The 278,082-nt window shown below is 33.7% G+C and overlaps 27 protein-coding genes and 1 pseudogene across 42 annotated transcripts; 7 read left to right on the top strand and 21 right to left on the bottom strand.

The window, feature by feature from the left end:
• Window positions 1-3,289: 3,289 nt before the first annotated feature.
• On the bottom strand, window positions 3,290-5,495 carry LOC25486306 (spore coat protein SP70). The gene is made up of 2 exons (XM_013607568.3): window positions 4,487-5,495; window positions 3,290-4,204 (listed from the first exon to the last, which is right to left on the bottom strand). The coding sequence occupies exons 1-2, from the start codon at window positions 5,490-5,492 to the stop codon at window positions 3,429-3,431; spliced, it is 1,782 nt and encodes a 593-aa protein (XP_013463022.2). The 5' UTR covers window positions 5,493-5,495; the 3' UTR covers window positions 3,290-3,428.
• Window positions 5,496-14,159: 8,664 nt separating this feature from the next.
• On the top strand, window positions 14,160-15,056 carry LOC112422093 (alpha/beta-gliadin-like). The gene has a single exon (XM_024784839.2). The coding sequence runs from the start codon at window positions 14,160-14,162 to the stop codon at window positions 15,054-15,056; it is 897 nt and encodes a 298-aa protein (XP_024640607.2).
• Window positions 15,057-47,995: 32,939 nt separating this feature from the next.
• LOC11412448 (agamous-like MADS-box protein AGL62) lies at window positions 47,996-48,709 on the bottom strand. Its single transcript, XM_003594526.1, has one exon. The coding sequence runs from the start codon at window positions 48,707-48,709 to the stop codon at window positions 47,996-47,998; it is 714 nt and encodes a 237-aa protein (XP_003594574.1).
• A 20,337-nt stretch (window positions 48,710-69,046) lies between these two features.
• LOC11417442 (homeobox-leucine zipper protein HDG8) lies at window positions 69,047-76,469 on the bottom strand. Its single transcript, XM_003594521.3, has 7 exons — window positions 76,366-76,469; window positions 74,841-74,958; window positions 74,566-74,727; window positions 71,060-71,237; window positions 70,668-70,942; window positions 70,480-70,569; window positions 69,047-69,409 (listed from the first exon to the last, which is right to left on the bottom strand). The coding sequence occupies exons 1-7, from the start codon at window positions 76,467-76,469 to the stop codon at window positions 69,047-69,049; spliced, it is 1,290 nt and encodes a 429-aa protein (XP_003594569.3).
• Window positions 76,470-81,628: 5,159 nt separating this feature from the next.
• LOC11415942 (homeobox-leucine zipper protein HDG8) lies at window positions 81,629-93,451 on the bottom strand. Its single transcript, XM_024776924.1, has 11 exons — window positions 93,360-93,451; window positions 88,751-89,059; window positions 84,842-84,959; window positions 84,562-84,732; window positions 84,065-84,433; window positions 83,802-83,903; window positions 83,501-83,704; window positions 83,232-83,409; window positions 82,840-83,114; window positions 82,652-82,741; window positions 81,629-81,991 (listed from the first exon to the last, which is right to left on the bottom strand). Exons 1-11 carry the CDS (start codon window positions 93,449-93,451, stop codon window positions 81,629-81,631), a joined length of 2,271 nt encoding a protein of 756 aa, XP_024632692.1.
• A 2,701-nt stretch (window positions 93,452-96,152) lies between these two features.
• Window positions 96,153-103,013, bottom strand: LOC11415941 (translocase of chloroplast 120, chloroplastic). Of its 4 annotated transcripts, XR_005644084.1 has the most exons (5): window positions 102,710-103,013; window positions 100,696-102,441; window positions 98,362-100,539; window positions 97,836-97,921; window positions 96,153-96,615 (listed from the first exon to the last, which is right to left on the bottom strand). XR_005644084.1 is itself a non-coding variant. In XM_024776493.2 (3 exons), exon 2 carries the CDS (start codon window positions 102,412-102,414, stop codon window positions 98,398-98,400), a length of 4,017 nt encoding a protein of 1,338 aa, XP_024632261.2. In that variant the 5' UTR covers window positions 102,415-102,441; window positions 102,710-103,013; the 3' UTR covers window positions 96,153-96,615; window positions 98,362-98,397. The 4 variants fall into 4 exon arrangements, 1 of the variants encoding a protein (XP_024632261.2); XR_003009413.2 differs by having other exon boundaries at window positions 98,362-102,441; XR_003009414.2 differs by having other exon boundaries at window positions 97,836-97,915; window positions 98,362-102,441.
• Window positions 103,014-109,298: 6,285 nt separating this feature from the next.
• Window positions 109,299-110,850, bottom strand: LOC11407638 (homeobox-leucine zipper protein HDG11-like). Its single transcript, XM_024776923.2, has 4 exons — window positions 110,694-110,850; window positions 110,307-110,581; window positions 109,808-109,897; window positions 109,299-109,658 (listed from the first exon to the last, which is right to left on the bottom strand). Exons 1-4 carry the CDS (start codon window positions 110,752-110,754, stop codon window positions 109,299-109,301), a joined length of 786 nt encoding a protein of 261 aa, XP_024632691.2. The 5' UTR covers window positions 110,755-110,850.
• A 745-nt stretch (window positions 110,851-111,595) lies between these two features.
• LOC112419334 (homeobox-leucine zipper protein HDG11-like) lies at window positions 111,596-114,804 on the bottom strand. The gene is made up of 5 exons (XM_024776921.1): window positions 114,683-114,804; window positions 113,522-113,639; window positions 112,271-112,462; window positions 111,747-112,184; window positions 111,596-111,601 (listed from the first exon to the last, which is right to left on the bottom strand). Exons 1-5 carry the CDS (start codon window positions 114,802-114,804, stop codon window positions 111,596-111,598), a joined length of 876 nt encoding a protein of 291 aa, XP_024632689.1.
• Window positions 114,805-116,548: 1,744 nt separating this feature from the next.
• Window positions 116,549-116,959, bottom strand: LOC112419333 (uncharacterized mitochondrial protein AtMg00310-like). Its single transcript, XM_024776920.1, has one exon. It carries the CDS (start codon window positions 116,957-116,959, stop codon window positions 116,549-116,551), a length of 411 nt encoding a protein of 136 aa, XP_024632688.1.
• Window positions 116,960-122,725: 5,766 nt separating this feature from the next.
• LOC11414419 (homeobox-leucine zipper protein HDG11) lies at window positions 122,726-128,004 on the bottom strand. The gene is made up of 10 exons (XM_024776919.1): window positions 127,883-128,004; window positions 126,863-126,980; window positions 126,240-126,320; window positions 125,568-126,005; window positions 125,240-125,341; window positions 124,936-125,142; window positions 124,112-124,292; window positions 123,720-123,994; window positions 123,267-123,356; window positions 122,726-123,100 (listed from the first exon to the last, which is right to left on the bottom strand). The coding sequence occupies exons 1-10, from the start codon at window positions 128,002-128,004 to the stop codon at window positions 122,726-122,728; spliced, it is 1,989 nt and encodes a 662-aa protein (XP_024632687.1).
• A 9,557-nt stretch (window positions 128,005-137,561) lies between these two features.
• Window positions 137,562-143,221, top strand: LOC11412446 (uncharacterized). Its single transcript, XM_003594509.4, has 11 exons — window positions 137,562-137,773; window positions 137,872-137,949; window positions 139,109-139,204; window positions 139,309-139,384; window positions 139,471-139,566; window positions 139,661-139,734; window positions 139,830-139,937; window positions 140,030-140,167; window positions 141,576-141,681; window positions 141,878-142,089; window positions 142,789-143,221. The coding sequence occupies exons 1-11, from the start codon at window positions 137,705-137,707 to the stop codon at window positions 142,855-142,857; spliced, it is 1,122 nt and encodes a 373-aa protein (XP_003594557.1). The 5' UTR covers window positions 137,562-137,704; the 3' UTR covers window positions 142,858-143,221.
• Window positions 143,222-143,274: 53 nt separating this feature from the next.
• LOC112419332 (uncharacterized) lies at window positions 143,275-144,513 on the top strand. The gene is made up of 2 exons (XM_024776918.1): window positions 143,275-143,297; window positions 144,060-144,513. The coding sequence occupies exons 1-2, from the start codon at window positions 143,275-143,277 to the stop codon at window positions 144,511-144,513; spliced, it is 477 nt and encodes a 158-aa protein (XP_024632686.1).
• Window positions 144,514-144,659: 146 nt separating this feature from the next.
• Window positions 144,660-149,198, top strand: LOC11412445 (pentatricopeptide repeat-containing protein At1g51965, mitochondrial). Its single transcript, XM_003594507.4, has 2 exons — window positions 144,660-145,455; window positions 147,475-149,198. Exons 1-2 carry the CDS (start codon window positions 144,742-144,744, stop codon window positions 148,678-148,680), a joined length of 1,920 nt encoding a protein of 639 aa, XP_003594555.1. The 5' UTR covers window positions 144,660-144,741; the 3' UTR covers window positions 148,681-149,198.
• Window positions 149,199-149,317: 119 nt separating this feature from the next.
• Window positions 149,318-151,753, bottom strand: LOC11408222 (accelerated cell death 11). Its single transcript, XM_003594506.4, has 4 exons — window positions 151,152-151,753; window positions 150,541-150,713; window positions 149,688-149,833; window positions 149,318-149,568 (listed from the first exon to the last, which is right to left on the bottom strand). Exons 1-4 carry the CDS (start codon window positions 151,500-151,502, stop codon window positions 149,462-149,464), a joined length of 777 nt encoding a protein of 258 aa, XP_003594554.1. The 5' UTR covers window positions 151,503-151,753; the 3' UTR covers window positions 149,318-149,461.
• A 929-nt stretch (window positions 151,754-152,682) lies between these two features.
• On the bottom strand, window positions 152,683-159,122 carry LOC11412251 (histidinol dehydrogenase, chloroplastic). The gene is made up of 13 exons (XM_003594505.4): window positions 158,846-159,122; window positions 158,708-158,760; window positions 158,534-158,606; window positions 157,956-158,057; window positions 156,897-156,998; window positions 156,727-156,798; window positions 156,238-156,300; window positions 156,049-156,090; window positions 155,561-155,620; window positions 155,325-155,435; window positions 154,812-154,982; window positions 153,680-153,770; window positions 152,683-153,166 (listed from the first exon to the last, which is right to left on the bottom strand). Exons 1-13 carry the CDS (start codon window positions 159,062-159,064, stop codon window positions 152,889-152,891), a joined length of 1,437 nt encoding a protein of 478 aa, XP_003594553.1. The 5' UTR covers window positions 159,065-159,122; the 3' UTR covers window positions 152,683-152,888.
• Window positions 159,123-159,816: 694 nt separating this feature from the next.
• LOC11417441 (uncharacterized) lies at window positions 159,817-163,249 on the bottom strand. The gene is made up of 5 exons (XM_003594504.4): window positions 162,845-163,249; window positions 162,126-162,338; window positions 161,502-161,719; window positions 160,585-161,405; window positions 159,817-160,495 (listed from the first exon to the last, which is right to left on the bottom strand). The coding sequence occupies exons 1-5, from the start codon at window positions 163,055-163,057 to the stop codon at window positions 160,107-160,109; spliced, it is 1,854 nt and encodes a 617-aa protein (XP_003594552.1). The 5' UTR covers window positions 163,058-163,249; the 3' UTR covers window positions 159,817-160,106.
• A 5,086-nt stretch (window positions 163,250-168,335) lies between these two features.
• On the bottom strand, window positions 168,336-170,361 carry LOC112418993 (protein POLLENLESS 3). The gene is made up of 3 exons (XM_024775624.2): window positions 169,506-170,361; window positions 168,882-169,099; window positions 168,336-168,797 (listed from the first exon to the last, which is right to left on the bottom strand). The coding sequence occupies exons 1-3, from the start codon at window positions 169,575-169,577 to the stop codon at window positions 168,494-168,496; spliced, it is 594 nt and encodes a 197-aa protein (XP_024631392.1). The 5' UTR covers window positions 169,578-170,361; the 3' UTR covers window positions 168,336-168,493.
• Window positions 170,362-172,062: 1,701 nt separating this feature from the next.
• On the top strand, window positions 172,063-181,775 carry LOC11416791 (endoribonuclease Dicer homolog 2). Of its 6 annotated transcripts, none has more exons than XM_039830399.1 (23): window positions 172,063-172,273; window positions 172,522-172,535; window positions 172,647-172,713; window positions 172,841-173,018; window positions 173,154-173,267; window positions 173,733-173,867; window positions 174,007-174,091; window positions 174,209-174,273; window positions 174,867-175,007; window positions 175,168-175,296; window positions 175,385-175,505; window positions 175,601-175,896; window positions 175,982-176,142; window positions 176,237-176,455; window positions 176,606-176,820; window positions 176,952-177,223; window positions 177,313-177,707; window positions 177,832-177,935; window positions 178,093-178,286; window positions 178,710-178,919; window positions 179,513-179,920; window positions 180,444-180,719; window positions 181,294-181,775. In XM_039830399.1, exons 3-23 carry the CDS (start codon window positions 172,652-172,654, stop codon window positions 181,630-181,632), a joined length of 4,119 nt encoding a protein of 1,372 aa, XP_039686333.1. In that variant the 5' UTR covers window positions 172,063-172,273; window positions 172,522-172,535; window positions 172,647-172,651; the 3' UTR covers window positions 181,633-181,775. The 6 variants fall into 6 exon arrangements, with proteins under 6 accessions (XP_039686333.1, XP_039686334.1, XP_003594551.2 ...); XM_039830400.1 differs by having other exon boundaries at window positions 172,063-172,279; XM_003594503.4 differs by lacking the exon at window positions 172,522-172,535 and having other exon boundaries at window positions 172,623-172,713.
• Window positions 181,776-181,810: 35 nt separating this feature from the next.
• Window positions 181,811-190,973, bottom strand: LOC11426609 (uncharacterized; annotated as a pseudogene).
• Window positions 187,547-189,658, bottom strand: LOC112419106 (uncharacterized). Its single transcript, XM_039830401.1, has 4 exons — window positions 189,506-189,658; window positions 189,154-189,191; window positions 188,741-188,899; window positions 187,547-187,949 (listed from the first exon to the last, which is right to left on the bottom strand). The coding sequence occupies exons 1-4, from the start codon at window positions 189,522-189,524 to the stop codon at window positions 187,713-187,715; spliced, it is 453 nt and encodes a 150-aa protein (XP_039686335.1). The 5' UTR covers window positions 189,525-189,658; the 3' UTR covers window positions 187,547-187,712.
• Window positions 190,974-193,027: 2,054 nt separating the features above from the next.
• Window positions 193,028-197,982, bottom strand: LOC11426608 (uncharacterized). 4 transcript variants are annotated; one of them, XR_005643973.1, is made up of 5 exons: window positions 197,426-197,603; window positions 195,547-196,395; window positions 194,919-195,077; window positions 194,348-194,415; window positions 193,224-193,360 (listed from the first exon to the last, which is right to left on the bottom strand). XR_005643973.1 is itself a non-coding variant. In XM_024776176.2 (4 exons), the coding sequence occupies exons 2-4, from the start codon at window positions 196,393-196,395 to the stop codon at window positions 193,124-193,126; spliced, it is 1,245 nt and encodes a 414-aa protein (XP_024631944.1). In that variant the 5' UTR covers window positions 197,834-197,982. The 4 variants fall into 4 exon arrangements, 3 of the variants coding, with proteins under 3 accessions (XP_024631942.2, XP_024631944.1, XP_024631943.1); XM_024776176.2 differs by lacking the exons at window positions 194,348-194,415; window positions 197,426-197,603 and adding an exon at window positions 197,834-197,982 and having other exon boundaries at window positions 193,124-193,360; XM_024776175.2 differs by lacking the exon at window positions 194,348-194,415 and having other exon boundaries at window positions 193,124-193,360; window positions 197,426-197,577.
• Window positions 197,983-204,754: 6,772 nt separating this feature from the next.
• On the bottom strand, window positions 204,755-207,161 carry LOC11422023 (uncharacterized). Its single transcript, XM_003594500.4, has 4 exons — window positions 207,073-207,161; window positions 205,728-206,576; window positions 205,424-205,582; window positions 204,755-205,254 (listed from the first exon to the last, which is right to left on the bottom strand). The coding sequence occupies exons 2-4, from the start codon at window positions 206,568-206,570 to the stop codon at window positions 205,018-205,020; spliced, it is 1,239 nt and encodes a 412-aa protein (XP_003594548.2). The 5' UTR covers window positions 206,571-206,576; window positions 207,073-207,161; the 3' UTR covers window positions 204,755-205,017.
• A 4,887-nt stretch (window positions 207,162-212,048) lies between these two features.
• On the top strand, window positions 212,049-214,489 carry LOC11415940 (SNW/SKI-interacting protein). Its single transcript, XM_003594499.4, has 2 exons — window positions 212,049-212,210; window positions 212,328-214,489. Exon 2 carries the CDS (start codon window positions 212,332-212,334, stop codon window positions 214,171-214,173), a length of 1,842 nt encoding a protein of 613 aa, XP_003594547.1. The 5' UTR covers window positions 212,049-212,210; window positions 212,328-212,331; the 3' UTR covers window positions 214,174-214,489.
• Window positions 214,490-217,767: 3,278 nt separating this feature from the next.
• LOC11407637 (AAA-ATPase ASD, mitochondrial) lies at window positions 217,768-219,464 on the bottom strand. Its single transcript, XM_003594496.4, has one exon. The coding sequence runs from the start codon at window positions 219,337-219,339 to the stop codon at window positions 217,939-217,941; it is 1,401 nt and encodes a 466-aa protein (XP_003594544.1). The 5' UTR covers window positions 219,340-219,464; the 3' UTR covers window positions 217,768-217,938.
• An 8,155-nt stretch (window positions 219,465-227,619) lies between these two features.
• LOC11408758 (probable 3-hydroxyisobutyrate dehydrogenase, mitochondrial) lies at window positions 227,620-235,273 on the top strand. Of its 2 annotated transcripts, XM_024777542.2 has the most exons (11): window positions 227,620-227,832; window positions 227,979-228,111; window positions 228,492-228,580; window positions 231,659-231,773; window positions 232,061-232,211; window positions 232,449-232,531; window positions 233,095-233,190; window positions 233,291-233,433; window positions 234,016-234,100; window positions 234,814-234,893; window positions 235,053-235,239. In XM_024777542.2, exons 2-11 carry the CDS (start codon window positions 227,992-227,994, stop codon window positions 235,147-235,149), a joined length of 1,059 nt encoding a protein of 352 aa, XP_024633310.1. In that variant the 5' UTR covers window positions 227,620-227,832; window positions 227,979-227,991; the 3' UTR covers window positions 235,150-235,239. The 2 variants fall into 2 exon arrangements, 1 of the variants encoding a protein (XP_024633310.1); XR_003009645.2 differs by lacking the exon at window positions 227,620-227,832 and having other exon boundaries at window positions 227,884-228,111; window positions 234,814-234,972; window positions 235,053-235,273.
• A 647-nt stretch (window positions 235,274-235,920) lies between these two features.
• Window positions 235,921-239,413, bottom strand: LOC11407636 (protein KRI1 homolog). Its single transcript, XM_003594493.4, has 3 exons — window positions 239,264-239,413; window positions 236,357-238,445; window positions 235,921-236,139 (listed from the first exon to the last, which is right to left on the bottom strand). Exon 2 carries the CDS (start codon window positions 238,373-238,375, stop codon window positions 236,399-236,401), a length of 1,977 nt encoding a protein of 658 aa, XP_003594541.1. The 5' UTR covers window positions 238,376-238,445; window positions 239,264-239,413; the 3' UTR covers window positions 235,921-236,139; window positions 236,357-236,398.
• A 4,447-nt stretch (window positions 239,414-243,860) lies between these two features.
• Window positions 243,861-249,333, bottom strand: LOC11412940 (LRR receptor-like serine/threonine-protein kinase GHR1). 4 transcript variants are annotated; one of them, XM_024776543.2, is made up of 4 exons: window positions 249,078-249,333; window positions 247,067-248,363; window positions 245,407-246,960; window positions 243,861-244,752 (listed from the first exon to the last, which is right to left on the bottom strand). In XM_024776543.2, exons 2-4 carry the CDS (start codon window positions 248,127-248,129, stop codon window positions 244,169-244,171), a joined length of 3,201 nt encoding a protein of 1,066 aa, XP_024632311.1. In that variant the 5' UTR covers window positions 248,130-248,363; window positions 249,078-249,333; the 3' UTR covers window positions 243,861-244,168. The 4 variants fall into 4 exon arrangements, with proteins under 4 accessions (XP_024632311.1, XP_013463016.1, XP_003594540.2 ...); XM_013607562.3 differs by lacking the exon at window positions 249,078-249,333 and adding an exon at window positions 248,887-249,034; XM_003594492.3 differs by lacking the exon at window positions 249,078-249,333 and adding an exon at window positions 248,755-248,891.
• A 2,144-nt stretch (window positions 249,334-251,477) lies between these two features.
• LOC11412443 (obg-like ATPase 1) lies at window positions 251,478-258,980 on the bottom strand. The gene is made up of 12 exons (XM_003594491.4): window positions 258,784-258,980; window positions 257,805-257,972; window positions 257,532-257,655; window positions 257,333-257,424; window positions 256,787-256,885; window positions 256,176-256,289; window positions 255,032-255,096; window positions 254,573-254,689; window positions 253,449-253,524; window positions 252,737-252,829; window positions 252,095-252,145; window positions 251,478-251,863 (listed from the first exon to the last, which is right to left on the bottom strand). Exons 1-12 carry the CDS (start codon window positions 258,868-258,870, stop codon window positions 251,765-251,767), a joined length of 1,185 nt encoding a protein of 394 aa, XP_003594539.1. The 5' UTR covers window positions 258,871-258,980; the 3' UTR covers window positions 251,478-251,764.
• Between the last annotated feature and the right edge of the window lie 19,102 nt (window positions 258,981-278,082).

Below are 278,082 nucleotides of genomic sequence, written 5' to 3'. Positions count from 1 at the left end.
TTAAAGGTTTTTAAAAGTCTCTATTTTTCGCAATGACATGCCATTTACTTAAAATGTCTTTAAACTATGTTTTGAGATTTAGGATGTTGCAAGATGACCGCTTTTCACCATATTTAGATTAAAGGAAATGTTAAAGAGTGCCCTTGGAGCATTCGTTAAGAGGATAAAAATAAAAATATTGTATTGAAAAATAGTGAAAAGTGAAGAATTTAACTTTTTAAAAATTAAAATATTGTTGAATTCAATGTAAATATACTGCTTTTGGTTTCCTTAACCATTGCCCTAAGAATACTGGTTAGCAAGACCCTTAGATTAATCATCATCTATTTATGATGAAGATGATCGAACAATTTCAACACTCTACCCTCATTAGTATTTGCAGCTTCAATATATGCCAAATCTTTAATTTATTCAACCTTTACAAGAATATTCTTAGCAGATTCAAAACTCTTGTCTATGCTTCATCTCGTTTTTCGAGTTCATAAAAGTATCTTTAATAAAATCGAAATCACCACCGAAGATATTATCAGGTTGAGTCATGACCAAGTCGCTTTCTTTAAGACATTTCACGGCACTACTCGAATTTGTGCAAGGTAGACTAACAACTGCACCGCCTCCATGATAAAACAGTCCAGTTCACCTGTTCGATTACGTATTGCACCGTAAGTAGTCGTCGAGAAATAACACCCTCAAATATGGCTTAATCGATCATTCGATTAAACCACTCTATATGGTACGTAGATCACTCGAAACCGACGGGACAAAAGGAGTAGAAGAAGAGAATGACTCGCCAGCACAAGTCAAAAAAGAGATAAGAGAAGAAAAACACAGGAAGCATCAATAGTGAATTTTAGGGTCAAGTATAAGTGAGGAGAGATCTCCATTTATAGGAGAGTTCGTAATAAAAAAAAAGGAGTGGCTTAAGGATTAAGTTAGCTTAATCTCTAAAACAAACTGCGTTTGTTTTCTCATGTGGTTATATCCGGAACCTTCCGGATACTCTGTTGGATCAGAGCAGATCGTAACAAATTTATTTGTTACAAACAAGCGTGTTCAGATTAATATTAAATTGACAAAAATTAATGATAAAATTAACAAAAATTAATTTAACATTTTCATGTGAAAAAATATATATTCTTTTTTTGAGCCAGGACGGACGACATCACCGTGCGTGTGAAATATATATAATTAGATTTTTGACCCGTGCTCCGCTCGGGTTTATTGTAAAGGCATTGACATACGAATAATAAAATGCAATATATAATTGGTAACGGTGAAAAAAATAAGTTGTAAGGTCACGTGTTTCCATTTGCAAAGCTCTAAATATGAAAATATATGATTTTTGTGTTGTGTGTGAAATTTTCACACGGTTTAGGTTTTTTTTTTTTTTGTTGAGAGAAACACGTTTAGGGCTTGGTATATATAACCAAGTTTACATGGAAATTAGGGTAGCCGAGTTTGCATGGAAATTAGAGTATTCTGTTTGTAAACGTATTAAATAAGTGTAGAAAATATTGTAAAAAAAAAAAAAAAGAGGCAATACGATAGGAATGAAATAAAGGCATGAAATTGGTTAAAAAAAAAAAGTGTACAAAATATTGTAAAAAAAAAGGTAAGAGATTAGTGCGATGAATTTTTCTAGTATTTTGTACAAAATATTGTAAAAAAAAAAAGCAAGAGGATAGCAAAAAAAAAAAAAGGTAAGAGGATAGAAATGAAATTGGTGCGATCCATTTTTTTAGTATTAAATAAGTGTACAAAATATTTCCTTACAAATGAAAGTGTACAAAAAATTGTAAAAAAAAAAATCCAAAAAAAAAGAGTAAAAAATAGAAGGCATCAAACATGATCATGATATGCTTATAGTTTCTAGAACAAATGTGCAGCATTAAATAAGTGTAGAAAATATTTCCTTAAAAAAAAAAAGGCAAGATGATAGGAATGAAATTGGTGCGATGCATTTTTTTAGATGAAATTTGTTAGTTAAATAATTGCAAACCTAAAGCAAATGAACGAGAAAAAATTAGGTTAAAATGCTGCAGCTCAATGTGCGACATTTTTAAGTGATACTAACACCAGCTCTTACCAAGGTGTTTGTTCTTTCCAATTTTTTCACTATATCTTGCTGGTGTTCCAACACTTCAATGGTGCAAAATTTTCTAATATGGACGGACTTTGACAGACTTATGTATTGAATAGAGAACTTATTTGAATCGAAAAATACAAGTCCTATTATGCAATAGATTCCATTTCAGTACAACTGGTAGCTACTAGTGATTAAAAGGAAAAGCAGAAGAGTTGTGAAAAGAAACATAAGGGAGGAAGATTCCACGAAGATTAGAGAAAATAATCTTCACAATTTTGCACACCTCCAATCTTTTTTTTTCAAGAAACCTTCTTTTATGCTATTCAACCTTCATACTTTATGTTATCTTTCTTTCTCTTTCAAGTTTCATACCCCTGCTTGGTTTGCCAATTCTTGGATAAAATTACACACTTGTTACTATTCAGATAAATTTTAAACACAAGGTTATGTTTGACTGTTTGTAAATTTAGGAACAGTTGTAAAAATGTTTCATTAAAAAATAAAAATTGAGTGCAATTTACAAAATTCTCCTTTATTTTAAATTGGTTTTAATGGGGGCAAGTGGATTTTTTTTGTACAAATAAAAATAGGGTAAATATGTTTTTGGTCCCTATAAATATACCAACTTTTCGTTTTAGTCCCTCTAAAATTTTCCTTCAACTTCTAATCCCTATAAAATTTTCAATCACTACTTTTGGTCCCTATTTTAAAGTTAATTTTAGTATTTTTGAATGAAATAAAAATATTTTCCAAAAAAAATTAGAATTTTTTAACTAAACATAAATTTAATATGAATTTTTAACTATCAAAAATATAAAAATTCATATTAAATTCATGTTCTTTTAAAAAATTCTAAATTTTTTGGGCAGAGATTCTTATAATATTATGAATTTTTCTGCAAAATTTTATTTAAAAATACGAATTCTACATATGATTTTATTTTAAAGGAGGGACCAAAAGTGAAGATTGAAAATTTTTAAGGGACTAAAAGTTGAAGGAAAATTTTAGAGGGACTAAAACGAAAAGATGATATATTTATAGGGACCAAAATCATATTTAACCCATAAAAATATGCACACTTAATAACTTCGACCTTACTATTTTTATTTTGGGCTAAGTTGACAATTACACACATGTTATTTTTGCTTATAAATATATTTTATTTCATGTAAGACAGACAATAGTACATTATTTTCGAATGTTAAGCACAGAATCATCCAAGTTATTTGATGATTTGATACATTATTGTATTTAAACAAATAAAAAAAATAGCAAATCCTCTTATTATTGAAGTATCACTTCACATGCGTGATAAACTTGAGACCTCTGATAGAGAACAAAATTATCTCCTGCATACAACTCCTTGCCCATCAATTCCACTTGTACAACTCATGCTAGGGAGACTCAAATTCTCCACCATCGCAATATCATTGTTGAATCCGTCATTACCAACAAAACGAGCTACCGAACAATCTGGGGAGAACAAGCTTGTTGTTTCATACTCTTTTCCACCTCCCATTATTGGCATTTTTGCTCCAATGTTCACACGACTCACATAGTTAGGTTTATATGTTTGGCCCAACACACCACTTACTTCATTGCTCAAAGACAAGAATTTGAACCCTAAATCAAGATGAGCAAAACAATCATCTTTGGTGATACCATAATTATGAACCCTCGAGTCTTCTTCGGTTATTGGGACAACCTTAGCAGTTATCCTAAAATTTCCTTCAACTTCAACAATAATGTTGTTTGTTGAAGTTTCCCTAACAAAGGACACGCCGGATGATTCCCATTTCGCACCTTCAGATTCGTGGAGGGTGATGGGTTCTCCGTCAAAAGAGATGGCAAGGCGATCCACAGAGTCATCCCATGTGGCTGTTTTCTGGGCACCAAGGAAGAGTTGGTGATTGTCAAAGAGAATAACAATGGATTGGACCCATGTGAAGTCTCTTTTCATGTTCTCGTTTCTTCTACCTATGAAATGAGCATTGATGTGTAGGTTTTTGTCAGAAACAAGGCAGAAGTTGTTGTCTTTCTTGCCATGGAAGTAAAAAGTGATTCCATCACCACCAATGAAACGAGGGTCTTGGCAAACAGCTCCTGGTTTGTCACACTCTGCAATTCATTGTGTTCAACATAAAATTAGATAAGTTGTTTATTTACTTTAATATGCTATTTGACATAAGAGATAAAAAAAATAAAAAATAATAAACATGAAATTTGTCTCTAGTTTTTGTCTAGAATTCAACTTTATCTAGTTATAAATATTAATAAATCATTATTGTCTAATAAGTCACTGTATTCATGCAAAAATTGATGTAATTGATTCCAAGTTTAACGCAAGGCAAGACCCTTCAATGCAAATTTTGAGATGTAAAAATATATATAAAGACTTACTACAAATTGGTTTGCAAGTGTTGCAGTCAACCTCACATCCACCTCGGCATGCATTAGGACAGGCATGTTCCATATTGTAACATTTTGGGTAGTTCTTGTTCCCACATCTAGCGGTTTTGTGCGAGGAAGAAGAAGACGAGGAGGAAGAAGAAGAAGAGGAAGAAGAGGAAGAGGAAGATGAAGGTGTAGATGATGAAGACGGCGGTGGGTTATGTGATGTAGAAGGGCTGTTAGTTGATGAAGAGGAAGATGAAGTAGCGGAAGAGGAAGAGGAAGAAGAAGCAGAAGAAGATGAAGAGGATGATGAATTAGAGGAAGAAGAAGATGGTGTAGAGGATGAAGGTGGTGAGCTGTGTGGTGTAGAAGGGCTTTGAGGTGATGATGATGATGATGAAGAAGAAGAAGAAGAAGAAGAGGAAGATGAAGATGAAGATGAAGATGAAGATGAAGAGGAAGACGAATTAGATGAAGAAGATGGAGTAGACGATGAGGGTGGTGGGTTTTTCGGTGTAGAAGGGCTTTTAGGTGATGAAGAGGAGGAAGAAGATGACGATGATGAAGAGGAAGAGGAAGAGGAAGATGATGAAGATGGTGTAGAAGATGAATTATGTTGGTTATGTGGTGGAGAAGAGCTATTAGGTGATGAGGAAGAAGAGGATGAAGAAGAAGATGATGATGAAGATGATGATGAAGGTGGGTTATGGGGAGTAGAAGGGGTAGGGTAATCATGTGAAGGAGTAGGTGTAGAAGGGGTAGGATAATCATGTGAAGGATTATTTGTGCCCCCAACACAAATAGGTTTGCAAGAGGCACACTCCACAGTACAATCATTAGGGCAAAACTTAGGGCATACATGAACCAAATTATAGCAATGTTTGTATTTCTTTATCTTGCAGCTTGCATGGCCATATTCATGATCTTTAGCAATTCCAGGAGGAGTAGCTGCTTCCACTGCCACTAGCACAAGCAAGATTGACACCAAAACTTGAACCATTATTTGAGCCATTGAAAGTATTATCTAGCTCTTTAGATTCAAATAGTTATTTGTTTTAATGAGTTTGAATAACTTGCCAAGAGCATTGCCTTTTATAGGCATGAAGAGAATCTATCATGACAACAATTGGCTAGAGTTCTCAAAATGTTCTCTTTTCTTCTTTGTGACAACATCTTTTCACACATGGTACGTTCCTTAAGGAGAGATTAAATTTTTCTGAAGTCACTTTAATTTGGCATTATTCATACAAATACAAGCATCATAAAGCTTTAGCTTTGCTTCTTTCACTTTAAAAGTGGTTATGTAATGTGTATATGTCACTTTAAAATGAAGTAAAGATATACATAGTTGCACCCACAAAAAAAGGGATGCATTTTTTTAATTTGAAATTTTGTAGCTTCAGGTTAATTCGCGGTTTTATTGAAGTGGTCTCCAAATTAGGACCTAGAGGCTGTGCCAATGACTGTATCTAAAAAAAGAGATTTTGAAGACCCGAAGTAGACATTTTTACATAAATTTTGAAGTAGACATTTTTACTTAAATTATCATATATCTACATGTAGTTTTTAGATTTTACTTTTTTTTTTAAAAAAAAAATTAGGGAGAGAGGATTATTGTCTATGATGAATAGACAATATCGTGGGAAAAATCTAAAATATATAGAAAATAAGCCTGTTTTTGGAGTAGTTAACTAAATTAATAGACCTCCAATAATATACATGTCAAATTTCACATTTACTTTCTAAGTTTTATGTTATCCTCCCTTATATCAGAAAAATTTAAGTTTTAACATCTAGAACTAACGAAAAGATGGGCACTCACGTGTCTGTCTTTCTGCTTTTTTTATTGCGTTAACGTTTGAAAATTATGAAAGGTGTTTTTTATGAACTTTTGATTTTGATCAGAAATAAAAATATAAATACCAGCCAAACTAACCATTATTATCTTTTTTTTGAACAAGCAAAAAAGAGATATATTACTAAAATCATAGGCGATTCACCCCGCACAAGGCGTGCCAAGAGTGAACCCCTCAAGAATTACAAAGTTACAATGAAACGAGTGCCTACAACAAATGGCACCGGCATAGCAAAGTAAAAGAAATTACATAGTAACACCCATACAATGAAGCGCGTAACACCACCATTCATGGTAGCTAAAAGCGAACAAAGCATTCTTTGATTTCAACCAAAGAAAAGAATTAAGCTTAACTTTATCAATGAGAGCAAAAGGATCGGAAGCCATATTTTTTAAAACACGGTCATTCCTTTCTTTCCAAATTACCCACACACAAGCAAGCCAAATTACCTTGAAGAAAGAATGTGAAGATTGTGGCATATCTGCCAAATGAGTAAACTGATTAAAATGTTCATCAATCACACCGGAGGCAACATGAGAAATGTCGAGCAACTGCCACAACAAATTCCAAATGGTACCGAAGTTGTCACATGCAGGAAAAAGGTGGTTCGCTGTCTCAGAACAACCACATCCGCCAACTCACATGATATCGTTAGGTTGAAGCACTCGCCGACGCCCCAAATTAGCCTTTGTAGGAAGACGGTCTAGAAGTAGTTGATGTAAGACTTTTGCACATCGTATTTATATTTACACGTAAGTATATTAGCATCGTCTCCACAGGGACTGACGTATACCATAAGCCATTCAACATCATTTATCATCTTAAGTTTGGTTTAAAAGTTTGTTTGTTTAAAACTATTCTAACTAATGTACATTAAAATAAATAGAGACGAGATAGGGAAATTTCTCTTGGGGTTAGAGTTCGTCAACCAAACGTTACAATTGCATTCTCATGACCACATACACGAATTCTAGCTTTTTAATCGATATTATCACAATCACTTAACAATATTATTCATGTCTAAATAATTGATGATTTTTCAACCTATTAAACGATCCAAAAGCATTAAATTCTTGATTTTAAAGTGATTATCAAAACTTAAACCCTATGTCTAGAATAAAAGCTTTGATAGATTAATATTCTAACCCTAGATTCAAAAGTACCATTCAATAACATTTCAAATCTTAAATAACCATTAAACACAAAAATGAAAACAATATCAAATTAAATAGCTAGAATCATATATTAGATGATCAAAAGATTACATAATAGCTTGTTTGATTCCACGACAAGATTCATGATTTCTCTACAAATCTTGGGAAGAATCTACTCATAACACCCTTGCTTTGTGTTTCTCTCTCTATAAATGTCATACTCTCTCTCTAAAAACCAGAAAATGTATAAAATAGTGGATGAATGCCTTAGAAGTGAGAGAAAAAGCTATTTATAGGTGGCTGCATCTGAGCAAGCTCGCTTAAGCTAGTTCAACTCGCTTAAGCAAGATCCCACGCTACCCATTGGATGACTGCCACGTAGCACCTTATCATGTTCCACTTGCTCAAGCTAGATGAACTCGCTCAATGCGAGTTTGATTTTGCAATCCTGGGACTTCCTGGAGTTTTCTCGCTTTTGGCTCACTTTCAACATGAATGCTCGCTTATGGTTCGCTTCTGGCATGAAAATCTGAGACCTTCTGCCGTTTTCTCGCTTTAAGTGAGATGAGCTCGCCTATGCGAGTTAACCTTTGCTGGGAACTCGCTCCTGGCTAGTCGAAAGCGTGTTGAGGTATTTTCATGTTAGAACTTATCTTTTGAGGTATTTTCTTAATGAGAACTATTTTATTTTCTCTTTCTTCACTCTTTTTTATAGAATGAAATGATCATATTAAAGGATCATTTCCAACTATACCAATTATAAATTGCTAGAACTTTTATATAATGAAATTTTATAGAATGATAAATCTTGGTCTTTTACATTTCTTATAGAATAGGATTATTTTTTATATAATGAAATTTCATAGAATGATAAATCTTGGTCTTTTACATTTCTTACAAAATAGGATTATTTTTTACCCACATTTTAAATTTTGTCTATATTGTTTTGTGAAAATAAAATTGTAATATTAGATGAAATTTAAAACATTGTCGAAAACATTGTTGAAAATATATTTTTTTATAGCTTTTTAACTCGATTTTAATGTTGGTAGCAAAAATATCTATTGTCTCGAAAATATCGCACCAACCGATCCAATCCAAACCACATTGGTTTAGTTTGGTTTTGTTCGAATTTTATTTTAAAATTCAACAAAGCCAAACCGCACCGCGAACACCCCTAGTTAAAATTTGTAGTTTGACTTCTAAAAGTGATGTTAGCCTTAAATGTGTTGTTAAATCCAATTTTACTAAAGTACATCCAAACATAAATCATTCTATATTCAATTAAATTTTAGTCATAATCAAATTTACATAATCAATTCACTCAAAATCAATTTTTGTCAACGCAAAACCAAACATGTAATAATGCGGGTTCAAAAGAAAGAATTTGATCTTTTTTAACCCTAGTCACGAAGTTCAAATTTCATACGAGACGATCAATTATAATGATCATTAATGTGACTTAAATTAATAATAGTCATTTATTTTTAGTTTTTTTTTTTTAAATTGGTTTTTGGTGTCAACACTCTGATACACAGAGGAAGATGGCTTGATAATTCAAAGTTTGATTAAATGGTAAATGAAATCTTATCAATAATCATTTCATCAGAAATCAAAATTAAGTGTTAACGAAGTAAATGAGCTTTAATAAAGCTCATTAACCAAGCACTTGTTTATTTATTATGTATTTGCTCACATTTATAAAATAAAAAATTAAGTTTCCTTTTACCTAAAACCCAAGTGTAGATAATAGTTAATCTGCCTGACCCAAAAAATTTGTAAATAGGTACATGTCTATTTTATTTATCCTATATAGCCATATATAGCCAACATTTTTCTACTAATTTATGTTGTTCTTCTTTCCATTTAATTTAACCTGATTAATGAGTACTACCATAACATTATATGATAGTAATTTGTTCAAATTTCATCTTTTGTAAAAGTTATTAAATAGTTTAATTTTATCTGACATATTGTTGTGTGATCCATTTAAATAGCTCATGATCTCATGTTTTTTGAAAAGGTTCTCCATGTAGAGAAATTGGTTCATAAGGTCTAGCTCACTACTGATATTAGCTTTTAGAGAGACATTCTGATTCACCATGTTTTCATTATGAGTGGATGGTGGAACCACTTCTCTTTTGGAGTTGGTAGCCTATATATGTAGAGGGCATGTTTGGTTGCCTTTGAGCGGGACTTTTTGGTTTGTTTATTGATTTCATGAATCGCATCTTTCTCATAAAGTGGATTTGGTTCATTCTTCCTTTAGTTTTTGGTCACCAAGAGGGAGGGATATTTTTTTCCTTTCGTTCTTACAGTATTGTTGTTGTTGGTGGTCTAGCAGGTGTTTTCTAGTTTTCTAGTGGGGTTTGATCCGTTATCTTTTGTTTTTGGACACTGGGAGGGATTAGGGCTTTCCATTTTGTGTTTTGAGATGTTGTTCTTTTAGCTTTTCTGATAGTGTTGCATATGTTTTTTCTTTTTGGTTGGGCTTTTGGTCACATTTGGTGTTTCTCAAACCATTTATATTCGTTCTCGTTGTCGTATATATAATATATTTATTTTGAGATTAAAAAACTAAGTTATTTCACATATTCTGTCATACCCCAAATTTGGACCATTTGAAATCTTTCTTGTCCGCATTTTATATTAGTCCAGATTCTCTTTTATGCGTTTTTTTTACCTTTTAAAACTCGTGTTTTTCGTCATTAATCATTTAAAGACTTTCATCTGGCATTTAAGTCCTCGCTTGCTTTTTTACAATATTTAAAATCACTTCATTTGAATTTTTATAAACGCATTTTATAATCCTTTTAGTCATAACAGGCAAGTCATTTTAAAATGGCTAATTGTATTTTAAAAGGCGTGTCTTTTTAATCATTTCAACCGAAATTTCGGCAGGGAGGATACTTTGAAGTACCTCATGTCAGATTTCGAAGGGACTTTTTATTTTCTTTTTTTAGGTTAGTTTGTTTATTATTATTTTATTTTTTATTTTTTAGAAAAAAAAAAAAAAAACAAAGAAATGAAAGTCACGTGAGTGACTTTCTTCCTTCCTCTTTTATTTTTTTTTTATTTTTTTTTTATTTTTATTTATTTATGTTATTCATTTTGTTTTTGTTTTATTTATTTATTTATTTATTTGTTAAAGTCTTTTTCTCCAAGTCTCAGCTGCAGGGTATTTTGGTCTTTGATCTGTACCAGAGCCAACCCTATTTTGTCACTATAAATACACTGTCCAATCATTGGGAAGAGGGTCAGAGAGAATCACTGTAGCAGCTGCAGCAATCATTCAGAAACCCTAATCTTTCATCTCTCTCAACTTTTTCAGATCAAAAATAAAAATACACAATAATCATCATGAATGTTCATAGTTGTTCATCATGAACATGAACCACAATCATTTCCAGAAACACACAATAACAACAAACACGGCAACAACACAAATCCGAACCCAACAACACAAATCCGGATCTGTATCACTACAAATCCGAATCGCATAACAACAACAAAACCTCAAATCAACCCATACAACCACACAAATCATCATCATCCAAACCAAAACAGAATCGGACCGGAAAAGGAAGGAAACAGGACCGGACCGGATTCAAAGGAGGAGGCCGAACCGGAAAAGGAAGGGAACGAAACGGACCGGATTCAAAGGAGAGAAGGAGACCGGAAAAAGAGGTAAAAATTTTCACACCTTCATTTGTAGATCTAGGATTTTTGGCGCATGTTTTCGAAATTATGAGTCCGGATTCGAGTAGAGGAAGGGAAGAGGAGTGATTTGATGTAAAAAATTTCGAAAAAAAGCAAGAAAAAAAACTCCGGCGCGGCGGCGCTCCGGCCGACCACCACGCCGGAGCAGCTCCGGCCGCCCCTCCCCCACCTTCTTCTCCGGCGAGCTTTGTAGAGAGAAGAGGGAGCTTCTCTCTCTAGGTTTTTTTTTAGAAAGAGGTTTTATGTGATTTGTGTTGTGTTTTTTTTGTTGAAACCCTTTTATAGTGCTTTCTTTTTTGGTTTGGTCTTGTGCACATATGCATACTGCAATTCAGTGCTCCATCGCGTTACAGCCCTTGGATCGGGATCATTCCTTGATCTGAGGGCTCCTGTGTATCTTGATCTCGGGTCAAGTGTGTGTTTTTTCTGCGTGAGTGTGGTGTGGTTTCTGGTTGGACCGTCAGATCGTTGATCTGACGGTCACTGTGTTTTCAGTTTAATCCCTTTGTTTCTATGTTGTTTTTGTGACCCTTGGATCGTTGGATCCAACGGCTGTGATGAACCCAGTGACTGAATCTGGACCATTGATTTAATCCAATGGTCCAGAATTAATCCTGCTGAGCCAATGTTTTATTATTTCTTATTTTTAATTGTCTTTATTTTTAAATGTTGTTTTTACATTTTTTTGACATTTTTGTGTTTAGAAAAATTCCAAAAAATATTTTTCTCACTATTTTAATTTTCTCTAATTTTAAAAATCCATTCTATTTGTTTTCTTTTATTTCATATTTTTTTTTTGTTTATTTCTTATATGATGACCTTAATTATTATTTGTCTTAATTCTTGCTTATTATTTCTTATGTCTCATTCATCATAATATTTCTTGTGATTACTAACTATTTAATTTTTTGTCTTGAATCATAGCATGCACATTTAATTTTTCCATCATTTTATTTTGTCATTGACTTAGTGTGTATAAATAGGGAATTGATGTAATTTTATTTCTTGCATTTTTATTTTGGCATAAAGGCCTTAGGATTGTATTTAGGAGTTGATGTAATAATGTAGGTAACACAAGCACCGACACATGCACCGACACTACCACATTTTATTTACCGCTTTCCGTTAGTTTTTACGACGTTACGTTAGTTTTCACCGTTAGTTTAGAAAAATCATTTTCTCAAAAAAAAATCGGATATGCGAAACTTCAAAAATCATTTTCTTAATAACATTTTCCCTTTATTTTCTTAATCAAATTCTCAATCAATTTTAATTCAACTTCAACCATTTTCAAAATTTAAAATCAATCAACCTCACTCATTTCTTTTATCTCATGCCTTGAGGCATCTTTCTCTTCTTAAAAACCATTTTCAAAAAAAATCTTAAAATCAACCTAACCCACCAAAGAAATTTTTGAGTGGAACTACGTCGGTTTTGATCCCTTTCCCAAAAAAGGGTACGTAGGCAGAGGACTTGTCCTCCCAAATCAAATAAAAACAACCAAAAACATACTTCTTCTCCCTCCATTCTTTTACTTAGATTTTTAGGTAATAATTTTTCAAGTAAGCAAATGAATTTAGCACAAGATAATCTAAGTAAGCGGTTCCTTCGGAGTACCGAAGTCGTTTAGGGTGCTTAACATCTTCCCTATTCGAAACCAACCCCCGAATCCAAAGTCTCGATAAGGGTTTTTACTCATTTTTTCCCTTCCCACGAATAAAAATTGAGAGTTCAAAGATTGACGATTCAAATCAATTAATGGTTTGATATCCGAAAATCAAGGAGCACAGAATGGCGACTTCACTGGGGATATTAGATCCTACGCGGGTTAAACCCACCTTACTTTCTTTATTTTGTGCTTTATTACTTGTTTATACTTTGTAAATATTTGCTTACATGTTTACCTTATTACGTGAGGGGTGAGAAAATAAGCTCTACACCCGAGCTCGAGGGAAATATAAGATAGGAGTGGTAAACTCATAGTGGCATACCGAGAGTATACTCGTGTCTTGACACATGTGAGATAACCACACTTAGCGGAGGAGCTTGATGTGATATATGTCGGCGTGTGTTTTCACGTTTAGACTTTATTACTCTTAAGTTTCCATTGAAGCTAAGGACCTTTAGTAACCCTTAACCCATCTTGGCCTTTTAGGATGTAGTGCGGTGGCTAACCGGGTGTTTTCTCAGAATTAGTCGATACGCGATACTACACTCAAATGAGACTTTCCTACGAACGTTGTTTGGACCGGGTGTTTTCTCGGTATCCGATAGTATTCGGAAGTGGTCAATGACTTTGGGAACCTTGGTAGAACTTTTGTTACAAGTGCAATTTAAACCATAGTCCTTACCAAATGGCGTTGTTACCCTCGACTCCAACATGTGGACTTAACATCACCATGTATTCTATGTACTTTAGCATAACCATGCATACATGCATTCATCCATAAACTACTTTTTCCATCAAAAATTGAAGGACTTACACAAGTTTTTTTGCAAATATCATGGGTATGGACCTTGTAAGAATGAACACCAAGAGATACAACTTCAAAAAAATCTTAACTAAGTTTTAACTTTTGTTAAGAACTTTTTCCTTGGTTTTGATCTTACCTTTTGCAATATCTTCACAATTTTCAAATGAAACCATGTTTACAAAATAACTTTGATTAGTCCTTCAAAAAAAAAAACATACATTTTTGCATACATATATCATGCATCATTTTGCATTCATAGTTTCTAGTCTGTATCTCACACTGTGTCTTCTCCATAAAGAGGTCAATCCAACAGTAAAGGGGCCAGATGTCGTCATCCAAGTTCGGCTCGCATATGCAGACACTCGTGCAAACAGGAAAAGTGGATCGGCTTGAGCAAGAGGTTCATGAGCTTCGTGGAGAGGTAACAACACTTAGGGCTGAGGTAGAGAAGTTAACTAGCCTTGTATCTTCATTGATGGCTACAAACGATCCACCGCTTGTCCAACAAAGGCCTCAATCACCATATCAGCCAATTTGCCCTCAAAAGCCTCGACAACAGGCTCCTCGGAAGTCTATCCCTCAGAATCAGGTTCCTCAGAAGTTCATTTCGCAAAATCAGGTCCAAAAAGCATCTCAGTGTGACCCGATTCCTGTGAAATATGCGGATTTGCTTCCCATTTTGCTTAAGAAGAACCTTGTTCAAACCCTACCACTTCCTCGGGTGCCGAATTCGCTGCCACCTTGGTATCGCCCTGACCTCAACTGTGTATTCCATCAAGGGACACCAGGTCATGACACTGAGCAGTGCTACCCTTTGAAAGAAGAAGTTCAGAAGTTGATTGAAAGTAACGTCTGGTCCTTCGATGACCAAGATATAAAATCGCTACTTCAACAACAACATCTGGCTCCTCACTTTGTTGCCGCTGTTAGGCCCATCACCAATGTTGTTCAAGATCCGGGTTATCAACCCCAGTTTCGACCAAGTCAACAACAGTATCTGGATTCTCACTCTGTTACCACTGTTTTGCCCATCATGAATGTTGTCTGCAATCCGGGTTATCAGCCCCAGTTTCAGCAATATCAACAACAGCCTCGACAACAGGTTCCAAGAATTAAATTTGATCCGATTCCAATGAAATATGGGGAGTTGTTTCCCTATTTGCTTGAGAGGAACCTTGTCCAGACTAGGCCACCTCCTCCAATACCGAAGAGATTGCCGGCTCGATGGAGACCTGATCTCTTTTGTGTTTTCCATCAAGGGGCACAAGGTCATGATGTTGAGCGCTGTTTTTCTTTAAAGATTGAAGTCCAGAAGCTGATCGAAGACGATCTCATACCTTTCGAAGAGTTTGGGTCTGAATGTGCAAGTTAACCTGCTATCGGATTTTTGGACCTTGTGTTGACATGTGGAGTGTTTAGCTACAATTGGGCCTTTGCTGATGATTATTTCTACTACTCTTTTGTTCAATTAATATGTTTGTTTATTGCTTTATGTTTTTTTAATCCTTTCGTCCCACCCGAGACGGAAGTGAACTTGTTTAGGGCTCTTTGCTTTTCGTATTTTCATCATTTAGGAAAAGGTCGCTTGATCCCGACTTTGTTTTATTTTGTGCTTTTTCTGGAAAAATGGTAATACAAAAAACAAAAACAAAAAAGAATCTTTTTTCCTTAATCATTTCCACATATCTGCATAATCATAATGTTTATATCAATAATCAAATCATGCATTAATAAACCCGTTGAACACTTTAATCATATACTCCCTCTCGACCTTGAGTTTCTTGTATCCGAGGCTGAATAAGAGGATGATGAAGAAGCTTCCACTGAGATTTCTCGCCTACTGGGGCATCTTGGCCGTCGAAGCTGCAAATATCAAAAGAGAGTGTCTAGAAGAGGACTTTCATGTACAAAGACTGGCACGAGATGCCACCATTTTCCTTGCAAGGATATTGTACTTCAAGTGAACACTTCAGCAGGGGCAACCCCCCCTCCATCCCTCAGTATACAACATAAAGGCAATGCCTCACATGAAGGTCAAAGTCCCGTCAATGGGAGTTCCAATGAAAGCTAAGCTTGATTGAAGTTAAAAGTGTTATTGCCGTATGGCGTGAACAATTGTATCAAAAGCATGATTTCAACAAGAGAAGGCTCATCCCCATGAATGTCAAGAGAGTGGCCTTGTGCTCAAAAGTTATGCTATCTGATTTAAATAAGCTCCAGGAGCAATGAATGCCTAATACAAAGCATGAGGTTAAACTTGTATGTCCTGTGAATACCGATGCAGTCAAGAAATACTTTGTTAAAATGAAAAAGCTCGATAAGTCGCAAACCGGAAAAGGCGGCTTAGGCAAAAAAAAGAGCGTCTCGATGGACTGAAAACCCAAAAGGGCGGCCCATGCAAAAGTTAGAGACATATAAAAAAAAATGATTATCCTGATAGGTTGAAACCCGCAAAGGCGATCTATGCAAAAGTTAAGGATCATGACAAAGTAACTGCATCTGGTCGGACATGACTCATATGGGGCATTTCAGCCGTCAAAAGACCTCCGACTCATGGCAAGGTAATTGCATCAAATCAGATATGATTCATCTGGGGCATCTTAGCTGTTAAAGGGCTTCCGATCTGAAGCGTCTGCAAATCAAAGACTCAAAACAGTGGAATTCAAAGTTGGTAGAGGAAACAGTGGTTATTGTGTTCAACGTACCTTTTCCATATAATTACCATTTTTCCAAACTTTTAAAATCTGTGGAACCACGCCTTTGGCAGGCCACCATTCCATTTACAATAACTTGAGCTTGTGCCCATTTATTTAAAATTCTCATTTATTCGGTTTGCAAATTTTTCTTCTATTTTTGATGTTAATACCTAAAGCAAAAAAATTCAAAAAAATCTTTTAAAAAAAAAAAAAAAAAAAAAAAAACTTTTATCATGTCTTCTGAAAAAGCATAAACAACAAGTACATCTTCTTTGAATTTATGAGTGGGTGAAACATACATCAACATCCGTCTCAAAGACAGTTAAACTCTGCAAGGTTGGCATGACCAAAAGCTGAGAGATGATCTCTGTCAAAAAAAAAAAAAAAAAAAAAAAAAAAAACTCATTAAGTCGAAAACCCGAAAGGGCGGCTTAAGCCAAGAATATGTTCCCGGTGGATTGAAAACCCGAAAGGGCGGTCCAGGCAAAAGTTAGGGATTCAAAAAATATAAAAAAAAAATGAAATGAAAAAAAAAAAATGAAATGAAAAAAAAAAACAAAGACAGAGACATCACAGTGCAAGAGGGTCAAATGGAAGAATGCACTCGGTATTGGTTTACAAATGGCAACTTCTGCCTATGGTTTGATGTATGGCGACTTCTGCCAAAACATGGGTTGGTACCTCTCTTGTGGGTTGATTGATGGCAACTTCTGCTTGTGGTTTGATTATGGGGCATTCTCCCTTCAAGTGGTTTGATTATGGGGCATTCTCCTTTCAGTGGCCTGATTAATGGTTTGTTTCCCCTACTCGTGGTTTGATATCGTGCTTTACCCCAACATTAAGTTGATTCATCTCCAGTGATATTATTTCCAATGAAGATTGCTGAGTGTTTGTACTGCGATGTCGTTCAACCTCCTATCTTACCTATCCAGTCTTGTTTGTCAGTTTCACCTGTTATATACAGTCATACGGTCCTACAAGTTTCATGCGTATATTCATACATTCATTCATATACATATACATGCATATAACATTCATGCACATCTAACGTGCATCCAAATATCATTTATAAATAAATTGCATTACCATCCAGTGTCTTATTTCAATGGTATCTCATTAAAAGTGTCATCACTAGTGTGGTTGATCCAGAGATGTCACCAATCCACAATATTTCAAATGGCACGTTCTTCATTGAACAGTTTGGAAATTCATTTTACCTCGCTTCCTCAGTATTTCAAACGACACGTTCTCCATCGAACAGTTTGAAAATACAGAAGTATGTGTCAACAGTTTGGTCCGAAACTAGCAGGTTCAACGAAGGAGCAGTAGTCATTGCAAAAAAAAAAAAAAAAAAAAAAAATACCTCCCTGGTGGATCCAAAATCCGAAAGGACGATCCAGGCAAAAGTTAGGGATTTCAAAAATATATACAAAAGGCAATGACTATTCAAGCATGACAATACGGTGTTGCATTGGTGAAATGGCGACTTCTTCCCCGGTTTGTGAGGACTTACCCCAGCAGTATGTTTAAGGGTTGTACCCCAACAATGGTTGATTCATCCCCCGTGACTTTATCCCCAATGAAGGTTTCGAGCGTTCGTACAGTGATGCCGGGCCATTCTCCTTGTAGACCTACCCAGTCCTGTCTCAACAATCTTACCATTACACCGTCATATGAGTCTCATACATATTCATTCATGCATGCATACATAGCACGCATATAAATATCATTCATACATAGTTGCATTTTTGCCCAATTTTTTGCTTCACTATCCTCAGATACCACACCCAGTGTGTCTAACTCCAAAATGTCATCAAGTCAAACATGTTCCAAAGTGGCAGGTCTCACCAGTAATCAGTCTATACATACATACAATTCCCCTTTAGCTTCATACAAATTCTTTTTCCCCTAAGCTTTACCCTTATCAAGTTACTCCTCATTGATACCAAGCTCTACATTGTCTTTATTTTCACCGGAGGCTTTGCTTTTAGCAAATGCTAATGGTCCGTCTTGCCTTTATCTTTTACCGTGTGTTTGCTATCCCACAATGTTAGCAAACCCTGTCGGTCCGTCTTGTCTTTACTTTCACCGGAGGCTTTGCTTTTAGCAAATGCTAATGGTCCGTCTTGCCTTTATCTTTTACCGTGTGTTTGCTATCCCACGATGTTAGCAAACCCTGTCGGTCCGTCTTGTCTCTACTTTCGCCACTCGTCGGCCAATCATGTCTTTACTTTCGCCACTCGTCGGCAAATCATGTCTTTACTTTCGCCACTCGTCGGCCAATCATGTCTTTACTTTCGCCACTCGTCGGCCAATCATGTCTTTACTTTCGCCACTCGTCGGCAAATCATGTCTTTACTTTCGCCACTCGTCGGCTAATCATGTCTTTACTTTCGCCACTCGTCGGCTAATCATGTCTTTACTTTCGCCACTCGTCGGCTAATCATGTCTTTACTTTCGCCACTCGTCGGCTAATCATGTCTTTATTTTCGCCACTCGTCGGCTAATCATGTCTTTACCTATCATTTATTTCCCCAGTGATACCTATCCATTTGTCTCCCAGTCAGTCTTTGCATCATCTTTACCTTCATGCTTATATCATATTCAGTCATATTATCACATTCATCAGCATCACATCTCTGGCGTTTCAAACGGTCCAAAATTGGCGTTTTTATATATTTAAGTCTCCTCGACCCTTTGGTTTAAAAGTTTCCCTTTTAAAACCTTCGAGACGAAGAAACTTAAATAGGGGCATCTGTCATACCCCAAATTTGGACCATTTGAAATCTTTCTTGTCCGCATTTTATATTAGTCCAGATTCTCTTTTATGCGTTTTTTTTACCTTTTAAAACTCGTGTTTTTCGTCATTAATCATTTAAAGACTTTCATCTGGCATTTAAGTCCTCGCTTGCTTTTTTACAATATTTAAAATCACTTCATTTGAATTTTTATAAACGCATTTTATAATCCTTTTAGTCATAACAGGCAAGTCATTTTAAAATGGCTAATTGTATTTTAAAAGGCGTGTCTTTTTAATCATTTCAACCGAAATTTCGGCAGGGAGGATACTTTGAAGTACCTCATGTCAGATTTCGAAGGGACTTTTTATTTTCTTTTTTTAGGTTAGTTTGTTTATTATTATTTTATTTTTTATTTTTTAGAAAAAAAAAAAAAAACAAAGAAATGAAAGTCACGTGAGTGACTTTCTTCCTTCCTCTTTTTTTTTTTTTTTTTTTTTTATTTATTTATTTATGTTATTCATTTTGTTTTTGTTTTATTTATTTATTTATTTATTTGTTAAAGTCTTTTTCTCCAAGTCTCAGCTGCAGGGTATTTTGTTCTGTACCAGAGCCAACCCTATTTTGTCACTATAAATACACTGTCCAATCATTGGGAAGAGGGTCAGAGAGAATCACTGTAGCAGCTTCAGCAATCATTCAGAAACCCTAATCTTTCATCTCTCTCAACTTTTTCAGATCAAAAATAAAAATACACAATAATCATTGTTATACCCTGTTTTTTGGACCTAAAAATACTGGGCCCAATTTCATTTCAAACTTTGTCAATTATCAAATTTCAACTGCACAGTTCAAATTGTCTCTGCCTCGCAGTATTTTCAACCACAATTTTACCTATGTTTTTCTTGCATAAAACCTTTTGAAATGTCTTTACTTGTCTTGTAAGTCATTCAAAAGTGTCTCTGAATCATTACATTGCTTTTTCTACAATTTATTTCAAAATTTGCAAAAAGTCATACAGAAGGGTATTTTGGTCATTTCCTGCAGTGGGACCCATTTTCATCCTTGTGACTGTCTCTGAGTCTTTTCAGATGTTTTTTTTACAATTCATCAATAAACCCTGTTTAAATTCATTTCAAACTTGCATCTGGGTGAGTGTCAGAGTCAATTTGAGTTGGTCCAGGTCATTTTTAGCCCCAGGGGCATTTTGATCATTTCACACGAAATTTTGGCATAGAGAGGTTACTTTGAAGTACCTCATTTAAGCCATTGGTTCGTTTTAGTCCGTTTCGTCAATTTTTTTTTTTTTTTTTTTTTGTTTCGCTTTACGTTTTATCAAATTTGTTTTTAGTCCAATTTTATTTTTTAAATTACATTTTAGTCCAAAAAACATTTTAAAATTGCATTTTTCGTTCTAAAAAATTTTTTGCTGTTCAGTCCTTTTATTACTTTGCAGAAACGCCCCAAAGGGCATTTTGGTCCAAATTTTCGTATTAGTCCAGTCCCTAGTCCAGGTGTCTTTTTTTTATTGGTTCAGGTACACATGGCAGCATATAAAAGGGAAACAGTGTCAGATTTTTTCAAAAAAAAAAGAGATTCCATTCACACAGTGCCACATCACAAACAGATCAAAACTTTCTCTCTCCATTCTGTTAGATCAAAGAAAACAGATTCACCAAGAACACAAGAACCAAAAAACCGAAAATTCATCAGAAATTCTCAGAGATTCGTGTACGAATCTTCATCATCGAATCGATTCCACCGCAATACAAAGCGCGAATTCCTCACCGGAAGTGAAGAACTCAAGCACCGATCACGGTGGGAGAAGAAGAAGGCAAACCGGATCTGCACAGAGGAAGGAGAAGAAGACAGAACCAAAGCAACACGCAAGCAAGCAACACGCAAGCAAACGCGCACGCAAGCAACGCGCACGCAAGCAACGCGCACGCAAGCAACGCGCACGCAACAAGAACGTGAAGAGCGTGAAGAACGCGAAGAACACGAAGCAGCAACGCCAAGCCAAGAGTCACCGCGACCGTGAGGTAACCGCCGTCGTTCTCCCTCTTTCCCCTTCCGTTTTCTCAAGTTTTTTCGTCAAGGTTCAAGTTTAGATCTACTCCGATTCAAAGCTCTTTTGAAAAATCTAAACTCGGATTCGAGTAATACGTAAAAAAGGATGTTTAAAAACGTAAAAAAAATTTGAATCGGAGCAGTTTCGAACTCCGGCGCGGAGGTGCCACCGCCGTCCTCCGCGCCGGAAAAGCCATGCCAACCGGAGAAGATGACCGGAAAGTTAGAGAGAAGGTGGAGCTTCTCTCTCTAAAAGAGAGAAGAAAGAGAAGGAGGAGTAACAAATGAGAAAAAAACCGGATTTCACATATATATATAGAGATTTAAACCGGTCCGGTTTATTTTCGGTTTTACTCCCTCGTTCTCAGCCTTCAGATCAATCTAACGCTTCCTGTGCTTCCAGGCCTTCTGATTTTGGTTTGGGCCTATTATTTTCAATTGTTGCTGTTTTTTTTGCTATCTACACCATGTTTCTTTGCTGTTTGAACCTCTGCATGCTTAAATTTGCTCTAAAAATCTCCAAAAATTATCACATATTTCTTGATGAATTTTCATGCCTTTTTGATACTTCTCAATGGTTTTAAAATGATAAAAGAGAGTATGTGATATTTCTTGGTTAATTAGAGTGCTTAGGCATAATTTTGTGCATTTTAGTAGTATATTTCTCATGAAAACGTTGGCATGCGATATGAGTTCTTAAAATGCAATTTTTGTGATGAATTATCACTGGTTATGGGTGCAAATTGCTGCTTGTGTATAGTGTTTTTTACTTCCCTCTTTGCTTTGCAATTAACATGCACTTTTACTAGTTAATGAAGTGCCAAAATATTGTGAAAGTGCGCTATAAATTCTAGCACAAAATGTGTCCTATTTTCCCTCATTTCGACACCAAACAAGACCTCTAAAATTTGTCATAATGAAGGAATTAGGGGTCATGCATGTACTAGAATTCTATAACCACTTTCATGCACACTTTGTCACTTTATTAGTCTCTTTTATGTCCTTTCTCTTAATATTTTTTGTGCACTCCTTTTACTCTATGCTTTATTTTACTAACTATTTCATCTCATGTGCCATACATTTCATAGCATTTCACTACCTCCTCCACTTTCTCTAGCTTAGCATTTATGTTTACAAGTTTTAATTCATTTAGAGGTGTAATTTGTTATCATTGGTTTGTAGCTTGGCAAAGGGGCCATAGAATGTATTTAGGCAATTTTTGTAATATGGACCATGGACACTATGACGCACCGGCACGCACACACTCACCCTAGATGTATGCTTAGGATTGTATGCATAGATGTATGGCTAGGATTGCATGATTAGATGAACGCTTAGTTTCGAACACTTAGATAAAATCCAATTTTTTCCAAAAAATATGCAAATAAATTCACTTCAAATATTTTTATAAAAAATGGAGTCAAAACTCCCATAACTTTTCCCTTTTATTTTCTTAAGTAAAATTTCTAACAAATCTTAACTATACTTGGACTTCATTTTGAAAAAGCTAACTCCACCTCACTTTTTTCCAAATCTCATGCCCTTGAGGCTTCTCATCTCTATTCTTCAAAATCTCTTTTCAAACTTAAAATCAACCAACAAAAACAAAAACCATTTTTGAGCAAGAACTACGCCGGTTTTGATCCCGTAAAACGGTACGTAGGCAATGAGTCAAAACTCATCCAAGCCGAAATAAAATCAAATTCTACTTCTTCTCACCCCCATTCTTCACTAATCATACCTTCCTTTTTACAAAAATAAGCAATAAAACTAAAGCGTAGAAATAAACTTAGGAGAGCGGTTCTTATGGAATACCATAATCGCTCCGGGTGCCTAACACCTTCCCGTAGCGAAAACGACCCCCGAATTCGGAAACTCAAGGGTTTTTCTCCTTTTACCCTTCCCAAGAAAAAAGAGAGATATCAACGGTCAAAAGGTTCAAGTCCAATTAATGGCTTGGCACCCAAAAACCATGATAACAGAAATGGCGACTTCACTGGGGACCTTTTTTTAGCGGGTCGCGCCTAGTTTTCCTTAGTTTATATTTACGCTTTGTTTTATTACTTACATGTGAATACTTGTTTATTTTCATTTAACGTGTGGGGTGAGAATATCAAAAGTCCTATACCCGGGCTGAGTGAACTTATGTTTAGGTAGAGATATAATCGACAATTCGATCTGGGGGTTGCCTCGTGTATTGGATTATGCGATCAATCTCACATAGCTGAGGCATTTTGAAGGTGATATTGTCGGCGTATGTTGTCATGCTTAGGCACTTCACTTTCAATTGTTCGACGAAGCTATGAACCGTAGTTACCAAACCCATCCTAGCCTTTTTAGGACGTAGTGCGGTGGCTAAATTGAGTGTTGTCTCAAACTTTAGTCGTCACGCGATACTACACTCAAACTAGACCTTCTCACAAATAATCATGGAACGGGTGTCGTCCTGTACTACCATGATATATGTGAGAGAGGTTGCAGTTTGGGAACTGTGTTAGAACCTTGGTTACTACTATCCAAAGCCTTAGTTCACCGGACGCCGTGTCCATCCGTTACTTTGAATCTCAACCCACCTTGTCCTTTGTAAACTAAACAACACAATCATGCATACATACATTCATGCATAAACATTTTTCATGCATTCATCGAAGGGTTTAAACAAATGGAAATTTTTGTAAATAATCACAGGTATGAAGAAGACTAAGTGCTACAAGTTCAAGGAAGTGGATTTGGTTAGTTTGAGAGAGTTGGCACTCAAAGTCAAGAGTCAAACAGGGTTCCGACTCCGGTATGGGGGATTGCTTACTTTGCTCCGAACCGATGTGGACGAGAAGCTAGTGCACACTCTAGTACAGTTTTATGATCCGAGCTTCCGCTGCTTCACTTTCCCGGACTTCCAGTTGGTTCCTACTCTCGAGGCTTACTCCAATCTAGTGGGTTTACCTATAGCCGAGAAGACGCCTTTCACCGGTCCCGGGACTTCTCTTACTCCTCTGGTTATTGCTAAGGATCTCTACCTCAAGACTTCCGACGTCTCCAACCATCTTATTACCAAGTCTCACATCCGGGGTTTCACTTCGAAGTATCTTCTTGATCAGGCTAATCTCGGTACTACTCGTCAGGATACACTCGAGGCTATTCTTGCTTTGCTTATCTACGGGCTCATTCTCTTTCCGAACCTCGACAACTTCGTGGACATGAATGCTATCGAGATTTTTCATTCCAAGAACCCGGTTCCTACTTTGCTAGCAGATACTTACCATGCCATTCATGACAGGACTCTCAAGGGCCGGGGATATATTCTTTGCTGCACGTCTCTTTTGTATAGGTGGTTTATTTCGCACCTTCCGAGTTCCTTCCATGACAACTCGGAGAACTGGTCCTACTCGCAGCGGATTATGGCCCTTACTCCTAATGAGGTCGTTTGGCTCACTCCGGCCGCTCAGGTGAAGGAAATCATTATGGGTTGTGGAGACTTTCTCAATGTACCTCTTCTTGGTACCCGTGGGGGAATCAACTACAACCCCGAACTTGCTATGAGACAGTTTGGTTTCCCTATGAAGTCGAAGCCCATCAATCTTGCTACATCTCCAGAGTTCTTCTTCTACACGAATGCTCCTACCGGACAAAGGAAAGCTTTCATGGATGCTTGGTCCAAGGTTCGAAGGAAGAGTGTGAAGCATCTAGGTGTGAGATCCGGTGTTGCTCATGAGGCCTATACTCAGTGGGTGATAGATCGAGCTTAGGAGATTGGTATGCCTTATCCAGCTATGAGATACGTGTCTTCATCTACTCCATCTATGCCTCTACCTTTGCTCCCCGCGACTCAGGATATGTATCAGGAGCATCTAGCTATGGAGAGTCGTGAGAAGCAAGTATGGAAAGCTCGGTACGATCAAGCTGAGAATCTAATCATGACTTTGGATGGTAGAGATGAGCAGAAGACTCATGAGAATCTGATGTTGAAGAAGGAACTAGCTAAAGCCCGGAGGGAATTGGAAGAGAAAGACGAGCTGCTTATGAGGGATTCCAAGAGAGCCAGAGGACGACGAGACTTCTTTGACAGATACTGTGATTCAGATTCCGAGTCCGATGGCGCTCCGACTACTTCCTATGCTTGAGGGCTTCATTTGTTTATCTTGTTGAAATTTCAAAAGTCTTCCTTTTGAAAATGCTATGTAGTTTTGTTTATTTGCAAGATTTCTAATTTGCTTAAAAATCCTTCGATGGAAAAAAAAAGAAGTCTTTCGCATTTGCATTTGCATATCATGCATCATATGCATCATGCATTGGTCACAAAGGCTTCCAAGTGCTCACTATCTCCTGGTTTCTCTGCCTCAGTGTGAAAAGTGGCTCGTGCTCAGAGAGTTTACGAACCTGATAGAATTGATCGAACCAGAGAATACAGAAGAAAGAAAAGGGCTATGGAAGAAGAGAACGCTCAGCTTCGCACCGAGTTAGCCTCTCTAAAGGAGGAATTGGCTAAAGCTAATGACGTCATGACTGCTCTACTAGCTGCTCAAGAGCAATCAGCTACAGCTATCCCTACAACCACAGCTGCACCAGTAACTACAAGCGTGCTCCCTACCACTTCTGCAGACAATCGCTTTACTATGCCAGTGGGGTTTCCGTATGGGCTTCCACCGTTCTTCACTCCCGTTGCTACAGCAGGCACCTCAGGCACTGCTAACAATGTTCTGATCCCTGCAACAAATGCTGCCTCTATCAATGCCACTTTGCCACAAACAACAGCTGCTGTCACTGAGTCACTGGTACATACTCTGCCTCAAGGTATTAACATCAACACACAGCACGGAAGCATCCCCGTAACCAAGACTATGGAAGAGATGATGGAGGAACTTGCTAAAGAACTCCGTCACGAGATCCAGGCCAATCGAGGGAATGCAGACTCTGTCAAAACTCGAGACCTTTGCTTAGTGTCAAAAGTGGATGTTCCTAAAAAGTTCAAGATTCCGGACTTCGACCGGTACAACGGGCTAACTTGTCCTCAAAATCACATCATCAAATACGTCCGGAAGATGGGCAATTACAAAGACAATGATTCCCTTATGATCCACTGTTTTCAGGATAGTCTGATGGAGGATGCTGCAGAGTGGTATACTAGTTTGAGCAAGAATGACATCCATACCTTTGATGAATTAGCCACCGCTTTCAAGAGCCATTATGGGTTTAACACTCGACTGAGGCCAAATAGGGAGTTTCTCAGGTCCCTATCTCAGAAGAAGGAGGAAAGTTTCCGTGAATATGCGCAAAGGTGGAGAGGGGCGGCTGCCCGTATCACTCCTGCTTTAGATGAAGAAGAAATGACCCAGACATTCTTAAAGACCTTGAAGAAAGATTATGTTGAGAGGATGATCATCGCTGCCCCGAACAACTTTTCGGAGATGGTCACCATGGGAACCCGTCTTGAGGAAGCCGTCAGGGATGGAATCATTGTGTTTGAGAAAGCTGAATCTTCTGCGAGTGCGTTGAAGAGGTATGGTAATGGACACCACAAGAAGAAAGAAGCGGAAGTGGGGATGGTGTCAGCAGGAGCCGGTCAATCCATGGCTACCGTTGCTCCTATCAATGCAGCTCAAATGCCTCCGTCATACCCATATATGCCGTATTCTCAGCATCCTTTCTTCCCGCCATTTTATCATCAGTACCCTCTGCCACCGGGTCAACCTCAAGTACCCGTCAATGCAATTGCCCAACAGATGAAACAACAGATGCCGGTTCAACAACAACAACAACAAAATCAGCAAGCTAGACCTACTTTCCCTCCGATACCGATGTTATATGCTGAGTTGCTTCCAACTTTACTCCAGAGAGGGCATTGTACAACTAGACAGGGCAAGCCCCCACCTGATCCGTTGCCTCCAAGGTTCAGGTCTGATCTCAAATGTGATTTTCATCAGGGTGCCTTAGGTCATGATGTTGAGGGGTGTTATGCTTTGAAGTACATCGTGAAGAAGCTTGTTGATCAAGGGAAGCTGACTTTTGAGAATAATGTTCCACATGTCCTCGATAATCCTCTTCCAAATCATGCCGCTGTGAATATGATCGAAGTGTGCGAGGAAGCTCCTAGACTTGATGTCCGCAACGTCGCAACTCCTCTGGTACCTCTACACATCAAGCTGTGCAAAGCTTCTCTGTTCAGCCATGATCATGCCAAGTGTCTGGGATGCCTCCGTGATCCTTTGGGTTGTTATACTGTTCAAGACGACATCCAAAGCTTGATGAATGATAATCTTCTGACTGTCGGTGATGTTTGCGTGATAGTGCCAGTTTTTCACGATCCGCCTGTCAAAAGTGTACCTTTGAAGAAGAATGCTGAGCCTTTGGTCATAAGGTTGCCAGGACCAATTCCTTATGTCTCGGACAAGGCTGTTCCATACAAATACAATGCTACCATGATAGAAAATGGAGTAGAGGTGCCTCTAGCCTCCTTTGCCACAGTAAGCAATATCGCCGAAGGGACTTCTGCAGCGCTAAGAAGCGGGAAGGCTCGTCCGCCGTTATTTCAGAAGAAGGTAGCTACACCGACCATTCCACCAGTTGAAGAAGCAACTCCAACCGTTGTTTCACCCATTGCTACAGATGTGAACCAGTCAGGCAAATCTATAGAGGATTCGAATTTAGATGAGATTCTGAGGATAATAAAGAGGAGCGACTACAAGATCGTTGATCAATTGCTGCAGACTCCTTCGAAGATATCTGTCTTGTCATTACTCTTAAGCTCTGAGGCTCACAGGAATACCTTGTTGAAAGTGCTGGAGCAGGCTTATGTTGACCACGAAGTTACGATAGATCGTTTCGGTGGCATAGTGGGAAATATTACTGCTTGTAACAACCTCTGGTTTAGTGAAGAAGAGTTGCCGGAAGTGGGAAAGAGTCACAATCTGGCTTTACACATCTCGGTGAATTGCAAATCAGACATGATATCAAATGTGTTGGTGGATACCGGTTCCTCCCTCAATGTAATGCCCAAGACAACTCTAGATCAGTTGAGCTACCGTGGGACCCCTTTGAGGAGAAGTACTTTCTTGGTCAAAGCTTTTGACGGATCTCGAAAGAATGTGCTGGGGGAGATAGACTTGCCGATAACCATTGGCCCTGAGAATTTCTTGGTTACCTTCCAAGTGATGGACATTAATGCATCCTACAGTTGTCTGCTGGGAAGACCGTGGATACACGATGCGGGTGCGGTAACCTCCACTTTACATCAGAAGTTGAAGTTCATAAGGAATGGAAAGCTTGTTACCGTTCATGGTGAAGAGGCATACCTAGTCAGCCAGCTGTCTTCCTTTTCTTGTATTGAAGCAGGGTCTGCTGAAGGGACTGCTTTCCAAGGTTTGACCATTGAAGGTGCGGAGCCTAAAAAAGCTGGGGCTGCTATGGCTTCATTGAAAGATGCTCAGAAGGTTATTCAGGACGGTCAGACTGCCGGTTGGGGCAAGGTGATACAGCTCTGTGAGAACAAGCGTAAAGAAGGTCTCGGGTTCTCCCCGTCATCAAAGGTTTCCTCAGGAGTCTTCCACAGTGCTGGGTTTGTTAATGCTATCTCTGAAGAAGCAAATGGATCTGGTCTCAGGCCTGCATTTGTTACACCAGGAGGCATTGCGAGAGATTGGGATGCCATTGACATTCCTTCAATCATGCATGTTTCCGAGTAATGTGTCTTGTTGCTTTAGCGCTTTGTTTTCAAAAATAACAATCCTCTCGCTCTGCCCAAAGCGAGAGTGATATTTTCTGTAAGGGCGTGTTTGTTTCGGCATTGCCGTTGATGAATAAAAATTGTCGTTTCTTTCACGACTGCTTTTTTTTAGTGCCTTTTTCTTGGAAAAATGGTAATGCCAGAAAAAAACCAAAACGTCTGTATTTTCTTATTAATTTCAAAAATCTGCATGAAAAAAAAAAAACTCTTTCTAAAAATCATCCAATCATTATATGCAGGTTGAACCATAATAAACCCGTTGAACACAGTAATCCTACGGTTCCTCCAAACTTTGAATTCCCGGTATATGAAGCCGAAGATGAGGAGGGTGATGACATACCATATGAGATCACTCGGTTACTTGAGCAAGAAAAGAAAGCCATTCAACCTCATCAGGAAGAGATTGAGCTTATCAACATAGGTACCGAGGAGAACAAGCGGGAAATCAAGATCGGTGCTGCTCTAGGGGAAGAGGTTAAAAGTAAGATCATCCAGCTCCTCCGGGAATATCCGGATATTTTCGCATGGTCGTATGAAGATATGCCAGGTCTAGACCCTATGATTGTGGAGCATCGGATCCCCACCAAGCCTGAATGTCCTCCCGTCAGGCAGAAGTTGAGAAGGACTCATCCAGATATGGCTCTCAAGATCAAGAGCGAAGTTCAAAAGCAGATTGACGCGGGTTTCCTCATGACAGTTGAGTACCCTGAATGGGTTGCTAATATTGTGCCTGTGCCAAAGAAGGATGGTAAAGTCCGGATGTGTGTTGACTTCAGAGACTTGAACAAAGCCAGTCCAAAAGACAACTTTCCGTTACCTCATATTGATGTGCTTGTTGATAACACTGCTCAGTCTAAGGTGTTCTCCTTCATGGACGGTTTCTCCGGTTACAATCAGATCAAGATGTCTCCTGAAGATAGAGAAAAGACGTCTTTTATCACTCCATGGGGTACCTTCTGCTACAAAGTGATGCCGTTCGGCCTAATCAATGCTGGTGCTACCTACCAAAGGGGAATGACTACTCTGTTTCATGACATGATTCACAAAGAAGTCGAAGTATATGTGGACGACATGATTGTGAAATCAACAGATGAGGAGCAGCATGTTGAATATTTGGCAAAGATGTTTGAAAGGTTGAGAAAATACAAGCTTCGATTGAATCCCAACAAATGTACATTCGGCGTCAGATCCGGGAAGTTATTAGGCTTCATTGTCAGCCAAAAGGGCATTGAAGTCGATCCTGATAAAGTCCGGGCCATCCGAGAAATGCCAGCTCCACAGACAGAGAAGCAAGTCAGAGGCTTCCTCGGACGTTTGAATTACATCTCCCGATTCATATCTCACATGACCGCAACCTGCGGGCCGATCTTCAAGCTACTCAGGAAGAATCAGCCTATTGTATGGAATGATGAATGCCAAGAAGCTTTTGATAGCATCAAGAATTACCTGCTGGAACCACCTATCCTTGTCCCACCCGTGGAAGGAAGGCCTTTGATTATGTATTTGGCAGTGTTTGATGAATCCATGGGATGTTTACTTGGTCAACAAGATGAAACTGGGAAGAAAGAGCATGCTATCTACTATCTGAGCAAGAAGTTCACCGATTGTGAAACTCGGTATACAATGCTTGAGAAGACTTGTTGTGCTTTAGCTTGGGCTGCCAAACGCCTGCGTCATTATTTGGTGAATCATACAACTTGGTTGATATCCAGAATGGATCCGATCAAGTATATCTTTGAGAAAGCTGCTGTTACTGGAAAGATTGCACGCTGGCAGATGCTTTTGTCTGAATATGATATTGTGTTCAAAACTCAAAAGGCAATCAAAGGTAGCATTCTTGCCGATCATCTTGCTTACCAACCTCTTGATGATTATCAACCAATTGAGTTCGACTTCCCCGATGAAGAGATCATGTATTTGAAATCCAAAGACTGCGACGAACCGTTGATTAATGAAGGTCCAGATCCCAATAGCAAGTGGGGTTTAGTCTTTGATGGTGCTGTCAATGCTTATGGTAAAGGAATTGGGGCAGTCATTGTATCCCCACAGGGGCATCACATTCCTTTTACCGCCCGAATTTTGTTCGAATGTACAAACAATATGGCCGAGTATGAAGCATGTATCTTTGGGATCGAGGAAGCAATTGACATGAGAATCAAACACCTCGATATCTATGGAGATTCTGCGCTCGTCATCAATCAGATAAAGGGTGAATGGGAGACCCACCATGCTAAGTTGATTCCTTATCGTGATTATGCGAGACGTCTGCTGACATATTTTACAAAGGTTGAGCTGCACCATATTCCTCGTGATGAGAACCAAATGGCTGATGCTCTTGCTACTCTGTCCTCCATGTTTCGAGTAAACCATTGGAATGATGTGCCAGTGATCAAAGTGCAACGCCTCGAAAGACCTGCGCATGTGTTTGCTATTGGGGATGTGATCGATCAGGCTGGTGAAAATGTGGTTGACTATAGACCCTGGTATTATGACATCAAACAGTTCTTGCTGAGCCGTGAGTATCCGCCAGGTGCTTCCAAACAAGATAAGAAGACCCTGAGAAGATTGGCCAGTAGATTCCTGTTAGATGGAGATATTCTGTACAAGAGAAACTATGACATGGTATTGTTAAGATGTGTTGATGAACATGAAGCAGAGCAGTTAATGCATGACGTACATGACGGTACCTTCGGGACCCATGCTACAGGGCATACTATGTCAAGGAAGTTGTTACGAGCAGGTTACTACTGGATGGCCATGGAGCATGATTGCTACCAGTACGCCAGAAAATGCCACAAATGTCAAATCTATGCTGATAAGATTCATGTGCCTCCACACGCTCTCAATATTATGTCATCCCCATGGCCGTTCTCAATGTGGGGCATCGACATGATTGGAAGAATTGAACCGAAGGCTTCAAATGGTCATCGTTTCATCTTAGTGGCAATTGACTACTTCACCAAATGGGTTGAAGCAGCATCTTATACCAATGTGACCAAGCAAGTGGTAGCCAAGTTCATCAAGAACAACATCATCTGTCGATATGGTGTTCCCAGCAAGATTATTACTGACAATGGTACCAACCTGAACAACAATGTGGTGCAAGCTCTTTGTGAAGAATTCAAAATTGAGCATCATAACTCTTCTCCCTATAGACCTCAGATGAATGGTGCAGTTGAGGCCGCCAACAAGAATATCAAGAGAATTGTCCAGAAGATGGTAACCACTTACAAGGACTGGCATGAGATGTTACCCTATGCTCTGCATGGCTACCGTACTACAGTGCGCAGTTCGACCGGGGCAACCCCTTTCTCTCTTGTATATGGTATGGAAGCAGTTCTTCCTTTGGAAGTGGAGATCCCATCCCTCCGTGTGATCATGGAAGCAAAGTTATCTGAGGCTGAATGGTGCCAAAGCCGGTACGATCAGTTGAATTTGATTGAGGAAAAACGTATGGATGCCATGGCTCGTGGACAGTCATATCAAGCAAAAATGAAGACTGCTTTTGACAAGAAAGTCCATCCTCGAGAATTCAAGGTAGGGGAACTTGTATTGAAAAGGAGGATAAGCCAGCAACCCGACCCAAGGGGCAAGTGGACGCCTAACTACGAAGGTCCTTATGTTGTCAAGAAGGCCTTCTCCGGTGGTGCTTTAATCCTTACACACATGGATGATGTAGAACTTCCAAATCCAGTGAATGCCGATATAGTCAAGAAATACTTTGCCTAGAAATGTGAAAAGAACAGCGTGGTAGGTCGAAAACCCGAAAGGGCGGCCTAGGCAAAAATGCGCTTCCCGGTGGATCGAAAACCCGAAAGGGCGGTCCAGGCAAAAATAAGGGACAAAAAAAATATATATGAAAAAGCTCGCTGAGATTGCATGCAACTCAGGCAAGAATGAGCGTCTCGATGAGCCGAAAACCCGGAAGGGCGGTTCATGCAAGAATGAGATTGAAACAAAAGGCAAGTAACTATATCTGGCCAACCACCGTCTCCCTTGGGGCATCTGCAGCTGTTAATGACCATCTTCATCTGAAGCTTCTGTACTTGTGAATTCAAAGTTTTTGGGAAATGTAATGATTACTGTGTTCAATGTACCACCAACCAATAAAATTACCATTTTCCAAGCTTTGTGAATCCGTGGAGTCACGCCTTCGGCTGACCACCACTCTTATACATCAATTTGAGCCTGTGCTTTTGTTTAAAACTCTATTTTCTTTTATTTTCAAAGCTATATACAAAAACATTTTCTTTCTATTTTGATAATGACAATGCTTGAAATAAACATTTTTGAAAATTGAAAACTCTTTGTCTATTTTGAAAAACAAACCTGAGCAACAGGGTACATTCAAATGAACATGCATGAGCGAGTGTGTGTTGGTGTCTATTTCAATATATGTTACAAGCAGGTTCTCCTCCAGGATAGTCTGTGGTCAATGGCAAGAATGAAAAAACAGAATGAAAATGCATGAAAATGAATGAGCTCGCTAAGGTGAAAACCCGAAAGGGCGGCTTAGGCAAAAATGAGCACCCCGCTGGATTGACAACCCGAAAGGGCAGTTCAGGCAAAAATGGGGCATTGAAAAGAATTTATTTCCCCGGTGGGTCGAAAACCCGAAAGGGCGATCCAAGCAAAAATGGGATGCAAAAAATGATGAATGAAAATTGAGAATATAACATGCAAAAAGCATTGACCACAGATGCAATGTCTACGACTTACCCAGCACTGAAATGCCTAGCACAACGGCGTTTTCCCCGGTGGAGTCTCTCAAGATTCTATCCCCAGCAAGTTGCATACCTACCTGCCCTCAGCCATGGTTCCGACACGTCTCCCAACGACGTCATCTCCAAAGAGGATTTCCAAGAATGTGTAATATAGCACGAGCCACTACGTGCCCAATACTCCAATGTCTTGTCTTCCCCGTGAAGTCGTGCCTACAAAATGCCAATAGTCATGCATTACAAGCATTCATACATGCATAATCATACATATTACGTACCCATGCATTTAGTGAATCTGTTATATCATCCATGCATATTGCATTTCCAATGTCAACATCAGTCTCAATTCAATATTCATGTCAGGTTCTCTGTCAAAACCTTGTGAGCCAATAATATCGATCAATTTCTGCCTTTCAATACAAATCGACGTCAAGTCAATCTCAGTTTATATTTTGTCAACAAACCAACCCCCAGTGAATATGTTTCTGTTTGGTCAAGTGGCTAGTTCAAGTCCAAGAACAGCTTGTACCTATCAATTTGCTTATGTTATCGGTCGAGTGCCCAGCTCAATCCAAGAGCAGCTTGTACCTGTCAATATGTTTCCGTTCGGTCAAGTGGCTAGCTCAATCCAAGAGCAGCTTGTACCTGTCTATCTGTTTCTGTCCGGTGGAGTAACCAGTTCGCATCCAAGAACAAGCTCGCACCTGTCTATTTGCCTTGCTTTCAGTCGAGTAACCAGTTCGAATCCTTAAGAACAACTCGTACTTGTCAATTTCCCCAGTCAGGTCACCAGTTCGAATCCATAAGAACAACTCGCACTTTCCAATATCCCCAAGTGAGTTACCAGTTCGAATCCATAAGAACAACTCATGTTTGTCCAGTAACCTCTATCCCCTGTGAAGTGACCAGTTCGAATCCATAAGAACAACTCGCAGTTGTCTGTTTGTTTCATCCCCGGTCAAGTGGCTAGTTCGAATCCAAGAACGGTTTGTACCTGTCCAACTTGTTTCTAGTTTCCCGTTACTCTGCTATTCACTATCTTTGTCAATGTCTACCAATCCCGCAGTGGATACGACATATTTTGTTAATTCCAATCCCCATGAGGTCTTGCATTCATAATCCAAATGATGCATGGCATGCATATTATTTGAAAACGGGTAGGCGTATTTTTACGTCCAAACACAGTGCAAATGCTAATATTTAAGTATCTTCGTCCTGTCAAGCCAAAGACTCCGTCTCTTGACTCTCCAGACAAAGAAACTTAAATAGGGGCAGCTGTTATACCCTGTTTTTTGGACCTAAAAATACTGGGCCCAATTTCATTTCAAACTTTGTCAATTATCAAATTTCAACTGCACAGTTCAAATTGTCTCTGCCTCGCAGTATTTTCAACCACAATTTTACCTATGTTTTTCTTGCATAAAACCTTTTGAAATGTCTTTACTTGTCTTGTAAGTCATTCAAAAGTGTCTCTGAATCATTACATTGCTTTTTCTACAGTTTATTTCAAAATTTGCAAAAAGTCATACAGAAGGGTATTTTGGTCATTTCCTGCAGTGGGACCCATTTTCATCCTTGTGACTGTCTCTGAGTCTTTTCAGATGTTTTTTTTACAATTCATCAATAAACCCTGTTTAAATTCATTTCAAACTTGCATCTGGGTCAGTGTCAGAGTCAATTTGAGTTGGTCCAGGTCATTTTTAGCCCCAGGGGCATTTTGGTCATTTCACACGAAATTTTGGCATAGAGAGGTTACTTTGAAGTACCTCATTTAAGCCATTGGTTCGTTTTAGTCCGTTTCGTCAATTTTTTTTTTTTTTTTTTTGTTTCGCTTTACGTTTTATCAAATTTGTTTTTAGTCCAATTTTATTTTTTAAATTACATTTTAGTCCAAAAAACATTTTAAAATTGCATTTTTCGTTCTAAAAAATTTTTTGCTGTTCAGTCCTTTTATTACTTTGCAGAAACGCCCCAAAGGGCATTTTGGTCCAAATTTTCGTATTAGTCCAGTCCCTAGTCCAGGTGTCTTTTTTTTATTGGTTCAGGTACACATGGCAGCATATAAAAGGGAAACAGTGTCAGATTTTTTCAAAAAAAAAAGAGATTCCATTCACACAGTGCCACATCACAAACAGATCAAAACTTTCTCTCTCCATTCTGTTAGATCAAAGAAAACAGATTCACCAAGAACACAAGAACCAAAAAACCGAAAATTCATCAGAAATTCTCAGAGATTCGTGTACGAATCTTCATCATCGAATCGATTCCACCGCAATACAAAGCGCGAATTCCTCACCGGAAGTGAAGAACTCAAGCACCGATCACGGTGGGAGAAGAAGAAGGCAAACCGGATCTGCACAGAGGAAGGAGAAGAAGACAGAACCAAAGCAACACGCAAGCAAGCAACACGCAAGCAAACGCGCACGCAAGCAACGCGCACGCAAGCAACGCGCACGCAACAAGAACGTGAAGAGCGTGAAGAACGCGAAGAACACGAAGCAGCAACGCCAAGCCAAGAGTCACCGCGACCGTGAGGTAACCGCCGTCGTTCTCCCTCTTTCCCCTTCCGTTTTCTCAAGTCTTTTCGTCAAGGTTCAAGTTTAGATCTACTCCGATTCAAAGCTCTTTTGAAAAATCTAAACTCGGATTCGAGTAATACGTAAAAAAGGATGTTTAAAAACGTAAAAAAATTTTGAATCGGAGCAGTTTCGAACTCCGGCGCGGAGGCGCCACCGCCGTCCGCCGCGCCGGAAAAGCCATGCCAACCGGAGAAGATGACCGGAAAGTTAGAGAGAAGGTGGAGCTTCTCTCTCTAAAAGAGAGAAGAAAGAGAAGGAGGAGTAACAAATGAGAAAAAAACCGGATTTCACATATATATATAGAGATTTAAACCGGTCCGGTTTATTTTCGGTTTTACTCCCTCGTTCTCAGCCTTCAGATCAATCTAACGCTTCCTGTGCTTCCAGGCCTTCTGATTTTGGTTTGGGCCTATTATTTTCAATTGTTGCTGTTTTTTTTGCTATCTACACCATGTTTCTTTGCTGTTTGAACCTCTGCATGCTTAAATTTGCTCTAAAAATCTCCAAAAATTATCACATATTTCTTGATGAATTTTCATGCCTTTTTGATACTTCTCAATGGTTTTAAAATGATAAAAGAGAGTATGTGATATTTCTTGGTTAATTAGAGTGCTTAGGCATAATTTTGTGCATTTTAGTAGTATATTTCTCATGAAAACGTTGGCATGCGATATGAGTTCTTAAAATGCAATTTTTGTGATGAATTATCACTGGTTATGGGTGCAAATTGCTGCTTGTGTATAGTGTTTTTTACTTCCCTCTTTGCTTTGCAATTAACATGCACTTTTACTAGTTAATGAAGTGCCAAAATATTGTGAAAGTGCACTATAAATTCTAGCACAAAATGTGTCCTATTTTCCCTCATTTCGACACCAAACAAGACCTCTAAAATTTGTCATAATGAAGGAATTAGGGGTCATGCATGTACTAGAATTCTATAACCACTTTCATGCACACTTTGTCACTTTATTAGTCTCTTTTATGTCCTTTCTCTTAATATTTTTTGTGCACTCCTTTTACTCTATGCTTTATTTTACTAACTATTTCATCTCATGTGCCATACATTTCATAGCATTTCACTACCTCCTCCACTTTCTCTAGCTTAGCATTTATGTTTACAAGTTTTAATTCATTTAGAGGTGTAATTTGTTATCATTGGTTTGTAGCTTGGCAAAGGGGCCATAGAATGTATTTAGGCAATTTTTGTAATATGGACCATGGACACTATGACGCACCGGCACGCACACACTCACCCTAGATGTATGCTTAGGATTGTATGCATAGATGTATGGCTAGGATTGCATGATTAGATGAACGCTTAGTTTCGAACACTTAGATAAAATCCAATTTTTTCCAAAAAATATGCAAATAAATTCACTTCAAATATTTTTATAAAAAATGGAGTCAAAACTCCCATAACTTTTCCCTTTTATTTTCTTAAGTAAAATTTCTAACAAATCTTAACTATACTTGGACTTCATTTTGAAAAAGCTAACTCCACCTCACTTTTTTCCAAATCTCATGCCCTTGAGGCTTCTCATCTCTATTCTTCAAAATCTCTTTTCAAACTTAAAATCAACCAACAAAAACAAAAACCATTTTTGAGCAAGAACTACGCCGGTTTTGATCCCGTAAAACGGTACGTAGGCAATGAGTCAAAACTCATCCAAGCCGAAATAAAATCAAATTCTACTTCTTCTCACCCCCATTCTTCACTAATCATACCTTCCTTTTTACAAAAATAAGCAATAAAACTAAAGCGTAGAAATAAACTTAGGAGAGCGGTTCTTATGGAATACCATAATCGCTCCGGGTGCCTAACACCTTCCCGTAGCGAAAACGACCCCCGAATTCGGAAACTCAAGGGTTTTTCTCCTTTTACCCTTCCCAAGAAAAAAGAGAGATATCAACGGTCAAAAGGTTCAAGTCCAATTAATGGCTTGGCACCCAAAAACCATGATAACAGAAATGGCGACTTCACTGGGGACCTTTTTTTAGCGGGTCGCGCCTAGTTTTCCTTAGTTTATATTTACACTTTGTTTTATTACTTACATGTGAATACTTGTTTATTTTCATTTAACGTGTGGGGTGAGAATATCAAAAGTCCTATACCCGGGCTGAGTGAACTTATGTTTAGGTAGAGATATAATCGACAATTCGATCTGGGGGTTGCCTCGTGTATTGGATTATGCGATCAATCTCACATAGCTGAGGCATTTTGAAGGTGATATTGTCGGCGTGTGTTGTCATGCTTAGGCACTTCACTTTCAATTGTTCGACGAAGCTATGAACCGTAGTTACCAAACCCATCCTAGCCTTTTTAGGACGTAGTGCGGTGGCTAAATTGAGTGTTGTCTCAAACTTTAGTCGTCACGCGATACTACACTCAAACTAGACCTTCTCACAAATAATCATGGAACGGGTGTCGTCCTGTACTACCATGATATATGTGAGAGAGGTTGCAGTTTGGGAACTGTGTTAGAACCTTGGTTACTACTATCCAAAGCCTTAGTTCACCGGACGCCGTGTCCATCCGTTACTTTGAATCTCAACCCACCTTGTCCTTTGTAAACTAAACAACACAATCATGCATACATACATTCATGCATAAACATTTTTCATGCATTCATCGAAGGGTTTAAACAAATGGAAATTTTTGTAAATAATCACAGGTATGAAGAAGACTAAGTGCTACAAGTTCAAGGAAGTGGATTTGGTTAGTTTGAGAGAGTTGGCACTCAAAGTCAAGAGTCAAACAGGGTTCCGACTCCGGTATGGGGGATTGCTTACTTTGCTCCGAACCGATGTGGACGAGAAGCTAGTGCACACTCTAGTACAGTTTTATGATCCGAGCTTCCGCTGCTTCACTTTCCCGGACTTCCAGTTGGTTCCTACTCTCGAGGCTTACTCCAATCTAGTGGGTTTACCTATAGCCGAGAAGACGCCTTTCACCGGTCCCGGGACTTCTCTTACTCCTCTGGTTATTGCTAAGGATCTCTACCTCAAGACTTCCGACGTCTCCAACCATCTTATTACCAAGTCTCACATCCGGGGTTTCACTTCGAAGTATCTTCTTGATCAGGCTAATCTCGGTACTACTCGTCAGGATACACTCGAGGCTATTCTTGCTTTGCTTATCTACGGGCTCATTCTCTTTCCGAACCTCGACAACTTCGTGGACATGAATGCTATCGAGATTTTTCATTCCAAGAACCCGGTTCCTACTTTGCTAGCAGATACTTACCATGCCATTCATGACAGGAATCTCAAGGGCCGGGGATATATTCTTTGCTGCACGTCTCTTTTGTATAGGTGGTTTATTTCGCACCTTCCGAGTTCCTTCCATGACAACTCGGAGAACTGGTCCTACTCGCAGCGGATTATGGCCCTTACTCCTAATGAGGTCGTTTGGCTCACTCCGGCCGCTCAGGTGAAGGAAATCATTATGGGTTGTGGAGACTTTCTCAATGTACCTCTTCTTGGTACCCGTGGGGGAATCAACTACAACCCCGAACTTGCTATGAGACAGTTTGGTTTCCCTATGAAGTCGAAGCCCATCAATCTTGCTACATCTCCAGAGTTCTTCTTCTACACGAATGCTCCTACCGGACAAAGGAAAGCTTTCATGGATGCTTGGTCCAAGGTTCGAAGGAAGAGTGTGAAGCATCTAGGTGTGAGATCCGGTGTTGCTCATGAGGCCTATACTCAGTGGGTGATAGATCGAGCTTAGGAGATTGGTATGCCTTATCCAGCTATGAGATACGTGTCTTCATCTACTCCATCTATGCCTCTACCTTTGCTCCCCGCGACTCAGGATATGTATCAGGAGCATCTAGCTATGGAGAGTCGTGAGAAGCAAGTATGGAAAGCTCGGTACGATCAAGCTGAGAATCTAATCATGACTTTGGATGGTAGAGATGAGCAGAAGACTCATGAGAATCTGATGTTGAAGAAGGAACTAGCTAAAGCCCGGAGGGAATTGGAAGAGAAAGACGAGCTGCTTATGAGGGATTCCAAGAGAGCCAGAGGACGACGAGACTTCTTTGACAGATACTGTGATTCAGATTCCGAGTCCGATGGCGCTCCGACTACTTCCTATGCTTGAGGGCTTCATTTGTTTATCTTGTTGAAATTTCAAAAGTCTTCCTTTTGAAAATGCTATGTAGTTTTGTTTATTTGCAAGATTTCTAATTTGTTTAAAAATCCTTCGATGGAAAAAAAAAAGAAGTCTTTCGCATTTGCATTTGCATATCATGCATCATATGCATCATGCATTGGTCACAAAGGCTTCCAAGTGCTCACTATCTCCTGGTTTCTCTGCCTCAGTGTGAAAAGTGGCTCGTGCTCAGAGAGTTTACGAACCTGATAGAATTGATCGAACCAGAGAATACAGAAGAAAGAAAAGGGCTATGGAAGAAGAGAACGCTCAGCTTCGCACCGAGTTAGCCTCTCTAAAGGAGGAATTGGCTAAAGCTAATGACGTCATGACTGCTCTACTAGCTGCTCAAGAGCAATCAGCTACAGCTATCCCTACAACCACAGCTGCACCAGTAACTACAAGTGTGCTCCCTACCACTTCTGCAGACAATCGCTTTACTATGCCAGTGGGGTTTCCGTATGGGCTTCCACCGTTCTTCACTCCCGTTGCTACAGCAGGCACCTCAGGCACTGCTAACAATGTTCTGATCCCTGCAACAAATGCTGCCTCTATCAATGCCACTTTGCCACAAACAACAGCTGCTGTCACTGAGTCACTGGTACATACTCTGCCTCAAGGTATTAACATCAACACACAGCACGGAAGCATCCCCGTAACCAAGACTATGGAAGAGATGATGGAGGAACTTGCTAAAGAACTCCGTCACGAGATCCAGGCCAATCGAGGGAATGCAGACTCTGTCAAAACTCGAGACCTTTGCTTAGTGTCAAAAGTGGATGTTCCTAAAAAGTTCAAGATTCCGGACTTCGACCGGTACAACGGGCTAACTTGTCCTCAAAATCACATCATCAAATACGTCCGGAAGATGGGCAATTACAAAGACAATGATTCCCTTATGATCCACTGTTTTCAGGATAGTCTGATGGAGGATGCTGCAGAGTGGTATACTAGTTTGAGCAAGAATGACATCCATACCTTTGATGAATTAGCCACCGCTTTCAAGAGCCATTATGGGTTTAACACTCGACTGAGGCCAAATAGGGAGTTTCTCAGGTCCCTATCTCAGAAGAAGGAGGAAAGTTTCCGTGAATATGCGCAAAGGTGGAGAGGGGCGGCTGCCCGTATCACTCCTGCTTTAGATGAAGAAGAAATGACCCAGACATTCTTAAAGACCTTGAAGAAAGATTATGTTGAGAGGATGATCATCGCTGCCCCGAACAACTTTTCGGAGATGGTCACCATGGGAACCCGTCTTGAGGAAGCCGTCAGGGATGGAATCATTGTGTTTGAGAAAGCTGAATCTTCTGCGAGTGCGTTGAAGAGGTATGGTAATGGACACCACAAGAAGAAAGAAGCGGAAGTGGGGATGGTGTCAGCAGGAGCCGGTCAATCCATGGCTACCGTTGCTCCTATCAATGCAGCTCAAATGCCTCCGTCATACCCATATATGCCGTATTCTCAGCATCCTTTCTTCCCGCCATTTTATCATCAGTACCCTCTGCCACCGGGTCAACCTCAAGTACCCGTCAATGCAATTGCCCAACAGATGAAACAACAGATGCCGGTTCAACAACAACAACAACAAAATCAGCAAGCTAGACCTACTTTCCCTCCGATACAGATGTTATATGCTGAGTTGCTTCCAACTTTACTCCAGAGAGGGCATTGTACAACTAGACAGGGCAAGCCCCCACCTGATCCGTTGCCTCCAAGGTTCAGGTCTGATCTCAAATGTGATTTTCATCAGGGTGCCTTAGGTCATGATGTTGAGGGGTGTTATGCTTTGAAGTACATCGTGAAGAAGCTTGTTGATCAAGGGAAGCTGACTTTTGAGAATAATGTTCCACATGTCCTCGATAATCCTCTTCCAAATCATGCCGCTGTGAATATGATCGAAGTGTGCGAGGAAGCTCCTAGACTTGATGTCCGCAACGTCGCAACTCCTCTGGTACCTCTACACATCAAGCTGTGCAAAGCTTCTCTGTTCAGCCATGATCATGCCAAGTGTCTGGGATGCCTCCGTGATCCTTTGGGTTGTTATACTGTTCAAGACGACATCCAAAGCTTGATGAATGATAATCTTCTGACTGTCAGTGATGTTTGCGTGATAGTGCCAGTTTTTCACGATCCGCCTGTCAAAAGTGTACCTTTGAAGAAGAATGCTGAGCCTTTGGTCATAAGGTTGCCAGGACCAATTCCTTATGTCTCGGACAAGGCTGTTCCATACAAATACAATGCTACCATGATAGAAAATGGAGTAGAGGTGCCTCTAGCCTCCTTTGCCACAGTAAGCAATATCGCCGAAGGGACTTCTGCAGCGCTAAGAAGCGGGAAGGCTCGTCCGCCGTTATTTCAGAAGAAGGTAGCTACACCGACCATTCCACCAGTTGAAGAAGCAACTCCAACCGTTGTTTCACCCATTGCTACAGATGTGAACCAGTCAGGCAAATCTATAGAGGATTCGAATTTAGATGAGATTCTGAGGATAATAAAGAGGAGCGACTACAAGATCGTTGATCAATTGCTGCAGACTCCTTCGAAGATATCTGTCTTGTCATTACTCTTAAGCTCTGAGGCTCACAGGAATACCTTGTTGAAAGTGCTGGAGCAGGCTTATGTTGACCACGAAGTTACGATAGATCGTTTCGGTGGCATAGTGGGAAATATTACTGCTTGTAACAACCTCTGGTTTAGTGAAGAAGAGTTGCCGGAAGTGGGAAAGAGTCACAATCTGGCTTTACACATCTCGGTGAATTGCAAATCAGACATGATATCAAATGTGTTGGTGGATACCGGTTCCTCCCTCAATGTAATGCCCAAGACAACTCTAGATCAGTTGAGCTACCGTGGGACCCCTTTGAGGAGAAGTACTTTCTTGGTCAAAGCTTTTGACGGATCTCGAAAGAATGTGCTAGGGGAGATAGACTTGCCGATAACCATTGGCCCTGAGAATTTCTTGGTTACCTTCCAAGTGATGGACATTAATGCATCCTACAGTTGTCTGCTGGGAAGACCGTGGATACACGATGCGGGTGCGGTAACCTCCACTTTACATCAGAAGTTGAAGTTCATAAGGAATGGAAAGCTTGTTACCGTTCATAGCATTTCACTACCTCCTCCACTTTCTCTAGCTTAGCATTTATGTTTACAAGTTTTAATTCATTTAGAGGTGTAATTTGTTATCATTGGTTTGTAGCTTGGCAAAGGGGCCATAGAATGTATTTAGGCAATTTTTGTAATATGGACCATGGACACTATGACGCACCGGCACGCACACACTCACCCTAGATGTATGCTTAGGATTGTATGCATAGATGTATGGCTAGGATTGCATGATTAGATGAACGCTTAGTTTCGAACACTTAGATAAAATCCAATTTTTTCCAAAAAATATGCAAATAAATTCACTTCAAATATTTTTATAAAAAATGGAGTCAAAACTCCCATAACTTTTCCCTTTTATTTTCTTAAGTAAAATTTCTAACAAATCTTAACTATACTTGGACTTCATTTTGAAAAAGCTAACTCCACCTCACTTTTTTCCAAATCTCATGCCCTTGAGGCTTCTCATCTCTATTCTTCAAAATCTCTTTTCAAACTTAAAATCAACCAACAAAAACAAAAACCATTTTTGAGCAAGAACTACGCCGGTTTTGATCCCGTAAAACGGTACGTAGGCAATGAGTCAAAACTCATCCAAGCCGAAATAAAATCAAATTCTACTTCTTCTCACCCCCATTCTTCACTAATCATACCTTCCTTTTTACAAAAATAAGCAATAAAACTAAAGCGTAGAAATAAACTTAGGAGAGCGGTTCTTATGGAATACCATAATCGCTCCGGGTGCCTAACACCTTCCCGTAGCGAAAACGACCCCCGAATTCGGAAACTCAAGGGTTTTTCTCCTTTTACCCTTCCCAAGAAAAAAGAGAGATATCAACGGTCAAAAGGTTCAAGTCCAATTAATGGCTTGGCACCCAAAAACCATGATAACAATCATCATGAATGTTCATAGTTGTTCATCATGAACATGAACCACAATCATTTCCAGAAACACACAATAACAACAAACACGGCAACAACACAAATCCGAACCCAACAACACAAATCCGGATCTGTATCACTACAAATCCGAATCGCATAACAACAACAAAACCTCAAATCAACCCATACAACCACACAAATCATCATCATCCAAACCAAAACAGAATCGGACCGGAAAAGGAAGGAAACAGGACCGGACCGGATTCAAAGGAGGAGGCCGAACCGGAAAAGGAAGGGAACGAAACGGACCGGATTCAAAGGAGAGAAGGAGGCCGGAAAAAGAGGTAAAAATTTTCACACCTTCATTTGTAGATCTAGGATTTTTGGCGCATGTTTTCGAAATTATGAGTCCGGATTCGAGTAGAGGAAGGGAAGAGGAGTGATTTGATGTAAAAAATTTCGAAAAAAAGCAAGAAAAAAAACTCCGGCGCGGCGGCGCTCCGGCCGACCACCACGCCGGAGCAGCTCCGGCCGCCCCTCCCCCACCTTCTTCTCCGGCGAGCTTTGTAGAGAGAAGAGGGAGCTTCTCTCTCTAGGTTTTTTTTTAGAAAGAGGTTTTATGTGATTTGTGTTGTGTTTTTTTTGTTGAAACCCTTTTATAGTGCTTTCTTTTTTGGTTTGGTCTTGTGCACATACGCATACTGCAATTCAGTGCTCCATCGCGTTACAGCCCTTGGATCGGGATCATTCCTTGATCTGAGGGCTCCTGTGTATCTTGATCTCGGGTCAAGTGTGTGTTTTTTCTGCGTGAGTGTGGTGTGGTTTCTGGTTGGACCGTCAGATCGTTGATCTGACGGTCACTGTGTTTTCAGTTTAATCCCTTTGTTTCTATGTTGTTTTTGTGACCCTTGGATCGTTGGATCCAACGGCTGTGATGAACCCAGTGACTGAATCTGGACCATTGATTTAATCCAATGGTCCAGAATTAATCCTGCTGAGCCAATGTTTTATTATTTCTTATTTTTAATTGTCTTTATTTTTAAATGCTGTTTTTACATTTTTTTGACATTTTTGTGTTTAGAAAAATTCCAAAAAATATTTTTCTCACTATTTTAATTTTCTCTAATTTTAAAAATCCATTCTATTTGTTTTCTTTTATTTCATTTTTTTTTTGTTTATTTCTTATATGATGACCTTAATTATTATTTGTCTTAATTCTTGCTTATTATTTCTTATGTCTCATTCATCATAATATTTCTTGTGATTACTAACTATTTAATTTTTTGTCTTGAATCATAGCATGCACATTTAATTTTTCCATCATTTTATTTTGTCATTGACTTAGTGTGTATAAATAGGGAATTGATGTAATTTTATTTCTTGCATTTTTATTTTGGCATAAAGGCCTTAGGATTGTATTTAGGAGTTGATGTAATAATGTAGGTAACACAAGCACCGACACATGCACCGACACTACCACATTTTATTTACCGCTTTCCGTTAGTTTTTACGACGTTACGTTAGTTTTCACCGTTAGTTTAGAAAAATCATTTTCTCAAAAAAAAATCGGATATGCGAAACTTCAAAAATCATTTTCTTAATAACATTTTCCCTTTATTTTCTTAATCAAATTCTCAATCAATTTTAATTCAACTTCAACCATTTTCAAAATTTAAAATCAATCAACCTCACTCATTTCTTTTATCTCATGCCTTGAGGCATCTTTCTCTTCTTAAAAACCATTTTCAAAAAAAATCTTAAAATCAACCTAACCCACCAAAGAAATTTTTGAGTGGAACTACGTCGGTTTTGATCCCTTTCCCAAAAAATGGTACGTAGGCAGAGGACTTGTCCTCCCAAATCAAATAAAAACAACCAAAAACATACTTCTTCTCCCTCCATTCTTTTACTTAGATTTTTAGGTAATAATTTTTCAAGTAAGCAAATGAATTTAGCACAAGATAATCTAAGTAAGCGGTTCCTTCGGAGTACCGAAGTCGTTTAGGGTGCTTAACATCTTCCCTATTCGAAACCAACCCCCGAATCCAAAGTCTCGATAAGGGTTTTTACTCATTTTTTCCCTTCCCACGAATAAAAATTGAGAGTTCAAAGATTGACGATTCAAATCAATTAATGGTTTGATATCCGAAAATCAAGGAGCACAATGGCCAATGGTAAAGAATAATCAAAGACCCTACTAAATTATTTCACATATATGGCCAATGGTACAGAATAATCAAATACCCTCTGTGGGGGTGGGGGGGAATTGTTGATAGTGTTTGCTCATTTCGACTATAGGTGGTCTTTGAATGACCAATTCAACCATATGTTGAGAAGTTTTTAATAAGATAACAAAAATATTGAATTTGGTGGAAACCACAATACACTCCTTACTCAAATTACATTATCAACAAAACGAGTCATTATCAAATATTTCGGCAAACACGTAAAGTACAAACTTGAAGCAAAGATAACAATTGAACACAAACAAAGATGCAAGACCATAAAAAAATTCATAAAAACTCACACAAAATTATTGGAACTTAAACCTGAAAATGATAATGATGGAGTGACCAAAACATAGATTATTATATATCAATCTTAAAAATTTGATATATAAAAAACACAACTCTTCTAGCAGTAAATCATCTTCAAATAAACACAACTTTTCTTATACATAAAAATTAATACATATACACACACAACTCTTGTACCTTCAATCATACAAAAAAAAATTGAAACTATTTTCTAAAAAATTTAGCTGTTCTTTTGAATAGACGTATCAGATGGAAACCAAAATAAATTTAAAATTACCATATTGTGCTCTTAAATTCAAGTCATTTAATAAAATTTTGACTAGTTTAAGCATAAATCTCAAGCATTTAATCTAATATAATTAACTAATATGTATATTAATATATTTTGCAGATAAAAGTTTAGATTAACAAAGATGCACTTCATAGAAAATCAGAGAAAGAACCACCAACCTCAATGAGAATTTACAATAAAGCTTACATATAGTGAAGCCTTTAACAATGAATTAATTTTGTGAATTACATGCATCATCATAACGCTTAAATTACCAACAAGAGGTTTGGTCTAACGAAAGACATTAAATTAGCACATCGTGGCAGCTGAAAGATGTATCCACATTTGTGTCTAACATATCTCAAAGAGGATTATCTCCAATGGAATAAATTGTGGAAAACCAAAAAATTATGTAAATTATCCAATAAATTTTAATTGATTTTAGCACAAATATAAATTGGTATTCTCTTATCCACTTTTTTTTTACACTTGATCATGATTTCAAAACTCACAACTGATGATTAAAAAACTACGAGGGAATGAAACAAATTCAAATTGGACTTAAAGAGATTAAATACAATTTTGAAGCGATACATAAATAAGACGCCCTTTATTCAAATAATAAATAATACAATACTAATTCAATTTCAACTTCCAAGTAGATAAGAAAGATAAAGAAAGACCCGATAACACTAAGATTATGCCTAACCAAGTCACATACATGAAACTAGGTTAAGCATGTGGACTCCAATCGAAATAAATTTAAAACAACATGAAACAAAAAAACATAAAAATAAATTGACACGAGCATCTTAAGGCGGATCTAAGGGCTCCGATCAAAAGAATCTGGAGGGTCCATATCCACCTCCTCCCCCCATGTTGTTGAAGCCAAATAAATGAGGTTGCAACATTGGGTTCTGATAAAACTGTGCTGGAAACATATGAGCTTGTGGAGGATTTGGTTGATGATGGAGAGGCATGTTGGAGGACGAACTGTTTCCAGCAAAATACGGAAGGGTTTGAGTAGGAGCACCCTGGATTACAAGCCTATCAACATGATGAGCAACAAGTTTCTTAAGCTCATCCAGAGCCTTCTTGAATAATTCAAGTTGGGCCCTATTCATCCCATCAACGGGACCAGCCCACCAAAATTGAGTCTCAGTCGCCTTGTGCAAGTTGCTCAGCTCTTCAGCACGTTTCTTCTCGATGTCCAGTAGCTGGTTGATCTGAGTCACCTGAATATTGAGCTCGCACACGCTGGCACTACGGTGAGCCTCAATGAATTGCATGGTACCATTGTTTTGGGGTGGGACCCGAGAGAGATAACGATCTATGACCGTATCAACATTGGGGTGGCCAAATGAAAATACCTTCTCTCTAGGTGAGAAAACAACAAGAGCAACATCTGCACCACAGAGGGTGCAAAGCTCACTGGCTTTTTTGAAGAGCCCACTACGGCGCTTCGAGAAAGTCACTTGCAAGTTGCTCTCGTTGGTAATTTTTTTCATTTCAATCTTTTGGCGACCTTGGCTTTTCCTTCCACTTGACATGGTTGAAGCACAAAAAGAGAGAAAAGAAAAGGGTGGGTGAGTATGTTTGTAAATTTAGACTAAGAAATGGTACATTGGAATTGGGTGTGAAGGAGTTCTTTTATAGACAAATTTTGTGAGTATATTTCCGCTCAAATTTTTTGAGTGTATTTTCAAGACGCGGTTCTTTTTCAAACGTAGTGCCTTTTCATTACATTAAAATATTTGCTGGATTCAGAGATTATCATAAAATCTCTTTTTACATGGCTTATATGGAAGATAATTCAATTTTAAAAAAAAAAAAAAAGTCTTTTTCCAATTATATATACCTTAGCTTATTCAACAATCGTTAGATTAATTGAATCTGGACAATTCGAAGAATTTGAAATAATTATGCTCATATTATTTTATATATTATAAAATTAAAAAGAAAGTCTTGTACAATGATAAGAATGGTGATATTTTACATAGTTGAAGTATCCAATGTAGTCTGCCTTTTTTTACTTGACGTAAAAATAAAAAGGCAATACAACATTTAAAATTATTATTTACGTTTATAAAATAAAAATGTTTCATGAGATGGAAAATATTATATAGCTATTATGAATTTTTTAATTTTTCTATCAAATCAGCGGCCAATTGTAACATACGAATTGCAATTATTATTTTTTTGTTCTATTTTTTAAAATTGAAAAAATTATTATTAATATCGCATGAGATTCGAACCACAAAAGGACTGAAAATAACCCATAAAAGACATAATGTGTGGTAGAAGAGTAAATATTAATTTGAAAACTCCATGATTTTTAAAAGGTATATTTTATTTATTGTATGTGTCATTTCTTACCTCGTTTCCAAATCTTTACATAACTCTTTTGTTTATAGTAGGGACTGGATGGTGTATAAGTTTGAATTATAAGTTAAAAGTGATGTTTAATTGCTCTCATAGACCGGTGTAAAATGACAATTAGTATTGGGTTAATTAATAATAATTTCCATCTTCTTCAATTCTTTTAAGATCAATTTGAATCTACTTATCAGTTTTAAAAAATATTATTTAAATTACTATGAAATAAATCAAAACTATAACACACCTTATTTTAATCAATTATAATATATTATAATTTAAAAGGAAAAGTATAATTTTGAAATAAATTAATTACTTAAAGTATGGTAATTTTTTTTAAGGAATTGCGTGTATGGTAATTGATATACTCTGCAAATAATTAAATACGGCTCGTTATTGTTTTTCTATCACTTAGTAGTTAGTACTAAATGCCAGCTAACCCCAGGCTTTGATTTGTTAAGATTCATGTATATAATTTCGAAACATAATTTTTTAACATAAATAAATAATTATGCTTAATTCTCTATTGAACCTAACTAGTGAATTCGTTTGTCAAATAAAAACTTCTGGTTACCTTCCATAAGATGATCTAACATGGATTTGTCAAATCAATGATATGTAATTTCATGATTCCCATTTTGTTTTGATTTAATAAAGCAGAAAATGAGGTATCTTGTTCTCATAAAATCATATTCTAATTATCAAAGTAACTTTCTAGAACTCAGAGAATACTTAGGAAGATATTTTCATTTAACTTCATACTGGTAATTTTTTTTCGAATTTACTTGTTTGAAAAGGCAATAGCAAAAGATAGAAAAAAAGAAGAATATATGGAGGGTAATCATAATAAAAAATTTATTGACGATTAAAGTGTTTAGTCTCTATTCCCGTGAGCTTAGTTCAATTGACATGGATATTTCATAATTTATGTAGGGGTCGACGAATTCCGGACATTCCACTTCTCCATATTTAATTGTGTGAGATCCGACCACTAGATTAAAAAAAAATATGTTTAGTCTCTTTCTCTGTTTTTACGTTTTCTTGTATTGGACATTAGCATGGCGTCCATAAGTAAATACTTGATTTCTTTATTTATTTTTTTGTTGTTGTTAAATCTCAGATTTTTAGGGGAAGAAAACACTAGTTGTGTCGAATTGTTGATGTAAGGAGTGCTCATTGTGTTTGAAAATGTGACCGTTTTCTTTTGTTTCATATCACCCATATGCAAGAAAATCATAAAAGACACATCACTGACCGATGATGCTTTGATAATCCACTTAAATGACAGAATTGAAGTGGTCGGAAATGAGAGCGAGAATCATTGTCACATAACCTAGCCAATGCGAAGCCAATATATAAATAGATCCAAAACAAGTTACAAGGCAAGAACAAATGATCAATATCCTCATTAGATCCGCAACCACCCAAACATAGTCGCTGGTGATTCTGAAGTAAACCCCACGCAAAAGATTATCAGTAGTAGGAATGCGGCTCTAAAGATGATAAGTAAAATTTATTTTTGTGGGTCAAATACCAATTGTATTTCATGCCACAAATATCTTACAATCTTAACATTTGTATTTTATATATAAGGATATGGTAACTTGTGCCCTTAAGGCACAAGTTAAGGAATTAAACATAGAAACATTTGATTGAAAAATGTGCATTTTATGTTTTAAATATTTAAAATCTTATATTTCTAAGATAAAATTTATGTTTTAATTTCATTTTTACTTTCTTAATTTATGTACTAAGGACACAAATTAACAACATCTTTATATATATACTCCCTCCGTCCCAAATTATAAGCAAAAAAAAATAAAAAATCACACTTATTAAGAAAATTAAAACATAAGAATTTGGAGTATAGTTTTTGGTATTTTCTTTGAAAAAAGTTTTATAGGAAGATGTAAAAACAATTTTCATTGGCTATTGGTTATAGTAAAAATAAAAGAGAGAGAAAATTGAATGAAATTTGCATTTTATTTTATGAAAATAAGCAAAAGTTTTTCTTGGAAAAGAGATTTTTAAAAAAAAACAAGATTAAATAGGATAAAAGTTTATCTTTTTTACTTATATTTTAGGACAAAGAAATTTTTTTTTTTTTTTTTTGCTTATATTATGGACGGATGGAGTATATATTAGCTAAAATATATAGCCAAAGCAAATTATGTGAATAGTGGAGTGTATATTGTTAAATTCCGAACAAATATTTTAAAATAGAGGTAGTTTTTTTTTTTTTGACAAGAAGAAACTTATTGCATTTCATTCAAAATAATAGTAGAGATACAAGATAGAATCCTAATATGAATATGGAAACTAGCATGACGTAAAGTCACTCTAGCAAAGCTATGAGCAAAATAGAGGTAGTTATTATGATGAATGAATAGGATGCCTCATTATTCTCTCTTTTAATGAATGAATTGGATATAGATCATGGACAGGTGTATTCATTTACCACCTCTTTTAAATTCCAAGTAAGAAGAAAAAGAAGATTGCGCAAGTCACTAATATAGTAATGCAACTAATAAAGATTACTAATACGCATAGAATTTAAAGATAGGCATAATGATAGATAGAGTTTAAAGATACAGGATGCACTAAATGTACCAAAATTAAAATTGCATAGGATTTAAGCAATCAACAACAATAATGAGTTCTGCTCCAAAAAATAAAAAACAACGTAATAAGTTGAAATTTAAAGGACTTGCATACTTCAAAGGACAAATGATACTTTAACATAAAAAAATTGAGAACAAATATGATGTTTTTAACACGCACACAAAACTAAAATCACGTCCATTCAGAAACATTAGAGCATAGTTTATGATTTTCACTACCGTTGTCATGAATGTGTTTGAAGCATCAGATTCAAAATTTACAATATTGTAGGGGAGTCCGGGGGAAGTCGATCCAGAGAAATAACGGGCCATTGTTTACTCCAAGATCATAGGAGAAGGAGGGATCATATCTCCATTTAAAACCTTAAGGTATTAGTATATATATATATATATATATATATGTGTGTGTGTGTGTGTGTGTGTGTGTGTATGTGTGTGTGTTATCTCTCTTATATATCCAATATTTTATTCATTCATATGTTGTGGAGTCTGGGGAATTCGGGAGCAAATAACATGCCCTTGCTTGCTCCAGGATCACAAGAGAAGGATGTCGCACATTAAACCTAAAACCTAAATGTATTGGGTATATGTGTCATCTCTTTTATATATCCAACATTTTATCTGTTCATAAGTGATGTGAGACTTAACCACTCACATTTGAAACCCAAATCTCACCTACCTCCTATACCAGGATCCAACGTAAAATTCACTTCCGCTCCCCCGCAGAGCCGAACAAGGGCTCTGATCGCACTTGCTAGGGAGTTCATGGGCGGGTGTAACAAAGAACCAATGCTTCACGATTATAAGAGTGACACCACAACTCCACCTAAAGCCTTTAGGAATATCAGGTATATGAGTCATTTTTCATATATCCAATAAATGAATTGGAGTAAAATTTAGTTTTATATTTTTTTCTTTATCTTTCTAATAAAATTATATAAATAACATTAATAATAATTATGAGATGGAATGTAAATTTTAAAGAGAGAACTTTTCATTGAGATGTTTATATTTACCAGCACAAATAGTTCTTTGATATATAAGAAAAAAGTGCGTAGGTTACTCCAATCCAAACGGTTAACTTTAAGAACAAAATGTGTGACCATATTGTTTTGCTAATTGGTGTAGTAGCATGTATGCTTAGTGTTTAAGTTTTGTTTGCATATGGGTTAGAATACCGTTGTTTGTTATAATGTATTTGGCTTATCAAAACAACCCCCCCCCAGCAATCTGGACGCGTTCCAAAACCTACCCCCAATAAATACATTTAGAAAAATTATTTACATATAATTATTTGTATACAATATTTTGGCGCACATACTAAAATACATATTATTTAATTAACTATTTTAAAATACGCTAATTTTTTTCTTTTTGTACTTTTATTTAGCATGTGAGTGTGTTCAAATGATTGTAATCACCCAAAACTTTCTTTTACATTTAAATGATAGAGGATATGTAAGATAATTCGTGAAACATATAGGGGCCTTTTTTCAAGAATCCTTTCCATGACAAGTAAACTCCAGAAATAAGTCCATTTGTTAGAGAGAGGGACCACCCCCTAAAAACATTAAATTAGATTAGCGTAAAAAGCAAACAAATGTTGTTTGGTCTCAAAGCATATGGGAAACAAATCAAACACCCCAGCAACTCTCCTTTATTCTCCCTCCCCCTTCGAAATCCAAATATATATATATATATATATATATATATATATATTAACCGTACAAACTACGCAAATCTCTAGTTATTATAACACCTAAAGTAAACATGTACACCAAAGAAATGAAAAGCAGCATAACCTTAGGGCTACAACCGACCCCAAGAACCATGGGACATAAAGAAAACAAACTAAAGACAACACATCAAAAAAGAGACGAAGCCAAAAGCTTCCCACCAATCAGCGAAAGCCTGGGAACCACCCAAAGATACAAATCATAACCATCTCTATCAAATAACATCAAACACTAATTAATAGGTCCAACGAAGAAAAGGTTCTACGTTCGACTCATAAAGAAAGCATTGATGTCTTAGGTATTTACCAAAGAACCACTTCCAGGAGTGAAAAATACAACAAATTGGAATTCTATTGAAATAACCATGATTAGTAATAACCATGCGCCTAAAAGGATTTTTCCTGGTAGGAATTCTATTGAAAAAAAGCTCCCAAGAAAGAAAAGAAAAAACCTAGACCTTGGAGGGGTCCAACAAATTGGAATTCACCCACAAATAATAACTATGACCCTTAGACACTCTCTCTAACTTAATTTCCTTAATAGTCATGAAATCAAGATGGTTTGATGCAAAAAAAGTTTCGCACCGTCCTCTTTTTAGTCATAACCCCTAAACCTCTAATATTCCAAGATCCCGCTACAATCTCCAACCGCCTCTTCTCGGCTGAAGCTAATTAACACCTCTATACCCTCAAACCTAGTAACCTCCAACTCGTCGTCTCGTCCAAAACAAAATCCTAGTCCCTTACCCAAAATAGTTGTGGAAAAAAAACGTTTGTGTGACCCACTCGGATCTCTCTCTCGGAACAACATAATCAATAGCGGAAAAAAAGAAGAAGAGATTTTCAGTAAATTTAAGCAAAATGAAAAGAAAAAAATAAACCAAAGTTTAAGACACTTTAAGCAAAATATAAAAACAACAACCTTCCTTGGCAGATTAACTAGAATATAGTTCATAACAAAAGGAACAAAAAACAAAACGCAAACGCAAAAGCCTCCAACATAGTAGAACAAAAGGAAGGCACACTTAGTCCACCCCACATAAAACACTTCAGTACTACAGTTTAAGAAAAACCAAAAACTACCACATAGCATAATCTATACCAGCAAGAAATTAAACAGCCCCCACCAACACATTTGGATCCAAAACTAAAGATAGGTTCCATCTGTTGATCTTTGGGGAAGACCTAACTTCAACTCCAGTGATAGTTCCTCATTTCCCATGTAGCTTGGATCCAATTTTGACAGCTTCTCATACAAAAAATAAATTCACACATACAAATATTAAATTAGTTGATATTATAGCTCTTAATATAAAAACATTATTATCTTAGAATTAAATAGTGAAACATTACTAACTCACCTTTTCTTTCAGAAGTTCATTTTCAAGCCGAAGTTGTTTCAAACGTGAATCACGGCATGCTTGGCAAAATACATTCTTTTGTCTTTCCATCATTTCCAAAAGAATTTCTTTTTCAGCTCGAAGAGCAGCGTTAACTTCCTTTTGAGTAGCATTCTTGATCATAACATATACAAGAAGTGATTAGTATGTTAAAAGAATTAAATGGAGATTTTGTTCAAAACAAAAAAATATATGTTACCTTAACTTGAGCTCTTTTGTATGTAAACCACCAGTTCACTTGTTTTGGCTCAAGATCAAGCTCTTTGGCTATTTCATTTTTTTGCTCATGAGTTGGATATTTAACCGTCAGAAATATTCTTTATTTAACAAAGAAAAAATATAATTAGGAGAGAGATTGTATTGCAAGACCGATTTGAATGGCAAATGTAAAGACAAAAATGACGCAAACAACATGAAGCACAAATCTAGACAATAGATTTATCTTTCCTAATTAATCCGGTACTTATATTATCATTAACTCTAAAAAAATTAACATTTATTGTCGGTGCTAGGTAGCTCAACTTATTTACACTAAAGGGTGATAAATTTGAGATCTTGAGTTCAAACTCGAACAAAAAAGAAAGAAAAAAAAACATATCATTAATAAACCATCTAACTTTTATGAATTTTAATTTATAGATTAATTTTATTAAAGGCTGTGATATCAATGTGTTTCACCAATAAGATGAGATTGAGATCGAATCAATTAATTTGATAAGAATATCAATAGTCTTTTGGGACATATTTATAAAAATAAAAAAACCATTTATACACAACAAAAAAATGGATTGTAAAGTCAATAGGGTTAACTTTTTTTTATAGAAAGTCAAAGGTTAACTTTTTTTTTTTGTGAAAGTCAAGGGTTAACTAAATACTGCAAGAATGATTAATTCGGTCTACCTCTAAAAAAATGATTAATTATTCGGTCTAGTATAAGGAGCTTTTTTTTTACATCAAAATTTAAATAATTTTTTTTAGCAATATAGATTTTTTTGATAAAACTTTAGTTTAAATAAATAGCCACACGCATTTATAATATATGACAAACTCTAAAAATATAAAACTGTCTCCAAAAAGAGATCTAGGTTTTCAAAAAAAAAATTGTTGCATTCCAAAAAAAAAAAATTGAGACTGTGATAACCTCGATCTCTAAAGAGAACCTATTGCAAATTGTTAATCGAGAAAAAAAAATTAATTGCAAATCTCATTATCTAATCTTTTATTGACTAAGACAAAAAAAATATATCTATAACATTCATTAATCCAGAATATATGCAGTCATTGGCATAATACATTCATACAGTGGATCTTGAATGGACGGTTTAAAAACTTTAAATAATAAATAGATTTTTTATGTGTAAAAGCGATATTCTATGTGCACAACTATAGAGTAATTCCTCAATCATGTGCAATCCAATTGGCGACAAACAATCCACAAGAATTTTACCATTGTAGAATAAAGAGATTTTGATTTTCTTTAAGACTTAAAAGTACCAAACTTTATAGATTTATCATTCGGTCAAAATCAAACGGTCATAGAACCACTAACTATGTGGGTGCATCCGTGGGGCATCCAGTTAATAATTTTAGGAAATTCGAACTATATCCTTCACTAAAAAAGGAGGATTAAATCCTCCAAAATCTATCAAACGAAAAAACAAAGAAAGACAATAATCTAAAAAAAAGCATAAGCAACGATTAATAATCTTACTCTTCGAGCCTCAATCTTTGAGCAGGAGAGTGACGAGGGAAGGCTCCTTGTTCTCCGTTTGAGCTCTTATTCTCTGGTGGAGCTAATCTCAAAGTTAAGTCCATTTTTCAATTAACCTACAAATTGATGAAATTTGTTAGTACATAAATTAAATCTTTGTAATACAAATTACACAAAAGGGGAAAATAAACGAGAAAATGAAATAATATGCATGACATACCTCCTCTGCTAAAAATCACTTAAGATCACTCTTGTGTGATGATATATAAGAGGTTGAGTGCTCTATATGCTAACTAAAGATTAATTTTTTAATTAAAAAAAATGGGAAATAAATGTAATTTTTAATTAAAAATACAATAAAGTAAAATTGATCTTTGAACCGGGTCACCATTAGACGTCCTGATAAATGATTTCTTTGACAAAATAAATTCAGTAAAGTACTAAATTTTATATTTACAATTTTGACCAAATAAATAAATAATATATACAATAAGTGGTAACCGAAAAGAAAAAAATTATAAATATATATATATTCTTTTAATATATATATTTTTTTAAAGAATTCTTTCAAATATATAGTCAATATTTTCATATTGACTATATTAATTACATTAATTAAATAATTTAAGTAATAAACTATTTTTTGAATGAATTTAATTAATAAACTTTATCAATCTATAATTATTTTATGCACACATTAAATGATGTGTTGTCACGCCAATTAATGAATACGAAAGTGTTTTTATATTCATTAATTAACGTGACAACACATCGTTAAATTTATGTTTAAAACAATTGAACACTAAAAAATATTAAATAAAATCTTAATCAAGGAAAAATTTAATTCATATTTTCCTGCACGGTACATATGGTTTGAGCTTGAATTTATTTTTTTTTTTTTTGTGGTGGTTGGGGTTTGAACCCGAACTTTGCATATATTACACATTGTTCATAGCAATTGAGTTAAGATTAATTTAACCCAACAAATTAAAGAAGGAGAATGTTAACCAGTGCCCCCGGGGCATTGGTTAAGCACCAAATGAAGTAAGTTTTCATTAAAAAGTAATGCAATTATTATTATTTTTTTAACAAATAATGCAATTATTATTTAATAAAAGTGACTCCTTATATTTCCGAGATAAAAAAGACTATTTATAGATTCCTTAATCAGTGCTCCGGGAACACCGGTTAACAAGACCCAAGAAAGAAAATATTTTTTTTAATAGGGAATGGAAGAATAATATTACATTTTTTAATACAAAAAAAAAAATTGAAAATAATCGTGATGCGCGTATGTTTCTCGACTGTCATTCTATTCGATTGTGGGTTTCGTTCTCCATTTTTCAGATCAACCATGGATTTCATCAAGCTTTACCTCCTTGTTTCAATTTCTCATTCCTTTTTGGTTTTATAATTTAAAATTTTCATTTTACTAAATCAAATTTCAGATTTGGGATACTTTTGGATGTTTTTCTATGTCAATGAGCTATTCATCGTGTATGACATATTCCCCATAATAATTATTTAGTAAAAAATTATAATTCCTAAAAAAAAAAAAAAAAAAAAAAAGGAAAGAGATAATTACTATTTTCTAATGGAAAATGATAATTACTATTTGAAGCATCAGCTGCAGATTCAAAATTTGCAATAAGAGGACAAGGCATGTGCATTAATGGAAAGCCACTGTCAGCAATGAACCTCTTGATTTACTATCTTTTGAAAGAGATTTACTATCTTCAGAGATGAGAAAGCCTGATGGAATTATAAGTGACACATTTGATAAATCATGGCCATTTATTGCCATATTCAACTCTTGTGTGTTTAGAGGAGAATAAACAACATAGGATCCCAAAGGGTCTATGAAACATTCTTGAATAATCTTCACACCATCTTTGGGAGGTGAAACTAGAGGCTGCTCCACATAGAAAGAAAAAAAAATGAATACCAAAAGACCTAAACAATTTACACAGCAAAAGATGATAAAATATTATTAGTCATCTAATGTAAACCCGTAACTTGTGTTTTGTATGTCGAGACATTTTCAAATGGTGTAGACAATTTTTCTTTTTGAAAATTTGGGTCAGTTCGATAAATGAATCGGAATAAAATTTTCTTCCGCTATAAGGCTGACATACCTATTATGCCAAAACCTAATCTTATTGTCTACAACGTTTAACATAGGTTTCAAAGTGAAACAATTCCTTAGGTTTGCACTAATCGAAAGCCCGAGATACAAGAAAGGCATCGACCTTGAGTTCCAAATCAAGAAGCTAAACTACAAAAGTAGAAAAGAAGAAAAGGGGAGCTACATTTGCCCTAACTTAAATTTTTGAGAAGTTGGCATCAAATTTGAAAATAATTGAAACCACTTTAGATTCATTTTGATTACACATAAGTTCTCCACACAAATGAGGTGCATCATATCTTCATTTGAAATGAGTTCCAGTAGAGATGTGTGCAATTTCATGCCATGGATTTCCGTCACAAAACTTATCCCACTGCATGAAAATAATTAACAAATGAAATGTATTAATGATAAACAATGAAATTTTAAAACTTACAAAAAATTCAAATAAACTAAAATTCTTTGAACCTCAAAACGTCTTGCAGGATCGATCTTAAGAAGTCGAAAACAATATGAGATGGGAGAGGTATCGAAACGGAGCTAGCAACAATAACAATGAATGGATCATTTGACAGAAATAAGTTTTTGTTTTTTGGAATCGAAAACCTAACCCCGCTATCATCAGTATCAGCAATGTATTGTGGTAAATCTGAAACATACACAAGCCATGAAGCACAAATCTTAGGACACTAGATTCATCTTTCCTAATTAATTAAATACTCACCATTATTTATCAAAAAATTACTCCATACTTATCATTAAAAAAGTACAAGTTGCACTACACCCAACGGACTAATCACAAGAGGTATTAAACTCATTGAAAGAAAAATATGTACACTAAAAAACCTCGTCACTTATGAGACAACAATCCAACAGATTTACAAACCATTGTCAAGCGATGATCCGTTGAATCGAATCCACCACATCTTCAACTTTGGGGATGGATATCGAAAAATAGCTTCATTATTCCCTCCAAAAACTATAATATTTTTTAAATTTTAAAATTGATTTTGGGGGAATATAACCATATTTTTTCAGTATTACATACAGTGACAGAAAGATATCTGTATTCGATATCCTTCGCCAATAAGCAAAATTGAATCCTAAAAAACCTATCAAATGAAAATAAATTAAATTTTATCAGCAGAATGTCGAGTCGTCGACAGACTCTTTTCGATTCATTTGAGTTTTCACTATCTTGTTCATCACCTGATAGGTCCATTTTTTTTTAATTCACCTATAAATATTATTACTTTTTTTTCTTGTATATCCTCTCCTTTCCTTTGTCTCTGGATGAGATATTGTTGGTACATATATTAAATCTTTGCAATAGAAATTACAGAAGAGGGAGAAGTATGTGAAAAGTATGTAGCAATCATGCATGATATTACCTCTTAATCAGCAAATTCCCCAATTAGATCACTCTTGTAAAATGATATTGAATGTCATATTTTATCATAACAAGAAATATATATATGCTACAACCAAAACTAGTCTTTGAAGGAGTATATGTCAATGATTTTAGTTATATGTAAGAGATTGAAAGTTCATACACTCCTAATATTTCTCTTATCCCCTAGCAAATAAACTTATAATACTCTCTTATACAAAAATACCAACCAAAAGTATTTGTTTACTGGAAAATTATGAAAAATAGAACATTAAATGCATTCCCTTGAAAAAAGTCATATGTAACGGAAGTTTTTTAATTTTATTATTTTATATATGATATAAAATTAAGATATATTTGACCAACATCGAATAGATTCAAGGGTAAAAAATTTGATCCTCTTATAAATACGTGGTCATGAGTTTGTTCTTTTTCTTTTGCGCACGAATTTGAACCACTTAGATTTACTGGTTCAATGCTGCAACGGAAGCTTCGTACCCATAACATGGTAAACCAAACATAATAAAATTAATATATGTTTTTTTTGACTATATTCAATTATACTAGTCCAAAAGGAAGTAAAACAATTATTCTTACGCATAACTATGATAACCCAACAAAAAAAAAGTTATGATATATTTTTTTAAGGGAATTCAAAAAGGAAGCTTTTTAAGTGTCATTTGAAATTCTCTAAATTTAACTTGAACAAAATACTTTATAAATTTTATAAACAATGGAATTCACCTCAAAGTATTTGAATTCCCTCAAAACATTACCCCATCCAAACACACTATTACGGGTTGAAATTTTAAAGAATTTAGAATTCTAAGTAATTTAAATGATTCAATTAAATTACTTTCATTTCTCAATACTTTTGTTTGGTTGCAGTATTAAAAAATTCATTGTCATCATTTTTGTAATACTTTTATAATTTTTTTGGGTCAAATTTGAATATCGAAATTAGGGGTCAATTCGTAAACTTCAAAATTTTGAGGTGTCAAATTATAATTTTCGAAAAAATTGAGGGGTCAATTTACAATTATTTAGAAATTTATTGGGGTCAAATTGAAATTTTTGGAAAATTTGAGGACCCAAATACAAAATTTGAAAAATTGTAACAATGAAGAATTTTTAAATTCTTAACTTTTAGGTGTCATTTGAAATTCTATAAATTTAACTTGAGCAAAATACTTAATAAATTTCTATCATTTTTGAAAAAAATAGAACTTATTATCCAAACAATTAAATTCACCTCAAAGTATTTGTATTCCTTGAAAATATTACATTCCTTCAAAACATTCCCTCATCCTAACAAATTCTTAGACACTCTCTCTTAATTTCTTGAATAGTGATGAAATCATGATGGTTTGAAGCAAAAAAGTCTCTCACCCTCTTCTTTTTAATCCTAAACCCTAATCCTCTAATAATAAAAGATCTCACTAGAGTCTCCAACCGCCTCTTCTCGGCTAAAGCTAACACCTCTAAACCCTCAAACCTAGTAACCTCAGACCGTCCAAGTCCAACTCATCGTCTCTACCAAAACAAAATCATATCCCCTTCCCTTACCCAAGACAATTGAGGAAACAAAACTATTGTGTAATCATCCACTTAGATCTCTCTCGCAGTAACATAATCAATATCGAAAGAAATGAGATTTTTCGTAAATTTAAGCAAAATGAAAAGAAGAAAAAAAACAATTAAAGTTTAAGACGCTTAAAGCAAATTTAAGCAAAGTATAAAAGCAACAACCTTCCTTAGCAGTAATTAACAAAAGACGAAACGCAAAAGCAAAAGTCTCCAACATAATAAAACAAAAGAAAGGCACATCTTAGTCCACCCCACAATTACAACAGGTAAAAAGCAACATAGGCAGCAACAAGAACAAACCATAACTCCTCATAAATCTAAAGATAGGTTCCATCTGATGATCTTTGGGGAAGACCTAACTTCAACTCCAGTGATAGTTCCCCTTTTCCCACGCAGCTTGGATTCAACTTTGACAGCTTCTCATACAAAAAATAAATAAATTCATACATACAGTTATTAAATTAGTCGATATATTGTAGCCCTTAATAAAAAAAACATTATTATCTTAGAATTAAACAGTAAAACATTGTTTGTAGTTATACTAACTCACCTTTTCTTTCAGAAGTTCATTTTCAAGCCGAAGTTGTTTCAAACGTGAATCACGGCATGCTTGGCAAGATACTCTATTTTGTCTCTCCATTTCCCTTTTCTCTTCCAAAAGCATTTGAATTTCAGCTCGAAAAGCAGCGTTAACTTCCTTTTGAGTAGCATTCTTGAGATCATAACATATACAAGAAGTGATTAGTATGTTAATTATATCAATTAGTGGTATGTTAAAAGAATTGAATGGAGATTTTGTTCAAACCAAGAAAATATATATGTTACCTTAACCAGACCTCTTTTGTATGTAAACCACCAGTTCACTTGTTTTGGCTGAAGACCAAGCTCTTCGGCTATTTCACTTTTTTGCTTATTAGTTGGATATTTGATCGTTTGAAATATTCTTTATTTAACAAACAAAAAATACAATTAGGAGAGAGATTCTATTGCAAGACCAATTTGAATGGCAAATGTAAAAACAAAAATGACACAAACAAGCCATGAAGCACAAATCTATACAATAGATTTATCTTTCCTAATTAATCCGGTACTTATATTATCATTAACTCTAAAAAAATTAACATTTATCGTTTATGTCGGTGCTAGGTAGCTCAAGTTATTTACACTAAAGGGTGATAAGTTTGAGATCTTGAGCTCAAACTCGAACTAAGAAGAGAAAGAAAAAAAACATATCATTAATAAACCATCTAACTTTTATGAACTTTAATTTATAGATTAATTTTATTAAAGGCTGTGATATCAATGTGTTTCACCAATAAGATGAGATTGTGATCGAATCAATTGATTTGATAAGAATATCAATAGTCTTTTGGGACATATTTATAAAAAAAAAAACATTTATACACAACAAAAAAATGGATTGTAAAGTCAAAGGGTTAACTTTTTTTATGGAAAGTCAAAGGTTAACTTTTTTTTTTTGTGAAAGTCAAGGGTTAACTAAATACTGCAAGAATGATTAATTCGGTCTACCTCTAAAAAAAATATTAATTATTCGGTCTAGTATAAGGAGCTTTTTTTTTTTACATCAAAATTTAAATAATTTTTTTTTAGCAAAATAGATTTTTTTGATAAAACTATAGTTTAAATAAATAGGCACACGCATTTATAATATATGACAATCTCTAAAAATATAAAACATTCTCCACAAAGAGATCTAGGTTTTCAAAAAAAAAAATAGTTGTATTCCAAAAAAAAAAAATGAGACAGTGAAAACCTCGATCTCTAAGGAGAACCAATTGCAAATCGTTATTCGAAAAAAAAATTAATCGCAAATCTCGTTATCTAATCTTTTATTGACTAAGACAAAAAAAATAGATCTATAACATTCATTAATCCATAATATGTGCAGTCATTGGCAGAATACATTCATACAGTCAGTGGATCCATGTCAGTCGATCTTGAATGGAAGGTTTAACTTTAAATAATAAATAGATTTTTTTTTGTGTAAAATTGATGTTCTATGTGCACAACTATAGAGTAATTCCTCAATCATGTGCAATCCAATTGGCGACAAACAATCCACAAGAATTTTACCATTATAGAATAAGGAGATTTTGATTTTCTTTAAGACTTAAAAATACTAAACTTTATAGATTTATCGTTCGGTCGAAATCAAACGGTCAGAACCACTAACTATGTGGGTGTATCCAGTTAATGACTTTAGGAAATTCGAACTATATCCTTCACTAAAAAAGGAGGATTAAATCCTCCAAAATCTATCAAACGAAAAAACAAAGAAAGACAATAATCTAAAAAAGAGCATAAGCAAGGATTAATGATCTTACTCTTCGAGTCTCAATCTTTGAGCAGGAGAGTGACGAGGGAAGGCTCCTTGTTCTTCGTTTGAGCTCTTATTCTCTGTTGGCGCTAATCCCAAAGATAAGTCCATTTTTCAATTAACCTACAAATTGTTGAAATTTGTTAGTACATAAATTAAATCTTTGTGATACAAATTACACAAAAGAGAAAAATAAACGAGAAAATGAAATAATATGCATGACATACCTTCTCTACAAAAAATCACTTAAGATCACTCTTGTGGGATGATATATAAGAGGTTGAATGCTCTATATGCTAACAAAAGATTAATTTTTAATTAAAAAAATGGGGAATAAATGTAATTTTTAATTAAAATTTTGACTAAAGGTTGACTGCTTTGTTATATAATTTTATTTTGACTTTTTCAAAAAAAAAATAATTAAAATTCACAATAAAGTAAACTTGATCTTTGAACCTGGTCACCATTAGTCGTCCTGATAAATGATTTCTTTGACAAAATAAATTCAATATAGTGCTAAATTTTATATTTACAATTTTGACCAAAAAACTAAATAATATAAACAATAAGTGGTAACCGAAAATATATATATATATTCTTTCAAATATACATATTTTTTTTAAGGAATTCTTTCAAATATATAGAAACGCAATAAGTATTCATATTGACTATAATAATTACATTAATTAAATAAGTTAATTAATAAACTATTTTTTGAAGGAATTTAATTAATAAACTTTATCAATCTATAATTATTTTAATCATGCATCTAATGATGTGTTGTCACACCAATTAGTGAATATGAAAGTGTTTTCATATTCATTAATTGACGTGACAACACATCGTTAGATTTATGTGTAAAACAATTGAACACTAAAAAATATTAAATAAAATCTTAATCAAGCAAATATTTAATTCATATTATCCTGCACTGTACATATGGTTTGAGCTTGAAATAATAATCCGAACCTTGCATATATTACACACTGTCCATACCAACTGAGTTAAGCTTAATTTAACCCAACTAATTGAAGAATAATATTTTTTTTTAATAGGGAATGGAAGAATAATACTATATTTTTTAATACAAATATAAAAAATTTAATAACCCACCCGTCTCAATTAAGTGACCCAATTAAAAAGAAAATGAAAGCCTCCTTCAACTTTTAATAAAAGAGTTTAATTGTGGTGGGTCGACAGTCCAAAATTGTGTTGCACACACAACCAATTAAAACGCTAATAATTGCCACTTCAACCATTTTTAAAACAGTTAAACTAAATTAAATTTAATAAAAAGAAATAGAAAATAATCGTGATGCGCGTATGTTTCTCGACTGTCATTCCATTCGATCGTGGGTTTCGTTCTCCATTTTTCAGATCAACCATCGATTTCATCAAGTTTTACCTCCTTGTTTCAATTTCTCATTCCTTTTTGGTTTTATAATTTAAACTTTTCATTTTACTAAATCATATTTCAGATTTGGGATACGTTTGGATGTTTTTCTATGTCAATGAGCATTCATCGTGTATGACATATTCCCCATATTAATTATTTAGTAAAAAATGATAATTCTTCAAAAAAAAAAAAAAAAAAAAGGAAAAAGATAATTTCTCTTTTCTAATGGAAAATGATATGTATCAATCAATAATATATATATATATATATATATATATATATATATATATAATGTAATGTTTTTATTTCACGAGCCGTTTTCATATTTATTCGTAATATTTTGTTCTATTTTTCAATATCAATTTTTACTTGGTATAAAATGATAACAAACCTTACATTTTTATTTTTTTCAAATTTTTTTGCTAAACCAGAAGCTTGGATAAACATCAAAAGGAAGCAACAACATCACAACTATGTTGGCACTTCAATGAACCCCCATCATATGCCGTTAAACTCAAAAACTTTATTAAAAAAGAGAACAGTATCTACAAGTGTGTGGGGGGGGGGACAAGTGCTCCATAAATATTGTGAAACGTTTTGTATAGCATTAAAGGAAAATAGCTTAGGACATATTATATTGAGTCAGTTTAAGGGAGAATCTTTAGAATCCATCCATAGTTCAGCAAATAAAACAAATTCGGGTTTTTTTAGTAAGAATTAATCTTTTATGATCCAATCTTGACAATAAATTGGCCAAACCCTTTATGTTTCAATAAATAATCATCATCTAAAAAGTTTAGGATGACAAGTTTTTCCTATAGTTCTATAATAAGATGTGAAGTTTTCTTCCCTTTATTCTCACCTTCTGAAATGTTCACAATTTGAAAATCATCAGCATTAGCAGGAATTTCTATGATAATTAGATTATCAATTTCCATTTTCCAAGGCCTCAAATAATTTTTGCTCAACTTCATCCTCAAGAATATGGCCCATGATTGCTCCAAAAAATCTCTATTCTTGATCTCTAGCTACTTTCTTCGAACCTTGTGATGAACCAGAATATGGCAAATAATATTTTAAGACGCCAATATTCTTGAGAGAGGCCAAAGATCTTAACCCAAACTTGATTTGAAGAACTGTTTGGAATACTATTGTTAAAATCTCGTACAAGAAAAAAGCTTCATGATACTAGGATTGAGATTCCACGAAGGAATGGATTTGACCATTTTTACATCTCCTAAGCATCAAAAAGAAAACTCATAGCAGAAGTTACTCCCCATTTACGAAAATCTTTCCACATACAGGTTAGTTTGGAACGCAAGGCAAAAAAACATAAGTGGGGTAGAACCCTTGGGCTAAATGATCCTTGCATGGAGATTGTGTTTGCATGCTTCAATCCTTGCAAGATACTCATCCTCGTGAATAATAATTGAGATTGGGTTTGCATGTTTCAATCCCTGCAAGATACTCATCCTCGGGAATAGATTTTTTTTGGTTAAAATTATCAAGAAATCCAAAAACAAATGTATAACCATACTAAACAGTCCATATCAACATATTGTGCTAGTCAATTTGAAATTGGACATTCCTTATTCAATTAATCTCATCAAAGCAAAGATAAACATGAAATTATACATTATTCTCATCCACTCATGCTTTGTTAAAGTAATTAAATGAACCAACCATGCAAACATTTCACAAACTTAAATTTACATATGCAATACTACTAGAAATACTCAATTTTCCTGCGGATTCTTCTACGGAATATAGTCGCAGGAAATCCTAGGGATTTTGCCACGAATCATTTTGCTCAGACCAAGGTTTCGGCGCGGATCCTGCCACCGCATGAGAATAATCACCAGGTAATGTCTACGTTTGCTGCAGATTTTCCCACGGATTTGTGTATGTCATATCCTGCGAATTTTCCTGCGGTTTTGTTTTTTAATTTAATTTAATTGAAATTTTAAAAATTGTCAGAATTCGAATTCCTTAATTTTTATATCTATACGAATTGAATATGGACCCTCTAATTTTAAATTTAATTCCAAATCATATATAAATGAAATGACGAACTATTTTCGTCGATCACAATTTAATTTTTTAAACATATTCAATATTAAAATATTTTGAGAAATACTAATTGAACACAAGTATTTAAAAAAATACTTCATGAAGTCATTGTTTTTCTCATTTAATTTCAAACTCATAATCCCAAAAATTATTTATATAAGTTTTTCAATGAGGGAAAAGAGAAAACCCACCTCTAATTGATAATGACAAGCTCTAGGTTTTCCTTTCCTTTAATTATTTTCCCTTGGCTTCTCTCAAATCTTGCTTCTCCTATAATTCTTCTTCAAACTCATTATGATTTTGTTCCTTTGATATTCCATCTTCTTCCTCTATACTTATTCAGCCTAGAAACAAATTGCTATTCAAATCTTATTTGCATGTAAGTTGGATTGATTAAAGTGAAAAAATGGTAAATCACCAGGATTACCATTTTTAAGATTTTCTTCCTCTACTTCCTCTATCCTCTATACCAGGATTACCATTTTTTTTCACTTTAATCTTATTTGCATTAGTAGGAATAATGTTCCAGAAAATGTTATTCCCAGGATTGCAAATTTAATCCTTGAAACAAACACACACATAGTTAATTTTCTTTGATGTTAGTTTCTCATGTGAGAAGAGCCAATAACATTGTTGTTCTCTAGCTAAGTTTACTTTATCAATTGATTTTGTTTGGATCGAGAAATTTTGTCCATGTATTACTACTGTTGTCGCAACCGATTTAGTTCCCGTTTAAATGAAACCATTTATGTCAAAAACAAAAAGAATTGGTAAGTTTAAGTTCCTTAAGTTCCATATCCGATTTTGAATCCCGGTCATCAATCGGATGACCTCATTGTAAGTAATACGTAAATACCTTTGTAAGCACTTATATGAATGTAGTTCTACCATAGATACCTAAAATTCTAATCCAATTCAATTTTAATGGGATGAGTTTTACCATACAAATTCAAATAGCAAATGTATCTGCAAAAGAAACCATTGGTATTGTTTTGGCAAACCATGTGGACCGGCTATGATAAATACAATAATGCTCATACTCATAAACTATAAAATAAACTAAAAACAATCTGAAATAAAGTACTTAACATTCATTGGTGTTACTTATTCTACATAATAGCAACGCACTAAATTAAAATCACTTCAATTCAGAACCACTTAGTAGAGCATGTTTTATGCTTTGAACTACTGTTGTCATGAGTGCATTTGAAGCATCAGCTGCAGATTCAAAATTTGTAATAAGAGGAGCAGGCATGTGCATTTGAAAAGCCACTGTCAGCAATGAACCTCTTGATTTACTATCTTTTGAAAGAGATTTACTATCTTCAGAGATGAGAAAGCCTGATGGAATTATAAGTGACACATTTGATAAATCATGGCCATTTATTGCCATATTCAACTCTTGTGTGTTTAGAGGAGAATAAACAACATAGGATCCCAAAGGGTCTATGAAACATTCTTGAATAATCTTCACACCATCTTTGGGAGGTGAAACTAGAGGCTGCTCCACATAGAAAGAAAAAAAAATGAATACCAAAAGACCTAAACAATTTACACATCAAAAGATGATAAAATATTATTAGTCATCTTATATAAACCTATTGTATAAATATGAAACTTTATATATATAAATATGTGACCAAGAAATCCGTAACTTGTGTTTTTGTATGTCGTGACTTCAGATGATGTAGACAATTTTTCTTTTTAAAAATTTCTGTGAATTCGATAAATGAATCGAAATAAAATTTTCTTTCGCTATAAGGCTGACATACCTATTACGCCAAAACCTAAGCCTATTGTGTAGAACGTTTAACATAGGTTTCAAAGTGAAACAATTACTTAGGTTTGCACTAATCGAAAGACCGAGATACGAGAAAGGCATCAACCCTCAGATGTAAATCAACAAGCTAACTACAGAAGTACAAGAACAAAAGGGGGGCTACGTTTGCCCTAATAAGCCTAAATATTGAGAAGTTGGCACCAAATTTGAAAATAATTGAAACAATCTTCACACAAATGAGGTGCATCATATGTTCATTTGAAATGACATGGACGGAAGTGTAGGAAAATGGCAATAAATATAAATTAAGATATAGTTTATAACATTATTAAAAAAGGAAACTTCTACGGTACACCTGCAAATTAAGGTGTACCGATACTCCTACTTCAAAAATCTTTAAATTAACTATTATTTTTATGGAATAAAGAGCTATTTTTTTATATTTATATTTTAGAAAATGTCATTTCATAAGAAAAAAACGTCATTTCATTGTTTATAAAAATCATACTAATTTTTTTTACATTTTATTGTAAAAAATAATCAAAATTCTCTATTATGAGTACTAAAAACTCAGAAAAATTAAATTTTATTTCGTAGACGTTTTTGGTTAATAAGATTTAATTATTATAATTATAGGTGATGGAAAACAATTTTTCTCTTCAAAAAATAACACATTTAACTATTAATTTGTTGATTGGGTGTACCAATACACTCAAATTTTTTGAGTGTACCATAGAATTTGCCTAAAAAAAAATCAAAATATTCTTTTATAAATAAAATATGGTAAATACCTGAATAATTGATACATAGTGGTTGGGATGAGTTCCAGTAGAGATGTGTGCAATTTCATGCCATGGATTTCCGTCACAAAACTTATCCCACTGCGTGAAAATAATTAACAAATGAAAATGTATTAATCAAAAACAATGAAAAGCTAAAACTTACAAAAAAAATTCAAATAAACGAAGATTCTTTGAACCTCAAAACGTCTTGCAGGATCTCTTAAGAAGTCGAAAACAGTATGAGATGGGAGAGGTAAGGAAACGGAGCTAGCAACAATAACAATGAATGGATCATTTGACAGAAATAAGTTTCTATTTTTTGGAATCGAAAACCTAACCCCGCTATCATCGGTATCAGCAATGTATTGTGGTAAATCTGATTTGCTTGACATTGTTAAATTTTTACTGAACTCCTTAAGCACCTGATGTGCAAGTTTCATTACACATCTCCTTCCTTCTGGTAAAGTAATCACTGAAAAGTATATAAATGAATAAATCACACATATTTCAACTAAGAAGAGAATACTAAAGAAAATTATAAGGAGTTTACTTAGTTAAATAGGTTAAATAATGGAAAATCAAGAGTTACCTCCATTGTCATAAAAATGCATGTATTCAAGTGCTGCACTACCACATCTTTCACCAATTCTTCGAAGTTCCATAAGCCATCTTTCGGCTCCAAATGCAATAGCATTGTTGACAATATCTCTATACATACTATGTGTTTGAATCTTCAAATCCACCTCCACATGCTCAATCCAAGAAACCTACAAATTAAACATACGTTTCTATTATAATCACTCTATTATATGACTTTACTTCACAAAGAGTGATTAACTATATTATATACGTACTAACCTTGGAAGTCTCAGTAGATATTTGTTGAATCAAACATCCAGAAGGAAACCTCCAAAAAAATTATTAGTATGTTATATCAACTAGTGGCATGTAAAAAAAAATTGAAACTAAGATTTTGATAAAACTAAAGAAAACATGTTACTTTAATCTGTGCTCTTTTGTTTTGAAACCACCATTTCACTTATTGTGGCTCAAGCTCAAGCTCTTGGGCTATTTTGTAAGCGTTTTGAATATTCTTCATTTAAGAAACAAAAAACACAATTAGGGATTATATTGAATTGTAAAGCCAATTGAATGACAACTTTAAAAGCAGAAATGACACATACAAAAGCCATTAAGCACAAATCTTAGGACATTAGATTCACCTTTCCTAATTAATTAAATACTCACCATTATTTATCAAAAAATTACTCCATACTTATCATTAAAAAAGTACAAGTTGCACTACACCCATAATAACGGACTAATAAGCACAAGAGGTATTAAACTCATTGAAAGAAAAATATGTACAATAAAAAACCTCGTCACTTATGAGACAACAATCCAACAGATTTACAAACCATTGTCAAGCGATGATCCGTTGAATCGAATCCACCACATCTTCAACTTTCGGGATGGATATCGAAAAATAGCTTCATTATGCCCTCCAAAAACTATAATATTTTTTAAATTTTAAAATTGATTTTGGGGGAATATAACCATATTTTTTCAGTATTACATACAGTGACAGCAAGATATCTGTATTCGATATCCTTCGCCAATAAGCAAAATTGAATCCTAAAAAACCTATCAAATGAAAATAAATAAAATTTTCATAAGAGATTGATCATCTTACTCTTCTAGCTTAAGGATTTGATCAGCAAAATGTCGAGTCGTCGACAGACTCTTTTCGATTCATTTGAGTTTTCACTATCTTGTTCATCACCTGATAGGTCCTTTTTTTTTTTAATTCACCTATAAATATTATTACTTTTTTTTCTTGTCTCCTCTCCTTTGTCTCTGGATGAGATATTGTTGGTACATATATTAAATCTTTGCAATAGAAATTACAGAAGAGGGAGAAGTATGTGAAAAGTATGTAGCAATCATGCATGATATTACCTCTTAATCAGCAAATTCCCCAATTAGATCACTCTTGTAAAATGATATTGAATGTCATATTTTATCATAACAAGAAATATATATGCTACAACCAAAACTAGTCTTTGAAGGAGTATGTCAATTATTTTAGTTATATGTAAGAGATTGAAAGTTCATACACTCCTAATATTTCTCTTATCCCCTAGCAAATAAACTTATAATACTCTCTTATACAAAAATACCAACCAAAAGTATTTGTTTACTGGAAAATTATGAAAAATAGAACATTAAATGCATTCCCTTGAAAAAAGTCATATGTAACGGAAGTTTTTTAATTTTATTATTTTATATATGATATAAAATTAAGATATATTTGACCAACATCGAATAGATTCAAGGGTAAGAATCCTCATAAATACGTGGTCATGAGTTTGTTCTTTATCTTTTGCGCATGAATTTGAACCACTTAAATTTACTGGTTCAATGCTGCAACGGAAGCTTCGTACCCATAACATGGTAAACCAAACATAATAAAATTAAGATAAGTTTTTTTGACTATATTCAATTATACTAGTCCAAAAGGAAGTAAAACAATTATTCTTACGCATAACTATGATAACCCAACAAAAAAAAAGTTAAGATATATTTTTTTAAGGGAATTCAAAAAGGAAGCTTTTAAGTGTCATTTGAAATTCTCTAAATTTAACTTGAACAAAATACTTTATAAATTTTATAAACAATGGAATTCACCTCAAAATATTTGAATTCCCTCAAAACATTACCCCATCCAAACACACTATTAGGGGTTGAAATTTTAAAGAATTTAGAATTCTAAGTAATTTAAATGATTCAATTAAATTACTTTCATTTCTCAATACTTTTGTTTGGTTGGAGTATTAAAAAAATTCATTGTCATCATTTTGGAATACTTTTATAATTTTTTTTGGTCAAATTTGAGTATCGAAATTAGGGGTCAATTCGTAAACTTCTAAATTTTGAGGGGTCAAATTATAATTTTCGAAAAAATTGAGGGGTCCATTTACAATTATTTAGAAATTTATTGGGGTCAACAAATTGAAATTTTTGGAAAATTTGATGACCAAAATACAAAATTTGAAAAATTGTAACAATGAAGAATTTTTAAATTCTTAACTTTTAGGTGTCATTTGAAATTCTATAAATTTAACTTGAGCAAAATACTTAATATATTTCTATCATTTTTGAAAAAAATAGAACTTATTATCCAAACAATTAAATTCACCTCAAAGTATTTGTATTCCTTCAAAATATTACATTCCCTTATCCAAACACATTCTTAGACATTCTCTCTTAATTTCTTGAATAGTGATGAAATCAAGATGGATTGAAGCAAAAAAATCTCTCACCCTCTTTTTAATCCTAAACCCTAATCCTCTAATATTATAAGATCTCACTAGAGTCTCCAACCGCCTCTTCTCGGCTGAAGCTAACACCTCTAAACCCTCAAACCTAGTAACCTCGAACCGTTCAAGTCCAACTCATCGTCTCTACCAAAACAAAATCATAGTCCCCTTCCCTTACCCAAAACAGTTGAGGAAACAAAACTACTGTGTAATCATCCACTCAGATCTCTCTCGCAATAACATAATCAATATTGAAAGAAATGAGATTTTTCGTAAATTTAAACAAAATGAAAAGAAGAAAAAAAAACAATTAAAGTTTAAGACGCTTAAAGCAAATTTAAGCAAAGTATAAAAACAACAACCTTCCTTAGCAGTAATTAACTAGAATATAGTTCATAACAAGGAACAAAAAACGAAACACAGACGCAAAAGTCTCCAACATAGTAAAACAAAAGAAAGGCACATCTTAGTCCACCCCACAATTACAACTGGTAAAGAGCAACAGAGGCAGCAACAAGAACAAACCATAACTCCTCATAAATCTAAAGATAGGTTCCATCTGATGATCTTTGGGGAAGACCTAACTTCAACTCCAGTGATAGTTCCCCTTTTCCCACGCAGCTTGGATTCAACTTTGACGGCTTCTCATACAAAAAATAAATAAATTCATACATACAGTTATTAAATTAGTCGATATATTGTAGCCCTTAATAAAAAAAACATTATTATCTTAGAATTAAACAGTAAAACATTGTTTGTAGTTATACTAACTCACCTTTTCTTTCAGAAGTTCATTTTCAAGCCGAAGTTGTTTCAAACGTGAATCACGGCATGCTTGGCAAGATACTCTATTTTGTCTCTCCATTTCCCTTTTCTCTTCCAAAAGCATTTGAATTTCAGCTCGAAAAGCAGCGTTAACTTCCTTTTGAGTAGCATTCTTGAGATCATAACATATACAAGAAGTGATTAGTATGTTAATTATATCAATTAGTGGTATGTTAAAAGAATTGAATGGAGATTTTGTTCAAACCAAGAAAATATATATGTTACCTTAACCAGACCTCTTTTGTATGTAAACCACCAGTTCACTTGTTTTGGCTGAAGACCAAGCTCTTCGGCTATTTCACTTTTTTGCTTATTAGTTGGATATTTGATCGTTTGAAATATTCTTTATTTAACAAACAAAAAATACAATTAGGAGAGAGATTCTATTGCAAGACCAATTTGAATGGCAAATGTAAAAACAAAAATGACACAAACAAGCCATGAAGCACAAATCTATACAATAGATTTATCTTTCCTAATTAATCCGGTACTTATATTATCATTAACTCTAAAAAAATTAACATTTATCGTTTATGTCGGTGCTAGGTAGCTCAAGTTATTTACACTAAAGGGTGATAAGTTTGAGATCTTGAGCTCAAACTCGAACTAAGAAGAGAAAGAAAAAAAACATATCATTAATAAACCATCTAACTTTTATGAACTTTAATTTATAGATTAATTTTATTAAAGGCTGTGATATCAATGTGTTTCACCAATAAGATGAGATTGTGATCGAATCAATTGATTTGATAAGAATATCAATAGTCTTTTGGGACATATTTATAAAAAAAAAAAAAAACATTTATACACAACAAAAAAATTGATTGTAAAGTCAAAGGGTTAACTTTTTTTATGGAAAGTCAAAGGTTAACTTTTTTTTTTTTTGTGAAAGTCAAGGGTTAACTAAATACTGCAAGAATGATTAATTCGGTCTACCTCTAAAAAAAATATTAATTATTCGGTCTAGTATAAGGAGCTTTTTTTTTTTACATCAAAATTTAAATAAATTTTTTTTAGCAAAATAGATTTTTTTGATAAAACTATAGTTTAAATAAATAGGCACACGCATTTATAATATATGACAATCTCTAAAAATATAAAACTTTCTCCAAAAAGAGATCTAGGTTTTCAAAAAAAAAATAGTTGTATTCCAAAAAAAAAAAATGAGACAGTGAAAACCTCGATCTCTAAGGAGAACCAATTGCAAATCGTTATTCGAAAAAAAAATTAATCGCAAATCTCGTTATCTAATATTTTATTGACTAAGACAAAAAAAATAGATCTATAACATTCATTAATCCATAATATGTGCAGTCATTGGCAGAATACATTCATACAGTCAGTGGATCCATGTCAGTCGATCTTGAATGAACGGTTTAACTTTAAATAATAAATAGATTTTTTTTTGTGTAAAATTGATGTTCTATGTGCACAACTATAGAGTAATTCCTCAATCATGTGCAATCCAATTGGCGACAAACAATCCACAAGAATTTTACCATTATAGAATAAGGAGATTTTGATTTTCTTTAAGACTTAAAAATACTAAACTTTATAGATTTATCGTTCGGTCGAAATCAAACGGTCAGAACCACTAACTATGTGGGTGTATCCAGTTAATGACTTTAGGAAATTCGAACTATATCCTTCACTAAAAAAGGAGGATTAAATCCTCCAAAATCTATCAAACGAAAAAACAAAGAAAGACAATAATCTAAAAAAGAGCATAAGCAAGGATTAATGATCTTACTCTTCGAGTCTCAATCTTTGAGCAGGAGAGTGACGAGGGAAGGCTCCTTGTTCTTCGTTTGAGCTCTTATTCTTTGTTGGCGCTAATCCCAAAGATAAGTCCATTTTTCAATTAACCTACAAATTGTTGAAATTTGTTAGTACATAAATTAAATCTTTGTGATACAAATTACACAAAAGAGAAAAATAAACGAGAAAATGAAATAATATGCATGACATACATTCTCTACAAAAAATCACTTAAGATCACTCTTGTGGGATGATATATAAGAGGTTGAGTGCTCTATATGCTAACTAAAGATTAATTTTTTAATTAAAAAAATGGGGAATAAATGTAATTTTTAATTAAAATTTTGACTAAAGGTTGACTGCTTTGTTATATAATTTTATTTTGGCTTTTTCAAAAAAAAAAATAATTAAAATTCACAATAAAGTAAACTTGATCTTTGAACCGGGTCACCATTAGTCGTCCTGATAAATGATTTCTTTGACAAAATAAATTCAATATAGTGCTAAATTTTATATTTACAATTTTGACCAAAAAACTAAATAATATAAACAATAAGTGGTAACCGAAAATATATATATATTCTTTCAAATATACATATTTTTTTTAAGGAATTCTTTCAAATATATAGACACGCAATAAGTATTCATATTGACTATAATAATTACATTAATTAAATAATTTAATTAATAAACTTTTTTTGAAGGAATTTAATTAATAAACTTTATCAATCTATAATTCTTTTAATCATGCATCTAATGATGTGTTGTCACGCCAATTAGTGAATATGAAAGTGTTTTCATATTCATTAATTGACGTGACAACACATCGTTAGATTTATGTGTAAAACAATTGAACACTAAAAAATATTAAATAAAATCTTAATCAAGCAAATATTTAATTCATATTATCCTGCACTGTACATATGGTTTGAGCTTGAAATAATAATCCGAACCTTGCATATATTACACACTGTCCATACCAACTGAGTTAAGCTTAATTTAACCCAACTAATTGAAGAATAATATTTTTTTTTTTAATAGGGAATGGAAGAATAATACTACATTTTTTAATACAAATATAAAAAATTTAATAACCCACCCGTCTCAATTAAGTGACCCAATTAAAAAGAAAATGAAAGCCTCCTTCAACTTTTAATAAAAGAGTTTAATTGTGGTGGATCGACAGTCCAAAATTGTGTTGCACACACAACCAATTAAAACGCTAATAATTGCCACTTCAACCATTTTTAAAACAGTTAAACTAAATTAAATTTAATAAAAAGAAATAGAAAATAACCGTGATGCGCGTATGTTTCTCGACTGTCATGAGAAATGCTATGGTCACACTCTCTAACACACTCTTTTGACACACTCCAATCATAATTTGCCATCTCATACACTCTTTTTATTTCATTAACCAGCAACCGGTTGTACAAGTTAAAAAAAAATACACTAATTTTTGCTTCCACCGTCTTTCTTCCCTGATTTTTTTTTATTTCTGATTTTTTTTCAAAGAAATAGAGAGATCTTGAAAACCCTTGCCAATGGTGGACGACGTTGAAATCATCAGTGGCGTGGTAACCTCGAAGACGAAACATTTCTTTGTTAGATTAGAAAAATCTCATCATCCCCAATTTGGTCCAGTACCTGCTTCGAAGCACATCACCAGATTTACCATCACCCGTCTTTCTTTTGTGTTGGAATTTCACATATTGAAAAAGGGGGTGGTTGTTAGAAATTGAGATTGAAAATGAAAGTGAAATAGAATAGTTGGATGGTATTGAAATTGAGAATGGAAAAGAAATGAAAGACAATGAATGGTGTGGTGATGATGACAGACTATCACGACGGTATGGTTTCTACGAATTGAGAAGAAAAAAATATTGCCAATTTTTTTTTTAATGTTTAGCAACCAAAACAACCTGTTAGCCGGTTAAAGGAATAATAAGAGTGGGTGATGTGGCATAATATTACTGGAGTGTGTCAAAGAGTGTGTTAGAGGGTTTGACCCTAGCATTTCTCCGACTGTCATTCCATTCGATCGTGGGTTTCGTTCTCCATTTTTCAGATCAACCATCGATTTCATCAAGTTTTACCTCCTTGTTTCAATTTCTCATTCCTATTTGGTTTTATAATTTAAAATTTTCATTTTACTAAATCATATTTCAGATTTGGGATACGTTTGGATGTTTTTCTATGTCAATGAGCATTCATCGTGTATGACATATTCCCCATATTAATTATTTTGTAAAAATGATAATTCTTCAAAAAAAAAAAAAAGGAAAAAGATAATTTCTCTTTTCTAATGGAAAATGATATGTATCAATCAATAACATATATATAAAGTAATGTTTTTATTTCACGAGCCGTTTTCATATTTATTCGTAATATTTTGTTCTATTTTTCAATATCGATTTTTACTTGGTATAAAATGACAACAAAACCTTACATTTTTATTTTTTTCAATTTTTTTTGCTAAACCAGAAGCTTGGATAAACATCAAAGGGAAGCAACGACATCACAACTGTGTTGGCACTCCAATGAACCCCCATCATATGCCGTTAAACTCAAAAACTTTATTAAAAAAGAGAAAAGTATCTACAAGTGGGGGGGACAAGTGCTCCATAAATATTGTGAAACGTTTTGTATAGCATTAAAGGAAAATAGCTTAGGACATATTATATTGAGTCAGTTTAAGGGAGAATCTTTAGAATCCATCCATAGTTCAGCAAATAAAACAAATTCGGGTTTTTTTAGTAAGAATTAATCTTTTATGATCCAATCTTGACAATAAATTGGCCAAACCCTTTATGTTTCAATAAATAATCATCATCTAAAAAGTTTAGGATGACAAGTTTTTCCTATAGTTCTATAATAAGATGTGAAGTTTTCTTCCCTTTATTCTCACCTTCTGAAATGTTCACAATTTGAAAATCATCAGCATTAGCAGGAATTTCTATGATAATTAGATTATCAATTTCCATTTTCCAAGGCCTCAAATAATTTTTGCTCAACTTCATCCTCAAGAATATGGCCCATGATTGCTCCAAAAAATCTCTATTCTTGATCTCTAGCTACTTTCTTCGAACCTTGTGATGAACCAGAATATGGCAAATAATATTTTAAGACGCCAATATTCTTGAGAGAGGCCAAAGATCTTAACCCAAACTTGATTTGAAGAACTGTTTGGAATACTATTGTTAAAATCTCGTACAAGAAAAAAGCTTCATGATACTAGGATTGAGATTCCACGAAGGAATGGATTTGACCATTTTTACATCTCCTAAGCATCAAAAAGAAAACTCATAGCAGAAGTTACTCCCCATTTACGAAAATCTTTCCACATACAGGTTAGTTTGGAACGCAAGGCAAAAAAACATAAGTGGGGTAGAACCCTTGGGCTAAATGATCCTTGCATGGAGATTGTGTTTGCATGCTTCAATCCTTGCAAGATACTCATCCTCGTGAATAATAATTGAGATTGGGTTTGCATGTTTCAATCCCTGCAAGATACTCATCCTCGGGAATAGATTTTTTTTGGTTAAAATTATCAAGAAATCCAAAAACAAATGTATAACCATACTAAACAGTCCATATCAACATATTGTGCTAGTCAATTTGAAATTGGACATTCCTTATTCAATTAATCTCATCAAAGCAAAGATAAACATGAAATTATACATTATTCTCATCCACTCATGCTTTGTTAAAGTAATTAAATGAACCAACCATGCAAACATTTCACAAACTTAAATTTACATATGCAATACTACTAGAAATACTCAATTTTCCTGCGGATTCTTCTACGGAATATAGTCGCAGGAAATCCTAGGGATTTTGCCACGAATCATTTTGCTCAGACCAAGGTTTCGGCGCGGATCCTGCCACCGCATGAGAATAATCACCAGGTAATGTCTACGTTTGCTGCAGATTTTCCCACGGATTTGTGTATGTCATATCCTGCGAATTTTCCTGCGGTTTTGTTTTTTAATTTAATTTAATTGAAATTTTAAAAATTGTCAGAATTCGAATTCCTTAATTTTTATATCTATACGAATTGAATATGGACCCTCTAATTTTAAATTTAATTCCAAATCATATATAAATGAAATGACGAACTATTTTCGTCGATCACAATTTAATTTTTTAAACATATTCAATATTAAAATATTTTGAGAAATACTAATTGAACACAAGTATTTAAAAAAATACTTCATGAAGTCATTGTTTTTCTCATTTAATTTCAGACTCATACTCCCAAAAATTATTTATATAAGTTTTTCAATGAGGGAAAAGAGAAAACCCACCTCTAATTGATAATGACAAGCTCTAGGTTTTCCTTTCCTTTAATTATTTTCCCTTGGCTTCTCTCAAATCTTGCTTCTCCTATAATTCTTCTTCAAACTCATTATGATTTTGTTCCTTTGATATTCCATCTTCTTCCTCTATACTTATTCAGCCTAGAAACAAATTGCTATTCAAATCTTATTTGCATGTAAGTTGGATTGATTAAAGTGAAAAAATGGTAAATCACCAGGATTACCATTTTTAAGATTTTCTTCCTCTATACTTCCTCTATCCTCTATACCAGGATTACCATTTTTTTTCACTTTAATCTTATTTGCATTAGTAGGAATAATGTTCCAGAAAATGTTATTCTCAGGATTGCAAATTTAATCCTTGAAACAAACACACGTTGTTAATTTTCTTTGATGTTAGTTTCTCATGTGAGAAGAGCCAATAACATTGTTGTTCTCTAGCTAAGTTTACTTTATCAATTGATTTTGTTTGGATCGAGAAATTTTGTCCATGTATTACTACTGTTGTTGCAACCGATTTAGTTCCCGTTTAAATGAAACCATTTATGTCAAAAACAAAAGGAATTGGTAAGTTTAAGTTCCTTAAGTTCCATATCCGATTTTGAATCCCGGTCATCAATCGGATGACCTCATTGTAAGGTAATACGTAAGTACCTTTGTAAGCACTTATATGAATGTAGTTCTACCATAGATACCTAAAATTCTAATCCAATTCAATTTTAATGGGATGAGTTTTACCATACAAATTCAAATAGCAAATGTATCTGCAAAAGAAACCATTGGTATTGTTTTGGCAAACCATGTGGACCGGCTATGATAAATACAATAATGCTCATACTCATAAACTATAAAATAAACTAAAAACAATCTGAAATAAAGTACTTAACATTCATTGATGTTACTTATTCTACATAATAGCAACGCACTAAATTAAAATCACTTCAATTCAGAACCACTTAGTAGAGCATGTTTTATGCTTTGAACTACTGTTGTCATGAGTGCATTTGAAGCATCAGCTGCAGATTCAAAATTTGTAATAAGAGGAGCAGGCATGTGCATTTGAAAAGCCACTGTCAGCAATGAACCTCTTGATTTACTATCTTTTGAAAGAGATTTACTATCTTCAGAGATGAGAAAGCCTGATGGAATTATAAGTGACACATTTGATAAATCATGGCCATTTATTGCCATATTCAACTCTTGTGTGTTTAGAGGAGAATAAACAACATAGGATCCCAAAGGGTCTATGAAACATTCTTGAATAATCTTCACACCATCTTTGGGAGGTGAAACTAGAGGCTGCTCCACATAGAAAGAAAAAAAAATGAATACCAAAAGACCTAAACAATTTACACATCAAAAGATGATAAAATATTATTAGTCATCTTATATAAACCTATTGTATAAATATGAAACTTTATATATATAAATATGTGACCAAGAAATCCGTAACTTGTGTTTTTTTATGTCGTGACATTTTCAGATGATGTAGACAATTTTTCTTTTTAAAAATTTCTGTGAATTCGATAAATGAATCGAAATAAATTTTTCTTTCGCTATAAGGCTGACATGCCTATTACGCCAAAACCTAAGCCTATTGTGTAGAACGTTTAACATAGGTTTCAAAGTGAAAGAATTCCTTAGGTTTGCACTAATCGAAAAACCGAGATACGAGAAAGGCATCAACCCTGAGATGTAAATCAACAAGCTAACTACAGAAGTACAAGAACAAAAGGGAGGCTACATTTGCCCTAATAAGCCTAAATATTGAGAAGTTGGCACCAAATTTGAAAATAATTGAAACAATCTTCACACAAATGAGGTGCATCATATGTTCATTATTTGAAATGACATGGACGGAAGTGTAGGAAAATGGCTATAAATATAAATTAAGATATAGTTTATAACATTAAAAAAAAAAATCAAAATATTCTTTTATAAATAAAATATGGTAAATACCTGAATAATTGATACATAGTGGTTGGGATGAGTTCCAGTAGAGATGTGTGCAATTTCATGCCATGGATTTCCGTCACAAAACTTATCCCACTGCGTGAAAATAATTAACAAATGAAAATGTATTAATCAAAAACAATGAAAAGTTAAAACTTACAAAAAAAATTCAAATAAACGAAGATTCTTTGAACCTCAAAACGTCTTGCAGGATCTCTTAAGAAGTCGAAAACAGTATGAGATGGGAGAGGTAACGAAACGGAGCTAGCAACAATAACAATGAATGGATCATTTGACAGAAATAAGTTTCTATTTTTTCGAATCGAAAACCTAACCCCGCTATCATCAGTATCAGCAATGTATTGTGGTAAATCTGATTTGCTTGACATTGTTAAATTTTTACTGAACTCCTTAAGCACCTGATGTGCAAGTTTCATTACACATCTCTTTCCTTCTGGTAAAGTAATCACTGAAAAGTATATAAATGAATAAATCACACATATTTCAACTAAGAAGAGAATACTAAAGAAAATTATAAGGAGTTTTCTTAGTTAAATAGGTTAAATAATGGCAAATCGAGAGTTACCTCCATTGTCATAAAAATGCATGTATTCAAGTGCTGCACTACCACATCTTTCACCAATTCTTCGAAGTTCCATAAGCCATCTTTCGGCTCCAAATGCAATAGCATTGTTGACAATATCTCTATACATACTATGTGTTTGAATCTTCAAATCCACTTCTACATGCTCAATCCAAGAAACCTAAAAATTAAACATACGTTTCTATTATAATCAGTCTATTATATAACTTTATTTCACAAAGAGTGATTAACTATATTATATACGTACTAACCTTGGAAGTCTCATTAGATATTTGTTGAATCATACATCCAGAAGGAAACCTCCAAAAGGAAGAATGAGGTCCATCCTCTTTCAAGTAATCATAAGAGACATCAGCAATCACCCAGATACCAGCTTCAACTTGTACACAATAGCGAAGGAAGTAAAATTGTCTTGGTTTCACTAAAGGTGAAAGAACATGCATCTCTCCATGCATCTGTACGTAGCATAAACCCTAACATGTTAATAAAAATCAAAATATCATAAACAAAGAAACTTATTACCTACAGAAAAATATTTGAAGGAAAATATACCAACAACAAAGCTCCACTTTGATTTTGTGAGGAGTCTCTTTCAAGCACTTTGATGGTCTCTGCTTTGTTGACAATAGTTGGGAAAAGATTTGCCCATTTTTCCTAGACAGTTATCCACCTTTAATTTAAAGTACTAACAAATATTTAAGATAATATTTAAATAGTTAATGTGTTTTTAATTGACATGTTGTTAATAGTTGTTAAATATGAAAAAAAATGCTTAAAAATCATTGTGGAGAAATATTTATGTTAAAAATGCATACCGAATCCAGAAACATCTCGACCAAATGTGTTGCTCCAATTTTCAACATTTGTGAATCTTTTGATGATTCAACATGTGTTTTGGCGCCATTAAAGTGGTCAACTCTAGGGAAGACGTCTTCATAGTTTTTTTCAAGAACAAGTCTTCGATTAAGCTGAGACTTAACCCATAAGGACTCATCGCGGAAAAGCTTAAGCAACTCTTCCGTGGCGGCAAGTCCAGCCACCAACATCATTGGATTTTGTATTTCTAAAGAACTTTTTGAACTTGAACCTCTATCTAGATTCAAGGAGGTGCTTCCACGTGTCGAGCTTTTAGGAAGACCTAACTTTAGTTCTAATGATACTTCCTTTTTTTGCATCATCTCATACTAAAAGGAGATTCATGCATGCACATAATATAGTAAATTAGTTAATAGTATCAAAATAAATTATTTACATAAAAAAAAAAAAAAAAAAATTAGATATTGAAACATTGTATCTAGTTATCCTAACTCACCCTTTCTTTGAGACGAGCATTTTCAACCTGAAGTTGTTTCAAACTATTAGAACCATTGCATGATGATTGGCACAATAAATTCTTCAGTCTCTCCTTCATTTCCATGTTCTCTTTCAAAATCCTTTCATTTTCAGCACGGAGAGCATCGTTCGCTGGTTTTAAATTTTTGTTCTTGAAATGACATCATGTAAAAAAAGATTATTAGTATGTTGTATCAACTAGTGGCATGTAAAAAAAAATTGAAACTAAGATTTTGATAAAACTAAAGAAAATATGTTACCTTAATATGTGCTCTTTTGTTTTGAAACCACCATTTCACCTGTTGTGGCTCAAGCTCAAGCTGTTGGGCTATTTCATACTTTTGGTTATCATCTGGATGTGTAAGCGTTTTGAATATTCTTCATTTAAGAAACAAAAACACAATTAGGGATTAGATTGTATTGCAAAGCCAATTGAATGACAAGTTTAAAAGCAAAAATGAAACATACACAAGCCATGAAGCACAAATCTTAGGACACTAGATTCATCTTTCCTAATTAATTAAATACTTATCATTATTTATCAAAAAATTACTCCATCCTTATCATTATTTATAGAAATTTAATATATAGTGTTTTTTTAATGGAAAATCTTTATTAGATATAGAAGAATAAAGTACAAGTAGCACTACACCCATAATATGTGGGACTAATAAGCACGGTATTAAACTTAAAGAGAAATATGTACACTAAAAAACTTCGCCACTTGGGAGACAACAATCCAACGGATTTACAAACCATTCATAGAAAAGACAACGACCTCCCGACTTTTTAGCTGAAAACCATTGTCAAGAGATCCGTTGAATCGAATCCACCACATATTCAACTATAAGGATGGATATCGAAAAATAGTTTCACTATGCGCCCTCCAAAAACTATATATAGATCGATTTTAATTAGGTTTTTTGGGGGTTGCATTTGAAGAATAGTTATCAACAATCTAACGAAAATTAGCACATGAGTAAACTTACAAGTAGAGTAACAATGAGATTGTGGGTACCACTTACAACTTTATTAATGTGACTAACTACTTTTTATTAGATATTGGATAAATTATTCACAATTCTTCAGTATTATATAAATTGCATAGTCAATTAGAGTGTGAAATGAGTTATTTAGAGAATTAGCTGTCAATCTTGGTATATGATCTTTTGTGTACTCAGATCAAGGATTTTAGATCTACTTCCTTCGGACCTATTTATAAGAGCATTTTGATCAATGAAAATTGATGTATTTGGTCCAAATTTTGAACTAGATTCATCAACTTTTGTTGACTCAAAACCCTTTTATAAATATAGGACCGGAAGGAATATAATATAATTGAACTCAGATTCCTTGTCGCCGATTGAATTCATTTAGTCATAAGATCCATGGCTATTGATCTTAGTGATTGAACACATTCATGCAGTCAGGGATCCGTAACAGTTTGATCAAGAACATATTTTTCAAAAAGTAGGCAGATCTTGATTTTTTTTTTAAATTAAACTTATCGACCTTGAGATTTTGATCATCCGATCTCAATCGAACAATCATGGATCCTCTGAGTGAATTTGTGCAGATAGTGACCGCACAATATTTGTATTCGATATTCTTCGCCAATGAGCAAAATTGAATCCTAAAAAACCTATCAAATGAAAATAAATAAAATTTTCATAAGAAGAGATTGATCATCTTACTCTTCTAGCTTAAGTATTTGATCAGCAGAATGTCGACAAACTCTTTTTGATTCATTTGAGTTGTCACTATCTTCTTCATCACCTGATAGGTCCATTTTTTCTTCACCTATAAATATTAGTATTACTTTCTTTCTTGTCTCCTTTCCTTTATCTGTGGATGAGATATTGTTGGTACATAAATTAAATCTTTGCAATAGAAATTACTGAAGAGGGAGAAGCATGTGAAAAGTATGTAGTAATCATGCATGAAATTACCTCTTAATCAGCAAATTCCCCAATTAGATCACTCTTGTAAAATGATATTGAATGTGATATTTTATCATAACAAGAAATATATGTAAGAGATTGAAAGTTCATACACTCCTACTAATATTTCTCTCATCCCCTTGCAAATAAACTTATAATACTCTTATACAAAAATACCAACCAAAAGTATTTGTTTATTGGAAAATTATGAAAAATGGAACATTAAATGCATTCAACTTGAAAAAAGTCATATGTAACGGAAATTTTTTAATTTTATTATTTTATATATGATATAAAATTAAGATATATTTGACCAACAACGACTAGATTCAACGGTAAGAAATTTGAACCCTTTAAATAAGTGGTCATAAGTTTATTCTTTGTCCTTTGTGCATGAATTTGAACCCCTTAGATTCATCGGTTCACTGCTGCAACGGAAGCTTCGTACCCATAACATGGTAAACCAAACATAATAAAATTAAGTTATATTTTTTTGACTATATTCAATTATACCAGTCAGAAAAGATGTAAAACAATTATTCGTACACATAACATGATAACCCAAAAAAAAGTTATGATATTTTTTTTTTGACTATATTCAATTTTGGTATTAAAAAAACATTATATTAGTCAAAAAAGAAATTAAAACAAATATGTTAGTAACATCAACATACAAATACTCTTATTCTCACTTTTCCCTTTCCTAAACCCTAGCTGCCACATTTTTTTATTCTTTTTGATCTACTAAAGAAGGGTGATTTGGAGTTAATTTTGACCCAAAATAACCTCTTCGAATTGTTTTTCTTTCTCTTTTTGTTAAATAAGTGATTTTCATATATTTTTAGTTTTCTTTGGTTTGTTTTTGTGATTTCGTCGTCTAGCACGGCTTTGTTTATTTTGATTTCCCGTATTGTGCGGTGTCTTTTTTATTTCTCGTATTAGTGCGGTATTTATTTGATTCAGGTTGAAAGATTAGGTTTCATCAAGTGCAAATTCAATCAATGATTTTTGTGTCGTCAACGTTGCAGATCCGGAAACATGAGTATTTAAGTGGCTTGAATATGGTCATATTTGTAGACATATGTACTTTGTCGTTTTGTACTATTAACATGGATGTTGTGAGTTTGTCCGTAAATTCATCGTTTTTGTTTTTAGCGACTGTAAATTTGTATTGTATCGATGTACTCAATCAATTTAAATAAATATCGTTTACTTTTTTCAAAAATAACATACAAATGAAACTAAATGCAAAAAGAAAATATTGAAAAAAAAGATGACATAATAAATTCAATTAATTAAATAATGGTGAACTTTTTTTTTTTTGACAAGTAATAATGGTGAACTTAATAATAACTATTTATATTATTTTATAGAAATAAATATTCATATTGAATCAAATAAATACCCTATTTTTTTCCTAAATAAAGGACTTGCCAAAATAAATCACAATTAAAAAAAATAGGTTTTGTTAACAAGTACGCTAAAGGTATTCTTTACGGATTCTCAATTAAAAAATTATTCATTAAATAAGTCTAATACTTCAATTTTTGATGGATTGAATACACATGTTTCCATAAAAACTTACTATCTAAAGTCTTTAAAGAGTGCTCTTAAGAAACTCATAAACATTTCCCTTAAAAATTGATAATAGTATTAAATAGAGTGTTCTTAGGACACTCGTAAGCATTTCCATTAAAAAATTGATAATAGTATTAAATTAGTAGATTAATGTTTATATGCATTGATAATGTAAATCGTGTTTTTACATCCCTGCATTCAACCACATCATAATGATTAGATATTTTTTTTTAAGACATCAAAATGGATTATATTAACACCGACAGTGAAACCTCTTCAGCACAAGATGTACCAAAGGATCACCCCACAAAGAGAACAGTCAAACAATATTTACAAAAGTTCAGTCAGTCGATACCCAAACATAACATAGGGTTCGACCACCACATCTGAGTGTCATGCACAAACGAGGCGTTATTAGCCTTTAGCCACCACAAAGAATGAAATTTAACCTTTTCTAGAAGTTGTTCTATGGTGGTTTGGATGTTATTAAATATTCTATCATTACGTTCATTCTAAACCACCCAGACACAAAGTAAACAAACAAGCTGAAGGAAAGATCTGCGCGCCCTTGAGTGCCATGTACAATGAATGAATTGATAGAAGTGTTCACAAATATCATTAGGTTCGACACCTAAAACACCAATCCAGAACCTTATGTGCCACCATAAAGGGGTGAATCCGGCACAGTGAAGGAACAAATGCGTCGATGATTCGTCATTACCGCAACCAGCAACACACCCAGCACTCTCAGCATTAATGATACCTCTTCTGACAAGATTAGACTTGGTCGGTAACCTATCCCGCAACAACCGCCAAGCAAGAATGGACACCTTCATTGGAACATGCTTATGCCAAACAAGATCATTCAAACCACCCATTGGTGGGTCGTTCGGAGTAGTCATAATGTGATAGACACCGCTCATAGTGTAAGCCCCTTGGATGTCTGGGTTCCACTGCCACCTGTCAAAAATGTCAGACTGCAAAACAATATTATTAATAAGATGCCTACACTCCTCCACCAACTACTCCTCCCACGCGCACCACCTCCTCCTCCAACTCCACGCCGCTCCCCCATCCTCCCAACCTAGATTAAACATGCCAGCCACCGTACATAATTTATTATTCGATAAATCAAAAAGGCAACTAAACTGCGTACATAACGACACATCTCCTATCCACCTGTCATACCCAAAAAAAAATTAATAGTTCCGTCCCCCACCCTTTTCGACACCTTCTCTGTAAACCAACCTCCATTAGTGTCGCCTATCCCATACAAATATCGAATAAATATTTGTATAGATATTTTTAAAATTAATTTTAAAAAGGGACATCTTTGAGTGATTTCATTAGAAAAAATATTCTATGATGTGACATTATATGCAAAAATATGACATCTTGCTAATGGAAAAAAATATATATATATTCAAAATGGAAAGTGCATCTTGTGTGTTTCGCCGTTTATCTTATGAAGATTAGTCATTACACTGAAAAATCTGTATCTATAATGTAATAACTAAAACGGAAAAAAAAAAAGTTAAAATATATTTTTTGACTTTATTCAATTATATAAATGAAAATACAATATGATTTTTTATTAACCAATTAAAAATTATGTTTTTGTTGATATCCTAATATATGAGTGAAAACCATTAGAAATATATTCTAATCTTTTCTTATTAGGCTATCAATCTCTGAGGAATTATTATTCTTTCATTATTGGGAGAAATTTCTATGTACCACAATGGATTTTCATAATAGATGCTCTTTCTTGATTTTTGCTAAATGATTTTTCTTTATCTCTTCATTTTAGTCTGTTGTAAAAGTGACTCAAAATTAAAGTCTAGAAGTTGTCAAAATTGTAGCACGATTTGGAAAATCGTAATACGATTTTTGGATCAGATTTGGCACTTCCTTCTGGAAAAATCGTAGTACGATTTTACGCTATGCATAAAAATAAAACGTATTTTTAGGGGCCTGATTTGTTCCAATTTTTGAGGGATTGCTTTTACTATAAATATAGACCTTATATCAGGGTAAATCTTGAGATAGAGTGGGCTGAAACAAGGGTTTAGAAGTCAACAAAAAAACTAGGGTTTGTATAGAATTTTTCTCTTGGCAACAAACTAGGGTTGGGGTTGATTCACCTCGGGAAACACTATTAGGATTGAGTCTCTTGGTCACGGGAAGAGATTGGGACTTTGGGTAGAATTAGGCGGGAGACTTATTCTTGTAACTCATTGATATCTCTTTTGTAAGGTTACTCATCATTATAGTCGAACGGAGGGCTGCTCTTTCCCCCAGACTAGATCAGTTTTAGACCGAACTAGGTAAACAAATTTCGTGTGTTTTCTCTTTTCTTTCTCTCGTTGTTTTCTACTTTTGGCTTGTGTTTAAACTTCCATATACTTTATTTTGGTTGCTTGATTATTACTTGTTCCACACATCAAGTTTTTATTAATGTGATTTTTTCATCGAATTCACAACATAATCTATATATATTCATTAACTTTAACTATTAGGTCGAAATTCCTATTATTAAGTTTGAGCAATAGAGCAGTTGAGAGATGTTGAAAGAGTCCTTGTTGGGTCTAGATGGTGTTAATTATAATATTTCAGGTTTTTGAAAGACTTCAGAAATAATGTTACACTACGCAAATTTTGAGTTTTAATATCGTCCATTTTATATCACTTCTTAGACCAAGTGGAATTAAAGGCATTTTAAAAATTCACATGAATGCTTATAGATACTTTTTTATGTCGGCGCTATTATAGGGTATTAAGTGAAACGGAAATGCTTAATATCGGGACTATTTTGATAGCGAATATCTCACGACTAGTTTCTATTGGCTACTCAAACCATGACCACCTATGTTTTCCATGAAATATGGAACTGTACATGCTTCTCTGTTTTAGAAATCAAACACATAAGAGGTCGGGAAATTTCAAGAAAGGAGTCTCACGATATATAGCAGGGCTCTAAGTGAAAACAACTATAATAACGTTTTTTCTTTTTCTCAAAAAAAAATAAAAATTTCTTTAAACTCTATTATAGGGTATTTAAACTATAGTTTTTTTTAATATTGTTTACATCTAAAATAATTATATTGTTAACCGAACTCGACAAACAAGAGATTGAGCCATATCTGGCGAGGAGACCCTCAACCGAATGAAGAATAGTCGATGCTAGGACAGCCAAGCCACGTAGATAATTCTTTATCATGGTCACAGATTTAGAATGTGTGTCGTCAAAGGCTCAAAACTAAATCACAAGCACGATGGAACAAGATAATGAGGCATTACCCACAATCATTGATGTCAACGCCAATAATTATTCCAAGGAATGAGGAAAGAGACACGATATGTAGTGGATCTGCACACAAAGGGACCTTGTCAGCGGATCATGTTGAGGATAGGTAGTCAAATCCAAATGTGGGGTGCCACGATTCCACTACCGAGGGAGTTATCACGCAACACCCGCGAAAATTAGACGAATAAGGGTTGCACACGTTAGGCCACGTTGTTTGGCTAATAGGAAATAGTCAACTATAAATACATGTTCATACTTTGTAATAAACACATCCAATGAGCTTATTTTCATAAATTTATCCCTTTATCTTTTGTTTATGCATTTTTTTAATGTAGCTTAAACCCAAAAATAACCGTACCTAATGCTCTACTTGAGTAGTTAGAGAACCCACATTTGAGGGACAAATTTTCTCCCTCAGTATTAATCGCTTGTAGCAAAGGAAATTGTTGTTGAGAAAACACAATCGACCTCAGCTATTTTTCAGATTCCATCAACAACCTTTGCATGCGGAGCCGGATCTTGGGGGGTGCAAGCAGCTCTACAGAACCGAGCCTCCAAAATTTGGGAGCCCAAATATTTTTTATTTTTATAATGCAGGTTGGAGTAAGTATATAGTATTAATGCTTAAAGATTTCGATGTATGCAGATATACTCTAGTGGTAGCAATTTGTGTTGATCCTCCCATGGTTTCTGGGTTCAAACTCTCATCTAAGATTAATGTTTTTTTTTTGTTCTTTTCATTTATTCATGTCATTTTTTTGCCAAACTTATAATATAAAATAACAAAGATTTAACAATAAAATTATAATTATTTTCGTAAAAAATAAAACAAAACAAACGTTATAAACATTTTTTTCTCTTTAAAAAAATTGAGTTTTTTTTCTTAAGGACCTCTCTTTATTTTGAGAACCGGATCACAAATTTCATAGGAACGGCCTTGTTTGCATGCATTGTGGGATCATCCATTTTCTTAATTTCAACTTTCAAGAAAATGAGGATGACAAGTTTAGAGCTTAATGATGAAACTTTTCGTCAAGCTCCTAACATGAGCAACCGATGATTGATATTATATACACACAATAAATTAGCATGATTGAAATATCAATCATTAATTTTCTTCTTTTATTAACTATTCATTTTAGAAGAGCAAAATCCAAAAAATGTGTATCATAAAAATTGGTTGAAATTAACATTCAATGCTTTTAAGTTGTGTGCATGGTGAGCAATCTCATATGCATCGAACGATGTTTTGGTTTTTAGAAATCATATGATGTTTTTAAAAAGATACAGATTTGGATTTGTGTTGTAATAAAGCACACAGTTTGCACGTTGTACTAAATCTCAATCATTAATTAAATATCAAACGGCTTAAATCAATGTAGTCATAAAATCATTCATAACAATATTAACCACATCTTTTAGATTGGATGGTCCTGATCTGTTACAGCGTCCTGTTGTATGAAATCCAAATCCAAAAGATACGAATTGTATTGTGTATAAAGAAAAATATGTTTCTTGTACACGCAAATGTTATTTGACATCTTAAGAGAGATATAAAGGCTTAATACATCATTTGGTCCATTAACTTATTTTTGGTTTTAATTTTGGTCCCCTAACTATAAAATGTTTCAATTTTGGTCCTTTCCGTTTGTTTTTAACCTTAAATGTCTAAGGTGAATCAACTTTATAGGTGATCCACCATAAACCTTATTAAATCTTTCATTTCTAACCGTTTGATCTTTTTTTAAATGGAGACAGTTGGATCATGAAGGGATCTATTGTAGCTTATAATAAACCACAAATACCTAAAAAAAATTCCTCCATCTTCTTCCCTATGTTCTCCTGCATCTAAACAACACTTAAACTACAAACCTTGAACTTCAATCTTCGCTGAATCAACATTAACAGCCACTAAACTTGATGTTTGCCTGCCATGACCACACAGTCTAGAACCTACCACCAACACTCCCATGAGAAAACCTTCCCACAGTCGTCAAAGCCAACACCTTTTTAATATCTTTATAACCATGTACACTACCATCCATGGTCACACATCCATGGATATCCAAAATGTTGCATGATTCAGATCAATTTATGAATTGACCTTTTGTAATGCAATAGTCAAAATTGCTAATTTGAACACAATATACATATATGTAAATATTGTGGAGAATTGATTGATTCCCCATGGGCCACCGACAACTTTTTCTGGACAATCAAAAATAACATGCGCCTTGCTAGATGAGTGTCACACTTTCTTTGTTTTTTTCCTTCAAATCCGTGAGAATATTCCTATGTTTTGCCAAGCTCTTTGTCATGTCGATAACTCTTTGCTTCTCCTCCCCTCTTAGTCGACCCGCAAGAAGGTGGCCGGATAAATTTGGCGCCAAGTCATGGTTGTGAACTCCACAAAGCATTGTAATCCACCATTCTTGTGTTTTTTTTTTCAAAGAAATATTTCAACCTAAATGGACAATTACACTTCCTTGAGCCCGTGCCTTCAAGCTTCGGTTTCTTCCTCATCTTAGGTGGCTTGTATTCACCACTCCTCTCACATTGCATCGTCATGTATGGCACTATAGTACTAGATTTATCTATAGAAATAGTGAATCCCGCCCTACCCGCTTGTCGACGAACCCAACCAAGTAATTCTTCTCGATCTTTCCATCTTTCATTTGTTGTAAAAAATGACCCGGTGTTTACTTGAATAACACGAACACTAGTAGGTACCGGTTTTGCTTGGTTGTGAACTATGTGAGCTTCAACTTGAAAAGGAATTTTCACTTTAAACTTCACATCATTGGTTGGTTTGCGTTCGCCGGAAGCTTTGTTTTTGCCGGTTTCGGCTCAACGCAATCCTCCGCCACATTTTCAACCATGCCTCTCAATGTCTACTCAATAAAAAAAAAAAAACAAAGAAAAAATAAATAAGTGAATTGTGCAGCAAGTAAAGCAAATAAAAAAAGTGGCGCAAAATTTCAAAGTCTGGGCTACTGTCGGTAGCGTGAGTTAACTCACGCTAGTGCTATCTACCTACGCAACTTAAGTCACGTTGTCCTTACAACTAGCGTGAGTTAACTCACGCTGACCCTACGTCTTCTAAAATGAAAAACGAAACTACCAGCAAAAATGAAAAAGTTTTGACGGTACATTACCTGTTCTTTGATGCTTGATGAGCATAGAAACTTGTTTCCTGACGATTTGCAATGATTTGGAATGAAGATTTTTACCCAAAATTTCGCACATCGCACTTTTGGGGTTTTTGGAGGTGGAGGGAAAGAAAAAATGGAGCTTTGTGGTTGTCTGCTGGGTTTTGAACGAAAATAATACTTAACACAAGTTAACATGCGCTACGTGACTTAACTCACGCTGCGTGACTTAAGTTACGTTCTCCTTATAACTAGCACATGTTAACTCACGCTACGCAAGTTAACATACGTAGGGGCATTTTTGACTTTTACTTTGGGAATGAGCGATATTGTTTGGGTAATGAGCAGAATTCAACAAATAACATGTTAGTTGATATGAAAAAAATAGTCGGTGGCCCGACTTTGTATCCCCTTTTTTCTTTAAAAAATTTTACAATCTCTTTAGACACTCTTATCCAAATCAATGAAAAGTAATTACACATTCTTTTATCCATCTAATATCGCTCCATTACACGATAGACTACTAACCATATAAAATCAAATCCAACGAAGCAGAAGCAGAAGCAGATATAGTTTATGGTGGATGCTACACCGCTACCATAACATGTAGTAGAGGAATAATATAATTCAAGACGGTCCTAACAATCTTGTTTCCGACAAATTCACTTCAAAATATGAACCCTTCACGGCAGACAAATTTAATATTTTCAATGTGGTAGCACAATGCCCATATTCATTCTGAAAATTAGTCTTCCTAACCTTACATATTTGTTTTAGTTCAAAACTGTAAATATTAACGGTGATCTTATTTGTATTCATTATTCATTTTACATCTCAGTCTTACCAACCAATACGAACAAGTTATGGATCTCATCAAGCCAACAAAGATTCAAACAACAGAACATCAAACACTAACATCACAATATACAACTAGTAGAATTCAAACTAGTAATGATAGCAACAATCAAAAACCACTCTGTAGTGCAGACACACGGAACAAGCATACAACCCAACACAGAAGCATCCAACATTGAAATTTAAAACTATGAAAAATGACACTATAAAACAAGCAGCAGGTGACATTCAAACACAAATATGGTGTATATGCCAGAAAATAGAGCTTCTTATCTGCATGTATAAATTTTTATTTAATGCATCAACGCTACGCTAGGTTTATCCTTATCATCCCACAATTTGTACAGGATCCAAGACATGCGTAAGGCATGTACCAGTATACGCTATTGTTGAAAGTGAGGCAAAAGTACCTTCTTAAAGCTTCTTTGTCAGATAAATGATCAAATTTGATGATACCTCATAACATGCCATCTTTCAAATATTGCATACATTGCATGACATGTCATGAATTTATTCAACCAATAATTAAATATGATAACCAAAAAGAAGTCTACTAAGATTGTGAAATTGCAATTGATCCACCCAACACACATCTTATCAAATAAATTATACAATTCCAACCAATGATTTTCAACAAACGGTATTTGTGTGTAAGATTCCCTTGAGCAATTTTAATAACTAAGACTGCTAACTTAATAGCAGAAGGGAGGGAAAAATCAATACTGTGGCTGTGCAATCCAGATTCTATAGAAAAATGAAATACATCCATTACTGTGAAAGACAAAATATTAGGGGTCCCATAATCATTCACATAGGCAATGGAATTAAAACTAATCTTATCCTTGCTTCAGCGAGTGACATAACAGTAATCAAATCCATAGGAAGATGTAACAACTACCCTGTGAGCAAATCAAATGAGTTATCTACAATAATTTGGCGATTGAATAGCTACTGCATCTAAATCTTCAGCAAATTAAAGAACATAAAGCAAACAGCATGCTTCACAAATTATTTTTGAACTCCCAAATTATCAGTATGTTTAAAACCAAAAAGCACCAACAAACATCGTGACGACTTCTCATGAGTATGATACAGATTTCAACAACCAGCCTAGAGCCCTTATTCATTTCCAAAACAGTTGTTATACCATCTGTACTTTATGCAATGCCATCGTCACTGTCAGCTCCAGCAAGTGCCATGCTTATCTGGAAAGTTCATAACATAGATATCAAATTCAAACTGTGAAATCAAACCCTGACAATTAGCTGAAAATATCTTATCACAATAATTTTTTCTTGGAACTTATATAAAATTGGCTTTTAGTTCTGTGGTACCAAAGATTCAATCAGCACAATACTGAAATCCAAACTCCCCAAAAAAAAACAGAAAAACAAGTTTCTCAAAACCATGGTTCCTCAGCTGAAGAAACTTTACCTAATGATGCAGATTATAATGTTAGACTCGGTGATGAACTAGAGACAATGAATTAAAATAAATTACCAAGTTCGCAACACCGTAAATTACACAAATTACTTAAAACAGGGCAAACAAACCATAAAAATTACAAATCCAAAGCTCAAGCGCAGCAAATTATTAACAGAAAACAAAAAAGCATTCATTGTAATAAAAAAGAAATCAAATAATTCATTGTGAACAATTTTTCTCTTCTATCTCTCACGTTTCCTCATTCACTATCTTGATTTTTCCTTACTTTTCTGTTTTAGAATCTTTAAACTGTGATTCTGTCGAACTGTCAATCGAAATATGCACTTAGTTGGGAGCTCCAGGTAACATATGTTAACTTTGTAGCTGTAAGATGAAAATATAATCATTGGCCTAAATTGGTAGAAGACTAACTCTATGATTGATCCAAACTCTTATATGTACATCACTCAAACTTAACGATTGAAGGAGCCACAAAAGAAAATGTAGGTATGTTGGGGAGAAGTAAAGTTGCATGTATCTGAGCCAGAGGGCTGATAAATCCGGAAGATGGAAATAAACATTTGAACTTTGTAAAATGTAAACAGTAGGAAAGAAAGAATCATATTCGATGTCAAAATCAAAAGGCCGCAAGTTTCTATAAGTTTGAAAGGGTTGTAAGAAAATAAAATATGGAGAGAAAAATGATTATGATGCATTTGTTGACAAATCCTATATCTGCCATTCCTAAGAAAAATATTAAGTATGAGAATGTATGATTAAATCTATTCTGAAAATTTAATATCATATCATAGCACCGTGCTACAACAAAATATAGTTCTGAAAAATGACAAAAAATGGCAATTGAATTATAGTTCAAAAGCAACTTTAACTTGATGAACTGCATAGAAACAATTCATATCATGAATCATTGCATTACTCTTGTTCATATATAAAGACTGAAAAGCTTGATAGAGGTACGTTGCCTGAATAAAGATGATACCTAAATAGGATGTCCTGCTAAAAAATTAAAATCCAAAGTTTACTTGTTCTGGGCATGTGGAATCAACTGCTCAGTGAAAACTGTTCCTAAAATTTACAAGGAAAGAAAATAATGAATCAATTTCATCTAAAAATAGAACAAAATTGAAGAAAGAATACGTTGAAGGGAGAAAATCAGAAGAGAAATCTGGAAAAACAAACAAATCATGAACCGTATAGTGTGGAGAACCAAAAACTAGACCCTAAAGGTACAAAAACATTATGATCACAAGATGACAAATTAACATGGAAGAGAGTGCTTCTGATAATATGCAGAGCAAGAGACGACACTGACAATGTAAAAGTCTGTATGCGTATATATGAGGAAAATATAAGTCAAAAAGATGCATTACTTGGAGTCTTGCAGCATAATGTAAACAGATACCAAAAAATAGTATCTAACAAGAGAGACTACAATACCTATAATGAAATAATAGGAAATTTTTGGGATAGAAAACATGAAAAAGGTGACATCTTAAATTAATTACCTGCTACTGTTATGCATCTCACATAATCTAACTTCATCAATAATCTTGTCCAAACTGCAATTTTTGAGAATAACCAATAACCTTCTTAAGTAGAGGGATTAGGCCAATCAAAGCAATTTGAAGCTGTTCTGAACTATTCAATCGAATGCTAATTTGTCCAGCCCCACGATTGTTCAAATTGGCTCGTGCAACAAGGTTCGTATACCGTCCAATGGGAATTTGTGATTGTAAATTGCACCCAACAGCAAGATCTCCATGCCAATCCATAACAGAAAGCCCAAGCGTTGATAATGAGCGTCCTAGAGGGTAATTTTTATCCCTCAACTGGGCCTCCAAACTGCCACCATAAGCAACATCATCACGCCCTGTCATTGCACCACCAGCAATAACCAACTTGAATCGCTTATTAGCAATCAACTTATCTTCAACTTTAACTCCAGCTGACAAGGCATCACCCAAGAGAGTAAATGAGAGACCAGCAGTTGCCTTATTTCTCAGAAAGTTACAAAATTTTGTCTCGCTACGTAATGTGTAAGCCAAGTCTTTCCCAACAGTCTGCATGTCAAAACCTAACGATGTTGCTTTCCCTTCACCATATTTAACCGAACTTGTCATTTCCATCTGAACATTAGCATCCTTTTTATCCTTGGTAACTTGACCACTAAAAGACACTGGTATCTTGTCTTTAAGAACAAACAATCTTTCGACATTTAAGCCTTCATAACCCACATCATGATCCCAGCCGTGAGTTTCTAGGACAGGTCGTACAAGCCACTGGTTGGATGAATCAAGATGACGATACCGGTGCGTGGGAGTATCAGAATCGAAGGAAGCAGGCAAGGACATATCAGGCATGGGAACAGGAACAGAGGCTGCACCACCACTTTCTTCCTCCACATTTTCTACATAGTCACTGGGCAGATCTTTCACCGATTCTGCCATTTCCTTCATCATCTTCCGCTGCTTTTTTTCATACTTTAGTTGTTTCTTCATGAAGAGTTTTTCTCGGTACTCAACCTCGTCTAGATATGCTTTCTTCTGAGCTCTAGAAAGGTTTCTGATCTGGGCCTTTGTCAAAGGTTTAAATGGGGGTAAATCATCAGGGTCTGTTTCATCACCAGAATCTGATGGTTCATCAAGATCGTCATTGAGACTATCCTCGTCACTGAATTGATCCTCTGGCAATTTTAATTGCGGCCTTGACTGCAGAAGGGATGACAAGAGAAACGGTAATGGTGGCGCTCTTGCGCGCGCTGTGTAAGGTTTTTCACGTGGATTATCTTGTAACTTAAGAAGAGCATTTGCTTCAGCCAGAATTTTTGACGCAAAAGATAAGAGTAGCAGCTGAGGTTTCCAAACCTGCCCATTAGGCAACACTCTTTGTCCAGCCGTATTAGTTCTACATGCAGAGTGGTTCTCCACCAACGATACAGGATTCATGAGACGCATATCACCAGCTGCTTGACGAATGGCTTGCTGCACAACATGAGAGCGCTGTGTAACAAACATGTCATAACTGGAAGGAGTACCATTAGGGCCATCAGGTGGAGCCGATGCTGCATGAGTCAAAACCACAATAGCATTGAACCATATGGGTGGTCCAAAAATGTCAGTTATTGTGCGTAAGAGAGGCATATCACTAAAATCCCGGCTCTGCATATCTAATCTATCTAGATAAAGCACAATATCTGGAGGGGTTTTCTTAATAAAACGTTTGACAGAGTGCAGGATCTTCTCATTGTGTGGCTGGTCTGACCAAGAAGGTAGAAGTCCTGGTGTATCAATGACCCGGACTTTAATGCCTTGTACCATGCCCACAACATCCTGAACCTTTTTTGTTCCCATATGAAAAGCATCCGTATTAAATTTAACCTCGTCAAAGATAGAATTGATAGTTGAACTTTTTCCAACTCCTGACTTTCCAAGAACCATTATTGTACAAGAGAAATCAAGTGGTTCTTGACCTGCTGATTCGAGTTGCTCGGCCATCGCACTTGCACGATCAAAGCTAAAAGCGCCAACACGGCCCCCATTCCTCCCTCTAAGTTGCTCAGCCAGTCCTAATCTATAAAGAACTTGTGCTACAACAACATTGTGGGGTGTCTGCCCAAACCTATTAGCCAGCCGCAAAAACTTCACCCTAATCATTTGAAGTTTCTCTCGAGTCTCGTCATTCTCCTCAGGCTCCCCGCTTGAGTTGTCTTCCATTCTCTGGGACTGTGTATTAGATACAGTATAATTGACCCGTGGCTGCTGCGCAACCCTAGGTGCAGGTTCCAGTAATGGAGCAGCAGGTCCAAGGCCAACAGGACGAACAACCGGGGTGCTAGTAGCCTCAGGCTCCCCGCTTGAGGAGTCTTCCATTCTCTGGGACTGTGTATTAGATACAGTATAATTGACCCGTGGCTGCTGCGCAACCCTAGGTGCAGGTTCCAGTAATGGAGCAGCAGGTCCAAGGCCAACAGGACGAACAAGCGGGGTGCTAGTAGCAACAGATTTTCCAGATGAGGAATCAAGCTCACTATTCTGTTCTTTAGTGATCTGAGTGGTTTGCTTCTCTTTCACGTTATTCTCTGGTATCTTTTCAGGCTCCACAACAACAGACGATTTTTCATTATCTCCTTGATTTTCTTCATTAGAAATCTGAGACAGGTAAACCTTTGTACTCCCTTCTTCTGAATCAGCTGCAGTAGCCTGAACAGATGGCATCTCATTAGCAAAAGAATTTTCTGATGGGAATGAGCTTCCGACAGTTTCGGTCACTTTCCTTTCATCCAAAGCCGGAGAAGATTTTCCTGTTTCAATCACTTCGCTTCTTTCGACAACAGATAAGTTTTCATGATTTTCGTCATTAGAAATCTGAGATTGGTAAACCTTTGTACTCTCTTCTCCTGAATCAGCTGCAGTAGCCTGAACAGTCGGCGTCTCACTAGCAAAAGAATTTTCTGATAGGGACGAGATACCAGAAGTTTCAATCACTTTTCTTTCATCCACGGCCAGAGAAGATCCTACTATTTCACCAATTGTTTCCAGATGCTCTGAATTTGATCCGGCATCATCATCCTCAGTTTCATCATTACTATAAACTTTGCATTCAGTACTCTGACTATCAGATATTCCCGTTTCTTTGTCATTTGTATCCTTGTGGATTATATCAGTGTCAATGGTCTCGTCCTCCACTTCTGTAAATATTTTATGACGAGGTTCTAGATCCTCATGAGCTGAATGTCTGTGTGCTTTTTCACCTGTATCATCTAGAATTTCACTAGAAAGATCACCTGAAGCATTGAACTGTTCCTCTATCTTGTCATCTCCAACATCGGGATCCAAGCCACTCTCTTTCAAATACCCAGCCTCAGCACCCTGGTTTCTCATTTCCTCATCGGATCCAAATTCTGTATGCAATTCATCAACAGCATACCCCACCTTGTCCGTGCTTCCATTTTCCAAAACCATACCACCATTTTGTCTAGGCGTCACAAATTCAACATCCTCATTTTCAATCTCCTCACTTGATAAACCTGAGTTTCCATTCACCAATTCTCTGCCCTCCTGAAACACTGTGCTTCCATCAGTGTTTAAATCAGCTAACTCCTTTCCCCCACTACAATCATCCTTGGTACCATTCGATTCCTCACAAGATACTCCATCCTCAGTCTCTTCAGTACCATCTAGAAAAGCGCTATAAAGCTTCACCTGCTGATCCACAGACTCCTCCTGATTATCAATCACTTCAACTCCCTCCTCGTTCAAATGTTCAACAAACTCATCAACAACCCCCACCGACTCATGAAAATTATCCAATTCTTCTACGTTATCACCAATTTCATCAACCGAATCCGAAGGCAATGAACTAACGGTAGCAGCAACATCAACCAAATCCGAAGGCAATGAACCAACAGCACCAGCACCCTGATTATCAAAATGCTTTAATGGGTCTATCGCCTCCTCAAAAACCTCCTCTCCTTCCAAATTCTTCACCTCATTAGATCCCACAACACTCTCTTCAACCACACCAACATCCCCCCTCTCCTTTTCTCCTTCATTATCCATCACAAATCACCACCTCGTTATGAAACCCTAGATTTGCCAAAAATAATAATAATAATAAATTATTAAAAAATCCAAAAAAAAAAAAAAAAAAAACAATTTTTTACTCAAAAAAAGAAACCCTTTTAAAAATAATAAGTAGAAATGGAGTATGAAACATGATACACATCATAAATTAGTTTGAATTCAATTACAGTTATCAATTAGGGTTTATCATATATATCTAATCAACTAAAATTAACTGAAATTAACAACAAAAAAAACATAGAATTAACAAAAGCATGAAATGAATTGAAACCTGTTGAAGAAGAACGATTGAAAGATGAAATGGAAAAAGATGAATTGTGGTTCTTGAGTTCTACAGCGAGTGAATTTGATTGAAGATAAGGGGCGAGTGAAATGAACGGATAGATATTAGATCGAGGGTGGGAAATGGTGCATAGACATGAACGACGGAAATGGCGCAGATTGTGGTGAGTAATGGGGAACAGAGGATTAACTGCGTTGTGGTAGTTCGGGTTCGTCGAAGAAGTTGTGTTTCACGTGAATGGATAGATAATAGGTATTGATAACTGATTGAGTAAAGAAGAAACAAGTGTTTAATTCCAACAATTTGTAGTGCACTTGCATTTCATTCGAGATATTTTTATATTTTTTGTGTACAAATGTATTTAGTATTAATTTTTCGTATTAATTAATTACTTCCTCTATCACTATATCTAAACACTCTTTTATTAGAAAAAAATTGTGTTTACATTTCGAGACGGAAAGAGTAATATAGAGTAAATTATACTTTCTTCCCTAAGAAATTTTAATTACATTCTATTCTCCTCTTACGTTAAAATATACACTCTCATTTTTTTTAAAGTAAAGTTGATACTCGTCTCCCTCATTTTATTTTATTTTGAAACATATTCATCTCCCTCATGAGATGCTTGAATTTCAACCATCTCCCTTGATAATTAAATATACACTATGTTTTACTATCTCTGGTCACATTTATAAGCAAAAAACAGTTTTTTTATGTACATTCAATATTTAATGTATCCAGTCACATTTATAGATCAGGTACATTAATTATTCAATGTATCTAAAATGTTGTTTTTTGCTTATAAATGTGACCGGAGGGAGTAATCTATTTTAGCATAAATAAATATTTTTATTATATATAATAATTTTGAATCATGATTTAAAAAACATAAATTATTTTTTTTCTAATTTAAATGTCAATTATAATAAAATTTAAATATTTTGCTATTAATTTTGTAATTTAGAGTATAAAATTCACATTTAAATAAGCATTACTTAATTGAATTTAGTTATTTTTCACATATTTTAATTTTATTTTGGGTTGTTTCATATTTTATAAAAGGATTTAAAACTACATGTTAATGAAATTGAGAATAAAAAATAGCGAAAAATATGTATTCAAATTTTGATTATATTAAAATGAACCTACAATACTATTTTTCTTCAAAGTGTGTTAGGCCTTTTTTTTGCTAGATTATTAGAAATAAAAATAATTATTGAGGGAATAAAGCATAGATTTTAGAGTAAAATAACACTTTGATGTTAAAATATACACTTATCTCCTCTTATGTTAAAATATACACTTGAATTACACACTCTTCCCCTCTTATGTTAAAATATACACTCTCCTCCCTTGAAAAGTAAAACTTATACTCTCATCCCCTATAAGATGCTTGAATTACATCCTCCTCCCTTAATAATTAAATATGGACTACACTTTAATCTATTTTAACATAAATATATATTTTTATAATATATATTAATTTTGAATCACCATTTAAAAAATATAAATTCGTTTCTTTATAATCTAAATGTCAATGACAATTAAATTTAAATCTTTTGTTATTAATTTTATTATTTGGAGTATAAAATTCACTTTTAAATAACCATACTTAATCGAATTTAGTAATTTTTCACATATTTTAATTTTATTTTGGGTTGTTTCATATTTTATAATAGGATTTAAAACTATATGTTAATGAAATTGTGAATAAAAAATAGAGAATGATATGTATTCAAAATTTGATTATATTAAAATGAACCCGCAATGTTATTTTTCTTTGAAGTGTGTTAGATTATTTTTTGACCAGATTATTAAAAATAAAATAAAAAGCTATTGAGGGACTATATAGCGTAGATTTAAACTTAAGAGGGGAAGGAAATGTAATTCAAGCTTCTCTCAAGGGAGGGGAGTGAAATATTTTCCAATATGTTTTGAATAAGAGGGGAAGGAAGTGTATATTTTAACATAAGAGGGGATGAGAGTGTAATTCAAGCATCTTTGAGGGGAGGAGAGTGTAATTTACTCTAGATTTTAACATATATAAGAGGGGAGGGGAGTGTAATTCAAGCTTCTCGCAAGGGAGATGAGAGAAATATTTTCTAATATGTTTTGATTAAGAGGGGAGGGAAGTGTATATTTTAACATAAGAGGGTAGGGGAGTGTAATTCATTCATCTTTGAGGGAAGGGAAATGTAATTTACTCATTAATATATTATGGGTCATGCTAAACTTGTGCCTGACACAAGTTAAGAAGCTTAAAATGGAAATTTAAAATAAATTTTATATTGAAAATATAACCTTTGAAACTTTTAAGACATTGAATGCACAATTTTCAAGAAATTTTTTCTACATTTAGCTTCTTAACTTATGTCCCAAGGGCACAAGTTAGCATTTCTCATATATTATTATTAATGTATTTAAAATTTCGATACATTGAGGGGCTATTGTAGTTATTTGTTACACATTTAAGGATCAAAGTGACTATTACCTCTTAAATTTACGAACAAGTTAGCATTTCCTCATTAATAATTAATAATAAAAGAAAATGTTTGATGGTGTCATATATGTGTTTAATCTCTTTTTCTAAATGATAAATGTTAGTATATTAATTAATATAGTATTATTTTCTCTTTTTTCAATGATGAGAAAGAAAGAGACGGATAAAGTACTCTGATGTAGAATGATAAATAAAAAAAAATGAGTTATTGAACCAATGTCCGAGAATATGAAATGTACAAATATAACTTTTTTTAAAGGAATGACGTGTACATACGAAGCCTGGATACTCCAAAACGAATGTATCTATATCGGATACATATCAGATACCGATACTTCACGGATACTCGCGGATACGTATCCACGAAGTACCGGATTAATAATTTTAATTTTTTAAAAATATTTTATCTGATACTTATGGATACCCCGTAAATACACAAAAATACTTATAAGATACTTCACAAATACGTATTCGAGAAAAGATGAAGGGTAAAAAAGTGAGACAATGTTGTAGAAATTCAGTAGAGATATATATGATTCAATTTTGGATATGAATCAACAATTGTTTCTCGATAAACCACTTAAAATTATACTTCTTGTAGATGAAAATAACGAGAGAGGTGATTCAATTAATCAACATTGGATAATCCAACCAAATGAAAATAGAATATGGTTTATATGAAAACTTTACATGCATTCAGGGGCGGATACACACATAGGCTATGTGTGGCCAAAGCCCCACATGCCTTTTCCTTTTTCTTTTTTTTTTTAATAATAGATGTAACACAAAAGAACAAGTCGGTACTGTCTCTTTTACAATGTGTTTTATATGTTTGAATCCCGCTAAGTTATTTGCTTGCTGCTTTTGATGTGAACAAATTATGGAGGATGACTGAATTTTATCTAAATGATTTAATAGATGTGTCGGAAGTGGCGTTACGCCATCAACTTAAGAATTATGTTACAAATGTTTGATTTGACCCAAAATTTGCTAAGTTGAAACGACTTTCATATATTTGTGCAAAACTTGTGGAAACAAATAAATGCAACATATTTGCTATAGTTTATTAACTATTGAAGTTGGCTTTACTCTTGCCGGTAGCAATTGCAAGTTTGAATGTGTTTTTTCGTTGTAATGTACTGTATCAAACAATGTTATTTCTTATTTTTAATATATGCATTATTGTTTCTTTGAAAATCTAGCCTCACATGTATCAAAAGTCTGGATCCGCCCCTACATACATATAATAATGAAGGGTAATCAATGCTTATTTTCTTCAAGTATTTTATATACATATAAGTGTTAGTATACAAATTTTGTTAATATATCTTAACCGTATCGCAATTGTACCCGTACCCGTATCTATATTCGGACTTCATAGACTTGTACAAATATCATTATTGATTTAAAAATAGGAAAATGTTACGAAGTGTTTTGGTGCATTAGTTAAGATAACAAATATAGTAAAAACATCTTAAATTTGTGTAGTCAAATTCTTATGTATAAAAAATCATAGCCGTCACAATTTTTCTTTTCTAGATCTATTAGAGAGGTGATTATGGGTTGACCACAACACAAATCACCCTTCTACATTGTTTTTCTTTCTCTTTTAGTTTAACGAGTGATTTTGTCGTCTAGCACGACTTTCTTTATTTTGATTTACCGTATTTGTGCGGTGTGGTTTTGATTTTATGTCTTAGTGCGGTGATTATTTGATTCAGGTTGAAGATTAACTTTGATCAAGTGCAGATTCAAGCATGATTTTTACGTCGTCAACGTTGCAAATATGAAAACATGAGTATTTCGATGACTTTCAGTCATATCATATTTGTAGGCATACATATTTTGTCGTTTTCTGCTATTAACATGGATGTTGTAAGTTTGTTCGCAGATTCATCCTTTTTATTTTTAGCAACTTTGAATTTGTATCGAATCGATATACTTTATCAATTTGAATCGTTTATTTTTGTAAAAAAAATTCATAAGTGTAAAAAAATGCTTTTATCAATGCAATATATTTTTTTCCCTTGTCATTGTGCATCGGTGAGCACGACACTTAGAAATATCTCATGGTTCATGTTTACCATTTGCCAAAAGTAATAATCATCACTGTAACATGATGAAAATATTTGCCCCACTGAGATGACAAGCTTCCAAGTTCTTGGAACTTAATAGGTGGAGCTTTGCCCATGACAATTTCTAATAATTGCAACGGTACCCCTAATAATTCTGTGTAAATCCAAGTGCATAGAAACATTAGTAATGGGATAATTGCCAATTGTGTTTGGTACCTATCACAGTAGGAGTGCTTGTGTTTTTCTTTTAAAAGAAAATTGTGAAAAGAAAATTATAATCAATTAAAGTTAGAAATTTTTTCAACTTCATCTATTGTTTTTGCTAAAATTTAATTCCTTCGGTTGATATTATAAAGTCAAACTCTTCTAATTTTGTTTCTATTTTACAATTCTCTCCTTAAAGAGGGTTTTGTTGATTAAGTTTCTATAAGTTGTGAATTAAAAGATCATTCATTCAAATAAAGGGCAATAGTAGTCCCAAAACTAGTTAATTTGACGAGTCCCACGATTGTTTAAATTGGCTTGTGCCTCAAGGTTTGTATATTGACCAATGGAAATTTGTGATTGTAAATTGCACCCAATATGCCAAATCCATAGGAGAAAGCCCAAGCTTCGACAATGAGCTTCTGAACCCCATCGGAAGATATCGTTTAATATCCATTTGTTTTTTTTATGTGATGGACGGGGTTTGAACCCTGAACCTTGCATATATTATGCATTGTCCCTACCAATTGAGCTAAGCTCATGAGGACTACTACCCATTTGTTTGATAACATTTGTAATGCTTTAAAGATCTATAATTACCAAAAAAAAAAAAAAGTTTGTAATAGTTGGTATTAATTATAAAAAAATAATAAAGAAATATTGGTCCATAAGCCCGTGAGTTTGATCTGCAACTCGTAGCGGGATGAATAGGGCTAGTATTTATTTATTACTCCCTCCGTTTCTTCTTAAGTGTCAGTTTTGGAGAAAATTTTTGTTTCTATTTAACTGTCACTTTCAAAGTTCAATGCAACATTAAATGTTGTTTTACCAATATTGTCCTTAGTTATTTATTGTGAAGAGAGAAATATATGCAATGAGATATTAAATGAATAAGATAATTATAGTAAAAGTACAGCTTATTACATCAAAAGTAATATCAATTGTTGATTGTCTTGGTTTATGTAAAATGTCAAAATGTGATAATTAAAAAGTAACAGAGATAGTAATTTTTAAGAAAAAGAGTGCAAATCAATTACAATATCCTAAGTAAAAAGAAATAAAAGTAAGTAGCACATGAAATCTGACCACCCAGTGGAAAAAAATAATCCAAATGGGTAAATAAAACAATAGAGAGCTTAAATCCAAGTTCATAACAAACAATCACACACCAAATGCATAATCAAGCATACCTGATTACGGATCTGAAACCATATTACAAAAAAATATGAAGTGTGTGCTGAAATGCAACGAATAGAGATTGTGATAACGGTGAGTAAACGAGACCACCAACACGGAAACCGGTCCACCCACCATCCACCGAGTTGACCCAACAAAAACAAGTCTCAGCAACCATTTCTGGTCAATCAATCTGAGTCTAATTAGGAGCAACACGAAAGTTGTGTTAAGACAACCCTTAACCCAAAAACTATGCTTACAGATCTCCGGTATCAAAACAACAAAACCAGCAACCAGAAATAGTATTAGGACGCGTAGGGAATTAATTGTTTGAATTAATTTTAGTCCAATCAAACTCAGCAAAATGTATCTTGAACCAAATTAACTGCTCTAACTTTTTGACAATAAATCAATAGCTCTAACTGAAAACATAGAAATAGATCAATTCATCATTCATAGAGAAAAGACCAAAGTCATGTATTATTATAAGATTTAAAATGTCAAGCAAACTTATAACATCATCCAAAGGAAAAGAAAAATACATAATAACTAACTTGTCCATAAGAAATATTGATTTATTTTGTTTGCTTAAGCAACAAAATGAACAACTACGTCCAAATTGTTAAATAGAACTCATAAGAGCATCCTTCACATTTAGAATAGTAGATGCCAATTGACTGTTGATATCATTAAGAGAATCCACATTAAGCACTTGGCCAATTGCATATGTTTGGGCTGCCAAAGTAATCAATGAGCCATCTTCAATGCTCTTAGATGCTCCAAATGGTGCATTAAGATTTGCTTGGTTCTTTGAACAGACAATAAGACCATATGGAAGGATTGGTAACTCTTTGGAGTCTTCACCTCTTAAAGCCACATCCATAGTTTTTCTGTCAATTGGAGCATATATAACATATGACCCCACGGATGATGTGAAACTTTCTTGTAGAATCACCATTTGCCTCTGAGTAGGGATGAATGACTGGTCCATATGAAAAAAAATTGGAATCAATATAATTAATTATAAGTGATTGGATGTTATATACTATACCGAATAAACTCTAGGGTTTAAGAGTTGTCATCATTTTATATACACAATTGAAGCATAAATTTTAAAGAAATGGTAAATACCTTAATAACTGAAATGCAGTTGCCATGATAGGGTCCATTTGAAATGTGTGCAATTTCATGCATTGGATTTCCACAAGAAAGACCATTCCACTATAACAAAATTATTAACAAGTAACCCGTTAATAATTATGTGAACTCAAAATTAAACTATCAATTAAATTAGAGTCATTCAAATAAATTATATAGTAAATAATTATTGGGTCCAAAAATATGTCGGTGAGTGTCGATATAATCCCTAAATGTATCAAAATTATAGAAGCATCTTTTAGCGTATCTTTTGCTAGTAATTTGTTCGACATTACTAACAAATGAAACACACATTCAGAGAACAAACGAGCTAACCAAAAACATATTTGAGGACCAAAGTCACTACCAGAGACACATCGAGAAAATTTTGTTCATAATTTTGGTTAATTCAGAGACTATATATAGATAACGTTTGACATATCCAAGGACCAAAACCACAATTTACTCTCAATTATAAAACAAAGCATGTTACCTGTGATCGTTTTGTAGGATCTTTGAGGAATTCAAAAACTTTCTGAGCAGGCAGAGGGAGCCAAAGGGTGGTAGCAGCAGTAACAACAGTGCCATTTGGCTGGCTTGCATCATCGTCGGTGGTTGCGCGAATAGAGACTCTAACCCCACCAATGCTATCAAGAGTTAAATGGTTCAATTCCACTTGACCAGGCATTGTTAAGCATTCACAAAACATCTTCACCATTCTATCAGCAAGCTTTATCACACTATTCCTCCCTTCAAGTGTTTGGATCACTGAACAATAATTAGCAATATAATATTAATTAAATTCGCTAAATATAAAATTTACAAGGAAAATAGATGAATAGAGATATTTGGAAGGGTAAATTTAGAAGACAAGATTAACCTCCTATAGTTTCTTCAACAGGTATTGCTTCAACATTAGAGCCTAAAGATCTCTCGCACATTCTTTGAAGCTCCTTAATCCAGCTTTCAGCTCCATATAAATTATATTCACCAACAAGATCTCTATACACGTAATGTGTATGGATCTTATCTTCCACTTCCACATGTTCAACCCAAGTGACCTAACATAAAACATGTAATAATATCTTTTGTTGAGTATTACGTACTTGGAAACCCTAAAAATAGAAGTTAAACTACACCTATTAAGACAATTTATAAGATTAACACACTACTCATAGAAAAGACAATTTCGATCATTCATTTTTAATATACTTTTAGCTTAAAATAATTCCGTTAAGCATCTATTATGTGCATATATCTATACTAAGAATAACATTATTGTTTGTTAATTAAGTACTAACCAGACAACCGCCATGAGGCATTTCTCGAATGATGCATCCAGAGGGATGTTTCCAACCTCGAGAAAGAGGTGCAGTGTTTGGTCGAGAGGAGTCAAATGAGACATCAGTTATCACCCATACTCCAGGATCAACTTTTTTGCAGTAGCGAATGATGTTAAATTCGCGAGGCCTCACTAGAGGTGATAAAATATGCATTTCTTCATTCATCTGCAACCAAAAAAATATTTAAAATTTGGCAAAAGAATTAATTAATAATCAAGAAGCTTAACATAAATCTAAGTTTGCAAAAAATATTATTATACCAGTAATAAAGCTCCATCTCGACTTCCTCGAGAACCGATTTCAAACACTTTGATAGTTTCAGCTTTGGTGACAATTGTAGGGAACAGGTTTGTCCATTTGACCTATAAAGATGAGTTATATATCATTATCTTATTAGTAGATGCATTTCTTCACAAAATATTAATGAAAGAGTTAGTGCTTAGTACTAAAATAGATTTAATCATAGCCGAAAAATTATAGATAAAAACATTGAATCACTCTCTAATTGTGTCAATTAATAAAGCGATAAGAAAATCAATTTTCGTCATCAATTTAAAATTTTCTAGTAGTAAAGTATAATTGATGCTTACCAAGTCGAGAAACATGCCAACCAACTCTATGCCACTAATCTTCACCAATCCTGAATATTTGGAAGATTCTTCGCACACATATGCACCTTTAAAATGATTGTTCTTGGGAAAAACTTGCTCATAATTTTCACGATGAAGAGTGTACCCATCTTGAGTATTTGAAGGTTTGACCCAAAAAGGCTCATCAACTCTCACAAGCCTAACCAATTCATCCATTGCAGCATCTACAACTTGAGACATAGTTATCTTTTGTGCATCATAGTTTTGTGTTGAGGTTTGCCCTAGCACACCTCCCCACATAACTAGATTACCTTGCATATGACTTGAGCATTCATAGTCTCTTGGAAATGATTTTATAGACTTAAGAGCTTGCTCAAATTCCGGTCGTGATATCTTTTTCTCCATGTAACTTGCAAGAAGGCTAGACACTTTCTCACACTGAAAGTTATAACCAAATAAATTAGGTAATTATGCACACAAAAAATTAATTAAAAGAGATTAATCAAATAAATGAATTCACTAGCCTCTTGTTTCAGCTGAGCATTTTCTTGCTTCATCTCCTGCACGAAATTTTGATGGTCTTTCATAGGAAATGGTGAACCCCCACAATCTAAGCAAATTTTGGCTTTCAGTTCCTCTTTTATTTTGAGGTTCTCGTTACGAATCTTGTCATTCTCCCGACGAAGAGTACCATTTGTTTCTCGCTCATGTTGATGCTTTAGGTAACAAATACATAAAAGTATTAGCACCAAGGAAATTCGATTATTTAGGTAACAAATACACAAAACTATTAGCACTAAGCCTATGTTTGGTATCACATAGTTTTCGAAAAATTACGGTATGTATGTTTGGTAGCACTAAGCGTATGTTTGGTAGCACTAAGTAGGGCGGACCTGGACTCACAATATTAGTGTGGCAAAAATAATTCCCGTAAAAACTAAGTGGATGTTGTTACTCACCTCTAAGTAGCAGATTAATTAAGAATATAATTTGAAATATAAGATTCTGGCAACTAATTATGTGAATCATGGAATACTTACTAGGTAGAATCCTAGTCCATGAAATTGAAAATCTATAGTGATGACATCAATTTGATATCTTCATGTCAAAGACAATCATTCAGACTTTAAAGGAAGTGTGCAAGTTCTTGTGAGGATGGGAAAGAAGAAGGAAACGTGGCTATTGGTGGGTGCATTGATATAAAACAAAAAAAATTGGGTCTGAGCTGGTGTGGCTATTGCCACACCCTGCCCTGCTCATGTCCACCCCCGGCACTAAGCCTATGTTTGGTAACAAATACACAAAACTATTAGCACTAAACCTATGTATGTTTGGTGATCCACCATGATTTTACATAAGCTACATAGTGTAGTTTTTAAGAAACAAGCATACGTGATGCCAAACATACACAAAGTATTTGAAAGCATGTATATGTAATAACTTTTTTATTTTTTTTATAAACAAGCATATATTTGAGTCAATATCATTTTAGTGTCCGAATATCCTGAAAAAAAAATCAAACACAATCTTAAATGTCTTTTCTGTTAATAATTTTATGGATCAAATTGACAAATAAAAAGAAATATTAAAAGTTCGGCCTAACTAATATGAAACATATTTAATGATCAAACTAAACTAACAAACACAAATTCAATAATATTTTTTTTATTTAATTGAGAATATTTATGGACTATAGTTTCACCTTCTAACTCATTCAAATATCCAAATGGATGTTTACTCAAATTTTGACTATAAAGTGAAAAGGAATTAATCACCTTCAACATAGCTCTCTTATTCTGAAACCAAGACTTGATTTGTTTGGGCTCAAGCCCAATTTTCACAGCCAATTGACATCGTTGTGCCTCGTCTGGATGGTGGCATTCCTTCATGAAACTTCATCAGAAAAAACATAAATTTATAATTAGTTAATAGATGAGTTGAATGACTTGTTTATGTAAATGAATAATTAAATTAGACAACAAATAAATTAGATATAGCCTTTTTTAATAAGTGGTTCAGTCAATGAGTTAACATTTCCACTTTAAATGCATGTCCATCTAAAAGTTCAAAGTTTAAAATTAAATAAACGATAAATTAAACTAAAATGGAGAATCGAGCCATTCATGATCTTAAATTCAACCATACAAAATTAATTCTTCGAAAAATATATTAAATATACTTAGTAAATTAAAAAGTAGCGTCATCAAAGGAATTAAGCCAAACAAAGGAAAATTAAAACAAGGGTTAATTAAGTTTTTAGTCCCTATAAATATTCAAAATTTTGTTTTTAGTTTCTGTAAAATAAAATCAAACTTTTTAGTCACTATAAAATTTTCCATCTGAATTTTCAGTCCCTATAAATTTTTTCATCAGCACTTTTAATCCCTGAAAAAAAAAATTCATCAACAGTTTTGGTCCCTAAAATGCTTAAGGAAAATGTCACAGGGACTAAAAAGTGTGATTTTATTTTGTAGGGACTAAAAACAAAACTGTGAATATTTATAGGGACTAAAAACTTAATTAACCCTTAAAACAAATTATTCATAACAATGAAAAATTCTTTAAAAAAATCAATTAAAAAAGATGCATCAAACTTATTTAAAAACTATATAAAAACGTTTTGTGAAATAATATATTGAAAAAAGAGGCTTTATGAAATTGCTAGTTGTTACTATTAGCAAAAATTAAAAATTAAAAATTGCTAGTTGCTACCATAATTATCAAAAGCGTGTATATGTCGAGTTAAGTATCACTCTGTTGGTAAAAAAAAAGTATCACTTCGAGTGATGAACTTGATTGTACCAACCAAAAAATAATTAATAATTTCAAGTATTCAACTCAAAAGTGATCATTTCTCCTTCAAAATTAAAAATTGAATAAAACTCATGAAAATAATTATCAAAAGAAATTACTGTTAACAAAATGAGTTATCTTACTTTTTAAGTATGGATGTTTGAGCGGAGGTAAGACGTTTGTGAGAAGGTTTTTTTCCATCATCTCGAAAGTTACCATTGACTTCTTCACCGGACTCACTGCCACCTCCTATTGAGTAATCCATTTCTCAACCTTGATAAACACAAACACACAAAATATTATAGATATTTTTCACTTACCACTCTTTACGAATACAATTTGTTTATTTCCAGACGTACATTTATATACACCAATTAATCGTCTGTCGTATATATCTTTGTAACGGTTTCCATAAAAAATAAAAATAAGAAAAAAATTGGTACAATAAAAAAGGAAATGCAATAATTTGATTGATTGCTTACCCCATACATAAAATTTCCTTTAGATTATTTTTTTTAAGGAAATATGCTTATAGTATTTCATTAATAATAAGAGTTTCAATATATTCGGGTATATGAAAATAAATGGTGGGACTAGCTAGTAATGTGGCTTCTCCTGCGAGAACATGATCAACCTCATTAGCTTGTCGCCGAGTAAACTCCACCCTAGAGTTGGTAAAAAAAAGAGCTAACTAGACTGCGACATGAAGAAATAATACAGCCAAACTTAGAATAGTCGTCTCGAGTAGCATGAAAGGCATCACAAGTAAGCTTGGAATCTATTTCGAAATCAACGTTGTCAAATTGCATATCGATAAGCTATTTCAAAGCAGTATATAATCCCAAAGCCTCTCCAACATCCACTGAATAACAACAAGGGTAACTAACAACCTTAGCCATAAAAAAGGTGCCTTCGGAATCTCGAACACAAATGTCAATACCAGTGCGATTGAAATGAGATGATAATGCAACATCAATTTTACACTTGTACCTTCCCGGCAAAGGTCGTTGCCAGACGGAAACCACATATGCAGAAGTGCCAACCACGGACGAACTCCCCCCTCCAACAGGCTGTTGCGCTTGCTGAAGTGGGGTGGAATCAGCTACACCAGGGAAGTTAGCATTCTGCCAATCAAGCTCGCTCAACAACCACAACACTTACTTCCGTGACATCCTCCCAAGCTCTCAGATTCCTATGCTTCCAAAGGCTCCAAAACAATGAAGTCAACCGTTGATTAAGCTCAGCAGAAAAGGTTTCCAGTAACATGAAAATAACATTAATTGCCGAAGTAGTAGAAGATAGAGCATGTTGAATCGTTCCCCAAAGACTTGTCATTTACCAAACATGGATAGCAAAAGGACATTCAAAAAAAATATGAGACATGTCTTCATGATTAGAAGGACAACTGACACAATTAGTAGGGCATTGAATGCCTTTGTCAAGAAGGCGAACCCGAGTCGGCTGGAAGCCCCGACACATACACCACACAAGATTCTTAAATTTTGGGGGAACTTTGAGCTTCCAGATTCCAGACCAAAACCCTACGTAAGGTGAGAAGAGTTAACGAGTTCCGTGACACATAACCAGTAAGCACTACGAACATAATACTAAATGAGACGGTCCTCTGGTACTTGACCAAGAAGCGGCGTTTGAAGAATTTTCTCAGCAATGTCAACACTGAACACCTGTCGAATTACCTCTTCGTTCCAACTTTTATAAGAAAGATTCATCAAATTATTAATAGTGATGTTTTGAACAAAATGGGAGCCTGTTATGTCGCCACTAATGCACTCACCATTAGGCAACCATGGTTCGTTCATTATAGAAATAGACACACCAGACCCAATACTCCAACGAGCACCACCTCGAACAATAAATCTAGCGCGCAAAATACTACGCCACACATAACTAGGATTGTGACCAAGCATGGCATTAAGATAGTTACAAGATGGAAAATATCGTGCTTTAAAAATACGGCAAACAAGGGAGTCGGGCTCTGAAAGAAACTTTCACCCTTGCTTACCAAGCATAGCCAAATTGAAAGCGGAGAGATTCTTGAAACCCATACCAGCGTGGACCTTAGGAACAGATAACCTCTCCCACCTCATCCAGTTAATACCTCGCTGAGTAGTTCTACCATGATCCCACCAAAAAGAATTCATCATCTTTTCAATAGTGTCAATAAGAGTGGACGACAGTTGAAAAATACTCATGACATACAACAGAATAGCCTGTCGAACGGATTTGATCATAACTTCGCGCCCTGCCTTAGATAAACATTTACTACTCCAAGAATTTATTTTCTTCCAGACACGGTCTTTGATATAGGAGAAAGTTGCATTACGATCCCTGCCCACCACATACGGTAAACCCAAATTTTTACCAGTTCCCAAAACTGCCTGGACCCCAAAAATGTCCATTCGAGTCTGCTTCAGAAGATCATGAACATTACGACTACAATAAATTTAAAACTTAGGCAAGCTAATAGCCGGACCAAGGCTGCCTCATACAATGAAAGAATATTTTTCATAACAGTCGCTTGTCTTTCATCTGCTTTGAAAAAGAGAAAGCAATCATCTGCAAACAAAAGATGATAAAATTATTGAAAAGCGATAAATAGAAAATTTGTTAATATTTTTATAATTGTTATCGGAAAGAGGAAAAAGGAAAATGTTAACGCGTGCTCCCAAGTCACTCTTTAAGACCTTTGTAATTATAAACAAATTATAAATACTAATTCCATTATCAACTTTTCTTTTGGTAGTGGCCGGAGTTTGAACCCCGAATCTTGCATATTTTATGCATTGTCGAAATCAACTAAGCTAAGCTCACAAGGACATTATCAACTTTTCCTAATATGCGTAAAAAGTGTCGAGGAGTGTTATAAATATGGAAAGAGGTAGTATCATTTTTTGTATCGCTATCGCCCTTGTTATTTTATTAGATTTCTTCTCCTACCTTCAAAAAGTTTAGTTAGGTTTGCTTACCTTCCGACCGAACTTTGAATAATTAGAGTCTCTTCCCCTTCATAACTAAAGAATTAAAAAAAAAAAAAATATTGGCTAAGTGTTTTTAGCTAACAAATTGTTTTGAGATGAACCAAGATCTTTATATAACTATTGTTAAATTGCACCAAAGAAACGTGTGCATTGTTTAGTACATTTTTTTTAGATAAATATCATGGTTAGACATACTTTTTTTTTTATTATTTTCATATTGTCATAAGGCATAAAGAGTTAAATGAAATTATTTTTTAACTAATAAAAAGATAATTTTAATTAACATAATTTTAGTATCTTGTGAGCCGTCACCCTAGTTTTTTTCCTCCATTCATCCGGGGGGATTTAGGGTCCAAAACCACCCCTCTAACTCATTTTTCTTTTTACATTTTATTGAAATAAGTGATTTTCACGTTGTTTTGTTTGTCGTCTTTGTGCGGCGTTTTTTGTCTTTCTTGTTTCGTTCAAGTATTTGTTCGGTTCAGATTGTCAGAACAACTTAGATCCAGTGTAGATCCAAATCAATGACTTTGGCGTCGTCAACGTTGCAGATCCGAAGACATGGGTATTACAGAGACTTTAATACAGTCATCCTTTTTGTTTTTAGCGAATTTGCATTGTATTGATGTACTCTATCAATTTGAATGAATGAATATCATTTATTTTTGTCAGAAAAAAAATATATACATACTTTCGTAATGTTTATATCTTTCAAATATCTTTAAAATAATTTAACTAATATCAAATTATTTTTACAATAATTTAGAACATTATATCACGTGTTTGTCTTTCCGTTCTTTTTATTGGGCTAGTGTGTGTAGATTATCAAAGATATTTTTTTAGAAATTTTGCGTGTAAATTACAAACAATATTTTGTATAATTTAAAATTAAAATTAGAAGTATAAATATTTGTGAGTTTCAAATGTAACAAACTCAACCAACCATATTTATCTTTTTCAATGACAACAAATATAGTAAATATAACAAAGATTCTTATCTCTTTTAATAACAACAACAATATGACATTATTATAAAAAAAAATTGTTTAAAGGTACAATTGAAATAACAAAAAATTCAGCCTAAAATCTCCCAAAATCCCTTATTTTGTACAAATATAGTATAGATTAAATATGCAACAAACAAATAAAGTTCAATACTTTAAATATGTAAATAATCGAAGAAAAGTTAAAACTTTTATATACGTCGTTGGGATGTCAGGCTCCTTTGAGCTGGTTTGGGTTAACACCAGAAAGGGTTTGGCTTGCGGCGCTCAGCTCCACCGTTATTCCATCCCTTCATCTAGGTTCTCGATTGGTGTTCTGTTTCATTTTTGTTTTCAATACATCATCGCCATCGTGTTGGGATCTGCATTTTGTCCGGATCTGGTTTAGGTTTCTCAATTCTGATTGATTGCGGTTTGGGTTTGTTTGGCTCGAAAGAGTTGTTAATGCTTGAGAAATTTTATCCTATACCCCCAACACATGTACTTTCATCCCTACAACTCTTCAAAAATTCCAACTTTACCCCTTTAGCTATCAAACCTTTTAAACATTTATTTTTCACCCTCACTTTCAATATTTTTCACTTCTTTATGAGTTCACCCCCACTTAATATTCTTCCAAGTATTTTCGTTTTTTTTTTTCACTAAAAAACATTTTAAAATTTTTTTTTTGGAAAACACATATTTACGCTTCCAAAAATTATTTTGAATACTCATGTTTATCTTTCCATAATGACAAATCATTTCTGGTTGTTCATCCCTTGCGGTGGTGCTTCTTTGAACAAAGTCAACAAACCCATGTCACATCATTCATACCTATAATCACTACAACCGGTAGAAAATCCATGTAAAAAGACCATCTTCTTTTCATCTTTCTCTGACTTATATAATACACAAAAATCATAAATTTGGTTGAACCAATAAATGACGTTTACACTAACAATGTCATTGAAAAATATAGATTTCTTTTATTAAAAAGTTTGAGTAAATAAAAGTAAGAACTTAAAAATAAAAAATAAAAAGTGACAGAACCATAACTCATCATAAAACGACTCCATAAAGAATATGAAACGATTCTACGAAGAATCAACCGGAACACTTTGTTTGCGTTTTCTGAAAATTCAACCGAAATGTTCTGCATTTGTTTTCAGGGAATCAAAGATCGGGCATTGATTCTGGTAACACAAAACATGATTTCATGAACGATTTCGGCAAACCCAGTAAACATCAAACATCAATCAGTGATTCTGATAAACGATTACGAGAAAAAACACAAAAAATATTAAAAGAACACATGAAAGTATGGCTTATTGTTTGTTGGGTTCCAGACGAACGTATTTTCCAAAAAAGGTTGGGTGAACTGTGAACATTTTTTTTTTCCGGAGAAGGTGGGGTTAACAAGCAAGAAAATGTGTGGTTTGACTGAGTCAATTAAGAAACAGTTTGACTGAAATCTGTCAAATAAGTAGCATCACAATTTTTTAGCTTTGCATTCAACATTGGGAGTTATAAAAATAAAATTGAATAACAAATGTTAGTGCCTTAATAGTTATCATGTTAGTACTTTTTTCGACTTTTTTTTTGACACAAGTACTTTTTTGACTTAAATCTTGAACTTTTAATTTTTCAATTACTTTTAACTCTTCGCCTTGGTAATTATGCAATTGCTTTAGTGTTTGATGAATTTGACAAATTCAAATTCAAGTTCAAAATATAGTTTGTAGTTGACTTCGGATTATGAAATCTTAGGATTTTACGTGGGGGATAAAGTAGTTTCGTTTGGTAATTGGTATGCAATGAATTTGACAAATTAGATTCAAGATAAAGTTTCTTAGTATCATGGGTGTATGAAATTTTTGAGTTTTACACTACGGAATTACATTGGTTTAAGTTGAGTAATGATATTTGTACAATTATTTTATGACAACTTTATTTTTTTTTTATTGTATGAGAGAGAATTATCCAAAAATGATCGTATAAATATTGTATCTCTAATTATTGTACAAATATTTTTGTGTGGTTTGCGTTAAATATGAGTGTACTGATTTTCCTCCGTTTTGCCAATAGTTGTTGGTACACTGTAAGTTACAATAGACACACGTAATCTCATGGTCATCTTTTTGGAAAACAGATCAAACGGTTTAAATTATAAATTTAATACGATCTATGGTGGACCACTCCTAAGGTTGGTCCATGATAGACATCATTTGGGGTTAAACTTAACAGTCAGGATTTATTTGACAAACGAAGGAAAAAATGAGGGGTTAAAACATGTGTTTTATTAATTATGAGACCAAAATGAAAACTTGAAATTATTTAAAGGACCAATAAATCAAATAAGCCATTTATTAATTGTTGAAATTAATAATATTACTTTGAAGTAGAGATTAGTATATGGCATTCGCATGTATATCCTAATATATGTTATGTCACCTTAAAAAATTCACATTATAAATTCTTTATTTTTTTCAAGAAGCAAAAATGGTATATAATACAGACGGAGTCGCCTCTTTAGCACAAGACGTAGTAAAAAAGACCACTCTAAAAAACAATCTGTCAATCAAATAATTACATGAACAACGATTAGCCGATACCCAAACAAGACAACGGATCCGACCACCATTGCTGACTTATATACAAAAGTGGCTTTATTAGCCTTCAACCACCAATATGAATGAAATTTAACTTTATCCATAAGCTCTGGAATGGATGTGTGACTATTATTAAATAACATGTTGTTTCGTTCATTCTACACTAACCAGACACAAAGAAGCCAAAGTAGCTTGAGGAAAAATCGACGAGCACTCAAGCCACCTAAGTAATGAGTGAAGTGAAGAAAATGAGCACGAAGACTTTGATGATCAACACTCGGAACACCAATCCAAGACCGGACCTGCTGCCAAAGGGATCCATAAGTGTCGCAATGTAGAAACAGATGATGGGCGCTTTCGGCCTGCCCACACCCCGCCGTACATGAGGTAGCATCGGCAGAGATTATGTCGTTATTCAGTAAATTAACTTTAGTCCGCAACCTATCTCGGAGCAATCGCCAAACTAAAATAGAAACCTTCACGGGCCCCCGAACGATAGAAAACAACTTTTCCACCCCCGACAGTCTAAATTTTATAGTATGCAATACTGGGTCCCAAAACGCTAGTCTCCTGGATATCACCTCCAATAGGGAGACCAAATGCACAAAAAAAAAAAAAAAAAAAAACACCTTTCCCATGTTACTATTTAGAATAGATGTCGCCTCAACCAACCAGGAATCATAAATATTAACCAAAATTAGGGGAATAAACTCTTTATTCTTATTATGGAGGAGTGCCAAATTATTTACTTTTTTTTTTTTGAGCAACCAAATTTTTTTTTTTTTGAGCAAATTGAGCAACCAAATTATTTACTATATATTCACTATAATGAATAAATTTATATCCGAAGACAAAAAAATTAAAAAGGTTTGCTTCCTTCACATTTAGCTTAACGATTCACAAGGAAATAGAACAACACAAAGATAGTTCATAGAATTCATACTTACGCATCACTAATTCCAAACTCTCATTTTTCAAATATAAAACGAGTCATGCTATATGGCAGGGAAATACCTCACACACGAACATGCATGATGGGTCGAATAACAAACAATTTGCTTTAAAGGTCAAGACTCAATTCAACACTTTAACCACAACAAATTGGTATTCACTAACCATTTCTGTATTACGCTCACTTTTTCTGAGTTTTAATCTTTCCTCTACCTAGAAAGTTTTAAAATTAAATGAGTCGAAGGACAATTGTTATTACACCAATTCACGTTATAAGCAATCTGGTATGCTAGCTAGACACCAGATCAGATTCAACAATACTTGTATTCATTTGAAATCTTCCATTTCCACGATTACATCGAATGTAGCCTTTATCTGGAAATGGAACTCTCAAATGCTCCCACAATCAAGGAAATTCTCTTGAACCAAATTAACAGCTCTAACTTTTTGAGCAATAAATTAACAGCTTTAACTGATAACAATAACATAGAATAGATAAATTCATCATTCATAGAAAAAAGACCAAAGTCATGTATTATTATACGATTTAAAATGTCAAGCAAACTTATAACATAATACAAAGAAAAGCATTGATTTATTTTGTTTGCTTAAGCAACAAAATGAACAACTACACGTCCAAATTGTTAAATAGAGCTCATAAGAGCATCCTTCACATTTAGAATAGTAGTTGCCAAATGTGTGTTGATATCAGTAATATCTTCCACATTAAGCACTTGGTCAATTTCATGTGGACTAGTGCTCAGAATTTGGGCTGCCAAGGTTAACAACGAGCCATCTTCAATATTGTTAGACGCTCCAAATGGTGCGTTAAGATTTGGTTGGCTCTTTGAACAGACAACAAAACCATATGGAAGGATTGGTAGCTCTTTAGAGTCTTCACCTCTTAAAGCCACATCCATAGTTTGTCTGTCAGATGGAGCATATATAATGTATGATCCTACACGAGATGTGAAACTTTCTTGTAGAATCATCATTTGCCTTTGAGTAGGGATGAATGGCTGGTCCACATGAAAAAAATAATTATATAAGTAATTGGATGTTGTATACTATACCGAATAAATTTAGGGCTATTTACCAAAAATAAAATAAAATTCTAGGGCATAGGAGTTGTCATAATTTTATATACACAATTGAAGCATAAATTTTAAAAGAAATGGTAAATACCTTGATAATTGAAATGCAATTGCCATGATAAGGTCCATTTGAAATGTGTGCAATTTCATGCATTGGATTTCCACAAGAAAGACCATCCCACTAAAAGAAAATTATTAACAAGTAACCATTAACAATTATGTGAACTCAAAATCAAACTATCAATTAAATTAGAGTCATTCAAATAAAATTATAGAGTAAACAATCATTTGGTCTCTAAATGTATCAAAACTATAGAAGCATGCATCTTTTATCTGAAAATTTTGTAAAATGAAACACACATTCAAAGAAGAAACTACCTAACCAAAAACATATTTGAGGACCAAACCAAAAGTCACCACCAGAGACACATTCGAGTATATTTTTTCGTAATCTTGATTAATTCAGAGACTATATAGATAACGTTTGACATATTCAAGGACCAAAGCTACAGTTTACTCTCAATTATAAAGCAAAAGATGTTACCTGTGATCGCTTTGTAGGATCTTTGAGGAATTCAAAAACTTTCAGAGCAGGCAGAGGGAGCCAAAGGGTGGTAGCCGCAGTAACAATAGTGCCATTTGGCTGGCTTGTATCATCGTCCGTGGTGCTGCGAAAAGAGACTCTAATACCACCAATGCTAGCAAGAGTTAAATGGTTCAATTCCAATTGACCAGGCATTGTTAAACTTTCACAAAACATTTTGACCATTCTCTGAGCAAGCTTTATCACACTATTCCTCCCTTCAAGTGTTTGGATCACTGAACAATAATTAGCAATACAATATTAATTATTTTAGATAAATATAAAATTTACAAGGAAAATAGATGAATAGAGATTTTTGGAAGGGTAAATTTAGAAAACAAAGTGTGATTAACCTCCTATAGTTTCTTCAACAGGTATTGCTTCAACATAAGAGCCTAAAGATCTCTCACACATTCTTTGAAGCTCCTTAATCCAGCTTTCAGCTCCATATAAATTATAGTTCCCAACAAGATCTCTATACACGTAATGTGTATGGATCTTATCTTCCACTTCCACATGTTCAACCCAAGTGACCTAACATAAAACATGTAATAATATCTTGTGTTGAGTATTATGTACTTATAAAAAATACTACTATGAAGTTATATTTTTTTCAAACAGCATAAAAAGAATCTAATATAATTTAGAGTGTAAGGGTAATCAATCCCATATATACAACCAAGAAAAAGAGAAATAGAGAAAGTGCGCATATAAATAGACAAAACCCTAAAAACAGAAGTTAAACTACCCCTATTAAGACAATTCCCATCTTTTATTTTTAATATACTTTTAGTTTAAAATAATTTGTTAAGCATCTATTCATTACTATTAGAAATATTATCCTGAGCATTCAGAAGTCCTAGCTCAACTGGCAAAAATGCCGAAATTGTTAGGTCGGATGCCATGATCGGGGTTTGAACCCCGGTACCTCCACTTGTGTGTGTGAGTTTATAATGGCTTTGCCATTTCGTCTATCTACCAAAAAAAATAAAAAAATTATCCTGAGCTGATCACGAAATGGTGTTGCCCAATTAAATTTCTTCTTAGCCGAAAATCAAGGGAGGATATGGATATAATTTAGGAAAGGTATTTAACAAATAGACTGTCGTTAAATTTTCGCATTGCAATCTTTCGCTGTAACTATCAATTCTCTTAGAAATATATAATAACTACTAACCAAACAACCGCCATGAGGCATTTCACGAATGATGCATCCAGAGGGATGTTTCCAACCACGAGAAAGAGGTGCAGTGTTTGGTCGAGATGAGTCAAATGAGACATCAGCTATCACCCAAACTCCAGCATCAAATTTTTTGCAGTAGCGAATGATGTTAAATTCACGAGGCCTCACTAGAGGTGATAAAATATGCATTTCTTCATTCATCTGCAACCAAAAAAAAGCATTTAAAATTTGGGGGGAAAAATTATAATCAAGAAGCTTGAAATAAATCTATGTTTGCAAAAAAAAAAAATTATTATACCAGTAATAAAGCTCCATCTCGACTTCCTGGTGAACCGATTTCAAACACTTTGATAGTTTCAGCTTTGGTAACAATTGTAGGGAACAAGTTTGTCCATTTGACCTATAAAAATGAGTTATATATCATTATCTTATGAGTAGATGTATTTCTTCACAAAATATTAATGAAAGGTAGTGCTTAGTACTAAAAGAGATTTAATTAGAGCCGAAAAATTATAGATAAAAACATTGAATCGCTCTCTAATTATGTCACTTAATTAAGCAACAAGAAAATCAATTTTTGTTATCAAATTAAAATTTTCTAGTAGTAAATTTTAATTGATGCTTACTGAGTCAAGAAACATGCCAACCAAATCTATGCCACTAATCTTCACTAATCCAGAATATTTGGAAGATTCTTCACACACATTCGCACCTTTAAAGTGATTGTTCTTGGGAAAAACTTGTTCATAACTTTCGCGATGAAAAGTGTACCCATCTTGAGTATTTGGAGATTTGACCCAAAAAGGCTCATTAACTCTCACAAGCCTAACCAATTCATCCATTGCAGCATCTACAACTTGTGACATAGTTATCTTTTGTGCATCATAGTTTTGTGTTGAGGTTTGCCCTAGCACACCTCCCCACGTAGCTAGATTACCATGCACATGACTTGAGCATTCATAGTCTCTTGAAAATGATTTTATAGACTTAAGAGCTTGCTCAAACTCCGGTCGTGATATCTTTTTCTCCATGTAACTTGCAAGAAGGCTAGACATTTTCTCACACTGAAAGTCATAACCAAATTCACAAATATAATTAGGTATTTATGCATGGATAAAAACGTAATTAAGAACTATGTTATTGATATAGATTTAAAAGAGATTAATCAAATAAATGAATTCACTAGCCTCTTGTTTCAGCTGAGCATTTTCTTGCTTCAAATCCTGCACGAAATTTTGATGGTCTTTCATAGGAAATGGTGGACCCCCACAATCTAAGCAAATTTTGGCTTTCAGTACCTCTTTTATTTTGAGGTTTTCGTTACGAATCTTGTCATTCTCCCGACGAAGAGTACCGTTTGTTTCTCGCTCATGTTGATGCTTTAAAGTAAAAAATACATAAAATTATTAGCAACAAGTAAATTCGATTCTTTAGGTAACAAATACACAAAACTATTAGCACAAGTCTATGTTTGATATCTTGTGGATGTGTCAGAATCACGGTGATCTACAATGATTTTACATAAGTTACCGAGTGTAGTTTTCAAAAAATCACGGTCTGTCAGCGTGATTCTAGCATACATGATACCAAACATATACAAAGTATACGAAAACATGTGTAATAACTTTTTTTTGATAAACAAGCATATATTTGAGTCAATATCATTAGTGTCCGAATATCTCGGAAAAAAATCAATCACAATCTTAAATGTGTTTTTTGTTAATAATTTTGTGGATTAAAATGACAAATAAAAAAATATATTAAAAGTTCAAACTAACTAATATGAAACACGTTTAATGATCAAACTAAACTAACAAACACAAATTCAAGAATGTTTTTTTATTTAATTGAATATATTTATGGACTATGGTTTCACCTTCTAACTTAAATTTTAACTATAAAGTGAAAAGGAATTAATCACCTTCAACAGAGTTCTCTTATTCTGAAACCAAAACTTGATTTGTTTTGGCTCAAGCCCAACTTCCACAGCCAATTGATGTCGTTCTGCCTCGTCTGGATGGTGGCATTCCTTCATGAAACTTCATCAAGAGAAAACATAAATTTCTAATTAGTTGATAGATGAGTTTAATGACTTGTTTATGTAATTGAATAAATAAATTAGACAACAAATAAATTAATTAGATTTAGCCTTTTTAATAAGTGGTTCAGTCAATGAGTTAAAGTAAAAATGTTTACCTTAGTCACACGAATAACATGTGGGTTAAAATTTCACAGAAAATAGAATTATAATGAAAGATAGTTCAAGGAATATAGATTGACCCCATATTTCATTCTATATCCCCCTTTTTCCTATTTTTTTAAACAGTATGTTTAAGCAAAGAGTTCAAAGTTTAAAATTATTAAAAACGATAAAATTAAACTAAAATGGGGAATCGAGCTATTCATGATCTTAAATTCAACCATACAAATTAATTCTTCGAAAAATATATTAAATATACTTAGTAAATTAAAAAGTAGCGTCATCAAAGGAATTAAGCGCCAAACAAAGGAAAATTAAAACAAATTATTCATAACAACGAAAAAAATCTTTTAAATCAATTAAAAAAGAAGCATGAAACTTAATTAAAAACTAAATAAAAAGGTTTTGTTAAATAATATATTAAAAAAAGAGGCTTTATGAAATTGCTAGTTGTTACTATTAGCAAAACTTAAAAATTGCTAGTTGCTAGCATAATTATCAAAAGCGTGTATATGTCGAGTTAAGTATCACTGTTGGTAAAAAAAAAGTATCACTTAGAGTGGTCAACTTGATTGTACCACCAACCAAAACAAAAGTGATGGCCTTGGTTGATAAATAATAATAGTTTCAAAGTATTCAATTCAAAAGTGAACTCATTTCTCCTTCAAAATTAAAATTGGAATAAAACTCATAAAAATAGTTATTAAAAGAAATTACCGTTAACAAAATGGGTTATCTTACTTTTTAAGTATGGATGTTTGAGCGGAGGTAAGACGTTTGTGGGAAGATTTTTCTCCATCATCTCGAAAGTTGCCATTGACTTCTTCACCGGACTCACTGCCACCTCCTATTGAGTAATCCATTTCTCAACCTTGATAAACGCAAACACACAAAATATTATAGATATTTTTTGTTTTCCACTATTTATGAATACAATTTATTAATTTCTGAACGTTTATATACATCAATTAATCGTCGGTCATATATATCTTCGTAACGGTTTCCATAAAAAATAAAAATAAGAAAAAAATTGGTGCACTAAAAAAGGAAAAGCAATAAATTGATTGATTGCTTTCCCCGTACATAAAATTTCCTTTAGATTATCGAAAAACGATAAATAGAAAAATTGTTAATATTTTTATAAATGTTACTGGAAAGATGAACTTACCAGCGATTCTGCATAGAGTTACTCTGCTTAATATTAAAAATAGGCTTAATTATACTTTTGGTCATCGCATTTTGACCAACTCACGAAAATGGTCCTACCTCTTTTAAATCGAACAAAATCGTCCATAAACTATATGTTTTTTGCAGTTTTAGTCATATATCCCTATTTCCAACTCCAGAAACGCACAGAAATGACAGTTTTAGTCCAACCACCTATGCTCAACAATGAAATAAACAAGGAATAAATCATGTGGGTACAAGGAATCTACTTTGTTCAGCACACAAACCAAGAAAAACCCTAATTTCTAAGTCATGTTTCAGGTATGTAACATGTCTCGGAAATTAGGTTAGTGTACTGAATAAAGTAGATTCCTTGTACCCACATGTTTTATTCATTGTTTATTTCATGGTTGAGCATAGGTGGTTGGACTAAAACTGTCATTTATGTGCGTTTCTGGAGTTGGAAATAGGGAGATAGGACTAAAACTGCAAAAAAACATATAGTTTAAGGACGATTTTGTTCGATTTAAAAAAAATAGGACCATTTTCGTGAGTTGGTCAAAATGGTAGGACCAAAAGTGTAATTAAGCCTTTAAAATAACCTTTAAAATTTTATGAGTAGTACTAGGAACATTCTCTTTTACACACTCTCTCTAATACTCACTCTCTTATTGGTTTAAATCAATTCTGGATCTACACTTTGAAAATAGAACTCACACAAAGTGATGGAACATACATATTGATTTCATCCAATAAAAGAGTGAGTGCTAGAAAGAGTGTTCAAAAATGAGTGTTGTTAGCATTCCTCAAATTTTATACAAATGTGTAAGTTTGAATTAGTCGATAAAAACTTTTAATTTAACTGTTGGAATAAGAAAATCTATTTTTTATAGGGTCGTGCTAACTTGTGCCCTAAAGACACATTAAGGTTTCCAAAAACAAAAATATTTATTGTGAGAAATTAAATTTCAATCTTTAGAGGTAGTATCAATTTTTGTATCCCTGGTGCCCTCGTTATTTTATTAGATTTCTTCCCCAACTTTTAAAAAGTTTAGTTAGGTTTACTTACCTTTCGGTTGAACTCCGAATAACTAGGACTCTCTTCCCAGAGAATTAGAGAGTTAAAAAAATTAAAAAAAAAGTTGGGTAAGTGTTAATTGTTAACACCTTTCATATATTAAGATTTACTGTTTTGAGATTGAATCTAGATCTTTATATAACTATTAAATTGCACCAAAGAAATGTGTGCATTGTTTAGTACATTTTTTTTAGATAAATATCATTGTTAGACATACATTTTTATTATTTTCATATTGTCATAAAGCATAAAGAGTTAAATGAAAATATTTTTTAACTAATAAAAAATAATTTTAACTAGCATATATATATATATATATATATATATATATATATATATATATATATATATATATATACACACTTTAGTAATTTTATATCTTTAAAATAGTTTAACTAATATCACATTATTTTTATAATAATTTATGAACATTATATCACCTTCCCGTCTTTCTGTTCTTTTTATTGCACTAACGTGTGTATATTATCAAAGATATTATATAAAAAATTTGCGTGTAAATTATAAACGATATTTTATATAATTTTTTTATATTATATAAAAAAATTGCGTGTAAATTATAAACGATATTTTATATAATTTTTTTATATAATTTAAAATTAAAAGTATAAGTGTAAATATTTGTGAGTTTCAAATGTAACAAACTCAACAAACCATATTTATTTTTTTCAATGACAACAATCATATAGCAAATATAACAAAAATTCTTATCTTTTTTAATAACACCAACAATATGACATTATTATAAAAATTTATTTAAAGATATAATTGAAATAACAAAAAAAAATCAGCCTAAAATCTCCCAAAATCCCTTATTTTGTATAAATATAGTATAGATTAAATATGTAACAAACAAATAAAGTTCAATGCTTTAATCATATATGAGAAAAATGTTGTTTAGAAAAATTTGATAACTATTATGGAATGTCTTTATTATTAGGAAATCCGTTACAACTTTTAAAAAATAGTAAATATTTATGTAAATGATGGAAGAAAAGTTAAAACTTCTATATACATCGTTGGGTTGTGAGGCTCTTATGAGTTGGTTTGGGTTGACAGCCGAAAGGGTTTGGCTTGCGGCGCTCAGCTCCACCGTTATTCCATCCCTACATCTAGGTTCTCGATTGGTGTTGTGTTTCATTTTTGTTTCAATACCTCATCGTCATCGTGTTGGGTTCTGCATTTTGTCCGGTTAGGTTTCTCAGTTCTGATTGATTGTGGTTTGGGTTTGTTTGGCTCAAAAGAGTTGTTAATGGTTGGAAAATTTTATCCTATACCCCCAACATATGTACTTACACCTGTACAAATCTTCAAAAATTCCAACTTTATCCCTTTTACTATTTAACCTTTCACACATTTATTTTTTACCCCCACTTTCAATATTCTCCAATTCTTTATGAGTTCACCCCCACTCATTATTCTTCCAAGAACTTTCGCTTTTTTTTCACTATAAAACATTTCAAAAAAATTTTGGAACGCACATATATACGTTTCTAAAAATTATTTTGAATACTCATGTTTATCTTTCCATAATGTAACAAATCATTTCTGGTTGTTCATCCCTTGCAGTGGTGCTGCTTTGAACAAAGTGAGCAAACCCATGTCACATCACTCATAGCCTATAATCACTACAACTGGTAGAAAATCTATGTAAAAAGATCATCTTCTTTTCATCTTCTCGTGACTTCTATATTACACAAAAATCACAAATTTGGTTGAACTAGTAAATGTCGTTTACAGTAACAATGTCATCGAAAAAGATAGATTTCTTTTATTAAAATGTTTGAGTAAAAAAAAAGTAAGAACTTAAAAAACAAATACAAAGTGAAAGAACCAGAACTCTTCACAAAATGATTCCAGAAAGAATATGAAACTATTATAGGATGAATCAACCGAAACGTTTTGGTTGCGTTTTTTGAAAAAATATTAAAGATCACATGAAAGTATGGCTTACTGTTTGTTGGGTTATAGACGAACGTATTTTTTAGAAAAGGTGGGTGAAAACAGTGAACGATTTTTTTTCCGTAAAAGGTGGGGTGAACAAGCAAAAAAGGGTGTTGTTTGACTTAGTCATGCAAGAAATGGTGAACGTTTTTTTTTATTGTTTCTCTATTTGATTGTTTCTTCTCTCAATGAGAGCAAAGGTGGTTACCTCACCTAGGAGGAAGAGCAAAGGCATTTCGCTAAGCACAAAAGTTGTGCTTAGTGAGCAAGGTCGATTTAAGGAAAAATATTTGAAGAACGGCTGGTTTTTTCCTCCTTTAAAGAAACCTCAATTTTCTAAGCACGCTTTCCACACATAGCGAATCTGTAACTTTAGAAACTCTATAAATAGAAGTGAAAGTCATTTGTAAACTTAATCAATTGTACACCTAAAATAGAATAAAGAGAGAACGAGGGAAAAGAGTGGTTGGAGGCATTGGAGGACGAACGATGCTTAGAACTCCAAGATTCAACAACTCTTCAATGTTAGTCATGCGACACATGGGTAACTAAACTCTCTCTTGTGTTAGGATTGGAAGTAAAATAGCTAGGAATCTATGTAATACTCTTAGTGGATGGTTGTATATGATATATGTTCTCAATAGAATTTTAGTCTAAATATTTTCTTAATGCTTTGCCGCCGATGTAGTGATGTAGTGTGCCACAATTGATCTTTTGACTTAATCAGACCCTAGTAATGTTGGCTATCTAAGGGACGTGATTTAGATTATATATAGTTTCTATCTCCCAAGAGATCGCGGGTAGATCTATGTATATTTTTTTTAGCATGGACCATTGAAACAATCGATTTTTTTGCCATCGAGCATCGAAAGTCCGTTGTCTCTCTGTTATTTCGTGTCGTTAACCTTAGTTTGGAGACGTGCACTGAGGAAAAGGTGGAGTAGTATATGAGGCATGAAAAGTATACAATTGATTAAGAGGAATTACATGAGGAGTAGTTATTGAAATTTAATCCCAACATAACTCTATTTATATTTATTCAGTTTACTTTTATTCAAACCACCAAAATAGTTTATAAATGCTTTGTTAAAATATGTTGATATCAACTCAAGTTAACTAAGCGCGGTCTTTGTGGATAGGATTTTTTTTTTTTTTTTTATAAAACAGACATACTTACCATTGTGCTAATCATAACACATGATCAATCTACCGGTTGAAAAGGAATCTATTAGGTACCCAAGCGTTGAGAATGATTCAACAGTTGAGACACCTCCTCTAAAACCAGCACTAAAAAACCACTTGGGGTCTAAGTAATCAAGTTCATTAATAATCTTTACACGTGTCAGTCAGTAACCAAAGGCTATGTCCCCTAAATCTCATTTTTGAGATGCTAATATTTAATGTTGAAATTGACATATGACTAAGGGGGTGTATTGAATTGAGATTTTAAAAGACTATTTTGACAAAAAAAGTCTTGAAGATTTTAAAAGATTGTGGAGGAATGTATTAACTTTCAAAGGATTTTAAAAGACTTTTAAGATTTTGAGGGATTTTAGCTCATAGACTTTTAAAGATTTGAAAGTATTTTATGAGAATTCATAAGATTTGAAATGACTATCAAATTTTAGCAATAATTCAAAATTACAAGAGTTGACTAAATAAAAAATCAAAGGTTTGCTAGACCAAAAAAAATAAAAATCAAAGGTTTGCATGATAAAAAATAAAATCGATACAATTTTTATGGGATTGACTACTAATAATAATAATAATTACTTAATAAAATCAAACTTACTCCTTGAAAAAAAAACTTATTGATATTAATAAAATAAACATGTAAGAGCACGAAAGAGAAAACATGAAGTAAATAATATGATCAACAACAACCAATTCGTGAAGAAAATAAAAATGACGAGAATAAAAAAAATTAAAACCTGGAAAAAGAAAACAAACATGAAATAATGATACTGAGAGAAACAAAAAATGAAGTGGGAGAAGGAGTAAAAAGTCTCAAGAAATCTCAAAGCTATGTGTGGGAGACAAAAAAGTCTCAAGGTTATGTGTGAGATTGTTAGTAGGTACATTTTACACTAAAAAGTCTCACAAAATCCATTACTCACAACAATCCATTAAAATCCTTACAATTTTGAATACCAATAGACAATTTTTAAGTTGTGCAAAATCTCAATTGAATTCCACTGGATTTTATTGGACTCATTAAAAAATCCTGAAAATCCTAATTAAATACCACAAGAATGTTTTAGATTCCTTAAAAGTCTTGATTGAATACCTAAAGACTTTTTTAAAACAAAAAAGTCTTTTAAAATCCTTTGAAATCTCAATTGAATACACCCCCCCTAGTCATCAACGAGGGCATCATGCATTGGCTCCACCATGCGAACATGTTATATGAACAAACAGAAGGGACAACTCTCCAAGAGCACCGTTCTTGAGTCAAATATTAGATAGTGCTAGAAAAGTTTGTTTTCCTTCGAATTTACAAGTCCTTCAACAATTTATATCTCTTTGCGAGCTCAAACATGTTTGTTCCTCACATAAGTTCTTCACAAACCATAAAGCTCTCTAGTGAGAATCAAAATAGGAGCTCCTCGCGAGCACCAACATCCTATGAGTTCATCACAAACTATAAGCTCTCCATGAGCATCTAAAACTTTACGAGTTTGATACGAACTGTAAATTCTTTAGAGTTCCTTTAGGACTAAAACTCATCATAACCAAATCTTAAAGTTTCACACAAACTACAAGTACCCGACGAGCAATACGCTCTTTAGGACTTTTTGACACCCAAATCTCCAAATGAGCTGTGAAATCGTCACTAGTTCTTTATGAACTTAAACTCTTCATGAATTACATCCAACCAAAGGTTTTCCATGAACATAAAATATTTTCCCTCACATGGAACATCAAACTGTTAAAAGTCGTCATCTTGACCCTAAGAATGACGACTTGGGGGCTACTGTTCTGAAATGCTCAAAAGCCTATACACGCAATCCAAATCCCAACATACTGGGCTGATTCAACATGGATCAATAAAACTCTACACCCCCTCCAAGAGAGGGTGTGATCGAAGCAATGCAAGAGTGACAAATTCAAACCAACATATTGTAACCTCTTCCCCATCATCACTTTGTAACACTCAACAGTAATGAATCATGTTGTCTATAATCATCGGACAATTGGCAACTTGAACCTTTACTATATAAGGAGACTTTAAACAGAGTTCCAATGTACAATTCTTTAACATCCTTTCTTGCTCAAATACTAACTTGAGCGTTAGAGTGCAGGCAAATACACCATACAAGACGTTTCAAGTACCCAACTAGCAAACAACTTACCACACCGGACATCGTTCTTCTGAAAATGTCATATCATATAGGCTTATTCAATCATCAGGTCTCTTAACTTAAGTGATTGTCTCAATTTGGTCCCCCAACTATAATTTGTACCAATTTGGTCCCCCTATGTTTTGCTTTATTACTAGTTTTAGTCATTTCTATTAGTGTCTCTAAAAAAAACGCTAACAAAAGCCTATGCACACAATCCAAATCCCAACATATTGGGCTGATTCAACATGGATCAATAACACTCTACACCCCCTCCAAGAGAGTGTGTGATCGAAGCAATGCAAGAGTGACAAATTCAAACCAACGGATTGTAACCCCCTCCAAGTAAAATATAATATATAATGTTTTAGAGCAATGTATATTGTATAATTGGAAATATCATAATTAATATTATATTGAAAACTAAATATTATATTTTTTTGGCTAAAGTGAAACTCGTTGTGAAGTTGAAGGACTAAAAATAATAATTCCTCTGCTCGTTTATAATTTTTACTCTCATAGAACAAATTGTATTTAATTTATTTATCATTTACAAAGTTCAATGCAATCTTAATTATTGTTATGTCAATAATTGCCCTAATTTTTTTATTGCAAAGAGTTAAAATGAAATTATAAATAATTAAGGATATTCTGGAAAAGGGGAAAATAATTTCATCAAAAGTAATTAAATTTATTGGTTATCTTGTAATAAACGTTAAATTCACAATTGATAAGAAACACTGGGAGGTAGAAATATTATCTTAGAAGTTGTGTATTCAATTTTCTGAAAGTTAAAATACTGCTCATTTCGATCATATTTATAAGCAATTTTTATTTTTTTAGATTCATAAAATAATTGATGTATCTGAAATATAATATAATACAGATACATCACTTATAGTGAATTTGAAAAAACAAAAGTTTCTTATAAATATGGAGAGTATTGTTTTTAAGACATGTTCTCTTAACACCGTAGATCAAATATAGGTTACATTTGAGTGACTTTGAGTTTTACGACTTTGTCTCTATTATCTTATTACAACCAATCATTTTCTCTCATTAAAAGTAATCTATTTTAATCGTTTATTTATCAATTAAATACATTAAAGTCATCAATGTCACAAAAGCTCAATGTTATCCAAATATTTTTCATAACATATCCATTCTCAAAAGTACATTTATATGGGAACTTGTTATATGAGCAAACAAAAATCACTGAAAAATATTGATTTATTCTACCAAAAAAACTGAAAAATAATTGATTAATTTTCTTAATAAACAGTACCACTATTTTGAAAACAACACGTTAACAACTTATAGGGATGATTTTGAAATGAAGAAAAAAAAATAGGGACGAAACTCAAAAACACGCGAACTTACATTTGAAACCTTATTTTAATTGTCATTCTAAAAATATATACTTCTTTTACATATCTACGTTCGCTAAGAAAATAAAAAAATATATATACTGTACTTCTTTTGTTGGAATGTTTGTCTTTTTGCTATAATACATTAATAAAAGTGTGTTTGGATGGGGGAATATTTGGAGGGAATGTAATGTTTTGAGGGAATTCAAATACTTTGAGGTGAATTCCATTGTTTGGATGGGGGAATGTAATGTAAAATGTTGAGGAAATGTAATGTTATGAGGGAATTCAAATACTTTGAGGTAAATTGCCTAGAATTTTAAATTCTTTAAAACTTCCAAATTATCTCATCCAAACACATTCTAAACTTTTTTTTTGTTATAATAATACATTAAACTGTTTATCATTTCGTTTCAAATACTTTTCTTATTCTAATAAATAATTAGAAATAATTTTGATAAAAGAATAGGTAATATACCTTAAACTTTGAAAACAATGAATAGAATTTAACAAAAAAAATCTAACTCCCGTGTGGCAAAGTTGATTATGGAATGCATTATCAGTACTTCAACTTTAGTTCTTGTAAATGGAATAAAATATCGCTCCAAAAAGTTTTACACTAGCATGAAATAAAAATTGAGTAAATAGTCAATCCCCCACACTCCTTATTTTAGGTGGTATATGGGGTTCAAACGTTGAACTTGCATATATTATACATTGTAAAGTCTTTATCAACTGAGTTAAGTTCACGGGGACCAACCCTCACTTCTTAGAAATTGAGTAAATTGTTTTCTTTTAACTGTTTTGATTTAATAAAGATGGATCGTGCCGTGGTCACCAAACATGATCATGATCTGCCAATGGCTCTAAAAGCAATACAACAATTTAAAGTAGGAGCTGATGTTAGCATGCACTATGATCCAATGATTTCTAAGCTTGCGATGCAGGGATAAAATGTGTTGCAGCATTGGTCAAACTGAAGGATGGTTTGTCAAACTTTCATGTATACTTAAATTTGTGTTTCTCTTGTTATAGGCAACGTGATGTAATCGTAATTATGACTTTAGAAAATCGTCTGTTTTTCGTATTGAGATGTCATACAACTTCCCCTTTGTTAGTCCCTCTATTTGTTATCTTTGGGGCCAAGAGTTGACAACATGGGATGGAATAGAACTATACATGTAAGAAAGAAAGTTGGACATTTTTTACCGTTCCCATAGAAGAATGAATTTAAGTAATTTTCAATCGACTATACTTCAATGACCATTTCATATCGATTAACAGAAGAAATTGACGGATGACTGAACTGACATATATTTAAAAATCTCGGAGGGATTTTGTCTCAAATCTCGGAGGATTTTGTCTCTTCTTTAATTTGAAGGGGGTATTTGCAATAATTTATAATTTCTGTTTTTTTTTTTCTTTCCTTTCTACTTATCAAATAGAAATTCGTTATTTTGCCATATCCCAACTTTTTTTATACGGGGGGTGCGGGTAGTAACACACTAATATGCCCTCAACAAATAACGAATCCCGAAGGAGTTACATGATATTTGCAGAGAAAACAAACAAACAACGAAGCACGTAGCTGAAGTGGAACCACCAGATCTCTCTCTCTCTCTCTCTCTCTCTCTCTCTCTCTGAGAAGATGAAGTTTCCCGTTTCCGTCATCTGTACCTTCCTCCTATTCCTCTCTCTCTCCTCTCCTCAAGCTAGGGTTCGCTCTCTCTCTCTCTCTCTCTCTCCAATCCATTTCGCTTTTGATTGCGATTGTGAATTCGATCTAACGATTTTCGTTTTGTTTGATTTTCACAGGGCGATGCTTCTGGTTCCGTTTTCTTCATCGATAGTTCATCTCATCAATTTCTTCGCGCTAGATCATCCAACGATGAGGTTTAACTTCTAATTCTCATTCTTCTCCTCTTTTGGATTGTCACTGCATCTTTTGCTGATCGATTCGAATTTGATGTACTTTAATTGAATTATATTCTGTTAATTTTTGACGAGATATGGTGGTAAGAAAATTTTATGAAATGAAAATCAAATCAAAAACGTTTTGCCTGCTGTTATTGTTTGAAATGTTGAAACTTGAAAGTAGTGATAGTTGATGAATGGAGGATTTTGTTTTCTAGCTGTGATACGATAACTGAATTGCAACATCAAGTACCCCGAAGTTTATTCTTTAGGTTGTTTTGAATTCTATGATAATCAAGAAGTAAATTTGTAATAAGATAACTAACTAGTAATAACACTTGAGAATGAAAACAAGGAAGTAGAAGATTTTTCTTCTTCTATTGTTGTTTCTATTGATATGATTCATAGGATTGCGGAAAATAGGGATTTGTTCGAATTTCGCTATGTTGTGGTGATATAGTGCCACTATAGCCGCTATTTCACAATATTATGTACTAAATAGTGTATCGCAGAACAATAGTGATTTGTTCAAATTTCGCTATGCAACAACACTATAGCCCGACTATAGCCGCTATTTAACAACTATTTTGATAATAAGACAAACTAATTTGTAAAATGGGGTATTCGATCATAACTAAATTTATAAATGATATTTGAGAAGGGTAGTTTTTTAATTTAACATGCTGAAAATATTTTATTTTTCTTCTTACTTTGTTCATTTTGGAAGAGATTAATTGCTAGGAACTCTAAAATAAATAGAGGAATTCCTTGAAAGGATCAAGGGAGCAGAACTGTTGTGTTCAATTTGCACAGAAAATAGATAATGGAATTCTTCTCCTACAACTCCCCCAATTCATTTGTATCACTAACCCCTCTAAAGAACTAACTAAATAAACTAACTAGCTACTTTGACTTCCCTAGCCATTTTCCCATCCTCTTATTAACTTTCATTTTATTTCCGTCAAAATAAAATAAAATAAACTTCCATTTTATTGGTTTGATTTTGATGGTTAACTGTATTGATCACCCTCATCCTTTCGATCATCCCTCTGTTTCTGCTAACGAGGTTGCTTCACTCTGTTGTCATGGTTAAAATCAATATGATGATCTCACTAGATGGTGCCATTTCACTTTGCAGCATCCTTCAATTTCGCTTAAAGAAGTTGGCGCTGCTGTGCCAGTCTTGCTCGGTTTTGCTCCTCCTTCTACCCTTTCAGCCTCCAGCTCATCCAAGGTTCTTGAAATAATTAGCGATGCTCAATTTTTACTACCCTATTTATGTTACATCACACTTTTGTTATAGAGATCTGATTGGTCGTTATGTTTTGCTTTCTGCAGTTGAATGAAGTTTTGATTCCTAATCCATTTAATAGGCCTCGTGCTGTGTTTTTGCTGGAAGTGAATGGAATCAATGGTTTCTGGCCTTCGCTTTGAGTATAATAATCAGTTTCTTTAATACGTTCTCTTTATTTAAATAATAATTTTTTAATATGAATGCAGGTCTTGAAAAAATTGTCCAGGATAATCCAATGTTCAGCAAGTCATTGTGGGATACAAATTATATTGGTTCAGATAGAGTTGACATTCAACTTCCAGGTGAATAAAACCAAAATGGTTTTTGGCACTACTGATATGGTTTGTCCATAATTTTTGCATCAAAGACTTCACTTTTGCTTTTTAAATTTTGCAGATGAAAATGACGTTTCTGTGTCTTCTTTGGATGAGCAATTGGAAGACTGTACCGATAAAGAAATTAGTGATTTTGTGAGTTTTGATTCATATTATATATGTCTATGAGTTATCTCTTTGTTATTTGACTATCAAGTATATGTGAAAATGACCCTGTCTTTCTTTTTTAGTCATCTTCGATCGGTGGATCATATGCCCCTGACGCCCTAGAGCCATTAAATGGAGTGCTTTCCGTTCCTTTGCCAAATGGTGCCTTAGTGAATCTTCATATGTCAAAGGTAATCAGGATTTTTTTAAGGAATCTTTTTCTTAAAAGTTATATATGTATTTTTTGGGACTGATTGGGAGGTTTATGTGCTTGTGTTTGTAGGAAGCAGAAAGAAAGTTTGTGATAGGTCTTTTGTCTCTCACTCAAAATGTCAAAAGGGCAATTCAAATGCATCATGATTTATCACAGACTACACTAAGTCCAGCTGAGTTGTTAACAGGTCGCTTCAATGGCATTAAGGTGTGCACCTTTCTTCCTCCCTCATTTTCTTGTTTATTTTTACCTCTTATTAAAAAATGCGACATAGTGTTTTACCGAATCTAGTGTTATTATTTGACCTAAATGTAGCTTAAGTATCTTCGTAATCTTGCGAGCATATATAATATGACATGTATTTAGTCGAATGATCTATTTATGTATGTTTTAAAGGAGTCTCAACTTATGGTTTTAAGATAGTTTTTTGACAACATTTTGCTGCATTCTTCATTGTCTGTAATATTCTATTGTTTCTTTTTCCTTTCAATATTTGTAAGGAGAAAATCATGCTTTTTTGGTTGTTGATTAAAGAGTCTTACTAAAACAAAGTAAGTGCAACTGAGACGAAGATAAGCTTTCCTCAGGAACAAGTAAAATAACTCATAACTAAAATCAGACACAAAAAAGCAAATTACAAAGTAAGCAAGACCGCGCAATCCCTTCACTTCTCAAAGATGGTTACTTTCTTGATGAAACAAAAACAATTACACAATCATTGACAGAATCAGAGTGGGGACTAGGTTCCCTTTTGATGCATGTGTTTCATTTCAGTCAATATTTTATCCCCCTATATATTTGTTATTTTCGTTCTAATTATATTTCTTTTTTATAGAAAAGAAATTAGGCAGGATGCCAATGTTCCTAGAAGACATTCCTATTTTTCTTTTTTCTTTTTTTCTTTCTATTGTTGGACATTTTGAAATCCTATAAAATTGAAATGTCTGATAAACATAGAAGGAAAATATGTAAAAAAAGAAATTTTATTGTGAGGGTGAAACTATACCGACCTGAAAATGAGACCATCCAAAGTGATAAGTTGAGTCTGTTTTCTTCTGTTCTTTCTCAATTTGAATTTGCACCTCATAGATTTTGCATCGCAAGACATTGCAAGCATTTTTTGTAATACTTGATTGATGCTTTATTTTATACATGTATAATGTAGGAACGAAATATGTGGATGCGTGTCTGCAAATTTGAAAGAGAAACAGTTCTTTCAAGTTTCAATATACAGTGCCCTGGTTATAATATTGGCGGCGATAACAATTTTCTTTGCCATGATTTTTTTAAATTTATGTCTATTAATGATATGTCTTGTGAGACTATATTTTTCCACTTCTATCCAAATGTGGATGAAATTCTAATAGACAGAGGTAGAAGAATAGCTATTGACTTAAACTATTAAGAAGGATTTGGGTTTGCTATTTTAAAAGATTTATCATCAATCTTGATATATGTATGATATGTCATAATGGTGTTGCTTAATCTCTAACTAACCTCATTTAGCAATGAAAAATTAGTAGAATATATATTTCTGTTCACGCTTACCTGTAATATGTAGTGATGTTTTATACATGGATTTAGTTGTCTAATCCTATCAGCCAATATGATACAGGTTTTGCAAGAGCAAGATGAAGCTGAAATTATTGCTCAACACGGAGTTGAATTGTTACTTGTAACTTTGACGAAGATATTTGGCTCATTGCAAGAAGCATACAAAGGTTAATTTTTGTTAGGCTTACGTGCTGTTTTAAATTAGAGCATTGCAAAATTGGAAGTTATTTGCTTTAGTATAAAAATCCTAGTCAAATAACTGTAGCAACCTAACAGCTGATTATTTGTTCTTTAGATGTCAATTATTGGTCTGAAAAGTTCATTTGCTTTTATTGAATCTGTTAATGATTAATGACTGAGCAGGTCAAATTGTTGGAATTATCTATTGTCAAACGGCCACTCCTCAAGAGTCCGCCAAGAAGTTTAATGTTATCCTTACTCCTCCTCACTACCATAGGGCACGATGGTTGGAAGAAGTAAATGCACTGAATACAACTTTTGCAGAAGTGGCATTGGTTAGAATAACCCTTGCCTGGATAACAGGAATAATTTTGCTTGTTTCAACTCTTATGGGGGTAAGTGTTTTGTGAAATACATACTATTAATATTAACATGTTAAACAAAAATTGGAAAGAAACTGTTCTCTGTGTAGTTAGACATATTTGTCATTATAATCTAGCTAAATTTTTGGAAATTGGAACTTGAAAGACAGTCTCGGGAAGATATTTTTAATCTATTTCATTTACTCAGTTTCCACCCCCCTCCTTCTCCAAACAAAGTTTGGAGTAGGGCAGTACCCTTTCTTGGCAACAATTTGAAAATTTATTCAGGATAAAAATTCTAATGTTAATTTGGTTAATGTATATGAATGATTCTATGTTTGGATAATAGATGCTGGTATCAGAATTAGTAGTTAGATTTAAGTATTATCCCCTTTTCACTCTTTTTGGTTAAATATGGTGGATGAGTTGAGATATGTCTCTCAGTCAGGGTGCCAGTGCCTGTGACTGGGAATGCCACCCATAGAAATCGTAGATTAGCTCCCCGATGATTCAGTTTTCTTTTCAAAGGGCCTCAAAGAGGGTACCTGATTCTCCCCATGTTCATGGATTTATTTCAAGGAAACGACGAAGTGGGAATATCAATTAGCTAATGTATTACATATGTTGGTCATGTATTATGTCATTTCTGATTCATGGGTGATAGTTAGTGTCGAGAATTTATGTATGATCATAAGTATTTACTAATTCAGTTTTTTTTCTTTCTTCTGACAGACATGTTACCTCTTGTATATGCCAATCACAAGGGACACACTTCTCTATTCTAATGTCAAGCTTGATTAGGCTTGGAAACAAACATACCGATACAGATCTTTTTGCCAAACCAGGGACGACTGGGCTCTGCCGTTCAACCTTTTGATTAGGGGGATTTTTTCTAGATGCCTCTAATCTGTGTGCATTATTATATTTATTGTTGTTAATGGATCGGTGTAGCCAATTTCTTATATTCATAATATCATGTATCAGGTTCGATTAGGATTTAGGTCATCAAAATGAGGGGCTATTATAGATGTGAAGCATGGATGTTGTACCCCCTTATTCAGGAATTGGAGTTGTATTTGTTCAAACCATTTCCAATAATATGTACCTCATGATTATATTTCCGCCATATCCAATAATATTGTACAATACCAAAATTTCAGAAACGTTTATTCATGTGTCTTCCTATTTCTAAATGGTTTGCAGCGTTTACTTTAAGAAATGCAAGAGCTCGCAGTTTATAGGTATGTTGCTCTTCTCCAAGGATGATGATGATGATGATGATATAGGCAATATTCCACAATAGATTTAACTTCAATCTCGACTCTAAAGTGTAAATGGCTTTTTACAACAGCTAATTGGAAAAATAAATTTTAAAAAAAGATTGGTTTTTTTTATTAAAGTAGTTTAGGGTTTTTATATAATTGGATATTACAAGGGAAAATCTAACAAGTGTTATTTTAAAAGTTCATAAAGAAAAATTTATTTTGGAAATATTGCATTCAACACTTTGAAATTTTTTAAATTGTTTTTGTTACATAAAACTTTCTTTTTTACTTTTTTTTTTTTTTTTGCCATTAAGATATTTGTTAGTATAGCTGCATTTATAAATTTTGGATTGGAGTATGTTAAGGACACTTATTTCAATGTTTAGATTTTTCAAGTTCTAGTCTTGTTAATTCATTTAGAATGAGTAAATAAATGTAAATTCATTTGTTAGTACTCTTTAAATTTAAAGGTATTCTCTATTTTAGACAGAAGTATCATCCTTTCATTCTAAATTTTTCTTGTAAAATAAAATGTTTAGATATTTTCCATTTTAAGAAAAAATATGTCTTCATATTTTATGATGCGGTGGATGGATTAGTGGTCTAATGGACCAAAGCTTTCATTCTAAAGGAATAATAAATAAATAAATGTATGTTTGTAAAAATGAATAATAAATTATATTAATATTATAAAATGTATTTACACAATTACTCATTCTAATGGCAAAAACCACGCAGGAGAAGGCTTAAGTGTAATCTCGACGCTGCATTCTCGAGTTCCTTGAATGTTATTGGATTTGGTATGTGTATAAGGGACGAAGTTGGACAGTTTGTGGCAGCAAAGACGCTACGGTCTAGTCCTATATGTGATTCAAGTATAGGTGAAGCTTTGGGTCTGTCATATGCTATTCAGTGGGTACATGAGCTGCAACTCACTAATGTCGATTTTGAGATGGATGCCAAACGGGCTGTAGATTATTACATTAAAGGAAGCAATGATATATCTGAATTTGGCGCAATCATTGATGATTGTAGACGTCGATGTTGTTCTTGGTTTGAAAACTCTAAGATTGAGTTTAATAGGAGACAAGCGAATATAGTCGCTCATACTATTGCTAGAGAGGCCATACTCCTAACTAGTTCCCAAACTTTTAATGTTGTACCTTCTTGTATTGGATCTTTAATTTTATAATGAAAAACTATAAGCTATTTCCTCTAAAAAAAAATCTTAAATTCAATTAAAGAGATATGACATGACTGAATTCTATTGGATGACAGTGTAAAGTGCACTTTACACTGTCAGAGCACTACAATTAAACTCTTAAGTAATATCGCAGTCTACTCTTTCATTACCAGAGCACTGTAATTTGTCACTGAATGAAACATCTTTGAATGAACAACTAAAACCCAACTTCCACCAATGAAACCACACCACCACCATCTCCGCCGCCACTTCGCCACAAAATACACCGCAAAGATCACCTCAACCTCCCCCACCGGCCGTTCCCTCGCCGCCGAAGTAACCCCACCACCACCTCTCCCCTCCGACCCTCTCGGCTACAATCTCCCCCGCCCTGACCTCATCTGCAAAGCCACTCAAATCCTCCTCTCCACAACCCCCACCACCACTCTCCCCGACCCCTTCTCCGACCTCTCCCACTATCTCCAATCCCTCTCCATCCCCCTCACCCCTCTCGAAGCTTCCCTCATTCTCAAATCCCTCAAAAACCCTACCCTCGCTTTCAAATTCTTCCACTTTTGCCCCTCCCTCAAAAACGACCCTTTCATCTATAACCGTCTTTTCCTTACCCTCTCACGCTCCTCTTCCCAGCTTAGATTCGAACAGACGGAGTCTTTGCTTGATGATATGGAGAAACGCGGCGTGAAGGGATCGATTTCGACTGTTAATATTTTGATTGGTTTTTTTGGTGATTTGGATAGGTGTGTTGGGTTGGTTAAAAAATGGGGACTTAGGTTTAATGCTTATAGTTATAAGTGTTTGCTTCAAGGCTATTTGAGATTGAGGGATTGTGATAAGGCTTTTGGGGTTTATTTGGATATGTTGAGATGTGGTTATTCTTTGGATATTTTTGCTTTCAATATGCTTTTGGATGCTTTGGCTAAGGATCAAAAGGTTTGTTTCTTTCTTTGGATATTTTTGCTTTTAATATGCTTTTAGTTTTGATGATTTTTATGTTTCTTTTGAATTGGTTAGATTTTATTACAATGCATGTTTTTAGGAGAGATGAATATAGATTCTTATACCATCTTGGATAAAGTTTGGGTATTTAGAGGAGCGGTTAGAAAAGCTGTGTTGGGACTTCAGATTATGTTGACATAGGCATTTGTGATGATAGTTAGGATAAATTGTTTATGCTGTGTCCTTATGTGGAGTTTCCTTGAAATTCCTCTTTCATTGTGGAAATATATTATACATAAGTATTTATACGATAAATCGATAATTGTTTTTTAACTAGCTGCAGAACTAAGTTTGTTTTTTATCCAAATTCTCCCTAAAGTCTTAGAAATAAGCTATAGCTTATTCACAAGCACTTGTATAATAAGCAGTTATTGAATTAGCATTTCATTAATTTATTTTCCCTAATGTTTCCTTAGCGTCAGTTGGGTGCTAGCAGTTAACTAGGTTGGATTGGAGTTTGGGTAGAGAGTTAGGGAATGATGTAGTTTTTGACTAAGCATTTCATTAATTTGTCCAAATACTCTGTGAAGTCTTTGACAGAACTTATGAAAATAGTTTATATGATATGCTCATAGAAACAACTTATGCGGATTTTCTCCCCATTCCTTCATTAATTTATTTTCCCAAATGTTTCTTTAGCTTTGTTTGCGAGTTTGGAGGGGAATGGAGGGGAGGGTTTTGAAAAAAAGGAAGGAGTAAATGGAAGAAATAGAGGACATTGGGAGGGGCTTATTTTTCTTCAAAAATATAAAACCCTCCTCATTTGGGGAACTAAAAAGTTGTATTGGAGGAGGGTTTTGGGGGTTTGGGAGGGTTTATATGAATTCTTCAAATTTAATATATGTTGTTATAATATTCTTAAAATTAAAAATATATTAATCTTAAACATTAATTTATCACTCTAAAAAAATACTCTTTCAAAAAATGTGAAAGATTTCTCAATTTTTCCCTATATTTCTATCCCCCTAAAGCCTTTCCTTCCCCTCCAAACTCCCAACATAGCCTTAGTGTTAGTTGGGTGCTAGCGGTTAACTAGGCAGTGTTGTCAAATAGCAGCTATAGCAGCACTATAGCGTATCGGAATTTGAAGTTGAACAAACTGATATTGTTCCACAATACGCTTTTTGGTACAAAAGTCAAATAGATCTGTGCTACAACACTGTATCATAGCGGAATTTGAACAAACAGCTATTTTCTATGATCCGCGATTCATTGTAATTAGGTTATGTTGTAATAGAAAACTGCGATATAATGAATCTAGAGAGCTTTTAGCTTTTCTGTTGTAACTGTTTTCTGAATTCTGTTAGAATGATTTCTCAATCAGTTACATGAGGTTGATGAGTGTATTTATGGACATATGCTAGCTGACTTACATGTGTCAGTCAGCATCCCTAGGTGACTGGCAGTTGCTAGTTAATACAGTTGGACAGTTACACAGGGAGAGTAATATAGTGTGACATTCCTACTGTGATCGTTCTGATCACAAGCTATCTATACTAAACCATTCCTTCAATATATTGGAATTTGGGGAGAGTTAGGGACTGATGTAGCTTTTGGCTCACAAAGACTGTATTTTTGTTCCACCCTTTTTCACTGAAGCAAAATATATCACTTTTTTACTTTTCTTATTTTATTTTTTACAATTACCTGTCTTACTTTTAATTTGCATCAAATACAGTTTATTTGTATGTTCTGTTTTGTTAACTCAACATGATTTAGGGCAGTACAAGTTATGATAATGGTAACGGAACATCAATTTACTTCTTATTTATATTTTATTTTTATGAAATTGTTTACTTTGGGCTTGTCTGAATTTTGTGTGGGTATGTTTCACTGTCAATGCCGGATCAGATTTGTGTGAATTAATTAAATTCTGTACATTGTTTTTGAGAAACACATGTTACTTCTGTTGATTCTGTTCACCAATTATAGTGTATTTCAATATTTTGGCAGGTAGATAAAGCATATAAAGTTTTTGAGGACATGAAGCGGAGGCATTGTGAGCCTGATACGTTCACATACACCATTATGATCAGAATGACTGGAAAAGCCGGCAAAACTGACGAGTCGCTAGCACTCTTTCAGGCAATGTTAGAAAAGGGCTTCACTCTAAATTTGATTGCTTATAATACTATGATTGAGGCACTTGCCAAGGGGCGGATGGCGGACAAGGCCGTCCTGCTCTTCTCAAAAATGGTTGAGAATGGTTGTCAGCCTAATGAATTTACGTACAGTGTGCTTTTGAATGTTTTGGTTGCTGAAGGACAGCTTAATAAGCTTGACAATATTGTGGAGATGTCGAAAAAATATATGAATAAGCAGATATATGCATATTTTGTAAGGACTTTAAGCAAATTGGGCCATTCCTCTGAAGCACATAGGCTATTTTGCAACATGTGGAACGTTCATGACAAGGGTGATAAAGATGCCTACATGTCCATGTTGGAGAGTTTATGCAGTAGTGGTAAAATAGCTGAAGCAATAGATCTTCTGAATAGATTTCATGAAAAGTGTATAACTACTGATACTATCATGTATAATACAGTATTCACAGCTCTTGGTAGGTTAAAACAAGTATCGCATATCCATGATCTTTACGAAAAGATGAAACAAGATGGCCCTCCACCAGACATATTCACATACAATATTCTGATCTCCAGCTATGGACGGGCTGGAAGAGTTGACAGTGCTGTTAAAATTTTCGAAGAGCTAGAGAATAGTAATTGTCAGCCCGATGTTATTTCCTATAACAGTTTGATCAACTGCCTCGGAAAGAATGGAGATGTTGACGAAGCTCACATGAGATTTAAAGAGATGCAAGAGAAAGGATTAAATCCTGATGTTGTAACTTATAGTACACTTATTGAGTGTTTTGGCAAGACGGATAAAGTTGAGATGGCGTGTAGCTTATTCGATGAAATGATTGCCGAGGGATGCTCTCCTAACTTGGTAACATATAATATTTTACTCGACTGTCTTGAAAGATCTGGAAGAACTGCCGAGGCAGTGGACCTTTATGCAAAACTTAAGCAACAAGGACTGACACCAGATTCAATAACATATGCAGTGCTTGAGCGATTGCAAAGTGGTAGGCACGGGAAGTTGAGAGTTCGCAGACAGAACCCAATTACAGGATGGGTTGTTAGCCCTTTACAATGATATAGTGATAGAAAACAAAATCATTGATATACATTCATTGCGCAGATGCTGTTTGTAATTCTCAGGTTTTTTTCGTCTAAGCCATTATAGCTCTGCGGCTGAGGTGAAGAACATATATGGTTATGGCCATGTGATGAATTCACACTCGTGTTGATTGGGCAACATACTCAAGTTTTTCTGCAATGGGATTCTGTGTCTTGAAACATGTGAGTTCAATGAAAAGAGTACGGTTTCTTTCTCTTACGAATCTCATATAGATTCTGATAATTTAATTCGTTATAGGATCTGTTAGCAAGCTCATACTAGATAAAGTCATCATAGTAAAGTTGTATATAGAATTCTTCATTCTTACATGAATAATAACAGGAAAAATCTAGTTTTAGAGGAAAGGGGAGGGCTATTTTTTCTTGGTTTTTTATTTGAGATTTCCAAGATTGTACCCCCAAGTATACAATCCCATGTTGGTTCCTTGATTAGCATGAAGTATTGAATAACATTGGAAGAATTTGGCCATGTAATACTTTTTCTTTTTCTTTTTTTTTTGCATACTACGTGCCTATTTAGTTTAAGGCCAAACCTAAATTTCATATTTTCTTCTTTCTCCCTCGTTGTACTTAGGAAATTAATTTACCCGTCGCACAAAAAATGATGCTCATTCAATTACAGCAAAAATGGTTGTTACAAACCAAAGAAATTAATTACTCTATCAAAAAGATTCCAAACAAAAACACTTCTTTATTACATACTCAACTCAATGAAAAAACACATCCACTTAGAAGGTTCACCAATCTATACCCAATTCTCTTTCAAGAAAGATCTTCTCGATGTATCGGAGTAGAGGCGGGGATTCTGATATATAAGTTTCCATTAGGACCTTTGCTGAAGATTCTGCAGCATAATACAATGAAAGAAAAAAAGGTAAATATCATAATAACTAGAATAATGAAGAACATAAAATGCCCTAAACACATTTAAAATGATGGTAACAAATGTTATATTATACTTACCATCTTCCCTGAGTTTCCTATATAGCTGCTGCTTTGTAGGGAGGTAATGTAACCTTACAGCAACAGCCTTTCTGAGAGCCCAACCATGATATGAATTAAATATCTGTGTGTAAGCCTTAGAAACTGCATCCTTCATAGAATTTCCCCTGCCAAAACACATCGGAACATATAATTCACTATCACTGTCATGTACTACCAAACCTAATCAAAACTTGTCTTAAACAAAAAAGACTACATTATTGAGGTTAACACAAAAGTCAATATTAGTCCAACGACACTTTTCCCACGCAGCCTAAATTGCAAAGGTTAAAGAATTGTAAGTGGGATCTTTTTCTGTCATCCAATTTTCCACTTTCAATTTATTTTATTTTTAGTCCTTGGGCTTTGGAACTCACCAAGGTTAGAACCTCAATAGCATCTTTTATCGAAGGTGTGTCTCGGTCTCCGACACTTGTCAATGTTTGACACCGACACGATAATGATACGTGTGATTACATTGAATTACTTCATTGTCTTAAAATTTTATCGATGTAAATGTGCTGTTTCCAATGTCTGTGACTATGTCCGCGTAGGTTAGAAGTTAGAACAAGTCTCATACTCATAGAGATATGCTTAAAGATTCTCAAAATTACAGCGTATCTAAACTCACATACTTATCAGTTATCAGATGAGTTTCGTTGGTTTAATCATTGTTGTCTAGCACTAATGTTAAAAACATTAATTAGGGATGTTAAAAGTAAGGGTGATAGTGACATGCTTTGGATTTCTTTAACCAAAATATGAAAAGCTTATATCAAATTAAACACTGACACACATCAAATGGTAAAGTAGCAAATGAATAAGATGTACATACTCTGTGAGTAGAACTTGTTCAAATAGCACCTTGAGAAATTCTAGTCCACGTTTTATTTTCAAAAGATTTCTGGAATGGCTCCCTTGTTTTCTTACAGAATTAGTTTGTACATCTTGATCAACCATAGATTGTAATGTTTTGAAAGACTTTGATGCCTCTGCTATGTCATTAACCTGTTATTACCATCAAAATCATATGATAATCAAATCAAATATGGCATATATGATGAGCTCACAATGAACTATTCTAAATTCCAAGTCTTTGTGTGTGTCAACAAATAAAATCAAACATATGTTATTTTAATAATAACTAGTTTATTAGAACAAACATTGAATAAGATAAGTCATCCACTCCTTACATAAAATCCAAGTATGTATGCGTTACCAACACTTCAGATTAAAGACGTATTTGGTATGTGTGTTTGTGTTTAACATTGACACAACACTGACACATATACATATGGTTATAATTAATCTATTTCATCTTTTTAAATTATTACTGTCGGCGTACATGTATGAGTAAGTGTATATATCAACAAATAAGATCCCATATTCACATACATGTTACTAATAATACTGATAATAATAATAACTAGTTTACTGGTAGCTTACCTTGGTAACGTAATCCATCTCAATGAACTGGAAATGAAAGCCAACACTACCAAAAAGGGGAGCTACAAAAGAACATGCACGGGAAAAAGCAGCAACCTCGATCATATTTTCGTTGACGATGGCATTTGCTAGCTCTTTGAATGCATCTGCGATTTTAGCGAGATGCTTTTCATCGACTGCTGTCGTGGAAGCCACTCTTCTTCCTCTTATGATATCCTCAGTGTTGTTGTCGACATGATCATGTACGGATTGCTGCTGTTCATTTCTGGCATTGGCAGAAAAGCACGTCAGAAAACCACCACATGCTTTAAGCCCTTTTCTCTGATGTACATGTTGATCATTACTTGCCATGGAATAGAAGAAATATTATATGATTATACTTCTCTTGTCCTTAGTGTTTGCATCTTATCTTCATATATATACATTATACATCTGTATGAATGTGTTGACTTGAGTGGATGCAATGAATTCAAGTTCTGAAGGTTCGCAGAAAGAGGACCTTGAATATAGTACAATATATACGTCAGAATAAAGCGTCATCCTATCTCATATTTAGTTCCTAAAACTAAAGCTTTATGAAAAATTTAAGATCAACTTTTTTTACCAAAAATAGTAAATAACACTTAAACTGTATGCAATATGTCTCTTTAATTCTCAGTATCAATTGTAATACCATAGTATAATTTGATGGATTTCATGTAGTTTTTGAGACCAACTTGATGGATTTTATACCGTTTACGAATGAATTATTATTACTTTCATATACTTGGACTAAGTCAAGTATAAGAGATAGTGATTCTTAGAAGACTAAATTGATTGTTGTTTACTTATATAGTTATGGCTTCATGTGAACAAGCCAAGTCATCTTACGAATGTTTTTTTTTCTACTCCAACTTTCTTATTAATACTTTTTTAAACCCAAGTTTTACTCTCTTTTTAAAACAAAAATGTGAACCTTACCAAAGTAGTCTTAATGATTGAATTCTTGAAAGTTGAATTTACATTGACACAAGAAATTGTTCTAAATTGGTGGGCTATGGTTACTTTCCCTTCCCGTCATGGAAACAACAGTCATAGTGGGGCCAGTTAGTTAACGATGCTATTCACATAAAAAGTGACAATTCTTAAAAAAAAAAAAAAAAAATCGAAATTGACAGGAATAGTTTTAATATGTCAATTTAATTTGTTAAGAGATATCAAACCTAACTCAGACTTGACTAGTTGTTGATTCAATTCATATCAAAAACGGAGAAAAGTAAGCGAAACTAATCAGTTTACACCAATTTAATTTGTTTAGATCAGGTTGTCGAGCTCTTCAAGTTCATCAGAACCACATTATAACTACTTTCTCTATTTAATTTTAAAGTGATACATTAGAATCGTGATTGCTCATCCAATCCCCTTAAAATGCGGCATTTTATTGGAAGCGAACTTCTAATAGTGTATTTTATCTGAAGATTTGAGCATATAAGGGGGTGATACTGATGAGCAATCACCCACTGCACAACTTTGATCGCAACTGAGACGAGACTGATGGTGTTATTAAGGGTTCCCTCTTCTTTATTAAGAATTATACAACTACTATAGTACATAAATGCAGCTATTGTTACAAAGATGTAGAGTGGCAACTGTGGCTACAAATGCTACACAAATCTAGCCATCCAAGTAATATCATCAAGCAAATGGCTCAAAAGTTTGCATAAATTTAGAGCTAACAGCTTGCAAAGGATTGATGGATCATCTTGAAACCTGTCTGGCTTCTATGTCCTGAAGTCTCAAGGTAACGGCTCGCTTGTGCGCTTCAAGTCCTTCAACTTCAGCCATGGTTTCTACATATGGTCCAAGTTTTCTTAGACCTTCCTCTGTGAGAGACTGTACAGTTATGTACTTGAGGAAAGAGTCCAATGACACGCCACTATACATTCTTGCATATCCATAAGTAGGAAGGACATGGTTTGTCCCACTTGCATAATCACCGACACTCTCCGGTGTCCACGACCCTAAAAACACAGAACCTGCACAGGCAATTGGATTGTCATCAATTCAAGGACACGTTCAGAATTGAATCCTCTAAGGCTTTGTTTGCGAGTTTGGAGGGGAAGGAAAGGAAAGGTTTTGAGGAGTGCAAAATATGAAGAAAAATAGAGAAATCTTACAAATTTTTTAAAAGAGTAGTTTTTTAGAGAATGGTAAATTAATGCATATGATTACTTTATTTTTAATTTTAAAAATATTATAACAACATAAATTAAATTTGAAGAATTCTTATTAACCCTCCAAAACCCCCCAAAACCCTCCTCCAATACAATTTTTTAGTTCCTCCAAATGAGGAGGGTTTTGTATTATGAAGAAAAGTTAACCCCCCAAAGCTCTCCTCTCCCATTTTCTTCTATTTCTTCCACTTGCTCATTCCTTTTTTCCTAAGCCTTCCCCTCCCTTCCCCTCCAAACTCGCAAACAAAGCCTAAGGGGTTGCGGAATGCAGACATAAAAAAAATACACCAACAAGAAAAATCCAGACTATTTTACCTGCATTCTCAATAAAACTCTCCCACTTCTCTGCATCTTTTACGTTGATGATTAAATGCTCAGGTGCATACATGTTTGAGAAAGTGATAGCCTGGAAGATGCAAAACTAATCTTTACTTCTGAAACTCCAATATAGATGTTGGTGGATTGAGACTTACAAGCTAAAGGAGTAGTAATTAAGTATATACTGTTTAACTAATTAAAAACAAACACAAAAATAGAACGATAATTTAAGGTCAAATTTTAAAGTCTTCCATAGGTAGTAAGGAATTTTGACATATAAAAGGGCAATCCGGTGCACTAAAGCTCCCGCATACGCAGGGTCTGGGAAGGGTCCCACCATTTGGTGTATTGTACGCAGCCTTACTTTGTTTTTTACACAAGAGGCTGTTTCCAGGAGTTGAACCCGTGACCTTCCAGTCACATGACAACAACTTTACCAGTTGCGCCAAGGTTACCCCAACAATTTTGACATATACATAGATAATTTCACATTAATGCTGCATAAATGTTTCAAGAAAACTTATTGTAAAATGTGCTTTTTATTTGTATTACTGGGCTGAGCCTATATTTCTCAAATTGATATACTTTGCAGTATAAAATATAGAGATTGCATATTAACTTATAACTTTATTAGCTAATACAAGGCGACAATGAATATTGATTTAAGTAATTCATTATTGCACTCTTTGGTTGATTTTCCCTAATAACAAGTTTATAAACACCCGGGACACAAGTACAACATGCTATGTGTAACACCATTTGTTGTACAATGCATAGATGCAGATACTTCTTGTTAAGGGATTGTTTGGATTGGTTTATTTGAGATTATCTACTAGCATAAGCACTTGTGAGACTGTTTTAGAGAGCTTATGAAAACAGCATGGCATGCCTATAAGCTATTTTCAGCTTATTTCCAAAAGTTCTCCATGATAGCTTATGAAAACAACTTATAGCTTATATGAAAACAATTTGACTTTATTTTATCTTTTGTTGTAATAACTTATACATAAACCCTTATATGATAAGTGCTTATGTTATAAGGGCTTAATTGACCTGCTTATCCAAACAAGGCCTTACTCATCAATCTGCTTTAAGGGGTCAAAGACAAAAATTTGGACAAAGGACTGACCTCAAGCATATCACGTGCATGCACGATAAAACTGTGGCTCAGTGCTTTTGCGGCAAATTCACCTCTTGGAAGACTCTGACACTGCTTGCTGACCTCCTCCTGAATTGCATTCTGATCCACACCGTCTCCAGCAATCACAAGAACAACTTGACTATCAGGGCCATGCTCAGCCTGAAATTGTAAATTAGTTTTGAAGCTATTAGCAATATACAAGAAATCTGAAAAGGTAAGGAGTCAATTTAGTGTTTACAAATTTGGTTGATTTCTAGATATTAGTGATTAATTATCAATTAATTCTTATGACGTATATGCGACAAATATTATGAATCATATATTGAACTTTGGGATCATAACGTAGAAAATAGACATATATAAGCTTTTAGAATAATGTATAAATTACACTAGAATACGATTATAATTTTTAAGGATGAAAAAGATAACAGTTTTCATTGTGAAAATGAATTAGTGAATAATGTTTGTATACCAAATAGGAGAGTTTAAAACTCATTAAACCTGGGAAAGCAAATCAGCAGCTACGTGAGATGGAATTGCATGCTTGTCCGCAATGACTAAAACTTCAGATGGACCAGCCGGCATGTCAATTGAAACCATGGCTTCACTATTCTGTACATGATTTTGAAAAAGAAAAGAGAAAGAAGCTTTTAGATTCAAATTATGAAATGCAGTAGAGGATACAGGGATATGGATACAAATCAAGGGATACAAATGTAAAATATAAACTCGCTTACTTGAAGTATCATTTTTGCAGCTGTGACATATTGATTTCCAGGGCCGAAAATCTTCTCAACCTGCAAAAGTTCATCCCAAATTTACAATTAGAAATGATAGAAAAATATATGCACTGTGAATACTGTTAGAATGAAAAATATTTGCACTGTGAATACTGTTAGATTGAAGTTAGCCTAAAAAGCACAGAATCTGACAGAGACACCGGATACAAGACAAACACAGACACGACACAGACTTGATGTATCTTAGTCACCATCTATTCATTAGACAGCGAGATTTATGTTATCATTAACGATAAATTAAGAACACATCAAGACATTTAACTTATCAATAGGGGGTGAGAAGTTTAAGTACAGAGTTACCTATCACGGGATGAATCTCATTATATATAATCATGAACTTGCAATTCTATTGGAATATGATATAAAGCTGAATACAATAACTACGAAAATAAAGTCAACAAGATGAATTAAACGAGAAGCCGAACCTTGGGACAAGTTTCTGTTCCCCAAGCCATAGCAGATATGGCCTACAATTGAGAAAAATGTCATGTTAATAGTTGTTTAATCAATAATACAATGATGATACAGATATATAAAAATCAATATGAAAAAAGGATGATATATTCAAATCACAAAACCAGATAAGGTTTTTAGTATGTTATCATGCATCAAACCTGTGCTCCTCCAGCTTTGAGTAGGTGAGTCACCCCAGCCTTCTTCGCACAATACAGTACCTCCTGCAGAAAAACATTAGTCAGACTCAGAAGAACAGATAGACCACATTGGTAGGGTCTTTACCATTTAAGACCCGGTACCTAATAGGTACCCCCAATGTGGAAAAAAATTTTGGGGGTCTCTTAAGACCCAGGGTCTAACTTAAGACCCCCAATCTTAAGTGGACCCCACACCACTTTTCAATAAAATAATCATTGTTTAAATTGTTTTTGTTGTTTTTCATTAATAAATAGTTATTTGTGGGACCCATTTAGACCTTTTGATAGAGGATCTCTATTGGAGTGGTTGAGTACCTATTAGGTACTATTATTAAAAAATAATTAAAAAGTGATGTGTCCATGTGGGACCCGTTTAAGACCTCAAATATGAGTGTCTCCATTGTGGATGCTCTAACCTAATTATAACTTTTACACAATATAGATAAATACCTTGCATGTTGTGCCATCCCGAGTGGGAGGATTTGCAAGAACAATAGTTTTACATCCGGCAATTTGTGCAGGCTAGTATAGAAAACGATTAACATTCAATTAAATTTGGAAAAGTAAAAGTTAGGAACGTTGAACAACAAAAGAGCTAATGAAATATCCATTCAACTTACAACTGCAAGCATCAAAGCCGTTGAAGGCAATACAGCAGTTCCCCCTGGAACATAAAGACCCACGGAATTAATACTTCTTGCAACTCTCTTGCATTGGACTCCCTGAATTTACGGAAAACTCAAGACTCACATAAATAATATATTATTGGGGAAGACTAAGAACCAAGAATGAACAAGCATGGAAGCATAATAATGAAATGACATGAAATTATTGACAAATACATACAAAAAGATGAGAATTCAAAAGATGTGGACTAATCAAAGACAGGGAAGCATATGATCATAACTTGACAAGGTAACCTACTGATTTGATCTTTTTAGCATGTGTTTGGTGTAGAGTTTACAACACCAAAAGCACGGCTGGCATGATTATCAAAGCAAAACTGCCGTGATTTTATTAAGCTAGCATTTGGAGCTTTTGCGCCAACGTGATAAATTGCCGTGGTTTTCCATAAAATGTGGTTTGACAAACGCAAAAGCAAACAGGCTATTAGTGTCTGTTTGGTTCTTGTGTCATAAATGTATTTTGTAAAATTGATTATGGCAAAAAGGGAGTTAAATGTTATTAGTGGTGTGATTTATGTTTAGCTACATTCATATAAAAGTGGGTTGAACAATAAATTTGAGGTTAAAATAAATTGTAGAGGCAAAAACTCCAAATTCTAGCTTCAAGATAGAATCAAATATGGAGGCAAAATCAATTCTACTCGAAAACATCCAAACATATCAAAACCAATTCTACTCTATGCCTTTGAAATCAATTTTATCTCATCAAAAAGTGGAACCAAACATATCCTTAGTATTATCTAATTATTCCTAGGTAGTGCTGCAGGCAAATACTTCTCAACATGTAGATTCAGAAAAGCACATCATAACACACGTCTAATAGAATAGCAATATAATGATATCTAGCCAACAAATATTTCAAACTTATACTTAATAATGCATAACAGTATGCTTAAATTAAATAATTAATTCTCAAATCAGTCTTAAACCATTAAGCTCCTGATTTATCAACCAAACCACAGACTAAAAAAGCAAGAACTAGCATTAACATACTTTCATGTTCTCAACACTTTTCTCAGGTGACTTCTGAGCAGCATGAAATGCATAAATATTGCTGTAAGCGACATCAAAAGCTTCCTTAATCGCTGGATCAAGCTGCAAAAGGCCAGAAACATAAGAAAACAGTAGCATCCACAGCATTATTATCCAATAACTAACATATATACATAGCAGAAATGTTATTTAAATAGGTGACGCAGTTCAGACATGGTTAATAGATATATCAGGTGTCACAAGCTATTAACCATCTACTGAACTATATATTAACCACAAATTTAAATGTCATTAGCCTTGATTTTCAAGTGTTCAAACCTAAAATTAGTGTTAATAAAATAACGCTGCTAGCAACTACGTCAATGTCCTAATTTGCGTTTAATTAAGTTGAACTGATGGTTAATGAGTTAAACAAACTTGATAATATTCACATTAAACACTTGTTGAACGGCGTTAACTGTTAAAAATTGTGAAATTTTGTTGCTCCAAATTGATGTTCAAATAACATTTCGCAGTAAATAAAAAATGATCATAATAAGGCTACAACAAAAGTAGGAGAATTTTTGAACAAAACATACCACAGGGTCAGGTAAGTCAGAAACGAGCTCAACAATATTCTCAAGATCAACTTTATCAAATTTTGAAGTATATCTACAAAAAAAAAAAACACAAACTTTAAATTTTAATCCACAATTTAAATATAAGAGAAAGATAAAATCAATAGTGTGAAAAATGAAAAGAAGTAGCTAAACTGTTTAACAGCAGCATCTCCATGAGCATGAACATCATCAACAATGGGGTTGACCTGAAAAAGCAAAAAGGTATGATTTTGAGAGTGAAAAATAAAAACCCATTAGAGGAAGAGTATGAAAAGGGGAGAGAAAGGTTACAATGTCGAAAACAGAAGAGAAATCGATGCGTGGACGAGATTTGAGGGAGAGAAGTTCGGTTTGAGTGAGGTTGGATAAATGGTAGGTTTTGATTGGATTTGCCATGGAAATGGAACAGCGTGTTCGGTAATTGATGGTATTGGTAACAGAGAAAGAGGTTCTGTGGTGGTTTTGGTAACACTTCCAGTTAATGTTACAAGTCGTAAGCGCAGACTTCATCCTCTTCCTTCTCTTTCTCTTTCTCTATGTCTCTTCTTCCTCTCTTCTTCACCACTATTCAATTTTTTATTTTTAATTACTATTTTACCCTTGTCTGAATAATTTTTCAATTTTTGGTGAGTTATTAAAAAAGAAGTTTAATATATAATATTAGCAGTTTTTTATTTACCCCTCTAAAAAGATTTGTTTAGATTTCAACTTTGTAATTTAAATTTTTTTTGTTTTAGACTTTTATGATATCAAATTTTAAAATTTAAGATATTTTTGCCCGCTGTAATGGACTTTTATAGCAAGAAAAAACTTGTTTGATACTTTTAAAGTAAAATGTTATTTAACGGCGAATAAGGTCATGCTATTATGTTATATTAATTTTATTTTCTTTATGAATGTCACAATCACAATATACATTATAGTGAAATAATGTAATTAACTACTACATATTTTTTAAATATTCTTTTTGGAAAGAGATTTTTTTTAAATATTTACCTAATGTGAAATGTCACTTTATCAAATAGGTTGACAAAATTTCATACTTTCCTCCACATTCTATTTGAAAGGTCTTTTCAAAAGTTAGGAAAAATATATTTCCTAGTACACACACATGTTACTTGCTGGTTTAAAGGAGCAATGGATCATCATAATGGTAATATTACTAATGTAACTATTCACATTGAAGTTCCACTCACAAAAAACACTATTAGTATATAGCACAAGGAATCAAAAATGTGGATTTACAAAGGTTTACAAACATATACATACAAGTAATGAAGCTATTCAAATCTGTGTGTAGCAAAAATCTCCACTCTCAGTTTCAATATGAAACTATTTTACAGTACAGAGGGAATCATGAATACAATGAGTATGAATTAAAGAATAAGCTAAACTACTAATCAAACAAAATGCCTTCATTGAAACTTGAAAGCTAACCATGATGTTCCTGTAATCTAAAAAAGCAAATAAAACCTTAATAACCTAGTAGAGTTAAGGACATTTGGTCACATCCAGAGGCAAATAAATCTTATGCAAAGGTTGGTTTAAGGTTTCAGGATGAGGAGGTAATATCCTGAAAAACCTGCAACCTGGCTCTCCTTGTTCGCTTCTCCTCTCCAGAGAATACATCCCTTTCATTTGTCATTTCCGCATTGGTAAACAACGAACGCCTTACAGTTGGATTCCTCAACCAAGTATCATTCACAGGTGCAGCATTATAGCCATCTTTCAAGTTCATAAATTCAAGATTCTGGTTTAAACTTTCAGTTTCGTAATGTGACCGACGAGAAGGAGGTTGATAGACTATGTTTGAGTTTTCATTTTCATTTTGAAACACTTGAGCATCAAAATTTGTATAACCTTTATAGAATAACTCATACTCTTCAGATTGTTGTTCTTCTTCTACCATATCCGCCCAACTCTTCTTCGCCAGTTTTTTGTCTGCAAATTCATGAAGATTGTTAATCAAGTTACTGTCAAAAGAAATTGTAACACTAACAGTAGTATTTAATATGGAGATTTTACACTACCTTGATTTTGGTCTTTTGTATCAACAGAAGCTGCAAATTCATTGGTTACTGTGAATTTGTTGTTGTTGTCATTCTTTGTGAATTTCATAGCTGCTTCTGTGTTCAAAGGATATATCGAACCAGAACTGAAAACTGTTGTTTTGTTTCCTTGCTTTACTGTTGTTGTAGGTCCATATTTTACTATTGCAGCATCACCTTCCGGTGTCCTTGTTCTCCAATTTGTGGCGGTGCGAGGAGAAAACCCATTCTGTGTTGAGTTTGGCTTAATAATGTAAGGAGCCTTCTCATTAGGATAACTCACAAACGAAGGTTTAGAATCTGAATGACTGTTGAAACCCCATGAAGGTCTTTTTGGTTTTGTGTAAGGAGGAACCTTCGGATCGGATTTTGCAGGATCAAGAGACTCATATAATCTTCTCCTAGCATGAGAATGATGAGAGTCTTTGGCATCAGATGTCAAAGACCGATTATTTTCTGTCCTACTTTTAACCGTACCAGTGGTCTTTCCATTTGAGCTCTCCAAATTCGGTGTGGAGTATGGCGATGACATATTCCTCCCTGAAAATCTCTCAGTTTCATTAAATTTATTATCACCTTTATCTTTGACCGAATCCACTGATGGTGCTGTTGACTCCATCTCTTGCAGCATTTGTGTAGCGCGTTCATAAGACTTGACGAAAGAATCGTCCATCTTTCTGTTTTTTGTCGCCGCTGTTACTGCCTGAAGTAGAAATCTTGCTTCTGTAACCTTGTTCATCTGCATCAAACATATTGCCAAATTGCACTGTTTGTTCCTATCAACCTCAAAGGACAGTGCTTTTCTGCATAAACAAAACAAATAAGAAATTATTACTTTTCTCTTTATAGGAACAAAAACAATATCAGAAATGCATCTTGATTCCATTTAAAGAGCCCACCTATAATGTTCTTCAGCAGTTTTATAGTCGCCTTTTTGCAAGTAAGCCCAGGCCAAGTTCCCGAGTATCCTTGATATCTCTTGTTCAGCACTGATTTGAATTTTCTTCCCTTGAGATCTTGCATGTTTTGTTGTCCTTCCAACATATGTCATACCATCTTCAATTTGCTTCAACTTTTGATGAAGCATGCCTATCTCTTCATCAACCCTTCCTGACCTCTATAACAATAAGAATATACATGTATAAGCCATTAATGTTAAACACCTGGTTTTGTAACCTTCAACAATCAAATACTAAAAACATTGTTATATGAAAAGTCCTACAATACAAGATTGAGAGTTACAAACATCATAGCCTTATATGTTCATCTTGATTTCTAACATACTTGTCTGAATTCTAGGTGTTGCAAAGTGTTTTCCAAACTCATCCTAAATGTTACAAATTAACAAGGTCTTGATTCTCCAAATTTTCTCCTTTTTTTAAGTCTATTCAAATGCTAATCAAAATACAAACAGCCAAGATTCTTGCATGAGATGTTAATTTGACCAGCTTATCATTCAAATGCATGTAGAGAAAATTAGCAAACTATGACAAGAAAAAGCAAGAAACAATCAACCCTTATACCTTATAGAGTTCAACCAAGATGTTGTCAAGAGATTCCTGAGAATCAGAAGGGCAGAGATGACGGAAAGACTTGATCGCTTCGATTGCCTCATCAGACCGGTTCAGTTGCTTCATAACTAAAGCCATATCCTTCAAGGCACTCTCAACGCGATCGCCAGCATTAATAGCAGCCCAGAAAAGGGAAATTGCTTTACCTGGATCTTTATCCACTAACTGTAAAGAATTCAGATTCACAATCATTGAACAGAAAACCAAGAAAGAAAATTAACTGATAAAAATCACTTCAAAAAAACTTAGCAATTCAAATTCTCATGATTTCAATTCCACACAAATTATCACACACATTCAAACTACAAAAAGACTACAAGAATTTCATATTTCAAAGTTCAACCAACTGATATTGAAGTATTCAGATAAACATTCATAGCAGATAGCACCCAAAAAAAAAAAAAAAACTATGAAAGAAAATAATCTGATAAAAATCACTTCAAAACTGAGAATTCTATTCTAAAGGCATAGAAATAAGCACATATTCTACCCCTCAAACTCCATCAAAACGATAACAAAAACCCATCAAAGAAAGAAAAAAAATTACAAAGAAAAATAAGAACTTTCTTGCATCAAAAGAAACATCAATACAAGACCAAGAATTCAAGGAAACCAACCAAAAACATCACAACCCAGAATACAAAAACAATAAAAATAGAAACTTTATTTACCTGAACCTGTTTGGCTTTAACATAAGGAGAATCCCCAGAAGGAACCTTATGAATAACATGAAAAAGATCATCTTTACTCACAGAAGCTGCTGGTGATTTCTTTCTCTCAGAAAATGGCACAGTAGGAGAACGTACAGGTCTTGATTTCCACGAGGACGACGATGATGGCGGAGTCATGTAGCACCTTGCCGGAGAGTTTCTTTCAAACGTCATTCTGATCAGAAAGTTTCAACAAAGACGTTGAGACTATAAAAAGATTGAATTCTTCAAAGGGTACCCTCACTTTTTGTTGTTCTTGGTTTGAGAAATGGTTGAAGGGTTTGAAAGGAAAGGAGAGAAAGAGATGAAATTTATGAAGAGAGGAAAAGATAGTAACAGTAGCAATGAGTGGAAAAAACGTTTGAGAAAAATTGTAAAAGAAACTTAGCCGTTTTATAATTTTACTAGCCGTTGGGGTTTTGCATCGTTTCTGTTTGGGTTTCAACTATAGGCCCGTTGGGGTTTCACGATGATGCCTCACTTTCACACCCTCCACTGTGGATTGCATGTATGTATTAATTGTTAATTTCAAAAATGAGACTTTCGGATTATATAATTTCGAAAGGTTTTTTTCCTTCCCATTTTTGGTTCTAAAAATGAGATTTTACTAATTTATATTATAAAATATGGAAAAAAATACTTAAATTCAAAATTAGGAAGATAATGTTCTACGGAGTGCTTGTCATTCTGCACGATTCCACGAGCAAGCGGCCCACTAAATCGTGCTTATAATTTAAGAACAAATCGTGCTTAGGAGTGCTTGACACCCCTAACCATATCACTTCTAGACTTGAAGCACATGCTAAACTTAACATACTTGCTCTGATATCAAATATAATAATTAGACAATATTAAACTGAAATCGTACTCAATAAAAGTATTTAACAACAAACATAAGTTGAAATACAAAGTTTTGAAAATTGAATTAGGGTTTTAAATACAATTATGACACATTTTACAAAGAATGAAAATCTTAAACTATAACTAAGAACTTTAGACCCTAGTTACTTATGATCATGCATTTGATTGACTCCAAAACAGGTTTTACCTGAAAAATAAACAACAGAGTGAGATGAAATACTATGATCTCAATGAGTTTCCATATTGAGGAAAAGCGTATTATGTCACCACGAAATCATTTTTCAAGATATAATATACAATACAGTGTTTTTACTTTATTATGAAACTTTCCATGATAATTCACAAGAAACTTACTCCATATCAAACATACAATCTTTTACCTAACTAACTAATGTGAGCATAATATCTTTGCGTCTGTCTAAACACTTTGGTGTGGAGATTCTCTTTGTGCATGTTGAAGCACTTGAGTGTGGGTCACCAAACGTGATCCGTTCTGCAAATGTACGCTATAAAAGCTTTGCAAGTGGCGCTCCACTATCTACCTACAATGTAACTGACACCTAAGACTTTCCTCTATGCTCAGATGATAGATCCTAACATGTTTGATAGTTGTTGAGTATAACTGATTCTACCTCCAAAATTGATTCTACCGAAAGTTAGGATTTGTAGTTTTTGATTATAGAATTGTTTTCACACACAAAGTTATAGTTCAACTCACTTTTACATGAATGTATTAAAACACAAATCACTTTTAATCGAAATTGGTTTTAACAAAATCAGTTCTACAATCAATCATATCAAAATAAATTTTCACCACCACAAAATCAAAAACACTAGTAAACGTCAAACAATGAATAAGTACTTTTTTTTAAGAGAGAAAATAAATAATTTTATTAGAATAATCCGAAATAAAAAAAAAAAAACTTGGATCGGTTGATCTTTCAAACAAAAAAAACATAGAATTAATTTACAAAAGGTGTTTTCTCAAAATATTTCTTTTTAGACCCATCAATATCTTTTAGACCTCCTAAAATCATGTTTTTATCCCTAATACATACCTCCAATCCATACATCCCAAAGATGGTTTTGCTCGAAAATTATCTCCAAGTTGGTGGTTAAAAGAAATCAGGAAGTCATCAAATCAGAAAGAGCACATTATCTTCAATAAGAAATCAGTATCATTTGTTTGAATAAACCCTACGTGATGTATCTATCGAAGATATATGTTAAGGTAAAAACAAAATTTTGGACGATCTAAAAGATATTGAAGGGACCTGATAAAAAAATCCTCTAAATAGTAGTAAAATAGGCGTTGGGAGAATCGAGAGGTTTTGGACCTAGGAGTAAGGAATCCTGGTGGTGGAATGACAGTGTTCAAATTAAAGTTTGAATCAAAGGGACATGTGTTAAAGATTGGTTTAGGTGTAAAAATAGTGAAACATGGGATAAATATAAGATAGCTAAGAAAGAGACCAAAAAGGCAGTGAGCGAAGCAAGAACTCAAGTTTTTGACGGATTATACCAATCCTTATGTAACAAAGAAGGAGAAAAATCTATACATAAGCTTGCTAATGGATGAGAAAGAAAGACAAGAGAACTGGATCAAGTGAAGTGTATTAAAGATGAAAAGGGCAGAGTTTTGGTTCAAGAAAGAAATACAAAGGATATATGGAAGAAATATTTCCACAATTTATTTAATGAAGGATATGAGATTTTACCAGAATGTAACATGCTAGACATTAGAGAAGAGGGTCGAAACTATAACTACTATTGTCAGATTCTAGAACACGGGGTAAAAGAAACATTGAAAGGATGAGTAATGACAATGCAATTGGGCTAGACAAGATATCTATTGAAGTGTGGAAAAGTCTTGGAGATAAAGGAATAGTGTGGCTCACCAATCTTTCTAACTAGATTATGAGGACAAATAAAATGTTCGATGAGTGGAGAAGAAACACTTTAATTTCGATCTATAAGAACAAAGGTGTATACAAAATTGCACGAATTATAGGAGAATTAAACTAACTAGACTCTAACCCGTACTATGTACGGGTTTCGTAGAGTTTCATATATAAGTATCAAAGTGGCTACATTATTAATTTTAGAGTTACATTCAAAGTCATAGAAACAATCAAACTATGTGATGATTGAGAGGGTGCAAAATCTCAAAAAAGCAAATTAGAAACATTAGTTTGCATCAACAAAAATGAATATGGAATCAAAGTCATAAATTAAATTATGTGAAAGTAATCAAACATGGAAATAAACAATAAAAATGAGTGTTAGTGGCTTAGAAAAAAAAGGCATTTAGGATTTCATATCTATTTTAGAAGCAACAATATTCCAATAAAAATGATGGTGGTCTAGTGGTAAATGCTCAAAGATGTTGTTAAAGACGTGGCTTCTCTTGCAAGAGTATGAGCAACCACGTTGGCTTGTCGCCTAACAAACTCCACCCTAGAGTTAGAAAATAAATTGCGAAACAAAGAACGACAGGTTGTAATAATAGAACCAAATTCAGAAAGGTCGTCCCGTGTAGCAAGGAAGGCATCAACTGTGACTTTTGAGTCTGTTTCGAAGTCCACATTATCAAATTGCATATCGCTCATCCATTGCAAAGCAGAATGTAGCCCTAAAGCTTCTCCAACATCCACCGAAACAACACAAGGATGAGTAACAGACTTAGCCAGAACAAAACTACCTTCCGAATCACGAACACAAATGCCAATACCTGTGCGATTATGCGGAGAAGAGAAAGCCGCATCGATATTACACTTGTATCTACCTGAAGTAGGGGGCTGCCACCCAAGACTGTTATGCTGCAATGAGGAGGAGGCCCCCATGTTCGCACCAAAGCCTGCGGAGAGGACGAAAGAGATGCAAGGGCAGCCGGAACATTCGCCAACTGCCAATCTGTAACCATATTCCTAGCACGCTCTACAACCACAACACTCGTTTCATGCACATCGTCCCAGACGCGAAGATTGCGGTGTTTCCATAAACTCCACATAACAGTTGACAGACGTTGGCCTAACTCAGCAGACAAATTCTCCAGAAGAGAGAAAATAGCTTCGGTAACCGAAACAGTATGGCTAAGCGCATGTTGCACCGAGCTCCAAAGGCCGGTCCTGTTCCACACCTGAATAGCAAAAGGACAGTCGAAAAAAACATGCAAAAGATCCTCATGAGAAGAGTCGCAACTAGCACAGTTAGTGGGACAAACTACACCTTTAGCTAACAGACGGACACGGGTCGGAAGACAGCCTCGACACATACGCCAAATTAAATTCTTAACCTTCGGAGGAACTTTAAGTTTCCAAATACCAGACCAATACCCCGGACGCCATAAAAAGGAAGAATCAATTAAATCTGTTACGCACAACCTGTAAGCACTACGGACAGAGTAGCGTCCGTGCCTTTCTGCTTTCCAAGTAATTCTATCTGCCTCAACCTGAGATATAAGTGGCGTACGAATTATTTTATCTGCAACATCCACACTAAATACCTGTCTAATCACCTGCTCATTCCAGCTTTTGTCATGTAAATTCATCAAGCTATTAATAGTAAAATTATGAACAAAGTGAGCACCTGGAATATCACTACTAATAAACTCCCCATTTAACAACCAAGGTTCATTGAGAAGAGGGATGGTAGCGCCTGAGCCTATGCTCCAACGTGCTCCCCCATGCACTATAAACCTAGCGCGCATGATGCTGCGCCAACCATAGCTCGGATTATGTCCTAAGGTAGCCGTAAGATATGAACCAGATGGGAAATATCGAGCCTTAAATATTCGAGCAACAAGAGAATCCGGTTCGGTAATGAATTTCCATCCCTGTTTCCCTAGCATAGCTAAATTAAAAGCGGAGAGATCTTTGAAACCCATACCTCCATGAATTTTTGGTGCCGACAGTTTCTCCCAGTTCATCCAATGTATCCCTCGTTGCGTCGTTTTACCATGTCCCCACCAAAAGGAATTCATCATCTTTTCTATGGAATCAATCAAAGAACTAGGTAATTGAAAAAGACTCATCACGTAAGTGGGAATAGACTGCAAAACAGATTTAATCATGACCTCACGTCCTGCTTTCGAAAGACACTTACCACTCCAAGAATTAATTTTCTACCACACACGCCGATGACGATTCTATATTAGAATAAGTTATTATAATATCATCTTTCCAAAAAAAAAATGTTAAAGTATGAATATTTTTTGTAATTTTGAATGTAAAATTTGACATATGAGACATGAAGTCAGAAAAAAAAAGTTTTTTTTTTGTCTGAGTCAGAAAAAGAAAAGATGTTATTTCATTATTATAACAAAGTTATTGATCGAGCATAGTAATTATCTTTTAGAAAAGTTAATTATGAATGTTTTTATCTAAATTAAAAATAACCTAGGACACAGGTTATTTGCTGGTTTAAATAACAATACCAGTATAGCAGCATTTTTTTTCCTTTGATTGTAAAAGGAGTAATGAATAATAATGTAAATATTATATTACAAATGAAACTATTCTATGAGTTAGTATAGTAATGAAGTAATCATAAATGTATATTTACAAAGGTTGTTTACAACCTAACTCTCCTTGTTAACTTCTCCTCTCCAAAGAAAAAATCCCTTTCATTTGTCAATTCCACGTTGGTATGGAGGAACCTTCTTCGGATCGGATTGGATCAAGAGACTCATATAATATTCTCCTTGCATATGTCAAAGACCAATTATTTTCTGTCCTACTTTTAACTGCATCAGTGTTCTTTCCAGCAGAGTTCTCCAAATTCTGTGTGGAGTATTGTGATGATATATTCCTCCCTGAAAATCTCTTGAGTTTCATTAAATTCATTATCGCCTTTTCCTGTTGACTCCATCTCTTGCAGCATTTGTGTAGCGCGTTCATAAGACTTGACGAAAGAATCGTCCATCTTTCTGTTTTTTGTCACCGTGGTTACTGCCTGAAGTAGAATTCTTGCTTCTGTAATCTTTTTCATTTGCATCAAACATATTGCCAAATTGCACTGTTTGTTCCTATCAACCTCAAAGGACAGTGCTTTTCTGCATAAATAAAAAAATAAGGAATTATATTACTTTTTTCTTTATAGGAACAAAAACAAAAATCAGAAATGCATTCGGAATTACCTATAATGTTCTTCAGCAGTTTTATAGTCGCCTTTTTGCAAGTAAGCCCAAGCCATGTTCCCGAGTATCCTTGATATCTCTTGTTCAGCACTGATTTGAATTTTCTTCCCTTGAGATCTTGCATGTTTTGTTGTCCTTCCAACATATGTCATACCATCTTCAATTTGCTTCAACGTTTGATGAAGCATGCCTATCTCTTCATCAACCCTTCCTGACCTCTACAACAATAAGAATATACATGTATAAGCCATTAATGTTAAACACCTGGTTTTGTAACCTTCAACAATCAAATACTAAAAACATTGTTATATGAAAAGTCCTACAGTACAAGATTGAGAGTTACAAACATCATAGCCTTATATGTTCATCTTGATTTCTAACATACTTGTCTGAATTCTAGGTGTTGCAAAGTGTTTTTCAAACTCATCCTAAATGTTACAAATTAACAAGGTCTTGATTCTCCAAATTTCCTCCTTTTTTTAAGTCTATTCAAATGCTAATCAAAATACAAACAGCTAAGGTTCTTGCATGAGATGTTAATTTGACCAGCTTATCATTCAAATGCATGTAGAGAAAATTAACAAACTATGACAAGAAAAAGCAAGAAACAAACAACCCTTATACCTTATAGAGTTCAACCAAGATGTTGTCAAGAGATTCCTGAGAATGAGAAGGGCAGAGGTGACGGAAAGACATGATCGCTTCGATTGCCTCGTCAGACCGGTTCAATTACTTCATAACTAAAGCCATATCCTTCAAGGCACTCTCGACACGATCTCCAGCATTAATGGATCTCCAGAAAAGGGAAATTGCTTTACCTAGATCTTTATCTATCAACTGTATAATTAAAGAATTCAGATTCACATTCATTGAACAAAAAACCAAGAAACAAAATTAACCCTCCTTCTCTTACCATCTCATGAATTCAGATTCACAATCATTGCATACAACAAAAAAACTGAAACTGAAAGAAAATAATCTGATAAATATCACTTTCTTGCCTTACAAGAATTCAAGGAAACCAACCAAGAACAAACATAACCCAAAAGAAAAAGAAAAACAATCAAAGTAGAAACCTTATGAAATGAAAAAACTCCATTTACCTGAACCTGTTTGGCCTTAACATAAGGAGAATCCCCAGAAGGAACCTTATGAATAACATGAAAAAGATCATCTTTATTCATTGAAGCTGCTGGTGATTTCTTTCTCTCTGAAAAAGGCACAGTAGGAGAACGTATAGGTCTTGATTTCCACGACCACGGCGGCATCATGTAGCACAATGCCGGAGAGTTTCTTTCAAACGTCATTCTGATCAGAAAGTTTCAACAAAAATGTTGAGACCATAAAAAGGTTGAATTCTTCAAAGGGTACTCTCACTTTGAGAAATGGTTGAAGGGTTTGAAAGGAAAAGAGAGAAAGAGAGGAAATTTATGAAGAGGAAAAGCAGAAGATTTAGTAACAGTAGCAATGAGTGTTGCAATTGCAATGATAGAAAAAACTTTAGAGAAAAAATGTAAAAGAAACTAGCCGTTTAATAAGACTATTATTTTTCCGAACCAATGTCTTTCTCACGCGTACTATTTGTTTTTTCTTCAAAACACCATTTGTTCGAATTCTATATCCGAAAGGTATTTCGGTTTCCAAAATCCGTATGCCGCCTATATATATATAACTCACAATCATAAATCTTACTTATTTTAACAGTTTCCTTAAAACTTACTCTCCCACAACCCCAAAATCTGAAACTCCCTCGTTGGATGATTCTTGAAGGTTTTTTTGCTCAAAACTATCACATATCAAGCCTCTTCAAACATAAAACACAAGGTAAAGTCTCATTCCCTCCATGTATCACTGTTGGGTTGATTTTTTTTTTTCATTTACTGAACCTGTTCGGATTTTACAGGTCAAATCAGGTTGTTCACTGTTCGGATTTTAAAATATGAAGTGTAGTTTGCGTTGTTTTTGTTAATTATATGTATCTATGATTTGCATGTGTAAGATATGAAGCACATTTGAAACGAAAGACCTATCATGCACTGATGGATCTTGAGTTTTTTTCTTGGGGTGCCAAAATTTATGAAATATATATTTAGCTGTTTCAAACTATAGTTGAAATTATTAATTGGTCTAATTGTCAGTTTTTGCTTGAATCCAGTGTAGGGATGCGTTTTTTTTTTTTTGGTTTACATAGGGGTGCGGGTTTGATTCCCCTCAAAAACCTTTTTTTTTTTTTTTAATAAAATTATAAATATAATAAAATAGAAATATAAAAAGGAGATAAATTAGGACTCAAACACGCAACTTCTAGAAGAAAATCATATTGCTTATCCAATGTGACAAGGGAAATTTGTTTAACTATTATGCTCGATATCGTATATATAGAAAAACGGGGGATGCCCTGGATCCCATGGGTCAAACATTTTCAACAATCAAACATAAGGTAAGGTCGCATTTCTTGGATCTTTTGTTGCTTAATTTGTTTATTTTTTTTCTTTTTTTGTGCTAAACTAGTTCGAATTATACCCCATTTGAATGTTTTTTTTACAATATCCATTTAAATTTGTTGTTAATTTAAAATCTGTCCATCTTAAATTTGTATTAACAACATGAAAAGTATTAACAATAGACTCTTTTATCATATAATTTAATTCTCTTTTAACAAATAATAACGAGTATCTATATTTTGATATCAGACATATCTTAAATATAATTAAAGAAACATTTCTAAATCATCATACAAAATTTTCATTATTGTTTAATAATGTCTAATCTCCATAAAAAATCTCTTAAATACATATATAAATTCTCCTAGTCCAACATAATTTTTTCCAAAACCCATTATATTCGTCCAATCTCTATTATTTTATTTTAAGGATTTCAAATCCTTAAAACCATTTGATTTGAACGTTGGTGAAAATTTATTATCCATCAATCAATCAATGTATGTAATTTGAACAGCTATAAGCTGACCAAATTATTAAAACCTTTTTCCAATTCAACATATGTGAAAAATAAAGTAGTGACATACACATTGTGATGAAGTAATACACAAAATTAGTAGTGTATGATCACATCACAGAGGAATCCAATTCGAAATTCAATTCACGATTCCTCAAAACACAACATAACACAACGTGTGTGGTCCCAATAACACTCAATAAATAGTAACAACATAGTGTGTGTGTAAAGTGTATGCATTTGTTTCTTTGTTCTTAAATGGTGTCTTTTGAAAACAACTTCAAACGGTTCTTTCTTTTGCCTTTCCTCTTCCTCTAAGGAACCCTCTTTCTCTTTTCCTATAAAGATACACTCTTTTGTTCATTAGGGTTTTTCTTATTCATCCGTATCTGGGTGTTGGTGGTGGTTACCACCCATTTCATTGCTTTCAAAAGGTAAAGGTAGCATCTTTTTCACTTTTTCTCATGACCCTTTTCTTTAATCTGTCATTTGATTTATGGGTTTCTCTCATTTCTTCCTTTAGAACAAGAGAGAGAGATTTGTAAATTTTTGCTTATATTTAAGATCAGAGTGACTATTGCACTGACATTTCAAATTGTGTGTCGGTGTTTGTGTTTGACTGGTGTTGGTGTCTGAGTTACATTTGCTCACTTCTATTTTCTTAAATTATTACCGGTGTTTACAAGTTAGTGTTGTGTTTGATGTACGTGTTACTGTCATTGATTCATCTTTAGAGTAGTGTATTTTGATTTTTGATGATTTTTTATTTGATATATGTAGCAGGTTCATCAAAGACTATGGAGGAAGCTCTGATGGAAATGGATGACTACGATGAGCAGCAGATCAGGCCTAATGCACTTCCATTTGCGAGAAGGTTAGTTTTTTTAAAAGCACAACCCTTTTCATGGTAATGTTGATTGCTTGAAGCATTTCAGTTGAAATGGATGACTATGGTGTTTTGCGTTGTTGAGTTTTTGCTTTTGTTTTTTGTGTGTGTATAGCTATCAGCTTGAAGCATTGGAAAAAGCGATCCGTGAAAATACCATAGTGTACTTGGAGACTGGTTCTGGAAAGACTTTGATAGCCATCATGCTTCTTCGAAGCTACGCTTATCACCTCCGAAAGCCTTCTCCTTACATTGCTGTGTTTTTGGTTCCCAAAGTTGTTTTGGTTTCTCAAGTATGCTGCTGCTACTTTGATCTCTTTTATAATAACTTGGCATATTTGAGATATATTGTCTGATGAATGAATTGTTTCTTTGTAATGATCAAGGATTCACTGTGCTTGTTTGGTTTGTTCACTTTTGTATTGTAGCAAGCTGAAGCTTTGAGAAATCACACTGATTTGAAAATTGGAATGTATTGGGGAGATATGGGTGTTGACTACTGGGATGGAGATGTATGGAAAGGAGAAATGGAGAAACATGAGGTGAGGGGTCTCTGCATTTCTATTGAGACTAATGGATGTCCTTCTTATTTTATACTATAATATTAATCTGGTTTGTAGAACCATAATCTATTTGTTTGTCGGAACTCATGTTTATCTCATATAAAATAAAATAAAATACGAAATATTCTTCTAAACTTTATTTGTTTGTACCATGCAAATTCCAATAGAGAAAGAAATAGACAATTTTCTTTATTAACCTTGTTTAAGTCCACATCGTCTTGTATTAAACAAACGCATACCTAATGAACCAACCAATATTGCTCCTTTTGGAATTCATTCCTTTAATGCTGTCTTGTATTCTGTTTTTCAAAGATTTGATTTGATTGACTTGAATATACATGTCATCATTGTTACTATAGTTTTAGTAAGATGCGTCTGAATTTTATCTTTCGATGCTCTTTAGATAAGTGTAATTACTGTTGGTAATGCTTTTGAATGTTACAGGTGCTTGTGATGACTCCTGCTATACTGCTTTCTTGCTTGAGGCACAGCTTTATCAAACTGTCAATGATAAAGGTTTTAATTATGGATGAATGCCACCATGCTGCGGGTAGACACCCATATGCTTGTATAATGACTGTAAGTCTTGTACTCTTTAGACACCTATAATAACATAGCAGAATTCAAACAAATTGATATTGTTTGTCGAAATACTATTTAGTACAAATTGTTGCCAAATTGTTTGAAGTGGTAGTTAGTTTTGTCTGATTATGTGCAGGAGTTTTATCATCATCAATTGAGATCTGGTATCACTGAGCTTCCTCGGATTTTTGGGATGACTGCATCCCCAATTAAGTCGAAAGGTATACAAGCCTAGAGAAAATTTCTATTAATTTCTTGTTTTTCCCTGCTTATTTATCATTGCCAGTTATTCTCTCATGTTCAATCTCCTTTTTCTTCACTTTTATTTTTTAACACAGCTGCGAATTCTGAATCGACCTTGTCCAAATCTATTCGGGAACTAATGACTCTAATGCATTCAAAGGTTGTTTTTATTTTCTTCCTGTCCATGAACGATTTTTTCTTACTCTTTATATGCATTTATTGTGTTCAGTGGCAATACTTTATCCTCTTATCTTTGTGAATATAACCATAAGAAAATACATTACAGAGCCTATGATAGGGCCTACTGTTATGCATGGATGCTCAAGTGAAAGGTTTTCTTATGTAAAGATGTAACCAAAAGATAATGAATGATATATTATCTTAGTTGTTATTTTGTTTGCCTTTTTTTAGTTATTTCTAGTAGTTACTTCCTTAGTTTATCCTGTAAAAATATGTAAAACTCTGCAAATATGTGTCTATAATGAGACCACACACCTTGTATTTATAATGGTTTTGCAATAAAGTGCATTGAATGCTTTAATGAGTAAGCACTAGCCTAGGAAGTTGTCTAATGTATATTCTAGGAGTAATAACAACAAATCTAGGAAGTTGTACAATTAAAGTAATTTCTTAAGATTCTTAATTTTAACAATTCCTTTGTGAGTATTACTCTTTTGTTTTGAAGCACAACTCGATATTAGTGTTGGTCTTGCCATGTTTTATTTCTCTAATATTTTTGTTTTTGAATTGAAGGTTTATACCTGTGTATGTGATGCTGTCATCTCACAGTTCATACCAACATCTACCCCAAAATTCCGGTTTTACAGGGACAATGGGATTTCATATACGCTATTCGAAGAATTAGCCAAAAGGCTTAACGAGTTAAAACAACAGGTGTGTACATTTAAGCAAATCGTTAATGTTCAGATATATAGTTCAAATTAAACAAAAATTTCTCTTCATGTTATGTCACTGACTCCAAATTCTAGTTGTGCATATTTTTGTCCAATCTTAATTGATTGTTTCCTTGAAATGGGTGTATTCTGTTTTTCAGCACGAGCGTTGCATCACAAGTTCAGATTTAACTAAATCAGCTGTCCAATCTGCTCACAAAAAAATAGCAAGGATTTTTGATGCCTCAATTTTTTGCTTAGAAGAGCTTGGTATTTGGTTGGCTTTGAAGGTTCTTGCTCTTCTGCTACAGTGACTTTATGTGTGACTCTATTTATGTTCATGTCTGCTTAATTGATATCAACTGTTTTTTGTGATAGGCTGCGGAGTCCTTATCTTCCATTGAAATTGAAACATTCTTATGGGGTATCTCTGGGGATCAGATTGTTAAAAAATTTAGTTCAGCTACTATGATGACACTGCAAAGTTGCATACCATCTGGTAATAATTCTACAAGCATTTAGAAAATACATGAAATTTTACTTAAATCTTTTGTTTGCATTCTTTTATAAATTTTTAAAAATGTTCTTACTCAGATCCTCGGTGGACTATTGCTGACAATATGAATTCCAATTTGGAAATGGGGCTATTGACCTCCAAAGTATGCTGTCTTATTGAATGTCTACTTGAGTACAGGGGTTTAACTGAAATGAGATGCATAGTTTTTGTGGAAAGGGTCATTGCAGCTATTGTCCTTGAGGTTCTATTGAACGCTTTGCTTCCAAAATACAATAGCTGGAGGGCTAAATTCATTGCAGGAACCGGTAGTAAACTGCAAAACCAAACTAGAAAAATTCAAAATGAGATTGTGGAAGAATTTCGTAAGGGATTGGTATGCTGCTTTCTTAGATAATCCCTCTGTATTGTAATAAAGCAAAGACAATTATTACTTATTACGGAAATTTTTTAATCTGTAGGTCAACATCATTGTTGCAACATCAATTCTTGAAGAGGGTTTAGATGTCCAAAGTTGCAATCTGGTTATTAGATTTGACCCATCTCCCACGGTGTGCAGTTTCGTGCAGTCCCGAGGCCGTGCCAGAATGCGAAATTCAGATTACATCTTGATGGTAAAAAGGTAATTATTGTGTTATTCTCCTTAGTATTGTGATTTCTAAATGTTTTGAAGTAAATTCTCCAGAAGACATCTTAATTTTGTTCCAAAATTACAGTGGCGATGCAGTTACACGTTCTCGATTAGAGAAATACCTTGATGGTGGGCAAATGATGAGGAAGGAGTCCTTGCGTTATTCTTCCCTTCCATGTGAGAGTCTTGAAAGTGATCGATTTAACGAGCAAGCTTACCGAGTTGCAAGCACTGAAGCTGTTGTTAATCTTAGTTCCGGCATTACTTTGATATACTTATACTGCTCACGTCTCCCATCGGATGGGTTAGTTCCTCTATTGCTGCCCTTATTCCATATTCTTTTTTCTTTGTTTAATAATGAACCTTAAAATATGCTTCTTTTGCATTAATCCAGTCCTGTTAAAAAAATTTATCTCGTTTTTCATCATTCACCTCAATTGGTTTAAACTCTTAGGTACTTTAAACCGACTCCGATGTGGGACAAACATAAAGGAATATTGTATCTTCCTAAGAGTTGTCCCATACATGCTATTCATGTACAAGGTGACAATAAATTCTTAAAGAATATTGCATGCCTTGAAGCATGCAAACAACTACATAAGATTGGAGCGTTGACAGATAATCTCGTTCCTTCTATTGTTGTTGAAGAAGCAGAGGTGGAGGAATTCGGTAACTTTTTGTGCCTTCTATTCATTTTGATTTTATTATTGCCTTTCATTTTTCACACTACTTGAATGTAGAATTCTATTTAACCATATAAAATTCTCTGAATGGCATTGACATCAAACAAAATCTTACAGGGAATGAACCATATTCCGAAGAACAACCAAGTTATGTACCATTTGAATTGGTGAATCACATGTCGAACAATAGTAGCACAATCTACTATTGTTATTTAATAGAGCTAAAACAAAATTTTAGCTATGACATCACTGTGCAAGACATTTTTCTCGCAACTAGAGTCGAGCTTGATCCAGAAATTGGATGCATGCAATTTGACATGTGTTTCGACAGAGGTAGTTTGGCTGTAAACTTGAGATACAGAGGAAACATTAATCTCTCACCGGATCAGGTATCTCTCAAGTATTCCTTTAATTGTATCAGACATATTTGCAAGTGTTGGGAAAAGTCAATACAATTATGATTTGTTTTCTTTTCCAGGTTCTTTTGTGTAAAAGATTCCAAGTTAGTATCCTTGGAATTCTTATGAATTCTAAAATGGATAAAGAAAGTTTTTCTGAAAAATACTCTCTGGAAGATGATCTTGAGATAGATTATCTTCTGCTGCCATCTATTGCTATAGAGGAAACACCATCTGTTGATTGGTTAACAATCAGTTCGATACATCCATCTAAAATTCAGTGTCGTTATCATGCTGCCAATATATTGACTGAGAAGGGTTTCGCTTGTGGTTGCATATTGAGAAATGCTTTGATTTGTACTCCTCACAATGGTCGAACTTACATCACCGCTGGTATGATGGAATTGGACGGAAACTCACCTCTGGAAGTAGGGGATGGTGAAGTTACTACGTACAAGAAGTACTTTGGACAGAAGTAAGTTAATTTTTGTGGTAGATGTTTACTCAAGTTAATTTATCAACTCTGGTGCCTTATATATTATCCGGTCAATTTATCTATTTTGGTGCATTATTTTAATTTATCCTTTTCTGAGTTTCAGGCATGGCATTCAATTGCGTTTTGAACATCAACGCCTACTTAAGGCAAGACACGTTTTTCCAGTAAAAAATTATTGTCATGGATATAGTCAAGCGAAAGACAGAGGTTTGAGCTTTGAATTTTTCAAATGTTTTTTCCGGTACTTTAATCTTTCCTTAGTGGTGTCCATAAAAGCACGGAAGGTTTAGTTCTGTTGTCGCTGTTCAAATACTAATACTATTAATGTGTAATCTGATCTTAATCCCGTGTTTTTCTTTTTCAGATGTGAGCAAGACCTTTGTTGAATTACCTCCTGAACTCTGCTCTATAATCATGTCACCAGTACCACTTAGCACACTTTATACATTTTCATTTATTCCATCGATCATGCATAGACTTGAGTCTTTGCTTGGTGCTTATAACTTTAAAAGGATGCATTTGGATTATTGCCCACAAAACAAGATTCAAACATTCAAGGTGGGCTAGTTTTTTATTTCTAGTTTATTTTTTATTTTTTTTCCAAATAAAGAATTCTGTATCTATCTATTGATTGTCCTTAATATAGCTAAAAATTTGTAGAGAAAACAGATTTTTTTTCCAGCATTTTTCTGTTACAATAATTTGTTAATAATGGAAGTGGTTCTGAAACAAAAGTTGTAGTAGAAAACACTAAACTCTGGACGTTGAAGGTAAAGAGTTCATTCTGCTCTACTTTTATACTCCACTGCCTTGGCTAATACACATTGCATATATTGAGAAGACACTTGGTTTGGAACTTCCTCCGCTTGCATTTTTTGGTTAATTTGTCTTGGTGGTATCTGAATGTGTGGTTTTCTTGTAAGTTGTCAAACATTTTAAAGATATTTGCACTGATGACGGTATCTGCGTTTTGCATTTTAGGTCTTGGAAGCAATGACCACAAAGTCATGCAAGGAGACCTTTCATTATGAGTCACTAGAGACACTTGGAGATTCTTTTTTAAAATATGCTGTTAGCCAACAGCTTTTTAATATGTATCAAAATCACCACGAGGGTCTTCTTAGTGTGAAGAGGGAGAAGATCATTTGTAATGCTGCGCTCTCTAAGTTAGGTTGCGATTTTAGACTTCCGGTATTCTTTCTTTCCCTCTCTTTCATATGTTATTCTTCAATCTTTTATGCTTTACATCTTTTATGATGCTATCTTTTCAGCATTTTTCATATTTTATTTGATGTTATTTCATAGAACGTCCATCTGTATATAAACACTTCACTTGTAAGACTGATTTCCCATTTAGTTGTGTTAAGATATGATGTAATAATTAGAATATTTGATTGGGATATTATCTCCCTTATTTTCTTCTATGTACATATATTCTTAATTTCCATGTATATATATCTCTGATGTGATTAGTTAGGTATAAGGCCACATTTAATCTCTATAATCATGGGATTCTCTCTGTACAATTTTTTGTAAATGCCAAATGTTGAGAGCTATTATTTCAAGCTATTTAGCACCAAAAACATCATTCTCAACTAGTTGGTGGCAGTTTGTAAAAGATTATAATTAGAATTTGGAACCTGTACAATACTTACCATAATAAGTAACGTGTTCTCGAACTGTAATGCTTATAAAATGAGGATTATGTTGTATCATCTGGCTATTCATTCTGCCTTATTATCTTGAAACTGAACTTTCGGATTTTCTATTCTTCTGAGTTGCAGGGCTTCATACGGAATGACCCTTTTGATCCAAAGACCTGGATCATTCCTGGAGTTAAATCAGAAAGTTTTAAATTAGAAGAGACAGTTTTCAATGGGAGAAAAATATATACCCGCGGAGATAGAAAATTGAAACGGAAAGTTGTTGCTGATGTTGTCGAAGCACTAATTGGTGCATTCCTTAGCGCTGGTGGTGAGATGGCTGCGTTGTTGTTTATGGATTGGATTGGGATCAAAGTCAATTTTAATATTATACCCTATGAGAGGCAATTCATTGCTTGTCCCGACAATCTAGTTAATGTCAGATTTCTAGAATCCCTATTGAAGTATTCGTTCAGGGATCGTTCTCTATTAGTAGAAGCTTTGACACATGGCTCTTACATGCTTCCTGACGTGCCTAGATGCTACCAGGTACGTACTATTGTTATTATTCTTAGTATGGAAACAAGACATTAGCAGATATGTATCAATGTAAGACAAAGATGTCTTCAACTTAATACTGATTAGCTTACATTTTTTCAAGTCTTGATGGTCCTTTTTAAATATTAATCATTCACAATTTTCGTCATGATTAATTATGTTTTCCTCTTAGGGTCAGTTTGGATTGGTTTATATGACATATCTAGTGGCAAAAACACTTTTAAGATTGTTTATGAGAGCTTATGAAAACAACTTATGATGGTCATAAGTTGTTTTCAGCTTATTTGCATAATCTCTCCAGGATAGCTTATGAAAGCAGCTTATATAGCATATACATAAATAGTTTCACTTTATTATATTTTTGTTATAGAAATAGTTTTTACACAAGTACTTGTATGATAAAAGTTTATGATGTAAGCGCTTAATTAAGTTGTTTATCTAAATGTGGCCTTTTCGTGTTACTTATGTTTTTCTTTTGTCTCACTTTTTGTATGATATATTCCTTTTCCTGCAGCGACTTGAATACTTGGGAGACTCGGTGCTGGACTATCTCATTACCATGCATTTGTATCGAGTATATCCTGGCATGTCACCTGGGCAGTTAACAGACATGAGGTCTGCATCGGTGAATAATGACTGTTATGCAATGTCTGCCATTAAGGTTCAATTGCATAAGCATGTCCTTCATGCCTCTCAAGAGCTACATAAACATATTGTAGCTACGCTTGATAAATTTGACGATCAGTCTTCATCAAGTTTTGGATGGGAATCCGAGGCTACATTCCCCAAGGTTAGTTTGTCAAAATCTTTGAATAATGTTATTACTGTCAAATTAGTGTTTTAACACTACTTCAAAGTAGGTTTTCTATAAAATGTACAAATTCATGTTTATCCTTAAATTTTATGCATCCTTAGAGAAGATACCACCGCTAAGACATGAACGAATGGAACACAAACTGCATTTATGCTTTTGTTTTTAGTTTGAACTGTGCTATTTGGTATGGAAGATTTTCTATTGAAGCTGTTATGAGTACCTAAACTTTACTGGTCCGGTGATTGTGATCGAAATATGATATGTTTACACGTGTAATCTATGTAGCACCGACATGTGATTATATTCAATTACTTCATTTTCTCAATTTATCATCGATGTGTTTGTGTACTGTCTGGTGTTCATATATCTGTGTTAGTGTTTCATGGCTTGTAATAGTTTTGCCTACTTTTTTAGGGTGATTAGTTCTTTTTGATACATAATGTAGAGAGGTAAATGTTATTGGTGCGTTTTTCTATTTTGTGACTGTGATGACCAACTAGAATGTGGAAACTGTTACAACACCAATTAAGAACGTTCCTATTGTTTGCAGGTACTTGGAGACATCATAGAGTCTCTAGCTGGTGCTATATTTGTTGATTCAGGATACGATAAGGAGGCTGTGTGGAAAAGCATAAGGCCTCTTTTGGAGCCCCTTGTGACACCTGATACATTAACGATCCATCCGATTAGAGAATTAAATGAACTGTGCCAAAAAATGAATTATACTAAGGAGAAGACCTTGTCCAGGAACGACGGCGTTACTAGCTGTAAAATCGAGGTAATTGCGGATGGAGTAATTCATCAGTTCGAGTACAAAGGTTCTACCGACAAGAAAACTGCCACAAGACTAGCCTGCAAGGGAGTTTTGCATTCCTTGCAATGGAAGTAAACACAAGAAAAGTGATATACATAACTTGTGTATATCTAAGGAATTGTACAAGCACAAGGATGTAATTTTTTAATTTTGGTATTAGGATTTCATGAAAAATGATATCAAAGATTGCAATTTATTTATCACATGTTTTGGACTCATTAATGATGTCAAAAATGCGTTCACAATTGGTAGCTTAGCCGAAAATTTAAATTAAGTTTGATACTATCAAAGTAATCCATTGTATAAATCACCGAACAAAGAATGAGAGGAATGTTAAACATGGTAATATGGTAGCTTTTCTGCCACCAAGAAATAGAAAAGTCCCATTACTCCAGAGTGTCTTATGTTGCTACTGTAGTTAGTCTCTAATGTTAAATTTTCACCATCAAATATCTTGATAGAACCTGGTTTAGGGTAACATGTTGACATGCCTACAACATATCCTTTCTCATTTCCTGCTCTCTTTCCTTTTCCATATTTTGGGATTGAAGTACATATAACTCTTCCATCCTGACAAGGGTACAAAGAGTATAAGTAATCAAATGAGGTAACAGTAGCATATATAGTCTAATTATGAAGTTGATCAAATTAATACAAAAGATCACCATGCCCAATATATAATTGGATGGGTCAAAATTGCAAACTTAAAACTCATTTTCATTTCAGAAAATTATTTTTGAACAACAATTTTCACATTAACTTTTGAAGGGATTAACAAAGTTAAAATAGATTGTTAAATACATTCGATAGATGATTAAGAGACATATTAGATGTTAAAACTCGTCAAGAGTCGATTCAACTTCATCATCCATGTTTGGATGTGGTTTAACCATAATTTACATGTGTTTAAGTACATGTAAATGTGAAAACCTAAAGCATCGTCACGTTTAAAGTTGTGGTAAAGGTTGAACAAATTTAATTTTTCAAATAACACAACTTTTTTTATTTTAAGGTATGTATGCACCATGTCATTAGAGAGTAGGAGTAGCATTCAAATATTAACAATGATTGCAATTATTTAATGTTCACCTTTCCATATAGAGTTGATCCAATTGCACCTGAATGCTGATGACCAACTCCATAGATGACATAACCACCATTTTGCATTGGGAAGCTTGCTCTTTTGACATCAACACAACCACTACGATTTAAATAACTTGTGCTGCAAGGTTCTACTTCATATTCAAACTGTACACATAGCAAATAATCTCAGTTACTCACACATGAAATATAATTTTATATAAAATTATAATTTGATTTAGCTTACCTTGCAATCATGGTTTAGTCTCTTTCCTTTGGACTTATCTAAAATCTTCAAAGTATCAGTCACATCAAATATATAAATCTTGAGAGGCACCATAAACTTTTCCCAATTAACCCACTTAACGGTGTATTTCAAATAAAGACTTTGTTTTGGTCCTAAAAACCCTTTACTCAGCTTACACTTACTATTATCAGGACAACATTGCAATCCTCCTTTATAATTTGGACTCAAAGCTTCTCCATTTTCATCCTTTGTAACACCATACAAATCACACTTACACTCAGTACACCCCATTCTATCTTCTACACCTAGTATCAATAGCATGAACATTAATAAACCATTTTTCCACATACCCTTTTGGAATTTCTTCAGGATTACCAACTTCTATGCCATAAGGGTCAGGAATATATGTATTTGTGCCTCTTGTTTCAGATCCAAGACCATAGTATTGTCCAAAAACATTCTCTTGACAAAATCCATTGTTTCTTTTAAAAATAATACCTTCTTCACTATTGTTTGCCACATTTTTAGGTTGGTGATATCTTACAACAATCCAATGATGTAGATAAGTTTGATGGAGAGGTACTGAATTCCCTGATTCATTAACTACTTCAGCAAAGAAACTCTTGAGTGAAATATGACCTCTTGGAAAATCAACATCCATAAATACTTTATTTGAAACAGATCCTGGATTTAGTTCAATCTTGGGAGAGAAGAAAACTTTTGTTTGAATATTTTTTTTGGTCTTCCTAGAAGCAGCTAATGAGAATAGTGTGCTTGATAACAACACTAGTGCTAGGATTGCCCATGAAAGGTTCCTAGTCTGTGATACAAACCTCATGTTGATCTGTTTATAAGAAGGCATTAAGTTAACCATGCCAAATATGATATTCACTTACTAAGTAATATGAAAACATATATAGATTTGACTCCTTTATAGTAAATATTTGAAGTGATCAATTTACTTTATAAATGAAGATTTTTTTTTATCTGCAAATAAAAAAAAGTAAAATATGTAATATGTAGTTATTATTATTTTTATTATAAAAAATTCGAATGTCATTTTTCACGAAAAATCAAACTTCATTTTGAAGGATGATGGACTTGGATTGTATAGGGCAACAAACTATACACCCTTAGATTTAGAGAGAAAAATTATCTCCTAATTAATCTATCATAGAAGCTCTCACATTTCTATGCATATCAAGAAAATGATGGTAAAAGAAACTACACTCAAAGTTAAGAAAATGATTGAAAACCACATCAAATTGCATTTCTTTTGTATGAAAAGAGCTAGCTAGAATATTATTAGCTACTGCTACTATACAACTAATAATAAGACAAAATTGATGAAGAAATATAAGCAAATCATGTTATCTTTGATAAGCAAAACTCAGAAAAGATGGATATTTATGTTTATGCCAACAATGATGATGATGATTAAGTGTGAAGGAACGTACCTCAAAAACCTGGGAATAAATTATTCTTGAAAATAATAGTGTAGCATTTAGCAATTATTAAAAGATGGTTCAAAAACTGTTAAGCTTGAAACAAATATTTATTCACCAAAAGATGGAACAATGTGCCTTTTCAGATGTTCCAAAGCCAAGCTATGCGTTTACCAAATATGGACAGTAAGATTCAATGCTTCTAATAGGGTCGAATGAATGTACTCGGAGACTAACTATAAAATACAGCATTCTTTTTTGACTAACAATATTTATGTTCCTCTTATTGTAGGACCCACAACATGTGGTTATCCAGCAAAGATACAATTGATTACGATGCATTAAATGCATGTTGCATGTGTTCCAGATCGTAGGGCACAAAGTTTGAAAGCATGTTACAGGTGTTCACACTTTAGGTGTATGACTTTGGTAAGAGGAGTGCATTAGTTTCAACTCTCCATGTTAAATACTTCATCTCAAGTAAAGGATGTCATATTCAATGAAGAAATTACTAGAAGAAAAGACTTGGGAGCAACTTGTTCAGAGGCCCTTGTCACAAAGCACAGAGGGGGAAATGTTTATTTGAAAAGCATCAAAGAATATCTTTTAGTATAACTTCAAAACTAAAGGCTGATATATTGGATATGGTGTTATTTACACTTAAAAATAATTATCATTTTAGCCGAACTCGATAAATAGGTGATGACGCAATCATGCAAGAATGCTCCTCTCTATAGTATAGGGTATGCGATGCTAGAAAAACTGAGTGAGGAAGATGATTCTTTCAAGGCCATCAAATCAATATGTTGGTCGTTAAATGCTCAAAAATTGAGTCACAAGCATAGCGGGAGTGGACAATGACACATTACCCACGATCCCTATCCCTGCTTTCAACGCCAATAGTTATTCCAAGGAATGAGGAAAGAGACACAATTTTTAGTGGATCCACACATAAAGAGACCTTGTCAACAGGTCATGCTGAGAAGAGGAAAGTGAGGCCAAACATGGGGTGCCACGATCCCACTACCAAGAGAGCTATCACGCAACATCCGTGAAAATTATCCGAATAGGGGTTATGCACGGTACGCCATGTTGATTGGCTAATATGCAATAGTCAAACTATAATTACATTCGGGGGCGGAGTGCATGGGATGGGGTGCGTCACGGCCCACCCAGAAAAATAAAAAAATTAACGACCGTATGTCTATTTTGCGAGATTTTAAACAATTTTGATGCGGTTTTAGAGTCCGACAGATCTAAATCCCCATTAATTGGTGTAGTGGCCCACCTAGAAAATTAAAAAATTAAAAATTATAGGTTTATTTTACGAGTTTTTAAACAATTTTTCAATGGTTTAGGTTTTCGACGGTTCTAAAAGTAACATGTGATTTTTGTCATGCTTATACTTGTTTTGGTAGCGGAGGTTTACATACCTTCTAATTTTTCGGGTTTTCAAATCTCCTTTATATTGTCTTGTCAATTGAAAATTCCTTCAATTAACAGTTGTATTAAACAAAAAAGATTCGTAATTTATACCAGTAGTAAACTATGTAATTCATTTTTTTAAAGTACTCAAACTTTTTAGTCAAACTTTTAATGGCCCACCCAAACTATTTTTTCTAACTCCGCCACTAATTACATTGTAATTCACATCCAATCAACCTAACAAACTTATTTTTGAAAATTTATCCTTTTGCTTCAAGCAGGTAAGATACATTTGACACGGAGGTCACCTAAAGTAGTAAAACAAATTGGCATCCCGCAATTTCTGCCTTATGGCATAATTGTGCACTAGTAAAACAAACATGTCTCGCGATTGAGGACACGACTATGAACTAGTAGGAGAAATCTCACATCAAGTTTAGGACTACCAGACGGAATATCCACAAACAAGTTTTCCACCTGCATCGGCTAATCCTGAACATACCTTCTACGACTCGATGCTTCTGTACCAACCCTGGTGGGTTTGAAGAGACCTCGACTAGCAGTAAATTATGTTGATGAACAACCATGAATCATGAATCCACTTTGCCAATATAACCTTATATTAGCTCAAGCGACTCATTAGAGAAACAATGGTGTAGCCGAGGTAAGGCCTCTAGCTTATAGCCGATACAATTCAAGGGGTACTTTGGGATACAATTGAAACCAATGGATATGCATGAGTATAGGAAGCCATATCTATAATGGGTAGACAATTTGGTGCCTCTGTCCATAGGAGATAAGAATCTTGACTTTGCTACCTTATCGTTGGCATGAACAACTTTCTCGTGGTACTCTTACCTCCCACCAAACTTAATCCAAAATGGAAAGGTGTTTCCATGACATGTTTTATTGGTCTCAACCAGAAGTAATGTCAACTAATTTGATGAATTTTACACAACAAGTAGATAAATCAGTTGTTGACTTCATTGAGAGGTCCATGGAGACTGCTGAGAAATGTTTGGTATAATTTCTCGACATTGAATATGCATCAATGGCTATCAATAGCATGCATCCACATCTAAAAGAGAAATTGGTTAGGTTAGACAGTCATGACCTGAACAAATTGGTTTCCCGAGGAGCACACAGAGCAGTTCATTCAAGAAAGAAAAAAAAAAGAGTGTTAGCTAAGGGAGAGGTCCATACCTAAATCTATCATAAAAATGGCAAGTTTGATGATGATGATGATGATGTGTTGGCCGATATAACAACAAATATACTAAAGGCTGAAATCCCGAAAGGGAAAACCTATATGTGTCCTGCCTTGAGGTCAATCAAAGGGAAGAACACCAATATCCATCCTAAGACCGCAATGTTTATGCCTTTGACATAACGAAAGTTGACCATATATTTGATCATTTGCTAAAAAAGAAAAGCAGATTCAGCGACTAGATGGTCACATGACCCCTCGACCGAGGAGATCAAAGGCCAAATGTATTATAAATGGTACAATTCCTATAACCACTCAACCGATAACTGCATGATCTTCCGAAGGACCATTCAAAACACAATCAAGGAAGGAGGATTCAAGTTAGCGGATATGGAGTTTCGGAAATGTTCATTAACACCAATTCTTTTCTAGCCATGGAGATGACCGTGGTATCCGTCTCTAAGCCAAGTGGGTTCATGATTGCTGGGAAAGGAAAGAAGTTGATCATGCAGGTGAAGAGAATATATCAAAAGTGAACTGAAATGATAGGGTACAACATTATATAAAGAAGTTATTCACGCACGATTAACTAACCAACTTCGTAATTCTTAGTTTAACTTAAAACTAACCAAACACAACATAATAGAAGAAACAACTAAACGATAACATAAATCAAACTGAAATTTAAATTAAGTTTTACATTATCAAAGCAATCTATCGTATATTATTACTACACAGAACGATAGAAATGTTAAACACGGTAAGGTGGTAGTTTTTCTGCCACCAAGAAATAGAAAAGCCCCATCACTCCAGAGTATCTTATGTTGCTGCTGTGGTTAGCCTCTAAAGTTAAAATTTCACCATCAAATATCTTGATAGAACCTGGTATAGGGTAACAAGTTGACATTCCTACAACATACCCTTTCTCATCTCCTGCCCTCCTTCCTTTTCCATATTTTGGGATTGAAGTACATATAACCCTCCCATCCTGGCATTGATGTCGCAATCAAATTTTCAAAACTTGGATACAATATTTAACTAAAACACTAAAATGGCAATATACCCAATATATAACTTTGATTTGAGAAAAATGCAAATTTAGAACTCCTTTTTATTTTGAGAAATTATTTTTGTACAATCGGTTTTAAACTTTTGATGGTTAATTAGGTTCTATAGATGATTAAGAGCTATACTAGGTGTCAAAACTCGTCAAACATCAGTGGCAGATCTTGCCTAAAATATTAAGGGGATCTAAAAATACTAAAGTAAAAGTCATAGTCATTTCCCCCAAATGTGAGATGTATTTTTGTATCTTCCTAAGTTATTTTATGTAAAAAAAATTGGTGGGGGTGCTCCCTTGGGCTTCTTAAGAGCTCCGCCGCTGCATCAACATAACTTCATCAACAACGATAGTTGATGTGGTTAACCATAATTTACGAGTTTTGATGGAGATCATTTGAACATCTAAAAAATTATGGTTAATCACGTCGAAATATGTCTTTTAAAAAAACACGTTTATATTTGTTGTTGATGAAGAAACAATGATGGTTAATAAAGATAAATTTATTATTCTTTTACTTAGCATAATAAGCCACATATTTAAACCATGAGAACCATTTAAAAAGTTGTGGTTAAAATAGACAAAATTTAATTGTTGAAATAACACAACTTATTTAGTTTTAAGCTACTCAATGCTGCAATATTTTCATGTATGTAGGCACCATGTAACTTCAAAGTAGTATTCAAAAGTTAACACTTATTGTGATAATTTAATGTCACCTGTCCATATAGAGTTGATCCAATTGCACCTGAATGCTGATGGCCAACTCCATATATGACATAACCGCCGTTTTGCATTGGGAAGCTTGCTCTCTTGACATCAACACAACTACTGCGATTCACAAAACTTGTGTTGCAAGGTTCAACTTCATACTCAAGCTGTATATGTAACAAAGAATATATGTTAATCACACGAACTAGTATTATATATATTTTTCTAATAAAATTGAGATTCAAATATGAATTTAATTACTATGCATAATTAACAGTGTAAAAACATTTTATGTACACATCTAATCTAATCATAACATGTATCAACCTGACTCTGACAGTACCAATCGACGAGATTTCAACAAATTTGTACGTTTAATCAATGATAAATACAATATATAACATATGATCATTTGGCTTACCTTGCAATCATGGTTTGGTCTCATTCCTTTGGACTTATCTGAAATCTTCAAAGTATCAGTCACATCAAATATATAAATCTTAACAGGAATCATATACTTTTCCCAATTAACCCAAGTAATAGTGTATTTCAAATAAACACTTTGTTTTGGTCCTAAAAACCCTTTACTCAGCTTACACTTACTATTATCAGGACAACATTGCAATCCCCCCTTATAATTTGGACTCAATATTTTTCCATTTTCATCCTTTGTAACATTATACAAATCACACTTACACTCAATACACCCCATTCTATCTTCTACACCCCTAGTATCAATAGCATGAACATTAATCAACCATTTTTCCACATACCCTTTTGGAATTTCTTCATGATTACCAACTTCTATTCCATAAGGTTGAGGAATATATGTATTTGTGCCTCTTGTTTCAGATCCAAGACCATAGTATTGTCCAAAAACATTCTCTTGACAAAATCCATGATTTCTTTTAAAAATAAAACCTTGTTGGCTATTGTTTGTCACATTTTTAGGTTGGTGGTATCTCACAACAACCCAATGGTGTAGATAAGTTTGATGGAGAGGTATTGAATGCCCTGATTCATCAACTACTTCAGCAAAGAAATTTTTGACTGAAATATGACCACTTGGAAAATCAACATCATAATATATTTTATTTGAAACAGATCCTGGACTTAGTTCAATCTTGGGAGAGAAAAAAACTTGTGTTTGAATAATTTTTTTGGTCTTCCTAAAAGCATATGATGAGAATGGTGTGCTTGACAACAACACTAGTGCTAGGATTGCCCATAAAAGGTTCCTTGTTTGTGATACAAACCTCATCTTGATCTGTTTATACAAAACAAATAATTAAAAGCAATTGCATATATAGAAGTCATTAAACCATGCCAAGTAAAATGAAAACATATATAGATTTGGTTCGTGTATAGTAAAATATTTGAAGTCAATCAATTCACTTTATAAATGAGGATTTTTTTTATGTGCAAATAAAAAAAAGTAAAAGAAGTAAAATGTGTAATTATTACTTTTTTTACTGTAAAAATTGGTTATAATACATGTTTACCCTTTTAATATTAGCGATTTTCGGTTTACCTCCTGTAAAAAAAAATTAGATTTCAACTCTGTAATTTGAAGATTCGGTTTTGGACCTTCACGACTTTTGACTGTACAAAATTGATGATATGGCAGGAGGGTAAACCGAAATTATCCCAAATTACAAGAGGCGAAAGTACCTTAAATTTTGTAATTTGATGCTATGAAGGTCCAAAACCAAAGAATTTTCAAATTACAGGGTTGAAATCTAAACAAAAATATTTTTACAGAGGGTGAAACGAAAATTGCTAATATTACAGAGGATAATCATATATTAACCCAAATTTGTATGTTATTTTTCACTCAAAATCAAACTTCATTTTGAAGGATGATGGACTTGGATTGTATAGTGCAACAAATTATACACCCTTAGATTTAGAGAGAAAAATTATCTCCTAATTAATCTATCATAGAAGCTCTCACATTTCTATGCATATCAAGAAAATGATGGTAAAAGAAACTGCACTCAAAGCATCAAATTGCATTTCTTTTGTTTGAAAAGAGCTAGCTAGAATACTACTACTAGCTACTGCTACTATACTCCTAATAATAAGACAAAATTGATGAACAAACATAAGCAAAGATGGATATTCATGTTTATGTCAATGATGATGATGATTAAGTGTGAAGGAACGTACCTCAGAAACTTGGGAAGGAATTATTCTTGAAAATGATAGTGTAGCATTTAGCAACTATATATTAAAAGATGGTTCAAAATCGTTAAGCTTGAAACAAATATATATTCACCAAAAGATGTTGCAATGTGCCTTTTCAAATGTTCCAAATATGGTTGTAACAAAACAAAGATTATCCAAATATGGACAGTAAGATTCAATGCTTCTAAATGAATAGGGTCGAATGAATCACTTGGAGACTAACTATAAAATATTCTTTTTTTGACTAACAATGTTATGTTCCTCTTATAGGACCCCCAACATGTATAAAACAGCTTATTTGATTAAAGCCTAACATATGTTTTTTTTTTTTTTTTTTTTATATAAAAAGTTAGATAGGTTTTCCAAGTGATAATTAGAAGCACATGGAAGATTGTTATTGTCTCCATTGAAATGGTTTATCTAAATCAAACGGATCATATAACCAGACTAGAATAAATTTGGGAAATACTAACAAGTGTCTTGAGGGTATTTGTTAACAAGTTCAAAAACAAAACTTTATCTTAAAAATGATACATTCAATACATTGAAACTTTAAAAAATATTTTTTTTTATATAGAATTTTTCAATAATTTCTATTCTTGAATCTTATTAGCAACATTTAATAAATGTTGGTCCCCAAAACACTTAAAAGAAACTTTAGTTTTAAAATAGTAAATAATTAGAGAAAGAGAAAACACACTCGTGCAAAGCCAAAGAAAGAAAACATTATGTAAATTAAAGGTTTTGGTTTTTTTTTTTTTTTCTTTTCTGGCTTTTGAGTACATGATTTAGTGGAAGTTTTGCAACCTTTTATAGAAGGTGCGTAGAGTTTTTTCACTATGCAATTACGTTAGGATTGCACTTGTACTCCGATAAAAAATAAAAAAAAAAGTTGTTTATAAAAATAAAAACTGCAAAATGAGAATTCCAAGTTTAAAACCAACTCAAAAATTGAACATTGATTGGAAAATAAAATAATGAATTTAGATGGAGAAGAAAATGTGCTTACGAGTAACAACGTCCAATTGATGAACACTAGTAATTTGAGGACCATAACGAAATTGTATAAGCACAAGGATGTAATTTTTTTTAATTGTGGTATTAGGATTTCATTAAAAATGATATCAAAGATTACAGTTTCTTTTTTATCACAAATGTTTTTGACACATAGGCCCCGTTTTTTTTTGGATATTTTTCAAAAGAAATTTAATTGTTTCCTAAAAAAATCACTTTTTATTTTTATTTTTAAGTGTTTGTTTAGGATTTTTAGAAAAATCATTTTATCAAACAAATATATTTTGACTCTAAAATGAAAAGCTATTAGGATTAGCTTTTCTCAAAATCTTTTTTTTTTTTTAAACAAAGAGGTAACACATGCACATGTTAAAACTCATTTTCTTTAAAAAAAAAAAAAAAAAAAAGGATTTTTATGGATAATAGGCAAACAAAAATAACTTCAATTTTTTTTTTTAAATCATTAAAAATTAATCTCTAGATTATTTTAACACAAAATTTATTTTTTTAAAGCTAAAACAAACGCACCCATAAACTAATCTAAACATATTAGGGACATGGCGTGCAAAGTTTTTTTTAATTATAAAAATTAACATAATTAAAAAATATGTACAGAAAAGTGTGTTACTTACTTGGCTTGCATATTCTAAGAAATGGAAGATTTCATCAAGAGAAAGAGAAAGACATAAATGAGATATTGATGGAACCAATTTCTAAAAAGACTTCTAACTTTATCAACAAATTAACCAAAATTTTGTACACAAGGATAATGACACAAGAATATTACGCGATAATGGAAGATTTCCCTTGGGTCATTACATGTGTACAAAATTTTCCATTATCGCGCAATCTTATGGAAAAAGACACATTTACGTGTTGGGTGTATTTCCATTCGATACAGCTAGTGTAAGTAAAGACAAAAGACGTTAAAAATCTACATGTGATGAAGAGTTATCAATGATCCAAGTAAAGAGAATAAATCAAAAGGGTACTGAAATGATAGGGTACAACATTACATAGATAAGTTGTTCACACAAGATTAACTAACCAACTTCACAATTGGTAGCTTAACACAACATAATAACAAAAGCAACTAAATGATAACATAAATCTAACTGAAATTTAAATTAAGTTTGATACTATCAAAGTAATCCATTGTATAATTCACCATACAAAGAATGATAGGAATGTTAAACATGGTAATGTGGTAGCTTTTCTGCCACCAAGAAATAGAAAAGTCCCATTACTCCAGAGTGACTTATGTTGCTACTGTAGTTACTCTCTAATGTTAAAGTCTCACCATCAAATATCTTGATAGAACCTGGTTTAGGGTAACATGTTGACATTCCTACAATATACCCTTTCTCATTTCCTGCTTTCCTTCCTTTTCCGTACTTTGGGATTGAAGTACATATAACTCTCCCATCCTAACATTAATATCACAGCCAAAATTTCAAAACTTTGATCCAATATTTAATTAAAATATTAAAGTAATAAGGGTACAAAGAGTATAACTAATAAACGAAGTAAAAGTAGCATATATAGTCTAATTATAAAGGTTGATCACATTAAAGCAAAATATCAAGATGCCCAATATATATAATTGGATGAGGGAAACCGCAAATTTAAAACTCATTTTTTATTTTGATAAATTATTTTTACACGAACAATTTTAGATAACTTGCGCAACAATTTTTTAAGGGATTAACAAAGTTTAACTAGATTGTTAATTACGTTTGGTAGATGATTAAGAGATATATTACATGTCGAAACTCATGAAGTGGCAATGCAACTTCATCGTTCACGACTTTGATTGTGGTTTAACCATAATTTGCATGTGTTTAACTACATGTAGATTTGCATATATCTTAAAAAGGGTTATAAGGGGGTAAATAAAAAAAAATTACACGAGGAAAAATCGGAAATGACTTATATTACAGGGAGATAAAGCACTATTAACCCTCTTAAAAATTATGTTAATCAAGTTTAAACACATTGATGATTCATGAGTTTTTATACCAGATATTTCCCTTAATCATTTTCTTAACGTAGTTAAATACTTATTTGTACTCCGTTAACCATTTAAAAGTTGTGGTAAAAGTTGAACAATTTTAATTTTTCAAATAACACAACTTATTTATTTTTAAGGTATGTATGCACAGGGACCGGACCCATAAATATTGTATAATGAGGGCCATGTCAAATGACGGACCCAAAATTTTTAAATGATGTAGGTAACACATGTAACATTTCATTTTTAAAAGCATAAATATACATAATAATTATCTCTACGGTTTTTCATATCTTAAAATATTGAATGATTTTCTCATTTACAGTGTCAATAAGAACACACTCGATATAAAAAATCAAACAATTTTTTCATTTTATCATTCATTTCTCTAGAGATTTCGCACCTGATTTTTGATAGCAGAAAGATCTTTTTCAATTGTTACAGTTGTCGCAGTTAATATCAAAAACTACTCTGAAAGCAAATATATCAACAGAAAAGTAAACACTATCAAAACTAATAGTATAAATTCACTCGAATAATCAGAACTCATACTCAAATAAGCACTACCTACCAAAATAATTATATATATTATGTGTTATTAAATTATTAAAATAAATAATATATCTTCCCCTTAATTCTCTCTATGTTGTTCCTTTTGTATATATATTATAATATAATAATAATCTATATTGTATAGACTATACACTTCTATTATCTATGAAGTCATTACTTTAAGGTAAAAAAAACTTAATAATCTGGAACTAGAACTACACATAGCCAAAAGGTAATACCAAGAAAATACTATCTTACCACCAACACAATAGAAGGGTATTAATTTTTTATTTTCATTTTCAAATCAAGTGAAGGCCCAGGCCCACATCATGCTCTACATGGGTCCGTCCGTGTGTATGCACCATGTCACTAGTGAGCAGTGGTATTCAAATATTAACAATGATTGCAATTATAATGTTCACCTTTCCATATAGAGTTGATCCAATTGCACCTGAATGTTGATGACCAACTCCATAGATGAGATAACCACCATTTTGCATTGGGAAGCTTGTTCTCTTGACATCGACACAACTACTTGGATTCTCAAAACTTGTGTTGCAAGTTTCAACTTCATATTCAATCTGTATATGTAACAAAGAATTTATGTTACTCACACATGAACTAGTATTATATATTTTTTTTTCTTGTTAAATTGAGATTCAAATAGGATTTTAATAATTATGCATCAACTATGTAAAAATATTTATATACACATCAAATTATATTAACTATATAGATATATGAACAAGTATATTCGAAAGTAAAATTACATAACTCGAAGAACTAAGTATATACTTATGTTTCTCTCAAAAAAAGTATATACTTATGTTAGAATCCTTTCTTTAGACTTATATCAAAAGAAAGCAACATATAAGTGTACATATGAATTGCACAAAAGTCATAACATGTATTAGGCCGAGACACTAATACCAATTGATGTGATTTCAACAAATTTGTAGGAAATACAATATATAACAAATGATCATGTTATGTCCTATCATGTTGAAGGAAATTAAATTTTTATATAAATTATATTTTGATTTGGCTTACCTTGCAATCATGGTTTAGTCTCTTTTCTTTAGACTTATCTGAAATCTTCAAACTATCAGTCACATCAAATATATAAATCTTGACAGGCACCATATACTTTTTCCATTTGATCCACATAATAGTGTATTTTAAATAAAGATTTTGTTTTGGTCCTAAAAATCCTTTACTCAACTTACACTTACTATTATCAGGACAACATTGCAATCCCCCCTTATAATTTGGACTCAATATTTTTCCATTTTCATCCTTTGTAACATTATACAAATCACACTTACACTCAATACACCCCATTCTATCTTCCACACCCCTGGTATCAATAGCATGAACATTAATTAACCATTTTTCCACGTACCCTTTTGGAATTTCTTCAGGATTACCAACTTCTATGCCATAAGGGTCAGGAATATATGTATTTGTGCCTCTTGTTTCAGACCCAAGACCATAGTTTTGTTCAATAACATTCTCTTCACAAAATCCATGATTTCTTTTTAAAATAATACCTTCTTTACTATTGTTTGTCACATTTTTAGGTTGGTGGTATCTTGTAACAGTCCAATGGTGTAGATAAGTTTGATGGAGAGGTACTGAATTCCCTGATTCATTAACTACTTCAGCAAAGAAACTCTTAAGTGAAATATGACCTCTTGGAAAATCAGCATCATAATAAAATTTATTTGAAACAGATCCTGGACTTAGTTCAATCTTAGGAGAGAAAAAAACTTGTGTTTGGATATATTTTTTTGTCTTCCTAAAAGTAGCTGATGAGAATGGTGTGCTTGACAATAACACTAGTGCTAGGATTGCCCATGAAAGGTTCCAATTTTGTGACACAAACCTCGTGTTGATCATCTGTTTAAAGCAACAATTATTAAAAGCAATTGCATATAAAGAAAGCATTAAGTTAACAATGCCCCCCTCAAAAATAAAATGAAATAACAGTGCCAAATATGAAATTCACTAACAAAGTAAAACAAAAACATGTATAGATTTGACTTTTCATAGTAAATATTTGAAGTGACAATTCACTTTTAAAATTATGATTTCTTAACCGCAAATAAAAGAAAGGTCAAATATCTCCTAGGGTCCTTTAAGTTTTACATTTGTATTGGATCGATCCTTTAAATTTTTTAAATTTTAAATTGATCCTTTAAGTTACACAATATTTACGACAATGTTTGCGACGTTACATTTTCCTATAAAACTCTGTTAAAAACTGCTTATGTGGTTGTTTAGTAGTGATGTGTCATGTACAAATCATCATCTTCATCCTTAATCCAAGATCTTCATCTTCTTCATCTCATCAATTTTTTATTTAAAAAAAAAATCCAGAATTAAATATGAAAAAGAAAAACTACCATACGCATTGCAGAAGTTTCTAATCGGACATTCTAAATTTTAAAAGCTCTAAAACCATTCCATATCCATTTTTCTTCAAAATCAAATTCATTTCTCAAGTTCAGTATTTCACAAAATCCAATTCAGAAAAATGCTTTCATGTAAAATGGATTCGGTTAGAACATTGATATAGTACAAATGTAAAATTTAAAAGACCCCGGGATGTATTTGGCCTAAAAAAAAATTAAAGAAGTAAAATATGTAACATGTAACTAATTTTTTATATTTTTTTATCAACAATTGGAATGTTATTTTTCACCAAAATCAAACTTCGTTTTGAAGGATGATAATGGTGTTATAGTGCACCGAACTATATACCATTTGACTTAAAGAGAAAAATTATCTCTTATAATAATAAGACGAAATTGATGAACAAACTAAAACAAATCATGTTAGTTTTGATGGACAAAACTGAGAAGAGATAAATATTCATGTTTGTGCTAACTATGATGATGATGATGTTAATTAAGTGTGTAGGAGGTACCGCAAAAAACTTGGGAGGAAATTCTTGAAACTAGTAGTACTTAGAAATTAATAAAAGATGGTTCAAAATTGTTAAGCTTCAAACAAATATTTATTCACCAATAGATACAGTAAGGTGTCTTTTGAGATATTCTAAGCTATGACATACAATAGAGCACATCAATTGTAACGAAATGCGTTTTCCCCTAATTTTTTGGTCACTAACAATTGATCAAACTTTGATTTCAGTCTCTAAAATTTTATTTTATTTTTTTTGTTTCAGCCCATATTTCGACTAATCTAAGTCTCATTATAGTTCATCTAATATACAAGTAAGGTCAAACCATTAACAGAAAATAACTAACAAAAGTTCGATCGATAACGAGTTAAGTCACACAATAGTTAATCTGATTTAGAAGAAAGCTCAAACCTTTGTCTGAAAATAAACTAACCACGGTTCCAGTAATCACAAGTGAAAGCTCGCTATATTTCATCTGATTCATAAAAAGGTTGAACCTATGTTATAAAATAATCTGACCATATTTTAATGAGTAAAAATTACACTCTCCCCTCCTCCTTTGAAAGATGCTTGAATTACACTCATCTTCCCTCTTATGTTAAAATATACACTCATTTTTACCTCTTATGCAAAACATATTAGAAAACATTTCACTCTCCTCCCCTAAAAGAAACTTGAATTACTTTCCACTCCCCTCTTATGTTAAAACCTACAATTTCCTCCCTTAATAAGTTTTTTATTTTATTTCTAGTGGTAAACGACTAAACGTCATAGCTTAGAACATCTCAAAAGACACCTTTCTCCATCTTTTGGTAAATAAATATTTGTTTCAAGCTTAACAATGTTGAACCAATTTTTTTTCTTAATCAAATAAGAATATTTTAAAGGTAGACTTCAAGTGATTCATTCGACCATATTCAATTAGAAACATTAAGACTTTAATTAAAATGCATGATTTACATCTACTGTCCATGTATTTGGTAAACCTCATAACTTAGAAAATCTCAAAGGCTCCTTACTCCATCTATTGGTGAATAAATATTTTTTTCGAGCTTAACAATGTTGTACCAATTTTTTTTTTTCTTAATCAAAGAAGAATATTTTAAAGTTAGTGTTCAAGTGATTCATTCGACCGCATTCAATTAGAAGCATTAAGACTTAAATTAAAATACATGATTTACATCTACTGTCCATGTATTTGCTAAACATCATAACTTAGAACATCTCAAAGGCACCTTACTCCATCTTTTGGTGAATAAATATTTGTTTCAAGCTTAACAATGTTGAACCAACTTTTTTCTTAATGAAATAAGAATATTTTAAAGGTAGTCTTCAAGTGATTCATTCGACCGTATTCAGTTAGAAGCATTAAAACTTAAATTAAAATACATGATTTACGTCTACTGTCCATATATTTTTGGTAAATGTCATAGCTTAGAACATCTTAAAGGCACCTTACTCCACATTTTGGTGAATAAATATTTGTTTCAAACTTAACAATGTTGAACCAACTTTTTTTCTTAATCAAAGAAGAATATTTTAAAGTTAGTGTTCAAGTGATTCATTCGACCGCATTCAATTAGAAGCATTAAGACTTAAATTAAAATACATGATTTACATCTACTGTCCATGTATTTGCTAAACATCATAACTTAGAACATCTCAAAGGCACCTTACTCCATCTTTTGGTGAATAAATATTTGTTTCAAGCTTAACAATGTTGAACCAACTTTTTTCTTAATGAAATAAGAATATTTTAAAGATAGTCTTCAAGTGATTCATTCGACCGTATTCAATTAGAAGCATTAGAACTTAAATTAAAATACATGATTTACGTCTACTGTCCATATATTTTTGGTAAATGTCATAGCTTAGAACATCTTAAAGGCACCTTACTCCACATTTTGGTGAATAAATATTTGTTTCAAACTTAACAATGTTGAACCAACTTTTTTTCTTAATCAAAGAAGAATATTTTAAAGTTAGTGTTCAAGTGATTCATTCGACCGCATTCAATTAGAAGCATTAAGACTTAAATTAAAATACATGATTTACATCTACTGTCCATGTATTTGCTAAACATCATAACTTAGAACATCTCAAAGGCACCTTACTCCATCTTTTGGTGAATAAATATTTGTTTCAAGCTTAACAATGTTGAACCAACTTTTTTCTTAATGAAATAAGAATATTTTAAAGATAGTCTTCAAGTGATTCATTCGACCGTATTCAGTTAGAAGCATTAGAACTTAAATTAAAATACATGATTTACGTCTACTGTCCATATATTTTTGGTAAATGTCATAGCTTAGAACATCTTAAAGGCATCTTACTCCACATTTTGGTGAATAAATATTTGTTTCAAACTTAACAATGTTGAACCAACTTTTTTTCTTAATCAAAGAAGAATATTTTAAAGTTAGTGTTCAAGTGATTCATTCGACCGCATTCAATTAGAAGCATTAACACTTAAATTAAAATACATGATTTACATCTACTGTCCATGTATTTGCTAAACATCATAACTTAGAACATCTCAAAGGCACCTTACTCCATCTTTTGGTGAATAAATATTTGTTTCAAGCTTAACAATGTTGAACCAACTTTTTTCTTAATGAAATAAGAATATTTTAAAGATAGTCTTCAAGTGATTCATTCGACCGTATTCAGTTAGAAGCATTAAAACTTAAATTAAAATACATGATTTACGTCTACTGTCCATATATTTTTGGTAAATGTCATAGCTTAGAACATCTTAAAGGCACCTTACTCCACATTTTGGTGAATAAATATTTGTTTCAAACTTAACAATGTTGAACCAACTTTTTTTCTTAATCAAAGAAGAATATTTTAAAGTTAGTCTTCAATTGATTCATTCGACCGTATTTAGTTAGAAGCATTAAAATTTAAATTAAAATACATGATTTACATTAACTGTCCGTATATTTGTTAAACGTCCTAGAACATCTCAAAAGAGAAAAGACACCTTTACTCTAACTTTTGGTGAATAAATATTTGTTTCAAGCTTAACAATGTTGAACCAACTTTTTTTTCTTAATCAAAGAAGAATATTTTTAAACTAGTGTCTAAGTGATTCATTCGACAGTATTCAATTAGAAGCATTAAAACTTAAATTGAAAATACATAATTTACACCTACTGTTCATATATTTGGTAAACGTCATAGCTTAGAACATCTCAAAAGCACCTTACTCCATGTTTTGGTGAATAAATATTTATTTCAAGCTTAACAATGTTAAACCAAAATTTTTTTCTTAATTAAAGTATTAATCCAATTTATTTTTTGATTAACAAGTTTTTTCTTAATTAAAGTATTTATCAATTTTAATAAAAAGGAGCTCAATAGGACTGCTCATAACATTTGTTTTAAGGGTGGTTGAAAGACATCTTTTACTAATTGAGTAGTTTCTCTTTCTTGTTTTTTTTCTTCAACTTCTTGGCCTTTTTTCTGAGGGTTTTGGTTTTACCCCCTTTTTGTACCTAATTTTTTCGTTTTTATTAAAAAAATTGTAATGGACATCAGAGGATAGATGTTTGATAAAAAAATTAAGTTTCACCTTGATGTTTCACTACTCTCTTAATTCATCAAAAGAAGTATTAATAAAAAAAAAAGATATTTATCAACCCTATCAATGTCTACCTTACCTAAAGACCGAGGACAATGGTCTTACTAGGTTTATTCCCCTTGATGCTTATTTCCATAATTAATAAATTAGTTATGTAACGCCCTAGTCGATATATTTAATTATTTTGATTTATGTGGAGTTTATATATATATATATATATATATATATGATTTTTGGTGATTTATGTGGTGTGTTTATTTTATTATATGGTTTATTTTAATAATAATTGGATTAAGTGAAAAATAATAATTATTTTGGAGTTTGGGGAGTTATTTAATATTTAATAGAATTAAAGGGAGTTAAATGAAAATAAAGGGAGTTAAGTAAGAGGGAAGTTAGGAAAATAGATGTCAGAAGCTTTTTACGTGAAACTGTCAAGTTGGGAAAAAAGGGAGAGAAGAGCAAGTAGAACCCAGGAACCAAATTGATGTGCATTTCTTTCTGCAATTCTAAGGTAAGGGTGAGATTTACTTCAGTAGTATAGATTTTGATTTCTGAATTTGAATTTAACAGAGTTTTGGTGAGAATTGGGATTTTGGGATTTTATGATGAAATGTTGATTTTGGAGTTGTAATGATGATTTTGATGTTAGAAATAGGTTCTGAGTGTATACAGCAAGATAAATTACATCTGTAAACTGATTTGGGGAGTGAAAGGAAGAGAAATTAAATTTTGGGGAAAAACCAGTTTTCTGCCCGTACAGAAGTTCATCGCTCGCCTCGCGAGCAGACCAACTCGCCATGGCGAGCAAGCCAGATCAAAACTTGATTTTTGAAATGTTGTTATAAGATGTTTTGGGGATGGTTTAAGGTACCTGGATGATTTTAATGATGACTGGAGCAAGTTTTAGGTTAAAAAGATGAATAGGGAGCTTAGAATTGAGGTTTGAGTGAGAATAATGTCTAATTCCCAAGAGCACCTATTTTTCACTCGCCTCGAGTTCGCCTTGAACTCGCCATGGCGAGCAAGCAGTTTTGTGAACTCGCCATAGCGAGCAGATGTGCTCGCGAGGCGAGCTGCACAGTTTTTGAGTGCTGAATTGCGTACATGAATGGTAGTGCTTGGTGTTGTTGTTTTCGAGCATATTTATAAATGATTATGCATTATTCTGGATTGCTGGATTATTGGTTGTTGATTGCTGTTGATGACTGAAATGTATGCTTTATCTATTAACCATACATGTTGTTTAAGTGGAGTCATATGGAGTATGTATGCATGGTCAAGTTGTATGTAGATATACACAAGTAGGTCCATTGCATATGCATAAACAGCGGAGAGGACTCATGTCCTAGAGCACTAGTTGCTCAACAGCGATGAGGGCTTCGGTCCTGATGAATGCTTTAACCATTCAAAAGCGGTGAGGGCTTCGATCCTGTTTGGTACCACATGCATATTGCATTTGTTGAGGAGTCTAAGGTGTTGTCTTAGCTGTGTTGTCATGTCATTTGCATGAGTCGGTGTTGTTGGTTGTAAATGCCATATTGATGATGATGTGTTTTATGAAGTATATATTTATATATATATATGGTGATGATCTGATTATATTTAGGGTGTTAGATTCAATTGATGAATTTTAATATCTATATTTTATTGTTGTGAATCTCACCCCTTCTGCTTGAAAATGTTGCCCTTCCTATGGGTAACTTGCAGGTGATCCTGAGTAGTCGGTGGTGGCTCAATGTCGTGTCTAGGGCTCTGATACGTGGGATGGGAAATATTCTTATTATTGTTTTCTTTCCTATGTATCTTATTTTGGAACTTGTTGTTATGGCCCTATGTTGGATGAAATTGTTGTTAGGCTTTATGCCAAGATATTATTTGGAAGTTTAAACAATTGTTGGTGTTGATGATAGTATTTCGCTGCATAATTTTTGAAGTTATGAATGATGTTGAATTAAATAGTTTTATTTTCTATTTAAGAAATTTTGAAATGTAGTGTAGCATGCCCGTTTGGTGAATTACTCTGATGAATGTTTTATATTTAAATACTTTGGGTAGCGGGGTGTTACAGGTTACATCATAGGTTCAACAAATTTTATTCAAGATTAGTAATGTCACCTCCTAAGTACTTACTACTAGGGTCAACTCGCTTTCAGTATCTTTCGTCTAGTTTACCAATCACTGACTTCCTAGACATGTAGTTATTAGTATAAGGATATAAATATCAAGATATAAACATCAAGATAGTAATAACAATATTAAACCCTATCATAACCTAAATACCTAATTTAGGCTTGCACTTTGCCGGAATAAATTAATCATAATAAAACTTAATAGCAAACAGAAAATAAATTAAAATAAAACGATATTAAATTAAATAATTATCCAACAAAAATAAACAGATGTTCATCTTAGAACCCTAACCTATAAATATCTAGTTACACATGATAACTAAGACAAAATACTAAAACATAAAAACATACCTTAGAAAAGATAGGAGAAGATATAACTCCTCCTTGGCTTCCTAGAATCTTCTTCCTCTTAAACTGCTCCAGTTATGAACGAGAAATTATGAATGAGGAAGGCAGTATTCATAGGGAACGTTTCCACCTAACTTGGGCTAAAATCATGGGGTTCTACGGGAGAAAAAGTCACAAAAAGTGACTTTTTTCGCAAGAAACAGAGCGCCTAATGCCTGCTGCCATGCTCCTGGCCAATGTGCCTGGCACTTTGAGGTGCCTAGCGCCTCCAGATATGCACCATGCACTTTAGTGTGTTGTTCTAGGGCGCCTAGCGCCTCCTGTTGTGCGTCGGGCGCTTCAGTGCAATACTTTCCTGCTTTCTTGTATTCTTTGTCTGTTTAGGTGTTGTCTTATAGTTAAGTTGTCTTGGAACTTGGGAATAGAATTCCTCCCTTTGTTAAGTCTTTTGAGGCCTCTTGAATCTTCATTCTTCATCTTCCCAAGGCACAATAATCTCAGAGGTCTTGTTTTACCTGATTTCCTTGATTTCTTCGTGATTTACTTCAATAACCCCCTAAAATTGCTATGTTTCGGGAAGAATAGAACTACATACTCAAATATAGAAAACATTACAAATGTCCCTAAATCATAGGCATTGATCTAATACTCCTCTGCTTTACTGACAAAACCTACTAAAATAGACTTGAAAACATGCTAAGAATAACATAAGATGGCATGTAATGTGCGTGTATATATGTATATATATATTATAAATAATATTTTTAGGGAGAGTGACAGTGTCCCAATCCGGGGTAATAAAGATTTTAAAGTTTAAAGAATATCCACAAATGAATTTAGATTTATCTATTGATATATCCTTCATGGACTTGACTCTTCTTCATAATAGTAGATATAAATATGTAATAACTAATAACATCTGATACGGGTAGTTCTAAAATTATTTATGAATTCCAAAAAAAAAAAATGTAGAGTTGAAACTTTATTAGTGATCACAAATTATCTTTTTAATTAAATGAAATCATCATTTTCATATATAATATCAAAATAATAACGACAATCAACATGATGTACCTATTGTTCATAATTTCTATTCTTTTCTTTTTTAACGGCATTCATAATTTCTATTCTATATATTGCATTGAGAAATAAGACATGTATATGAAGTATGTGTTGGAAACTTCAACTCCTGCTGCACATTGAGAATTGCTATCTTCATATGTTTGGCGCCGTATAAAGGACAATAAATAGAATCGACACCTTTTATCTTTGAAATAACGCATCAATATGCTTAGTATAAATCTTTTACAAAGTATCACCATTCACCAACATATGACTGAAAATATAAATGTATTACACTGATTGTTACATTAACAATGAGGTCAAACAAAAGATTTATCCTAAAGTTGCAATTACTAGTACAAGATATAATACTAATTGCCATTACAACATCTCATTCTGACCACTTATTCAGACAAACAAAATAGTCCTTAATCCACTTTTAACATGATCTTAAGCAGGATTAAATGTCACATATGATGGTGTGGTAGTTTTTCTGCCACCAAGAAATACATATGTCCCATTACTCCGGTGTGCATTATGCTATTATTGTAGACAATTGCTAGTGTTAAAATTTCACCATCAAATAACTTGATAGAACCTGGTTTAGGGTAACAAGTTGACATTCCTACAACATACCCTTTCTCATTTCCTGCTTCCATTCCAGTTCCATATTTTGGGACTGAGTTGCATATAACCCTCCCATCCTGATATTAACACACAACCATTTTAAAAATCGGATAAGAGATCGAACTGGTAAAACTTACGGGTCATGGTTTAATTGGTTCAATCATCGTTAAACTGATAAGTCAATATTAAAAAGTAAAAACTTAAAAGGAATTAAAAAGGTAAGAAAAATATTTAGTTATGTCATACCTGTCCATATAGAGTTGATCTAATCGCACCTACATGTTGATGACCAGCACTGTAGATTATATAACCACCAGTTTTTATTGGGACACTTGTTCTCTTGATATTAACACAACCACTACCATTCACATGGCTTTTGGTGCAAGGTTTAACTTGATATTCAACCTATATATGTAACACAATGAGTGTCATATATACGTTTTGGGGCTAAATTGAAAACAAACAAAAAATAATTTTAAAATAATGCACTAACATTAGAAATAACTTTCCAGAATTTTTTTTAGAGGAATAATTTTGAAATTTCACTTACCTTGCAATTATGTTTGATGCTCATTCCATTAGGGTTATATGATATTTTTAAATCATCAGTCACATCAAGTAAGTAAATCTTAACTGGCACCACAAAATCATCCCAATCAACCCACATAATTGTATACTTTAGGTAAAGGACATGTTTAGTGCCCAAAAAGCCTTTCCTCAATCTACATTGACCATTATCAGGACAACATCCTAAACCTCCTTTGTAATTTGGACTTAAAGGTTTTCCAGTTAATGCATTTATTGTAACATTATATAGGTCACATTTACACTCAATACACCCCATTATATCTTCCACACCCCTTGTATCAATTGCATGGACATTGATCATCCATTTTTCATCATACCCTTTAGGAATTTGTGAAGGATTACCAATTTCTACTCCATAAGGGTCAGGAATATATGTATCTGTGCCTCTAGTTTCAGCCCCTAGGCCATAGTATTGTCCAAGAATATCATCTTGGCATAATCCATTATTTCTCACCATAATAATATCTGTTTGGTTATTGTTTGTCACATTTTTAGGTTGTTGGTATTTTAGAACAATCCAATGGTGAAGATAAGTTTCTTGGAGAGGTACAGAATTCCCTGATTCATCTACTAGTTCAGCATTAAAACTTTTGAGTGCAATATGACCCCTTGGAAATTCAACATCATAATAGAATTTGTTTGAAATTGATCCTGGACTTAATTCAATCTTAGGTGACATAAAAACAGCTGATTTAACATTGTTTTTGGTATTTCTATTAGTAGCTGATAAGCATGGTGTGCATGACACCAACACTAGTACTAAGATTGCCCATGAAAGCATCCAATCTTGAGATAAAAACCTCATGTTGATCTGTAATCAGTAGCAATAATAATCAATTAAAAGCAATTAAGTTCTTGATCTAGAACACAAAAGTTAAAATCTAAGTCGTCTAACAATAATCGAAACGATTGAGATATGTGTGACCGCCTGTAGTCATAGGATCGCAACTACATATAATACTGATCATAAAATCGAATCTTCTTCGCAATAAATATTTGAAGTGATCGGTTCACTTTATTAGGGGAAAAAGTGATATTATAGTAATATGAAACATTAATTTAAATTTAACGATTGTAATTAGATAAAAATAAAATTGTCAAGTAGTCTAGTGACTAAATTTTTTTTTAAATGAATGAGTGGGATATCTGGGATTTGAATCCCAACCCCTGCATATAACAATGCATTATCTCCACCAATTGAGCTAAGCTTACGGGGGACTGTAATTAGATAGTTCTATTAATCACAATAACAAAGTTTTTTTTCACTAGGGTCGCTAGATGTATATATTAGACCAAAAGAAACGTACCTCAAATACTTGAAGAGAAATGTGCAAGTGTAATTAGTAGGAAGAGTATCAACTATTAAACTATAGAAGTGTCAGGCTTTTTTTCTGAAGGATGTAGAAGTGTTGAGCTTGAAACACATATTTATATACCAAAATATACAAGTGTCTTTGCATATGCTCTAAGACATACGTTTACCAAAATATATACTAATACTTATTTTAGTATGTGTTTGAAATTTCAATGCTTTTAATAAAATGCAAAGGCATGAATCACTCATTCATTTTTGGTTAATTGCAGATATTCTTAACAACAACATTCTCTTTTAACTTCCCTAAAAAAAAAAACATTCTCTTTTAACTATTTCAAAAAATAAAATAAAATAAAATAAACTAAAAACATTCTCTATGAACTACCACTCGTGCATGGATCATGGCCTTCTTCAATTTCTTAACGACCATCTTGAAATCCAAATCCAACCTATCAATAATTTAAAATATTATTCAATTTCATGGCGTTCTTCAATTTCTTGAGTCTTCCTTCACAATATGATTTATGGAAACTATTTGGTACACATCTAATCTAATAGACTAATACACCTTTATTCTCATAAGCTTATCTCAATTGGTAGGAATAATGCATAATATATGCAAGGTTTAGGATTCAAATTCAGACACTACACTATCAAAAAAAGACTGATACACCTCTTACACATTTCTAGCAGGATATAGAGGATCAAGATGTTATGATAGATATGATATGATATAACTGTAATGTGATAAGCAAACAAAAATAAAGAGAAAAAGGATGTTGAAAATAGATGTACAAATATTTATTCACTTTCCGTAAAAAAATAAGTATATGATTAATTCTTTTTTTCATTTGTGAATACATGATTTATTCACTTGTTATATTGTTTACATTTTTCCAAAGGTTTAAACACATTTTTGACCCTCTAACTTTGCACTAATTGTAATTTTGGCCCCCTATTAAAAAAAAACACATTATAGCCCCCTAAGTTTCTCCCCTATTGCAACTTTCAATTTTGGTCATTTAAGATCAACTATTCAAGACAGTAGAAGATCAAGAAACCGGTCCCAAGCCACATTATTTGCCCTATAAATCTGAAATTTGCTCAACAAAACACCCACTTGTTTTTACAGTATTGAATGGTTGATTTTAAATGACAAAAATTGAAGGTTGCAACAGGAAAGAAACTTACGGGGCTGGAATGTGGTTTTTTTAATAGAGGATCAAAATCGCAACTAGTGCAAATTTATGGGGCCAAAAATACGTTTAAGCCTTTTCCAAAATGTTACTTGTAGTTGAAAAAAATAAAACATAAACTGTAAATTTGTTTTGCATGTATGAAATATGCCTTGACAACTTCAGATTCTAGGCCCCTAAAAAATACTTCAGTTTCTAACTAACTCTTTATTGATTTGATTTAGTTGATAAAAAATTGGTCCATATCCTATAATTGTGTTGGTTCCATTGTGATGTCAATGTGATAACCTTTTTAATGGACGTCTTATAAGTATTTATATAAAAAATTCTTTAAGCATTGAAGCGTGTTTTTTTTTTGTTACAATTGAAGCATGTTACAATCCAACTTACTTAAACTTTTTTTTTTTTTTTGGTCTTAGATGAAGTGGTAATCCATTGAAAATAAACACACACACAACTGTGAGGTCCCGGGTTCGAACCCGGGTCATGACGTCCGACCTTGCAATTTCGGCATTTGCCAGTTGAGCTAGGACTTCTAGACACTTAAACTTTTTTATAAAAAAAAAAACATATATATTCTATTTATATATAAATTAAGCTAACTTCATATCAAATTCAATTTGGGGGAAGAGAAATGGTCATCCTTGTCATCCATGCCTCGAAAGCCTTTTTTTTTTCTATGAGATTTTCTAATTTAATATTTTTTTTAACAACAAATATTAGTATTGTTAGTATTATATGTGTTGAAATTTTGGAAGTCTTACGACGTTGAATGAGTAATCATATTAGACTTTTGAGCAACCAAGGGAAACACTATTTTTACTTAAAATATTAGATGTGAGTGTTTTCCATTATACTCACTCCCTCCCTCTATTTAAGAATCCATTCGATTTTATTTTTATCCTTAAATATAAATCTCTTTTTAAATTATTAGATGTATTTATTTTTTTTTTTCCTAAACATACTCTTAATTAATACTACTAACTTGTCTTGAAATTTGAAAAATCAAATTTAATACATATACAAACAAAGGACAATTTAGTAATATTAACACACAAAACAGACACATTATTTACACCGACAACTTTTCATAAGAAATGTGAAAAAAGCAAAATGAGTTTATATTAAGGGACGGAGCGAGTATGTTGTTCAACTTCTCATATCTATCAATGTTAGCTTGTAATTCAGTTTTTTTTATTTTTTGTTACAGCTTGTAATTCAGGTTTGACAAAGCATAATTTTTTTTTAGAGGACCTAAAATCATAAACATACTTTATCATTTTCTTGCACTTAATTTCATGTGTAGAGTAAAAAAAAAGACTTTAATTTTAAACTAAATTTTCGGATTATTTGAAATCTTAGAAAAACTCAAGTTCCGAGTTAGAGACCAAGAGTTATTTAAGAATAATGAAAATATAAGTGAGATGAGTTTTATGCTCCGTAAAACTTTTCACACGTGCTTTTAATCAAATTATGTCAAATAGATGAATATAAAGAGTATTCTTGAACATAACTCAATTAATAACGGTATGGGTTGATGTTTGAATAAGAGATTTTTACTTATTCCTTTTAAAAAATGAATTCTAGTCTTTAAGCTATTTGAAAAAAAAAATAAAGATATTTAAAAACTAATCTTAAAAAGTGGCATCATGAAGTGATTTTGATTAAATCGATTTGTATATAACAAAATTAAATTGTTAATGTATGCAAATTAAATTAAAGATCATTCAACCAAGCTTAAATAGTCAATAAACTCCACCTAAAATGAATTGTTTGAAAAAATTAAAGTTCATTTTTAGATGAAATAGTTTTTTATCTGATTTTATTTACTTCTTAAGAAAACACTCTATATTAATAAAGTTTTTCCCTATATACCAAATGGTAAAAAAAAAAAAAAAGAAGAAGATAATTTTAAAATTTACATACCAACTTTGGCAGTTAAAAATGTGTTTTAATCTATGAAATTCGGATACGTGATACGAGTGTGGGTATGATACGATACGAATAAGTAAATACGCAAAAATTTAAAATTGAAGATACGATACGACTAAAATACATTAACAATTTTTTTATACAAAAACTTATATGAATGTAAAACATTCGAAGAAAAAAACATTCATTACTCTTAAAAGTCACAATTTTTAAAAATAATACATGTGATCAAAATAAAAAATAAAAAATAAAATTTTCATATAAATAATATTATATTTTCATTCATATATTATGATATCAACATAAGCATCATTAAAATAACGCAACACAAATTTTGTCTAATGTTGATTAATTAAATCTTCTCTCTCATTACCTTCATCCACAAAAATAAAATAAAAATTTAAGTGGTTCATCCAAAAATAATTATACTATTTTAGATCTAAAGTTGAATCATATACACTTCCATTGAATTTTCATAATATAGGTATTTGATTGAATTTTCATAATATACGTAGTTGTGAAGTATTTTATAAGCATCTTTATGTATTTGTGAAGTATCATCTAAGTATTTGCTAAAATATTTTTAAAAAATTAAAATAATTAATTCCAACACTCCATGGGCATATCTGTGGAGTATCCATATTTGAATCCGATATGGATGCGTCTCATGGAGTATTCGGGCTTCATATGATTTAATTTATGACTATTATTTTTCTCACCCTATCTACTTCTCACGCGCCATATAATTTTTATAAAATACCCATGAGATTTCAGATTATAAAATCTGAACACAGTTTGGATCTGTTCGGATCATACAATCCGAAATATGTTTATATATAATCAGCAATTAGAATCTCTTCCATTTTAGCAGTTTTGAATTTTGCTTTTAAAAAACATGTCAAATAAAATCATAAAAATACCACAAAAAAATTCTAAAAATCAAAATTAAATTAATGAAATTTTTTTTTTTCGAATTTTTATGAGATAAGAAAAATTGGTCTAAACGATGGAATTTTAAATTTTGAGGGACGGAGTCTCGTAAGAAGTCCCTTCTATGGGAATTTTGATCCTTGATTTTTTTTCTTTTAATTTTCTGGGGAAGTATCGCAGCAATCTGATCAAGTATTGCAAAAACCAGATTTTTGATAAGAACGACTAAAAATGATCTAAAATAAAAGGATGGGGAAGATTAATATGATCCTTAAACTTGTTATCCATTTTACAAAAATACTCATAGCCTATTTGGATGTGCGGTAAAAGTGTCTTTCTCTCGTCCCAGGGTAACTTGGCCGTGGTTTTAACAAGTTACAAATTGTAACTTCTTGGCAAATGTGGTACTCCACCGCTAAAACAAACACTGCATCAGAAGTTATGCTGGTAGAGTTAATATTATATAATCCGAACTATTTTTCTATTGAAAAAGGATGTTTAGGGGTGTCCTGATTCTATAATCCGAAAAAGCAAGGAACGCGCTCTTTTTGTTAAGTTTTCGGATTTAAAGAATCTAAATTGGTGAAAAAGTCATTTTTTTTTCACTCCATAACAGATAAAAAACTCAATTCAAATTATAAAATCCGAAATCACATAGACATTTTCCTACAAAAATAGGACGCACGAGAAATAGTTTGAGTGAGAAAGTAATAGTTTTAATTTTTTATATATAACATAAGATTAGTCATTAGTGTAAAGAGTTTATTTTTTTGAGAGAAGTGTAAAGAGTTTATATGTGGTTCATGAGCTGGTTTTATTATTGAACCGGTATAACTAAGAACCCGGGTTAATCGTTATCTTGTGTATAATTTTTTACTAGACCGACATTGGTTTATCTATATAAAAATCAGAAATTAAAAATTAACAAAAATCTCAGAACCCGAACGAAACACACTGAAGATTGAAAAGTCTCAAAGGAAAATCAAAATCGCAAATAAACCCTAAATCGCGTCACCGTCATCTTCAACCACGCGCCACTGATCCTCACTGCACCGTCCTCCGCCGTTCACAAGTAATATTTCTTCAACCAATTTGTTTCTATTAATTCTTATTTTAATCGACGTTAATTATCGATTCCATAAATTAGGGTTTCGTTTTTTTGATTTTTTGAAATTGATTTTTGTTGCAGAACCATGGCGGCTCTGAAGGAACTCCTTCCAGAACCAAAATCATCCACAACAACATACTATGATCATAGCAACGATCCATGGTTTAAGCAAAGATTCACTGCAACGGAAGAGGAGAAATCCGCTGCAATCGCACCCAAAATTGTACCACCGTATCTGAAACGATCTGGTTTTGTTCCACGAAAGGTTGAGGATTTTGGAGAAGGTGGAGCTTTCCCGGAGATCCATGTGGCACAGTATCCGCTTGATATGGGAAGGAATAAGAATTCGAAGCCGGGTTCGAAGATTCTTCCGGTTACGGTTGATGCTCATGGTAATGTTGCTTATGATGCTATTGTGAAGCAGAATGAGAATGCTAAGAAGATTGTTTATACCCAGCATAAGGATTTGATACCGAAGATTTTGAAGAATGATGGAGATGATGAAATGGAGGATGGTGAGGACGAGGATGCTCAGCGTGAGATTGATGAGACTATGGAGGAAACAAAGGCGGCGCTTGAGAAGATTGTGAACGTGAGGCTTAGTGCTGCGCAGCCGAAGAATGTTCCGAAGCATAATTCGGATTCTAAGTATATAAAGTATAAGCCTTCGCAGCAGAATGCGGCTTTTAATTCTGGTGCGAGGGAGAGGGTTATTAGGATGGTTGAGATGCCTGTGGATCCACTTGAGCCTCCAAAATTTAAGCATAAGAGGGTTCCTAAGGCTTCGGGTTCACCTCCTGTGCCTGTGATGCATTCACCTCCGAGGCCTGTTACTGTGAAAGATCAGCAGGATTGGAAGATACCACCTTGTATTTCGAATTGGAAGAATCCTAAGGGTTATACTATTCCTCTTGATAAGCGGTTGGCTGCTGATGGGAGAGGGCTTCAAGAGGTTCAGATTAATGATAATTTTGCTAAGCTTTCTGAGGCTTTGTATGTCGCAGAGCAGAAGGCTAGAGAAGCTGTAGCTATGAGGTCTAAGGTGCAGAAGGAGATGCTTTTGAAGGAGAAAGAAAGGAAGGAACAGGAGTTGAGGGCTTTGGCTCAGAAAGCACGCTCAGAGAGAATTGGTGTGGCTCCTCCGGCTGCTGCTGTTCCCGTTGTTTCGGAAAAGAGTGGTGTGGATGATGGTGATATGAGAGTTGATTATGACCACAGGGGGGATAGAGGGGATAGAGACAGGGAAAGGGAAAGGGAAAAGAACTATCCCAAGGAGAGTCGGGAAGAAAAAGAGGAGCGGCTGGGACGTGAGAAGATTCGTATGGAAAGGAGAAAGGAGAGGGAGAAGGAGAGAAGGATAGAAGCTAAGGATGCTGCCATGGGAAAGAAGAGCAAGATTACTAGAGATAGGGATCGTGATATAAGTGAGAAAGTTGCTCTTGGTATGGCTTCCACCAAGCAAGGGACAGAGGTCATGTATGATGAGAGGCTATTCAACCAGGATAAAGGAATGTCTTCTGGATTTGCCACTGATGATCAGTATAATGTGTATGATAAAGGCTTGTTCAATGCACAGCCAACACTTTCCACCCTGTACAGGCCGAAGAAGGATGTTGATAATGAAGCTTATGGAGGTGCAGACGAGCAGCTGGAGAAGATTATGAAGACTGATCGCTTTAAGCCTGACAAATCATTTACAGGGACTTCTGAAAGGGCACCTCCTAGGGATAGGCCGGTTGAGTTTGAGAGCGAAGAAGCTGATCCATTTGGTCTTGATCAGTTCTTGACAGAGGTCAAGAAGGGTAAGAAGGCCATGGAAAATGTAGGTGGGGGAGGAACTATGAGAGCTAGTGCCGGATCTTCAATGCGAGATAGTTCTGATGGAGGTTCTGGCAGGACTCGCATTGGATTTGAAAGAGGGCGTTAAGTGGATCAGTGTTGAAGGCTAATTGTTATCATGCTTAGGTTGGCATGTCTTTAAGTGGATTGTAAGGATAACGTGGTTGAGTTATTTATCTTACTTTTTCTTGCCCCAAGCCTATGGACCACCTTATAAGTGGTGAAATGTACTTGTATTTTGTTTTGAAACCTTTTTATGTTATTTATCTTTCCATGGAGTTATATTCAGTGAAATGCAATGTTCAAATTTTAAAGTAGATCTCCACTATTTGAATGAAATGTATTTGGCTGTTACAATGTACTCCATGATATATCTAGTTTTTTCATGCCTGATTACCGGATAATACATTTGCTTTCTGCCATTGCTGTTTGGTTTATGCCATTAATGGACTGTTATGGCTGGTAATGAGGATATTGACTACAGCTGTTGAGACTAGAGTGGAACTGTTGGCTTTCTGTTTTCATGTTATACTAATCGATGGTTCTCTACTAGAATGAAATGTAATCGATAGCTTTAAATTTATTTAACGAGTTATCAATTTTTTCAATACTTTATAATCCATTTGATTGCTTGTTATTGCTGTTTGAGTTATGCTATTGAAGGAGAAATTGTCAATTGAGGTGTAAAACAGTGTTTAATCATTACCTGACCCAAGGATTCAAGTGGATGTGTATTTTTTTTTTTTTTTGAACTAAGTGGTTGTGTTTTTTGATTTGATAGAACTGTGTATTAGTAACCCCTCCATAGGACAACATTTGATGCCCACAAAAAAGGATGGGGAACAATATTATTTTTAGTAGTTCTTGACAACTATGTTGAACTAACTTCTCTAGATTTGTGCACATGAAGGCTCAACCCCATCTGCTGTATATCGTGGTTTTACTACTTTATAGTCTTGGGAAAATTATATCAGACCATCATGATTGTAATGTGTGGAGTGTAGCCTGCACTAGAATTGAAAATTACATTAGATCATCTTTGCATACCATTTTCATCCAAGCTTCCTGTCAGATGGTACAGGCATATGATTTTTTGTGACATATTTCTATATTGTATAAAATTGGCTGATTAGGGTGTGCTAAATTGTAAAAAAATGCTTGGTGCTTAGGAAGTTGCTATTAATTCTAGTCATGTGTTTCAAAAGGTGGTGGATAATCCTGTCAATTACTTCTGTAGTGAGTTAATTTTTTCCAGTCCTGCTATTTTTTGAGGTAGTTTTCGTAAAGTCTAACAAATTTGTAAATTGTTCTAGCGCGAGGTTTAACTAATAGCCTGATGTAGAACTTATTGTGAACTGTGTTTTACTAAATTACAGAATGAGTCCTTGCATCTTCTCTGTGATTGCTCTTTCTCAAGCTTTTGATGTTTTCACTAGATTAATTAAGCTTCAGCTACCCAGTCTGTCAGTTGATTCTCATTCTCTGGTGTAAGCATTTGTTCTTTAACCGTCATCAGATTTGTATTGTTTTCTTCTAGTCACTCCATGAGTTTTCTGTGTTGAAATGGTTCTTTTGATTATCGATGCTGGAGTTGCCAGTTCCGAAAGTGTTATGCCGAATGATACGGTAAAGACTGATGAAACTGGGGACACAAATAAGGAATGAACCTCAAAGAAGAGCAAGAAGAACTAGCATGTGGAAAAGCCTCCTAGCAAGTCACAAGTTAAGAAAATGATTTCTGTTTTACTTCTGAAAACATCCATCATTGCTATTCTCTTGTTTTGCGGGGTGCCTTCTATGTGGTAATTTCCAAAACATCCCTATCATTCATTTCAAATTCATAATTAATACATTTTTGAACTTCAGGTTAATACTTAATACGTTCTCGAACCATTTGATTTTCAGATTATCTTATTATTTTTCTAATACATCATTTTTTTATTTAACTCAAATGTATTTCATAATTGTTAATTTGCAATTTACTTTTGCTTTTAGATAAAGTTTTGGTTGCTTGTTAAAACTAAGCTGGTCATACTCAATTAGGTATATAATGTCTTTTATTGATCTTTTGTTTTTGTCTTTCTGAACTGAACAACGTTCAACAAGGCATCTTCATGCTCCAATGTGTATGTCAATAAATAAAGTCTTTCTTGATGTTCACTGTGACCTAATTATCTTGATCTCACCTGTAAGTTTAGTATATGGGTAGCAGCAGAAGCTTAATCAGCTCCTTCTATTGTTTTAACATCACGTTCACATGATGGACTTCATGTTTTTAATTATTTTTGAGAGGCTTATCCTTATCCTTGGTTGAGCCATAACACAGAATGTCATAAATCTTCTTTTCATGGTATTTCCATGTTTTTCTACTAAAACATTTGAATTTGCTTCTATACACACTTTTTATCTGTGTTGTAACTCTTTGGAATGAACTATCAGTGTCTTTTTTTCTGACAAGTTCAACATACTGATTAATGATCTTCTATCTAAAAAAGGTTGTGTATAATAAGCTCTGATGGTTAGCTTGCATGATTTTCTGTACTAATTCTGAAATTCATGTTTTAATTTTTTCTTCTGCTATGTACAAAATGTGATGTGATGTGAGTTGCCACTGAGGCTGCCGATGATGAAATTTCACTATTCTGTCTTTTTCAATAGTTTGAGATCATGGATTGTGAAGTGCAATTGAGACTAGAGATGGTTTACTTGGGCATAATCCATATCTTGTAAACAAAATATGGTTCTATGAACATTTTGGTTCTTTCTCATTATATAATCTTCTTTTCCAAACTGAACTCATTATCCAGTTCAGTGCACTAGGTTCTATTGACCCGAATTGTCAGTGTATTCATAACCAATCTGAAGCTTGGTTCCATTTCTTCTTGGGCTGCGATGATTTCCCAGCACCGATTGATCTGAAGCAAACACCATTAGCTAATAATGATTCAATAGCAAATAATTTAGATGAGCATTGGAAGAGCTCATACTGTATCACTTTTTTTTATTAAGTATTCATTTGGGATTTTAGTATCTCTAAGAAACTTTGAGACTCATTTATTTTATGCTTTGATGGATTTGGGATTTTATGAACACACAGATCGAAAACAACAAAGTGGCACTGCTTAACCTATTTCAGAGCTTTTTAGCTTGTGTTATGGCTTTTGTTAAAGGGTTAAATATGTTTTTGGTCCCTACATTTTACGCGATTTTGAGAATAGTCCCTACATTTCAATAAATGTTTTTAAAATCCCTACATTTTTCCTCCGTTAGCGTAAATAGTCCCTGTTGTCAAATTTCTAACGTGATGTCAATGTTGGTGGTTCAATCTCGCCGGAAAACGGCGGGGAACTTCACCACGGTCTTTCTCCGCAACGTCGTAGATGCGGATCGCCGGTGTTCGTGACATTTCCAGTGAAATATGTTGGTTTAGATGGAAAGATTTGGAGGCCGAAAGCGATGATGTTATCGTTGAAAGTGTTTGCTGTTGCGGGTGTGGAAGGTGTTGTGGTGGAGATTTGGTGGGGTGGGTTTGAACTTGTTATGATGGCTTGTGTTTCATCAATATGACACTGAAGGCAGGGACCAATTGCACCAACGAAAGAAAAATGTAGGGATTTTTAAAACATTTATTGAAATGTAGGGATTATTCTCAAAATCGCGTAAAATGTAGGGACCAAAAACATATTTAACCCTTTGTTAAATAATCTAAAACACAGTCGGAATGTAAGATCAGACAGCTCAAAAATACAACTCCTTGATTGCATAACTACATATAATCCATTTTCATAGTACTACACTTAGCATCAAGAATCATTCAATTTCAATCCAATGAAAATCTTGCCTGGAAGATCCTTCATACTATCTTTGCATCCTCCTCTGATTTCACCTTAGCTTCTTCTTTAGCCAATTCAAGTGCTTGAATCAAACTTTTCAAATAAACTTGTGCATCCTTAGAAGAAGTCTTTGGCATCAAATGCTCAGCAACATCAGCTGGAGTGATTTTAATTTCCTTCAACAATTCACATATTGTGCCAAACAAATAATGTGACTCAATATTAAGATAGTTCTTAGCCAACAACTTGAATGCCTCAAATCCACAATATGACAACTCTATGTGCTTATCCATTCTACCTTTCCTAACCAATGCAGGATCCAATTTCTCCACATAATTTGTTGTGAAAACTATAAGTCTTTCACCACCACAAGCAGACCATAGTCCATCAATGAAATTCAATAGCCCAGAAAGTGTTACTTGACTATTTTTTCCATCTTTTTCTTCCACATTTTCACCTTGTGTTTGTCTTGGATCTTTCTCTTCCTCTTCCTTTTTCTTCCTCCTTTGACCAGTCAAATCAAGTGAACAATCTATATCTTCAATCACAATTATAGATTTACTTGATATCTCAATCAAAAGCTTCCTCAATGCAGTGTTATCCTTCACAGCAGTCAATTCAAGGTCATAAAGATCATAACTTAACAGATTAGCCATAGCACCAATCATTGTTGACTTTCCAGTCCCTGGAGGACCATAAAGTAAATAACCTCTTTTCCATGCCCTTCCAATTCTTGCATAGAATTCACCAGCTTTACTAAATGTAATGAGATCATCAATTATCATTTCCTTCTTCTCTAAATCCATAGCTAATGTTTCAAATGTTGATGGATGCTCAAATACAACATGGCTCCAATGAGATCCACTATTAGTATAAAGTTTCCTTTGTCTATTTTTCACTTGAATTGCTTTACCTTCTTTTAGTACATGGCTAAGATATTTCCCTAAAATCACATCTCTATTGTGTTTATGGAAAGTGAGTTTATAGTACCTTTTTTCATCTATGTTTTGATGAAGTGAAATTGAATTTGAGTTGGATGCTTTTTTGCCACTGGCCCACCAAAGTTTCATTCCATTGAATTCATCACATATTTCTTCTTTATCATCCATGCTAAGAATAAGGGATTGATTATTCTTGGCTATGTCACCTTTGAGTCTCTTTGCTTGTGTAGATGCTTTGGAGCTAAGGTAATTCTCTATGGAAGAATAAGCTTCACTTCTCATGAGTCTCTCACCAGTGAACTCATGAAATGTGATTTGAATATAAGGGTAGATAAAAGTGACCAATCTTTGAGAGTATTTATCAATTAAGTTCCTAAGTTGATAAGGAAAATATTGTTGAAAAATAGCCCAAATAAACATCAAGGAAGCAATTATGGATCCTATTTGAGCAAACATTTCAGTATTCTTTTTAGCATACATGGTGTGGATATAGAAATGGTTTTCTAGCTTTGTCTTATACAAAGATGAAAGATATGTGATGATGTCTAAGAAAACTTTTCTATTTATCCTATGTGAATAATCTTGTGTGGCTATTATGCAATAACGTTGATTGGTATTTTTGTCTATATATCTTTACAAGTTGGCAAAGAAAGTAGAAGCCAAATTCTATTTATTAGTCTCAAATCAGATAAGAAAATGCGAGGAAGGTTATTTGGGGGGCAGGTATCATGAATCATGACTTTATATTTATTATTATACACGTTTTTTTTTTTTTTTTTTGTGTTAGTCCTCATAGAAGTTGAAAAGTCACCAGACAAGATGAAATCAAACACGGTTTTTTTTGTCTATTGTAAAGAAAATGGTGCTTTTTTACGTGTCATTCATTTGTTTTATCGTCATGTTAAGTTGAGCCCGATATACAAATGATATTTTTTTTCTTCATTTAAACCAGTTACAAACCCGTGCGAAATAACGTATTCGATAAAAAAATTCTTCGAAAAAAGAGATGTTAAAACGACGGAACATTGTGATTCATCATAAAATATGTATGGGTTGATTAAGAAAGCAAATAATCAGTTTATAAGATTAGGAATTGACATAATATTTAAGATGAAAACAATTGAAACCAATAAAGGAACCAATGATGTGTGAATTATGATTACATATTATCCAAAATTATAAAAAAGAGTGTTTTGTTATGGAGTTACCAAAAAAGAATTGATACTCATATTTACATCAAATGAAATCAAGCAAAGAAGTAGAAACAGTGAGTGAAGATAATCTAGTCTAGGGTTAGAGTTAAGGTGATCTGTTGAAAGTGGGGATCATGAACACCAAATCTTTATTTGGGAACGACTTGAACGTGCATATTTTTAGGTGGCTTTTCTAGATAAAAAATTAACTTATCACCTACCTCTAACATATGTTCTCGGCATAAATTGAACCACTGCCCACCTAAATATTTTTCATAGCTTGCTCTATCGGCGGTAATGAGGTGACAATTATACTGTCTCGGTGTCTGGTCATCAATGAGAGTGATTGTTTTGCGCTTTCCTTTCAGAATTGTTCTTGACACCTCGTTTGGGAAATGCTAAAGAGGGAAATAACTTCAATATTAGTCTAATGCATATTAACATGGATAAGATGTATGCGAATATAGTTACATATATTTTATAAAATAAAGGTAGCATAACTGATTTTAAGCTAAAGAAAATGTACCATGGGTGTGTTTGGTAAAAACAAGCTATAAGCTAGCTGATAGCTGAAAAGCTAGCTTATAGCTGATGGCTGATAGCTGAAAAGTTAGCTTATTAAAATTAAAAGTGTTTGGTAAAATTAACTGTTGAAGTGGTTGATAAATATAAAATGACATAAAAGGACATGCTTGTTTAATTTTTTTAATATCATATATATAATTTTTATTACTTAACACATTTATTTTTAAATATTTAAATATTTTTCAAATTATTTTCATCTCCAAAATGATAAATGTATTTATGAATTCAATCGCGTTTTTTATTTAACAATTTCGATTTTTTTATAAATTTAATTTAACTAAGCTTTCTTCAATAAATTAAATTTTTTATAAATTATATATTATATAAATTATGAGCAAGATAAAAAAAAACTAAAAAGTGAAGAAGAAAATTTAAAAAGCCATGCCCTAATTTGGTAAACGTGGGTAGCACACGGAAGAACATGGGTAGTTTTTTCTATTATAAAAAAATAAAATAAAATTAAGAAAAGGTTAAAATTGGAAGAAAGTATAAAAAGCAACAAGCTAGAAGTTCAAAAGTTACTCGGATTAACTTCTTAAAAAACGCTATAAGTTAGTGAAAAAAGCTTTTTACTAAACACATCGTATTCTATCAAAACAAGGTTATAAGCTAGTCCAGCAAGCTATAAGCTAGCTTATTTGTGTTACTAAACACAACCCATAACTTCTAATTTATCTTCCTATTATCTTCCTATAAAGTCTAGATAAATGCATGCATGTACATTATATGTAACCCGTTGACCAATTAACATTGTTGAAACAAATGAAAATTAAGCATCACTTCCGCATGTGCATATATAGCTAGCACCATCTGACATTGATGTCTTCGAACATTTGGTGCAACTCTCATAATACAATCCAAACTGGTTAGGATTGAATTTATTTGTTTTCCAAATAGTGATGCAGTATATATCATAACACAAATTATGCACATGAAATAAGGAATAACACAATATGTATTTTTAATTTGTGCGTAAAAAGACTCAAAGCATGTTTGTGAATAAAAAAAACAGACATTGACTAAGTTTATAAATTCAGCAATTGGCCTAACCTGGGACAGTTTGGAAAAATCGTTGTACGAAGTACGTTGAGAAGAAGTCGAACTCAGACACTTAAGTTCTAATTGAAGCTTTGACTCTGAGCTTGAGAAGTGTTAAGGTCACGACATCTACAATTTTACTTTTAATTAAAATCAAAATTTTATAAAAATAATCATTCGCATTATGCAACGCCAATTTTATTTTACGCATTAGCGTATAAAAAAACAGACACACATAAAGTATTACTCTAAACGCTAATATGTGTGTGTATATTTGTGAGGTTGAAGAAAGAAAATAAAAATATTTGGTATCATTAAATGATAGCGTGAATAAAAATATTTGTGACGTTGTTATGATTAAATGATATTTAAATTAAATATATAAGTGATAAAAATATAATAAAATTCTTTTGAAAAAAAGGTAATAAAATTAAATGGAACCTCCTTAAAAAAAAAAAAATTAAATGGAACGATTAAAAAAATGGAAAAAAAAACCGGGTCAAACGGTATCTTAATCTCCCACAACGGCAGTGTAGAAGCAACTGAATTTGGGAGAAAAAAATTGAAAAGTTTTTAAAAATATAAAAATTGAAAAATAGTTAAAAAAATCAGTGAGGTAGCACTCAACCAAGCAACATTAAAAAAAATATATGCATCAGCGTAAAAAAAACACAGACAGACATAAAATATTACTCTAAACGTTAATGTGTGTGTAAATATTTGCGATGTTGAAGAAAGGAAATAAAAATATTTGGTATCATTAATGACAGTGTGAATAAAAATATTTGTGAGGTTGTGATGATTAAACAATATTGAAATTAAAACAATTGATATTGTGTTTGACCTAACTTCTCCTTAAAAATGTAGAGAAGTTGGAAAAAAAAGTCGGGTCAAACGATACCTTAATCTCCCACAACGATAATGTAGAAGCAACTGAATTTGGGTGAAAAAATTGAAAAATATTTGAAAAGTTATTAAAAATTAGAAAGAAAAAAAAAATTGGTGGGGGCAAAATGGGAAATATGCCATAAAAATGATGAGGTGGCACCAACCACATCCCACCAATTAGGAAAATTTATAAATGCCCCTCACATGGGCAAAATGGTAAAATCATAGGGTATAATATTTAATTTATAGTAAGTAGAAGAAGAATGAATTGCCTGGAGGGGGTTACGATCATCTCCATTTATAATTTTTTTTATTTGTTTGATTTAGAGAGGTAAACAAGGTTTTAAATAATGATCGCGTTAAGGTTGTCACGATTTCGGCTGTTATGGATGTTGTGTCACAGATTGCGTTCATTGCGGTGTGAATTAATCACAACAATCCACGAATATTATTAAATCATTTATTCTATCATATAATGTATAATAACTTAAATTGAACTATTATTTTATGGGAGCAATGGTTAAGGAAACCAAAAGTAACATGTTTGCATTGGTTTCAACAACATTTTGACATTTAAAAAGTTAAATTTTTATTGTTCAAAAAAAAAAGTTAAATTTATCATTTTTCACCATTTTTCAATGTTATATTTCTATTTGATTACTTACTATAATGAAGTTGATGATTGATGATGTATGATTTGAACAGTTTGTGATTCCTTTCACTAACGCTTCATTTTAGTAAAATAACAAAATGTGCTCTCATTTCTCATTTCTCTAAATTACATTTAAAAGCACAGGACAATTTGTTATATTTGTTTTTGAAACCAAATAACAATCGTGTGTGCCCACATTTTTGTTATAGATAATGAGGTCCTTCAATTTTTGTTATAAATTTTTGGTTGTATAACAAGAAGGAATGTATCAAATCCTTCAAAGACTTTGATCCATATCATCCAAATAAATAAGAACAATTGACCGTTAAAAAAAATTGAAAGTTGAATTAAACCTCAGTTACTTACCATAAACTTAGATGTAAATCCCTTGAAGAGGAACTCCTTCCATTACTATAATAATGGAACTATTACCTATTAATTTTACCATCAAAGTGATAAATCATTAAATCTAAAAAATTCCTTATGATTTTTAACTAAGCTATGTACTACGCAAAATATTATGAATGTGTTATACTTATACTGAACATGATAATGAAAAAGTAGTCGTATTTTTGTTAACAGGGAAAAACAGAAGTGGTCTTTAAGAGCTTTTCAGAACTTTTGATAACAAAAATTAGTCGTATTATAAGAACTTTTGATAACAAAAATTATTAAACATGCATGTCCCATATAAGTGGCTCAGCTGGTGAGCTAAGGGTGGCCGGAAGGAAGTCCAAAGTTCGAACTCTAAAAAATTAACATAATTACTAACTTAAATGAATACTTAGACGGAAAAAAGGGCAAACAATCATTTTGGCCTTTAATTGAGTTACCCATGAGATTTGTTATCATTGCTAGAGCTGGATAATTAATCGGACAACTTGTTACATCAGTTAAGAATCAAAAGGATGTGGATAATTTTACACTCGTTTGTCACAGTTTGGAATCAACATAAGAACCATGAATATAATCTTAAACAAATACAAGTATTGCACCATGTGAAATATCTTTATCATGGGAACTTAAAGCATTTTAAGAGAAAATAAAGATTAATTGCACTTTCTATTTTATAAAACTCATAAAAATAGTCCCCTGTTTTAAGATTGAACGTTTTGATCCTTATGTTTTTACATTTGTTGCAATTTTGGTTTCCAACCGTATCTTTTTCTTAGTGTTGGATTTAAACACAAAATATTATTAACAAGACCAAAATTCACTTTTTTTTTTGTTGTAAAGGTCACCAATTTTAGGAAAAAAATATGGATTGTGATCAAAATTGCAATTGTGAAAATAGAAGACCAACAAATTTGATCCAAAAACTTGGATTTATTTTTGCGGGTGTAATAGAACAGAGATTAAAAGTACAATTAAACAACAAAAATAAACTACATAAATGATCATTAGTTATGTGTGAGAATTTCTCTCGTAATAAACAAAAGAGAAAAGATAGGTGGTATATCAGCTTAGACAAGTTTTAAATCAATTTGGTAAAAAAAAGTTTTACATCAATTTCAAATAAAAATTAAACATTTAAAGTTATTTTTAAAAAGTAGTTGTAAAATAATCATACATGATAATATGGCGCTTCACTATTGAACAAAAATTTTATATCTATTATATTCTAAATAAAAAAGATAAACTTATGATATTTGAAGTTTGATTGAATCCTACCCATCATCATTCGATCACTTCTTTATATTTAATTATTTTAAAATAAATTTAAATTTAGAACTGATTTTGTTCCAACCAAATTTTAGGGTACAAAATAATTTACCAATAAAAAATCAGTCGATCAACTCTATTTGTTCCATCTTTCAAAAAAAAAAAAAAAACTCAATTTGTTCCACTCAAACATCAACAACAACACAATTTTTATTAGGAAAGAACTCGACAAAGGACCTCTCATCTCTACTACCATTAGGGTAGAAGAAAAACAAAGCAGCAACAACAATAAAAAAACTGGGCCACGATATCAACTTAACTTAAGCTCACTCATGCAAACTAAACAACAAATAAATAAAGATAAGATAGCAACAAAATTGAGGGGAGTGAATACCTAAATGCATGAAGCTGGTTTATATAGGAAAGAAAGAGACCATCAAGGTTATGGCGGTCCAATTTAAATGTAGAAAAATGCCAAATTCTGTTTAGATTACTGAGAAACAACAAAAAAATGTACCATTGCTTCAGGGAGGAGTTGTTGGTGATCTTGTACTATTTCTTGTGTTGGCAAAAGCAAAAAAATGAAACACAAAAACAGATATTTTTTTAATGGAAAATATAAATAATTTTTTTGTCCCTATTGAATGAAATAGAGAATTATCACCCAAGAAAAAAGAAGGAAAAAATTGACTATGTTGTTTGATGATAAAGAAGCTAAGTCAGTTTGGGAAAATACTTTTATATAATATTTACATTTTAAATTTATGATAAATAAAGAAGAAAAAACATATAACTTATTGAGTAGTGATATATGTACATCCATTTGGTACAACTTTGTTGACAACTTTAATTTGTTCTCTTTTCATTGGTCCAAAACAATAGAGAGAGAAAAAGGAAGAGGGAGAATAAGAATATAATATGAGTATGAGAGAGAAAGTTGTCAAAAAATTGTAATGAAATGGTTGTACAAATATCATTTCTCTAACTTATTCCATGTTTGTTATTTTACGTTTGTATTTTCGTTGTTCTATAAACCGGTAACTCTTCTAGATAACCGTAAAGGTTAATCCTTTAAGCTGGTAAGATCACAATAAACAACATTTCCCTCACCATACATCTCTTCTTGTAAAAAAGTATATCCCAAGAATAAGCAATTCATTTGATTGACACACAAGATATTGTGTTGTTTAAAAGCAATTCAAAATCCGGTATATCTCAAGAGTAGTGTTGTATAGTGCGAAAGTTACCATCATGATACTCACACAAATGCTTACATGTTATTTTTATAAAGAAAAATGCTAAAGCGCACAACAAGATGTGTCGTGTAAATCCCACGAAATAGTTAGCTTCTCTCTTTGCATATTATTTTTATTAAAAAAAATGATTGTGTTTCTTTTTTATACTAACTGTAACATTGTTAGTCCTTTGAAATAACATTTTACATGAAATTGTAACTAGTAATCAACTCTCCAATGGTGACTTTGAAAGTTCCTAAAAAAAATGGTGGCTTTGAAAGTAATTTGACATAAAAATGCTCTAATGGAGTAAAAAGAGTAACCAACCATGGCGGTGCCTTTCCAAATGTTCTCGCCGCCGACGGCGACGTCGGAACTGGTAAACATGTTGAAACAAGTCGCCTGCCAGAGACATATTGTTGGTGGTGATTCTGCAGTGGTTGGCAACCTGTGGCAGCAACCAATTCTGGTGTTATGATGGTGGTTGGGGCGACAATGATCAAGACAACGGCGGAGACGGTGCTTGCGGCTTTTATGAAGGTGCTGGCCAAGAGACGTGTAAACACAGATGTGTTGAAAGCTTGTTCGTGTGGGTTCGTGCGGTTTTTTTATCGTGCGATATAGCAACGCTCTTTTATAAAAGATTAGTCAAACTTTCAACTCCAATTTAACGAAAAACACGAAGGTAAAAGCACAACATTAGGAAATAATATTTTATTTTCTTTTCAAAAAGTCGTTGTTCCAAACAAGCAACATTTTTCATATTTTAAATCGCGCATCTGCTTCATTCACGTCATCTGTGATTAAAAACAATGTGTCACCGTAAATTTAAATTTGAGAGGTCTTGGATACGATGAATCAAAATAGGAATATTTCCATTAAGTTTACAGCTTCTTGTTACCGTGTCAATAAACAATTTAGAGTCATTTTCTACTATGAGATGTGTCTACCCTTATCTTATCGCCATCTGCATTCATGTTTACATTCCCCATATTTCAATATGAAGGGCATCACAAAATCATTAAACAAGTAAGGAAGAAGTTCACTAATCTCATTAAGAGAACACAATTAAATAGCGTTTGTATTCATCTTATTTTTCCATCAATACCAGTACCAACATTGTTAGCATTAAGTTTTCAAGATTGAGCACCAAAAATATTGTCCAAATGAACAAAGATATGTGATTCTAGTTTGTTCATTCTTTTTCTGTCTCATTTTACTATGGACATGTTTGTCATTACTATTAAATGTTCATCTAAAATTCAAGTGCAAACTGCAGATAAAGAAACTCATACATAGTAAAAACCAAAAAGTAAACATAAATAGGATACGTTTACTAATTATCACTTTATTATATTGTATTTCAACTTTTTGCATTCTTCTAGTCTTAGGATATGGATAATATGGTTGAGTCATCAATCAAAAGATGAAGTTTATCACTTCACATACATTTATAGATAATTTGGGTTTCCAAATTGTTGTTTTTGTATCTTTTCTTTGAGGTTTATCTTTGTCTAATTAGTAATCTTTTTCCTTTTATAATTTTTTTTGAACAAGCACAAATTTTTATTTTACTTGTGAATTTTTTTTTATTACAGTGTTTATTAATAAACTAAGTAAACATTTCAATCACAAATCCTAGCTTAATTGATAAAAACGTCAAAATTATTAGATCAAACATCTTGAAAGAAGTTCGAACTACAATCCCTCATTCATACGTGTGAGTTTCAATGGTTATTATCATTATTTTATCTATCAAAAAACACAATTTTATACTAAAAAGTAAACATTAAATACTAAAAAAATTAGTAATGCAAACCAACTCATCATCATCATCTTATACTGAAAAACTCAAGAATTGTGCAGAAAGAAGATAGCTATGAAGATTTGCAGGTTGAGATCTCTGTTTTCTTCTATAGCCAAATGCAATTCTCAAGCCATCTCACCGTCACCATCTTCAGCAGCACACAGTTTCTCTTCAATCAATCATCACTTGCAGGTTTCTACTCTCTAGTGTGATCATTTGCCTTAACATGCATTTTTTTATAATTTCTTCTTTTGTCTTAAAACATGCAAAGTTAGAATCTTTCATGCATATTCTTAACTGGGTACTTAACATTATTTATAGAATTTATCATGTTAATTAGATCATATTAATTGGTGTTCTGTGTTTATCTCATTGTGATTGGTTTTGCCTCTATAAGCTAAAATTTTACTGTTTTTATTTCTTTTGATTGTGTTGAAACATCATTAACTGTTTGTTCATAGGTTCTGCTACAATTTTTGTACACTATAAACATGTGAATTTGTTGTTTGTTTTGTAAATTTATTATACTTTTGTTATCTTAGCTGATACTATCTATGATGCACTACATACAGAATGTTGGATTCATTGGCCTTGGAAACATGGGATCCCGAATGGCGAATAATTTAATCAAAGCTGGATTCAAACTTACAGTTCATGACAAGTAAGTAATAATGTTTTAAACCTCTTCTTCAACCATATGATTAGGTTGTTTTATTTTTTGTTAATTTTGGAAGAATGTATACGGTGTTATGTTGCACCAAACCAATACTTGTGATTACACTGAATTATGTTATTTTCTCATAATTTTATCGATTTTGACGTGTCAGTGTTGTGTGTCCGTGTCTGTGATCTTACTTCATATTATGGGGTTAATGCTGCACCGACATTTTAGATTGACAATGTGTCCAATGTCTGACTCTGACGCGTGTGATTACATTCAATTACTATTTTTTTTTTAATTTAAAAATAATAATAATAATAATAATAATAATAAAAAATACCTGGAAACGTCCAGGGGATAAAACTTAATTCTGTACTTTGTTATGTGATCCTTAAAGCAAAAATAGTTATATAGAATAAGCACAGTCACTTCCACCACTGGTGCTCGACACATTGGACACTTTTTTCTACTATCAAGCAATTGATTTGCACATTTTGAACATGTGCACATGTGCCCACATCTGTACAACAAACAATCAATATTGCCTTTGCAGCATATACAGCAAAGCCCTTTCGTCACACATTCCCATTTAGATTCGTCTGGTGAAACATGGTCATGTACTCCTGATGAACCAGTTGAGCGATTAAGGACTGCAGAGAATTCTTGTCTTATTGAGCGTTGCAACTCAAGCTGCATATCCATACAAGCCTCTAGCATTCTCTGCATATTATTCATCCTTTGTTGTAGCCTAACCATGTCAATTCTCAAGTCACTAATATTATCCCAGTCATCAGCTAAAGGAAAGCGGTTGTGTCCTGCAAATGAATTCACAGTTCCTCGGCGCTGATTGTTTATGCCATTCTGCTGAGTCCAATTGTCATGACGTGTGTGTCGATCCCATAGAGGCAGAGGGGGAGGAGGTGGTGGTAAAGGCAGGTTAAGTGAATTATTGACAATGTCCTCCGTATCAACAATCTGATCCCTTCTCTGCTGCTCCAGGTCTTGTTCTGTTGAGGATGAAGACGGGGTTGTTTCTTGCAGCTCCTCCCACTCAACATGAGCATGACCTTGCCTTTCAACATATGATTGTATCAGCTGGTCAAGACTTTCACGAAAACTGCTGCGTAGGAGGTTTGAGACACTTCTCCTACTTAGCAGCTCCCTGAGTTCAACACTGTACACGTTGTCGTCTTCTGGAAAATAGAATCCATGAATTCTACCAACAGGAGCTGCTCCATTATCAGAAGGTCCTCCCAACCAAATTTCCACAGCTTCTTGAAAGCTGCCATCTTCTTGCCACACTTCAGAGGCTGCTACCTGCTTTGCAGATGAGAATTTTCTCCATCATCATTTCCCAAGATGTTTTGGGGCCATTCATTTGATGTGCTACTGAGCTGATTATCATCCACACTTTCCTGAGTACTATCTCTCCACTCAACGTTAGTTTGATGCCAGTCACTTCCTTCATTTTCAATAATAATTTCTTCATGTTGCTCTCTTTCTAGAGCAACAGATTCAACCAAGTCTACATTATCAATGATATTGCCCTCCACGCGATTGTTGTGATTTGATAAATTGCTTCGTTCACCGGTTATATCACCCTGCAGAGACTCCTCGGTATGTATATCACTTGGTTCTTGTTCTTGTTCTTGTATATTGATATGCTCTCGAACTTCAATTTGCAAGCTTTGTTGGGTAAGGTTGTTACCGGTATCTTCGGATGGCATTGTGTCAACATTTTGTGCAGTGCCATCTTTTCTTTCAACACTGATATTAGAAGACGACTCACAAATTCTTTTTTTTGAACAAACGACTCACAAATTCTTGTTTCTTCTTCATGAGCACATGACATCCCAAGTCTATCACATCCCTTATTATTAGGCTTTGATTGTTCGGAATTTACAGAGGCTACTACTTGTGAACTTGTAGCTCCAGTTTGTTCAATTCTATTGACATCAATATCACTCTCAGATGAGGTATCAGATAGGTTGCTTGCTGCTTGACCATAACCTAAATTATCCTTTCTAAAAGAAAATCCTTCCCTTAGACATGATACAGTCTGTTTTTGTCTCAGTAAGCCTAATTCACTTTCTGCAATGGAAGTGGACCGGTTATTATCAATGGGTCTATCATTTCTCAAAAACCTGCCTCTAAGCAAGGCCTGAATGCGATTGCGATGAGGAAAATGAGATACAGCCCGACGTTCCAACAATTCCTGAACCTCTCTTTGCCTCTCCATCTCAGCCTTCTTAACCATATCAAGCAAAACCTGCCGACCACGTAATTTACGGATTCTTCTTCGTGATATATGCTCACTTTGGCCTTCATTCTGATTGACAACCAATCCATCCCGAACACATTCAATCTGGTTACCAAATTCGGCAGGTTGTTCTTCCCTATTTTCCCCAACAGAAACACCTCACAGCCGGCTACTGGTCTCTACCCATTCCCTTACGACACTAACTCTTTCCTGGTCAGTTCCCCCAAGCAATTCACCCCTCGAACTACTATTCCCTCGACTAATATTTGATGCACGACCCTAGAACCACCGTTACTCATCCATCCCCTGAAAATTTTCCTCACTCTTTCCCTCCCAACCTCTCCAATATCATAAGAGTTTTCACGATTAAAACTGTTCAACTCCTCCTGATCCTGTTCATATTGAGACCCATTCTGACTTTGCGACTGTGACCATGTTTCAGATTCATTCTCACCTAAACCTGCATCTTCCTGTGATGCGTCTACAACCAACCCATCACTCCTTTGTTGAACTAATACTTCATCCGATCTTCCTTGAACTTGTCTCACCATGTGCTCATCTTCAATCTCTCACCACATTTGCAAAAGTGAAGATGACCGTCCACCTCTATCTTCTTGCCTCCGTGGCGACCGAGAATGAGACTCCCTCAGGAAATTAGTCTCCAACACAGCTGCATTGTGCACTCCAGCAACAGCCATTTCTAATTCCCTAACAAGTACATTCAATTACTATTATTTTCTTTCTTTAAATAATTATCATTGTCTGTGTTTGTGTGTCTGTGTTTCGTATTGTTAATTGAATTTGTAAAATATTGGCAGAAACTATGATGTTCTCGAGATGTTCTCTCAGATGGGGGTTCCTACAATGAAAACACCATATGAAGTTTCAGAAGCAAGTGATATTGTAATTACAATGTTACCTTCTTCTGCCCATGTGAGTACATTCATTTCAGTGCCATTTCCTTTTCATTCAATACATCGCATTCATTTGTTTGTAGATTCAGTTTCCTCTGTAGTTCTGCAACTACTCATTCTTTGAACTATGCTACCAATTTTCAGTTAACTATAGCTATGATATGATTTTTTATTTCCCCGATTCAAATCATTGACTAAGAAACAAAAATCTTAGATTGCAAGTTTGAATGAATTTTCCTACTGCTCCCAATGCTATTATATGACTAAATTCTGATACCAAAATAACATCCTTTTTAATTTAAGTAGGTAATTGATGTTTACACTGGACCAGATGGTTTGCTTCATGGTGGGAAACGCATAAGGCCATGGTTATTGATAGATTCATCCACTATTGATCCACAAACATCAAGAAATCTTTCTGCTACAATATCTAATTATATTCTAAGGGAAAGGCAAGGTAACATAAAATGAAATTTCGTCCAAGTAAACTGCATTTAACTTGAATAGCATGTGTGAATTCATTATTCTTTCTAGTTCCATAGAATGTATATCATATTCATTAGCAAGTAATTTGCCGTTTGTGAGAATTCCTTGACAATTTATAAGAATGTCTTTTCACTTGTGTATAGTGTGCTGAATTAATTACTCCTTTAAATGCTGCGGTGCTGAATGATTATACGCTGACGCTGTGTAGGTGATTGGGAAAAGCCTGTCAAGTTGGATGCTCCTGTATCTGGAAGTATAATTGCGGCAGAAGCTGGGACACTTACTTTCATGGTATTGCTTCTGTTTTATTCCAACACACATAATAACAATACAATTTTGGTACTAGTTGTAGGTTGAAAGACCGAGCATTTGATCCATGAAACTAGAAGAATACTAATCTTTCCGGTTCTTGTTGGATTTTTTGAATTGAAATATTTTTGGAAAATCAATGGTCAGTGACATCAAAATGGCCCTCAAATGATTTTTGTGGTCTATGAATGATATCGATATAATCCTGGTTCACAGAAACTTTTGGAATATTTTGATATAAAAATTATATTGGACGACCAAATTGGTGAAATAGTCTTTCAAGGACCAAATTGGTACTCCTAAGACCAAAATGGGGGTGCTTACTGTAATATTTGGTATAGTTTTCTCAATTAGATATTCAATTTTAATGCAAACCATTCCACAATATTATTAGTAATGCATTAAAAATCATGATCAATTAGTTAACAAAGGCGGTGATGAACGACCTTGCATGATAATTAGGTAACATTGATATAACAGTTGCAGCAAAGTTCTGGATTTTTGGCATAATAATTTGTATTAAACAAGATATGGAATTTCCCCAGGTTGGTGGCTCAGAGGAAGCATTTCTCACCGCAAAATCTTTATTCCTTTCAATGGGTAAAAGTACAATATATTGTGGCGAAGCAGGGAGTGGTTCTGTAAGTAACAGAGTTCAAATTGGATAGAACTATTAGTACTCTTGGTTACTTATATACTGTAAGTCATTTTACTTATATTGTCTTTGGTTTTTGTTATTAGGCAGCAAAGATCTGTAATAATCTGGCTTTGGCTGTGAGCATGCTGGGAATATCAGAAGCCCTTGCTCTAGGCCAATCCCTTGGTGTTGCTGCAAGTACCTTGACAGAGATATTTAACTGCTCCAGCGCTCGCTGTTGGAGTAGGTATGCAGCTCTTTTCTCTCTCTCAATTCAACATGACAATTAGCTGCAGGACTATTGTGTATTTGTCTGCATTTATTTTATAGGCAAATGTCTGTACGTTAGTAGTTATGTTAGTTTCCAGGGTTTGAACCATGTATTTCCTGCTTAAAACTCTTTTGGTCTGCATCTTTAATAATATATATTGTAGCAAAAGTTGTTAGAAGTATGAGTTTTCCCTAATTCAGTAGAAAGTACCATATAGTGCAAAATGCCGAAAGGTTGAAGAACTGTATTTGGAACAAAAAACTAGTTGCATAGAGAGCTTCCACTACAAGTGACCTTTCCAAAAGAGTTTTTTAATCATTTCTGATTTATTAGTGTTCTCAAAATTGTCTTGTAATATTTTTTCAAGCCACTTTTGTTTTTCCTTGTTAACAAAAATACAAATTTTTTAGCATTGTTTTCGGTATAACATTCATAATATTTTGCATACATAACATATTTTGCATGTGTAGCATAGCTAACAATCTTAAGGAACTTTTTAGATTTAATGTTTTAGTACTTTGATGGTCAAATTAATATATTATAGTTGCATTATTATAGTGATGCTTACAACCCAGTTCCTGGACTGATGGAAGGGGTACCTTCTTCAAAGGATTATAACGGAGGATTTGCATCCAAGCTTATGGTAACTGAGATTTAACTCAAATTAATAGATTATAGTTGCATTGTTTTAGTGCTTTGATTTGCCCACTGTGTTGTAGTAATTTATTTCAGATTTTCTGATTCATGCTAGTGCCATGAGGAATTTCAAAATCAAATTTAAGTTGGTACTGTTAGTTTTCTTCGATGAAATTCATGTAATCTTTATTGAAGAGAAATGATAGATCTCAATATGAAATAATGTCACTGTGAGCGTGCTTTCTGCTCTATCTTATTGAGCTAAAAACCTTTGTACTTCAAGAAATTCTTTACTTAATGCACAATTATTTTTTTGGCAGCATTTTGCAATCTCCAATATTAATGATGTAGTCTTTTGCTGCTTCTCTCTTTTACTTTTACTATTTTCATTTTGGTCCTTGTGATTTGTTGTACATTTCTTGTGAGCCTTTATATTTAGTTCTTTGAAACTGTGTTGGGTTTCAGTACAAACACTTCAAATTGAAGGCATGCCTAAGTTTATGACATTGACACGTGTGGTTACATGTAATCACTTCTAATTTCTAAAGCTATTACTGATTTCAACATGTCAGTGTTGATTTTTATATAGCTTACAAAACACAGGGTAAGGGTTTATTTTTTTTCAAATGAAAAGACATGTTTGTACATCAAACTATGAAGACTATTGCGATTACTTTTTTCTTCTAGTTATTAACTTTATTGTTTGAATGTGTACCTCAGGCCAAAGACTTGAACCTAGCAGTAGAATCAGCTAAGCTGGCTGGATGTAAATACCCACTAACATCTCAAGCTCAAAAAATGTAAATTTCTATCCGTTGTGAGAACTATGCTGCTAAGTCTCTTGATTTTAATCCGTTGTGAGAACTATGCTGCTAAGTTGTAAGGACTTTTCTAATAGCAACTTATCATAAAACTTGGATGTCCTAAATTTGTTTACCAATGGAATTTGTTTTGTACAGATATACTGAGCTCTGCAATGGTGGCCATGATGCGAAAGACTTTTCATGTGCTTTTCGTCATTTTTACTCAGGAATGGACGAGCCTCTAGACAACTAATTATACAGACCCGTGCCTACTGTAATTATTTTCCTTGTGTGTCAAAACAAACGATTGAGTTCAATGAAATTGAAAAACACTTTGTTCCTATTTTTCTTTTGCAATTACAAGTAACTTCTGAATAGCCTTTTTTATTTTTTTATTTTTTTTGAATAAGCAAATTTTGTTCTCAACAAGCTTGTGTAAGACACAAAACCCGCGGATGAAAACCAAAAACAGATGTACAAACACGGCACCGTATATATGCGGATCACCTTATGAACACCAAAGACCACCAAAGAACCACTAAACACCAAACAGGAGCCACCCCAAAAAAGTAGCAGCACCAATCCCACACAAAAATGATGCTGGGATATACATAAAGAAAAGTGCCACCTGTGTGTTAATTAAAACAAAATAAACAGCCACTCAACAAAGACAAAAAACCAGCAAGAAGCAAGGCTGCTACTCCCCAATATCACACCAGCACCTACGCCACCAACCAGCAGCTACATGAAGCAAGTCCTGGAGCCAGAACAGAAAAATAAGAGCAAAAACAGCGGCTGCGCCACCAAACAAAATAACAATCTCCACCGAAACAGAAACTATTATCTTAAGAGGCATTCATTCGGGTTCCAACACCATTTATAGTACAAACAAGTAGAAATTTTTAGTCTATTTAAGACCCACATCCACGATAGCACCTTTATATCCTCCTCAATAGCCCTATATATCAGTGATTCTGAATGCAATTATGGAAACAGGAATACAATAAACGTTTTTGGTCAAAAATGAATTGCTGATCCCAAAGGCAGTTTGACTATAAATGAAAAATCCATACATCAATGTAATCCAGAAATATATAAAAAAAAAATCCATACATAATGTATTGAATGGAGAAAACTAGAAAAATAAAAAAGGAAAACCAAAACAAAAACTTCTCCACACACAAAACTTGGGCCAGCACATTATCCTTTGCAATGTCAAAATTTCCAATCATCTAAGGGCATTCTGCAAAACAGTGAAAACACACATATTATTAGCAAAATGAATTTTACTTAAAAAAAAAAAGAGCAGAATGAAAAAAGATACAAAGGGAGACAATTCTTTTTACAAGAAAACAAAATTATACCATTAATTCAAATTAACATTATATAACAACCATTATATAATAGCTGCAAACATTTTTATACCACTAATTCAATTAACATCACACTAAAGGATTTACCTGGTTTAAACATTTTTATAGCTTGCCTCCATACTTAGATTTTCAGGTTGTCTTTCCATATGCTTTAAGTCTCGACTCTGGCAACTTTAATTTAGCCCTGTTTTCCCTTCTCTTGGCTTTCCTTGATTTTGATTCTTCTGTGTTAGATTTTTCGTCCTCCACAACACCACTGTTTGATGAGGTTGACTTGCTAGAATCAGCCTTGGGCTTCTTATTTCTCTTCTTATCCAAACTTGCTGTGTTTGCTTTTTCTTCCTCCACAACATTGTTTGAAGTTAACTTGCTAGAATCAACCTTAGTTGATTTGCTAGAATCAACCTTTGACCTCTTTTTCTTCTTACCCAAACTTGCTGCACGAAGGATCTCCTTAGCCCTCATCTTCAGCATGTATCTTTTTTGTTTGCTAAGCTTCAATTCCTCTTCTTGGTAAGGAGCAAGTTTTTTCAAGGAAATATGTTGATTCAGTTCCTTATCATCGATCAATAGTATCTCTGGAGTATCCAGGCCAAATCTGTTAGGTTTTGTTTTGGTATACTTGAATCTTGTCTTCAGATCCCCAACTGTGTCCTCATAATCTAAATTATAATACTCATCCATCATTATTTGTCTTGCTTTCTCCAAAAGTGCAGTTTTACGCTTCCTCTTCCGACTACTACCTTCCTCGGGAATGTCCTCTTTTTCAGTTTCTCCTTCCATGAGATCATCATCGCTAGTATTTTCAATCTTTGCTTTCAATGCTTTTTCTCTTGCAGCCAAAAACCCACCACCAGATCCACATTCATCCCAATCTTTAGGAAGCCCGAGTAAATCATCCTCTTTTTCAAAATCTGGCTTCTCCATGTCTTCTTCACCCTCACTACAAAATTCAGGGTCAACATCCTCTTCGTTATAATACTTCGCATCAAATGCTTTCTTCATCATTCTGTCATATTCCTCTGGGTCAAACTCTTTTTCTAATTCTGCAGTAGACAAAGGGATAATATCATCATCGTTGATCCCTGCAATCTTCTTTATCTTTTTAACCTTCTCTTGTATCTCTTGCATTTTCACATTCTTTAAATGTTTCAACTCCTCATCCCTTTCCTTTTGTCGTATTGCCTCTCTCTCCTCTTTGCTCTTTCTCTGCTCTTTCCTTGAGTTTGTCTTTTTCCTCACCGAACCCTCCACCTTACGAGCATGACCCAGCACTCTATCCTCTGGATTTTCCTGAAAACTAACTTCGTACTCTTCCTGCCTCTCAATTTCCATCTCATCTTCTGAAATCTCTTGCAAATCCTCCTCTCCAACATTCAAATTCTCCGCATTCTTGTCTACCCACATTTTGTTCTTGAAATAGTTTTTTAGAAATAAAGAATTTTCGTTTGAATCATCAAAATATGCATCCAGTTTCTCCTCAAATTCCTCATCTTCACTCTCTACTTTGTCTTCACCTGTCTTTTCCTTTAAGGTGAGAAAATCCGCATCTCCCAAGCCATCCTTTTCTGCTGCTTTCAGAAAAGCCTGTTTCAACTCCTCTTGCTCTTCAGCATAAGTCTTCTTACCACCATTAGATATACCTATCTCATTTGTTTCATCCTCTTCATCACCAAAATCTGGTCCCTCCTCAATCAAATGCTTTGCCACCACATCCTTCAAAAACATCGACTTTTTCTCCTTATCTTTACTCTTCTCATCATCACTTTCATCTTCACTACTATGATCTGATTCAAAAAGCTTAACATCCTTTTGCTTAAGAACAGGATCTTTCTTCTTCACCTTAATCAAAGCATCAAAGAATTCCTTGTCACTCTTAGTATTGAAATTGTTCACATCATCATCAGAAGAAGATTCAGACTCAGATTCATCATCTTCCGTGTGTGAAGGTGAACCAATAACCCCCTTCTTTTTCAATTCTTCATAACGCTGGAGATCCTCTCGCCTCTTGTTGTGCTCAAACCTACGAGCATATTCCTCGTCTATCTTGATATTTGAGATATCTTCAGTTTCTGAATCACTGCCATCAAAAATGTTCTGAGTCATTTCTTACACTCTGACAACACCGACTACAACAATTTAATCCTCTGAAATGCAAAATCTCCAAAGATACGAGCTGCATACAATTGAAAACAAATATTCAACAAGCAATTATTAAGTTATAAATGAAATTTAACAAAGATAAGGAACAGAGCCAATCAAGAAACAATAAAACACCAATTATTTTTTTTTTTTTTAAATAAAATCCGAACTCCAGTCAGCCAATGCGGTATACAATATTTCAATAGCTTAATGGTCATGCACCGACAGTATACCGATCAATATTGCCCTGTCATACAACTACTTCAAAATATCTTGTAATTTAGCAGACTAAAACATGCTCATTGATTGTCAATGTAAAATTATTTTAGACTGTCAGTGCATGTTCTGTTTTCTCATATTTCAAGTGTTTGATTAGGGTAAATTACGTTACAGAGAAATACTTAATTTTCTATGATTTATTTTTTCTAAAGATAAAATACAATTAAACTGAGCAACACTTGCAAGTTAATGGTTATCATCAAAATAAATCGAATTTGAAAGTTATCAACACTTAAGTGCTACAACACCCAAAGTCAAAACTTTAGTTCTTTTTCACAAAATTAAAGTTAAAGTGATTAATAAAAGAGAACCCAGAAAAGCTATAAAGCCAACCGAAAATGCAGAAGAAAACAGAAATAGCCATCACAGTTGCAATTCAAATCAAACAAAAGTAATAATCACTATCACAGTATAAAATGAAATAAACTAAAATATGTTCCAAAATCAAGCAACGACACACGCTTCCAATTCCAATAGTTATAAGAAACCCTCTTCATGATACAGTTCCTACGATTCACGTTCTTCAACAATAACATTAAGCAAAAAAGAACAAGGAGAAGATGAAGAAGGTACCTTTCGGAGAAGGTGATGTCGGAAGTAACGGCGATTTTGCGGCTAGCCTTTGGTTTCTCCGGCGAGTTGAGTTTCAGTGCTGCTGCGTTTTGTTTTTAGGGTTTCAATCGTATTTTAGCCCAAGGATTTGGATTGGGCTTTCAGATTTGTATCCTTTTGTCTCTTTTTTCTTTTCTTTTTTTTTTTTTAAGAAAATTTGTATCCTTTGTCTAAAAAGCAATTTTTTTTTTTTTTTGAAAGGTTGTCTAAAAAGCAATAATAAGTAGGTTTATGATTTTTTTTTATTTTTTGACAAAAAAAAAAGAACAACATTATGTTTTGAGAAAATATGATAATACTTAATAGCATGTCCTCGTGAGCTTAACTCAATTGGAATGGACAATGCATAAAATATGCAAGGTCAGATTAGGGTTAGAACCTCGACCACCACAAAAAAATATGATAATAACATGATAAAATATTTAATTACAATCTGGACCAGAAAAAAAAAATTAATAACAATTCCTTCAAAAAATAAATAAACATAATTTTATTTTCAAATCAAATATTATCTCTATTTTACCTAATTTAAAGTGCGTCATTTGAAAAAATTTATATTGTGTTTCAGTAATTTCCATCGTAAAGTCTTTGGTTACAATTTCCACCATAAAATACATAAAGACAAACTGACATCCATGACAAAAAGACATATTGACGGCTTATTTAAAAATAATTAAACTAACGTCTAAACTGCTTAAACCTAAAAGAAATAGGAACTTAACGAGTTGTTAAAATCAGGATAAAACATAATATCATTATCTTAATGAAATATTACTCTTATACTAATGCAAAATTGGTCTGCATAAAATATGTGCCTTAATCCATGTAAATTAGTAAGCATGCAACATATTTAATGAACCAATCTAAGTGCACTTCATTTGTGTTGCCAAATCACTTGGATGTGGATTTGTAAGTGACGCCTCATTGTCCATCTATATTATAATTGACACCCAAGATTTTTCTCGTACTCAAGGATTTTGTCATTCATTCACACTACCTACTTTTCTGTCTATAAGCAAATTTCAAATTCTAGTAAAAAGTAAAAACCACGATCTTTCTCAACTTCTACCTAATTGTATAATACCCATTTGTATTTCATCAATATTCATGAATCATATTCTACCTAGATTAACATTATACATTTAGTAACTTAATCATATAACATCACTAATTACCTCCTTAAATATTAATCATATATTCTTAGCCTGATGATGGTTCCATCATCTTGATAAATGAACTAACGCTCACAAAACCCTAATTCTAATTATATATTTTTAAATGTTAATGAACTATGCTAGTAACGGATATCTAGGTTTTGAAATATTACATAATCATAATAATTTGTGTTAAAATAATATACAAGAATGCTTAGAATATCTTTTTCTCTAGTGTGCTTCACTTTGAGCAATGCACTTTTACAAAAATCTCATCAACGTTCAAGATGAAACATTTGGACTCTTTATCTAGAATTGAAGTAAAATATGCAGAATTGATTTACACTGTCTAATAGTAATTTCTTATCTGTTACCAACATATAGCAGTTTCCTTTTACAAATGTAATTAATTATACACACACAACGGAATATTATTGAAACCTGTTCACATACATTATTATGGTTTAACTAAATAAATGTAATATTATATTTTCATCTTAGATGATCCTCAAAATGAAATGGACAAAAGAAGAGCAATCGTTAAGGTTTAATAGTAGAAATGGTTAAGGTTGCAATGTGCTCTAGCCTTCATTAAGGATGCTGCTGAAGTCCCACATCGCTCCAAGTCACAACATGCAGCCAAAACCTCTATTATATATATCGAATTTGTTAAGGGTGAGCCATGGGTGATAGCAATTGTTGTTTCTCTTTTTACTTGCATGTTAAAGTTTCGTGGTCTTGTTCTGTCCTTTAAGGAAAATTTCATTTTCTTAGAATAAAATGTTATAAAGGACAGAAATTTGATCAGAAAGTTTAACTATCTGAGTAGTATAGAGTGAAAAGTGTTTTTGCTGCATTTTATAACTTAGCAGTTCGGTTTTTTTTTTTTTTTTTTTTGAGTGAAAAGTGTTTTTGCTACATTTTAAAACTTAGCAAGTTTTTTTTTTTTACGAAAATAAACGATGCTAGTCATTTAAATTAATAGAGCACATTGATACAATATAAATTTAAGATAGCTAAAAACAATAATGTTAAATCTGCGAACAAATCCAAAGCATGTTAATAACATAAAACAACTCACAACATTCATGTTAATGACATAAACATCTGAATACATATGTCTACAAATTTTACTATATTTAAGTCTCTAGAATACTCATGTCTTCGGATCTGCAACATTGACGACGTCAAAGTGATCGATTAGATCTGCAATTGCTCAAAGCTAATCTTTCAACTTGAATGAAATAAATATCGCACTAGAACGGAAAATAAAAAACACACCGCACAAAGACCGAAAATTAGAACAAACAAATTCGCGTGAAGACGAAGAAATCACAAAAAAACAGACGAAAGCATACTGAAAATATGTGGAAATCACTCATTTAACTAAATAATTGCAAAACAAAACAAAACAAAAAATCTTCAACTAAACCAGAAGACCATTCACGCTTTCACCTCTTCTTCTTCCTCTTACTTCTTTCCACCACCTGAAGCAATAGCTATAACTGAATAAAACACCGAAACATAATATCCCAAAAATTCTCATATGATTAGTAAATTGGAACATGTTACCTACTAAATGAATGCGGGACCAAAACTTGAAACCTGAGTTTAGAAAGATTAGTAAGTATAAGGATCAAAACTAAAATGACTCCTATTTATAGGGACCTAATATATAAAATTATTTCGCACTATCGATGCATCAAAAGTTTAATGGTATTGCACAGACAAGTTAATCATCCAATAAGAAACCATCAAACTGCCATGCCATGTCATTGAAATTTAGTGGAATACAAGATGTTCATTGGATGTCAGTGCAACTTCTATTTTCTCATATTACAAAATGCATCAACAAGATCAAATATTTCAAAACTTTAACGGTATTATTGCACCAAGAGTGTAATCGTTCAATAAGAAACCGTCAATCAAGCTGCCATGCCATACAATTAATTTCAAAATATCTTCGTTATTAGACGGAATACAAGATGCTCATGGGATTTGTTACACTGTCGGTGCATCTTCTATTTTCTCATGTTTTTCAGGGTAAATTACATAAGAATATCTGAATTACAGCATAGTAAAATGTGTATTTAAATGTGTAATAAATGATCATTTCATGACACATTCCCATTTTAAGACAAAATCAAATGGTCATATCCAATGTACCAGCCATGCATGTGACTATGTGCTTCACATTAACAAAAATTGGTTAATACTTAATACAGACATCTTAAAAAGCCATGCCCTAAACAAATACGAGATGATACCAATGAGACATTGATTCCCATGACATGTCAAGTTCCAAGTAGTTAGCATGAGCCACCAAACTATATAGAAGAAATATCTTCATGTATAGTCTTTATACCTAGGACCTCCTTCATTCCCTTTTCTACAACTGGATTCCCCATTTCTAACATCAAAGTAGCATCAAAACATTATTTAGGGTACATTAAATCCCTATTTCTATTTCCTTTTAACCGTGTCACAGGACACACAAAATGTGTGTGAAAATCCCCTATTTCTATTTGGTTATGCCTCTCTACCTTTGCAAAATGCTCGTATATTCATGCTACACATTAAAACCCAAACAACACTACCATACGACTAACACGTGTTGAACCAAAATGAGAGATAAGTGTGATCTCGGACAATTCAAACTTTCCCCAAACCAAGGTGATTAATTCCTTCACAAGAAACAACTCGAGTATCCTGTTTCAGCTGCACATCACAGGTCCATCCTTCCATCCCTTACAATGTCAATTTAAATCCTCGGGACAAGAAGTCGTCCCTGTGGGAAGACAAAAAAAATAAATCTCATCCAAGTAAGTTCAACAAAATCACAAAAGAATCAGTCAATGAAATCTACATTGTTTTTGTAGACAGACTTGGGGAGAAAAAGTGCATTAGTAGGGGGGACTTAGAACATGAGTTGAATTTTCATTTTGATTGATTGGTAAGCTTTCATATGCTTGTTTACTACTGGATGGACTTACAACTCATTTGAAATATAAATAATTTTGTAAATGAGTAAAAAGTTCATGAAATACTATTTAAAACCAATTATTTTGATCTTTGAAAACACTTTGTAATTGAACAACCAATTTAGATTCCACTACACAATAGTTAATCAATCAACACAAACAAAATCTGAATTTAACAAACCACAATGATTACATGACTAATGTAACACTGCAGTGAACCATAGCTTTCATAGTATCATTTTAGTTGTACTCATTGGTAGCACTCAACTTCATAAAACCACTAGTTTGCTCAGAAATAAAGACGAATTTGACAAAAACACGGCAGAACCATGATTTTGTTGAAGCTTCAAAGTCTAATTTTTGTTGAAATCATGTGATTGACAAACTTGTTGTCAATCCATCCAAAACATGCACTTAATGTTCTCAGAATAGCAGGTTTGTAGCAAACAATTAAATTAACCACAAATAGAACTGCTAAACCATTCCACTGCCAAATTGTACAACATTCATCTCTTGCTAAACAAATGATCATTTCATGACACATTCCCATTTTAAGACAAAATCAAATGGTCATATCCAATCATGTACTACCCATGTATCTGCTTTACATTAACAAAAATTGGTTAATACAAACATGTTAAAAAGCCATGCTCTAAACAAATATGGGATGATACCAATGAGACATTGATTCCACATGTCAAAGTTCCAAGTAGTTAGCTGGAGCCAACAAACTATATAGAAGAAAGATCTTCATATATAGTCTTGATTCCAGGCCTTTCAGAAACCGATCGAATACATCGAATTGCTATTCCTAGGACCTCCTTCATTCCCTTTTCTACAACTGGATTTCCCATTTCCGACATCAAAGTTGCATCGAAACATTCCGAGCCTCGACCTTCTGCTACTCGCAATCTTAGCCAATCTGTAAGATCAACACCTCCCTCCTCACCAGTTATCACATCACCAGCACACCTTCCGGTTAAAAGTTCCAAAAGTATCACGCCGAAAGCATAGACATCTGACTTGAAAGAAGGCATTGGCTTCTTGGAAGCAGCTAACTCTGGTGCGCGATAACCTAAGACACCGGCGTCAAGAATCTGCTCAATAGTACCAGCTTGAGTCATAAGTCGGTGAAGACAATAATCAGCGACACGTGCATTCATATCAGCTGTATCTAACAACACATTTGTAGCTTTAAGGTTCCCATGAGGAACAGCTCTGTCAAAATGGAGATAGTTCAGGCCACGTGCTACATCAACTGCTATTTTGAGCCTCTGTGCCCATGTTAATGGTGGACCGTTTCTTCCTGGTCGATCTAAGAATTTCAATTTATAGGAAAGTTTAAACGTCAAATATTTAAGAATAATGACAAAAGGAAATAAATTGGTGAAACATCTATTAACAACACAAGCAAATATGGTATGCAATTCGATTATTATATCAACAAAATCACACATAGATACACAAACATAATGCACTATTGCTTGAGTGACAATCTTGTGATAAAAAAAAAAGCGACTGGAAAGTGGAAACCAAAATCTTTTCTAACGCTCTATTTGGGCTTATTTTTTACTTCTCTTTTAATTGAAGTCTGTTCAAACAATATTTTTAAAATGATCTGAATTAAAAAAGAAGCTTATCTTTTATGTATAAAAGCTAGATACAATGAACTTTTCAAAAAGTATACAAGAAGAGTTTTTCAAATTAAGCAGGAGACTTTTGAAAATGTTATTTTTTTTATTTAATAACTCAAATTCTATCCAAAAAAAAAATTTAAGCTAAAAAATAACAATAATTATCAAACAACTTTAGCTTTATTTCTAAAGCTCTAATTTTTAGCTTTAATTTTAAATTAATTTTTTATAACAAAATAAGTCAGACCAAATGTAGCCTAAGACCCCTTTATTTAACTTTCAAATTCAATAAATGCAGGCAGTCATAATAGAAGGAAGGACGGCGAAGATATTACCATAAAGAAAACTTGCAAGACTTCCCGGTGAAATGTAATCTGAAAGAATAAGCTTCTCGTGCTGCGTAGGACCCCAATAATAACCTTTCAAACCAACAACATTTGGATGCCTGATGTTTGCAAACTTCCTTATCTCTTTAACAAACTCTTTCCTTTGTTTCGCCACTCCTTCTCTCAACCACTTCACTCTCAACAACAAACCGTTATCCAAAGTTGCTTTGTAAGAAGTACCATGACTACTTCTGCCCAAAACTTCAGCTGGTGCCCTGGATAGCTCCTCAGGTGTCAGTGATATTGTATCATCAAGAAAATGCAGCTCTCCAATCAACCTGTCCGGCGACCTCGTATCCAGTCTTGTAAGATTTTCAGCAGTCAATGAATCACCAGATTCAGGTGACCATGAAAACTGGCTGTGTTTTGATGGAGAGAATCCAGCTACAGCAGCAGTTTTTGCATCAGGGCTAATTATTTCTGATGGTGATCCTTTACGTGAAGCCACGAGATCCTCAGCTGATACAACCAAAGGAGCCCCCCTCTCTGTCGGACGAATCGGTCCAGAGATAACTGGTTGAGGGCGACCGCGGGTATCCTTACCAGTAGCTGTATCATATTCTGATGTAGAAGATCGCGACATACGTATGTAATGTATGAAGACAGCCAGTAAGATTAATATGAAAAGAGCAACCACACATGAGACTATGATTATTACTTTAACAGCTGTGGACATAGACTTCCCCTTGGAACTTTTGGTAGGTGAAACCGTTGATCCAGGAGGACTATTCGGAAAATGTAACTTAGCATTCCCAGGAAAGAAAGAAGAACTAGGGAAATTCCTAAGAATTTCTGGGACAACTCCAGATAGATCATTTTCAGAAGCATTAAAGTCTCTGAGTCCCTTTGGCATGCTATTTGGAAGTGGACCGGTAAAACGATTATTTGATATATCAAGGGAGTTTAAAGAACTCATGTCAGCAATAGTGGTTGGAAGAGAACCAGCAAAGTTATTTCCAGCAATGTTCAGTACTCTCAGGCTAGTTAATGATCCAAACTCATCAGGAAAAAAACTACTAAGTTGGTTGTGAGAAAGATCAAGAACTTGAAGATGAGATTGGTCAAGAGAAGACGATAAATTGATGCCACCATTGATCAAATTATTTTCAAGATGGAGCTCTTGTAATGTTGGCATTGTGAACAATTCGGTTAGAAGAACACCTTTTAATTGGTTGGAACTGATATCAAGCACTCTAAGCTTTGGATATTGTGTTAAAACTTTTGGAAGGTCGTCACTGAGACGATTATTGGATAGATTCAAATAATTCAATCGCAAAAACTGAGGTGTTACCTCAGGGACATTCCCTGCCAAACGATTCCGCCCGAGATCAAGATATTCTATGTTCCCCCATTTCAGCATCCTGGTTAAATTTCCTTCAAATTTGTTATTTGACAGATCAAGTACGGCGCAACTTCCAGTAAGCAGTGGCAGCTCACCAGTGAAACCGTTCGACGAGAGATTCAGAAAGTGAAGTGTTGTTGATGTAATCATACTCAATGGCCCTGAAAGAAAAATTTAACATTAAATTAGTAGCAATTGAAGCTGAAGACTAGTATAAGACAGGTTATTTATTTCAAGGAAAAGAAAAATTGGAACTAATGAATCTACCTGAGAGATTGTTGGCACTCAAATCGAGTTCAGTTAAAACCAAAGAATCACCTTTAAGCAAGCCATTAGGAATAAATCCTGAAAATCTGTTGTTGCTAAGCTTAAGGATTTGGAGGTCATAAACAAAATCAAATCCAGGCAATTCTCCATTCAATTGGTTATAGCTGAGATCCAACACCTTCAAGTCTTGGAAAACAGGTTGTTCAGCTCCACCAACCAATATGCCAGTAAGCTGGTTGTGGCTTAGATTCAGATACTTAATACTTTCAGATATTCCCGGTAGAAATTTCCCAGAACTAGAACTCAGTAGCATGTTATCACTTAAATCAACATAGCTAGCACTAGATAAAAGCATAAACTCAACGTCTAAAGGACCATCAAACATATTCCCATGCAAATCGAGTTTGTCAAGGCTGGAAATAAGTTCGAAACCTTTGGGAATTTTACCGGTTAAGCGATTGTAGGACAAGTTAAGTGATACAAGACTATTCAGCTTAGGTAGCGACGACGGCAGAGCTCCAGAAAGGGCGTTGCGACTCAAGTCCAAAGATTTAATGGAAGCCATTTCTGAAATAGAGTTTGGAATTGGACCGGAAAAGTTATTCCCGGCCAACGACAGATTCTGCAAGCTACCAAACTTACCGATTCCAGCCGGTATGGATGAGGAAAAGAGGTTATTGGAAATATCAAGAAATTCAAGGCTTTTGAAATCGGCAATGTTATTTGGTAATTTTCCCGATATGGAATTGTTGGACATGGAAAGTTTCACAAGCTTTGAGAGGTTTGAAAAAACACTCAAATCAGAATCAGCAGAGAGACCTAAGTTATCAAGGACAACACCAGCAACATTACCACCATTACAAAGAACACCATTCCATGAAGATGGACATCCATCAAAGTCAATGGATTCCTCATTCCATGAATTCAGAACATAACCAGTAGGGTCATGCTTAATGCATTTCTTAAATTCCAACAATGCTAAAATGTCCTGTGAAGGAAGCTGCCCCATAATAGTAATACTAAAGAAAGATAAAGATAACACTAAAAGACTAAAGAGCTTCATAGCTTTGACTCTTCTACTTCAAAAGGATAGCAACTACTAGTATCTTTCAACACTGCCAACAAACATGTACAAATTAAATTTCCAAAATACCCTTCTTGTTATAGCTTAGTTAGAACCAAGCTCAATCTTCAAATAGGTCCTCAAGCTAAATCCACAAAAAAGGAAGGACTTTCTTACTGTCAAAATCCAAAGAATCCAAGAAAGCTTCTTCAAATCCACAAGTGACCTAATCTACTGCAAGAAAAGAAGAAGAAAAAAAAAACAGCATTTTACAAAAATTAGTAAACCAAAAAACTAGAGCAATACAGTAAAATTAAAAAAATGCTTCACAAAGTCATTAAAATGCTAAACAACCACCAAATTATGAAAAACCAGAATCTTCAAGAGAACCTATCCTTGAAAACTAAAAAAAAAACATATATTGTACAAATGCAATACAGTTTCAGCAGAGGCAACATTAATAACTAAACATAGTAAACTAAAAGATAAATGCATTAAACCAAACCAAACAAGAAGAAAGACTAAATTTTTAGAGATCTGAAAACATAAAAAACATAAAACACAATATTTATAACAAAAAATCATTTCTTTAAAGTACAATGTACACTGCTGCAAAGAAACCTACCTTCAAGTATCAAACTTTAGAATTGAGTACAAAAATTAAAACTTTCAAAATCAGAAAATCTCATAACTAAAGTACAAATAAGTAGCATTATGGTGGCTACAACCAACTAATGGAAAAAAGGGAAATGAATACCCAATTTGACATCCATGCTGCAATAAAGAGGAAGGGACCCATAAACTTTTTTTGGGCCTAAAAAGCTTTGATGGAAGGAGTGAAATCTTTTTCATAACCAAAAAAAATAGTATTAAAATTTCTGAAAACAGTAAATAACCCCATCATTTACTTTAATGCTTAGTGCCAACAGAACCTTAAAAAGACTATACCTTTGTCCTTTACAAGTAGTGTCTTTTTGCATTTGCATACATGTGACATTTGAAGACCTTCAAACAAAAACCCTAGTTTTAAATTTCTGTGAGTGTTTTTTAAGGTAAAGTAAAGTTGTCTTTGAATTTCATTCTTTTGAGGTTTTTTTAGTGGCTATGTTTTGCAATGGAGGTAATGAGAAAAGGGTAAAGAGGGAAACTAAAAAAGATTAGATTTTTACAACATCTTTTTGGGTTTTTCATTTTTATTTTGTTAGGGCAAAAAATTAGGGATTTACCCGCCAAAAAAAAGAGTGAGGGAATCTAATCTAATGTCTCACACATTTTCCTAGTGGACGTGAAAAGATTTTATCAAATGGGGTTTAAGATTTTAGAGTTGGTAAGTGTGTAAGCAGTGCCACGTATGAGTGTAGGACCCACACTGTCTCTTTGACTAGGTTTTATTGGTTTCATCAATAAAGACACAATCACAATTAGAGGTGAAGTTGTTGAAAGAATAATTGAGATGGGTTAGGGGATGGGGCCAATGGACCAAGGTCCTTTCCTATAAACATGGCCTATTAGCTAACCGCAAAATAGACAAATTGATTGATATATGACAAAGAAAGTTGCTCCCCAGACGCTTCAACTTCGCTTTCGATCGGATTGTAACTTTCAATTAACTATTTTTACGAGTAAAAGTCGATAAGATTATAATGTTTGATTGATTTTTTCAATTGGGTGAGTAGCGTTGAGATATCTATTGAATAATCATCTATTGATTGATATATAAAAAAAGAAAGTTGTTCACTAAGCATCTCAAATTTACTTTCAATCGAGTTGTAACTCCATATCAAATGTTTTGTGAGTAAAACTCGATAGATTATAACTTTCGATTGTCTTTTCAATCAAGTGAGTAATTTTAAGGTATTTATCTACCAACATCCATAAAAAGAAAGGGAAATTTGATGGCCGCATAAAGTAGTTTCCCATTTTCGTTCATGATCTCATCATATATTGTATTTTTTTTTCTTACATAATGATGATAAATATTGTTGAAAGTTATATAGTTCTTCTTTGTAAAACATCTCATAGGGAAGAGGCTCTCGTGGTTGTTCTTGTTCTTTGTAAAAATATTACCTCCATTGTAATAATCACACATGGTCTTATATATATATTTTTTTTTCATTGGATAATGTTAAACGGTGCTTTTGGAGCACTTGTTAAGGAAGCAAATAGTTATATTGCATAGGAACTTGTGCAATCAACTCGTTAAAAATCTAAAAAGTATTTATTTTAATTTAATACTTTCTTTTTTTGGTTTCCTTAACCAGTGTCTCAGAGGCACCGGTTAACATAACCCATAATATAAATATATGATTATGAATCTTAACTTCCTCAAGCGATACAATCCAATTTAAAAATAAACGTAATTAAAGTAGCAAAACTTATGTTAAATGCATGAAGACACCAAATTTTACTAATAAACATAATGGAGTACAGTTCATTATGTACGATTTGACTACAAAAATTGCTTTTAGAGAATTTTACATGCTCGTACTTATATCCATGCATTTAAATTTAACAACTTAAAGTCTATCTGTGTGTGAACTTCAGATGATCTGCAATACCTAATCCTTTAGGGCCATTTGTTATGGTGTCTTCAAACAATGTATTTGATGCAAAATGCATTTGGAAGCATAGTATTAAGTGAAGTGAAATGTCAGACGTAGTGTAGTAATATTGTTTCATTAGATGAATTTGTCCTTGCTATTAAAAAAGAATCCAGTGTGTATACATGTCTATCTAAGGGGTTAGCATCAAACAGAAAGAAGACTTGATAGAACGATTTGCAACCAACTTCGGATCAACTCATGCATCTCAACAATCCGCTCTACTCTTACAAGAGTTCATTATCCACTTCTTTTAGATTTTCAGATTAGTGAGGTTAGGGTTACATCTAAAGCATAATTGGATGTCTTTATTCCTAATCCAATCAGGAAAACATTTTGTTAATATTATGGAGTAATTTTGTAAGCATAATGTAATACCTTATAGTCAAGTAATCTTGCAAACCTTTTAAAATTTTCTCTTAATAGTGATACCCTAAACTTTACCACGCATCGTCATCTCTCCTCAATCCCCAACCAAAATATGTACTTGGTTTAACTTTAAGATAACCGGTCTAGGTTCTTTGCATTAAAAACATTGCCAAGATATAAAAGTTGAGTAAAGATCATCTTTATTTCTTAAGAAATTGAAGGTTCCATTAATATACTGATGGATACGTAACGTACATAAACCTGATTAATGTCACTAATTTTAAAAACGTTTTATACACATACACAAAAAATAGTCATGTGATAGGGCCTGTAATTTCTTGAGAAATTTAATTGGAAGTAGCAACCAACAAATTCCCAGTTCACATCAAATTTACTCTTTAACATGCAATAACTCAATAGGCATCAACTCACCAACATTTATGTCTTCAAAACTGCTATAAGACGTAACTTAAACAAGTTATAATTTTGGAAATGGCTAAAGTTAAAATCCACTAGAAATAATTAACCTAAGTACATAATCATGAAAATTCCCAAAAATTACACTTTCAACTTCTTACATAATGCTCAAAAACATGGTAGGCGTGTCCATCATAAAACACAGTTCATGGAAAGCAGACAATTGCTACTAAAGGTGAATTTCTGGTTTCACTTCTTCCCTCCACCAGAAACATTGAACTTGAAAAATATAATGTCGCCATCTTGGACCACATAAGTTTTCCCTTCTTGTTTATATTTTCCAGCAGCCTAATAAACAATACAACAAAGAGTGAGACATGGTTAGGTCCCTAAAAGAACCTATAAACTAACAACATAAACAAATTTACACAAATGTTTCAAATATTTGCCACAATTAACCTTAAGATGTCAGACCTGAAGTGTTGTCTCAAATTTTTGTTCAATTACAGTTATATCTAAACATTTTAGGAATCAATAGAAATACAAAAAAAGTTATATCTAAAGAATAGAAGTGCATACCTTTACAGCTGACTCACTTCCAAGTTCCTTTAGATCATCAAATTTCATCACCTGAAACGACATTTGCAAAGCACCCAGATCAGTTGTGTGTATATATATAGAAGTCGCTGTAACAGCGAAAACAAAAAATAAAAATAAAAAAATTAACAGATCAAATTCAACCATGATAATTTTAACTACATAACCAGTGAACATATATTTTCATAAGGGGAATGGCTATGCCATAAAGGCCGGCAAGAAAATAGAATAAGAACTATTGGATGATTGTAGACCAAACCACAATGAGTAACAGTGACTGTGCCATAGAATAAGAAACAGTCTTGAAAAAAGCATACTTCAATTAGATTCTTATCGACAGTAATTCATATTCCAAGGGTAAAACAGCTTGATTAGAATCCTAAAGAAGAATTCATTTCTAAATTTGTCGTGAAGGAAAGGATGCCATTTAGAATTCAATCTTAGAATCTGAGGATTCCTGTGCTTGTTTATAAAAAATAAAAAATAATTGCTGGTGCAAATAAAGCTTTTGCAGATAATTTAATTGCAGAATCGATATGTATAGGTGTCATAATGCTACCTAAATAAGTTCAATAGGAGGGATAATATGGTTGATCAAGAAGTGTCCAAAATTAATGAACTTACCTCGGCACAAATAAATCCCCTCTCAAAATCAGTATGGATAGCCCCTGCAGCTTGAGGAGCCTTTGTTAGGCGTCTAATTTGCCAACATTTAACCTGAAAGAAGCAAATAATAGCCACAAAAGTTACTAAATGAAAGGCACCAAAAGCTGTACCTTAGACATGGAAAAACCAAACAAAAGAATTCATGCAAATAACAGTTCTCAAATCAGAATGAGAAAGAACCACCATGAAGCCTCAACAAAGGAACACATCAGAACAAACAAAGGAAGGGGGTGCAGGGAGATGTTAACAAACACATGCATTTCATACCAGCCCTTCAGTTTCTTTTCATTCAATAATATAATTGCATTTGACTCCACCATATATGTGACGAGAAGCACATGAAAAAGTAAACTAAAAAACAAGTATTTGAATCAAACTATTCCTATCAATGATACAAATCATACTGATGATTCATTCATCGATTGCATGATTCAAATTCAACTCGTTGATTGTATGATTTAAATTCATTTGTTATTTATCATATGACTAAAATAGCTGTCCCGTTATCAAGTATAGAACCGTGCATTTCAAATTGTAAATCATAAGATTTTGCCAATTATGGGAGAAACTAATGATTACAGTTTGGCAAGGTTATGAAACCAAGACCGTGAACATTCATAAATATTTAGAAGACAACTAACAGTGTGAAAGGAGATATGTGGATATTTACCTCATCAGGTCCTGCTGTGAAAAAGTAAATGAGATTGATAGCTGAGAATCCAGTCTTTATTATTTTCGGAAGAGCACTGTTAAAATGAAAGATATAGCAATTTCAGTAGCATATAAATTATGCACCAAATCTTTAAAATTAATACGGATTCAGCTAGAACTTCTTATGAAAAAGGAGATTAAAAAATAAAAAACAAAAGCAAACAGGATAAGCTTCTAATGTTTGATGTAGTAATCTTAATTGTGATAAAAAGGGATTTTTTTTCTCAATTTGTTTAAAAGAGAACACAGCTAATTCTCGCTTCAAAAGCATAGATACATAGTGCATATGCACAGAAAACAATGAATATTAGGTTTTACTGATATTTTACACATCTGCAACTTTCAAATTTGGATGGCAATGGCGACTAAGGGAAAATGAATTTGGGATAATATATGACCAGTGAAAGAGGTAAGTTAGCTCAGACACCCACAACAACCAAGCCTTATCCCACTAAGTGGTGTCGGCTACTTAGCTCAGACACCCAGTGTATTTTAAACTGAACCAATCATTCAGCAATGAAAATATTGCTTCACAGTTCAATGGTCTGACTATAATCACACCATGGTCGAACCAGAAATAAATAAATATTTGTTCAATATATGTGTGTGCGTGTATGCGCGCGGAGTATAGTACGATACATTTTGGAAATAATTAAGAATAGTAGTTGCATATTAATGCTAACTGGTAAGACATGTACAAGCCAATGTGTCTGATTCATACGATTAAAAAATACTATTTTTTAATCAAAGAAACTGGTTCATTGTGAGAATAACAGATTTTCACTGGTTAGCAGTTTTTTGACCGGTGTCTGACAGGACTAACCCAATTTAGGTTCCTTGTTAGATCCGTCTGACTGACTAGTCCAGGCCGGATATCAATAAAATATGAATCTATGTGGTGTCTATTATTAAGTTGGAATTTTTTTAAGGTATAAAAGAATGAAAATGAATATTTCAACATATACTCAGGACCTTAATGTTCGATGTATAAGTAAATTCAGTCTTCTCAAATCCACATAATATTTGCATAATAACTTCACATTCATACATTTAATAGAAGTAAGGCAAATACATTGTACAGACCTTTGAACGTTGTTCGCCTCACAGTATTTAGCCGCCTCATCAGGAGGCATATCTGAAAGATTCTTCTCTAAGACACAGCTGAAAGGAATCATTTGTCCACCACCATGTTCCTGGACCCTGGAGAACAATGTGACTAATGGTAATTGAATTTCTTTTTGACATTAATACATCATAAACCAACAAATATTTAGAGATAAAAAGGAAAAACAGAAAAACTAGGCACAATAAGAAATATAAGTTAAAAGTAAACAGTAATACACAAGAAGCAACAAAATGTGACAAAGTAGTAAATATTTTCTTCTTCTAGTGGCTCGTAGAAAGAAATAACTAAAATACTTTGCAACTATTTATTGCATCCTTAGTATTCGCACAGAGGTAGCCGCCAGGAATGAGACAAAGTCTAAATGGCTCCCAGAAGAAAAACATGACACGGAAAGAACAAAAAAGATAACAACGTACCATGTGTGAATTTTGGGAAGAAACTTATTCTTCTTTCTTTGGTAATCTCTTTCAGTCATATTAATCTGTGAATAAAATGCAAGTATTAAAGATGGAAAATTCACATAAACAGATCTGAGATAAAGAACACGAAACAATATGGATTTTGATTAAACTTATCAGTCACTAATTATATATACTTCAGGAATTACTGACAGAAACATATGTGACGGACACAAATACATAGTGATAAAGCGAGTTCTGAAAATTCTAGAACATGAAATGGCAAGGATAACAAAATTAAATAATTAAAAAATTAACTTATATATGCCTACGTGTTTGGACGGAAGCATGTATGAAATGTGGACTTCACAAGAAGAAATAGGTATGTGAATGAATGGTTCGTAGCCCAGGCTGGGAAAGAGGAAATGAATACGAGATGATACATAGGTTTGTCAACTTGTACAGTTGCAAATGCCTTTGGATATAAAACAATCAAACTTATGTTCATATTTGAATTTCAACCACAACAACAACCAAGCCTTATCCTACTAAGTGAGTTCGGCTACATGGATCAAATTACACCATAATGTTCTACTATCATAAACCATATTTGGATCCAACTCATTAATCTCTAATCTTTCCTAATAGTTTTTCTAGGTTTTCCTCTGGCTCTAGTGATCTGACTACCCCTCCATCTGATCTACTCTCTACTACAGAATCTACAGTTCTTATCTCTAAATGCCCAAACAACCTAAGCCTATTTTCCACCATATTTTCTACTATAGGTGCTACCCCAACTCTCTCTCTAATGTTGTCATTTCAACCAAACAATTATTTATAATTAGGAGTTTCCTATAAAAAAAAATTACAATGTGGAGTCAATCACAACTAATAATCACATCATCAATATACCCGAGCCAAATCCGACCAACTTTGAGAAATATCAAATTAGTATCTAATTATTTCCAAACATATAGAAAACAGACACTTCTGACACATATCTATCAAGACATATCCCAAATTATGTAGCACTGTAAGTATCGTTGATAACCCGAAATAATTGGTAGTAGAATAAGGTACGAAATGACATAGATTACAGGTTGTACGTAAACCAAAGACATACAAAAAGTCAAAAGTAAGAAAGAGAAGTGAAATATGTTACCAAGTATACAACAGGCTTGGCAGTAAGCAACTGGAAGGAATTCAAAATCTCAACCTCAGCAGCTTTCCAATCCCCCAGGCGTACATCTTTTCCCTCCTCAATGAATGCCTTGACCTGAAGATGTGAAAAATTGCCACCAAAATGTTCATCTTATATTTACACACAACCTTTTTTGAGTGTTTATTTACAAAATTTATACACATGAGAAGAGAAAAGGAATCAACCTTATGAGAGAATGCAATGCATAACATAAAAATGAAAACATAGTTAATTTCCATGCTTCTTTAAGAGCTAATATAAGTCATCCAGTGATGGCAATTGATTTGACTATTTACATTATATTTCAACCTCAAATCTTTCATCCTTCCAAATTTGAGAATATTGTTGCAATCAACTACTTCCATTTTATTAAAGTAATGTATTGTCGAACCCAGAAGAGAATCATACGAAGAAAACACCAATAAAATACCCAAAAAAAAGTAAGACAACACATAACAGATGCAATAGTAGTAAACTGTAAATTATAAATAACAAGACAAGAGGTGGCAAATGGCCATAGTATCATGCAAAAGCTAAATGAGTACAAATAATGCTCAGAAGCTAAATCAAACCTTTTGACAACATTCAAGCTCGATTTTTAACTGCTTGTCATTGCTCCTCTTCATGCTCTTTTCAAGATCTTCTAACTTGTTTTGCATGAATTCAATATCCTATGATGTTATGCAAAGGGAAAGGATTAGCAATTACATTACAGTATACAAGAAGTTCGATCGAAAAGGTACAGCCTTTAAATTTTGATAAAATAATAAATTCATCAAAACTAAAAAAAATAAATTACAATGAATTTGGAGTAGAGGGATCCTTCTTAGCGTTATAACACACATAGACAAACAGACAGATATTAAAGAAAAACAAAATCAATGGTGCAGAGATATTCATCCCTCCACATGTTTGTTAAGAAAACCCCCTTAAAAGGCCATGTACTTTAAAACCAATTAAAAAAATTGATGTTTGATCAAACAACAATAACGGTTGGCAAGGAGGAAAATTATGCTAACATAACAATTAACATACTAATATTGGCCTATTCAAAAAATAAATAATGGTTGGCCCAAAAGCCACTTTTATGATAAAGAAAAGGTTTCAATTAAGCATACCTTCAGCCGTAACTCTTCAGTAATAACCTCTAAATCCCTCACAGGGTCAACAGTGTCGTCTACGTGGATAATATCTGGATCCTCAAATGCACCTACCAAACAACAATGACTATAGGTTAATAACGCCGAAATCAATATGACAATATCATAACATCATGATGCAACAGTGGTGTGGAAATAAGAGCTGGAATCATCTTACGTAGAACGTGAAAAATGCCATCAACAGCCCGGATGTGAGATAAAAAACTATTTCCCAACCCTTGCCCCTGATGAGCACCTCGAACCAGTCCAGCTATGTCATGGATTTCTAAAAAAGCAGAGACCTGTATTTACAGATCCAACAAACACGTCAGGATATATAATACACTTATCCATCAAATAATAGATAACTAAAAGTTAGTGACAGCATGCGTGTATATTAGTAGATTAACAAAAGAGATACACCAGCAATGGTATGAGCCAGATTACAAACCTCACTTTTTGGCTTGAACAATTGACAAAGCCACTCAAAACGCTCATCAGGGACATTGACCCTTGCCTCATTAGGCTCAATAGTGCAAAAGGGGAAGTTCTCAGCAGGAATTGCCATTTTTGTGAGTGTATTGAAAAGTGTAGACTTTCCAACATTTGGCAAACCAACCTGAACAACAGAGAAATGATAACTAACATGAAATGAAAAATACAAAGTCCATGTTTGATTGAATAACATAATTAAGCACTTATAGCATAAACATTTATCATTTAAGTGCTTATGTATAAGCTATTTCTATACCAAAAGATACAATAAAGCTAAATCGTCTTCATATAAGCTAATCCTTGAGAGATTATGAAATTAAGTTGAAAACAACTTTTTCATAAGCTCTTCCAAATAGTCTATCATAAGTTGTTCTCACAAGCTATCTCAAACAGTATTAGAGTGAATATGTAAGTAGATAAACTCAAATAAACCATATCCAAACAGGCCTATAAACCAAATGCCTTGTTTGGATAAACAGCTTAATTAAGCACTTATAGCACAAGTGTTTATCATATAAGTGCTTATCTATAAGCTATTTCTATATCAAAAGATATAATAAATTCAAATTCGTTTTCATATAAGCTATCTTTGAGAGCTTATGGAAGTAAGTGATAAACAGCTCATGAATCAAACAAACAGTTTGTCATAAGTTATTTTCATAAGCTCCTCAAAGTGATTATGTCGGTAAATAAGCTCGATTAAACCAAATCATTCTCAAACAAACAAAAACAATCATTTCACAAACTGAGTCAAGCATTGAAACAAACAAACAGCAACTCAATGGTTCTAGTTACTATCTAGAGTATTATAAAGAATCAATTAAGCATGGAATGAAGTTGATTAATGGAGAACCCATTATTGTAATTGAAAAAGGGTTACTGAAAATAGTATAAAAATTGAAAATTGATGCGATTAGAAAGAGATAGAAGTATACGATTCCAATCTTGAGATGAGAAGAGAAACGACCAAGGATGGGTCGTTCAACTGGAGCTTCCTTCGATTTGGCGGATTTAGGAGGCATTGTTGCGGCGGAGAGAGAAAGAGAGAGAGATTGAAATCGGATGAATGAAGAAGAAATAGCGTGCGTCTCAGAATCTGAAACTCACTCGTGTAGGGTTTTGTTGTAGGAAGGGAAAGGAAGGACTCTCTGTTACTTCTTCACTGTTCATTCATTGGTAAAAAAAATATTACTCAAGTAAAAATATTTTTTTAACTTCTACTACTTTTTGGGTTTATTATTATTATTCATTTGTTTTTAAAATTTTAAGTTATATTTTTCTATTAACTTTTAATTTACTAAAAATATGTGTTAATAGATGTGTATGGGAATATATGTATTTAGTTCATATTGTCCACTTTAATAAGGTCATGAGTTCGAATTCACCTCTGAGAAAATAGCAGTACTAAATCTTATTAATTATCTTATGTGTTTTAGTCTTTGGGGTTGTGCGCAAAAGATATTTAGTTCACATACAAACAGAGATGTGTAAATGCATGTGGTGTGAATTACATTTAAATTTTATTTTAATATTAAATTTTGTTCGAGGTCGATCTCGAGTGGCAGTAGAAGTGGTGGAAGCGTAAAATTCCTGTGTATAAATGTTTTTCAGAATGGGTAACTTTTCATTAACTCTAATTCTTATGAAGGTATTCGTGTGCGAGAATGCAAGAATTTGGATTCCTATGAAATTCCATATGAAAATTTTTTTATACAAAATATATGATTTCAAATTTTGTAGGAATGTTCTTTAAAAAACATAGTAAGAATGTCAAATTATGTGTCGAACGTTTTTTTTTTTTAAATACTCATTAATCAAATCTTCATCTAATATAAACATATAACTTCTTTTATGTGATAACATTTTTTGACATGTATTTTTTAAAACAACTACAACTGATGAGATAAAACCGCAAGTGCACAGTTTACTGAAGTAGTAATAAGGCTTAATACATACTTTGATCCCTTAACTTATTTTTGAATTTCATTTTTATCCTTTAACTTTAAACCGTCTCAATTTGATCCTATAACTTTGCCTCCGTTTACCTAAGTTGTCCCTTCTTACAGTTATGGGACCAAATTGAGACGGTTTAAAGTTAAGGGATAAAAATGAAATTCAAAAATAAATTAAGGGATCAAAGCATGTATTAAGCCTAGTAATAAAGAGTATCATTCCGACAGAGAGTTATGAATTTAGTTAACTTTCAGCAATGATTAGAAAAGAGTTTTAAGTTATAAGGTTTGGATTTTTAATTAAAAGAAAATAATAAAAATAAAAGAGAGCTTTGGGATTATTAGTTGATCATAACGACAAATCCTTCACAAGTCAAAACCTTCAACTTATAACTTTATGTTAGATCTAATTTCTAAAGACAAGTTTCTCTTTAGCATATCATATCTCCTTTCGGTCTCAGTGAATGTGTACCTCTAACAATCACTCCTATTTCGCTGACTTGATTGCTATTAAAATCTTGTAAGTTCGAAAATTTATATGTCTCAAGGATTGCAAAGACTATTTCGCTGGCTTTGCAATCCTTGTCTATATTCACTTGTTCGAATATCAAAACTCCACTTTCGTTTTATGAATTGATATTTGAGATGATGAATTAACAATTACTAACCCTCCACTTTCGCTTCTACAATTTGATAATTATTAATTCATGTTAAAACGGTGAATTTAGATTAGAAGGGTTACATAAAATTAGGGGTTAAAGTTTGGTTTGATTAGGATTATGTCATTGGACTTATCCAACAATCCCAAGACAAGAAGAGTCTGCTCGCTAACGTTCATTGTAGACATAGAAGAGAAGAAGAAGAAGAAGAATAACGTAAAAGTAAATAACAATAAAATAAAGGTGAACTTTTATTCCAAGAACAAAAGATGAATTGTTATGATAGTTAGCTACTCTATTTATAGTCTATAACGACTTAAAACCTAAGCAATACATCACTAGAATGTTCCACAAGAAACCAAGGACTTTTAGGTCAGAAATAAACTAATAGGTAGCTTGTCCGAAAAGCAAAAGCAGCAAAAGGACTAAAGTGGGGCGCGCCTCTTGTATATTCATATTTTTGTCCTCAATCCTTGCACCAAATATTTTTGTATAAGATCTTTTATATTTTTGGTACGAATCAGCTCCAATTCTCTTTTCTTTTGCTCCAAGACTCAATCTTTAGAATATCTGTTCCTGAAATATAATAACTTGCAATTGTAGTAAAAGAGTTCTAAAAAGAAAATAAACTTAAATATAAATAAAACGAACTTAAATATTATATTAAAATAACTAATTATTGACTCATCAACAACATCCTTTATACGACCACATAGCTTATTTATATGTGGTCGCAATCGATCGAGATAGTATAGACACCGCACGTAAGGATCACCGTGCGATTAGCAGGTGCAGCTTGACATTACATTATTAGAGAGTCGTAGTAAAAATTAACGGTTGTTATTATAATTACATTATTAGATCGAGTCTAGATAACATTAGGTCATTTAATAGTAAGAGTCGGTTCATTTAAATTTTTCATTTAGGATATTGATTAGCATTTAGTAATCATAGGATTAGAGTCATAATTAGCATAGGGTAATAACAATAGTAGTAATATAGTGCATTTAGGAAATAAATAGTAGTAATATTGACAAGCCATCTAAGCTCTTCAAGTGATGGCAACTAACGAGGAAATTGAAGAACAGAACTGGGAGCACTTGATTTCACTGTTCAAAAAGGTGAAAGTGAAAACATCCTTTGTGGAGAAACTACAGAAGGAACCAGAATACCTTGATTTTCATAAGGAAGTAGATCTAAAACGGTAGGAGCTGCATAAATCAAAACCAACTAGAAAAGAAGAGCATATCAACATTATTGAAGTAGGGGAAGACACTTGTCAGGTAGAAATTAAGCAGGCAAAGAAAGAAGTAGCGGAAAACTTCAAGGAGCTCCACCAGATCCTCGAAAAATACAAAGTTTATATGCTAGTAGAGGAAATGGCGAAGCAAAGTATGTGTTGCATCAATTTTCTGCAAGAACTGCTGAAAACAACAGTGAATTCATCTGAAGAGGACTACATATCAGTTACTGAAGAGGGTTGCATCAACTTCGAGGTACATGTGTCCGCCAAGTTTGACGGTGAAGGATGTTATACACTCCCTGTGTGCATGGAAGAGACATACATCGGTGAGGCCCTGTGTGATTTTGGAGTCAATGTGAACCTTATAAGTCTAGTAACGGCAAGAGACATACACTCCCAGATGACTTTTAGGATTGTCGACTGACCCCACAAACCAACATGAGTTTTTTCAGCATGTTTTATTCTCACTCGCATGCTTACCAGGAAACTGAAGGTGAAAAACACAAGAAGGGGGGGGTTGAATTGTGTTTTCTTTTTCTCTTAAAAAATACTTCTTCTGATAAAACTTCAGAAGCAGTTTGATTGCTTCTGATGAAATGATCAGAGTCAGATTGCAGCGGAAAAGAACAGAGCAGAGAAAAGAAAGACAAAGACACAGGCAGTTATCCTGGTTCCTTCCACAACACGGAAGTAGTCCAGTCCCCCTTGCACTTCCAAGGAGATTTCACTATAATCACAAAGATTACAACTGCTCAATACTTTCAAAGTATGAGACTTCACAAAACAATGCTCAAGCACACAAGCAAGAGTCTTCCAATGCTCAAGCACTAAGCAAGAGACTTCTAATGCTCAAGCACGCAGGCAAGAGACTTCTAATCAAACAAAAATACAGAGAATTGAGTTTGAATTGAACACTTGATATACAATCAGTGGTGTTCACAATACAATACAGAAAAGACTCTAGACTTTGAATTTCTAAGATGTATCAAATCAGTGCAGAAATTCAGTGTGCTTTGTAGAATCAAATTGACAGAGTTTTGGCGCTTTTAAACTTATGTATCTCTCTCTTGAATCTTCAAGTCTTCATTCCTTTATATAGAGGTGTGAAAGAGACGTTGAGATAATCAGCACGTCTAAAGAGTCGTTTGAAATCCTTTGATTATCCACCAGTGATCCTTTGCCTGATTTGGGTGTAGTCCTTTGAAGAATAAACTTCAAATTCATTCCCATCTTGAGTGTACAAATTCTGCAGGCATGGCTGTTGTTTTGTCTTGTAGCGTAGACAGAAAACAGAGTAGTGGAGGTAGTGGTTGTACACTTGTACTTTGTCAACTCTATTAACGAGAGACAAGAGCTCAGTGCTATCCATATATCCGTTGATACCTCCCTTTCAATTCTTTGTTCTTCTTTGATAAGACTGAATTGAGAATCAGCAACTTTGAATCTTCAGTTTGATTAAAGGATCAAAAGTAGCTTCTGGTGAAGATATTGCTTCTGATGAAAACTTTTGCTTCTGATGACTTTCTGCTTCTGATGACTTTTTGCTTCTGATGACGTCATCTCTTCAGGAGCAGTTTAGCTTCAGGAGCAGTTTTCTTCAGATGCTCAGAATTTCTTTTTTCTTTCCATTGTTCTTCCAAGACCTATTGAAATAACTTGAGTAGCCTTTGGTCCTGTACACTTGAACAATTATTAGTAATAACCAATTGACAATTTTTAATACCTTGTTATCATCAAAACTTAATAAGGTTCATTGTGAAACACATTTTGTTCCAACAATCTCCCCCTTTTTGATGATGACAAACAATAGTATTTAAAATGTTCAATTGTTGTTGATCTAATTAATAAGTTGACTACTGGGACAGAGGTTTGTAAGCTCCCCCTGAGTCTAATAGTTCTTTAAGGTGAGGTTTGTAAGCTCCCCCTAAGTTCTATTCTTATTAATTAAATTTCAATAAAATACTTATAAAATCAAATCAGAAGTATTTAAAAGAAATTTAGAAGTGGTTATAGCAGGGCTCAGTGCCTTAACAAATACTATACATTTACTCCCCCTTTTGTCATCAACAAAAAGAATAGAAACAAAAGAAAGAGTATCAGAGCCAAAACAAAACAAAAGAATAAACATATAATCTTTCAGAGCAAGCAGCATTGAAAACAGTAAATATCATCAGAGTTAAAGTTTGTAAAACATATTGAAGGTGAAAAAGCACAAGATCCAGAAACAATGATAATATATATAAAGAAAGATTAAGATACAAAGACACAGCTACTAAGAACAAAAGTAAAAAAAAAACAAGCTAGAGTTGGGTGTGCAACTAAGGTTGGGCTTGCTTATACAACTGTTCTAAGAGATACTTGATCTGATCATCCTTCTTCTGAAGTAGCTCATCCTTTTCCCTCATTCTTCGTTTAAATCCAGCCTGAATTCTAGCAGCCCTAGTGATGTACTCTTCTTCTGGATAGAAAGGAGTGATGTCCAGCAGAGGCACAAAATTCAGCTCTTTCTCCTTAGCTGCTTCATGCATATCATCCAAAAGCTTTTTCAGCATAGCAGAGTGAGATGACACACATTTAGTTCTAAGCTGATCCAGCAGCTCATCAAAGCTCTTCTGTAGATCCATCCACTGATCATAATAGTGAATAGGAGGTGCAGGAACTGTTCTGCGAAGAATCAGTGCCTGAATCTCATCACTAAGTCTAATCAGCTGTTCCTCTATATACTCAGACTCCAGGATATGGTCAGGGATGGGTGAAGGTTCAGTTTGAGTTGTATGTGATGTGGAAGGTTTGTCAGAGGTTAAGTCTATTATAGTGGGTGAGTCTGGTTGTTGTTGTTGTTCTGTTGTTTGGTCAGAAGTTGTTTGGTCAGGAGCAACTTGTTCAGAAGCAGTTTGCTCCTGAACAGTTTGCTCAGGGATGGTTTGGGTTTCTGTTTGGGTTTCTGTTTGGGTTTCCAAGACAGTCTTCTCAGAAACTGTCTTAGAGGCCTTAGTGGGTGTTGGTTGCATTTCACCACCTAGATGTTTTTCTAAGTTGTGAAGGGTTGAGGATTCTTGGTGTTGGGGGGTTTCTGAAGTAGTTGCATCTGAAGCTACTTCAGAGGCTTTTTGTGGAGATTGGTTATTTGGTGAGTTTGTTTGGGTAGGTTTGGTTTTTAGAAGCTTGTCTATATGTTGGCTAAGGGGTTGGTCATCTGATTCTGTGGATGATGAAGAGGGTGAAGAGGGTAGAGATAGAGACTGAGTATTAGTTGGAGCTTTAGATGGATTACCTGAGGACTGAGCTTCTGGATGAATTGCTTCTGGAGCTGTTGAAACTGGATCTGATGAAGTTGCTCCTGAAGCTTGCTTATTCTTCAAGGCTTGAGAAAGCAGAGTTGCTCCATACTGAACTGTTTCTTGCTCTAACTCAGAAGCTAAAGCAGCAATGTCAGGAGTAGGCACATACCCTGCAGCCTTGAGACGCTCATCCCAGTTCTCTTCCAGTTCTTTCAACATTTCTTCCCTTCTTCCTTCAGCTGTCTTCAGATTTCTTGTTGAATTAGACCTCTTCCTTTTGATGGTCTGAAGAGCAGCTTCTCTTTTATTTTTGGGACTTGAAGGCTTTTCAGAAGCAGCTTGATCAGAAGCAGCTTGTTCAGAACCAGCTTGTTCAGAAGCAGGCTGTTCTGCTGTTTCTTGAGTACTCCTTGTCCTTTTTCTGATAAGAGGGACATCATCCAAATCCTCCACTTCCTCAAGAATGGTGGACATAGCAGATTTTTCCTTCTTAGCTTTCTTATGCTTCTGAGCACCCACCTCAGTAGCATCTTCAGCAAGGTATTCTTCCTTGGTGATCTGCTTCTTTTTAGATTTTCTGCCTTTGGCCACAGGCAGATCACCACCATACATTTCTTCTGGGATATCTTTCAGGCTGATTTTCTTGTTGTAGCTCTTGTAGTAGTCCAAGATGTAGGCCCTCTGCACATCCAGGGGATCTTTCTTGCAGATAGGGATGTGATGAGTGACTAGATCAGATATGACATCAGATTCATGCATATCTGTATCTAGTTTCTTGCAAGTTGAAATTAGCCTCATCTTGACTAGAGTTGCCCCATTGATTATTTTTCCTGTGACTGTTCCCAGCTTCTGATTATCATAAATACCCACGTCTTTCAGGGCACTTAGGAGTCCTCCTTCTTGAAAGATTATGGAGAGCAGCCTTCCATAGGGAACAAACTTCCTGTTCTCCATCTGGCTCTTCTTGAGTTCCTTGATCATGTATTTAAACATATACTTGGGAACGTTCATTGTTGTTTCCTGAGAGATGGTGTGATGCAGAAAGACTTTGTGACCAAGTGAAGGTTGATCATTTCCTCCACCTTTGGGAAAAATGTTTTCATTTTGGATCTTCAGCAGCATTTTCTTTTCCATGCTTAAGGTGCTGTAAGGCTTAGCATCCTTTGATCCGTAGATAGTGTTGTTTACTATCTCCTTCCATGGGCTTGTTCTGGGGTTAGGAATCTCTTCTCCATCGTATGTCCCAGAAGCATCCCTTCTCATGGCTTGAGCAATCACATGCTCATTGATTGTTACAGGAATCCCCATGACGTTTGATCTAATCTCAGTCCCAGTGAAAGCGAGTAGACCCATTTCTTCTCTAGTTTTTCCCTCCAAAGTAGGATCAACCAGAATCATCTGAGCTTCTTCCTGTTTAGCAGCAACTTTGTCAAACACTGAAGCTCTTACCCAGAATTGTCTGACAAGCACTTCATAAGTAGGACCGTTGAGAAGACTGAAGTAACTCATCAGCTTCTGCTTTTTGTAGAATCTTACCAAGTCGCATCCATGATGAGTTAGAGAAGTGAAATCCACTGGATTTTCCGCTTGAATGATTAGATCCCATTCCTCAATCGACATAGTTCTTCCTTTGATTTCATAAGCAGGAGTATCTATATCCATATTTGATGAAGAACCACCGGCAGAACTTGAAGATGCCATTGATATGAAGTGGTTTTAGGGTTCTAAAGAGTTTTTGAGAGGATGAGAGAATGCGTTTACTTTCGCAGAGGGTTAAGACGAAAAATAGAAAGTGTTTGTTGTGAAGTGAGTAGTGTGTGAATTGACTTAGTGTTTTTATTAAAACGTTTGTAATTCAGAAGGGACAAACAAACACAGCATTAATGACAAATTAGGGGCGCGTGTAAGTATGTTAAAAAGCGAATAAAAACATCATTGCCCTTTTTGTTATACTCCAATACAAATAGACCACGTCAGAGACTCTTCAGAAAACTACTTTTTGGGTAATGGGACGGCTGTTACATAAAGTAACTACCAACGTTCCCACTAACCAAGCTATTCAGAAGCAAAGAATAACACTTCTGAAGTTTTAGTGCTGACGTCATCTTCAGAAGCACATTTTCCTCAGAACCTCAGTTAAGAGCTTCTGATGAACCAAAATGCTCCTGAATAAACTTCAGAACCAAACTTCTTATTCAGAGGCAAGCAATTTTTCAATCAGACACAAAATGCATGTTCAAATTTTTCTTAATAAAATCAAATCTTTCAACAGACAAAGGTTTTGTAAATATATCAGCCCATTGATGTTCAGTATCAATGAATTGTATATCTAAAATTCCTTTTTGAACATAGTCTCTGATAAAATGGTGTTTGATTTCAATATGCTTGGCTCTTGAATGTAGAATTGGATTCTTTGACAAACAAATAGCAGCAGTATTATCACAATAAATGGGAATACTGTTAGCATTGATCTGATAGTCTTCCAACTGATGTTTCATCCAAAGTAGTTGTGTGCAACAACTTGCAGCTGAAATGTACTCTGCTTCTGCTGTAGACATAGCAATAGTTGCTTGTCTTTTGCTTGCCCAGGATATCAGATTCTCTCCCAGGAATTGACAATTTCCACTGGTTGATTTTCTTTCAATCCTATCACCAGCATAATCAGCATCACAGAATCCAATCAACTTATAATCTAGGGATTTCCTATACAGGAGTCCAAGATTAGTTGTTCCTTTCAGATACCTGAAGATTCTCTTAACTGCAGTTAAATGAGATTCTCTAGGATCTGATTGAAATCTTGCACACAAGCATACACTGAATAAAATATCAGGTCTAGATGCAGTGAGGTATAACAGAGAACCAATCATACCTCTGTATAGCTTCTGGTCTACTACTGTTCCAGTATCTTCTTTGCTTAAGGTGCAGGTTGGATGCATTGGAGTGTTCATCACTTTACAATCTTCTAGCTTGAACTTCTTCAGAAGCTCCTTTGTATATTTTGTTTGATGAACATATACTCCTTCTTTACTTTGGTTGATTTGAATTCCCAGAAAGAATTTCAATTCTCCCATCATACTCATTTCAAATTCATCCTGCATTAACTTAGAAAATTCTTTGCAAAGAGATGCATTAGTAGAACCAAATATTATATCATCAACATATATTTGCACAATCAAAATATCTTTCTTAAGAGTCCTTCTGAAGAGTGTTGTGTCAACTTGTCCTCTTTCAAAATCATTTTTAATTAAGAAATTACTTAGTCTATCATACCAAGCTCTGGGAGCTTGTTTCAAGCCATATAGTGATTTCTTAAGTTTATAAACATGGTCAGGATGCTTAAGATCCTCAAACCCAGGAGGTTGTTTAACATACACTTCTTCTTCAATGACACCATTAAGAAAAGCACTTTTGACATCCATTTGATATAATATTATGCCATGATTAATTGCGTAGGATAGAAGTAACCTGATTGCTTCCAATCTTGCAACTGGAGCAAATGTTTCAGTGTAATCAATGCCTTCTTGTTGACTGTAGCCTTGAGCAACAAGTCTGGCTTTGTTTCTGGTTACTTCTCCTTGTTCATTCAGCTTGTTTCTGAATACCCATTTTGTTCCAATAATGTTCTTCTGAGAAGGTTTGGGTACCAGATCCCACACATCATTCCTTTGGAATTGATTTAGCTCTTCTTGCATAGCTAATATCCATCCATCATCTGAGAGAGCTTCTTCAACAGTTTTGGGCTCAATTATTGAAAGCAGTCCTATTAAAGACTCTTCTTGTCTAAAATGTGATCTTGTTCTTCTAGGACTATCTTTGCTTCCAATGATTAACTCCTCAGGATGTGAAGATTTGTGCTTGAATTTAGGTTGAATAACCTGCTGAGTGTTATCTTGAAAGTCCTCAGAAGCAATTTCATTCTGTACTTTTGAGCTAGGTTCTGCTTCTGAATTAGACTCAGCTTCTGGAGTGATTTCAGTTTCTGGACTAGATTCAACTTCTGTATACTTTTCAGAATCAGAAGGTTGATCAGATTCTGATGCATCTTCAGAATCAGTTGTACCTGCATTACTTTCACTTTGCTCTGAAGTTTTACTTCCAGGCTCTCTATCATCAAATTTTACATGCATAGATTCTTCAACACATTGTGTTTCTGAATTATACACTCTGTATGCCTTTGACCTTTCAGAGTAACCTAAAAAGATTCCTCTTTGAGCCTTGGCATCAAATTTCTTCAGATAGTCTTTAGTGTTTAAGATGTAACAAGTACATCCAAACTGATGAAAGTAAGAGATATTGGGTCTTCTTCCTTTAAAGAGTTCATATGCTGTTTTCTCCAACATAGGTCTGATATAGATCCTATTTTGAATATAACATGAAGTATTGACTGCTTCTGCCCAACAATGTTTAGCTAAGTTGTTTTCATGGATCATGATTCTGGCCATTTCTTGTAAGGTTCTGTTCTTTCTCTCTACAACCCCATTTTGTTGTGGAGTTCTAGGAGAAGAAAACTCATGGAGAATCCCATGTTTTTCACAAAAAAGTTCAAATGGCTCATTTTCAAATTCTCCACCATGATCACTTCTGACTTTCAAAATTTTCAATTCTTTTTCAAATTGTATTTGAGTGCAGAAGCTGCTAAACACTTCACATGCATAGTCTTTACTTTTAATGAATTTTACCCAAGTCCATCTGCTGTAATCATCAACAATGACTAATCCGTATTTACTTCCATATAAAGATGCAGTGTTAACTGGACCAAAAAGATCAATATGGAGTAATTCTAAGGGTCTGGAGGTTGATACAATGTCTTTAGATTTGAAAGAACTTTTCACAATTTTCCCTTTCTGACATGCACCACAAAGTGCATCTGAATGATAATCAATGTTAGGCAATCCTTTGACCAGTTGTAACTTGCTAATTTTAGAAATTAATCTCCAATTAGCATGTCCCAACCTTTTATGCCATACCCATTTTTTATCATTCATTGACAGAAGGCAAATTACCTTCTGATCAGCCAGATCAGAGAAATTTATTTTATAGACATTCTCAACTCTCTTTCCCTTGAATGTAATGGATTTGTCATCCTTGTTGACTAGTGTGCAGTTGGTCTTACTGAACGTTACATCATACCCATTGTCACAAAATTGACTAATGCTCAATAGGTTATGCTTCAGACCATCTACTAGCCACACATTATTAATTGAGATGGAGGAATTACCAATAGTACCTGTACCAATGATCCTTCCAGTTTGGTTGCCACCAAACTTCACTTCTCCTCCATCTTTCATTGTAAGGGTAAGGAACAAAGCTTTCTCTCCAGTCATGTGCCTTGAACATCCGCTGTCTAGGTACCATGACCTTTGTTTCTCTCTTGCCCTTAAGCACACCTGCATTTTTGGCCAATTCAGATTTAGGTACCCATATCTTCATGGGTCCTTTTGGGTTAGTTTTGGAGGTTTTACTTTTCCTCCCTTGTACCTTAGGGTGAATGCTGAGTGGCTTCTGATCATTCAATACTTTAGGTTTGACACCTTTTGGTATTGTTTTCTCAGAAGCAGTAGCTGCTTTGTTCTTCTGATCCTTTTGTTTTAGAATTTTAGATTCTGGTTTAATCAGATTCTGATGAACAGATTCTGATCTTTTCAGAATTTTAATCTTTTGACTCTTAGGATCAGATTTTGTCATTACCTTGATCTTAAGATTCTCTGGCTTTGATGTGATCTTAGCCTGTGAACCTGAAGCTTCAGGTTTTGACTGAACAGCAGTTATAGCATTTGTACCTTCAGGCACAAAGGTGGATTTCAATCCATCCTTGATACAATCACAGTAGCTCTTGAGACTGTATTCTTTGGATTTCTCCTCAGAATATCCAATCCCTTTGCCTTTGTTCTTGTATGTGCTGTAGATCATAGAAGCAACTTTGCTTCTGTCTATTCCAGCCATAATAAAATCATCCAAGGCAATCTCATGTTTATTGCCTGAACCTTTATCACATTTTTCTTGTAGCTTCTGACAAAGACTCTTGAGTCTATCTTCATATGTTGTTGATATGAGGTTAAACCCTTTGAGTTCTTCTTCAGAAGCTTTCAGTTCCAATAGAGTTGATTTTTGTTGTTTCATCAAATCAACATATTTTTCTTTTAAATCTGTCAACTCATTGGTTCTGTGTTCAAACAGTGATAAAAGTTCTTTTAGAGAATCAACAAGTTCTTGTCTAGGGATTTTGGAATATACCTCATTTTCATCTTCTGAATCTGATTCAGCTTCTGATACTGCTTCTGATGATACTGTTGCCACTAACCCAACGGCTGCCTTAGCATCATCATCAGCTTCTTCTTTATCAGAACCAGATTCACTATCCAAATCTTCCCAGGTCGCCATCAAGCTCCTTTTGATTTGCTTTCTGAATTTACTGGAGTTGAAGCTTGATTTCTTGGATTTGCCTTTAAACTTCTCCTTCTGAAGATCAGGGCAATCAGCAATGAAATGACCAGGCTTCTTACAATTGAAGCATCCCTTCTGATCTTCTTTCTTGAAGTTCTTGTAGCTACCTCTCTTGCTCAAAAATTTCTTCTGCTTCCTTGCCAGATACTCAAGTTTGTTGGACAGCATAGCCATCTTTACAGATTGATCTTCATCAGAATCTCCATCAGGTGATTCTTCTTCAGATTCACTGGCTTTGTAGGCTTTGGAAGACTTTGAGGTCTTTCCTTTAGATGGTAAAGCAATGGATTTACTCTTCTTAGAGGTTTCATGCTCATTTAAACTCATTTCATGCACTTTGAGTGAGCTAACAAGATCTTCAACACTTAAAGTATTTAGATCCTTAGCTTCCTCAATAGCAGTTACTTTGGGTCTCCATCTTGAAGGTAAGCTTCTCAAAATCTTACTAACATGATCAGAGGCAACATAGCTTTTCTTCAGTATTTGCAATCCAGAAACTAAAGTTTGAAATCTTGAGTACATTTCTTCTATACTCTCATCATCCTTCATTCTGAAAAGTTCATACTGATGAACTAGCATCAAAGCTTTAGCCTCTTTTACTTTCTTGCTGCCTTCAAAGTTTGCACATAGAGAAGCAAACATGGCCTTCGCAGTAGATTTGTCACTCATTTTCATGTATTCGGTGCGAGGTATAGAAGCCACAATGATTCCTCTTATCTTGTGGTGTTTCTTATAAAGCTTCTTCTGAGCAGGAGTATGTATTCTTCTGTCTATAGCAGCTCCTTCTTCATCCAAATCCAGATCATCAACTCCATCTTCCAGTATATCCCATAGCTCTTCATCCAATCCCATGATAAAGCTGTACATATTAGTTTTCCACCATGAAAACTCTTCTGGATCTCCATTAAACTTTGGAGCTTTTCCAGAGTCTGTTTTCTTGTCAGCAGTATCATAGTCATGCTTGACACTTGTGTATTTTGGAGTAACTGATTCCTCATCTCCAGACATGTTTTTCTAAAAGATCTTGAACTGTAACACGGTTAAGTGCTGTGATAACAGAGCAAGCTCTGATACCAATTGAAGGTGAAAAACACAAGAAGGGGGGGGGTTGAATTGTGTTTTCTTTTTCTCTTAAAAAATACTTCTTCTGATAAAACTTCAGAAGCAGTTTGATTGCTTCTGATGAAATGATCAGAGTCAGATTGCAGCGGAAAAGAACAGAGCAGAGAAAAGAAAGACAAAGACACAGGCAGTTATCCTGGTTCCTTCCACAACACGGAAGTAGTCCAGTCCCCCTTGCACTTCCAAGGAGATTTCACTATAATCACAAAGATTACAACTGCTCAATACTTTCAAAGTATGAGACTTCACAAAACAATGCTCAAGCACACAAGCAAGAGTCTTCCAATGCTCAAGCACTAAGCAAGAGACTTCTAATGCTCAAGCACGCAGGCAAGAGACTTCTAATCAAACAAAAATACAGAGAATTGAGTTTGAATTGAACACTTGATATACAATCAGTGGTGTTCACAATACAATACAGAAAAGACTCTAGACTTTGAATTTCTAAGATGTATCAAATCAGTGCAGAAATTCAGTGTGCTTTGTAGAATCAAATTGACAGAGTTTTGGCGCTTTTAAACTTATGTATCTCTCTCTTGAATCTTCAAGTCTTCATTCCTTTATATAGAGGTGTGAAAGAGACGTTGAGATAATCAGCACGTCTAAAGAGTCGTTTGAAATCCTTTGATTATCCACCAGTGATCCTTTGCCTGATTTGGGTGTAGTCCTTTGAAGAATAAACTTCAAATTCATTCCCATCTTGAGTGTACAAATTCTGCAGGCATGGCTGTTGTTTTGTCTTGTAGCGTAGACAGAAAACAGAGTAGTGGAGGTAGTGGTTGTACACTTGTACTTTGTCAACTCTATTAACGAGAGACAAGAGCTCAGTGCTATCCATATATCCGTTGATACCTCCCTTTCAATTCTTTGTTCTTCTTTGATAAGACTGAATTGAGAATCAGCAACTTTGAATCTTCAGTTTGATTAAAGGATCAAAAGTAGCTTCTGGTGAAGATATTGCTTCTGATGAAAACTTTTGCTTCTGATGACTTTCTGCTTCTGATGACTTTTTGCTTCTGATGACGTCATCTCTTCAGGAGCAGTTTAGCTTCAGGAGCAGTTTTCTTCAGATGCTCAGAATTTCTTTTTTCTTTCCATTGTTCTTCCAAGACCTATTGAAATAACTTGAGTAGCCTTTGGTCCTGTACACTTGAACAATTATTAGTAATAACCAATTGACAATTTTTAATACCTTGTTATCATCAAAACTTAATAAGGTTCATTGTGAAACACATTTTGTTCCAACAGAAACTTCCTAGTAGGTCACCCATCCCAAAATTGCTCCAAGTCAAGCACGCTTAACTGTGAAGTTCTTATGGAATAGCTACCGAAAAGAAGATGCATCTTGTTGATATAGGTAGTACCAAACAATTTTTTAAGCATTCCTTCAACCATGTAGTCTCATACCTACACGGCATCAGGATCCTCTCATTCCGATGTGATTCGGTTCCTCTAAAAGTTGTCGGCAACCACTCCCCGCCCTCGTCATCCTTGGATGTTACATGTCCACCAGCTTCCGCTTGCTTCGTCCCCAAACCACACCGTACTGGGAGAGGTCTGCTCTGATACCATAATGTAATGCCCCAGATTTTCATCCAAGACATTAATTAAAATTATTCATTTCTTTAGAAGATATATGACTATATATATTTTTTTTAACAAATTGTTTGAACAAAACTAATAGAAAGATAAAATATTAAAAAAAATCAATAGAAGATTACTCATTAATAATAGAATTTAAAAAAAAATGTTTTAATATTTACAATTACAAATTAACGAAGACCATTATTCTTTTTCATTGAAAACCTCAATTTTCCCCCAGTAAGCGTTTCATCACACATAAAGCTTCATATTTCATCTTTGATACCTACAACATTATATTAATATAAGGGTTAATTTTCTTATCCAAATTGGTTCATACTCAAAGCACAATAAACAATATTCTAAAATAGATAATATAAAATCTTCTCGATCAAAAAGAAATAAAAATACATTCAAGCCATATTTTAAGAAAATAACTCAAATAAAATTATGCATGAGATGCATGCTCTTAAGTACCACATGATTCGGATATAAACGAGCCACAAAGGTTAAGACGAGCCACAAAGGCTAAACAAGCCACAAAGACTATGCAAATGTCATGATAATGAAACAAGCCACAAAGGATATGCATATACTAGGAAAATGCATAATAAAACCCTGCCACTAAGGCAACCACATAATTAAATCTTAAACAAATGACATCTTTTTATTCTCAAACATCACAAAGCATATAAAACATAATAAAAATTGATAACACATTCTCATAAAAAAAATAACATATGGGTCATGATAAAAGTTACCTCTTAATTATATTTTTTTAATTATTTTTCCTTTCAAAAGATAAGAGTTTCTACTACTATTTCATAACACGGTCCTAATATTTAGTAAGAACGTATGGGAAAAAAACTCTTACCCTAGACGTTTTCCTTCCTAGTTGAAACTCACTAACCCGCGAAGAAAATGCAAAAGAGAAGGACAAAAGAGAAACATTTAACTAGATGAGATGTTAGGATGAATGATGAGGGAAGTAAGTGAATATCGGCCCTTATTGTGACATATCCAATAAAACATACCGAGAAATAGGTATTCATGGCCTTGTTAATATGTATGAATTCGAGACTAATAAATAAATAAATGGAATATAATTAGCATTAATTGTGAGATAAGTCAATGGATGTTCAAGACAATAAGACATTTTTATGTTTTTTTGGGTATATTGTATGAAGAAGTGGTGGAAGGAAGAAGACGAAGAAAGAGAAAAAATTAGGCGTTGGTGATTCATTGTAGTATATAATGGACCTGCAATCAAATGATCACAATAATATTAAAAATATTAAACATTAAAAAACAAACAGATAAAACCAAAATGGTAAACGGTAGAAGGTTTATGGGATCAAATTGAAACACTTTATAGTTAAGGGACCAAATTAAAAACTAAAAATAAGTTAAAGGGTATCAAGCCTTTTAAAATTAATGGAGCAGACTATTACAAAATTCAAGCTATTGTTTCCTGGGACCAATGACATGAATGTCATGTCACCATTGTATCTGGCTTGTTTTTGTTTTTGACTTTTGCCTATTAATAAATTACTCATGGACTAGTTTCTTCTCTTTCAATAGTAAAAAAGAAATATATTTTCAGTTATAAAAAAAATAGAAATATACTCTCTTCGTTTCAAAATATAAGCAAAATTTGATCAACATAAGTTGATGTATTTGATACAAATTTTGAATTAAATATATTAATTTTTGTTGATCAATTTTTGTTTATATATTTTAGGACGGTGGGAGTACTTGTTTTTGACTTTTGCATAAATATAAATGCCCATTGATTGTTTCTTCTCTTTCAAAAAATAGTCAAACAAATATACTTGCTATAAAATAATACTACCTTCATCCCTAATTATAAAGACCCTTTTGATAACTTTTTTGTCCCTTTTTATAAGACTAATTTGCTATTTCCAACTACATTAATTATTTCTTTACATACATGTCCCTATTAATTATAAATCTTTTTCTTTAATCAACAATAAATAACATGTTGAAAACATAAACCATCTCTCACTTAAAGGATAAAATTGTAAAAACAATACTAATTACAAACATATTTAATACAAATATCCACTATCTTAATTTCCGTTATTTTTTCAAAAGGGCCCTATAATTAGGGACGGAGGTAGTAAAATAGAAATATACTTCCTCCAATCCCGTTTATAAGCAAAACATTATTTTTTACGTTCACTGAATACTTAATGCATTTGATATATATTATAGACCAAATATTTTAGATATTCAATAAACTTAAAAAAAAAAAATAGTTTTTTCTTATAATCTCTAAAAAAAGTTTTTTGTTTATAAATGTGACTAGAGAGTATTTGTTTTTGTTTTTGACTTTTGGCTTATAATAAATGCCCATTGACTAGTTTCTTCTTGCTCAATAGTCAAAAAGAAATATACTTTTCGTTATAAAAAAAAAAGTTTTTTTAGAAAGTATAAAAAGAATGTTAACTAGTGCCTCCGAGACATTGATTAAGGATTTTAAATGATAACTTTTTATAAAAGTTTGTGTTATAAAGTGTATTGGAAATAGAAAAATTTGATAATTTTAAAGAATAATTACTTGATTTAGAATATTTAAAGAGTGTTTAGAGACTCTTGTTAACAATACCCTAAAAAAAATTAATATATTTTCACCATTTTAGTTACTGCCATTATTTTTTTTCTTCTCAATATTCATCTCTCTTTCTCAAACTTGTGTCATCATCGCAACGGGCTTTTTTTTTATACTGCTATATCTCGTTTTCACTCTCTTCTGGTGAAGCTTTCTTCTTTTTGTGCTATCTTCATGCACTTGGAGAGAGGTTAATAAACAATAAATCAGTATTGCAACTTGTTTAAATGAGTGTTTTGTTTTGCAACGGTGATAATTGATTTTGGTTAAAAGTAAATTAAATATAAAATATTTCATATTTAGATACCTTCACAATATAAGTGATTTGTATGAAGAGAAATTATATTTAAACATCAATTTGATGACAATTTTTGTGATAATTTTCTCTCTCATACTCACATCATTTTTACTTTATCTCTCTATTGTTTTGGTTTCCGTATAATTACTTAATTTTTCTTTGTAAAATATGATTGTCACGTAAGTTGTCAACCAAATTGGTTGTTCAAATAACATTCATTTTGTACGAAATATTTTGTTTGGATATTTTAAGGTATATAAATAAATGACAAGAATTACTTTCCCTACTCTTTTTCATGTCTAATTGATAACCTTTTAATTTAGTTTTTTTTTATTTTTAAGTTAATGGTTAATTCTAGTTCTTGTTAAACAATAATGCAATAGTTTGTAAACTTGATATGTTAAAGTGAATAACTAATACATGCACAACGAGCTGTAAACACATAATTTTCTTTTTGATTAATGTACAAACACATATTCAAAGAGTCATAGATGCAGTGCTAGCTATTCTGCATGTTATTTATTGATAGATTTTAGTCTTTTGGATGAATTTAATTTAACATCCTTTAATGCAGTAACAACTGAAGGCCACGCACTTGCCCTTGATTGCGTGCTCTTTTTTCTTACAATCAGAGTCACAAAAAGGAAAGTCGAGCGGGACGCATACACCCGTGAATGTACGAGATGGAACCTGACAAACCTTTGCTCCAATCACGACACTTTCCTCCTCTGCAAGCATCCAAATACCAAATACAATATTAATTGGATTGCATAATTATATATACAAGAACAACTACATTTTTTTACAAACATAACTATTAAAAGAAGTTTCTAAAGAATGATGTCTTACGTGTAAGGAAGAGAACGAGGAAGAGGAAACACAAGCCTGGTAGTGATTTCTTCTCCATGGTTTAGTGATGAATTATAAATTTAAGGACTCCCTTCACTTTGTTAAATGTGTGTATGTGTGATGACCTTAAGACACATATATATAGCCCCAAGGGGCTTAGCCACTATTCCCTC

Source organism: Medicago truncatula, chromosome 2 (genome assembly GCF_003473485.1).
Source record: "Medicago truncatula cultivar Jemalong A17 chromosome 2, MtrunA17r5.0-ANR, whole genome shotgun sequence".
In the NCBI taxonomy this organism is placed as follows: domain Eukaryota; kingdom Viridiplantae; phylum Streptophyta; class Magnoliopsida; order Fabales; family Fabaceae; genus Medicago; species Medicago truncatula.
The sequence above is the reverse complement of the archived record's forward strand: the minus strand, read 5'-3'. Positions and strand labels throughout refer to the sequence as shown.

Excerpts from the sequence above, each read along its gene's own strand:
- LOC25486306 (XM_013607568.3), bottom strand. The coding sequence starts at position 5,492 with ATGGCTCAAATAATGGTTCAAGTTTTGGTGTCAATCTTGCTTGTGCTA. Across the intron at positions 4,205-4,486 it reads CACTTGCAAACCAATTTGTA|AGTGTGACAAACCAGGAGCT; the intron begins GTAAGTCTTTAT and ends AATGAATTGCAG.
- LOC112422093 (XM_024784839.2), top strand. The coding sequence starts at position 14,160 with ATGGCTACAAACGATCCACCGCTTGTCCAACAAAGGCCTCAATCACCA.
- LOC11412448 (XM_003594526.1), bottom strand. The coding sequence starts at position 48,709 with ATGTCAAGTGGAAGGAAAAGCCAAGGTCGCCAAAAGATTGAAATGAAA.
- LOC11417442 (XM_003594521.3), bottom strand. The coding sequence starts at position 76,469 with ATGGACTTATCTTTGGGATTAGCGCCAACAAAGAATAAGAGCTCAAAC. Across the intron at positions 74,728-74,840 it reads ACAAAAGAGGTCTGGTTAAG|AATGCTACTCAAAAGGAAGT; the intron begins GTAACATATATA and ends TATGATCTCAAG. Across the intron at positions 69,410-70,479 it reads ACTATGTATCAATTATTCAG|CCTCTAGTTTCACCTCCCAA; the intron begins GTATTTACCATA and ends TATGTGGAGCAG.
- LOC11415942 (XM_024776924.1), bottom strand. The coding sequence starts at position 93,451 with ATGGATGGTAGTGTACATGGTTATAAAGATATTAAAAAGGTGTTGGCT. Across the intron at positions 89,060-93,359 it reads CATGGGAGTGTTGGTGGTAG|GTGGCAGTGGAACCCAGACA; the intron begins GTTCTAGACTGT and ends CATTTTTGACAG. Across the intron at positions 84,960-88,750 it reads CCTTTATGGTGGCACATAAG|AATATTCAAAACGCTTACAC; the intron begins GTTCTGGATTGG and ends TCTTAAATGAAG.
- LOC11415941 (XM_024776493.2), bottom strand. The coding sequence starts at position 102,414 with ATGGATAATGAAGGAGAAAAGGAGAGGGGGGATGTTGGTGTGGTTGAA.
- LOC11407638 (XM_024776923.2), bottom strand. The coding sequence starts at position 110,754 with ATGTGCGAGAGATCTTTAGGCTCTAATGTTGAAGCAATACCTGTTGAA. Across the intron at positions 109,898-110,306 it reads ATCCTACAAAACGATCACAG|TGGAATGGTCTTTCTTGTGG; the intron begins GTAACATGCTTT and ends ATTTTGTTATAG. Across the intron at positions 109,659-109,807 it reads ACTGCATTTCAGTTATTAAG|TCATTCATCCCTACTCAGAG; the intron begins GTATTTACCATT and ends CATATGGACCAG.
- LOC112419334 (XM_024776921.1), bottom strand. The coding sequence starts at position 114,804 with ATGGATTACTCAATAGGAGGTGGCAGTGAGTCCGGTGAAGAAGTCAAT. Across the intron at positions 113,640-114,682 it reads CAAACATCCATACTTAAAAA|TTTCATGAAGGAATGCCACC; the intron begins GTAAGATAACTC and ends TTTCTGATGAAG. Across the intron at positions 112,185-112,270 it reads ATGCTCAGCTGAAACAAGAG|TGTGAGAAAGTGTCTAGCCT; the intron begins GCTAGTGAATTC and ends TATAACTTTCAG.
- LOC112419333 (XM_024776920.1), bottom strand. The coding sequence starts at position 116,959 with ATGGACATTTTTGGGGTCCAGGCAGTTTTGGGAACTGGTAAAAATTTG.
- LOC11414419 (XM_024776919.1), bottom strand. The coding sequence starts at position 128,004 with ATGGATTACTCAATAGGAGGTGGCAGTGAGTCCGGTGAAGAAGTCAAT. Across the intron at positions 125,342-125,567 it reads TTGGCATGTTTCTTGACTCA|GTCAAATGGACAAACTTGTT; the intron begins GTAAGCATCAAT and ends TCATTTTTATAG. Across the intron at positions 123,101-123,266 it reads ATTGCATTTCAATTATCAAG|CCATTCATCCCTACTCAAAG; the intron begins GTATTTACCATT and ends CATGTGGACCAG.
- LOC11412446 (XM_003594509.4), top strand. The coding sequence starts at position 137,705 with ATGAAGTTTCCCGTTTCCGTCATCTGTACCTTCCTCCTATTCCTCTCT. Across the intron at positions 137,950-139,108 it reads CTAGATCATCCAACGATGAG|CATCCTTCAATTTCGCTTAA; the intron begins GTTTAACTTCTA and ends TTCACTTTGCAG. Across the intron at positions 141,682-141,877 it reads ATTGCAAGAAGCATACAAAG|GTCAAATTGTTGGAATTATC; the intron begins GTTAATTTTTGT and ends ATGACTGAGCAG.
- LOC112419332 (XM_024776918.1), top strand. The coding sequence starts at position 143,275 with ATGCAAGAGCTCGCAGTTTATAG. Across the intron at positions 143,298-144,059 it reads CAAGAGCTCGCAGTTTATAG|GAGAAGGCTTAAGTGTAATC; the intron begins GTATGTTGCTCT and ends AAAACCACGCAG.
- LOC11412445 (XM_003594507.4), top strand. The coding sequence starts at position 144,742 with ATGAAACCACACCACCACCATCTCCGCCGCCACTTCGCCACAAAATAC. Across the intron at positions 145,456-147,474 it reads CTTTGGCTAAGGATCAAAAG|GTAGATAAAGCATATAAAGT; the intron begins GTTTGTTTCTTT and ends ATATTTTGGCAG.
- LOC11408222 (XM_003594506.4), bottom strand. The coding sequence starts at position 151,502 with ATGGCAAGTAATGATCAACATGTACATCAGAGAAAAGGGCTTAAAGCA. Across the intron at positions 150,714-151,151 it reads AGATGGATTACGTTACCAAG|GTTAATGACATAGCAGAGGC; the intron begins GTAAGCTACCAG and ends TGGTAATAACAG. Across the intron at positions 149,569-149,687 it reads TAGGAAACTCAGGGAAGATG|AATCTTCAGCAAAGGTCCTA; the intron begins GTAAGTATAATA and ends ATTATGCTGCAG.
- LOC11412251 (XM_003594505.4), bottom strand. The coding sequence starts at position 159,064 with ATGAAGTCTGCGCTTACGACTTGTAACATTAACTGGAAGTGTTACCAA. Across the intron at positions 158,761-158,845 it reads TCTCTTCTGTTTTCGACATT|GTCAACCCCATTGTTGATGA; the intron begins GTAACCTTTCTC and ends TTGCTTTTTCAG. Across the intron at positions 154,983-155,324 it reads CTGCTGATTTGCTTTCCCAG|GCTGAGCATGGCCCTGATAG; the intron begins GTTTAATGAGTT and ends TTACAATTTCAG.
- LOC11417441 (XM_003594504.4), bottom strand. The coding sequence starts at position 163,057 with ATGACGTTTGAAAGAAACTCTCCGGCAAGGTGCTACATGACTCCGCCA. Across the intron at positions 161,720-162,125 it reads TCTTGGTTGAACTCTATAAG|AGGTCAGGAAGGGTTGATGA; the intron begins GTATAAGGGTTG and ends TTATTGTTATAG. Across the intron at positions 161,406-161,501 it reads ACTGCTGAAGAACATTATAG|AAAAGCACTGTCCTTTGAGG; the intron begins GTGGGCTCTTTA and ends TTGTTTATGCAG.
- LOC112418993 (XM_024775624.2), bottom strand. The coding sequence starts at position 169,577 with ATGTCTTTCCGTCACCTCTGCCCTTCTCATTCTCAGGAATCTCTTGAC. Across the intron at positions 169,100-169,505 it reads TCTTGGTTGAACTCTATAAG|AGGTCAGGAAGGGTTGATGA; the intron begins GTATAAGGGTTG and ends TTATTGTTGTAG. Across the intron at positions 168,798-168,881 it reads ACTGCTGAAGAACATTATAG|AAAAGCACTGTCCTTTGAGG; the intron begins GTAATTCCGAAT and ends TTATTTATGCAG.
- LOC11416791 (XM_003594503.4), top strand. The coding sequence starts at position 172,637 with ATGGAGGAAGCTCTGATGGAAATGGATGACTACGATGAGCAGCAGATC. Across the intron at positions 176,143-176,236 it reads TACATCTTGATGGTAAAAAG|TGGCGATGCAGTTACACGTT; the intron begins GTAATTATTGTG and ends CCAAAATTACAG. Across the intron at positions 177,708-177,831 it reads AAGAAGTACTTTGGACAGAA|GCATGGCATTCAATTGCGTT; the intron begins GTAAGTTAATTT and ends TCTGAGTTTCAG.
- LOC112419106 (XM_039830401.1), bottom strand. Across the intron at positions 188,900-189,153 it reads GACCAAACCATGATTGCAAG|CTTGAGTATGAAGTTGAACC; the intron begins GTAAGCCAAATG and ends TTACATATACAG. Across the intron at positions 187,950-188,740 it reads GATCAACTCTATATGGACAG|GATGGGAGGGTTATATGTAC; the intron begins GTGACATTAAAT and ends CATCAATGCCAG.
- LOC11426608 (XM_024776176.2), bottom strand. The coding sequence starts at position 196,395 with ATGATCAACACGAGGTTTGTGTCACAAAATTGGAACCTTTCATGGGCA. Across the intron at positions 195,078-195,546 it reads GACTAAACCATGATTGCAAG|ATTGAATATGAAGTTGAAAC; the intron begins GTAAGCCAAATC and ends TTACATATACAG. Across the intron at positions 193,361-194,918 it reads GATCAACTCTATATGGAAAG|GATGGGAGAGTTATATGTAC; the intron begins GTGAACATTATA and ends TATTAATGTTAG.
- LOC11422023 (XM_003594500.4), bottom strand. The coding sequence starts at position 206,570 with ATGAGGTTTTTATCTCAAGATTGGATGCTTTCATGGGCAATCTTAGTA. Across the intron at positions 205,583-205,727 it reads GCATCAAACATAATTGCAAG|GTTGAATATCAAGTTAAACC; the intron begins GTAAGTGAAATT and ends TTACATATATAG. Across the intron at positions 205,255-205,423 it reads GATCAACTCTATATGGACAG|GATGGGAGGGTTATATGCAA; the intron begins GTATGACATAAC and ends TGTTAATATCAG.
- LOC11415940 (XM_003594499.4), top strand. The coding sequence starts at position 212,332 with ATGGCGGCTCTGAAGGAACTCCTTCCAGAACCAAAATCATCCACAACA.
- LOC11407637 (XM_003594496.4), bottom strand. The coding sequence starts at position 219,339 with ATGTATGCTAAAAAGAATACTGAAATGTTTGCTCAAATAGGATCCATA.
- LOC11408758 (XM_024777542.2), top strand. The coding sequence starts at position 227,992 with ATGAAGATTTGCAGGTTGAGATCTCTGTTTTCTTCTATAGCCAAATGC. Across the intron at positions 231,774-232,060 it reads TGTTACCTTCTTCTGCCCAT|GTAATTGATGTTTACACTGG; the intron begins GTGAGTACATTC and ends TAATTTAAGTAG. Across the intron at positions 232,212-232,448 it reads TATTCTAAGGGAAAGGCAAG|GTGATTGGGAAAAGCCTGTC; the intron begins GTAACATAAAAT and ends GACGCTGTGTAG.
- LOC11407636 (XM_003594493.4), bottom strand. The coding sequence starts at position 238,375 with ATGACTCAGAACATTTTTGATGGCAGTGATTCAGAAACTGAAGATATC.
- LOC11412940 (XM_024776543.2), bottom strand. The coding sequence starts at position 248,129 with ATGAAGCTCTTTAGTCTTTTAGTGTTATCTTTATCTTTCTTTAGTATT. Across the intron at positions 246,961-247,066 it reads GAGTGCCAACAATCTCTCAG|GGCCATTGAGTATGATTACA; the intron begins GTAGATTCATTA and ends TTTTTCTTTCAG. Across the intron at positions 244,753-245,406 it reads TCTTGCAAGTTTTCTTTATG|ATCGACCAGGAAGAAACGGT; the intron begins GTAATATCTTCG and ends TGAAATTCTTAG.
- LOC11412443 (XM_003594491.4), bottom strand. The coding sequence starts at position 258,870 with ATGCCTCCTAAATCCGCCAAATCGAAGGAAGCTCCAGTTGAACGACCC. Across the intron at positions 255,097-256,175 it reads CCAAGCCTGTTGTATACTTG|ATTAATATGACTGAAAGAGA; the intron begins GTAACATATTTC and ends TTTTATTCACAG. Across the intron at positions 254,690-255,031 it reads CTTCCCAAAATTCACACATG|GGTCCAGGAACATGGTGGTG; the intron begins GTACGTTGTTAT and ends ATTGTTCTCCAG.